This window comes from Lissotriton vulgaris, chromosome 7 (assembly GCF_964263255.1).
Source record: "Lissotriton vulgaris chromosome 7, aLisVul1.2, whole genome shotgun sequence".
Taxonomy (NCBI): domain Eukaryota; kingdom Metazoa; phylum Chordata; class Amphibia; order Caudata; family Salamandridae; genus Lissotriton; species Lissotriton vulgaris.
Genome location: NC_141695.1, coordinates 148,243,449 through 148,531,806, shown reverse-complemented (window position 1 = coordinate 148,531,806; position 288,358 = coordinate 148,243,449). Strand labels below are relative to the sequence as shown.

The 288,358-nt window shown below is 44.8% G+C and overlaps 1 protein-coding gene and 1 long non-coding RNA gene across 2 annotated transcripts; one reads left to right on the top strand and one right to left on the bottom strand.

The window, feature by feature from the left end:
* Positions 1 to 50,930: 50,930 nt before the first annotated feature.
* Positions 50,931 to 258,682, bottom strand: LOC147701028 (phospholipase A2 inhibitor and Ly6/PLAUR domain-containing protein-like). Its single transcript, XM_086929840.1, has 5 exons — positions 258,616 to 258,682; positions 179,304 to 179,426; positions 177,787 to 177,939; positions 158,672 to 158,821; positions 50,931 to 53,155 (listed from the first exon to the last, which is right to left on the bottom strand). Exons 1-5 carry the CDS (start codon positions 258,665 to 258,667, stop codon positions 53,028 to 53,030), a joined length of 606 nt encoding a protein of 201 aa, XP_086785966.1. The 5' UTR covers positions 258,668 to 258,682; the 3' UTR covers positions 50,931 to 53,027.
* Positions 258,683 to 274,241: 15,559 nt separating this feature from the next.
* LOC147701027 (uncharacterized) lies at positions 274,242 to 276,169 on the top strand. The gene is made up of 6 exons (XR_015297426.1): positions 274,242 to 274,327; positions 274,423 to 274,535; positions 274,744 to 274,836; positions 274,995 to 275,076; positions 275,529 to 275,631; positions 276,022 to 276,169. It is a non-coding gene; the product is annotated as an uncharacterized LOC147701027 (long non-coding RNA).
* Positions 276,170 to 288,358: the final 12,189 nt, after the last annotated feature.

Below are 288,358 nucleotides of genomic sequence, written 5' to 3'. Positions count from 1 at the left end.
AATCCTACACCACAGCTGTCCCTACCCGCCTCCCCTAACCCCAACCAAATTCCCACGCTCAATGTAATGTAAAAAAAAAGTAAAAACCCAACACCCAATTCCCACCCACCAACAAAAGGATTGAAAAAGGGGCAAACAGGGTCCATCTCATAGCCGGCTGGCTTTTAAGTGTTGATCCACCAGGATCTTTACACGCTCCTCTATTTGTCTTTTAGTCTGACTACTTTGAGCCTCCAGCCTGGCTACCCGGAGGAGAATTTTTCGCTGGAACTGGCGGCACCTACATTGGCAGCCATGTTGTTGTGGGGGGGTGGACGATGCGGGGAAAATCTGGCGGCGGGCGGCTGCCTGACCACGCCGACGTACTCCTGCAGGCTTGGGGGCCGGGGCATTGGAAGAGGCAGCAGCTGCTGCCGCCGCCTCCTCCTCCTCCTCCTCGGCCTGAGCCACCAGCCGGCGGTAGGCCTCAACGATGGCCTGCAGTTTCCGCTGACGGGCCCGGACTGCCAGCTCCTTCCTCGTTGGTTTAGAAGGAGTAACTATAAAGAAAGAGACAGAATTGTTGTAATCAAAAATCCCAGCAAATCAAGAACACAAAATGGATCCAACACATAGTGGGCGGCACAGTACAGTAGCAATAGCAAGCAAGTTGAGTACCTAAAATGTTGTTTTATCTATCTTGAACATTCTACGCCTTATATACTTCATTTGTCTGCCTTTTTGGCACGGCATTATGCCTGCCCTAGTAACATAGCATGGGTGTACTTCAACGGTCACATACGAACACCTGTCTTTTTCATATCTCGTTTTTTTATATCATATACTCTGTGCTTCCGGGAAAAGTGACAGTCTCAAACTAACATTAATTAACAGTGGCCAGCTAGTACTAGTAAATGTCTACTCTAGAGACTATCATTCTTTATATCGCCAACAAACGTTAGGTGGTTTGTGTTTCGCCAGCAACGACCCGGAATGCATCCAGTCGTCCCCTCCTTCCCTTGCCTTTGGGTTTAACCAAAACACCGCTGCCAACACTAGTATCCACTATCCACTAACCACCGATATTGTATGTGTCTCCCACCCACGCAGGCAGCTGTGTTTTCCCCTTTCTATGCTTCCACAACAACCCACGCATCCAACTGCTCTCAAACACCTGCATTGCTGATTCCAAAGTATCCTTCTATATTATATGATTGGAGCTTTTTCCTTGCTCCTTTCATCATACTTAAAATCAATCTCATGTTAATCCATCGCGGTCATGCAATGTTGTGGATAAGACTTTTTTAGTCTGCCACCAACCTTTCACAGCTGAGTTGTAGTCACATAGAAGAGGCCTGTATAACTTATTTTATCAATTCTCGCCGGTGGTAATGCTTTTGCTAAGCTTGGTAATGACAACGGTGGCGTCATATATTGTCCAGTAGAACTTCAAGTTCATTATAAATATCAGAGTACAGTGAGGAAGTTTTCCCCACCCACCAAGTAATGCGGATCACTATTGAATGTAACTTACCATCGCCCACCGTTGTTGTCTCCTCCCCCGCTGCTGCCGGTGCTGCTGTAGGTGCCTCTGGTGGTCCTCCATTCCCCTCCGGGATCGCCTCTGCTGACGCCGTTGCAGCGCCGCTGCCCCCGTCGGCACTGGTGGATGGTACCGGTTCTGCAAAAATAAAAATAAGTAATTAAGTACACCTTTTTAGATGGATGCACAGCCCCCATTGTACTTGTTCACCAAGAACGGAGTTCTGCAAAACAGTTAAGTACAACGTAATCAGTAGTAGTCCACATTGCCTAGTACAGCAGAGTAAGTAACACACTACACATATTAGCATTTATTTGGTATGGTATGGTACCCAAGCTCATCTCATCTATACTGCTACTCTAGTCCTTGGAAAGTTAGACTGAACCATGTAACCTAACCAGTTTGTACATCAATGACATGTCTACAGTTTTGCGCATGCTACCTCACAGCTTGTTGCGCAGTACGAGAAGACGCCTTTGAGGCCACATGATAGTTCAAAGCATACACCTGAAGAGTTTGGAAAATAGCCCGTATTTACTTTTTGAATGTGGATTGTGGAATCGAGTTTCCTTACAGCCTCAGGTTACACCTTTTTTTTAGCATGACAGCTAAAAAGTTGAATAAATGTATGTAATGTTTTCATACTGTCTAACGTGCACCACTTTTATCATTATCTTTCGGCAGATGAGAAGATTTCCTTCTACGAAGCAAAGATTTCCAGAGCTTACCAAAAAGAGGCATATGCAACCAGTATACGTTCAATGGTGAGGGGTCTCCGACATTTCCCACATTTCCCTATCGTGCACTGGTAGCTGTACAAATGTAGATTACTTTTTATTCAGCCTTTTTTAACTCTGGATTTTTTCTGGTGGCCCTGCCCTTGACGTATTTCACAGAACAACTTAAAAACATTGATGTTACTTACTTAGTTACTTCTAACAAAATAAGGGTTTTGAAGTACCACATTGACTCGGAAGTATATTTTCAGTGTCTGTTGTCTTGTAGACTTACACGAGAGAGTGAGCAAAAGGGGGTTACTTAGGTTATGGATTGTGTAATAAAAGCATTTGGCATCTTCATATTGGGGTTCAGGAAAGGGGTAATTGAATAATTGACCAATGACTGAGCCCATATAGGTTGTCGTTCATTGAATTGTGGGTTCCTCTGAGTTCTGTGACTGAGGTGTAAGACTGTAAGTAAGTAAGGTCCAACCTACCTATCAACAACAACATCCAATTTTGGGGTGCATACATAGTTATGTATGTGACTGCATAGAAGAATACTCGCAAGAGTAGTAGTGGTATTCATTACTAACGCTTACAAAATAGTAGACCAACATCTGCATGCATACTTGGTTGGTGTCAATTGGCAAAGAAGAGACATTACAGAGGAAAAAGCATAAGACAGGAGTGGACCCTGTGCCTTCCGCTATTCGATCACAGATTTTTTGAAAAGATTGATACCTTAACTAAAGAGTGGGCAACAGGGCAAGCTTACCTACAGACAGTCTAGTAGTAGCACAGAGAGTCATAAGAGAGGCTCTTTCAAGGAACAGAAAGGCAGGGACAGATAGTAATACCCAAAATTTTGAAAACATAAAACAAAAACAAGCATTTGTCAAAATTTAGTTAGGTGAAATGTCATTAATCGGTTGGAAAAAAAGCTCCGTTAGAAAGTTAGGGAAATATCATTGTTCCAATAGAAAACACTGTTGGACTTACTAGGGACAGCAGCAGGATCCTCAGTAGAGGAGCTCTGTGCCTGTGGTTCTTCGCGTTCACCCGCCGACTCGGTCCCAGTCTTCTGCTTGCCCCTGGGTTCTGTGGTTCATGTAAGAAATAATAATAAAGAAAGAGGAAAACATTGAGTGCTGTGAAACATAGACAGCATTTCAAAAACCACTGCTACAACATTAAAAGAAACAAACATTGGTCTACCAAATGACTACTGCCTTGCATGATTCACTGACTAGTGTACTTGGAGAAAACAAATCAAATGTTCCATAAACATTCTGATTGCAGATTACTAAGTAACACAGAGGCAGTAAGACCTGAACAACACCACAGATTCAAGAATCGGGTAATCAATCAATTATCTGTAAGTAGCCATTTCTTTTTCATTTTTTGCCAGCAAAATGCATAGATCACAAGGAGGAGACATGCTTAACTTTGTGCATACTAACTAACACGAAATTGTACGTTCATGGCATCATATTTTGTTTTGCTACTGACTGAATGCTACTGCTGCCCTACCCACTCAATAAACAAACTACATCAGTTCTATGGAGGGCTGAGGCAGGGGCGGCTCTAGGCTCATGGTGGTCCTGGACTCCTGGCCAGGGAGCGTAGGTGGGGGGCCCGGAAGAGGAGGTCGGGGCGGAGCACGGAGGCCAGTGAAGAGGGGGGAGTCAGGGTGTTTGGAAGTGGAACAGAGCCGGAGGCACCAAATCCCTGTCAGGGGCCACCACGCAAATATGTATCCATCCTCTGAGGATTATTAAATTAAGGATATATATTGGTGGGGTGGCCCCTGGCGTTTGGTGGCCCTGTGCAGTTGCACAGCTTGAACATGCCTAAATCCGGCCCTGGCTGAGGTAAGAAGAACAAAGTAACTTTTGCATTCATTGCCAGAGGAGTATTCATGCAGAAGAGAAGGCCGTGAAAAAAAAATGATACAATATGCATTGCAAACACGTACAATTATCCATCAACGGCTATTTCACTGACGGACAAAGGAAGGACAAGACTCTATTAATAGCATTAACTAACTTCAGTTCTCTACAATAAAGAAAATCTCACACCAATAAACAGCAAAAGCTAGCGCCAAATTGAACACGCAAGAGTCAGTGAAGATGAAGAAGTGCAGCATAGACCAGTGTCATACAATTACAGTAGATATAATAACGGAATACATCGGAAATGTGACTAGGAGCACCAGTCATCGTGTTACTTATTCAGCCAAGATTTACAAAGATACAATAACAATACTTATACTACTATAGAGATATATTATACACACACTTTTTTGGGTAGCCACTCACCAAGACCCACGACCTCGACGCCAAGCAGGTCCAACAGGTCCTGCTCCCGGTCCAAAATGTCTGCCCAACGGTGGGTCAGCTGATGGTGGGTACGCCGGATACCGGAGCAGCGGAAGACTGCCCGGCGCACCTTCACCCACCGCCGGAGACGCTCCTCAATATGCTGGTAGCCGGAGCCGGGCCTGCCACCTGCTGCCAACATCAAGGGGAGGTAGCGCTGGATAAAAAACACCAGGGCAGCCACCTCCTCCTCCCCAAAAAGTTGGCGGGGCCTCACCCCTAGGGGGCGCATTCTGCCGCAAGGCAGCCTAGTTTTTTGGTGCACTGGCGCCTTGCCCTTTGAGCCGCCGCTGCTGCTGGCGCCCTTGACCATGGTTCTGGGTGGAGGGTAGAAGAAAACTAAAAGTTCAAGACAAAAAGGTAGGGGAAAGAAGAAGCAAGGTAAAAGAACAAGAAGGAAGTAAAAAGCAATAGAAAAGTTGTAAAAGTAGAAATAAAATGAAAAATATAAACCTAGGCACAGAGAGAAATAGGTAATAACTAAAGAAAGTTAGAAAAAGTGGGTAAAAAGACATGGATTAAAGAGATTTTAACAGGATGCAAAAGTAGGCCCAAAACCATAGCCAGAGTGTGTGATCCAAGATGGCTGCGCCCATCGCGACCGCATGGGTAGGTTCGCGCGATATTTAGCGCGATCACGCACTTTTGTAGTGCGAACGAGAAGATGAGTTCCCGAACATGTCTTGCACAACGCGACCACGTTAATTGTGACCCGGAACAGGAAATAAGGGAACGCAAGCAGGCGGGACAAACCTCTGGGGTAATTTAGCGCGCTAGCCATCCCGAGCATGCAGGCAACGCCCCGAACACGCGCACCGCGCTCCCGAAGACGAAAAACGGCGCGCGAACGGGCCCAGCAAGCAACTCTGCATGCTTGCGGAGCTACGCGTAGTTCGCGGAGTGCAACTACGTCTTTGCGTAGCTCCGCGGAGTCCGACTCCGCAAACTACGCCCAGGGTTAGTTTTCACTGTTACAGAGTCAGACACATGGACTCACTCTTTTGTATTGAGTGAATGGAATAGTCCACCCAATCATCATGTGAAAGGCCAGTTTAACAGCTGACCAGAGATAACATACCTGTAATTGGCCCATGGATGCATTTGATCACACTGAGCAGCACAGCTGGTACCTAACATTGGCACAGTGACCAAGCAAAACTCGCCATGGCCTCAACATTGATGTCACCTGCTGATGGGATGTATAAAATGGGCTTTTTATACTTGAGTACTCCAATAACAACATACTTCACAGATTTGTTAAAACCACACTGAGAACAGGTCCTCCATTAGTCAATGTGCTGACACATGCCGAGCAATTGCATTACTCCAGAAGGTTATCTCCATGCATATGTTGTTATAATTTGTGCTGATCGAATGAGCAAGGCACTACTGTCACTACCCTTAACATAACTTCCTCACATGTCCCTGTTGAAAGGAGCATAACCGGGCATCTAATAATCCTGTGCGTATGCATCTTTTATGACTGAACAGTGGGTTTGGCTGACTTCCATCCTGTAAAAGGGGCAGAGGGCTAAGATACTACAACATGCATGTTTAACGAAATTGTGCGACAAGTATGTGTGGCTTTCAGCTACCTATCCAGGTCTGGGAAGAGCACTGCTTGGATGCCAAGCATGTGGGGGGTCAGGGTTTGGTGCTTGCACCTCTTGCTTGGAAGTGATAGGTCCAGCTGGGCTTCCACAATCTTTTTCATCCTCCACAGCTTGGCCATCCACTGGGATTAGGCCTGTAAGGATGACAAAGTGGCAGACCCTTAGTTCCCATGCAACATGTTTCTGAGTCAGACACTTATAGATCATGGTACGATTGGCAACAATTTCTAAGGGGTAGGCATATGGCATTATGTGGAGTTTTCCTGTGTTCAAAGATGACTCCATCCTATGTCCATGAGGAGAGTGATTATATGTTTACCCCGGGAAACACACTTCTACAGCAGTATACCTGCTCAGAATAGTTATCTACACACTTTTAAACTTTTAAAAACAGTATACATGCTTGCCTATGAGACTCCTAATGACAGTAGTGCATGGTAATTGCATATGTCCAGTGAAAATGTAGTGTGATTATCACTCACCTGCTCCTCTGGTTTGCCATACAGCTAGCTGTACAGTGGTAGGAGTCAGTCAGTCAGTTCAACTTTATTTCGGCTAATATAGCCATAAAAGCAGGAAGTACAAAAGAAAACATTTACAGACAAATATATACAGTGCCCTATACCAACAAATAATCACATGAGCAAATTTACAGATAATAGAAAGGGGCAAATAGGCGATTGACCCATAACAATAATTTTACAATACTGCGTTAAAATCTAGATCTCACTTTGAACTTTAAATAAGTTAAAAAATTATTTTCCATAGTTTAAAAGCCAGATTAAAAACCAAAGTTTAAAACCTTTAAAAACCACATTTAAAGTGAACTCAGTGCAATTGATACTAACTTATACTGTGTGGAGAAGATTACGGACTCCAGTATTACATTACAGCTTGTGGCCAAGCCGTTTCCTAATAAGGTAAACATTAAATAAAAACCTACTTGTGCAAAACACTACCAGTTGTGAGGTATTAGACTTAATAATACGCTCTGGCTCTTTGTATGACCTAACACCCATGTTTTTGCAGAGGGGTCTAATCCAACGATTCCTAGGTGACTTATAGACCGAGCAAAAAAACAATAAATGGACATTGTCTTCCTTTGTCTTTAACGAGCAGAGGGTACAAAGACCATTATCATTTTCACCCCCATCTGCATGTATTAGCATTCGTCTGGAGCACCCCATATCTAAATTGCAGGTATAACGTTTTTGCTAATGGTGGTCCTATCTCATCTATGAATGGTTCAAATACAGCATTATCCTTTATAATCAAAAATTTCTGAGTCAATGTGCCAATGGATGAACTATGAAGTAGCTCACCATTGACATAAGACCAATAAATGGACTTTAGGAGCTTTTTACATAAGGGTGTCATATTCTGGGGTTCATCCCAAAAATGGGACAACCCTAACCTGGTGCACCAAAGAGAAATATGTTTTAACCAACCGATTTTCTTATATTCATCAATCTGGATGATTTCTGTCAATCCACTTTTATAGTTACACAACTCCGGGGTTGTCCATAGCCTTACCCAATACAACAATGGCCTTAGGATTGCTTGGTAATCAGTCCGTTTACGATCCAAATCCAAAAACACTGGGGCTAGGGGAGTTCTAGTTAGTATTTTAAGCAACCTACATATAAAATGATTTTACTCCCGTTCAAAGTTGCTTTTACAACAATGCCCTCAAACCTCAGCACCATAGAGTGCCGCTGATTGGGCCTTTGCCTTAAATACTTCAAGTGCCGGCATAATCGCTTTAGAATGACTAGCTCCATGCACTTTTAGGATGGGCATCGAATTTTGTTTGTAAGACAATCTACTTTTTTCCAGATGCCCCTTCCATGAAAGGCTACTGTCCAACATAATGCCTAGATAGTTGAAACTCCCCACATATTCCAGTTTTTGGTTATTTAAGGCCAGATTCTTCCTAAAGGACTTTTGCGGGTTTATGGACATATATTTTGTTTTAGATTAATTTATTTCCAACCCCTTCTTTACACAGTAACCATAAAATTAATTCACCAGGTTTTGGAGACCCTTCGGACTCTGTGAGATGAGAATTGTATCATCGGCAAAAAGCAGTGCCGTAATTGCCTCATCTCCTAGCTTTGGGGAGTCATGGTCACAGTCCCTTAAGTATGTAGGTATATCATTAACATATAATGAGAAGAGCGTAGGCGCCAGTACACAGCCTTGGCACACGCCTCGACTAACAGGTATGGGCTTGGAAACTTCACCTCCCTTCCCCCATTTGACTTTAGCATAATTTCCTGTGTGTAGTCTGATAAGTTCTTTAAGTATCTCACCGGGGACCCCCATATTTCTTAATGTGATCCACAGAAGATTCCATGGAACGAGGTCGAAGGCGGCCCTCAAGTATATAAACGCCATGTACAAACTGCCCTTTCTTAAATTTAGGTACTTCCAGCAGATGCACGTGAACCTAAACACTTGATCCACCGTACTGATTTTTTATCTAAACCCTGCTTGGTATTTAGTCAATATGTGATTCACTTCTATCCATTCTATAAGTCTATTTAAAATATGTCAGGCAAAAGCCTTCTGTAAAAGATCAATTAAATGAATTGGGCGATAATTGCCCGGATCATAACGATCCCCTTTTTTAAAAATTGTTACAATTTCTGCCCCTTTCCAGCTATCGGGAATTGGTGTTCCAGCCACTATAGAGTTACATAAACAATTAATATAGGGCCCCCATACTTCCACATCATGCTTTAATAGATCTCCAAGGATCTTATCGGGTCCTGGGGATTTACCTGCTTTGATGGCCTGTAGTGCCTGCATGGTCTCCTCTATACTGAATCGTAAAGGCTCAGTACTCAATTCTAAATTACTCTCTTTGTTTTGTGTGGGCAACCCCTCTTCATCGTGCGAGTAAAGTTTAGTGAAATGATCTCACCATGTTTTTTCATCTAGGTAAATGTCCTTAGATGATTTACCCTTATTCCCCTTGGAAATTAAACTCCAAAAGGTACCCTGATCTCTCAATTTGGCTGCTGTTAGTAAATCATCCCATAATGCATCATCCCATGTTTTTTTCGCCTGGGTCAAGATTTTATTATATGCATGCCTGCTATCTTTTTTTGACCGTGGGTTTTTGGTTTTAACAGCCTCAATCAAGTGGGAATTAGGTAGACGACATTCTTTATTGTACCAAGGGTTAGCTAGCGCTAAGTGACTTTCATTTGAGTTCTTATCCCTTTTGCAAATTTTACTCACAAAAGGAGTTAGCGCATCTATCAATTGATAGTGTAGATCTAGAACACCCTGGCTACCCAGTAGTAGGGGCTCCTGGCAAGATTCAATGGTATTAGAAAAAGTATTATAAATAATTTGCATCGTCACATCTTTAGCAAGGATGTAGGGCCATCTCAGAGCACGCCTATTATTGGATATCTGAGGTTCCCCGAGGGGACTGTTTAGTGCAACCTCTTCAACTGGTTTAGATAAAAAAGGTTGGGGGTTTAACCATAGTTGGAGTAGAAAATGGTCGCTCTCTGTCCTAATATCTATTTTGAAATCAATGAGTAAATACCACAGACTCAAAGAGACCAATATAAAGTCTATGTGGGACTTACAGTTGCCTTTACAAAAAGTTGGGAATGCTGGTCTATCAGACTGTAAGCGGCCGTTACATGCCCTTAAGTCAGGCCCAACGGTCAGCCGTAGAATTTGGGTTGCTGCTACAGTACATTTAACTGACCTAGTAGAATCCAAATTTGGGATGTTGTTTGCCATGTCCTGTTCTTCAAGTAAATTATCAAGGCCCAACACTGGTTCATATTTACACTTGAAGTCCCCTCCTACTACCACTTGGTCCTAGTGTATCTAAAAAGGAGTCCAGTAGCTTACTACCTTAGATTCCTTGTTTGATGGGTGTGGTCTATTATATATGTTTATTAAATATACAAATGATTCTTCTTCCCTTGTCACCATCTTTAATCCTAATAAATCAGGGGAAGGAATTGACAGTAGAGTGGCTTCTATTTCTAAATTGACTCTAACCCAGATCACCAGACCCCCTGACGCTTTTCCTCTTACTGGGGGAATTGCGTCACAACAAAAAGTTTTATACCCGAGCCTATGCGGAGTTTCTAAGGCCCAGGTCTCCTGGAGGAGGATGATATCATGATCCTCAATGTAAGTACACCAAACTAGGTCCCGAAGATTCCTAGCCAAGCCTGCTATGTTCCATGATATTAATCTTACAGGTAATTTTTCCTTGAAACTGGGTAAGGGTGCATCCAACACTATGTCTTGTATAGGTTTGCCATCTAGAGGGATAGTTTTAATACTTGTTTCTTCCATTGGAGTATTTCCAGTAGTGTTTCCCTCGGGCACGGTACTATCGATACAGCTTAAGCTGACCTCTCCTAGACTACTAATGATATCCCCAGCACAATTAGTAATCTGATCACTCCACACTGCTATTAAATCAGAACCTGGTATAGGGCTATCATCATAATTCAATGTGGGCACCCCTATCTGTAATTGCCCTAACTCTAGATTATTTATATTTATATTTATATCCCTGCCTGGATGTTTGAGGTTAACCCGACCCCATGGCTACCAACCGACAAGAGTCAATCATTCTGATCCAACGTACTTAGTGCCTGATATCTATTATGCGTTGGAATCTTGAATACTGGGGATCTGTTAGAGTTAGGAGGCCTGGTTGTGGTGTTATACTGGTGAACCTTGGCTAAATGGCTATAGAAATATCCCAAGGGATGCACACCCACACTATTCTCACCCAATTTCAGGGATGCTGCTCTAAGTAGCACAGTCGCAACATGTTGAGGGTGCCTAAAATTAATAATAATACATTCACCCCTAATGGGAGTAGTGCATGGTAATTGCACATGTCCAGTGATAATGCAGTGTGATTATCACTCACCTGCTCCTCTGGTTTGCCATACAACTGGCTGTACAGTGGCAGGAGGGTGTCCAGCAGGGCCTTGGTATCCTGCTTGGTGACAGCTGAGGCCCAGGCTACTGTACGTGCTATAGTATCTCCCAGAGGATGTAGACAAAGCAGCAAAGAGATGGGGAGGTGCAGGAATGATGCCTGTAATACAAGCAAGTGAAGTCTCAAGGGAACAGAAAGACGTATATCTAAACAGCCGAGGTGGTCTGAAATCCATGCGGTCAAAGTGATTGGTCTGTGTCGGTCACATTTTCCTTATCGGTCCAATGCATAACATTGCCTGCAGATGACACGACTACTGCGGTGTTTAAAAACTCATCACCGGACCGCTATTGACTTTGATACATTGGTGATGTGAGGTTACCAAGTCGGTTTCCATGTGAAGAGGACATGAATCGAAATGCTCGTCTGTGACCATAACAACTTGCAGCCAATGGCTGTGTCCAAATCGGTCAGGATGCGGCTACCGTGTCCTTTGAGTACTCAGTTGCATCTGTCACCATAACAACTTGCAGCTAATGGCTCTGTCTGAATCAGTTAGGATGTGGTTACCACGTCCTTTCATTCATTCATTCATAATCTTTATTTCGATTCAACTGTATCATAAAAGATACATTAAAAAAGTAGTGCAAGTTCATACAAAAGAGGAATCACAATAGTACAACTACCAGGATTGAATACAATTCAATAATGAGTAAATATGATGAATGGGTGTCAGTCATTATATTAAGAACCTTATATAAATAATTTTAAAAAGCATGTAAGAAAAAAAGATAAAAACATTATCTAAGAAGCTAAGGTGCAAATAATTTAAAGGCACACATATGAGTAGAATATTAAGCATTCAAATATGTATCCTTTAGTGTTTCAATTTGTTATATTGATTCCCAGACAACTCATGTGTCTCAAAAACAGTTCTCTAAAATTTCAAAAAATTACTCGCCAGCTTTTGTTCTAACAAAGTTTACAGCCAGCAAAAACCTGCTAATACCAAAGACAGTGACCTGGCGAGTATCAGTTTTTAAAATCGTTTTTGCTTCTCTATACGATCTCACACCTATATTAATACAAAGTGGTTTAATCCATCTTTTTCTAGGGACCGTATAGGCCAGACAAAAAAACAGAACATGTGGAATATCTTCCTTAACTTTTCCTGAGCACAACATGCATATTTCATTACTATCATTTGTCCACCTTGCTACGCTTGATTTGATCATTAATACACCACATCTATATTTCAAGCATAGTGTTTTAGCAAGTGGTGGATTTACTTCATCTAAAAATGGTTCAAAACAAGAGCTATCTTTAAACATAAGAAACTTACTAGTCAAAGATCCATTCACTCTATCACTTGATCTATTATGATCCATGAAGGCTCAAAAAGATGCTTTTTGAGGTTAGTATAGATGGATTAATCAGAAAATGTGCTAAGCCAATCTTCTTTAACCAGGTACTGACATGTTTGAACCATATAATGCATTATTAGTATCCAGATCCTTTATTTCTGTTAGAGCCACCTTATAATCCAGCAGCTCAGGTGTTGTCCAGAGTCTGACCCAAAACATCAAGGGTCTCATTATTACATGGTTATCAGTGCTTTTCATATTGTGGTCGAACATAGCTGGTATTAGCGGGGTACGCACTGGTAATTTTAGCAATGCTCTATAAAATGTATTCTAGTTAACCTCAAAAGCCTTTTTACACGAGGGCCCCCATAATTCAGTGCCATATAGTTCTGCTGATTGGGCTTTGAATCGAAGTACCTCAAGTGCTGGCGATACCGCTTTATTGAGGCTGTTTCAATGCCTTTTTAAAATCCGTAGCGTGTTTTGCGTTAACAACAGCTTGCTCTTTTCTATTTGGGTTTTCCATGATAATTTTGAATCCAGGGAAACACCCAAATAACTAAAGTTTTGAACATATTCCAATTTTTGTCCATTTAAAAACACATTTTCTCTAAAAGACTTATGAGTATTTATTGCCATGTACTTTGTCTAATTGGTGTTAATCTCAAGACAGTTTTTACTGCAGTAGGTTTGGAAAGTACTAAGTAAACATTGTAGGCACTTTGGTGTTTGTGATATAAGAATAGTATCATCAGCAAATAATAGGGCAGGTATTGTCTCACCCCCCAATTTCGGTGCATTATTATTGCAACCTTTTAGGAAACATGGAATATCATTAACAAATAAAGAAAGCAAAGTCGGTGCCAGGACACATCCTTGGCGAACCCCCCTTTTCATAGGGATTGGGCTAGTTAGTACGCCTCATGGGCCCCACCTCACCTTTGCATAGTTGTTTTTGTGCAATCTAATGATCTGCTCCAGGAGGTTAGCTGGTAATCCCTGGCTGTTAAGTGTTTTCCATAACAGATGTCTTGGGATAAAATCAAACGCGGCCCTTAAATCAACAAACGCCACGTATAAAGGGCCCTTCCTTATGTTTACGCACTTCTAGCACATACAACAGAACCTAAATACCTGATCTATGGTGCTTGTTTTAGCTCTAAATCCTGCCTGGAACTTTGAGAGAACTGCCTTTTCCTCAATCCAAAAATGAATACGATTTAAAATATGCCTTGCGTAAATCTTCTGTAAAACGTTGATTAAATTAATTGGGCAATAGTTTGCAGGATCGCTCCTATCGTCCTTTTTAAAAATACAAATGATTTCGACCCCCCTCCATGTCTCTGGTAAGTCAGCTCCTGCAGCTACAGAATTACACAAATAGTTAATACTAGCAGCCCACCCCAGCGTTGCCTGGGGCAGAAGGGGGCTGGGGGCTGCATTTTTAGCCCGGGGCCAAAAGGTGGTTGGGGCAGCATGTTGTCGAGTGGTGCACCCGCCGACTCCCTCCTGCCCCCCCCACCTCCAGCCTCCCGCCCCCCGCCTCCAGCCTCCCACCCCCCCACCTCCAGCCTCCCGCCCCCAGCCTCCAGCCTCCCGAGTACCGCCCGACTCCCTCCCGCCCCCGACTATTTAACTTTCTTACCTGACCCGCCGCTCCTCCTCTTCATGTCGCCACCACTGCACCGCCGCCTCTTCATGTCGTCGCCACCGCTACTCACTGCACCACTGCACCACCGCTCTTCCATGATGCCGCCGCTTCTCCAGAAGCCGCTGCTCCTCCTTCGTCATGACGCACGTCACGTCCCGGCCAGCGCTAGGTCCCGGCCGGCGCTACATTCAGGGGACTACTTTTTTTTTGTAAATTAATTTTTTTATTTTGCTTTTTTTTAAATTTATATAGCCTATGTCCATCTACACACCCTGACATTTTCAAAGATGTATCGGGTGTGTAGATTGGCGCTGTGGTTCCCGAGATTACCTTGCCAAAAGGTGCAAGTTCTCTCTTTATAATAGTAGTATAGATAGGGGCCCCAGACAAAGGTGTCATGTTTGTATAAATCTCCTGGAATCTTATCTAATCCTGGGGCTTTACTATTTTTAACTGAATTGATAGCCAAGATCGTTTCTTGTAAAGTCTAGAATTCCTTCACTCGTGCTTAACAATAGCTCGTCGTTAAAGGGACCTCCAGTCTCAGGGGCTGAGTACAACTTTGTAAAATAATCTATCTAAGTAGTCTCATCAAGATAAACTTCTCTAGAGCCCTTTTCGTTTTTATTTCCTTTGGCAACGAGTTTCCAAAATGCCATTTGGTCCCTGTTTTTTGCTGCTATCAACAATTCGAGCAGAATTTCGTCGTCCCAAAGTGCTTTAGCATTCTCTAATACTCTCTTATATTTTAATCTAGTTTCCTTCACTATCAAGCTACTATTGCTTTTAATAGCTGCAAAATTGCCCAGGTAACAATGTTGGAGAAGGAAATGGAATAATTACAGAAGGGGCTAACTTAATAGCCGACTTAAAGATGCTCCTAAGGGACAACAAGAAATCCTGTGATGTAGACAGAACTTTGAAAACTCTGAACCAACCAAGCGCAGAAATTTTAAGTAGAGCTCAGATAGGGAATGGTGCAGAGGTTATAGGGGTACATGGGCCAAAGAAGAAGACTCCTGCCCATCCCGATAACACCTTAACTAACCCGGAGTGTGCTAGTCGTAGGGCAATAGTGCATACCCCAATTCTTACTTATTGCGCTTTTGGAACGGAGCGCATAAAGAGTGAATGCGCGCTAAACATGAAAAAAGGATTATAAATTAGAACTTTGGCAAATTAAGGTGTGCTTCAGATTTTTTCAGACAAACCATATTCAGCCATGTCCTTCGGGATGTGTTAGATGCATTGCTCCGTTACCTGGACCAGTACATGAAGTTCGTACACCGGGAGAGTTGTCAGACATCAAGGGGGAATTCTATTCCTTGGGACGGATACCTGATGCCATTGGCTCTATTGATGACACCCACATTGTTTTGATACCACCACAAGTGAATGAGAAGGTTTTATCAAAACCGAAAACATTACCACTCCATCAATGTCCAGGTGGTATGTTTGGCTGACATGTCGATCTCCCACATCTGCACACGAATCCCTGGATCGGCACATAATGCATATATCCTGAGGAAAAGCGTCATCCCCCATTTGATGTCTTGGCTGCAACGTGAGCGTGTCTGGCTTGTCGGTAGGTAATGTGGCATGTGTATGTTGAGTTGTGTGTTGAATGTATGTCAGATAGTGCTCTGTTATCAGACAACTGAATCTTTTTTCAGTGTTAAAAGTAGGAGATTCTGGATACTCCAACCAGCCTTGGTTAATGACACCACTCCGCAACCCTGGCACTCCTGCAGAAGTGTGGTTTAATGGTGCCCATGGTAGTACCCAGTGAGTCATGGAGCAGACTTTTGGCCTACTGAAGGCCAGATTCCGGTGTCTGGATTGCACAGGAGGAGCCACCCAATTAGCCCCACTGTAGGTGTGCAAGATCATAACAACCTGCTGCATGCTCCACAACCTGGCTAGACAGAAAGAAATACCTCTCATATAGGACGATGGAGACCAGCAGCCGCCAGTGAGGGAGGATCTAGGACTGGGACATGATGACAGAGGTGATGATGATATTGGCAGGGATTTGAGACAACAGCTTATCCACAACCTCTTCACATGAGTTTAAGTATGCAATAAGAGGAGGTGATTATCCCTAATTGATTGTTGTTGTATTGCTGACGGTCAACGTGTATGTATGATTCTAAGTGCCTGATATTTTTTGTAAAATGGGTGTGTAAAATGATCGGGTTAACATGTTCAGTGTTACCTTGAAGCCTAGCTAGTGTAAACACAGATATTCTTGTGCTTCATATGACATAGTTTGCAAACTTGAAGTATCTTATTCCTGGGTTCCTGACTCTGTTCTATGTTTCACCTTACCATGGTACTTTGTCATGTCAACTGAAGAGTTGTGACATTACCAGACCGATGATGCTGTGACATACTCCAACATTGAACTGTTGTGGAAATCCCTGGCACACACTTCCTTCCAAACTGGTGGTTATTTATTTTTACTTTTGAGCATTTTGTTACATTGTGATGTAATCTGACTTTGATTTGAGGTGCCAATTTGTATCAGTAGAATAAACCTGTGCTCCACATTGAGGTGTTCCTTGTCTGTTTTCACACATCCCAAGATCATTTTAAAACTAAACATGTACCATGATGATCTGGTTTGCTGAAGATGATTGTTGATTGTGCTTGCAAATGGTGATAGTTTCGTCCACAGTACACTTTAATTAAATGAGTATCATGTCATATGGGTTGTGTGATCACCTGGTTGTGTCTATTTATCGTGCTGTGACAAGAAACAGTTATTCACAAGCTATTACTTGACAATTTGGCAGTGATTTCTTAACAATGTTGTTGACACTTTCTTCTTTGTGATGTGTGCATCATTTCAACATGTACATTTGGGAATCAAAATCCTGACTTGAGCAAGTATTTAGTGAAAAGTGATTTATTTTAGTGCATGAAGATGGTAGATCATTTCACACAATGGCTGAGTGCTCAACAAGAAAAACAAAGTGCAGATAAGAGTTGGTAGTGTTTGTAGAAGAAGTCTTCAAAAGCAAGTCCACAGTTAATTGAGTTCAAAGTCCAACTTAGACCTTCCATCCAATGTGGGATAGTTCAATGTCAGTCAACAAAGTGAATGCTTGGCACACAATGGAGGATATCAGAGGCAGATTGTCACTTCCTGGGGGTGAGGCATTTTAATCTCTTTCTCAAGTATTCTTCCTCTGACAACTCTTTCCACAATTTTTGGGGGTACCCTCCAGGTGCAGGTAGCAGCGGTGCTGGGGACTCTCCACCAGAGTCTACATCCCTCCCTGTGTCTTGTGCTGATGTTGATGCACCGGATGTTGTGGGCACACAGGGAGGTTTGGACATGTTGTTGGCAATATGGCGGAGTCAGGTGACAATGTATCTGTGCACCGCAGTCTGACCATTCATTTTAGTTAAGAAACTGTCAATTTTTTTAATATTGGCTGCCTACGGTTTCCAATGCTCCTGAGGATACAAACGACCTGGCTAAATTCTCCCTAACAACTCAAGTAGGTGTTCAGGATATGGGAGAGGTTTGAGTGATCCTCATTAGCAGCAATAGCTAAATGACGGACCAGGCCCGCGGCCCCTCCCACCACTCCTACCCACATGAACCAGCACTGTTGGTAGTGGTACCGTCAACACTGAGCCCCCCTCCTCGTTGACAAGGGTGTTGTTGTCTGCCAACTGCCCTGTGTTCCTGTGCTGTCAAGTTCTGGCTCCGCCAGCTGTGTCCATCAGGGAGAAGGTCTGCTGGATGTTGTCTGCTGATGCGTAAGTGGGCACAGAGAATCCTGCTGTAGCGGCTGCTGGTGCCGTGGGCAAACCCAAACCTGATGGGCCAGGTCTTTCCTCTTCGTCAAAGGATTGTTGAGAAACATCTATGCCAGAGAGGTCTTGATCGACCAGAATCTGGGACTGCTGTCCTGGTTGGATTCCAGGGGGTTTTCTAGCTTCCCCCCCTCAACCCCCCTAAGCGCCTTGAGACCCTTACGGGTGAGTAGCGCGCTTTACAAATTTTGCAGATTGATTGATTGATAGCTTGACCTGCGGGTACATAAAAGACACAATAATTGTTGTGAAATTCTGCAGCCCCTCAAATCATTCCTGTTACATAGACTACTGAACCTAATGATGAGTTAGAAATACATAGATTGTCCTGCTTGCTTAGGCTTTATTTGTGAAACTTACTCTCCTCCTCCCATCCAGCACAACCAGGCCACCAAAAAGAGTCCAGACAATGCCTGGAAGTGTACTTGCAAGATGGTTGTCACTCAGAGCTGGTGTTTGTATTACCAAGGCAAATTTGGTAGTTGTTATAAGTTCAGACAGCAGTCCCCAGTATCAGCCATCTTTGTAGTACAGGTCAACTCACTGTCAAGCAGACATAGGCCTGATGAAGTGGTTATGATGTCTGTATGGAAAGTTGTTTGCTGTTAATTCAGCTCCAATCAGGCCCGGTCCTACATATACCTTCCCACCCAGCCCAACCAGCCAACCTAGAAATATGCTTTACTAATCGTGATGGATTAAACCCAGATCTTTTGACTGGGTGTGAGTGTTTGATTGATTCAGATGCTCCGTCCATCACCACCCCCTTTTGTACCGTTACTAATAGAGAATGGCAATCTACTTGCAAGTTGTCTGACACTGGGGACAGGTGCCTACCTTGAGGCCACCTCCCATCGGGGCCTTGGCTCCTCACACCACTCTCCAAGGCCATCTATCTTGCCAGTACATTTATACTCACTCTCAGGAAAGTGGAGTCCCAGGTTGGCTGTTTGTGATGGGTGGAAAATTGTGTATTTGCCCAGGGATGGTGATAGTTTTATTGACAACAAATACTGTTCCTCCCACACAGCACCGCTAACTCCTCTGTGCCTATGCATACCTCACAGTGAGGGGGAGTGGACTAGCAAGTTAGCTGACACTGTTGCATGGTTTTGAAGTTCTCCCTAAGCATGTTTACAGATGTGCCTGTTGAGCTGTTTGGAATGAGTAATGTTTGGACTGACTCCATACCCCATCAGACCTTGTCCTCCACGCACCTTCCCAGCCAGCCCAGCAGACCACCTGGAACTATGCTTACCTCACAGTGAGTGGCAATGTACTATCACAATGTCTGACACTGGTGCCTGTTGTCAGAGTTGACCACAAATCCCATCATGGCCATATGCTCCAAATACCAGTGTCCGGTGTCAGACATTATGTCAGTACATTTCCACTCACTGTCAGGTAAGCAGAGTTCCAGTTGGACGTGTTGTGCTTGGTGGGAAGAGTGTGTGTAGAACAGGGCTGGCTTGGAGATGTAGTCAGGGATGACACTTCTCCTTTCACACAGCCTAAACAGCCCACAAGGAACCATACTTACCTAAAGGTGAGTGGAAATGAACTGACAATATTTCTGACTCTGGTGCCTATCGTTTAACTGACTGCAATACACATCAGGGCCTTCTCCTCCGGACACCAGTCCCCAGTATCAGCCATCTTGGCAGTACATTGCCACCCAATGTCAGGAAAGCAGAGTCCCAGATAAGCTATTTAGGATGAGTAGGAAGGTGTGTGTGTGTCTGACAGAGCTTGATTGGAGTTGTAGTGATAGCAAACACTCCTCCTCCCAACCAGCACAAACACCTAATCTGGGCCAATGGCTACTTGACAGTGAATGGAAGTGTACTAACAAGATAGCTGACACAGTTGCATGGTGTTTGGTGCATAGGAACTTGATGGGAGTTGGCTTCAAGATCAACAACATGCCCCAGTCTCAGCTACCTTGCCAGTACACTCCCCCCCACTGTGGCATAAGCTTAGGCACATAGGAGTTAGCAGGGCTGGGTGGGATAATGCGTATTTGCAATGGCTACAACTCCCATCACACCAGGTCCCAAACACACTTTCCCACCCAGCACTGAAATCCTACCTGTGACTCAGCTTCCCCAACAGTGAGCCGGAATGTAGTTGCAAGATGTCTGAGACTGATGACTAGTGCCTATTTGTGCATAGCTCCCAGCGGGGTGTAATTGTCAAGACACCAGTCCACAGTGTCAGCCATTTTGTCAGTACATTTACACTCACTATTAGGTAAGCATGGTTCCTGGTGGTCTGTTTATGCTGGGTGGGAGGAGGAGTGTTTGCACTGACTTCCACTCCCAACATGCCCTGCCCTCCACTCCTCTTCCCAGCCTGACACTGGGGCCTGGTGTTCAACCATCTTGCAAGTACACTTCCACACACTGTCAGGTAGCCATAGGCCCAGATGAGCTATTTTGGATGGGTGTGAGGAGGAGTGTTTGCAGTCACTATAACTCCCATCAGGCATGGGCCCACACACATACCTTCCCACACTGCTCAAACAGCACACCAGAAAGAGTGATGTCCTGAGAATGAGGGTTATTGTACACTCAATATGTCTGACACTGGTGCCCCATGTAGGGGGGTACCATAGGTGCAACCCAATGCCCACATCAGAGGGCTAGGGGGTCAGGGGGCCCGTAGGCCCCCTTATTTCCTTTCCCCAAGCCTTTTCATGGCAGGTTAACCGCCATAAAAAGGCTGGCGGAAAGGGACATTGTTATCCCTACTGCAGTGCTGGGCTGGCTCTGCCAACATGGTAGGGACTATATATCCCTCCACCACACCGGCAGGCTCAAGGAGCCCGTCAGATGTATGGCGGTCGGTCTTTCCGACAGTCACCCCTCTGCTCGCCCTCCTAATGTACAATAGTACAGTTAACATAATTAAATATCAAATAAATAAATATATTTGAATAAAAACTAATACTTTTATATTATAACTACATTACTTCCCACCCTATTCACTATAAACCCACTAAAAATGTCCAAATATATAAAAAATAAACAATATTTATATACAAAATGGACATCATATACATTTAAAATATATACTAAAATATACAACAATAATAGAAAAACAGTAATTTGATCAACTTTATTTTTTCAAACTATATTAAAGATATCGAAATATTAAAATCAATATTCTCGACAACAATTTTCTTGCAGACGATATTTCCATATCACAATATTTTGGATACAATAGTTTGAAATGATGATATTTTTTTTCAATATTTGTTGTGAATACCCAATTTACTGTTTTACTCCTGTCGATCCCGGCACATGTAACACAATATTTGACTATGCCTTTCAACTGCTCATCTATTCCTGGCCACAAGTCTAACTCTTTCACTCTAGCTTTGGTTAGGTTGCTTCCCAAATGGCCCACATGTGCCTTCATGTGCCAAATGCACAATTGTTTCTCTCATGACTGTGGGTAGACTTAACCGAACAGTTCTGAACAACTCACTCTCATTCCATCTCAATTTATCCCTACTTTTTCAAAACCCCTTAATCCACTCAGAAAGCATTTTGTGTTCAGGCCAACCCCTACCTATATACTCCTTCATTTATTTTGTTTCTTAATCCTAATTTCTTGCCAACTGCCACTCATCATTTTGCAATGCACAGACACAGACACAGCTTACCTGATCGGAATTCACCAACACCACATCTCTGTCAATTGGCAGACAAGACAAACAGTCCGACATCATATTTCTAGAACTGTTAATGTACCCCAGCTAGAAGTTAAAGTCATTCAATACTTCCATCCACCTTTTAATCCTTGGTGTAAATTCATCATCTTTTCTGGTGGAAAATGATCTATGATCAGACCTAACCACAAACAGCATCCGTCACAAGTTAAAAGTACAATTTTGAATTGCCCACATGCATGCCAAAGCCTCTTTCTCAATGACAAAACACCTTTCTTCAGCATCCTTGAGTGATCGAGATGCAAATGTCCCCTAAACCTAAACCCTTTAGACTGGCATCAGTGTTCAAAATGGTTTTCTTAGTAGTATCAAGTGTCCAAGGGTATCCATTTCACCAATGCAACATTTAACCCTTCGATGCTGATGACGAGCTCAGCTCGTCATCAGCCACGGGTGACGTGTGCGGATGACGAGCTGAGCTCGTCATGTAAAGCGGTTATTCGAAAACAGCCGCACAGCGCAAAAATAACCGCAGCAGCGATGCGGTTAAAAGCCTCAAATGCTTTACTACATTCAAACAGACCACTCAAACCTCACACATTTTGTTAGAAAAGCTCTGATGGGTTGAGTTAACGCAGACAAATTGGGTTTGAATTTGACCTACAATTCCGCCAACCCCAGGAAAGACCTCAATTGATCATGGCACATGGTGCTGTTGCTTTACTAATCAACTCTGCCAACTCCAATTTTGGCTTGAGTCCTTCAGCAGAGATATTGTGCTCCAACATGAGACTTACACTTCTTTTTTGTTGGACTTGGCCCTTTTTCTCCTGACTTTTTTTGCTTTTCTGGGAATCAGCATGTCATGTGGATGTATTTCAAATGCAAATGTTAAATGCTGTGCAAGGGTGTACACACCTATATCTCCCCCATGGTAGAGGAATGTATAGGCCATGTGTGGTGTGAGATGCAGTGGTACATGCTGCGCAATGGTGGGCCCAGAGTCATTTTCATCGTTGTAGAAATGCACCTATGTAAAATGTCACTTTTAAAATGGACCCCATAACTGTCTGCTTGTGCCGCCTGCCTGAGGTGGGTTGGCGGTCTAGTGTTTGCAGTGACAAGGTGCTCTACACTTCCTCCAGTGACAGTGAGGCTGAAATTGCCAGGGACCTTCTAGAAGCATCCAGCTCTTTCTGGTAGGTGGAAGGAGGGGTGTGTATGTAGCACAGTAGATATGCCATGTGCTCAGACTGAGGGTGGACTGGAATGAGAGGGGACACTCTGCCAAGAGGTACCACCACATGGGCCTGTGTCCTGGCCCCTAAGCCCATGTGTACCCCTCTGCTGTCCATAGGGCCAGTGAGAGCCTTTGCTGGAGTGAAGACTCCTATGTCAGGGAGAGTGCCACTTTATGGGAGATGACTGCTTTTACGAGCTGCTCTCCTGTATTGATGAGTGCCCACTGTCTGCTGATCTTGCCCAGCCTTGGCTGCCTGCACTGCTGACCTAGCGCCTTGTGAGCGCTATACTACAAGGAGGTGAGGAGCGTGGGCGCTACTCCCACGGGTGGGACCCTGGTAACTGTAAGGCACCTAGCGCCTGGTGAGCGTCATATTTGAAGTGACTGTGCTGCTCTGCCTGCACTCTTTTCCTGATTACCAGAAGAGGTACACTATATTCTGTCCCTGAAGCTTCTAGTGGGACTTAGTGCCTCACAAGCGCTATAATCAAGGTGCCAGGGGAAGAGGAGCTGACGCCTGCAGCGCTGTGCTGTCAAAGCACTATATTTCAATTCCCTGCGTGTGTGCTGCATTGGGGTGCTGCCAGAGTGCCATATGTGCATTGACTGTGCTGTGCTTGGTGCTAAGGTGCTACAACGGTGCCCAGGAGAAGAGGAGAGGACGCCTGCAGCGCTGGGATTTAAGCGCTACGAGGGGATCCCGGCATGTGGGATTCCCCCCTGACTGCTTGGTGGACAGTGGCAGCAGCCACGTGTAGAGGCATTCACGAACCTAGAAACCCTTTGAGGACGGCGCAGTGGCGCCAGAGGATACTCTGCAAGTTTGGGCCAAATATTTCCGGTGCGACCCTGGGTGCACCACTGGTTATGTTTCATGCCGTCATGCCCCCATGGTTATGCATTGATACTAATGTGCCTGATGTTTTTTTCTAAGGTTGATGCCCCTGTGCTACCTTGATTTTGCCCAATGCAGGGTCGGACTTATGTTAGGATTCTAATGATGCCTGCCAAATGTAATGCGCTTACACTAATGGGTTTTTGCGCAGAATATGCTTTTGCGCCCCGGGTTCATGCCTAACGCCTATGTTCCTGCCTGTATTCGGTTTGTTTCTATGCCTCATGCAGTTCTACTTAAAGTTATGCCTCATGCTGCTAATGGGGGTTTATGCTGAGTGTCACGCATGAGGTGTTGCTAGGCCTGCTCTGATGCCACATGTTAATGTATTTACAGGCCTGACCCGAAGGTGAATGTAATATCTTCTATCTTCTATTTGTATTTGCTTATGCTTAATTATTCCTTACTTGTAGTTGTTCTGTTTTAGAACCAAATACTTGTGTGTTTTGAAATATGAGGTAATACCTTCAGAATGTTAAAGATGACAGTTACTGATATGATGCTGTGTGACAGTTACTGATATGATACTGATATGATGCTGTGTACTCTACTTTACTTAAAAATAAATAAATTACTTCCTTCAATCAACATCTGATGTCCCCTGCTTTATTACACTGGCAAAGCTCTGGCTTGAACCCTGCCATCATTTCTTCATTATTTTCAAGATTTGGTCTATATGGGACCAAAGAACGTCCTAACACAACCTTTGCGGTAAAGTATTGATTTTCACCAACAAAAGGTACTGGGGCAGATTTACAAGGCCCTTGCTCCACTTTTGCGTCACTTTTCCCATGTTAAAAGTGACGCAAAACTGGCGCAAGGGTCTTGTAAATCTGCCCCACTGTTCTTTCATTTACTTTATACGCGCTGGATTTCTTTACCTTGCTGTCATTTTGAAGACTTATTGCGGGACGCTCCGCTTCAGCGCACCTCGTTTACTTTTAAATTGCCTGGGCTAAAGCTTCGGAAAGAGCTACTCACGCTCCCTGTTGCCGGATCGGTAAAAAAGTAAATATGGAGCCTTTGTTTCCTGTAACACACAAGCATCGGATTTTACTTCATGCGTGTTAAATTTAGAGAAAACATGCCTTTTTAAGGATTTTAATGTTACTGCCTGCGCGTGGAGTTTAGCGCGAGGAAAGCATCTTGGAACATTCCTCTTAACCTTCAAGGCTCACTGGGCCTTATTTATGAAGGCCTTGCGCCGCCGGTGCGTCACTTTTTCCAATTTTAAAAGTGACGCACAGGTGGCGCAAGGCCTTCATAAATAAGGCCCACTGTGCGCACGTGTGGTGAAGGGCGAGCCGCCTACTATCCTGCACGAGCCCTCGATGTTCTGCCCACATGAACTGAAACGCGAGCTCTTCAATGGAGGCTATGGGGTAGATTTATGTTAACTGGCGCATCCCGAGGGATGTGCCAGTTAACATGCGCCACAGCTACGGCACCCAAGGTGCGCCGCATTTATGATGCGGCGCACCATGGGGCAAAAACGGCACAGATGCGTGACGCATCTGTGCCGGAAATGTGGCGCATTGCTGGAGTTACGTCGCAAGAGCGACGCAGCTCCAGCAATGCTCTGGGGGGGCCTATTCTTTCAATGCTGCCTCAAGCCTTACGCCTGCTTCAAGCAGGCGCAGGGTTTTGACGCAGCATTGCCCTGAAAGTGACTGAGTGAAATCTCATAGATTTCACTCAGCCACTTTCAGGAGGCGTTCCTGCGCAGGAACGCCCCCCCTGCCCAGGAACGCCTCCTCATGGCGCAGTGCTGTACAACGTGACGCATCTCCTAGATGCGTCACGTTGTAAATAGGGCGCAGGGATGCGCCACGTTTCCGTGCCGTTGCGTCACGCAACGGCGGCGTAAACGTGGCGCAAGCCCTTCATAAATCTGCCCCGAAGTATTTATAAATATTTGGGCAGTGAAATTACATTAGCGTAAGAATCTTCTTAACCAAAGAAGCAAGAAAGTGAACTTACTCACGTTTTAAAGCTTCTCTTGAGACACACGCATGCACACACCCCGAGGGCGGGCTCTCCCGAGGGTATAAATAAATGGGCGCGAGACCACTCGTGGTCTTCGAGCCAGATGAGCAGTTAGCCTCCGTGTGCCATCATTACAGTTTATCTAGGCCCCACTTTGCGGCATAGGTTTTCCCTGCCCCTTAGCGTGACCCAGGTCACCACAATTAGCATAGAGTTTCCATATATCAGAGTGCATAGTGCTTATTCTCTTAGTCAACACTGCCACCCTGTGGATTTTTGTGTTATAACAACTGCAGTTAAAACATTTCTTTATGTGATTTGATCACAACTTTTATTCTACGTGCTAATTATTGTTTATTGTTTTTTTTTCCTTTACGACGGTGATAAACACAACTTTATTCTGTGTTTATTATTTCATTAACAATAGTTTTTTTATACCTACAATAACAATTGTTCATTTTTAGTGTTTAGTTCTTCATAAACTTCCAACATGCAAAACGCTTCTTGTCTGACCCTGGAGAACCTTCAATTCGATGGTCAAAGTGGAAGAAGGTTTTCCTAAATTATGCAAGAGTTTCCGAAGTCTCATTGAGTGTGGAAAGGAAATCTGCCCTCTTCTTGCACTGCTTGGGTTTAGAGGGACAAGACGTGTTCGAACACTTACCTGAACTCAATGATGAGTATTCTAATGGCTTAAATGGAAGCTTTGGAAATAACCGGTTAAGACTTGAGGAATCACAGCCGGCTCCCCCAGAGGGGACGCCTAATAGGGACATGTATGTGAAGTTTGGTCTTTCCCCTATAATGTACAGCACATTGTGGAGGAAATACACGAAAAAGGATCCTGAGTGACGTTGGCCTTTGTATGGATCGTTTGATTTGCGTAAAATTGAGTATGTGGAACAGTGTATGTGTAAGCGACGAGCGAGGCAAGATATGTTTGAATGTGTGTGTATGTGGGTGAAAGAAGTGCGTGAGCGCGAGAAACGTGAGAAAGCGCTGATTGAGAAGGAACAATGAAAGAGCGAGCGAGAGAAAGCGCAAGAGTCGAAAAAGCATGAAGCAAAGGAATTGGAAGAAAAACAGGAAAAGGAACGCAGATTGCAGATATCTGGCCAGTATGCTGTTCTCCAGCCTCTTTATCCTGTCCTTAATAAAACTGATGATGATTTTTTGTTATTAGATAGCTCTCTGCCTCCGTACGCTGGTCCGTCCGCTCCAAAAGGGGGAGGTGAGGATTCTGGATCACCCCCGGAGAAGGTAGACACACGGTCTATGTTATCGAACGATCGTATGGCTGACTTTTGAAAGATCGCTCATCGAGTACTCAAGGCTACTGTTTCTCTTCCCAAGTTAATTCAGTCTCTTGAAGGATGCAGGATAGGGAGAAATTATATTTTACTGAATCTCTTTCTGATGAAGTGATTACATCTTTTCGGAAATATTCCGATGTTCTTGAACCTGATGATGTGGTATCAGACTCTAAAGAATTGCGTAAAGGTCTTTTTCTTCCTTCCCAGGTGCCCAACGCGGTTCAACGACTGTTTGCGTTGCGGGACGAGATGTTTCAGCTGTGAGACAAAGCGCGCCAAAAGAAAGCGGAGGAGGAGCAAATGAATCCGAGCGGCGGAGGGAAGCAGTCACCTATCTTTCATTCAGATAAGATAGAGCTAGTGCATGTTAATCCTATGCGAGAGGCAGCGCATTTGTATGTTCCTCCTAAAGGAGCGGGTACTAGTTCGGATACATCTTCCCCTGATGCAAGAGGGTATTTAATTTATAATTGGGTTTACACTCCCTGGAATAGAACAGATGATATGGCATTAAAAGCTGCACTACCCTGCCGCCTTTTATGAGGAAGTTGAGGGGGATCTAAATTCTTGTACTATGACATTAGCTGATATTGATTTATTTTTTGGGCTTATATTACCCCCCGATATGTGGAGATCTGTGCGGAAAGTAGATGATCTTGTAACCTTTAAAGCAAAATGGGCGGATCTCGAGGATGAGGATAGAGAAAGGAAACCTACGCAGAAGCCTCCCCAGTTGATTTTAGAACTTCCTGCTGCCATTTTGACTAAACTAAAAACGATTATCCCCCCTAAAAAGATTGATTAGACTAAGTTAGCGTTGTGTAAGCAAAAGGTAGATGAATCAGTTTCAGATTTCTTTACGCGGTTTGAGAAAACTTTCCATGATTTTAGCGGTCAGCCGCTTACGGACGACACGAGCCGACATCTTTTTGTTGATAAGAATGTTTCAAATGTATTACCTTGAGTGGCAGCTCGGTTAAAAGCGAGTGAAAGCTCTCGGACGACTTTGTCTCCGGCATCCCTCCTGACGATGGCTCAGTATTATGAGGGTCAGGAATTAGAAGCGAAGGGTAATGAAGAGAAGAAGTCTAAAGATTTGAAAACGAAGGTTATGTTAGCACAAGTGTACGGACCGCCCCATAGGGGTACCGATAGGGGTGGTCGAGGATCTTATGGTTCTTGCTTTGTTCGTCCGTATTTGGCTAGGGATAAATGTGCATATTGTAAGCAGATGGGCCATTGGGCTAAGGAGTGTCCATTGTTGCGTTCACAGCGGCAAGGACGTGGTCAAGGACCGATGAGAAATAGCGAAGGCTTTTCAAGCCCCAGGGGAAACACGAATGATCGTGCTAGGTTTGATTCTAATATGCGACCGCAAGATGGATCTAATGTTTTTGATCGACGAAATCAGTGCCAAATATCTGATTACGAACGCCCTGAATATCATGATTCACAGTATGCATAGGATTGCGTAGGATGGGGTAAGGAATCAGTTGAAGTGCCAGTAGATCAGAGGGGTCCTTATGTTACAGCACACGTTTTGGGTTATACCGATCGGTTTTTGGTTAATACAGGAGCTACTCGTAGCACTTTGTCTAAACAATTGGTTTTGAGGGCTCCCCTGTCTGGCTTAACGATTACATCAATAGGGTTTGATGGAACACCTTCCCTTAGCCCATTGTCACAACCTCTTGCATTTCATGTAGATAAGTTTGCTGCACCATGTCCATTTTTGCTCTCCCCAAACACGCCTGATAACATTGTGGGTTTGTAGATCGAGTAGCAATTGAAACTGCGATGCAGCCGGATTCCACTTCAATGTACGTTGTGAAGTCACAAGCTGAGCGATGGCACGATGCTAGGAAGGAGGTACTAGAGATACAGAGGACCGCTTCTGATAAAGAGCAGGAGCAATGGTCCAAGGAATATTATTATTATTATTATTATTAGGTTTTTGTAAAGTGCGTAGTAACCCGTAAGTATCCTAGCGCTGAGATCAGGACAGACCAGAGGGTAACATAAGGGGGAGAGGGGAAAAGGAGATCAGGGAAACAGGTGAGTTTTCAGCAGTTTTCTGAATCGGAGGTAATCTGATTCCATCCTTAGATTACGGGGGAGGGAATTCCACAGGCGGGCTGCGTTGACAGAGAAACGCCGTCCGTCAGTACGCGCCCTCTTCACTCTGGGAATAGTGATGGGATGTTCATGGTCAGATCGAAGGGATCTTGAGGCTTTGTAGGGCCTGATGAATTTTTTTAGGATAGGGGCGCCTTTATCCTGTAGGAGTTTGTGTGACAAACAGAGGGCTTTAAACTTGACTCGCTTTCTCACTGGAAGCCAGTGGAGCTGCTTCAAGGCTGGTTTGGCCAAGGATCTGGCCGGGGTATTGGTGATAATCCGGGCAGCGGCGTTCTGGATCCTTTGCAGTTTGATAAGGGTTGCTTCTGGGCGCCCAGATAGATGGTATTGCTGTAATCCAGCCTTGACAATATGAGGCCTTGGATGAGCAATTTCTGGGAGACAGGAGGGAGTAGGGGCAGAATCTTCCTGATAGATTTAAGGAGCCTGAAGCAGGTCTTTTTCCAGCCAAATTCCCGGGCTCTTGATCTCGGACTTGGGGACTGGAGGTTCACCCAAGCAGGGGGGCCAGATGTTCGGGGGGAGGGAAAGCCCCTTCTGGCCGAGGAGGAGAATGCCTGTCTTTGAACCGTTAAGTTTCAGCGATGAACTATTCATCCATCCTTGAATTTCTACAAGACAGCCGTAGAGGTCAGATGGTTCTTGGTTGGGGTGAGATAGAGACACCACTAATTGAGTGTCATCAGCGTAGCTGATGATTTTCACTCCGAACGGGATGACTACCTCCTCCAATGGGAACATGTAGACATTGAATAATGTCGTGCTTAAAGATGAGCCCTGGGGCACACCACATTGGAGGGGGGTTACGGGAGAGCGGGTGTCATTCTCCCAGACCTGAAAGGAGCGGTGGCCTAGGAATGATTTGAACCAGGTCAGAGCAGTGCCCTCAACACCGATGTTTTTGAGTCGCTGGATTAAGACCCGATGGTTGACGGTGTCGAAGGCCGCACTGAGGTCCAGGAGGATCACTGCCACTGATCCTCCTGTGTCCAAAAGGGCTCTGGCCTCCTCCACTGCTGCAAGCAGGGCGATGTCAGTGCCCTGCCCTGGGCGGAATCCTGTTTGCGAGCTTCTGAGCAAGTTGTTAGTCTCTAGAAACTGCGAAAGCTTTTTGTTAACAGGCTTTTCAGCGATTTTACTGATTCCGGGGAGGAGGGAGATTGGCCTGTAATTGGCCATATCCAAGGGGTCCAGAGAAGGTTTTTTAAGGAGCGCTTTGACGACGGCCGCTTTCCAGCTGGGGGGAACTTTTCCCTGGAGCAGTGAAGCGTTGATGAGGTCAGTAAGAGGAGGGGCGATCGTGGGGGCCACTTTTTTAAGGATACGTAGGGGGACCGGGTCCCTGGGAGATCCGCTTTTGATAGTCTCTAGCGTGGTTGAGACCTCTTCAATGGTTACTGGTCCGAGAGAGTTTAGGTGGGGAGTGGATGGGTTTGAATTAGTGCAGTCTTCCTCAATGAGACTGAAGTTGACATGAGGTAGAGAGGCGATAATTTTCTGAATCTTCTCGTCGAAGAATTTGAGGCATTTCTCTTCAGATGTCTTGGAGTCTGATAGTTTCTTTGGTCCCGGATCTGGGACATTAAGTAATTCTTTTAAAATGATGAAGGTTTCCTTGGCGGAGCAGGAGGAGTTTTTTATCCTTTCCTGAAAGTATGTGCTTCTGGTGTTGCGTAAAGCGATCTTGTAGGTTTTTAAGGAGGTGCGGAAGGCGTCTTTTTTGACTATCGACTAATCCTTCCTCCAAGAGCACTCCATTCTTTTGCACTCCTTACGTAGGAGGTTAAGATCAGGGGTGTACCAGGGAGCAGGGCTCACTCTTTTGATTCGCCTAAGGGTGGTAGTTTTGGGGAGGAGCTTGTCCAGTGAGTTGGTGAGCCAGGAGTTGAACTGGTTGTCCGCAATGGCTGGGTCAGAGACCGGGGGGGGGGGGGGGGAGAGGCCCTAACAATGGAAGCCCATTCTTCTGGGGAGAGTTTGTGCCAGCGTCGATCAGTGACCCGGGTTTTGGCCGGTAGGGTGGGTGGGACGAAGAGATGCCAATGCCAAAAATGGTCTGTCCAGGGTAGGGGAAAAAGGGTGCGGGTTGTGAGGTCCGAAATGTTGGTGAAAACGGGGTCCAGGAGGTGTCCTTTGTCATGGGTGGGCTCTGAATTAACTAATCGGATGCCAAAAGACGTAAGGTCAAGGAGAAGTTCGGACGCAGTTATGTCCTTGGAGTCTAATAGATGGAGGTTGAGGTCTCCCAAGATAAGAACGTTGGGAGTAGTAGTCGCCATCTGGGTGACAGTGTCCACAAGAGCGCTTGAAAATTTCGCTGGGGTTCCCGGCGGGTGGTATATCAGCAGCCCAGAGAGGGAGTTTGCAGGGGATATTTGTAAAGCAAAGTGACAACTTTCACAGTTGTCGATATTAGCATCGCTAGATCTACATGAGAATTGCTCTCTGTAGATTATCGCAAGACCACCTCCTCTGCCGAGGGGTCTGTTCTGGGATTGGATTTGATAGCCAGGGGGTAAAGCATTGATGATGTCAGAATCCGACCAGGAGGTAAGCCAAGTTTCCGTGAGGAACAGGACGTCGAAGTCGTGATCCAGTACCAGGAGGTTGATTTCGTGGGAGTGTTTAGGGAGGGACCGACAGTTAAGGAGGCCCAGCTGTAGGCCGTGATTTTCTGTGGTGGTAGTGGCCGGGTTACGTAGGACACAGTTGGTGAAGGGTTTTTCTCCCAGATAGGTGTAGTTGCACTTGGGGGTTTTCGAGGGATTGAGTGCATAGAGACTGTCTCTGGTGTAGGCTAGTCGGCCAGCGGGAGAAACGGGTAGAATGACTGGGCCTGGGTCCGGCTGGGCCCGGACGGGCTCAGACGGGCTTGCCTTATGCGCGCCCGCTGTGCCCGTCCGCTGCGCGTACGTGGAGGACACATGATTTTATGGAGATGTTAGGGGCGTTGCCTCGTGCAGGTGGGCGTGGCCTACGGTGAGGTTGGCTGATGGCGGCGAGTGGGGAGAGCCTGTCCCGCGGCAGCGTTTACCTCGGCTGCGCAGGTGTCAGGGAAGCAGTATTAAAGTCCCAGAGCAAGGTAGGAGTGGGCACAATTAAAATACAACACGTTATCACAGTTTTAAAAAAGATCGATTTTAGCGCGATATCAGCTATGCTCCCGGCTGTGCCTCAGGAGTGTCAAGATCAGAGGGCGAGCTCGTAGTCAGCTCGTTGAGTAGGAAGGCGGGCGTGGCCTCGTGCAGGTGGGCGTGGCCTGCGGTGAGGTTGGCTGATGGCGGTGAGTGGGGAGAGTCTGTCCCGCAGCAGCGTTTACCTCGGCTGCGCGGGTGTCAGGGAAGCAGTACTAAAGTCCCAGAGCAAGGTAGGAGTGGGCACAATTAAAATACGACACGTTATCACAGTTTTAAAAAAGATCTATTTTAGAGCGATATCAGCTATGCTCCCGGCTGTGCCTCAGGAGTGTCAAGATCAGAGGGAGAGCTCGTAGTCAGCTCGTTAAGTAGGAAGGTGGGCGTGGCCTCGTGCAGGTGGGCGTGGCCTGCGGTGAGGTTGGCTGACGGCGGCGAGTGGGGAGAGCCTGTCCCGCGGCAGCGTTTACCTCGGCTGCGCGGGTGTCAGGGAAGCAGTATTAAAGTCCCAGAGCAAGGTAGGAGTGGGTACAATTAAAATACAACACGTTATCACAGTTTTAAAAAAGATCTCGATTTTAGCACGATACCAGCTATGCTCCCGGCTGTGCCTCAGGAGTGTCAAGATCAGAGGGCAAGCTTGGAGTCAGCTCGTTAAGAAGGAAGGTGGGCGTGGCCTCGTGCAGATGGGCATGGCCTGCGGTGAGGTTGGCTGATGGCGGCGAGTAGGGAGAGCCTGTCCCGCGGCAGCATTTACCTCGGCTGCGCGGGTGTCAGGGAAGCAGTATTAAAGTCCCAGAGCAAGGTAGGAGTGGGCACAATTAAAATACATGTTTTTGTTATCTGCGCACTCCCTAATGTAATACTAATACACTGTTCATATAATATTTGTACACTGTTTGTGTGCTGCTTGGTTATAAGGCAGCCAGCCCAAAGTAACAATCAACCTCTGGTGGAAAATTCCACTAGTTTACCAAGCGCACTCCTATATGTTTAAAGTATAACCAATGTGAACAATTGATAACCTATAATATTTCAATGTTATCACTCGAAGAGAGAATTCAAAGAAAGAAATTCTTTTTCAAAACGTAGCTTTATATAATCTTTTGCTTGTAAATCTTGTTCATTTCAACATATTCATTTTGAAATCAATACACAATCTGAAAATTAACAAGTTAATGTCATCACATTGTAAATTTGTTGTAATAACTCTGATGTTGAAAAACTTTTTGATGAAGATGAAGACATAGTTGAGAAATAGGCCCAATGCATTTCGGGGGGTTCCCTTCTTCAGGGGCACTGTAAGAACGAGACAACGTATCAATAATCCGTGTTAACATTTCATTTGACTTCAACTAACATCTCATTAAATAATTTGCGAAGGCAGTTCATGAAAAACACTGAAGCTAGATATATGTGTTCTAGCATCTAATTTGAACAGTTGATTACATGAATGATATAAACGTCGGACAATTGATCCAGGTCAAAAAATAGAAAGAGAAAAGAGGTAAAATCTAAACTGGAGAAAACTTCTCTACCGCTATCAATGTATCTTGCGTTACAGTGTTAATATACAAAATTCAGGGCGCAACAAGGGATAAACTCAATGTTAATGGTAAGTGTGCCACCATACTACGTGTATTGTGGGGGCTAAAATAGTAACAACGGTACTCACATCTCAACTCCTCAATGTTATTTATCAGAATTCAAGTGCTCCAACATGTAAAGTTGATAAATCTCAATCTCTCAGCTGAGAACGAAAACGACAAGATATATATGTATCACAACCTAGACATCAATTTGTTCAGAAGCCTAATGGGGAATCTATCCCTCTAAATGTTCACTTACTTGATACTAAGTAGCTGTGACTGAAAGAAATAAGTCTAAGTGGAAAGACAATAATCACTCGTGCGTGAGCACCGCAGCCATCTGTGCTCGAGCACGTACCGGCACCTGCGGGGAATGCTTCTTGATATTTCACTATCTAAGATGCAAAAAAGCAAGGGTATATTAGAAAATTCCTGTCTCGCCAGCAAAATTGATATTCTCAATAGATTCATGACTCAATAAAAGACTGGAAAATTACTACACCACACGTATCAACAACATCGTTCTTAAATACTGTTTGAACTGAGCCAATACAATAACACATCTTAGTTGCATGCATTAACACTAGCCACTGCCCAAAATAAACTGAGCCACCTTCTTATGCTACTAAGAAAATCTGATCTCCCCTTATCACGGTGACCAATGGGACTGCTCTTCCCTCTTTGCACAATAAATCTGTCAAACTTAAACACTGGCACTGTATTGAGTGCTGTAACCCCCTTTATGTGTATAAGCTCACGAAAGTTGCGTTATCCTCTCCATAAAGAATCTGGGCTTCTTAGTTACTATCTGCAAAGAAAGCAAGTCTACTAGTAAAATTCTAAGATTACACGCGCTCTACGCCGATACTAGCTCAACCAGACATAGACTCACCTCTAAGTGTTCAAAATGACGCGGTTGTGCTTCCAAACTCTACCACGAACTAAACTTCAGACAGCATGTTGCGGTGTTATATACCCACATCTGTTTGGTCGACAGTGAAACAGGACTGCTAGAGTTGTATACTCGGGACCTCCCACCTTGGAACTATGGACAGAGTGATAGGACTAGAAAACATCATCCATCCCACCTAAGAGCCATGGACAGAGTAATAGGACTGGAAAACATCATCCATCTTGGAATGGTAAAACGTCGGCTAACTTGTGCCCATAGTGGTTAAATATACATTGCAACTAAACTATGTGCTATAATACGTTGGTTCGCGGAGACAGTATGAGGAACAGAAATTTCTCATATCAAAGTGGTGAGCGTGTAATGTTCATTACGTTAACACTAAACTGCAGCTCAGATCGTTTTAGGATAGCTCCATAAGCTGAGAAGCAAGATCCGACAAGAATTAATTTCTCCCGATTAAATTATGGTGAGAAATGAACATAGAAAGAGAAAATAAGAAAAAATTGAAAGAGAAAATAAGAAAAAATTAAGAAAAAATTCGCTAATTACAAGAATTATAACTGCAAAGAAAGGCTTGGTAACTATTGTTTGACCTGTGTAAGAGTCCGTTACAAAAAACTAAGTAAACAACATGCTAGGTAATGTACACACAGAACGAATGGCATTGCAAATATCATGTAAGTCATTGGCATAATTCACGTATATTGCAGTTATAAAAAACACTGTAGTTCAATCCTGTCATTAAGACCACTCGGCACCATGGTCTGTAAGTGTTTTGTCCACCAAGCTTCCCTTTGAGCTAGTTGTATTGGGTGGTTTTTGTCTAGTTTCACTGTGACTATTTCTAAGATTGTAAACCTGAGCTGTGCATTGGTGTGTTGGTGTTCTAACCAATGTGTGGCAAAGAAAGATTTTGTAGATTTCGTTCTGAATGTGCTTTTGTGCTCAGAAATGCGTACCTTAATTTTTCTTGAAGTTTTGCCTACATAGAGAAGACCACATGGGCATCTGATAGTATAAATGACGTTCATAATGTTACAGTCTCCATTATATCTTAATGAAATGCTTTTCCCAGATTGTGGGTGGTGAATGACATTCCCTGTTATGACATTGTTACAATGAACACAGTTGTAACACTATCGCATTCCGTTAAATAATGGTTGATCTGCAGAAACTGTGGTAGTCAAAATTTCTTTTAGATTCTTGCTCCTTGTGTACGCAAATAAGGGCTCTTCATCATACAACCCCTTGAAATCCGGCTCTTGTTTCAGCAATTCCCATCTTGATTTAATGATATGTTGAATTGCTTGAGATTTGGATGAATATTTAGACACGAACACATGTCTATTACTTTTCTGTTTCAACTTAGTGGTGAGCAACTCCTCACGATGTTTAGCTTCAGTCTTGTTCAAAGCAGTCTTCAAAACTTCCACAGGGTAGCCTCTTTGTTTGAATTTCTCTGTTTGTAGTTCTAGAGCTTCTTGTAGATCTGCAAGATTAGACATGATTCGCTTCACTCTAAGTAGTTGTGAGTACGGAAGGTTGTTTTTCAATGACGGTGGGTGGAAACTTGAGTATAACAATAAATTGTTTCTGTCAGTGGGTTTTGTATACACTGATGTTTCTAATTTGTTGGCTCTGTGAGTTATCAAAACATCCAAGTAGTGAATCTGTTGTTGACTGATCTCATAGGTAAATTTGATTCTTTCATGCTTGTGGTTAAGTTCATTAATCAGCTCTCCTAATGAGTCTTGGGAACTTTTCCATACGAGAAATATATCATCTATGAATCTGATATAAAAAGCCAGATTCTTAGCCCAGACCTCCTGCTTGAAGATATGTGTATCCTCGAACTGCGCCATAAAGGTATTGGCGTAATCCGGTGCGCCAGAAAAACCCATTGAGGTTCCACTCACTTGGAGGAAGAATTTGTCTTGAGTTATTACAACAAATTTACAATGTGATGACATTTACTTGTTAATTTTCAGATTGTGTATTGATTTCAAAATGAATATGTTGAAATGAACAAGATTTACAAGCAAAAGATTATATAAAGCTACGTTTTGAAAAATAATTTCTTTCTTTGAATTCTCTCTTCGAGTGATAACATTGAAATATTATAGGTTATCAATTGTTCACATTGGTTATACTTTAAACATATAGGAGTGCGCTTGGTAAACTAGTGGAATTTTCCACCAGAGGTTGATTGTCACAATTAAAATACAACACGTTATCACAGTTTTAAAAAAGATCGATTTTAGCGCGATATCAGCTATGCTCCCGGCAGTGCCTCAGGAGTGTCAAGATCAGAGGGCGAGCTCGTAGTCAGCTCGTTCAGTAGGAAGGTGGGCGTGGCCTCATGCAGGTGGGCGTGGCCTGCGGTGAGGTTGGCTGATGGCGGCGAGTGGGGAAAGCCTGTCCCGCGGCAGCGTTTACCTCGGCTGCGCGGGTGTCAGGGAAGCAGTATTAAAGTCCCAGAGCAAGGTAGGAGTGGGCACAATTAAAATACAACACGTTATCACAGTTTTAAAAAAAATCGATTTTAGCGCAATATCAGCTGTGCCTCAGGAGTGTCAAGATCAGAGGGCGAGCTCGTAGTCAGCTCGTTAAGTAGGAAGGTGGGCATGGCCTCGTGCAGGTGGGCGTGGCCTGCGGTGCGGTTGGCTGATGGCGGCGAGTGGGGAGAGCCTGTCCCGCGGCAGCGTTTACCTCGGCTGCGCGGGTGTCAGGGAAGCAGTATTAATGTCCCAGAGCAAGGTAGGAGTGGGCACAATTAAAATACAACACGTTATCACAGTTTTAAAAAAGATCGATTTTAGCGCGATATCAGCTATGCTCCCGGCTGTGCCTCAGGAGTGTCAAGATCAGAGGGCGAGCTTGTAGTCAGCTCGTTCAGTAGGAAGGTGGGCGTGGCCTCGTGCAGGTGGGCGTGGCCTGTGGTGAGGTTGGCTGATGGCGGCGAGTGGGGAGAGCCTGTCCCGCGGCAGCGTTTACCTCGGCTGCGCGGGTGTCAGGGAAGCAGTATTAAAGTCCCAGAGCAAGGTAGGAGTGGGCACAATTAAAATACAACACGTTATCACAGTTTTAAAAAAGATCGATTTTAGCGCGATATCAGCTATGCTCCCGGCTGTGCCTCAGGAGTGTCAAGATCGAGATGGATGGAGAAGGTTGTTGGAGAAATAAGCAGATGGATAAGTGGAAGTTACCCATAGCTTTTGTACAACCTATGGTTCAGATGGCACATGGGCTAGCACATGTTGGAGCTTCGGCAATTGTGAAATTGCTTACGCAAGTTTGGGAGCATCCAGAGATTGCTAGCACAGCTAAGAGAGTAGAACAGACCTGCATGATTTGTCTTAAGTACAATCCAGGAAAAGGGACACGAACTCCAGCAGGAGGATTTGCCACACCTACTGCACCTTTTGAAGTTTAGCAAATGGATTATATTCAGCTTGAACGCTGCAATAATCTGAAATATGTCTTAGTTGTGGTGTGTGCATTCAGCAAATGGATTGAAGCATACCCTACAATAGACAATACTGCAATTACTACGGCAAAGGTGATATTGAAGGAATTTTTTTCCTCGATATGGTGTTTTTAGATTGTTGTGGAGTGACAACGGGCCTCATTTTATAGCGGACGTTGTCAAGTATGTCCTGAAAGGATTGGGAATAAAACAGAAATTCCATGCAGTGTTCCACCCACAGTCAGCAGGCTTGGTGGAAAAGTGCAATGGTACTTTAAAGCTTAAAATAGCAAAGATACAAGCTTCTACTTCTCTGACTCGGCCAGATGCTCTGCCTTTGGCATTATTGTCTATCAGCTCGGTACCACACTCTCGAACAGGTTTTACCCCCTATTAGATCGTATTTGGGCGTCCAATGAATATATGGGAAGGTCCCAAGCCAAGCTCAGTGTATGATGTACCTTGTGTTTTAATGAATGACTTTTTGGCACAATTAACTGATAGTCTGGTTTCTATTCATCAACAGGTTTGAGAAGCACTCCCTGACCGGTCCACAGATGAAGGCCATAATCTCCGACCCAGAGATTTCGCCCTTATAAAATCTTTCGAGAGGTCGAGCAGTCTAGAGCCATGGTGGTGTGGTCCCGAGCAGGTTCTCCTCACGTCGAGAACAGCCGTCCGAGTCACCAACCGGAAGAATTGGATCCATTCTGTACATTGTCAGAAGTTGCAACCCAAACTGGTGGAGCCTGCTGTTTTGACTGACCATCGAGAAATCCTGACTGCGGAGAGAGGCCGTGCTGTGGTACCTGACGAATCTGAGGAGTTCTTCCCGGACCTGACAGTTCCTGGAGCGAGGAGATATAATCTACGACCGAGGAAAGAACCTGCAATTGTGTGATAAGTTGTCAGAACAGCCCCATGGTCAGTGAAACGGAGAGCCGATGAGGCAAGGGAGGGATCAGCCCTGCATTAGTGTAGTGACACCCGTCTTGGCCCGCTGGTGAAGAAAACAACGGCTGCCTAGGGGGAAGAGTTCTGACAACCCTTTTAGTTTCAGGAAGATATTGCTTGTACATTTGTTCGAATGGAAAAGAAGAAGGTTTTCTGTGCTGTAGGGTTCATTGCTGCTGTAGCAGTTGTTGCTACAATTACGTGGTTTGTCGAGGATGCAACTCCTGCCAGTGAGTTGTATGTTGTTTTCACTCCAGTGCCAGATGAGCATTTCTTTAATACGCTTCCATATCAAGAGTTGAAGCATCGACAGTCATATTTGAATAACACTTTTATCCAGATGTTGCACCATACCCATGTTGCTACTAATGCTATAAACTGGTGGATATGTGGTATGATGCCAGCACACCAGAAGAAGGGGGGAACACCGTTCATACCTCTCCCTTTCTTTCATAATGGCTCTTGTCGAGCATGGTACACTTTGCTTTTTGCCACGAGGAAGCCTACAGTGGGCAGAATACTTTTCAGACTGAATAAAGAATGCCATCAGGACAAAGAAGGCTATCCATAAGCCAACGGAACTATATGGGAGTGGTAAGAGTATCGACCGGACAATGATTCAACGCCCTATATTTTTACGAACACTAGAGACATTGTTGGAAATTAGAAATTTGTGATATCAGTGGCTCAAGCACAAGCAGATTTATGTGTTCAGAGTGTAGGTTATATCCCAGTAGGTGTTAGAGATTGTATTATTGTGCTGAATATTGATGGTCTGAATAACAGCTCATTTCTAGCTTCTCATAACACCTATTTTGTATGCGCTAATAGAGGTTATTACCGATTACCAGCCGGATGGTCTGGGGTGTGTTATGTAGCATTTTTACTGCCGACTGTATTCCTAGCACCTGCATCATATCATAAAGACTTGAGAATATTGAATAATGTAACTGTGAATAGATACACGCAAACGTTGTCTATTGATGATGTAGACCAAACCGACACTAGTTTGCAACAATATATAGATTTTAATTTAGGGTTATTTTTCTTTGTTGGAGCTGCTCTGAATAGTAGAAAGATACGGCGATTTACTAGAGTTGTAGAAGCCGTAACGAATCAAACTGCTGCAGCCCTTGGAAATCTTTCTGAAGAGCTGCAAATTACTAGGATTGTTGCTTTGCAAAACCGAATGGTTTTGGATGTTATGTTAGCAGATAGAGGTGGTGCTTGTAGAGTTATTGGGAATAGCTGCTGTGTATTTATTCCTGACCACACTCCTTCTGTATACAAAGCAATCAATAAATTACATAAGATGGCAGCTGATATACAAGTCGAAAATGGAACCTGGACATTTTCAAGTTGGTTCTCCACATGGGGCTGGAAAGTTCTTACTGGCCTTTGTATAATTGTTGCAATTATTTTTACATGTTGTGTATGTATCCAATGTAGTCCAATGATATGTTCCCTATGTGTTTCATTTTGTGTACCTAATAAAAGAGCTGTTGCTGAGGCTGTCCACCAGAAAAGCATAACTAGAGAGATAGCTGAAATGATGAGCAAAGATATTAACGATGAGTATTTAGATTATCCTAGGAAACCGAATGTCTTCAGCTAATGCTGAAAGGATGGTCTGTTGTAAATAAAACAGCGATAATGTTAAGCATTAGATAAATACATGATATCATAATTCTCATGTTGCGTTTTCCCGCTCATACCCCGTAATGTTCGGACTCCATCTTGTTTCTATGTCCTCCATTTTGTATGCTACATATTGCCATGTGCCCGCCATGTGACGAGTCCTACCTCTTCATTAGTCGCCTTTAGGATCTGCCCAGCAACAGTCTATAATTAGCCCTTTGTGCGTTGAGCGCATGCTCAGTAAGAGTCACATCTGTCTTTAATCAGCATAGATAGGAATGTGCTTTTCGCGGGTCTCAAGAACCGTTAACTCCACCCATGTATTGATCATGTTCAGAAATGTCCATATATGGTCGTAAATCATGCTCTGAGTTGTATCCGCCTATTTATGAACCCCTTCTTTGTGTATAAAAGTGGGCTATGTGCCTGAGTTCTTTGTGCTACCCTGTGCAATGCTGTAGAGTGTTGTGTAGGCTGTAGGACCACCTTTAAAGGTTTATTAAACAATGTTTTTGCATTTTCAGTTTCCATGCCAATTTCTTTCGATAGTCTAAGGACTTCGTGCACAGAAGGGCGAACCCTTTCCACTAACGGGCCTTGCTGAGGCTTGTACTTATCAAAAGAGTGGAAAGACTCTCTCAATGAAAATACGGTTCTTATGAAAGTATCATAACTGGTGACTGAAGTGTGGTAGAGCATGAAAGGTCTTGATGAAAATGTTTGCAAGTACTGGAATGTGCGTGATGAACTATTTATCAAGTATTTGTCTGCCTAAAGGTGCCTAATGTGATGTTCACATGATTTACGCTTGTTTTTATGTCTCCTGCTTACGCTTTTATGCCTAAGGGGGCACTTGCTAATGTGCTGAGCTGAGTTCAGTTCGTTGCCAGTAGTTGTTGGCTGTGATACATTTAATGGCGGACTTTCCTTTACCCTGTGTACAGTCACAATGGTTCTGGCAGCAGCCCGATTGGCCTGCCTAATGTGCTGAGCTGAGTTCAGTTTGTTGCCAGTAGTTGTTGGCTGTGATACATTTAATGGCGGACTTTCCTTTACCCTGTGTCCTGTTACAATTGGTTCTGGCAGCAGTCCGATTGGCCCTTCCTTGTAAATAGTCCCATGTGAATCCTTACCTCGTGCCAGCTGGCACAGTTTATATGCAACTGTCGGTCCATTTTAATGTGTTGATTCTATAATACACATGCTGTTTTTCACCTAAAGTGGTGTGGTCTCTTTTTGTAGTATGCCTTGTGTGTCGCCTGTGTGTGCTGCGGGGATGCTTTACACATTTCCTCTGGAGATTGGCCCACCCGCTCTGCACCACGCTACCCATTTCTAACATTGGTGTTCAGCGGCGGGATAGGCCTTGTGTTTGCGCAGTACCACAGCGACAAAGGGTCGCACCGCAAACTGAGCAGTTAAAGTAATCACAGGTTTTTCTGGGGATTATTGTTTTCTACTGATTATACTTTCACCCTAAAAGTGTTTTTTGAATTGTGTTCCCCTGTTTCACTGTGGGTGGTGTGTTCTGAGTGTACCTCGCCAGGATGGGGTTAACCTACAGTGATGATTACCTTATGGAGTACACGGAGCAGGAAGTGATGGATTTCTGCAGAGAGAGAGGGATACCCCCAGTAGACAACATTCGCAGGAAGTTGTTTCTCTATGAGGCGCTCAGGAGAGGGGAACCCTTAGAGCCCTGTGGGGACCTTTCCGATTACCCCTCCGCATTTTTAAAGGGTGGATTTGGTGGAGACCCGGGTGAGGACCTCAAGTGTGAGTAGGACTCTGAGAGTGAGGGTTCCCAGTCCATAACCCGAGAGGGGGGTGATACTGATGAGGAGGAAGAAGTTGATAGGGCGGAGACGCCACTAGCGAATGAGGACACCATAGTCAGGGAGTCCCATGCTGGGTCCAGTCCCGGGGGAACTGCCCCACCCCTTTCTCTGTCCCCAGAAGAGTGGGTAGATAGGAGGGAAGAAAGGGAGCACCAGCTGTCTTTGGAGAGGCTCAGGTTAGAGCATGCCAAGGAGATACCGCAGCTAAGGGTGGAGGAGAAGAGGCTAGAGACTAAGAAGGTCCTAGCGCAGGAAAGGATGGCGGAGGCCGAGAGGTCCTTCGCTAGGGAGAGACTAACTCAGGAGGGTAGGTTGCCCCTGAGAGTGGTTTCTGTGGTCTGGATCCACCAGTGAGGGTGGGATCCAGTGGTGGCAGCGAGAGTGAATCCAGTGCATGAAGTCCCACTCCCAGAGCCCAGGAGATGGTGCCTGAATCCCAGGAAGAGGGGGACAGGTTAGAATATAGGGGCAGGGGAAAACTGTCTCACCAGTCCTGGGGGGAGTTTGTGGATGTGTGGTGGACTGCATTGGAGGATTGGGTGGTGGGTAGGGCAGTGAATGATTGGAAAGAGCTGTACCATGTGGTTATCAAGGAGCCCATGCTAATGAATTGTTTCCCAAGGTTGCGTCACCACCTGTTGCAGTGTGGGTTCTCTGGCCCTAGGGAGCTTGTACGAGAGGCAGACCTTTGGGTGAGTGCCAGAGAGTCTGAGAGGGTATTGGGGAGTGATACTGAAGGGAGTGGTGCAGGGATCTTCCGACCCAGCGAGGCAGGAGACGTGCAGAATAGCCCTGCTAGGTCCCGGGTTAGTGCGAGGGTTGTAGGGCCTCATGTCTTATCTACAGGAAGGAGTGAGACGGGGAGGTGTCCCAAGGTGCCCCAACCGCAGTCTCAGGGCCTGAAGATTTCCATAAGGGGACCCCAGGTGTGGAGCCTAGGCTGTCCTGATAGGCCAGCCATTGAAGGGGAGCCCCTAGTGTCAGGAGAACACGGGGCATTGGTAATCCGAGCTCCAGAGGTTCGGGGGTCTGCTCAGTTGCAGGGTTTAGATCCTGGGCTGGGATGCCAGGTTCAGGGGTTGCCTGACCTAAAGGGAGGGGCACCTGTAATCAAGGTCCCTACCGGTTTCACTTCCAGGGGTTCTTCTCCAGGTGGGAGGGTGTGGAATTCTGGAAGGGGGTGCAGAGGGAGGAAAGGCTCGCCTCTGGCACCGGCTCAGCCACAGGGTTTAGATCCTGGGTTGGTAGGCCAGGGACAGGTACTGCCTGACCTGGCGGGTGGGACATCTGTAAGCAGTGTCCCCCCAGAATTGTCTTCCAGGGGTACTACTCCAGTTGGGAGGGTGTGGAACTCTGGAAGGGGGTACAGAGGGAAGAAGGTCTCACCTCTGGCAACGGCTCAGCCACAGGGCTTATATCCTGGGTTGGGAGGCCATGGACCGGTACTGCCTGACCTGGCGAATGGGATGTCTGTAAGCAGTGTCCCCCCAGAATTGTCTTCCAGAGGTACTACTCCAGTTAGGAGGGTGCAGAACTCTGGGAGCGGGTGCGGGGGGAGGGAGAACTCGCCCCTGGTACCGGTGCAGCTTAAGGGTTTAGACCCTGGGCTGGTGAAGCAGCTGGAGGGCCACAGCCCTGGTCGAGTGAGAGAGTGGTGGTTTGAGGGTTCCCCGCATAGGAGGAGATGGCGGGACCCCAGAAGGAGAGGTAGGGGAGAAAAGCCTCACCCCGGACGGCTGGTCAGCCTGAGGGTGTAGACCCCAGGTGGGAGGACCGGTGGCAGTTTGGAACTGCGTGGAGGAGGAGGAGAGTGGTCAACGGGTACTACGTCCTGGGGCTAAAGCCCCCCACTCTGTGAGAGAGCAAGGGCCAGAGAAATATGGATGGCCTAGGGGCCGGTCATGGCCACAACTAGCTAGAGAGCACCAGTGGGGTGGTTTAGTTGGTCAAGGGAGGTTTGAGAAAGAGAGCCATTGGATTCCAGGATGGCAAAGAACCTGCAGGTGCCCCTGCAGTTGCAGGCCTGCATCTAAGTTTTCTCGCCCTAAGCAGGGAAGCCCATCAAGGCATTGATCGGACTACCCTGGCTTTTGGCTGGGGGGGATTTGTGCTGGACTTGGCCCTTTTTCTCCGGAATTTTTTCGTTTTTGTGGGAATCAATATGTCATGTGGATACATTTTGAAAATGGTAAATGCTGTGCAATGGTGTACGCATCTACATCTCCCCCACGGCAGAGGAATGTATAGGCCATGTGTGGTGTGTGATGCAGTGATACATGCTGTGCAACGGCGTGCTCAGAGTCATTTTACTGTTGTAGAAATGCACCTTTGTAAAATGTCACTTTTAAAATGGACCCCATTTCTGTCTGCATGTGCCGCCTGCCTGAGGTGGGTTGGCCGTCTAGTGTTTGAAGTGACAAGGTGCGCTACACTTCTCCCAGTGACAGTGAGGCTGGAACTGCCAGGGACCTTCTAGAAGCTTCCAGCTCTTTCTGGTAGGTGGGAGGAGGGGTGTACATGTAGAGCAGTAGAGATGCCATGTGCTCAGACTGAGGGTGGACTGTAATGAGAGGGGACACTCTGCCGCTGCATGGGTCTGTGTGCTGGCCCCTGAGCCCATCTGTACCCCTCTGCTGTCCACAGGGCCAGTGAGAGCCTTTGCTGGAGTGAAGACTGTTGTGTCAGGGAGAGTGCCACTTTATTGGAGATGACTGCTTCTACGAGCTGCTGTCCTGTACTGAGGAGTGCCCACTGTCGGCTGATCTTGCCCAGCCTTGCCTGCCTGCCTGCTCTGCTGCCCTAGCGCCTCGTGAGCGCTATACTTTTACTGCCTGCACTCCAAGGAGGTGAGGAGCATGGGTGCTACTCCCACGGGTGGGACCCCTGTAACTGTAGGTCACCTAGCACCTGGTGAGCGCCATATTTGAAGTGACTGTGCTGCTCTGCCTGCACTCTAGCGCCTGGTGGGCACTGTTTTCCTGATTACCAGAAGAGCTATCTTCTGTCCCTGAAGCTTCTAGTGGGACCTAGTGCCTCGCAAACGCTATATTCAAGTTGCTAGGCGAAGAGGAGCCGACGCCTGCAGCGCTGTGCTGTCAAAGCGCTATATTTCAATTCCCCTGGGGAAACATCCTTTACGTCGCAACTTTTACCATGCAGTACCTTTACAACGCAGGTTTTTCAACGCAAGTCATTACAAAGACTTGCACTGGGGGCGCTCTAGGATAGGTAATAGTTTAATTTACTATCCAACAACTTCCCTACTAGCCACGGGAACTGGAGTTGGAATAGTAAATTAAACTATTCACTATCCAGCACCCCCCACCGCAAGTCGTTGTAACGACTTGCGTTGAAAAACCTGCGTTGTAAAGGCATGCATGTTAAAAGCATGCGTTGTAACAGCATGTGTGCTGCATAGGGGTGTTGCCAGAGTGCCATATTTGCATTGACTGTGCTCTGCTTGCTACCAAGGTGCTATAACTGTGCCCAGGAGAAGAAGAGCGGACGCCTGCAGCACTGGGATTTTAAAGCGCTACGAGGGGATCCCGCCGTGTGGGATTCCCCCCTGCCTGTTTGGTGAACAGTGGGCAGCAGCCACGTGTAGGGGCATTCATGAACCTAGAGACCCTTTGAGGATGGCTCAGTGGCGCCAGAGGCTACTCTGCAAGTTTGGGGCAAATATTTCCGGTGGGACCCTCGGTGCACTACTGGTTATGTTTCATGCCGTCATGCCCCCATGGTTATGCATTGATACTAATGTGCCTAATGTTTTTTTCTAAGGTTGATGCCCCTGTGCTCCCTTGATTTTGCCCAATGCAGGGTGGGACTTATGTTAGGATTCAGTCCCATCCTCATGATTTGATGCCTGCCAAATGTAATGCCCTTACACTAATGGTTTTTTGTGCAGGATATGCTTTTGCAACCAGGATTCATGCCTAACGCCTATGTTCCTGCCTGCATACGGTTTATTTCTATGCCTTATGCAGGTCTACCTACAGTTATGCCTCATGCTGCTAATGGGGGTTTAGTCTGATTGTCGCGCATGAGGTGTTGCTAGGCCTGCTCTGATGCCACATGTTAATGTATTTTCAGGCCTGACCTGAAGGTGATGATGCTGTGTTTGTCTGCCTAAAGGTGCCTAATGTGATGTTCACAAGATTTACGCTTATGCTTATGCCTCCTGCTGACGCTTATGCCTAAGGGGGTTCTTGCTAATGTGCAGAGCCGAGTTCAGTTTGTTGCCAGTAGTTGTTGGCTGTGATACATTTAATGGCGGACTTTCCTTTACCCTGTGTCCTGTTACAATGGTTCTGGCAGCGGCCCGATTGGCCCTGCCTTGTAAATAGTCCCATGTGAATCCTTACCTAGTGCCGGCTGGCACAGTTTATATGCAACTGTGAGTCCATTTTGATGTGTTGATTCTATAATACACATGCTGTTTTTTACCCAAACTGGTGTGATCCCTTTTTGTAGTGTGCCTTGTGTGTCGCCTGTGTGTTCTGCGTGGATGCTTTACACATTTCCTCCGGAGTTTGGCCTGCCCACTCTGCACCATGCTAACCGTTTCTAACAAAGGGGCATATTACCAAGCATGAGTGAAAAATATCGCTCAGCTTGGTTAGCGGCCGAAATTATATCGCCGAGCATCGCCGATTTTTATCACTTAGGAGCCTTGATATTATCAATGTTTATCTCCTAAGCGATAAAAATTGGCCGAAATGCATGAATATCGCTGTAAAGTCAGCGATATTCATGCATTATCGAGTAAATACTCTTAGCCATGTTATCCACCTACCATTGGATAACATGGCTAAGAACTGCTCAGGGGCAGGTGTTAGCTTTTGGAGATATTCGCGCTCAGCGCGAATATCTCCAAAAGTTGGTATTAGGAGATACCGATGTTAGCAACTGTTTCCAGTCGCTAACATCTTGGCACGCCCACTTTGCATGTCATTAGTGATAAATATCACTGACATGCAAAGCGGGGCCCAAGATGGTCGCATTCTCCTTCTAGCTGTCGCTAACTGGTGTTAGCGACAGCTAGGTAATAGGGAGATAAAATGATCTCCGCTTTCTTGGCTTTTATAGCCAAAAAAGCAGAGATAAACCCTCTTGACAATATGCCCCACAGTTTTTTAAGGTTAAATCTGCTCCTGCCAATCTCTTGAAAACTACCCGTGTACTGACATGATCCTCACAATCTTTCCCATAATACAGGATTTCATTCTGAAAGAATAATATGCCAGTTACACTTTTTTCATGATCTTCTGCAAACATGCAGTTTAGGATACCAATCCGAATGGCAACCTAACAAAGTGGTTTGCATTGAAAGGTGTAACAAATGATGTCTGGTTTCTTTTTCCGTCATGTAATTTGGCGTGATAGTACACAGACGAGAGGTCCAGAAACATCTGTCCTTTTGCACCCCAAACATAGTTCAGGGCTCAGAGATATTATTGAGGGGCTAGCGATCCACACAAATGATCTTATTCAAATCTCTAACATAAAAATACATCATGATTTGCTTCTCCCCATTTTTTTGCTGCCAGTACATTAGGGGCAAGCCATTCTTGGGATTTTTTTTTCCTCTTTCACACCATTCTCATCTAATGTGTTGATTACTTCTTTTCCTTTATAAAGACAGTGAACAGTATTCTTCATAAAGATAATTGACATTTTCATGGTAAGCATTTACTGCCTAACTACAATGTCAACACCTTTGCGGTCAGCAACTGACCGACCATAGATCGGCTATTCCGACCACCGGATTTTGATGACCAAAATACGGGCAGCTGGAAACCTCCATTTCTGAACGGCAGATACTGCTGCAGATGGAAAAAGCTGAGTAACACCAGCTGCTATTTTGAAATTGATGTTTTCAAACATCCCTGCACCTTGTGACAGGCACCATGTGGTGCCTGTCACACGTTGCAGGGATGTGGTGCTCCTCAGACACCATAGTGGAGGGCAGGGGATGGGGCCCTGCTAGCTGCTCCTAAAGGCACTTTTTGACAGCTTTTCCATGTTGGAAAGGCCAACATGAAAAGGCTGTCAGAAAGTGCCATCATAATCCCGACAGCAGAGCCGAGCTTAGCTCCACCATCGTTAGGGGATTATGATGGAATCCGATGCTCCGGAAGTGCATCAGAATCCCCCTGCAGGTTTCACTCTGACCACTGTAATCCTAATGCGGTAGGTGGACTGAAACCTACAATGTCAGATGGAAAGCCTCTGACAGCTAGTCGCCGGCTTTCCGGCCAACATGGTAATTGGGCCCTAACAGCCTGATTCATGTAGCTAAATTGCACTCGCAAAGGGCCAGATTCTCAGAATCTGGCCCTTTGCGAGCGCAATTTTTGCATTTGGTATTCATGATACCAAATGCAAAAATCGCTATTTAAGAATTCGCATATTTGCGTGGAATGGCATTTAAGGAATCTCTAATAGAGATTCCTTAAATGCTATTCATGACACACAACAAAATAGCGATTTGGGACTTTTGGGGCCGCTATTTACCGACAGGTCAGACCTGTCGGTAAATAGCAAAAACTCAGAAAAATGCTTTTAAAAGCATTTTTCAAAGTTGCATGTAGCACACACACATGTCCTTTGGACATGTGTGTGCGCAACACCTGTCCATAAGTGCATTTTAGGGGTGCTACAGGGCGTCCTTTGGACACCCCTGTCACCCTTAAAATCGCTATCTCAGTTGCGAGTAGCAAATTGCTACTCGCAAATCCCCATTCATTCCAATGGGCCTCTTGGCCCATAGGAATGAATGGGGAGTATTTGCGAGTAGCAAATTGCTACTCGCAAATAAAGAACATGTAGGAATCACTATTTAAGTTGCAATTCCTACATGAATGCCGTTTTGCGTGTCCTCAATAGCGAATCGCTATGATTCGCTATTAGGGACACGCAAAACGGCCCGTACATGAATCAGGCTGTTAATGTTTATTTGTTTAAAATGTCTTTTGTGCAGTATTTAGGGTCCTGGATTTTTCATGGTGTGAAGAGTTCACATCTCACTCAGGCCATTGGTACTTGTTCTCATTGTAGTGCCAATAGGGAGCCAAGAGTGACATTAGCATTTGCTTTCCATCCCCATTATCCCATATAAGAAACACAGACTCAGATCATTCATTTACAGTGAGCTTTATTAATCTACACTGCTCCAGCACAGGCAATGCAATCAGGCTTTCACTGTCCTGCCTAGCAAAGCTCTCAAGCATGATATATAGGGTTTGGGGCACCTGCATGCCTAAATAATTCAACATGAAACCATGAGCATGAGCATCAAAGAATGGGTCATGGATTGCACATGGCAGAGTGAGTTCTGGATGATGTGGAAGAAGAAAACAGAACATCTAAGTCAGTCACAAACTAGTTCTATGGTATTCCTTCACAGAAACATCTGAGTAGTTGGCATTACCTCTAGAAGGCAATCAATATTTGCTCATTGTGAATTTGGTGACTGTTTACAATTTTATGTCCAAGCTTGTGTGACATGACACTAACTGTGCCCCCGCACTGACAGATATTTAGAGGAACTAAAATGTAATACATCCCTTTGGATGTATGACAGTACAATGGATCATTTTGATCGCGGTACTTTACATAGCATTTTTTACAACGCAAGTCGTTTCAATGACTTGTGTTGGAGGGCGCTGGATTGAGGATTAATATGATTTTCTATTCCAACTCCAGCCCACGTAACAGCAGGGAAGGTGTTGGAATAGAAAATCACAATATTCCTTAACCAAGAGAGCCATCCAGCGCAAGTCGTAGTAATGACTTGCGTTGTAATGGTAGCGTGGTAAAGGTCGTGTGGTGTAAACACCGCGTTGTAAACAATGTTTCCCCATCCCTTAAGCCCATCAGTTGCAGACACCCACAGGGTGGTTAAATAGGAGGCAATAAGTCTGTGGAGGGATGAGAAGGTACAATTTGTACACACTCACTTGACTCTGCTCTCATCAAGAATGTGTGCCGAAGGATGCAGACACACATTAGAACAAGAGCTTTCTGTCTCAAACATAAATATCTCTCCCTACCTATCACCACCCATTCCTGACTCAACAGAATCCTTTTTGCAAGACCATAATGTAGGACTATGTGTCAACAGCAAGATCGTCTTTCAGTTACTGTATCAAATCAGCTTTTATTTGTGACTAAAAGACTCCACCGATGTAAGCATTTTTTTAACAGTTAGGTATATGAGTCAAATTACAATAGTGAGCAATAGTGAGCAAAACCTTCATTCTTCCATACGTTGATATATCCAGTGGTTGACAGCAGTTGAACACCATGAATAGCCATAGGTTCCACAAAAGATGTCATAAGTCCGCCATGAATTATTAAAGGGACTTCTGCAGAGGGCCCACACAAAATGTCAGATGGCATGATGGTGATGTCAAAGGTTGCTGTAGTGAAGTCCTTTGGCCCATTGAAATGCTGTTTGGCATATTGATATTGTTTGTCGTCTCACTGGAAATTCAAAATAGACTTTAAAGGATATCTGATGGCCTTAAGGAGATGTACCAACACTTCCTAAGATTGCATATGTCATACCCAATACATTTTTAAGAACCATTGTTTTTTACTCTATCCTACGGGAGGTGTCAGATGGCATACTAGAAAAATCAGGTGGTTATCTGGAGACATTAGACGAGATGTGTTGCTGGAGATGCCCATATAGCAAGTTGGGTATATCAGCTGCTGCTTGAATAACTGACATGAGATGAGATGAGATGAGATAACCAGACCTACCGAAGATATCAGATGGCCTACTGGAGATGATTAATGGCCCATTGAACATGTGTGATGGTCTACTGGTCATTCTAGATCCTGTCATGTTCTCATAAGTGCAAACTGAGATGTCAGATGGCCTGCGATGAAGTCGTGCCACCTGGAATTTCAGTGGCTCTAGTGTTCTAGCTGGTGGCATAAAGAGATGCTCCACCCTTCCATAAAAAAAGGGAGAGTGTGAAATGCTGACAGAGTAATAGCTGCTCACAATGTATTGTTTGGTTTGTGAGATAAGAAAGATACAATTCCTTAAAGACTGTATGCCCTGTGTACCTGGGAGAAGAGTGCACAATAGATTTTTCTTAATTTGCCGATGCGGGACCCACTTACTACCTGGCTGCCATGTTATGCTGATCACTCATGTTTTTGAGTCATCCTTCCCTGGAGTACCCTGCTCAAAAGAAGTTGTGTGTATTAGAAGGGCAGAGGCCTTGCTGCTGAGGGATGTGATAGGCCTCCTCAGATATTTTCTAGCCTGTTTGGTACAGTATACGATGAAACTGGGTGAATGAGCCATGACGATGCAGAGGATGTAAAGCTGCAATAATATGCCCACTCTTGGTGAGTCATATAGGCAGTGTGTACTCTGAACATCTTTCAGGTACTATCTCCAGGGTGGATTACTGAAGCCTATGGGCAGCAAGAGATTTATTGAGGTCTCACTTTTTGCGTGATTGTGCAAGCTACTTGGCAGCTGATTACGAGTCGGGTGGGCATATATGAGAAAAGACATAAGGTAGCAGGAATTTCAGTTTCCGTATGCAATATCAGCATTCACCTATTTAGAATGAATCCCCACAGAACAGGGAATAATGGTGCAAATACAGATTTACCAAGGGGAATTCTGCAAAATCTTTTGAGATTTTGTCCTGTTCTGAGCAGGTACTAATTGTGTGTGAGGGGACCAGGTCAGAAGGTGTCAAAGGAGAAAGTTGCATGCGGGAAAACATTATACGTTTGTTTTCTGAAATAGTAGAAAGGGTTTGGGGCCAAGGACCCATGCCTGGCTGCACAGCAACCCTCTCTCAAAGTGATTTTACTGCTGTATGACTGGTGAAATCCGTTGCCATGGTCCTGCAGCAGGAAAACCCAGGTGAGGAAAAGTCTGTGCACCCATGATGAACAAACCAAATTTCGACCCAACTCATAATTGAGGCTTTAAGGCATAAATCAGGACTGTGTCTGCCACTTTGTGGATGGGCCTGCCACGTGTTTTAGATAAAGACATAACAGCGCTGTGCTAGCGCTGTAACTTGCTGAGCAGGATGAAGCAGATTGGAGGCTCTGCAGACCTCCCAAGTAAGAGATGCAGGTTCAACTTGCTTGTTTCAGGTTCAACTTGCTTGTTTCCTATTAGCTAAAGCACTCATGCAGGTGGCTGGATAATCATCTTCTCATCATTGGGGTGGGTGGGCACATAGCTCTTAAGAGGCTGGTGTACACTCAGACGTTGATGAAGCCAGGTCTACATGTGTTCCAGGAAGGAGATGTATAACAGAACAAATATTAGGTGTGGCACATCCGTGCATGTAATATGACGTCATATCAGATCCTGCAAAAAAGAGAAACAACTTTACTCACACCCGAGTGTAACTCAACGTACACTGTTGTCACTTATTTTACTGTGTAACCTCCAAACAGTTCCTGCAATCTAACTCTGGAATGGCTCATTGCGTTAGAACTGCAGCATCAACATAGGGGTTAATACTGGTAGCATTAAACAATGGAGATTAGAAATGGAAAAGGTAAAGGTAGATCTGTACAACTGGCACTGAAACGAGGAAATATTCAGATTACATAATATGGGCATGATTTAGAGATTGACTAGAACAAATACTGACTCCAGTGGCATCAAACTGCATACACACGCCATGCTGGTTAACGATTATTTACTACATATCCAGTTCCAATGCCTGCCAGTGCCAGAATGGCTGATGGGAAAGTTAGTGGTTGAACGCATAGGAAAGGACAACAAGCACACATTAGCAATTTTTTTTCATCAACTCAGGGAGCAAATGTAGACAAAGGCTACCCGAATCAGGAATGCCATCAATCTTGTGTTTACCAGGAGTGCCTTAACTCTTCCGCAGTTTAAAGCTAAAGACCAACCTCTTTAAAAAAAAAACACTTCGCAAACACAGTAGTGAGTCAGTCAGTCAAGAAATTACGATTTTTGGGGCTGTGGACAGTCAAAATATTGCAAAACATAATAGAACCATTATAAAATGTCATTTCATAACATATACCATCAAGTTCTACAAGACCTAATCAATCAATCAATCAATCAATCAATTTGTAAAGCACACTACTTACCCGTGAGGGTCTCAGGTGCTGGGGGGGGGGGGGGGGGGGGTGCTGCTACTGCTCGAAGAGCCAGGTCTTGAGGAGCCTTCTGAAGGTGAGCAGGTCTTGGGATGGGTGGGGAGGGTGTTCCAGGTCTTGGTGGCGAGGAAGGAGAAGGATCTGCCGCCGGAGGTTGTACTTTGGATGCGCGGGGCGGCGGCAAGGGCGAGGCTGACGGAGCGAAGTTGTAGAAGTTGAGTCTATTGTTCAGGTAGGCTGGTCTGGTGTTGTGGAGTGCTTTTTGTTCGTGGGTGAAGAGCTTGAAGGTGATCCTCTTGTTGACGGGGAGCCAGTGCAGGTCTCTCAGGTGGGAGGTGATGTGGCTGTGGTGGGGGACGTTGAGGATCAGTCGGGCAGAGGCGTTTTGAATGCGTTGTAGTCGTTGCAGGTGTTTGGCCGGGATTCCTGCATAGAGTGCGTTGCCGTAGTCCAGCCTGCTGCTGACAAGGGTTTGGGACACCGTTCATCTGGTTTCGGGCGGGATCCACTTGTAGATCCTGAGAAGCATGCGGAGGGTGTTGTAGCAGGAGGAGGAGATGGCGTTGACCTGCATTGACATGGAGAGGGAGGACTCAAGAATGAATCCTAGGTTGCGTGCATGGTCTGTGGGTGTTGGAGGTGCTCCCAGTGTGATCGGCCACCAGGAGTCGTCCCACGCTCAGGGGGTGGGGCCGAGGATGAGGACTTCCATCTTGTCCGAGTTCAGCTCCAGGCAGCTGTTCCCCATCCACTCGGCGACGGCCTTCATTCCCTCGTGGAGGTTTGTTTTGGCGGTGTGATCGTCCTTGGTGAGGGAGAGGATGAGCTGGGTGACATTGGCGTAGGAGATGATGTTCAGGTTGTGCTGGCGGGCCACTTGTGCAAGGGGGGGCCATGTAGACATTGAACAGGGTCAGGCTGAGGGATGAGCCCTGGGGTACGCTGCAGATGATGTTGGTGGCTTCGGGTCGGAAGGGTGGGAGTCGGACTCGTTGGGTTCTGCCGGAGAGGAAGGATGTGGTCCAGTCTAGGGCCTTCTTCTGGCTGGGTGTGAGTGTTTGATTGATTCAGATGCTCCGTCCATCACCACCCCCTTTTGTACCGCTTTTGGCCGCCATAGGTGTGGCAGGGTATGCTCAGACATGAGTCCCTTGCTCACTTTGCCACTGGATTCAAGCAAGCCGGGCTGAAGACGGCTGGAATGCCAGAAACCGGTCCTCGGAAGCTTGTTTCCGGTCCAGGAAAGACATGGGTTGGCAGTTCGGGCTGGACTGTTCCCATGAGGCACAGGGTCAGACTGATTTGCATGTAGCCATGTCTGAACTGGGGTGGCAGAGTGGGCTAAAGAACGGTGATGGATTAAACCCAGATCTTTTGCCTGGGTGTGAGTGTTTGATTGATTCAGATGCTCCGTCCATCACCACCCCCTTCTGTACCGCTTCTGGATTCCGGCTTCTTGGAGGAGTGTTCTTAGTGTGCGTTGGCAGACTATGTCGAAGGCGGCTGATAGGTACAGGAGGATGAGGGCTGAAGTTTTGCCGTTGTCTAGTTATTGCAATTAAAATACATTAAAAAGCTCATATAATATTCCATCTAATAACAACTGCAATACTAGATCTGCTAAATCCTTATGAAACATTTCAGATTCATATTTACAAAAGATTAAGCCTCCATAGATATTCATACAAATATGTATATATCTACCAATATGGGATCTCTCAATGTTTTTGTTTCCCTCCTTCACTCCTTATTACCCAATTCCTCTGATCATCACCCTCTTTTTCTCTTCTCCTAATTTTTCTCTCTTATTTTCTGCTGTTACTTCGTAGCCCGTTCCTTTGATTTCATTTATTCTTAAGACGATCCATTTTGCGTCCATGAATAAACATATTACATCTACTAATTGTGTTACAATTTATTCTAGGATAAAAATAACTATTGCTAATATATTAATAGTTTAGAATGATACTTACACCCTATTTTCTTTGACATCATATTTTTATTGCGTGTATGATAACATAAGCATTGTTTTATATAATGTATTATATTTCTTTAAAAACAAATTAAATATTCTGAAATCAAAACATAAATTTGTCTCACTGACAACTGTTAGAAGAAGATCACTGAGATAAAGGTTGTTCTCCACAAGTTAAATTGCTGGGCTCATACACCAGGGTCCAAATGCACTGTTATATGGATTTAGAGCAATATTTTCATGAAAGATATCACTAATTATCCATTCAATCTCAGGTCAAACGTTTCTAAAAATGGTGCAATAGAGTAGAATATGTTTCAGATTTGCATATTTTTCTAGGCAACTCGGGGGAGTCAATAAAACCCTGTTTGTGAAGTCTCATATAGCGTGCCTTGAGTGATGACCCCATGATTGTGTGCGGTGTGGTTTTGTGGTTCTTGATGCAAGACTGGAAGAGTGAAACTGTTGACATAGAACATTCCTAGGATAAACAACTGTAAAATACGTCACAGGATGCTTTCAGTCTTTAAAGGAAAGAATGTCAGTATTGTGTTACTTCAAGATACCCACTTGGAGACAGCATAGCTTTTTAAACTGTCTAGGAAATGGAAAAAAGTGCTTTACCAATCCTCATGTTCTACTTTTTCTAAGGGGTGGTAATATGTATTATTATAGGGGTCCCAAATACAATTTCAATAGCCCCAAACAACCTGGAGAGAAAAAGTTGGCATTGCTTGGGATTCTGGATGTAGGACCTCTGTCTGCTCAAAGTGAATGTACCATAGGTGGTAGATGCATCTTTCTTCCCAAAGCTGCTTGATATGATGGAAAACTGGTTGATACTTCTGCAATATGGCCCAGTAACTTTAATTGGGGTGTCTGGGGTCTGGGATATGTTTTGTCTTAGCTGGGACAGGAGGATAGTTTCATAATGCCGATCACCCACATAGAGCCTGATTCACAAAGATAAACTTACGTTGTTGAGTAGGTTTTCTTGGTTTTCACAACTATGGTTTAATAGTGTCATCACCACTGCAGAGGCTCCGCAGTCGGAGCGGACAACTCCATACATAACAAGCATTTGCAATGCAATAGGTCTCGCATTAATAAAGTTTGAGCTATTGGCATTGCTAAATATTGCAATACCAATTGCAACAAAGGTCTATAAATTGTTGGCCAAAAAAATGTGTATTTATTTTTGTAGCAATGGTGGCGGAATGCAAAAAGGGAAGACTTTTGTTTCGGTCAAAACACGAATGCTCTGCGTATGTCTTCCATGAGCCAGCCATGAAATAAACAAAGCTCCTGATATTCAGAAAAGCCTTTGATAAGTTTGTTATTGTTCACGGGGTGTCTGCGCCCGACCTGAGTGGCAGCTGAGCAGCAGCCAGCAAGGGCTGGATTACAAACGTTTAGTGACTGACTATGTGATAATATTTGCATCTGGGGCAGGATTCCTTTGATTTCAGTCAGGCAATGTTAGACTCCAGGTTGCATAGGTTCAAATGTGCACTGACGTTTGCACCACGTGTTATGGTCAAAACCGGCGTATGCACTGAGTGACCGGTACAATTATATCTTTATTTGCACCAGTCTTTCAGTCCGAATGTCTGGGCAAGAATGCAGTGCAATGTGTAATAAACGGGACATGAAAATGCCAGTGCGAAATTGCACCGCTGCAAACCACGTAATTCCGCTCGACGTATGCTGCGCGCTTTGCAAATGTTATCACTCAGGCAGTCACTGGCTACCGGGGGGCACTGAGTGAGTGATGTCCCGCGCACTGCTTCCTGTGCAGTCGTGGACCGTTCGCTTGATTAATCCTGAGCTGCCAGTCGCTGGAGCAGGACCTCACTGTCCACATGAAAAGCGAAGAGCTTGATGCACCTTTCCCGCCTTTAGGAGCTATCGGATTGCGGGACACCAGGTAGTGCCGCGGCCTGCCTTTGAAATATAAAACACTAGCAGCCTGAGTCATGAAAGACCCGTTTTGCGAGTCTCTAATAGCGATTCATAAGGAATCGCTATTACAGGCTCGCAAAACGGGATTCATGTAGGAATCGCAAAAAAAATGCGATTCCTACATATTCCTTATTTGCGATTAGCAAATTGCTAATCGCAAATAAGGAATAACTCCCCATTCATTCCTATGGGCCAAAAGGCCCATAGGAATGAATGAGGAGTATTCCTTATTTGCGATTAGCAATTAGCTAATCGCAAATAAGATAGCGATTTAAAGGTCCGAAGGACACCCTGTAGCACCCCTTAAATGCAAATGTAAACAGGTGTTACGCACACACATGTCCAAAGGACATGTGGGTGCAACATGCAACTTAGAAAAATGCTTTTAAAAGCATTTTTCTAATTTTTCGCTATTTACCACGAGGTTTGACCTCGCGGTAAATAGCGGGCCGAAATTGCGAATTTGCAATTTAAAAATGGATGATGAATTGCATTTAAGGAATCTCAAATAGAGATTCCTTAAATATAATTCCTCGCAAAATAGCGAAATCGCTAATACCGATTTTTGCATTTGGGATGATGAATCCCAAATGCAAAAATCGCACTCGCAAAGGGCCAGATTCTCAGAATCTGGCCCTTTGCGAGCGCAATTCAGCTTGATGAATCAGGCTGCAGGTGCTCTAACTCTCAGGATGAGACAAATCTGGTAGGACAGCTCTCTGGCATCAGCAGGGGCGTGAAATATGAAATGCTTGCAGCACCACTCATTGAGGGCTACCAGAGTGAGTGGCGCCGAGTACCACAGAGGCCTAATACCAGCCGGCACTTAAAATATGAAGCGTCCTGTAGTCAGGGTTTGCCAGAATGCGCAGCAAAGCGCTGCAGCGTCGGCCTGTCACCGGATGGGAATTGAAATATATAGCGCTTGGTTCAGCTTCGTTAATTCAGGAGCTATCAGAGTGAGCGCCAATGCGTGTCAATGCTGACTGACTCGAGCTGGGGCGTGGATGGGTCTTTGGGGCTGCTGCCACCCATGGAGATCTTAGCTCATAGACGCACTTGGAGTCCTTACAGAGCACTGAAGTGCTTTACAGAGAAGTGATAGGGGCAAAGAGTGGATCCTCCATGCCCCTACGTTGCAAGGGCCTCTGTGCAAAGATCAACTGCCAGGCCAAGGCCATTTTTTGATCTCTGAGGTGGCCGGCACAAACTAAAATGCCAGGTACCTCTCAAAGAATGTTGCGATGCGAGAGGTGATTTAATGATGGGGGTGATAGAAGGGGAAGAACCAGGAATGAAGAGTGGGTAGGTAAAGGCAGTAAAGAAGAGGTTGGGGAGAGAGAGGAGGAAGAGAGAACAGGTGGACTGGAAGAGAAGAACAGAAAGATATGGATAGAGAGGCAAGAAATACAGGCAGGAAAGAGGGGGTGGTTGGGGGGAATGGACGACAGATCGTGACTGTAGGGCCACACACATACCAGGGGCCTACTGACCACAGCCTGGAGCCTTCTACCAACTGATAAACTCGAGCTCTGTTCACACCCTAGATATAGTAGGCACTGCCTTTAAACACTGCCCATACTAATAGCCAACTGCTCTTCTATAAACCTTCTGACAACGCGAGTGATGCGCGGAGCGCTATAATGACTTTACTGATTCAACGTGCCAATCAGCAAAACCTTCTTAAGCTGGTATCCTTGTTGCTGTTGCTTTCATAGCAAGAGTTTGCCTATCCACACGTATATCCTTTGTGCAAGACCTGGCTGCTTAAAATTACATTAACTAAACCTAACATTATAAGGCTCGGAGGCAGGCGCGTAGGAGACACTCAATTTCTGGGGGGGACAAGGACAACCTTTTGGAGTTTCCAGTGACCCAATACAAATCAACCATTGTCTGAGAACCGTACACTACGTTAAACAAATACAATCACATAGGGGCATATTAGCAAGGAACCTCGTTAAAATTATCGCAGTTTTAGCTACAGGAAACTGCTACTAAAACGGCGATAATGGGCTTACTAATATGCGTTATAGACCAAATGTGAAAAAACGTGTTTTTGAAACGTACATCTACATGCACCAAGCAAACAAAGGTGGGAAGAAAAAGGAAGAATAAACTGAATTCTCTTTGCAACATTCCTAAACCTCAAAATGCAAGTGGAGTAATATTGGGGTGTATCGGAGACAGGCTAAAAGCACACGGAGCTGTAAGAGCAGAGAAATGTCCACTTTGTAAAAGTGGCATATGTCAAATAGTAATATGAAATCCAATCTTACCGGTAAAGAGGATTTATCATTGCCATTCCAAAGATGCAAAACATGACACAGCTTCTCTTTTCTAAATAGGAATTACAGCTCAAAAGAGTATACAGAGGAATTCCCAATGTTCATCTATGAGAGGAGGAGGCTTCACAGAAGTGAAAAACAAATGTAGGTGTTTTTCACTACAAGGACATGCAAAACTTAAATGTACATGCCCTACCTTTTAGTGACATAGCACCCTGGTCTGTGGGCTACCTAGGGCCTACCTTAAGGGTGACTTATGTGTAATAAAAGAGACGTTTAAGGCTTGGCAAGGGGGTTTGAATACCAAGTCGGCATGGCAGTAAAATTGCACACACAGGCTGCTCTGCATTGGCAGGCAAGAGACATGGTTAAAGGGCTACCTGTGTGGGTGGCACAGTCAGTGCTGCAGACCCACATGTAGCATTTAATTTACAGGCCCTGGGTATATGGTATACCACTGTAATAAGATACTTGTAAGTAAATTAAATATGCTAGTTGTGTATACACCAATGTTACCATCTTTGGGGGAGAAGCACTTGCATTTTAGCAATGGTCAGCTGCTGTAAAGTGCTAAGAGTCCTAAGGCCAACGAAAAGAATCAGTAAAAAGAGGAGGTAAGCAGGCAAAATGTTTTGGGGAAGACCGCACAAGGCTGGCAGGTTTAAAAGCATGGTATAGGATTCTGTGTGTCTGAGTACTGAAGTCAATTGGATCCCTTTTGGAAACCCCTTGTTTAGCAGTGCACAAATGAGTAGTGCATGGAATGCACGAAGGTACAAAAACTTTGTTATATGATAGGCTCACAAAAACTATAAAATGCTTAAAACAAGCAAATATGCCTTGTGCTAGGATTATTCGAGCTAAAATATTGAGCATTTAATTGAAAGCGTGGAGACCTTGGTCAAGACTATGATGTTTATTTACAAGTGACATTTGGAGAGTTGCATATTAACAGTGAAGTAATCTTTGGAGAATAGTTATTGCTACAAAGAAAAAAGGTCAGATGGGCAGGATAACTTGGATATGGGTGGTGATGCTTCAGGAGATGAGCCAGGGTGTCCAACACCAATGATTCTGCTTCTGAGCATGTCCAAGAGGAGTCTGAAGACCCCTTACTGGAGAACTCTAGTCCCCAGGGAATATCTCTAGTGACACAGAGGGATGCCCTTGAGGTAGGACCCCCTTTGTTCCTCCTGAGTGGTACAAAGTGCTCAGGGGAGGTCCCTCCTCTGCCACTGCAATAGAGACCTCCATCTCTAGCATGAGAGATTATTCTTTAGAAATTGAATACCACCTGTTCAACTATGAGAGAGCAAAGCTCAGAATCAAGAAAGAACACTTGGCCCTAAATAAGGAAACCCTAGAAGTCCAGAGGGCGTAGAAGAATTTGGTATTAGAATCATCCCATGGTGGCAGCACTAGTGAACCTAGAGTTAGGGAACACTCCTTTGACACTAGGAACTTGAGCAGGATAGTCCCTCCTTACCAGCAGGTGATGACATTCATAAGTGGATTTCTGCTTTAGAGAGGGCCTGTGTAGTTCAGAAAGTTCCTCAGGGCCAGTGGGCAGCTATTCTGTGGCTCTCCTTTGCTAACAAAGATAGAGATAAACTCTTAAGTGTGAAGGAAGAAGATGCAGACAATAACAAAGTCTTGAAGAGTGCCATCATAAGTGGGTTTGGGTTAACCACTGAGCAATAAAGGGTTAAGTTTAGGGACACACAAAAGGCAAACACTTAAGACTGGGTATATTTTGTATATAGTGCTATTAAGGCTCTGGAAGGCTGGCTTCTTAGAAGCAATGTGCATGATTGTGAGGGACTGTACAATTTACTTGTGAACAAGCACATCCTTAATAACTGTCAAAAATCAGCAACTGCGCCAGTACTGGTGGACTCAGATCAGACCTCTCCCCAAGATTTGGAAAGAAGGCAAATGAGTGGGTCCGCACCAGAGTGAAACAAAAGTCTCATGGTAGTAGTGACCAGAAGAACCAAGATTCTTCTAAGGTCCAAGAATAAAGTGGGAAGAAATCTAAAGGAAATAAAGTCTTCTGAAGGTCCTCAAAAAATCTTCCTCTGGGAGTGGGTCCAATTCATCTTCCTCCTCTAACAAGAAACCTTGGTGCTATTTGTGTAAGGAAGAAGGCCACACCAATACTGCTACTATTAATCCTAAACCTCCTAGTGCCCCTAGCAATAGCACTGGTGGTAGTAGTGCCCCCACCCCCAAAAGAATGCCTAAGAAAGTTCAGTGGACACTTAGCTGTCAGAAGGCCTTTGATAACCTGAAGCAAGCCATGTGCCCTGCTCCAATTATGCAAAGTCCTGACTACTTCAAACAATGCATTGTCCATACAGATGCTTATGAGATAGGGATACGTGCAGTATTGTCACAGCTTCATACAGAAGGTCAGGATCAACCAGTAGCTTTTATAAGCAGAAAGTTGACCCCCAGGGAGAAGCATTGGTCAGATAAGAGGGAGGCCTTTCCTGTGGCCTGGACCTTGAAGAAGTTGAGGCCATTCCTGTTTGGCACTCACTTCATTGTTCAGATAGACCATAAGCCCCTCTTATGGCTTAAACAGATGAAGGGTGAAAACCTCAAACTTTTGAGGTGGTCCATTTCTCTACAGGGGATGGACTTTTCAGTAGAACGTAGGCCTAGGAGTAACCATGCCAACAAAGATGGACTTTCCAGATATTTCCACAAAGAAAATGAAGACTAAAATGGGCAAGGTTAGCCTCATGTCCTTACGTTTGGGGGGTGTAGGAAAGCAGAATCTGCTTTCATGGTTACCCCCACTTTGTATCTGGTGTCAGTGTGTTTTGTCTGTAGACTGCTGGGATCCTAATAGTCTTGACCCCAGCAACTGTTCTATCTCCCGTAAATTGGCTCTGGTAAGTACTTTGGTACATCCACAATTGGCTACTGGTGTACCCTTATAAGTCGCAAGTATATGGTACTAAGGTACTCAGGGCATAGGTACACCAGAGGCTCCCATGGGCTGCAGCATGTATTTTGCCAACCGTGGAAGTCTACTTAAACTTGAGTACAGACCTGCCATTGCAGCCTGTGTGAGATGCTGCTTGCACCTCTCATAACAGATATGTTTCCTTATGTCTGAGGTCACTGCACTCAAAATCTATAAGTCACCCCTATGATAAGAAGGGTGCTTGGTTACAAATGTGAGGGTGCCCCTGCATGAGCTGGACCCCCTACAAACCCCTGATTTGATTATTCAGCCTTTGTAAGAGCGGTCAGCCATTTTAAGGTATATAGTGGGCATCAGTTAATACGTGATGTCTAACTATATAATGGCTGCACTGGACCTGGTCATGTTTTGTAGCAAACATGTTGGAATCATACCTCAACACCAATTCTAGCACTACAAGGATGATCCCAAGTACTGGGGGCTCCTTAGGGGAACCCCTGTACTCCAAGTAACAACCTTTCAGGGTCTGCCAGCAACCTAGTGCTGCTGTCAACCACAGGCCCGATTCTGCCCTACTGCTACTAAGCTCGAAAATGAGAAGGTAGAAAAATAGGTTTCCTGTCACAGGGAGGTGTGGCTTGCCGGTTGCTTCAGACTGCTTTGAAGGGCACATTTGCCAGTTCAGGAACCCCTGGCTTCTTCTTTGGCGCGAAAATGGACAAAGACCAGGGGAGTATCCTTCCCTTGGTCCAACCCCTCCTCTGGGAGGGACCCCTGAGTCGTTCCAACCCTTTCCTTAGGGTACTTAAGGGTTCTCCTGTGGGTGGGTCCTCAGATTCTTCGTGGAACAAGACTCTCAACCTCTGAAACCAAGACACTTTTTGACCATTTTGACACTTGGACTTCGGCGGACTTCGACTGGACCCAAGACTGCATCTGCTCCTGGTCTCACTGCTCTTCAAGTCTTCTGCGTCATCTTTGTCTGTGCATCATCCAGGTTCTCCAGAAGGCCTGTGGGGATCAGGACATCCAAAGTATACTCCCTTGGCGTGAAGGAGTCAACATGCGACTCCTACACGTTGTAACCCTCACTATCTTATGTAACACATCCTGTAAATTGATTTACGTACATATAATTTATTGTCTTTGTATAATGTGGATGTGTGATTTGAAGAACTCCAACACCCTGGACTGGATAGTGCTATAAAATTTGAAATAAGACAAAATAGTGGTATTTAAATTGTTATTTATGTAAATATTCGAACAGACCACCACATCTGACACAATATAATGCAAGATGTGTGCTTAGACTATGTCTGGTGCTAATTGTTCTCATGTTCCAGGGCGAGGTTAAACTGCTCAAACATTTAAACAAAACATTAGGCTTTTGAGTGGCTGAATGGTGCAGTGTGAAACAGTCAAATAAAGTTGGGTCGCAGCTGAGGAGGGGCAGGATGCAGTCAGCATAGCTGCCAAGGTTTCAGAATGCATTGTTGGACATTTTCATAATATCAGTACAGTTATGAGTGACATATCAATGATTATGAGTGACACTTTCTCGTGAGCAATGAAGACTAGGGAAACGTTTAGATATCAGAAATTACACCCATATGAGCAATTGCTGCAAAGCACCAGAAATGGAAGGGCGTAAACAGGAGACTCCTCCTTGCAGTCCAGCTGCACAGACTATTAACACCAACTCAATTGACTAATCTGAAAGCAATTTAAGCTTTATGGGCAAAACAATATTTTATAACGTAAACAGCTTCAGTTATGGTCCACTGCAAAACTCATTACAAGAACATTATTAACGTTTCTTCCACACTCATATGTTGTTAATACTCCACAGTCTTGCAGCGGACCAATTCAAAGGGGCTGGGGGTCACACAGACTCTGGGAATGCACCTCAATACTAAATATATTTGTAGCTAAAGTGAACGTTTAAAGGTTCAGGAGTCCCACCGTTAAAAATAGATTTGCATGCAAAATACTAAAATGCGCTACTAACTGGGAGAAAATATTACAGGCCCAAACTAATCTTGATACCATGTGGAAGAAAATTGTGTTTTTCAGTGCAGACAATATGTGGGCATATTAAAAGGAACTACACATAGTTTGCATAACTGGTACATTTGGCTTGAAAAACAATTTAGAGAGACTCCACAATCTATGTTATTCAGGGAGAAGCGTTGTTTAAGTTTTTAGAAATAAACTGAAACAAACATGTTAGAGCTTCCCACATACAGTACTGCTTGCAGATACACTTCAGCAGATTGATTCGCACAAAAATTAACTTGTACGCGAGCTCCTTTTATAAGCACATGAATCTTTCATTTTTCTAATAGCAATAAACTTTTTTAACATTTTGCTGCGCACACAACCACGAACATGCTCGCACCAGACTCCACCTCGGGTAATATGAGCAGAAATGTACTCACCACAGCACGTGAAAGCTTGGATCAGGGATAGGAGGGCCTTGTTATAACACACACAGCATGAATCTTTTGGTGACCTGGTGACCAGTACGTGGTAGGAGAAGGGTGGGTAAGCACTAGCTCCAAACAGGGACAGGCGCACTGCCTGCTGCCCAGCGCCGCAGTGCTGGATCACGCCAGTGGGCTGTGGCTGTCAGTAATGAGCAATTTACAAACGTAACTACCTCTCTTGATTCGTCCTGTAAATTCAGACAGCAATCAGCTGTGGGGGCGAATGATGAGGTGTGAAAACCTTCTGGGAGTTTTTGATGCAAAACAAAAGGGAAGGGCACAGGTCAAGTGCAGGGCCATTAGCACGTCAAAGCACTCGCACTTTGACATACCAATGGCCCTGCTACAGACAGAAGGAGGGAGGAGAAATTCTTTCATCCCCTCGTCCCCCCACCCTCGTCCCCCGCGTCCCCCCCACTACAAAATCTGGGGGGGGGATATGTCCCCCGTGCCCCCCACACTTCCTACGCCCATGCTCGGAGGTAGGAATCTCTCTAGAACTATGCCCAAGACACATAGCTATATACTGACGTCACATACTGGGCTAAGTCCCACCAAAGCCGCGCTCACCTTCTACTGATTTAACTTGCTTAATGTTCTAAACCTAGTAGAACTCAAATAAAACTACGTAATTGCTACTCAATCTTATTACTCAACTGCTACTAAATAATATTACTAAAATGTCAAGAAAGGCCAAGAAAGAGTGGGACGAAAGGGTTTGGTCCGATTTACTGGATGCATGCAAGTGCAAAGATCAGACCACTTTTTGGAGCCTAATTGCTAGAGGCACCAGGGGAGTGACAGAATGTAAAGATAAATTTCTAGAGGAAAAGATATGGGTCGAGCATTTCACTATGTTATACTCTTGCACAAGCTCAGGTGAAAGTGGAGGTTGGGATAGTTTGCAGGCCCCCTTGGTAGCATATGATGCACCCCTTGTATTTTCTTTAACAGAAACTATCTCTGCAATTAAGGCAGTTAAGTCAGGGAAAGCACCAGGCCCTGACAGAATACCAGGTGATCTTTGGAAACACGAAAATTACATCTGGGCTCCTTATATCAATTTATTATCCAACGAAATTGCTCAAGGAGCTGCTATTCCGGAAACCTGGAAGGGGGCAGAGATTGTGGCTCTGTTCAAGAAGGGTGATAGGTCAAATCCCTCGCATTACCGACCTATCAGCCTTATTGACGTGTTACAAAAAATCTTTGCACGACAGGTTCTTGGTCGGCTTACCTACTGGATTGAAGAGCACTCTATTTTTACAAAATATCAGGCAGGTTTTAGATGTAAGATAAGTACTGTTGACCAGGTTTTTAGATTTTTATGTTTAGTCTGGAAATATACCATTATAAGGAGTTCCCATATATATGTGGCTTTTGTTGATTTGAAGGCAGCTTTTGACATGGTTCCTAGGGCAGCCCTATGGAAGACATTAAACAAAATGGGTGTCCCTGGAAATATCCTTCAAATTTTAATTAGACTCCATGAGAACAATTATGCACGTGTAAGATGGGGACCGAATGGAGAAGTCACTGAGAAAATAAAAATAGCAAAAGGGGTAAGGCAAGGGTGCGTAATGGCACCTACCCTATTTTCTCTATATGTCAATGACATCCCTGATACTCTTTTGGGCTGCGAGCATGACTCTCCCAAATTGAGTGGGCAAGCCGTTCCGGCACTATTATTCGCAGACGACACAATTTTAATCTCTCAGACACCTAGGGGGCTCCAAAACCTTTTAAACACATTCAGTTTGTATTGTCATGATAAGGAATTAGAAATTAACTCCTCAAAAACAAAAATCATGACAATCAACCCCCATAAAGGCTTTAATAAGGTTTTTAAAATAAACAACGAACCTATTGAAGAAGTCCCTAATTTTAAATACCTGGGCATTATTTTAGACAGTGATGTTACATGGAAAACGCAATTGGAGAATTCAAAATTAAGGTTAACCCAAAATCAGGTACCAATCCTAAGGAAACACAAGAATAGCCATTACAAAGCGGTCTCACCAGCTATTGAATTATTCAAATATAAAGTGCAATCTTCTTCACTTTATGGTGCGGACCTTTGGGCTTATGCTTTAAAGGATACCTTCCGAGTGAGGGAAAATTCCTTCATTTTTTTTTAACATCATTTTTATTGCAACACCAATATAACTGTACAGACAAGATAAGCAGCAATAATATTTCACTGTGTACAAGAGCAGCATCAATCAGTCTTTCAGTTATCCGGGAGGTCCATCCTTTCCTCCGGTGTGGTTGACCTCATCCACGGGCAGTTCCTGTATCACCTTACATTGTCTGTCTGTGGCAATAGGCAAGCATTTCAGGGTTGCTTTTGCAATTTTCACCCCTCCCCCACCCCCGATTTCGGTACCTCAACAACCCGCCAATTCCAGCTTCCTTCCCACCCTCCCCCGTGGTCGCTCTGTGCTGCATTAACAGTATGTAAGTGCCTGGTGTGTTGTAGGAGGAACAGACATTCGCTAAGGTGTGCTCTCCTGTACAGTGACAGGGCTTGTTCCATCTAGCTCACCCTCGCCCTCCGACTCCTCCTCATCCATGTCGCGGAGCGCCTGCACCATCATTTCCCATGCAGTTGCCCTCTCCAGAGCCTTCTCGTAATTCATCCTCCATGCCACCTGGTATCTCAAGGTACTTTCACATGCGGCCCACCTCAGACATTCCCCATACCACCTTCTATATGTGGGCCCCACTCTCGACTTCCAGTTCCTCGTAATCTCCCGCTTGGCCAGGATAAGTCCCAAGTCTATAAATTTGCTAGTTGTCTTGTTTCTAGGCGTGTGCGGGAACCAATGGAGGATGCCAACCGCTTTAGTGTACTGGATATCTCTGTCCGTCGCGCTGTTGAGGGCCCGCCCAACTTCCTGCCAGTAGTCTCCCAGAGAGGGGCAATCCCATAGCATGTGACCCAGGTCCGCCCCGACTGTATGACATCTGGGGCAAGCAGCATTATCCACCCCGAAATACTGTTGTATTTTCCCCGGTGTGAGGTATGCCCTGTGAATGACATAGAAGTGGATTAATTGAAACCTGGCGTTTCTCGAGCTCTTTCGTGCTCGCCTAAGTAACTGGCCCCAGGTCGTATCAGGTATCTCCACTTGCAGGTCCAGCTCCCACTTGGCCTTCAGGGCCGTCAATGGTTGCAAGGCCTCCCGCTGCATCCTAGAGTACAAGCAAGTGACAGCCTTAAAGGTCCCCGCTGCCATCATTGTGTATTGACAGGCCATAGAAATGCTCGGCTCCTGCAACCCTTCCCCCCAGTGGGCTTGCATAGCGCCTGTTACCGCTGCATGCAACAAGTAGTCGCCCCTTGGCAGGTCAAAACGCTCCTGCAGGTCCTGAAACTGTAGCAACACCCCATCTTCATATAAGTCACCCAGCATTTGTATCCCCGCCTCCTCCCAACCTAATAAGCGCGACCAGTCCCCTCCATGCGGGAGGGCCGTGACCATTCCCAGCGGAATTTCAGGGGCATACATAAGGCGGACTCCCGCCCGCTTACGGGCCCGGTCCCAGCAGAGTCGGAACGTCTGTTCCTCGACCGTCAAATCCCCCACTCGGAGCTTCTGGTGCAACGTGACGTACGCCAGAACATGCCGCGGGGTACCATCTGCTCTCGCATCTTCAGGGCCTCTATACACTCTCGCAACCTCCTGAGTAAAAATCTGTAGTTGCGCTGCCAAGTAATACCCCTCGAAATCCGGCACCGCCATCCCTCCTTCATCCTTGGGGCGCATCAGAGTGTCGAGCGCTATGCGCCTCCTTCCCGTGCCCCACAGGAACGCTATGACTAGAGATCTTAGGCGTTTAAAGATAGAACTAGGGATCCACACCGGAAGCGTCCTAAAATAATACAAAAGCCTGGGCAGGGCTACCATTTTGAGCAAGGAGATCCTACCAGCCAGGGATAATGGCAGGGTCGACCAGAAGTCCATGGACCCCCGTAGGGCATTAACACAGCGGGTGATGTTGCCTTCCAGTAAATCAGCCGGGGCATGATAAACATAGACCCCCAAGTAATGCAGGCAGCGCGGCTCCCATCTAAGTTCTTGCACAGTGAGTGGGCATGATTCTCCTGATCTCAGAGGGAACAGGCAGGATTTAGGCCAGTTGACCTTCAGGCCCGACAACCGGCCGAACCGCCCTAGTAGTCGCCGTGCCCCCTCGAGCTCGGGGCCCGCATCGGCCAGAAACATCAACAGGTCATCCGCGTACAAGGAATTGAAGTGCCGCTTGCCCCTAAACGATAAACCCGCATAGTGGCGGCCTAGCCTGGCCTCCACAGCAAAGGGTTCCATCGCCAATGCGAACAGGAGCGGAGATAGGGAACACCCTTGTCTAGTGCCACGCCTGACTGGGTATTGCCTCGAGATCAGAGTGCCCACTCGAACTCTCGCTACCGCATCAGTGTACAGGACCTTAGTCCAGTTTATATATCCGTCCCCCAGTCCGAAGCGTCGCATCACCTCATACAGGTAACCCCACTCAAGGCTGTCAAAGGCCTTCTCTATGTCAATGGAAAGGACAAATGGGGAAACGGCACTCGGCCAGTCCGCACCCATCAGCCTCGTAAGCCTACGAATATTGTGGGTAGTGTTGCGTGTCGGAATAAAACCGCACTGGTCTCTATGAACAAGGCCCGTCATGTGCACCAGCAGTCTGTTGGCAAGAATTTTACTCAGGATCTTGTAGTCCATCGTCAACATGGACAGCGGACGGTACGAGGACAAAGCCGCACCCTCCCTGCCCGGTTTTAAGAGCAGGATCATGAGGGCCTCACTCATGGAGGTCGGGAGCCTACCCTTCGTTTGAGCTTCATTGTATACCTCGCGCAGCCGCGGAGCCAGGTACTCCAGATATTTACTGTAGAATTCGATTGGGAGCCCGTCAAGTCCCGGGGTTTTGTTCCTAGCCATTTGCTTTACTGCACACCCTATTTCTCCAAGAGTGATGGGCCGACCCAGCTCTTCCGCCTCCGAGTCCTCTACCCTAGGTAGTTGTAGGCCGTCCAAGAACTCCCCCAGCTCATCCTCCCCTCCTGTCTCACCACTCTCATAGAGCCCCTCGTAATAAGTTCGAAACTTATTCAGGATCCCGGGCTGAGTGTGGCAGGGCTCCTCCCCCACCTCCTGGATCATCATGATCGGCATGCCCCTCCCGACTGGGTTAGCGAGCCATGCCAGCATAGACCCCGCCTTATCACCCTCCGCATGTGCCCTCGTCATGTACGCCTTGTGGTCAAAGCTGCGCAGCCGCTCCAGTTCTACAGCCAGCCCCTCCCGCGCCCCACTAAGCCCCTCCTGCAACTCAGGGTGGTTCGGGCGACCCTTCTCGAGTTCCCTCAGCCGCGTTTCCGCCTTATCCAAATCGTCCATCAAAGTCTTGCGGGCCCCAGCCGTGTGCCCAATACAGTGTCCCCGCACCACCACCTTAAACGCATCCCACTCTATCGCCCTCGTGGAGGCCGAACCACTATTTTCCACAAAGTAGCTTTCAATACGGTCTCCCAAAGCCTCCCTGAACAGCAGATCATCCAGGGTGTCGGGTTGCAGGCGCCATGTTGGCACGCAGTTAACGGCCACCATCCAATTCAGAGATATCAACAATGGGTTGTGGTCCGATAGCGTCCTGGCCAAGTATTCCGCCCCACCCACTGCAGGGAGCACGCATGGCGAACAAAGAAACGCATCTAGCCTTACGTGCAAATCATGCAGGTGCGAGTGAAAAGAGTAGTCCCTAGTGGTGGGGTGCAGCGCCCTCCATGCATCCCTGAGGGCCCAACTTTCCTGCCATTCCTTCCTGCGCCTGGCGACTCTATGTACTGGGGACGCGCGTAGTGGGGGATGGGACCTATCCAATAACACATCCTCAACAGAGTTGAAATCCCCCCCCAAGAGGACCGGCCCTGCCAGATAGCCCGCCAGTTTACCCGAGATAGTGGACAGAAATGCGGGCAGATCCACATTAGGGGCGTACACATTGCAGAGAGATATCACCCTGCCTCTTAGCCTCCCCTCCACCGCCACATACCTGCCCTCCGGGTCCACCAATGTTTTTGTCACCTGGAAGGGGACCCCCGCCCTTATCCAAATCAGTGTCCCCCTTGCAAAAGCTGAAAACGTCGTGTAAAACAACTGCCCCCTCCAGCGTCTCTGCAGAGCAGCCCCCTCTTGCTTATTAAGATGCGTTTCTTGCAGGAACGCTATATGAACCCCTCTATGCTTGAGGTATGCCTGAACTTTATGCCTGCGTGTCATAGATTGCATACCCCGCACATTCCAGGACACACATTTCAATACCCCGGTACTAGCCATCTCTCCCAACACAACTGGACCAGACAACAAAGAACAATGTCCTCACATGTCCCGCGACCACGGTCCACCCCACCCTCCCGCTCCAAACAGGAAGCCAAACCCCCCCAACAACAACTACCCCCTGAGCAACCCCAACTGCTCGCAACGCCCACCCCCCCAGGACAGGCCCCCCCGCAACTGGAAGTACCCCCATCCAAACCAACACTCCCAACCACCCCTCGAAGAAAGGCAGTAATGGCCGCAGTCTCCACTGCGGTGACCTTAGGGGCCAGTAAGGCGTGGCTCGACGCGCTAGATCCTCAAAGCAAATCAACCCCGCGCACTCCACCCCACAATCCCCACATTACAGCGCCCCAAGACCTCAAGTATCAGCGGTCCACTGCCACGGGCCCAATGCCCCGGTGTCCAACCAGCGAGTCCGCTCCATTAGTTCAGTTCAACACGCCTCAAGTATCTCCTCCGAAGTCTGCGGCGTCACAATAGGGCCTCGGGCTCCACCAAATTCCGATTGTCCCGTCTCCGAGCCCGTGCCGGGGTCCTCCGAGCCCGTACCCTTCCCGGACTGGCTTCTGGTTCTGGATAAGTCCACTACCGCCTGTAAGGCTGCCTGCCTCTCCGCCTCAGTCTGCGACACCGAAGGCTTGCCGGTCCTCCTGCGGTTCCTCCTGATCCGTTGGGATTGCCTGACCGGTCGCGCCACCTTAGCCTCCTCTTCTCTGGCCTTAGCACCGTCCGTTCCCGCTTTATAAGTGTCCCACCAGGCCCAAGCATCCGCAGAGGATGTAAAGAAGAGAGATTGTTCATCCACTACCACTCTCAGCTTGGCTGGGAACAGCAGGGAGTACTTGATGCCTTCATCACGGAGCTCCCGCTTGAGGGACAGAAAGTTCGCCCTTAGCCGCTGTGTCTCAAATGTATAATCCGGGAACATAGTGACCCTGCTGTTGTCCACTTGAAAGGGCCCTGCCTCCCTCGCCCTCTGTAAAAGCCAGTCCCTGTCCCGGTAGTGGAGCAATTTGAACACCACAGGGCGAGGTGGGAGGCCCGAGGCCGGCGGGCGCGCTGGGACCCTATGCGCCCGTTCCAGGGAGAAGAAGGGGGACAGTCCCTCCGGCGCGACCTCCGTCCGCAACCAGTGATCAAGGTAGCCCACCATGTCGTCGCCTTCAATTTTTTCTGGCAGGCCCACGAGGCGTACGTTGTTGCGCCTATTCCGGTTTTCCGCATCTTCGGCCCTCCGTTCCAGCACCTTCAAGCGGTCCATCACCTCCGCCATCTGCGCCGTCACCGCTGCATGGCCCGGGGCCAATTCCTTAACCGTGACCTCCACGGACTTCACTCTGTCCTTAAGTTTATCATGGTCGGCCTTCAGGAGGCCCAATCCCGTCGCCACCTGAGCTATATCTTGCTGCAAAGCGTCCCTTGTGGTGGCGATGGCCTCCAGGATACGGTCCTGCATCCGCTGCAACGCCGATTGATCTCGATCCGCTCCTTCCGCAGCCTCTGTGTCGGTCGCCCCATCTCCCTTCTTATTTGGCTTCCCCATCTGGGCCGGCTCAAGTGATGGCCTCCGACACCGTCCCCGTTCGCTCTCCGCACGTCGCCGGGCTCTGCCCTCAAGAAGGGTCCCTGCAACCGCAGAGGAAAGGAGCCCGTCCTGTTCGTGCCCGGGGCGCTGCTCAGGTCTCCGGATCCAAGGCTGTGACCAGGGATCAAGGTTTCCGGTCTACCGCTAGCCCGGATGGCGCCAGTCGCCCTCAGTAGGGTGACAGTTGCGCATTACAAATAATAAATACAATACAATACAATACAGAGGCCCGGGGCCACCGTCCCTGGGCTATAGCCACACTGTTGCCTCCGCTACCAAGGGGCGGATCCCAATCGCCCGTGGTGTGCCCAGGGTCCACTCCGACACCCAGGGAGGGGTGCGACGCAGCCTCTAGCACCTCCGACCCGAAGGGGTAACAGTTCTCAGGGGGGCTCTGGTTCGGGGACTCCGTCGTCTCCGTATCTCATGCCACCGCCGCCATTTTAGGTCGAGGACTTCGCGCCTGAGTCCAGTTTTCTGAGTCGGATAACTGGCTTGGAATGGCCTGGTGTCGTTCTCCGTGGGTACCGGACCCTCCGTGGTACCTTCCAGTGTCGAATGATATCAATTACGCCGGGGTCCGATCAGATTTTCAGGATATTTTCCGGGATCGGGCGCGGAGCTCCGAGCTCACGCTGCCTACCTCCTCGGCATCCAAGCCACGCCCCGAGGGAAAATTCCTTCATTAGGCAACTCTTAGGGATACCCGGGTCAACTCCAATGACACCCATATTATGGGACCTTAATTTTAGGCGTACTGATGATTATGCTTCTCTTCGCCCGCTACTCTATTGGGTCCGTCTATGGTCCACTGAGGAGCTGGCTGTTTATAGAGAAGCATTGCAAGAGATATTGGCAATAAAGAATATCACGCCCTTGCCATGGCTAGAGTACGTCAAAAAATGGTTCGAAAAATTAGGGTTAAGCGATTTCTGGCTTGACCCCGATTCCCTTACAAGTAGTTCAAAACACATCTTGAAGCAAAGGTACTGGGACTATAATAGAGACGTAGTGCTTGCAAATCCCAGAACAGGGACTCTAACTTCAAAATTTTTTGAAATTAAAATGAACATGCAACTAGAGCCCTTCATGGATGAAATCCACCCTCCATTGGCTAAAAGCCTATATCTAAAGTTCCGCTATGGCATTTTGCTATTAAAAGATAGAACAACTAGCTGGAACTGCAATAAGGGGTTGACTGGGGTTGCTGGCTCTAACATATGTGAGTTATGTGAAATGGGGGTGAAAGAAGATGAGTCTCATGTTTTATTTATATGCCCAGCATACCTTAAAGCAAGGAAAAAATGGCTCAAGCTTATTTGTAATAGGCTAGGCCTTAGACAAACCAAGGTTGGCCTAAGAATATTTAAAGGCGATACTGCACAACCGATTGTGTTTAGCCTAAGTCGTTTTTTCCTATGTGTTGCCTTGATTAGGAGAAAGAAAAATCAGAGAACTTAAATATAATGGGCTATTTTACCATGTTATTGACTGTCTGTTAGTATAATGCTGCCTGTCTTATTGTTATGGTGTATATCACTTTTTAAACACAACAGATATTTAATTTATTATTTTACCTTTGTGTATATTTAGTTAGTGTTCTTTATAGAAAGGGGACCGACCAGGAACTAGTCAATCCCGGTGTAGATGACTTTTGCGTACTTTGCACAAATAAGATGTGATGATAAATTTTTACCCACTGCTGCTATTTACTATGTATTATAATGATGTGTCATGATTTTAATGTATTGTATCTTACAAGGTTTTTTAAACCGAATAAAGATTGAAATGAATGAAAACCTTCTTGGAGTTTTTGATGCAAAACAAAAGGGAAGGGCACAGGTCAAGTGCAGGGCCATTAGCACGTCAAAGCACTCGCACTTTGACATACCAATGGCCCTGCTACAGACAGAAGGAGGGAGGAGAAATTCTTTCATCCCCTCGTCCCCCCACCCTCGTCCCCCGCGTCCCCCCCACTACAAAATCTGGGGGGGGATATGTCCCCCGTGCCCCCCACACTTCCTACGCCCATGCTCGGAGGTAGGAATCTCTCTAGAACTATGCCCAAGACACATAGCTATATACTGACGTCACATACTGGGCTAAGTCCCACCAAAGCCGCGCTCACCTTCTACTGATATAACTTGCTTAATGTTCTAAACCTAGTAGAACTAAAATAAAACTACGTAATTGCTACTCAATCTTATTACTCAACTGCTACTAAATAATATTACTAAAATGTTTGTTGATTTGTTTGTTAAAATGTTTCGAACATACTTTCAAAAGGTCATTCGGACCCGAGACTAGCTTGCGATAAGGGTTTCAACCTTGCCCACTATGTTCTAACAGAATTTCCGTCCCGCTCTAAGGAGGAACTCTAATCTATATCGACTCAAGTTAGTACCTCGGTAAGAAAGCATTTGTTATGGAGAGCACTGCCATCCGGGTCTGTCAAACAGGCCATTGTTGAGATCTCAATAGAAAACAACAGGCGTTTGACAAGATGCTAGTTTATTGCTCTACGAAGTAGCTATGTGGGCAACTTAAGTAGTAACCAAAACCGTGCCGGAAAAGTAGCAGGCGACCTGCGTGAGAGTATTTAAGGACTTCAACACCCGCCATGTTGGCTGCTATCTTAAGAGCATTAGCAGTGAAGCATGCTCCAACACGCTTTGAACAAGGTGCGCCTCCATTTCATGATCTTACTTTGGTCACTAGTTGCAGATATGTCTGCCGGGCTCTCAATACACAACACCCGACCTTTATGGTGCGTACACGTCGCAAAGATATTTGCTAGATCATCCTCTATGCTTCCACATCTAGGGCAGTCAATTCCCGAAGTCCCTCCCCATTGTGCGATTCTCGCAGGGGTATAGTATAAGTGATAAACAGTTTTATAATGTTGTGCCTGAAGAGATGCACAACACAAGATACTCTGCCCCAGATCTAATGATAGGAGGAAGCACTCTTCTCCTATTTCTAACTTGGTCGCCCATTTGTCCGCCATCCCATACATATCATCTTGTTTCGCTTTTATCAACTCAGAATAAAATCTCCTAATTGCACAGTGCAAACCTAATTGTATAATATCCATAATTGGAATTTTATCAAACCCTGCCGGTCCCCTCCTCTTTGTGTCGATATAGCTTCTCACTTGTAGAAATTTAAAAAAAATTGCCTTGACTCTAAACCATACTTTGTCTGTAACTCCGAGAATTGAAGCATTCCTTGTGTATCCCTAACATCACTAATCATCCTTATCCCCTTCCTCCCCGATTCTCCAAAGACCGGTCCCGAAAAAATATCTGCAGGGAAAGTAGGGTTAGCACTCATCCTAGTGTAAGCATTATATTTCCAAAGTCCAAAACTTTTTGCAAACACTTTCCAGATACAATGCGCTGCCGAAATCGTCTTGAACCGTGTCCTTTTTAAAATAACTAGAGGCAGTATGCTTCAAAAACAGATTCTCCGCTTCTGCCCTATAACTAAACCATATATTGCTAATGTACCAAACTGCCCCTCTGCCTCTGCTCCCCCTAAAAGTCCTACCATATACTGTAATGCTGCTGCCGAGTAAAAGAGCTTTAAATCTGGTAACGACCAGCCACCCCTACTCCGAGGCAATGCCATATATCTAAGAGCTCTCCTTGTCTTTCCCTTGGCCCAGATAAATCTATTGATCATGTGCACGCATCCCTTAAACCATTTATATTCAAACAGCAGTGGGATTGCTCTAAAGATATATAAGAACTTGGGTAAAATCATCATCTTTACAATGTTGGTGCGTCCCACAATTGAGAGATGCAGGTTCTCTAGCCTATCTACGTCCTTCCTCACTTTAGCCATTATTGGTGTTATATTTTTCTCTACTAAGGTACCTAAGTCAGAGGTGATAGTTACCCCAAGTATACTCCAGCCTGCACCACTCTATGATCAGAGCAGACCGCATGTTGATTTTTTATTATCTGCGTCTTAGTGGTATTCAATGCATATCCTGAAACCTGGCCGAATCTCAGGGCCTCAATCTCCACCTACACTACGGCCTCTGTGGGGTTGGGTGTTATCACTGCCACGTCATCGGCGTATGCAAGCACCTTGCATTGCCCCATAGGTGTATGCAGCGGGGGTATTCTCTCACACATCTCTATTCTTCGGATCAGCGGGTCCATATGCATCACAAATAAAAGCGGGGAACATGGGCAGCCCTGTCTGGTACCTCTCCTTATTTGAAGTGGGCGGGTTGATCCTGCATTGATTTCTAATTGCAGTCCTCGGGTCCATATATAGTGCTTGGACTGCTTTAATATATCCTTCTCTAAAGCCTGATATTTTTAAAATATGTCACAGATAATCCCAAGAGACCCGATCAAAGGCTTTTTCTGCATCTAATAGCATTACTGCCATCGGGTCTCCTGCGACCTCTGCGGCATCGAATAACGTGATAACCTGGCGTGTATGGTGAGTCGTGGCCCTACCTGGAATAAAACCGTGTTGGTTACTGCTCACCAAATTACCAATTATTTGAGCAAATATTGTTGCTAATGTATTAGAAAATATTTTTGTGTCGGAGTTCATGAGTGTAATTGGCCTGTATGATCCAGGTTCAATGGCTGATTTCCCTTTCTTTAAAATTATAACAATATCGGCGCCTCCCCATGACCCTGGTATAGAGTCCCCTGCCTGTGCCTTCTGCATCGTTATGACCATGTCCTCGCAGAGTACATCCCAGAATACCTTATAAAATTCCATTGGGATTTGGTCTGGGCCTGACACTTTTCCAGAAGGGAGATTTAATATAGCAGCTTTAATCTCTTCTAGATCTAAGGGCTCTTCCAATCCTTCAGATTCTGTCTCCATCAGCCGTACCACCGGGATGTCCTCCAGGTATGCCCCAAATTCCTCAGGGTCTCTGCCTTGCTGATCGTAATACAGTGCAGCATAAAACCTCCTGAACACCTCCCGTATTTCGTCCGCATCTGTGTGTAGTCTCCCTGCTGAATCCCTGATTTCCCTTACCTTCCCTGAAGCAGCCTTTTGCCTTGTGCGTATGGCCAGAGTACGCCCAACCGTCTCACTAAAATCGTGGAATCTCTCCCTTAAGGGTCATGAAGATCTTAGCTGCCTTATTTGCAATATCCTCTTCCGCCTCCATTTTTGCCTTTGCTATCTTTATGAGAACATGATCTAACAGACCCCCTGTTAACACGCAATGATAAAGCTCCTCCTCCACGTCCAATACTGCCCTAGCTAGTTCCCTATTCCTGATCTGCTCCTGCTTCCGTTTAAAAGAATTGAAGCTTAGGGCCTCCCCATGCACTCCCGCCTTAAAAGCATCCCAGACTATTCCTGCTGCCGCACTACCCCTATTGATATCGAAATAATCTTTAATCCATTGTGACATGTGCTGTATATATATATATGATCCTGCAGGAGCCCTCTTTCAAATGTCTGGACCCTCTCCTTCCTACTCCTTGTTGATGTATCTAGACTTAAAATCAGAGGATTGTGATCACTGAATATCCCGGGGAGTCTCTCCATCTTAGCACCAGAAATCAATGAATTGGAGGTAAGGGAGTAGTCCAGTCTTACACATATCTGATGGGGGGCAGAATAGTACGTAAATCCTTTATCCCCAGGTCTTGTTTTTCCCCACACATCCGAAAGCATGTTATATCTTACCATATCCACTAATGCTCGATGTACTCTTTGTTTTCCTTCCCTGATACCTCCCAAATGATCCTACCCCTAACCCATCCGGTCCATTGATGTTAAAGTCCCCCCCCAAAAATGACACGAGGAGCCCAGGCAGCTAGCTCCATGTCCAAAAACTCGAAAACCTCTGGGTCGTCCTCTGTTGATCCATAAATTACCCCTAGGGTAGTCCACTCCGCCTCCAAAAAACACTCGACTAGCGTCCACCTACCCCATTGATCTTCAAGTTTCCTTCTAGTTATCACATTCCTGCTCTTAGCTAATATAGCAACGCTTCTATTCTTTGAGCCTTGTTTGGAATACGCTAAGACCTGGAAACCTAGTTGATCCAGAGAACACCCCTGAGAAACCATATAATGAGTTTCTTGTAACAATATAAAGTCTGCATACATCTGCTTTAATGATATTGAAATCCTTTGCCTTTTCTGACGATCATTTAGACCGCTGACATTCCAAGTTACCAGTCTAATAGCCATTAAATGCTTCTGACTGAGTTACCGCCCATAAAGCCATGAAACCATAGAGAGTTCTTTTCCCCATCAATACTTACATCGGATTTCTCTTTAATTACTGTTTTCATAGTCACCTTAGTGCAAAATGTGCCCAACCCTTCCCGCACCCGTCCTGTTCCACCCGTACATTTTTTTAATCTGTCATGCCCTGTACCCCTTCTTCCACCCTCCCCCACCCCAGACACCCCACCATTACGAGCCCCCCCCCTTACTGGCAAATAGGTCAATCCTGACCTATGTTGACAGCCTAGGCCCCAGGATGTCCCCCCCTCTCCCTTTCTTCGCCGTACATGCTACCTATTTTTGTGTGCTGACCCTATTTTTACGTCATTTCATCACCTTATATCACCAATTTGTGCTAGCGTTTACCTACTGAATACATACACACTATTGCTGTGCCTTTTGGTTGACTTGTTTTAGAGCCACCATCTGGCTATTCTGCCCCCTACTCCTCTTTAAGGAAGCAAGATACTCCTGTGCCAGTACTTCAGAGTAAAAGACCCTGAACTGCCCGTTGACTCCTACTTTGAGGCGGGATGGGAACATCAGATAGGCTTCACACCCAACATTTTGGAATGGGGTTATTAATTGTCTCATCCGCCACCTTCTTTCAATGGTGGCTTGACAAAAGTCCGGCCGGGCAAAAAAAGTTGCCTGTTCGTACACACGTTTAGCCTCTGGCTTTGCCTTGCTCATTATTTCTTCCCTTAAGCCATGTGGACACGAAGAGGTCAAGGACGTCCAGGCGTCAATCACGAGCTGTCCCACAAAATCTCTAGCTGATGGCAGTGTCGGTTTCCTGATTGGAGCAAACAGGCCTTGGCTAAAGCAAGCCATGCAGGAAATGATGCAAGCTTCTCACTCGGACCAGCAAGGTCAGAGGGGCTGCTCCTTTTTACAGGAGCGAGGGCCAGTCTGGAGCAACCAGACCTGTGGTGTTGGTTTCGGATTTTGTCGCCAAGATGGCCACTAGCCAACGGGCCAGTAACCGGGATGACGCGTCGAGTGGCAAAATGCAAAAGGGCCCCACGCAGATCGTGGAGAAGATGGGGGCTGATCTTCGGTGCAGATGCTGCTCGGGGGTGGGGCTTTTCAAACCTCAAAGCACAGCAGAGAGGGTGCCTCGGGTGCTGCATAGTCAGCTTCTTGTGAATCTTCCAAGATGGCCGTTCCCATGTCTCTCGGTGCCTCCACGGGTCTCTTCTTTTCAGGGACTTTGGATCGGGCTCTGAGATGTCTGGGAATCTGGGTATTGTCAGGCTCTGGGCTCGGGCTCCGGCGGGAGGCGGCAGCAAAGCAGACATCGAGTTGCTGGATGATGCCTGCATTTAGAGGGTGGTCACTCCTTGGCCACAAAGGAGATGCTCTTCAGTCTTCTGTGCAGAAGAATGTCGAAGTCCAGTTTTCTTCTTTGTTTCAAGTCGAGTTCAGGATGATCTGAAGTCTTGGGACACAGCTCCTACTCTTATTCCAAATCTAGGGGCCGGATCCTAGGTCCCTCCTCTGGGTGGGACCAGGAAGGGGGGTGGTTACACCCCCTTTCCTTTGTCCAGCTCTGAGCCAGGACTGGGGCTGGAAAGCCCCAGCACTGGTTTGGACTGGCTTGATTAACAGGGACACCTTGTGTGCCCGAGGCATGTCTCATTCTATTCAGCCCTGTCCTACCTAATACACAAAATCCTATCTGGGGTGGTGCTCGCACCTCCCAAGGCAGGAAACCCTTTGTCCTAGCCTCCCTTGCTGGAAGGACTCCCAGCAGCAGGAGGTCAGACTTGTGTCTGTGGTGGCAGCATCCATTTTGTGATGCTGAGGCTCGAGTTAGCTTTAACCGGGATTCAGGTTATGTACATGTCGTGTCCCTCTAGAAGGGTGGAATGCTACCCCCGTCGCCAGAATTGGAGAGAGGGTAGAATTCCAATTCGTATGACACATTACTCTACATGTTTTGATAAAGCCAAACTAAAGTTAGCAAGTAACCACGGGGATTATAATGCACTTAAAAGTATATGGTATGGCAATATCCCGGAACAGATAAGGGAGTTGTTCCCGACAGCAGCAGACAGGCTCAGCTCGTGCCAGAGCACCATCTCACATGAAACCAAGCACGCTGCCTCCAGGATTGTGGAGGCCTTCCATAGGAGTGGCTCATAGGTTAACATGTGTCCACATATGTTAGATATAGGTATACTATATCTAAGTAAGAGGTGATTACACCAACTTACCCCAGCTGATTGATCAGCCAGTTGTGTCAAATATGGAGGCCAGGCCAGGGTTGGCATATTACATGCTGCAGCCCTGGTAGGCCTTGGATACACCTATGCCATGGGTACCTGGGGTACACTGTTACAGGAGCCTATAAGGTGTACCAGATCCAATTCGTAATGCACCTAGAGTGCATTGGCATTAATTTAGAGAGAGAACAGAAGGCTGTGGGTCTGATTAGCAGGTCCACTGCCACATTAAGTCATAAACCAGTGAAGCAAAAAGCAAAAATTTGGGGTGACCATAGGATAGCAGACCCTACTCTCCTATACTGTCTATCCTCCTGGATCTTCGCAACTACATCTACCAACTTCCCAGCCCTCCCTCGACCTCCGTAACTTTCCAAGCCATATCTGCGTACAACTTGTTTACTTTTCGCAGAGACCCTTGTATTTTTTTGTTAGCATGTCTAGCTCTTCACCCTTCAGCTCTCGCTTCGCTCTGCATCTGTTTTAGAGTCGTGAATAACAGATCAGAGTTGGAGTTTTGACTCTGCACCTGATTGGGTTGATGAGAGCTGGCGCCTACCCCTTCCCGATAGATCTGCGATGTAGCAGAGTAGTCCCAGTCTAGCTTCTTTGCCACTTCCAACTGTGCCGGGTATAGCGAGTTTGGTGCTCTCATATGTGACCTCCTTTTGGCACTATTTGACTTCCGACGTACAAGAGCTCTGTGCACTGTTACCCGTTCTATTTCTGATGTTTTTAGCTCAGAGTACTCTGTTGTTCCGGTGATAGCGAGGCCAAATCTGAGTCTGAATCTATACTTTCACTTAATCCTGAACCTGTACCAGTGCCAGAGCCCTCTTAGTCATCCTCATCATCGTCATTAACAGAAAAAAAACACTCATCACAGGGCGAACTCGGCACGATTAATCCTTGTGCAGTAAGTTGATCACAAAGATGCTCCCCTCCATTGTTTACCCCATCTTCCTTTAAGTCTGTATCCAGCACATATATAGCTCTTGTACTGGGTCCACTTGAGGTACTCTCCCCGGGGGGTACAGGTTCAATAAATAGTAAGTCCCACTCCCCAGACTCTCCCTTTTTTGCAAAATCACTGCTCATTGCCTATGTCATTGCTTCCTCACTGTCCCCCGTGTCTGTACCTGTGCCTCAGTAGGAGTCCGCTCTGCTCGAAGACCTCGACATTCAGCCTGCTGTGTTTGCTGTATCGGTTGCAGTTGCAGAGGAGCGGGCATTGCTAGGCTCTCGTCGCGTGTATCCGTGCAGCTCTCACTCCTCACTACGCTGCTCGCGTTCTGCACTTCTGAGACCGAACCCGTGACCTGAGCCTCCGTCGCCGCCGACTGCTCGTTGCTCGCCTTGCATGTCTCACCCTGGATGCGTGAGCTGCTGCCTGCTTCTGTTTCTATGTCGCGAGCGAGGAGAGGCGGCAGGAGAGATGGTTGATTCTGTGCTGCCCTCGGAGGTGTTGCCGGCCCAGCCAAAAAAGATTCAAACAAAGTAGGTTGACGGAAGACCAGCTCTCTTCCCCCTTCTGCTGCTGTTCCTGGCTCCGCATCGGCCGATCGATCCTTGATGCTTTTCTTGCTCAAAAGCCCCTTTACTTTCTTATCTTTCTCTTTTTTAAGTGCGCTCTCAGTCATTTTTTCTCCTTTCTCCCAGGCAGCTGCTCTCCCAGCATCCTTCCGAGCCTGAGCCTGAGTTTTTACCCTGGCCTTCACTCTCAGTTTGTCCGCTGGGGCACCGGGGTCACTCAGAGCTGCATTCTCACACTCATTCTCCTTCTCCAAAAAGTCTCTCTGCTCCTTCACCACCCACTGGTTTTTCGGGGCCATGTCTCGAGTCGAATCACACCAGCAACAAATGCAACAAACGATGATCACTTTAATTGCAATGCTAGCGCTCCGGGTGATGATTCTAGGCACCTTCAGTCTTAAATTATTAAGCTGAGGCCGTCGCATCTCCGTCAATTGTCAGTTTGTTCCAATGAGTCAGTATTACCATTTCGTTTTAGCTGTTTTTTACTCATAGCACATAGGTCGGTATACGCCAGCAAAGAGGGTCAGCAAACATGAATCCCCAGGAGAGGAGGGAGAGTGCGACCATCCCTTACGGCCTGCCAGGCGACCATCTTGCCCCCATAAGAATCATATCCATATTAAGTCATAGCTAATGCAGTCTAAATACGGCAAGGCTACTTCCATAGACTCCTAGAAAGTATAACGCATTCTTAAACAAACCAAGCCTCCAGCAGCCCGGGAATTGCCCCTGCTTCTGTTTTGATTTGTCCTAGAACTCCTGAGAGTCCTGAAAGAACTGACGTCTTATGTCCAACCTTACGTCCAACTCGGCACCTTCCAGGTATAAATATACCAACGACTGCCTTAAGCAACACACAGTGGTTTGGAGCAGATCGGCTATCTACTTGCCCGACGCCCTGGTGATGCAAGTGCCGAAGGAAGCCGCCCCTCACCTGCTGACGCACTGAGAGAGACGCTGTCTTTTCTCCTGCTGAGAAATTCAGCTCCAGTGTTTCCTGATACCCTCGCGGGTTACTGGGAGATCGAGTCCTGAGAGAGAGATACAAGACCTCCTTCATTCTATACCCAAGGTACGGAGCGGATTAGACCCATAGAGAAGTCTTGATTCAGATTCTTGGCAAAAACTGTAACTCATCTACTCCTTCCCTGTACTACGCTTAGGTTAGGTACACTGGGGTAGGCGTATCTTAGAAACACCAGTTGAGTACGTTTAGTCATTATTTTATCATTGTATGTATTTTATCCATTTTAAGTATTTTATGGCTTAGAAACCATATAAATGCTTTTACAGTATTATTTCATAATACTCCTTTTACTGTACGCACTTTACTTTATGACAAGTATTGCAATTGTGGCAATTCATTTCTCTTGCATGAGAAAGAAGGCTACAAAATAAATAACCCTTTTATTGAAAACGCCTGTCTCACTATTTCTCTGCATCTCTGGTGAAATGAAGCATGCACGATTGACTGAGCAAAATAACTATCTATTGTTTCGGCGACTCTGGAGATATATTCCTTATTGCAGGGGGAACAAAGTTGTCATGTGATATGGTTGTCAGAAGCTAATCCCTTCTTGTCTATTCAGGAAGGCTAAACACCTTCTTGTTTACTTAAGAAAGTTTCTAGTGACCTCTGAGCTCGCTGGCACACACAATTAAGTCTAACATATTCAATAGAGACCTAGTCGAACTCAGTCCTACGTCTAATCGCAGAGCCTATTGGGGATATAGGAACTACACTACATGGCGCCTAACGTTTCGTAAGGCGATAATTTAACACTAGATACTAGAGTAACTCAGTCGTGCTTTTCACACAGACCCCTTTTCCCGTAAAAACTCCAATAGACGTCTGGAGTGGGTAAAAGGTTAATATCCGCCAAAACTTAGTAGGAAGAGATTCCTATGTATTAGTTTTTGGTTTAGTCAACGTTGAAGGATACAGTGTTCCAAAATATTGTGCACCTAATATTTCTTTCCTTGAAACTTGATCTGCAAACTTTCTGTCAGCAAAATGACAGAGTGACGAAGAAAGGGAGAGAGCTAGACTAGCAGCTCAACTTTTGACGGAAGACACAAGTCTCCAACAAGATCAACCGGATGCAATACACATCCTGGTAAATGTAAGGAAAACTTTAACTATAAAACTTATAGAAAATAGAGTATCATCAAGAGGTGGTACAGTCATATTTGTTGTCGAGGCACATGAATATCGGCATACAGAGGTATTCTATTCATGTATAATTTTTCCAGCAGCAAATGCTGTAACACACTAGTTCCACTACTACAAAGCAGGGGAACCTCCAGAGGAATACACCTCTTTCGAGGAAGTGTAAATTCCACTAACTTACCAAAAGCATGAGCTCTGGTTTAATGACGCCCTGAAACATCAAAATCACATTACCAGGCTCGGTCCACTAGGTAGACCAGGAGCCACTTGCCGGTTCTACCCAGCTATACACCACATCCTGACATTTTTGTTCAAATAAAAGAATTAACAAAAGCATATAGACAGTTAGTTCAATTGACAATTGATGGTACAGGAATCCCCCAAAACTAAAAGAAACAGATATAGCAGACCAACCTTTTGAACTTGCCAGAATAATTGAAAAATCCTATGAAGAATTAGGTAGAGACAGTTTAGGTGGTAAACCACAACTAACTGAAAATCCTGAAAAAAACTTTCATTAAAAATAATCTCAATTCTCAAAAGAAGAAGTGGGAGGGTAATAAGCAAATCTCTACCAGAGAAAAACATTTTCAGACCAGAGGAAGGTCTACCCAATGAAGAGATAGATCTCCAGAAAGGGGGGTTGGGGGAGGCAAGTCTCCACAACGGGAGCCCTCTGAAAAAAGATATAACCTTAGAAATAGGGAAAATTTGAGAAAACCTGACAGATATCACAATATTGATACATGGGCCTCTCGATCTTTTCAGACTTCGTCACAGAAATTGGAAAGAAGAGGACGGTCAGAACATAAAGAAGAGCGCGTCAAGTCCAAAGACAAAGAACCTGCTCATCAAAGTAAAAAATTACAATTTCTCAAAAAGAAGGTAGCCAGTAATAAAATAAAACATGCCGAGGATCCTGAGGACACAACTCAAGAACGGAGAGTGGGCCCAAACAATTCTAGACAGCGCAGCAGAAGTGACCATAGCTCGCAAGATCCTGATGAATCTTCTGGAGACAGTGGACACGAATGAATACATTCAGGTGGAAACTGCAGACACCAGAGTTAGCGTGCCCCATAAACTATATGAAATAACATTACGTATAGAGGGAGATAAAACTAGAAAAATAAAGGTCTCTCCTGGGAGAATCTATCTAACGGTTATGATATCCTTCAAGCAGAAAAGGACTGGCCACCAGAGTTTGTTAGGGAGTGCCCACATGGTGAAGAAATGATTATGCCAGCCTTCTCAAATTGTTCTGACTGTGTTTTTGGCTCTATTTCTGAGTGATGGTGACTTTAAGCTTGCTACCATCCTGGATCCCTATTCTTAGCTTGTTTTGGTCCTTTTAGGCCTCTTTTCAGACCTAGAAGCATACACTAGAGGATAGCTGCTTTATATGATGATAGATCCCTTATTCTTGACTCTAATCCATCTATTGCCTATTGGCTTTGACATAATTATGTGTCCTTTCATCATCCTACCTATAGTAGAGGGTGAATCCTGTAGTCCTGACTTTATATTACATATTGGTATGGTTTGTGTAAGTATTCTGATAGAGTTAAGTCCTTTTCGGGCCTACAAGGCCCAGAACTAGAGAGACTCCATTTTGCTTTCTGCCTTTGCAGACTGGGATGCTTGCAGGGTAAAGGTGATGTTTATAGTTAATCCTGTTATGTGCTAGGGGAAAACCAGCAGAGACTGGATCTTATCGAAAAGAATGTGTTTGTCTCTTGGGCCTAGACGTAACATGCAGATGGTCACTGCAGGCTGCGCAGGGAGCCTCGGAGCTGGCACAGGAATTCGGTGGGAGGAAGTTCTCTGTTGGAACTTTCCATGAGGAGAGAACATTCCATATTAGCGAAGTGCAGAAGAGGCGGAGGAGTCAGATGGTTTTTGGAGCTGAAGAGAACAGTCAGTCAGTTGGTTTTTGGAACAGAGAGAGGTCAGTCGTTTCTTGGAGGGAGAGAAGTCAGTCAGTGAGTTGGAACCAGAGAGAGAGCAGTCAGTTAGTTGCTGGAGTTGTCAGAAGCAGTTGTGATCAGATGATGTTTGGAGCTGAAGAAAGCAGTCAGAAGCAGTTACTTATCAGAAGGAGTTGTGATCAGCTTGAGCAGGCAGTTAACAGCTGGAGTCTGGAGTGATGCCTTTTGGAAGAGACTGAAGTTATATCGTGGATTAGTCTGTGGGAGCAGCTGGAGTGAGTTGGACATTGGAGCTGGGATAATAAGACAAAGTGAAGAAGCTAGTGAAGCAGACGGTTATCAGAGTGGCAGAAACTATATCATTAGACTGAAGTTTGAAGGGGAAGACAGTTCGTGGGGGAGAGGAATCCAGTGCATAGTGATCAGCGCAGATGTGTGTCCAAGAGTGCAGGGGAGAATCTGAGATGAGCCAAGGCACAGATGAGAGAGGAACCTGGATGACAGCTAGAACAAGACTTCATACTAATCTGGTGATATCTGTCCTGTTATATTAGTGCCCATATACATTAACCTTGTCCTTTATTTCCTAGGCTAGATTCCCTACTGTATGGCTAATCCTTTTTCTTTCAGCGGTGTGCAGTATAATCAATTCCCTTTTTAGCTATCTACAGTCCCTGTCAGTTACATGTGGATGTGTTATAGTAATAAAGCTTTCCATTATAATAAAGAGACCCCGCAGATCTGTGTATGTGTCTATTCCCCTTCTACTTTTCAGGCTAAGTGTTATATTGTTGATGTTATTAGTGAATAAAGGAACCCCAGTTCTTAGTGAACCATTGTGAAGGCAATATTATTTATAATAAGGTTAACCTTTCTTCTAACCAGTTGCTGTTATGTGAACGGATGCGACTCCCGTCCAGGTAAATGGTAACTGAGTAAGGGAGTGAAGGAGAACTTGTATTTGATAATAACCTTTGCATATTGTGATTTGGCCATTCTTGTGTACCACATAAAATATAACAATTACATCCCCAGTAGATATTAGATGTATGAGAGAAACTTCCCAACAGAGAGAGAGAGAGCTGAAAGTATTCATAGGAAAGTGATCGTCGTTGTGTAGTGGCGTTAATGAGAGCATTGACTGTAGTCGATGTGTATACCCACAAGATTGTGGCTTGAGAGAGCACCGGGGGGATACGGTGTGTAGTGAGATCGCCTCTAGGGAAAGCGGCGTTAATGAGAGCATTGATTGTAGTCAATGTGTATACCCACAGGATTGTGGCTTGTGTTTGTATGAAATAGTGAGAGCACTGGGAGGATACAGTGCATATACCCACAAGATTGTGGCTTGAGCGAGCACTGGGTGTAGTCAGTGTGTAATGGTAAGTAATCAGAACTGCCTCAGGGTAGATTAGTCTGGGCCCATGTGGCCGCAAGACTATATTGTATGAGTGTGGTGTTTTAGAAGATCTAAGCTTATATATTGCTAATTCCCCATCCTTAGGTAGGAACACAGATACCTGTTGTAAATAGGTCCTAAGGAGGGAGGTAGTTAAGTTTCGGCTGGGTTAGTGGTGTCTTGGTGAGCTGATTCTATCTGGTCCCAAAATCCGGTCATTACACAAATCACATTCCAATTCATAATAAATACAAATATGCAAGAAAATGGGCAGTGGCCTAAGCTCCTGCATTATATAAAAATCATGTAGGATGGGATGAGGATTCTCCTCACCATAAAATCCAGTTAAAAAAATCAACCAAATGCACAAAGGCAGTATCCTGTTAAGCAAGAAGCTAAAAAACAAGTCAGAGAGATCTTAGATCAACTAGAATATCAGGGGGTGATTGAAACATGCACCTCACAAATGAACAATCCTTTGTTTCCTGTCTCCAAGCCAGACGATTCATATCATCTAGTTTGGGACTACAGACACCTAAACTCTTGTTGTAAAACATTTGCAGTACAAAACTCACACAGTGCAGCACTAATGAATAATATCGTGCGCAAAAAATATAAAACAACATTAGATATTTCAAATGTTTTTTTCTGTCAAAACATTGCACCAGAAAGCTTGTATTTGACCGCTTTCCCCAGCATGGGGGCCCAAAAGGAATTTTGTTGTCTCCCACAGGGATTCAAGAATAGCCCAGGATTATTTTCAGCCAGGGTAACAGAGTTACTCCAAATGTATGATGATGAGGCATTATCCTATTTCGATGACATCTATCTTACAGACAATGACCTGGAGACACACTTGAAAAGAGTGAACACCATCATACTTTGGTTCGCATCTGAAGGGTACAAATTTAACTTAAAAGTCATGAATTTCCCACCAGACAGTCCTATTTTTAGGATATGAATTATCAAGTGAAGGCAAAAGCCTAGCAGACAACTTCTTAGAGAAGTGTGCAATACCCCAAGCTCCAAAAACGCTGAAAAACTTACAATCAATTCTAGGTTTCCTGAAATTCAGAAGAACTTACATTCTAAATAATGCAGAGAGGGTTACACCACTCCATGAATTAATAAAACCAGATTTCAAACCAATTAATTGGACTCAAAAACACACAGAAATTTTATGATCATTACAAACAGACATGTTAACTAAAACAAAACTGCAAACACGCTCAAACGAACGCAAACATATAATCCGAGTCATCCCAGGAAGATGCGGATTTACATACCTGACCTCTAATGAGGGAGAAACAGTACCAATAGCGTATAAATCACATTTGTACAAACTGCTGTAGCAAAAAAAGAGCCCTCGCACAAGGTAAACACATAATAATCGTAACACCAGTACCTGCTTTAGAAGCAGTAACAAGAGCAAGCATTCCAAAATCTAAAGCGTTACATCCGAGATGGATACAATGGGTAAATTCTCTCGCTGCACCAGACGTAGTATACGAATTTGATCCTAACTTAAAAGCGCAAGAATTTATCCAATACAAATACGAATGTCCTCTGCTGACTGAGATTCTGCCTCTGGAACATTACGGCTGTATAATATATACAGACGGTTCAGCACAGCCCGCAGTTGGGGGTAAACAAGCATATAGTGCTGCGTGCGCGATTGTTAAAGGTCGATGGCACGAAGGAAAATTAAGACCATTGGTCACTAAAACTCAATCACTAGGAGATTGTACAGCTCAGCGAGCTGAACTACAGGCTTTCAAAATGGCGCTGGAAAATACTGGTCGCGAATTCCCCACACTAATAGTGTGCGATTCATATTACTGCGTCCAGTCCTACAATGAATACTTGTAGAACTGGGTTCAAAATGGTTTCAAAGATGAAAAAGGTGGCACAATCAAGCATAAAACACTTTGGGAACAAGTAGTTCTTTTACAGAAAGAACTACAAAAGACTCCCGTGATACATACGCAGAGTCTTCAACGTGATGGCGCTCACGTTGCAGGGAATTCATTGGCTAACAGAGCCACGGCGGCAGCTGGTCAACCGGCTTCTGTAGCTACAAAAAAGTGTTCTAAAAACAAATAGATGGAGAAACGCTACTAGCAGTAAGAGCCTCAATGAAGGCAATTATGCAGCTTTACCTCTATACTATCCACTCGGAAATACATACATAATTGATGCGAACTCCGTTCCGTTTGCTCAAATACCTAGAGTGGGGGATAGACTAATTCCAAACACGAACCGGAGAGTCTTCTTGATTCAAGAATCACACATGGGATTGGGTCTGAGGCACCAAGAGATCCTGAAATCTCTAATAGAATTGCAATCAAAATACTGATGGCCGGGAATGTGAGTGCAAGTTTATAACTTTGCAATGGATTGTCAAGACTGCAATAGAAATCGCAGTTATGAACCGGACCAGATATCTGACTCTAGCACAGTAATACCAGCCCAGACACCTCTATTAGACAGCATTAGACTATCTACACGCAGGCTACAACCATAGCAGGAAATGAGCAGAGGCAGGAATCTCGCCAGTCTGGTACTAAACTGTCCCAGGTGATGCAAACCAGAACCAACTTATCCCCCCCCCGCTCACCTCCTATTCTATCGAAACCACAATGTTGCCTCTGCCCTTCATTTGCTACTAGCCACCCTACAGTAATAGCACAACCTCTGAGTTACAGCTCCAGATCCCCAAAAGTAAATGAGACTCATCCACTCGAGAATGCGGTGCCCCTGCTGGGAAAATAGGGGCACTATCCTGTGACACTAACTCTTAGGAGGGCCCCCTGCGTGGGCCTGGGGCAGCACTGCAAAGGTCGACTAGTTACATTTTTGTCACATTTTTGTACATTTTCTCTGCCTGCTGCTGAAAAATGGAAAGAGGCTGGAGAGCGCAGCGATGGTAGGGAAATTTAATGTGTAGAGGTTTTTTCGGATCACCACAGTAGTGTGGGGCTCTGGAATGTGTGTGTTATGGCTTGATAACAGTTTTTCAGGCTGTGATGACACATGACAGCGATGGGGGCAGGTGGGGCAGCATGATAACATTGGGCTCATGAAGAAAATAAGAAAAGCACATAGACGCCCCCAGGCCCTGAAGCCCCAATATGCTCCTAAAGGGAAGGTGGAAGAACTACCATGTCTCATGCCTCCCTGGAAACGAAATTTTAAAGTACAGGGGCAGCATAACTCAGGGGAAGGGCGGGGGACAGAAAGCATGGCTGCAGACATGCAGATTTGAGTCCCTGCGAGGTCTTAACATCCCGTGAATCTGAGCAAACTCACAGCAGTCTAATACCTCTGACAGCATGCTGGCATTATGGAAGGCCGCTACGACCTTCAGCATACGCAGCCAATCGTAGAAAAAGCAAAGGAAAAGCGGGATGCCAAATTTTAAAAAATGCATCAAAAGCAAATGAAACTAGGGGCAGCCAATGCCGAAGTTCCATGTTTTTTGGTCCTTGCCTGTTTAGCAGGCAATGGTGGTCGCCTGTTTGAATTTGCAGCATACCATGCACAATTTAATTTGTAATGCGAGTGCTGTGTGGGAGGGCAGCTGTTCTTAAAGTGAAAGTGCGTATGGCGCACTGCAAATACAAACATGCATCCAGCATTGCCAAAGCCAGTGTTCAGTTGTTTTGTGCTCCTGTTTTGGCGACTGCTTGTTTGTATTTGCAGGCGTCATGCCCGCTTTCACATTAAGAACAGCTGCTGCCCCACACAGCACTCCCAGAACGGGACATGAGCGCTGTATGGCGCGCCAGCTGTTGTGAAAGTGAAAGTCTGCATGGTTCAATGTAAAGGCACACACCAGTGGCCGCAATAGTTGAAACCTGCATCTTAGGAGTGCTTTGGGCTGCAATTTAAACAAGTGGTAACCATTAATAAAGTGGAAGCACGAGGGCGTCATTGCTGTGCGCTAGGACATGCTAGTTTCAGCAAGTCGTGAAATACATAGTGCATCCACAGAGGGCCTGGGGGTTGCATCTCGGATGTGGTGGGGGCTGCAGGTGCTCAACGCACTCGGGGCAGCAGATGTCTACGCGGCTCTCGGTGATCCCTATGCCTACAAAACAACAAAGAAGTCCTTACATCAAAAGATATCGCCCTGCAGTGTATGTCTACTGTAGTTGGTGGATGCTGTTTCCTGCAGAAACAAAAGAAAACGGAAGTGACGGATGGGAACACTAGCCAACAATGAGCGAGGTAAGAAAAGAAATGCCAGGTTGGATCAATGGCAAGCTAAAAAAAAATTAAAAATGCAATGGATGTAGTTTCACTGGTATTACTAATTACTTAATGCCTCGAAGAGGCAGTGCATGCACTGCCTGTGCGAGACCTAAAAATGTAGCACAGTTATAGTAGCAACTATACTAGTAACTAGAAGTCACGCCCTGATGACATGATCTATACCATCTTTCGTAACATCACTGATGACATCTGAAATGATATAATTGATAAGATTGATGCATGGCAGGGCCATGAGTTATACTTACTTCAGTTAACTATAACTGGTGAACTTTTCTCATGACCTTTTTCTGACTGATCTATCGGATACTAATCTACACAGGAAGAGTTTGAAGAAGATCACCTTTAGTTTCTCTTTGTCAAAATCAACACTATATACGATGTGCCGGTAGTTTGGAGAATTGCAGTCAAACGAATTTGCTATATTGTATTTGTTTCTCCTTTCTTGCTTTCAGAACATTTTAGTTTGATAGCAGCCATTTGTCTTAGACTTGTAAGAACCTATTTTATTTGTTATTTATTTTAAATAATCCTTTTGTACTAAACTAACTTTCTTTATGGATGAATTTTGGGTATCTGGTCAGATACGAGTGCTACATGTTAGGTGTAGGTGTACATTTTCACAGTGTCATTTCCAAGGTATAGGCCAGCAGTCCCCATGCAGAATATAACCTCTCCACAATTCTTCTTGCCTCTTTCTGGTGAACCTGCCCTTAAATGGCATAAATGGAAGAAAGTATTTTTCAAACATGTGTGTGTTTGTGGTTCCTATTTAACTGCAGGAACAAAGTTAATGCTAATAGATTGCTTAGGATCAGAAGGAGAAGTGGTTTTTGATAATCTCTTGAACCTCAAAGATGAGGAGGATGAAGGTGTGTCTAAGAACTTAAATTAATTTGAAAGGTGTACAAAGAAACTGGACAAGCATAACGTTCCTAAATCTTTCCACTGATTTGGAAAGGCACCTCTGTGGCTGACGTGTGTAAGAGGAAAAAGACTCAGTAGAAAATTACTTCCCTTCGCAAATTGGCTGCCCCTTGTAATTTTGATGATATCCCTAATGAAAGGATACAACACTAATTCATTTTATGATGCAGTAACAACAGAGTTAGAGAAGAGCTTTCAATCAAAGATAACCCCCCCTCTCTCTCTGAAGTACTTTGGTAGCATTGTGCTAAGTACTTCCGCAGCATACAAACAGTAACAAAGTAAAAATACAACAAAAGCAAAATGTAGAACAATTGGATACTTTTTAATAAAGAGAACGAAAGAACAAAAATTCAATAACTAGAACTGGAGATACTGAAGTTCAGCATTTTAGTATAGTCCCCAAAAGATGACAGAGCAATACGCGATCACAAGGTCATACTAGACCAGGGGAAAGTCACAAGTTAAGGCCAAGTACTTGGTCCAGGTCAGTTCAGCTAAAAAAGTTAATATTTTACAGCATGAAGAGTACAATTTTTTGGTGGAGTAGGCCGCAAGGAGCAGGGAGAGAGTCACGGATGGTTGTCGCGGCAGTGTGAAGAGCAGGCGGTTGTTGCAGTAGCGCAAAGATCAGGTCAGGGCAGGCAACAATTGTTGATGGAGTTTGGGATTTGCGACCACCACTAGCTGTTGTTGCTGTTGCATTAAGTTCATATCTTGCATTCTCTGTCCATGCTGTGTCATTTTTTCATTTGTGACAACATTTCAAGTATGCTCCTAGGCTACTTGTGTGTTGCCTCCTAAGTCCAAATTCTAACCGAATTCGAGCCTGGTGAGGCCAGCTGAGGTAGGTTAAAAAGACGTTGATATGTTCCTACCATGAGGCTATCTATAGTTTTCTCAGCTTTCTATCTTAATATCTCCACACCATAAGTCAGAGAAGGGGAGTGTTTAGCTGCCATAACTTGAAAAAACTGTTTCAAAGACAAACATTTTCAGATGTTCTGTAGTGAAGCAAACACAACCACTAGTGCATTATTCCTTCTTGACACACTGATCCTTTAATGGACCTTACGAATCAAGTATTACCCCAGATATCTATACACTGTCATAGATTCCAACACTGACCCTTCTATTTGAAATGTCAGATGGGAACCTATTCCACGTGACACTAACATGGTTTTCATTTTGCTTAAATGAACCTTCAGCTCATGATGAGCAGCATACTGTGCATTTGTGAAATTAACTAATGTAACCCCACTTTTTACAACTAGTCAAAACAATATCATCAGCATATAATAGATGGAAACATTAAAACCAGCCACAGTCAGGAAATGCAAATTAGTTCTGTTGAAAACAGGAGTAATGTCAGCAAGATCAAATAAAAAAAATGGGAAGCTAGGACACATCCATGTTTTAAACCATTCATTGTAAAAAACAAATTGAGACTGTTAACCCACAACCAATTCTGACTTTTGTCCAAGTATTGGTATACAAAAGTGAATTGCCCTGAGAAGAGATGAAGAAATTCCCCAGTTCACCAATGTTTTCCAAACGATATTTCTCAAATGCTGAATGCTGAAGTCAATTTAACATAGGTAAAGTTTAAATGAGTGCTGCATAGCTTTTTCTACTGATAGGGCCAATAACTGAATGGTAGTGGATGGGCCAATTCCCTTTAAAGAAACTGTTTGGTTTTTCGGTAGCAAAACATTTAGTTTGACCCAGGCCGTAAGATGAATTGGGAGACTTTTTGGCAAAAAAGTTGCCTCAACGTCTATTAGGGTTATCAATCTGTAGTTGGAGGGGGAGGAGGTCTTCCCGGCTCTATATATATATATATATATATAAGGGGCAATATTGATCCCCTACAGAAGTGATAAAGTGTACATAGTCTTAACACCTTAGCTGCTTTGGAACGTCCAGCTCAAGTGCTGAACGTTCCATTGCGCAGGTGCAGCTGGAACGTCCAACGGCCGACGGCAGCACTCCCGAGGTAGTGGTGCCGTCGGCCGTTGGTATAGGCGCAGCACTTAAGAGGTTAAAACCCAACAAAAACGGGTTCAGCAGAGAGGAGGGGGGGAGGCAAAATGTTTGGGGGGGACCCTGCAGAGAGGGCCTAGTCCAATAGTAGTCTATCCTCTACGCTTTCCTCTACAGAGTCTATTACACAATGTATATGCTGAACCAATCCCAATTCAAGCTCAAAAGCTTTATGATATAGCACTGGCATTCCTGCCATACCATGGCACATGGTGCAAACAACCGCTATTATTTTGCTGCTTTTTAACTACAGTTTGCAGTAAGACCTCCAAGGTGTGCTACAAAAGAGGGTGGATTTGCCTTTAAAAAATGTGTGTCCTTTAGCTAGGAAATGTACAGGAGTCAAGCAACCCACTGGCTGGTAAATATTACAAAAGTAGTACCTTACCCTCAGCTAATCAGAATGCTTTATTGACCTATGAAGGGACAGAGGAGGATTTGGCATATGGACTGTAATCTGTGTGGACACCTAAGCAAATTAACTGGGTTCCCTTATGGCCCGGACTGAGAAACCAACTCCAAGGGCCTTTTGGCTGACCTCTTCTGTAGCTACAGGAACCCAACCAGCTTTAAGAGAACTTTTAGTGACCAACAGACCATGACCACTGAAAAAACAAAGGTTACAAGGACGTAGTTAGGCTCATAAATCACTTGTACCATCCCAGTGTGATTCCGCAGTTATGGTTATCTGAGCTAACTATAACTCACGACCCCACAATGCACTGCTTATGACCTCACATAATACATAGATAATGAAATGGTCAGTGACATCACTGATGATATCCCACACAACATCATTGATACACCCCCTCATATACCCACTCACACAGCCACTCACATACCCATTCACAGACCCATACAAGTACTCACACAACCACTCACTCATCCAAAGAACCACTTACACACTTACTCACTCACTCTTACAGCCACTGACACAACCACTCACTCACCCATACAGCTACACATACAACCAGTCACTATCCCATACAGCTACAAACACCCCTATGTATTCACTCATATAGCCACTCACACACACACACTCACTCATACATACATCCTCTCAACACAGCCACTCATGTACCTATATACACACTCACTCACACAAGCACTCAACCACTTTTTTAACATGCAGACATTTTCATTATCACAGTGTCAGGATATAGATGTATATTCCCAGGTTATATTTCTGTCCTCTCTTTTCTGCTGTAACAAGAAATCAACTCCCTTTTCCCCCTTCCCCTGACAAGTCACTTATTTGCAGCTTAGTGTCTCTAGCAGTGTATGTTTGTGCCTTTTGTTTTGTTCCTTGCTCTCATTTGGGGTCTGTTTTGGGCAGGGAAGTTTGCGTGCTATTCTCCCTATTTTAATCTCTTGGGGCCATAATTCTCGTTGTCCCTGTTTGTTGGTGGTAGGTTCGATTGGACATCTGCTGCATCATCGAGGTCGGGTGCCCGCATATCGTCTAGCAGTCTCCCCTAAGCTCTCACAGTTTCCAGGTTCCCCAATCCTTGCCCTACATCCCTTAGTAGGATTCTACTTTATGTGCCCGCCCACTTATCTAATTCTCTTTTCCAGGTCACTATTCTCAGCCCCCCTGTCAACTTCCAGTTCTTGGCGATTTCCCGCATGGCTAATACATATGCCAGGTCTTGAAACCTCCCAATAACTTTCGTCTTGGCCATATGCGGGAACCAGCTCAGTATGCCGTGACCCGTTGTATGCAGTACCTTTTTATCTATTACCATTTCCACTACGTTTTTCACCTCCTCCCAAAAGCCCCTCAGGCCCTGACAGTCTCAGAACATATGCAGTACATACGCCTCACTTTCCCTGCATGCGGGCAAGCCGCCTCCTCCGCCTGGAAGTATCACCTGATTTGTGCGGGTGTATTATACACTCTATGCAGAACGTAACGCCCTTAACCAGTTATCTACTGGCCGCCAACCACCTCATGAGCCATTAAGCTGTGCTATGAGGTAATATGCCTCAAAGTCAGGGACCGCCAATCCTCCCTTCGCTGTGGAGCGCTGCAGGGGCGACTTGTCTACGACTTACCCCCCAAATAAACATTATTAATTGTGAGTTATGTTCTCGGACTGTTGAGCTTGGGACAGCGGCAGGGAGCCTATAAACTCCATAGAGGAGCAGATAGATCTTATTCCTCTGCCTACATTGCCCTCTACTAAGCCTGTAGTTCAGTGGTATATTTTCACCCCAGGTACTCTAGGCATGTGGAGGACAAGGATGGTGCACCAAAGATAAAAGTCCAGAGCTTTTCAATTTTGTGAAAAATAAGTCCTTTATTTTTTCAATCTTTAAAAGGCCGCAGCCATCGCGTTTCGTTCCTTTCAGAACTTCATCAGGGCTGAAAGAGTACGAATAAAACACCACTAAGTACACAAACATGCAACACATATACATATTCACTACAAACAAAGTTAACAGAGTACATCATTGGACAACATATTAGATTTTCAAGAGATTACTAAAGTGAGACTCAAGATTGGTACTATTGTCAATAGTCCCCCCCCCCTTGGCAGACTGCTGGAATCCAATGTTTCTGCCATATAAACTCTTTCGGTTTGTTTTATTGGTACCTTGCCCTCTTTTAAGTCATGTATTGGTACCACGTGTTCCACTGATATTCTAATAAATCTCTCTATAGCTGCTCAGTAGTTCCCTGGACCTATTTGGATCACATACGAGAGAGAGTCCTTTCTCTCTCTCTTTTTATATGTATTCCTACTTATATTTTTACTTTTATCTCTTGCTTTCTTCCCCCCCCTTTTTCATTCACTATTCATCTTTCACTACCCGTTTCTCTCAGTGCATCTCAGTTTATTTTTACATTCCTTTCCCCAGGGATATACATGTAAACAACTGGCTGTAATGTTAACTTGTATATATTAGAATGTATCTGCTGTTTTGTAAATTGATAGAATTTGGTTAAAAAAAAAGAAAAAATTAAAAAATTCTCCTAAATAATGGTTATGTACTCTTATGAGACGTCATTGTGTCTTTGTATTTCTTATATTCTGTCTTCTTTATCTTTGTCTATTTATTATTATTTAAATTATTATTGTTTAAAATTTTATATAGCGCGCAGTTACCCTTGGGCATCCCAGCGCTTTTCCAAACAACATCAGATGGTACCGAGGGACAAAGTAACGCACTCAAGCGGGAAACAAAAAGGTTTTAAGACCTTTGCGAAACCTCAGTGTGCAGGACTCGGCGCGTAATTTTAAAGGAAGCGAGTTCCAAAGCTTTGCCGTGTTAAATGAGAATCTTCTCCCGCCCGTACGGGCCTTTTTGACTCTGGGGACTAGCAAGAGATGTTTCAGATCCGATCGCAGCATTCTGCTTGCTTTGTATGGGGTAACTAAGCTCTTTAAGATGCGGGGGCCATTCCCTAAAAGGATTTTATGGGCTATGCAAAGTGCCTTAAAAGCCACTCTCTCCCGCACTGGGAGCCAGTGCAGCGCCTTCAGTGCTGGTTTCGCTGATTGCGTCCTCGGAACATCCATAGGCAGCCTTGCCGCTGCATTTTGGACCTGCTGAAGGGTCTTGAAGGTGGATTCAGGGGCGCCCAAAAAAATGGCGTTGCTATAGTCCAGTCTAGATGTTATAAGACCCTGAATCAACAACTTCCTCGATGCTGCCGGTAAGAGAGGGAAGATTTTTCGAACCGACCGTAGCAGGGCGTAACACACTCCTGCGGTTTTCTTGGCTTGGGTGCGAAATGACAAGTCAGGTTCAAGCCAGATTCCAAGGCTCTTAATCACCTCTTTGGGGGCCGGGAGGTCGCCCATGCAGCTCGGCCAGCTGATCGAGGGGAGTAGAGGCGTTTTACTCCCGAGCAGCATTATTTCCGTCTTTGAACCGTTCAGCTTGAGGGAAGATTCTTCCATCCAAGTATGAACGTCCGACAGACAGGAATGCAGGGTGTCCGGATTGCCAACCAGTTGAGATAACGAAACAACCAGCTGCGTATCGTCAGCATAGCTGACGATTTTGATGTCATAAGGGGACACTATGTCCTCCAGGGGGGCCATGTAAACATTAAATAATGTAGGGCTCAGGGAGGAGCCCTGTGGCACTCCACACTGGAGGGGGATTGAGTTGGAACTCTCACCGCCATCCCAAACCTGATAAGTCCGTCCGGAAAGAAAAGATCTCAGCCACTGCAGGGCCATCCCGGACACCCCTACCTCAGCCAGCCGCCGCATCAACACCTGATGATTCACGGTATCGAACGCCGCACTGAGGTCCAGGAGGATCACTGCCACTGACCCTCCTGAATCAAGAATACGTCTAGCTTCATCTACGACCGCCAAGAGGGCCGTGTCGGTGCCCTGACCTGGGCGAAAGCCGGTCTGCGAGACCCGGAGGAGTCCATTCGACTCCAGGAAGGCTGATAATTGCTTGTTGACCAGCCATTCAAGCAATTTTACCGAGGCCCGGCAGCAGCGAGATGGGCCTAAAGTTCGACAGGTCCGAGGGATCTAAATTGGGCTTTTTTAAAAGAGCCTTAACCACAGCGTTTTTCCACGTAGGTGGCACCACACCCTGGTCAAAAGACGCATTCATTAGGTCCGTCACAGGAGCCACAATAGAGGCTGATACCTGCTTAAGAAACCTCATGGGGACAGGGTCTCTGGGGGAACCGCTTTTGATGGATGCTAAGGTTTTGGCTACCTCGCTCACTGATACTGGGCCAAAGGAGTCAAGATGGAAAGCTGTCTCTCTGCCCAGAATTCCCAAAATCTGTTTCCCATTATCCTGAGAAAGCATGGGCTGGGGCAGGGTGTTTAAGATTTTCTCAATTTTTGTGTGGAAGAACTCAGCAAGCTCCGTGCATTTCTGTTTATCATAGGTAACAGCCGGCTCAGGAACTTTGAGCAGTTCTTTAACCACTTTGAAGCTCTCCCTCGAGGAACTGGAGGCAGATTTAATACGGTCTTCAAAGAATAAGGCTTTCGCCTGTCGAAGAGCGGACTTATATTTCTAGTATATATTTAATCCGTTTTATAAATAAATTCTCTTTGCTTCTCTTGTGTTTCTTCTTCTTCCCACTCTTCCGCTTTCTTTAATAAAATGTCCCTAAGTGTTATATATTTGTTGGTTTTCTGGTCCTCATAGACCTTATGACTGATGGGTTATATATGGCACTGTTTTTAATTCTAAGATGTTGTCCAATGATGTACTCTGTAAACTTTGTTTGTAGTCATTATGTATATGTGTTGCATGTTTGTGTACTTAGTGGTGTTTTATTTGTACTCTTTTAGACCTGATGAAGTTCCGAAAGGAACGAAACGCGTTGGCTGAGGCCTTTTAAAGATTGAAAAAATAAAGAACTACAGTGGGGACAGAGGGTATCCTTGCCTTGTACCCCTTTCTACCCTCTGACTCTGGGATATAACGTTTACTGTACGCACTCTGGCGCTGGGAGGCCTCGGCTCCGATCGGGTACCCAGGCAGGCATGCCCCTTTCGTGACCCGGCGGCCGGGGTCGCATGTCTCTTTGTGGCTCTTCCACTACATAGATCAAGAAGGGGAGGAGGGCCTGAGCTGTCCCCAGTCCTGCCTATGCTTAAAGCGGTCGGGCACCCAGGCTACTTTCTCTTCCCCGGTTGATCCTCCTCCTGATCCCCTGCTCGGCAGCTGAACGATCGGGCTGCAGATCTTAACTCTGCTGTCAAGTCGGGTCCGGGATGTCTTCTGGGGCCTCACCGGGTTCAAGGTACTGGGGGTTCGGCTGCCACATTGCTGCGATCCCCACCTCCAAGGCACACTGCCATCTTGTTCTGGCCGCCTGAACTTCTCCTTCAAGCCCTTCACCTGGAGGCTCCTTTAAAGTGATTCCCCCTGGTCCCCTCCCACCACAGGGTTGTAGGGCTAAGTTCTGGGCCCTAAATATGCAGCATGAGGGATCAGGATGGTGCCAAGCAGTGGCCAGCATAATGGAGCTCATAAGGTCTGCTCCATCAGCGTCCAGCTACACCACCCACCCACACAACCACTTACAAACCTATTAACACATCCATACAAGCACTCACACATCCACTCACTCATACAGCCATTCACACAGACACCTACCCACCCATACAGCCACTCACACACCCTTTCACTCACTCACCCATACAGCCTCTCAACAGAACCACTCACTCAACTATACCACTACTCACACTCTCACTCAACCGCTTACATATACATCCATACAAGCACTCACACGCCCACTCTCTCCAATACAGCAACTCACTCTCTAATACAGCCACTCACACACCCAGTCACTCACCCATTCAGCCACTTAGACACCCATACAGCCACTCACACAGCCACTCACCCAGCCACACAGCCACTCGCACACCCACTCACTCATCTATTCAGCCACTCACACATCCACTCACTCACCAATACAGCTACTCACACACCCACTTATTCACCCAAAGATCTACTCACACCCACTTATGTACCCATAGAGCTACTCAGATACTGACCAACACAACCATACATGTATTCACACACCCACTCACATACAGATATGCAAGGTCACAAGCCACTCACATAATATATGTTAGAAATAGTATCGCTCATTAGTAGTATACAAAGTATACTAATTTAACTTTTGATGCACCTTAGTATGTGTGTTTAACACTCAAACTATTAGAATATGCTCACAATCACTGGATGAGGTCATCAGTGATGCCATCAATGATGTCACTGGCCATGTCATCAATAATGTACTATGTTAGGTCTTAGCAGTGCATTGCAGGGTGTGAAATATAGTTAGCTCAGGTAACCATAACCACTGAATTTCAGTAGTTTGTACAAGTGGAATCTTAGCCTAACTATAAAGACCATGTAACTTTTGTTTATTTAGTGAAATAGATAGATAGATAGATAGATAGATAGATAGATAGATAGATAGATAGATAGATAGATAGATAGATAGATAGATAGATAGATAGATAGATAGATAGATAGATAGATAGATAGATAGATAGATAGATAGATAATATATCGGTATAATCACTAAAAAAACTAACTCTGGGCGTAATTTGCATAGTAGAGCTACGCTTAGCTACGCGAAGTGCACTTCGCACTACACGAACTGCGTAATGCACTGTGCAAAATGCTGTTCTCACTGATAGCACAGTGCTGTATGCTTGTCCACACTGCAATCAGTGCAAACCGCATCTTGCACAGTGCAAGCAGTTGTTTTCTGCTGCTTGAGTAGATTTCTACTTGAGCAGCAGCTTTTTCAACGTGGACTGGTAGTTTCTCATTGGGAGCAGCCGCGAGCATACGCTACTACTCGCAGTCAGAAACCTGACCTTCCCGCATTGAGAATCTCGCCGGGAGGTTTATTTTCCACGCTCTCAATCGGCAACTTGATTTTGCTGATCATGAATGAGTAAAAAGTCTTGCCGAGATGTCATTTTGCGCGCTCGCAGTCGCCAACTTAACGTTGAGGGCCACGAGCAAGCAAAAAATTACCGCTACGCTACGCGTGTTTGCACTGTGCTACGTGCAATTCGCGTAGTGTGAAGTAGCACAAACTTCGCAAACTATGTGAGCGTAGCGAAGTACTTTGCCCATGCTTAAAAAAAAAACATCGGTTTCAGGGACGTTGTAGTTATTTGAACATTTGACTCATAAAACCAGAGAAATTCGCCTGTTATAGTTAGTTGAGCTAACTGTAACTCCCGCGTCCGCAATGCACTGCTGATGATGATGATGTCACATATTACATCACTCATGACATGGTCAGGGACATCACTCATGACATGACTGTAGACATCTCAAATGACATCACTTAGTCCATCCAGTGAATGTGTGCTACTGTAAGGGTTAAATATGTTTTATATATATATATATATATATATATATATATATATATATATATATATATTCGCCAAGGTGTATTGCAGAATGAATACGTTTACAAGTGCCTAAAAGAATTATTTTGTATGTGCTTGACTGACTGTATAAGTGAGTGATTGAACATGTCTTACTGAATTCATGGGTTAGTGACTAAACTGTGTAACAGTCTGTATTAGTCTCTCTGTTGGTGTGTAAGCAACTGCATGAGTTGCTGAATAGCTACATGAGTGTCTATATAGGTTATTGATTTGTTGGCTGCATATCTGTATGGATCCCTGAGTATCTGTGTGGGTGGGTAAGTGCGGAAGTTTAGGAGTCTGTGCATAGATTGATTAGTGGGTGATTCAGTGGTTGTATGGATTAAAAAGTGCATCTGAGAAGGACTGTATGGGTGAGTTAGTGTGTGTATGGGTGTGTTGGTGAGTGAATGAGTGTCTCATGGGTATATCTATGGGTAACTACATATGTTTTAAGGCACTATATGTGAGTGTTGGAGTATATAAATGAGTATACGTGAGATTAAGTTATTTGAAGAGTGTAAATAAGGTTCTGCTTCTATCAGTGATTGTTTAAGACAATAAATATGTGTTAGTATCTATATAAATAAGTGATGTGATATGTCTAAAAACAACAAAGTTGGTGTGTATCACTGTATACGTGAGTAAATGGGTATATGATTGATTTCTTGCTTTACTGACTAGGTGTGTGAGTAACTCTATGGATGAGTGGCAGAGTGTGACTGCATGTATAGATGTATGAGTGCATATTATAGTCCTGTATTGCAGAGTAATTAGTAGGGGTGGGCTGCAAATTCTGTTCCGTTTGCGGAACGTGCACAATTTCGGCATTTTCTCGTTCCGCCCGGAACGCAAAAATGTCAAAACGTCCGCGATCTGTGGCGTAACGGAAGCAAATTCATTGATAATATGCAGGGCAGGATTCTTTCTGGTGCAGTGCTCCTGTCACAAAAATTAAAGCTCTAGAGGAAGAACTTACAGATATAAACAAAGCAGGTGCCCGAGGTTGGGATCAAATTCAGTAACTCAATAATAAGCCCAAATGAAATGGTGAACTTTGTCAAGGCTGGGCAGGTGTACTTTCTCTCCATATCTACCCTCGAAAGCTAGCTATGATGCTTGATGGAGGCCTGGGAATCCTTGACTTTCACAAGAGCAATCTCTGTGCAGTTCCTGTGACCAGGAGCTTCTTTCTCCTCATCTGCTGCTCTGATCAGTCTCTGACCTTTTATAAACATGAGAGGCATGTGAACTCTCATAGAAGCCCACCCGTTTGGCCCCACCACACACACTAGCACCGTCTTCCCACCCTTTACCCACTATGATGGACAGCTCACTCAAAGGACCCTGGCTCCCTTCAGCATGATGGCAAAGTTACACACACATGGTCACTGGAGACTACTCTTCTGGCCCTTTACGCAGCTGTAGTGTGTGTAAAGCAGTAAAGCACTATACATTTACCCAACGAGGTAGCACTTACTGATTAGCCAGTAGAAAGCACTCCAGTTGAGTAGAGGTATCGCACAGAACGGTGGCGTCTTCTTGGATAAATATGCAGGGCTGGATTCATTCTGGCACGATGCTCCTGTCACACACATTAAAGCTCAACAGGAAGCACTTACAGTCCAGATATAAATAAGCAGGTCCCTGAGTTTAAGCTCAAATCCAGTAACTCATTAATCAGCCCAAAGCTTTGTCGAGACTGGGCAGGTGTGCTTTCTCCCCATATCTACCCTCGAAAATTAGCTGTGAATCTTGATCGAGGCCTTTGCATCCTTGAATTTCACGAGCGCAATCCCCGTGCAGTTCGTGTGACCAGGAGCTTCTTTCTCCTCATATGCTGTTCTGATTGGTCTCTGACCCTCTATAAACATAAGAGAGGCATGTGAACTGGCAAAAAAGGCCTGCATCCTAAATCTCCGCGAGCAGGCAAAATTCCCTGTGTTCGCGGAGATTTTTTGCAATTTCGTGAAATTTTGCGAAAGGCAATTTCGTAAATTCTGCCCACTCCTAGTAATTACAAGTATAAGTGACTGGATGTGTGTGTAGACCTGGGAAATAGTGAGTGGTATTTAGTATATGGCATTCTTGTGTGTACGGTTTCAAAAATAGTGGTCTGCATTTAAGAATGGGTGTATCAATGTTTATATTAGAGCATCAATATGGATGATGTCATGAGTGATGTCATTTGAGATGTCATCAGTGGTGTCAAATGTGATGTTACTGACCATGTCCTGAGTGCTGTAATATGTGACATCATCAGCAGTGCATTGCGCGCACGCGTTATAGTTAGCTCAACTAACTATAACAGGCGAATTTCCCTGGTTTTATGTAAATCAAATGTTCAACTAACTATAACGTCCCTAAAACCTATGTTTTTTTTGTGAATTTGTAAGGTTTTTTTAAATGCTAATTCCTAACTGTAACGTCTGTAAAACATATGGTTTTTTCAGTGACTTTCAAAGGTTTTTTAAATATTAATTTCATGTTTTATTGTTTATAAAACCTATATGTTTTCTATTATTTATTTATTTTTTAAACTTTATTATACTTCTGTTTTTACCTTTAAAAATTATGTAATATTTTATATCTTCCCCCAAAAATATGTATATATATATAATTTTTTGTTGTTGAGAAAACCGCACTCCCATACCGGTAGAGTACCAAGCTCCATTACCACACAAATCCGATCCACCATATTGCTAAACTCATAAATGATGTGTGTTTCGTATCCAACGAGTTTGTGACACCGTGTCCTGTGTAATATCATATACACATGAAGTCGCCCCAGCTGCTACTTTGGTATCCGACTGGTACGAAGTACAAAGCCACGCGTTACATCATGTATGTATGGGGCCGCAGGTGTTGCATATGTGACGAGTACACGCTGCCAGGCCCTGTGTTACATCACACACTTATAGTGTTGCGCCGGGTAAGCCATTCGCTCATTTTTTTTGTCTCAAAAGTATATCTAAATAACTTTAAACAGTATATAGGAGCAAGCGATAATCTAAAATATTTTAAACATTTATATGTTTCTAACTGTAATAAACTTATATTATGATAAATATACTTTGTCAAAATCGTGTCGGTGCGGGCTCCTTGCGCGCTTGGTTCGCGATTGCCATGTGACCTTAAATTTTTTTGTTTATGCTTTATAACATTTCCAATTGTAACATTTGGAGGACCGCACCCATTTTAGTCATTCTCTCTACAGTGTTTGATGCGAGACACCTCTTCTGTTTAGAGAGATTTTTTTTAAAGTTTTTTCTGCATACAAATATCTTATACTACACACAACATGCAACAATCATCTTGATCAATATTCATGGTCTGTACATTAGCCATCCATGTGTGATGGCCATGCATCTGAAACGTTACATCAAAAAACAAATGTGTGTTACACGATGCCTCTGGTGTATGTGTGTGTGCGCATTACTGTGCTGCCTTTCGGCCTGGGTATTGGTGGCTCGAAGGGGTATCATCAGCCAAGGGCAGAGTGTACATCCTAGATCACATGTGACAAACAGTAAATAGTAATGTGTAGATTTGTGTTGCAGTATGCTCGGTTTTCAGGCTTTACCAGTATAGTAGTGTGTCATATGTGAGACTTTCAGATTCACGTTTGACATGCATTGCTTGACTGTAAAGAGCGTTATCACTGTGTATGACTTAGCATCCCTGCTTATCCTCCCTTTATCCGAGCACATTCACTTGTGTGCGCGTTCGCGATAGAAACACTTTCAATAATACCGCACACCATTGACATGCATGTCCGCGCATATCCACAAGCTTGACAACGACATGTGATGTTGGCCATTCATTGTTTTCGGACAGCACCCTCCTGGTACATGCTAGATCAATGTAAATTGCGGATTGTGCCATGTCAAAACTGTAACATGTACACACACATAAGTACACTTCCTGGCCAGCAGGAACCGAACAACGCCCAGGTCCACGGAATAATTATTCACACCCCTACACTGGCCTGGCGTACGCAAGCCCAGCCCACTTTGAGTACGTATAAATAGGATAACGACAACGACACATGTCCCAGTTCTTCCACACTGCCTCAGGTGATATGGCCGCATCCACCTTGCATATCACAATCCGCAATAAAAAAAAGAGATGCATGAGGTGTACACTATCCTCACAATCAAAATTCAATTTGAATTGTGAACCCTGCTGGCCGTCGTGTTTTGACACACAACAATGACAGCAGGTGAGCAGTGGGGCCTGGCTGCATAGGGCCTGCAATTAAGCTCTCCGCTGTGGGAGGGGTGGGGTACATCAGCCTGGGTGCGCAGGTGCGAACAAGCGATGTAGCCTTGCATAATGATGTGATCTCTGACCTCATTCAGTCACATCTCTGTCTCATTTTAAGGTCCTGCTGGACCGTACTGTAGGCCTGAGCCAGTGGCAGCTCTGCCCTACAGACACGTGGCGTTGGCTTTTAGGGCACTGTAGTGAGCTGATTTCTAAGTGTACATGCACACAGGCTTGCACCACTGTATTACAGGTGCACATTATGCTTCTAGCATGAGCTCTGTTCCTTTGTATGTGAACGTTGGCATAACATATTATTATTTCCCTTGTGTATTCTCGTACACTCCAACTCCTCTTTGAACCATGATTACCACTAACAGTTGGTAGATCGTACTTCAAAAAGGAAGGATTCACTCAACAGGTGTTCTCTATTAAGCCTGAAATAAACCTTTGTTTACCCCCAAGATGTTTCCCGCATTATAATATTTCTCTCTTTTCAGACACTGAGTTAGTTGCACCAGAATGAACTGCACGGGTGCTCAGCCGGTGATGATGCCCTCGGCATTATGACGCTTTCCATTGTTGTATCAGGACACCGTCCCTGACCAGAGACTTGCTGTGCCACCCTGAGAGAGACACCCCAGAGTCGGAGCTCGCACCAGCATGTCGTTGGTGCGCAGGAGCTGCAATTGAGCACAGTGCGGGGGAAGGGGATGGGGTGCAGCAGCCTTGGTGCACAGGTGCAGGCAAGCGATTTTGCTGAAGATAATAATGTAATCTCTGGCCTCGAACATATCTCTGTTTGATTTTAAGGACTTGCTGGACCGCACTCTCTCGTGGACCCCAGAGTCCCAGACACACGGGTGACGGGAGGTGAACAGTGGGGCCTGGGTGCAGTAGGCCAACGCTCTGCCTCCTCCTCCCTCTGTCCTTTTGATTCTCCCTCCCCTTCTCCCTTCTCCCTTGCACCCACTCACTCTCTGTCCCATTTTCCCTTTCTTCCTTTCATTCTGACTACCTTTCTTTTTCTCTTGGACATGGCACACATACTTTTGTTTCTTTTTTGTCTTGCAGGTTTTGTACGCTGCTTCCGGAGGAGTTCCACCCACTTATTTCATGTTATACTGTTGTTTCTTTGAATAAAGTTGTGTTTCCATTTATTTGTGTTGTTTTTATAAAGGTTATTTTTTTCCCAATAAATAAGTGAGTGTATGGTCTTCTTTTTCTGACAGCACTTGTCTGTAGTTTATTGGGAAAGTCAGCGGTTGATAGGAGGTTATGAGGGAAAACATTTGTAATTTTGTGGTGCACCTAACAAAAATAAACCAACAGACTATTACATAAATGAAGCCTGGGTAATTCTACAACTGCAAGGGTTCTATGAGTATCACTTTATAACACCATGAGTACTGCCTGTGTGAGGACAAAACCAATAAGACACTGCCTAGGGCCACCGAGGCTTCAGGGACTGGCGAGGCCCATCCTGCATATTTAAGTAAAGCCCCGGTTGTTGGCGATCCCTGTACTTGAGTTGGCCTTGAAGCCCCCTGAACAATTAGTAAACAATACCCGGGGAGGTAACGATCCCCTAGGCTGCGAAACGTCTCTGTGCCTTCCCACACTTAATTTACATGTGATATTAAGGTCCCCAGTGCTGAAGAGACTCCGCAATATAATATGAAGATTGGCCCCGGAACATTACCCACCAGGAGGCTCATTTAAATGAAAGGGTGAGACCAGCTTCATTTTTTTTCTCCATTTATACCATCCAGATCCGCTTTATTGAGGCGATACTAGGTTTTCCTCCTCTCGCTTCAACGAGGAAAAAAAGGATTTGCTATCACAGGGTGAAAGCCATGCACCCGCCCTGTAATAGCAAATGTAAAAGTCTTGCGGATGCACACCCCAGGACATTGTATGAGCTGTGCCTGGGAGTTGGCCCTCCATAGGGCCATGATGCATTGGTCACTGCATAACTACAGAATTTGAAAACACGCATACTAACACTACTTGCACACGTGTAGAACAGCATATAAAATATAAATCCTACCAGAGGTCAGATGACAGTTTGATGAGCCAATGACCCTGGGATGAGTAGAATCAGCTACACAGAGAAAACAGGTCTTCAGCAGAACGCAAGGAAGCTCGAAATATTGGGGAGTGATGCCTTCTTTTTATCTTCTGCCGCTCGTCGCCAAATGTATGTAGTGAAGTGGCAGACATGCATTGGATCCGATAAGTACATTTATTGCAGGGAAAGAAGACAGTTTAAACAGCCACCAACAGGAGCAGACAGCACGGCAACCGTCTTCTCCAGCACCATGTACAAACTCCCCAAGATTACCCTCATGACAGTCCTAGATTTTAACATTACATACTTACATTCTAGTAGCATTACATAATAACATTCTACTTTGACTTGCATTAGAATACTACACAGAGCATATGACTTTACAGCCATGAGCTCATAGTTTCATCCAAGCGTCTAGAGACCGGTATGGGTGAGTAGTTCGTTTCCCACTCCCTGTATTGTATAAAAGCAAACCAACACTAATTCCACAGGTATGCTACAGAGCCCAGAGCACATCACTTTACAGCAATGAGCTCATGGCATAGGCTCACGGTTTAATCCCCGAGTCTTCAGACCAGTAGGGGTGAGAAGTTAGCTTCCCACTCCCTGGATAGTATAAACGCATACTAACACTACTTACACAGTTATACTACAGCGGCCAGTATGCTGTAGCACCCAGAGCCCATCACTTTACAGCAATCAGCTCGGTTTGATCCCCGAGTCTTCACACCGGTACTTTGCTTCTCACTCCCTGTATGGTATAAACGCCTACTAACACTACTTGCACAGGTGTGCTACAAAGACCTAAGCACATCACTTTACAGCAATGAGCTCAGAGTTTAGGATCTTGGTTTCATACCCAAGTGTAGCAGCGTCTCATCTCAGCACCATGTCACTCTGAGCAACACCGCACTTTCAGACCGGTAGGAGTGAGTACTTTGCTTTGCACTCCCCCACAGAGGTTACAGTGCTCCTACCCTCCCGTTTCCTACGCTTTTCACCCTTTTTTCCCCTTACTCGTTTCAATGGAATCACAAAATGGCTGCCAACACTTCCTAGTTGCAACAGCTTGCAGCCAATAAGCAGCAAGCTTGTGCTCGTAAGGCCTCAACCAAACAGATGGCAGTATTCCCAAATATCGATATCTGTAAATTTCAATATTTTTCCAAAACTACTAAACGGATTTACACCAAATGAACAAAAGCGTGATTTCTAGACCAAGACCCTTCTCCCTGCAAAATTTGGGGTAATTCTGTTCGACCTGTAGCCTTGTCTGAAGTTTCCTATGGAAATTGCATGGAGAAAACACGTCTTGGGACCGCCCTTTTTTCTTGGCCCCCCCCTTGACGAATTACCAAAGCTCTGAAGGGTTGTAGAGACAGCGGAACACATGTCAGAAGTTGCTTTTATTCATTTCAGGTTGGCTTGGATGGTATTTTACCAATCCAAAGCTGTAATACTGTGCCTGGAGTGGTAAATGGCATTTGTCATTTTACTGCTCAGCGTGGATAGCACTGTGCTAATCCTATGCTTAAAAAGTTTGATAGAAAAGCAGAAATTTGAGGTGAGCAAATTTAGTGTCGCTGGTGTTGAGGGTAATCTATACAGGAGCTGCCTTCCACCTAAACTTGGGAACTACCCAGAGTTCTCTCCTTTTTTGCATAATTTATGCGTCACTATGCCTGCAAAGGTATTGTTTTGACTTATACTGGGTGCTCCCTTGTGTCTGGACAAAGCTAAACCTCTCTGAAGAGCTGTATTGACAGCGAAACACGTGTCAGGGGTTGCTTTTATTCATTTCAGGTTGGCTTGGATTGTATTTTACCAATCCAAAGCGGTAATACTGTGCCTGGAGTGGTAAATGGCTTTTGTCATTTTACAGCTCGGCGTGGGCAGCAATGTGCTAATCCTATGCTTAAAGACTTTGCTGTAAAAATGGCAAAAGACTTTGTCCATTTCTATCTCGCCGTGGATAGCAATGTGCTAATCTTATGCTTAAAAACTTTGATAGAAAAGCAGACATTTGAGTTAAACAAATTTAGAGTGTCGCTAGTGTTGAGGGTGCTCTATACAGGAGCTGCCTTCCACAAACTTGGGCACTACCCAGAGTTCTCCACTTTTTTGCATGATTTATGCGTCACTCTATGCCTGCAAGGGTATTGTTTTGACTTATACTGGGTGCTCCATTGGTCTGGACAAAGCTAAACCTCCCTGAAGAGCTGTAATGACAGCAACACACGTCAGGGGTTGCTTTTATTCATTTCAGGTTGGCTTGGATGGTATTTTACCAATCCAAAGCTGTAATACTGTGCCTGGAGTGGTAAATGGCTTATGTCATTTTACAGCTTGGCGTGGATAGCACTGTGTTAATCCTATACTTAAAGACTTTGCTGTACAAACGGCAAAAGACTTTGTCTATTGCTATCTCTGCGTAGTGTGATAAATAAATTTACCGTAGCATTTTTCCATATAATTATCAATACAAGACAGCTCATTCAAACGAGAGGCAGAGTCCGTGGTATCTGAGTCATACGGGCTTTAATGGACAATGATCCTCGAGGATGGGATATCATGTTCCATCACCTCTAAGGTTCAGGAAGGGACATTCAACGTTTTATTAGCATTACACATTATATATAGTAAAACGTTACAATAGAATCCAATACAGTAGGCGTAACAGGTGAAAAGAGAGAGATAAGAACACATGTGCGTAACAGGAGGCGTGTAAAAGGGCGTACACATGGGCGTGCACTGTACATGTCAGAGAAACGTCATAAGAAACGTCACATGTGGGTGGATGCATAGAGAAAGTTGCAGGATCAGCAGAAACCCTTGACCTGTATGCGCGCGCAACTAGCATGACGTGTAACTGGGGGCTTTGACTTTAGCACTAGTGGAGGAGACTGGTGTCTGGAGTGTCAGGGCAACCTGTACCTATAGCATATCTGGTATCTCATGTTTGGAGGATGTAGTGTCTGAAGTAAAAGGTCTCTCGGGCAGAGGCCGTTCAATACTGAATGCTAGTGCGTGCATACGTGTCTTGGTGCAACGTGCGGAGCCATGGACCTACCATGGTAACGGATTCAGTAAGTCACTTGCAAGGAGGACAGGAAGGCCGGGCCCTTTGCTCTGCAGCCGGGAATATGTTTACCTATTTCACTACACTGGAATGTGTTTTCGAGGAGGCTGAGCAGATAGCTGTAGGCAAAACATGAATTTGGCAGGCAGTCCAGACCGAGCCGGGCACGGCTTCGCTTGCAGGAAGTAAGGCAGGCGTCAGGGATGCGTACAGCTTTCGGAGACAGGAGAGATGAGGCAGAGAGGCCTCGTTTAAGGGCCTAGCTCGACTGGGCCAGGAAACATGGAGAAAATGTGTGCGAAATTCAGAAGTGCACCATGTAAAGACGTTGGCACCGTATGCCTAGAAGCCTAATTAACGGGATTTCTTGGCATGACTGGATAGCTAACATGTTAAGGATGGACGCAAATGTGTTTGCGTCTTTCTAGCATGTACAGAACAGAAGTTACACGACATACAAGGAACATGGGTGCATGGATAGGGTGCGAGTGGGGGACACATTAGCTACCTGAAAATTTCTATTACCTCAGTAGATAGCACTGTGCTAATCCTATGCTTAACACCTTGGGTGCTAAGCTGATCCCCCTCCTGTGCTGACATTAATTGAATCCCCTTGTTCATGACGAGCTCAGCTCGTCATGAGCACACGAGAGGTGTACCTCATGACGAGCTGAGCTCATCATGAGCATCGAAGGGGTTAAAAACATTGATAGAAAAGCATACATTTGAGGTAAGCAAATTTAGAGTGTTGCTGGTGTTGATAGTGCTCTATACAGGAGCTGCCTTCCACCTAAACTTGGGCACCCAGAGTTCTCTCCTTTTTTGTATATATATATATATATATATTACCTACTGGAGGTAGCCAGTAGGTAGGTATAGTTAGGACCTAGTTTCCATAGGAAATCTGCAACATTTTATTTGGAATAACTTTGGCGCCGGTTGACTAATCTTCGCGTTTCGGGGTGATTCATCAAGCGGGGGGGGGCAAGAAAAAGGGGGGGTCCCAAATGTGTTTTCCCATGCAATATTCCAAAGGGGCTTTTAGACACGGCTACAGCCCAAACTGCTGAACGGAATTACACCAAATTTGGCAAAACAGTAGTTTGATTCGCATATTACGCTTTTTGTTAAATGGTGTAAATCCGTTCAGTAGTTCCTGAGAAAATCAAAAGTAAAATCATAGATATATCCATAGACAAAGTACGGTACGCGTACAGTACGTGTACCTTCCAGAGCACAAGCTTTATGCTAATTGGCTGTCAATACTCCAAACCAGCAATGTGTTGGCAGCAAAAGGGGTTGTGGAGATTAAGCAAGCTATTACCCAGAGTTGCAGAGTGGGGCCCATGATTAGAATAGGCACTGAGGCGAGAATGACCATGTCTGAGGAAATTGATCCCAAGACCCGCCGAGACGGGAATTGAACCCTGGTCCCGGGCCAGAACTCTGCATCAGGGTCTGCCACTCTAACCATTGAGCCACACTTCGCTATGGGCGCTTTTGCACAGTGGTGAAGGTAGGGGGCGGGGCTTGAGGTGATATGTGTGCAAACATGCCCATGTGGCGATTTTAAGTTGGGGTACTAATTCCTCTTCAATCCAGAGGTCCCATAGGGGCCAACTAGCCCAACAGGTACCTCCAGTAAGCGGAGCTGCGTTGCAGAGTGTTGTAAAAAGGGGGCGTGGCCTCTGAACACATCTCTGCAACGCAGCTCCCTGGCTCATACTGGAGGTACCTGGTGGTACCTGGTGGGCTAGTTGGTACCCTGAGGTACCCTGTGGGCTAGTTGGCCCACAGGGTACCTCAGGATTGAAGAGGGATTAATTCCTCAACCTAAAACGCGCCAAAGGGCGTGTTTGCACACATGTCACCTCAGGCCCTGCCCCCTTCCTTCACTATTGAGCAAAATATTCCTCTAAAATCGGTCGAACTACGAATTCCGAGTTACTCACATGTTATCACGAGAGGCGTCAATGCTGCATCTTTGAGCCCAGTACGGGCCCTGAAAAGTAAATCTAAGCGTACTTACTAGTAACTTGTATTTCCTTCCTTAGGAATCTATTGTGTGGTTTTCATCAGAAAAGTTTCTGTCTATTTTTGAAACATACAAATATTCCTCTAAAATCAGCCGAACTACGAATTCCGATTTACTCACCTGTTATCAGGAGAGACCTCAGTGCTGCATCTTTCAGCCCACTACTGATCCTGAAAAGTAATTCTAACCATACTTACAGTAACTTGAATTTCCTTCCTTAGGCTAACATTAACTGGTTTCACTTGGAAATTCTTCTAAGTGTGGAGTTTTGGAACTTTAAAAAATTCCTCTAAAATCAGCCGAACTACGAATTCCTATTTACTCAACTGTTCTCAGGGGAGACGTCAGTGCTGCATCTTTCAGCCCAGTACTGATCCATAAAAGTTATTTTAACCAGTAACTTGAATTTCCTTCCATCGGATATCATTGCCTGCTATATAAAAAATACATAAATAAAAAAATATATAACATTTCCAAAAACAAATATTACAATTTCAATATTAAAAAAAAAATCAATTTATATCAAAAATGTGTAATGTAATTTAAAAAATAAAATATCTAAAATAAATACTTTAAAACAATGTAGTAAATCAGTATAAAAAAATATAACAATTAATACATTTAAAAATTATCATTTACAAAACCTTTGAAATTCACCGAAAAACCATAGGTTTCAGCCATGTTATAGATAGGAAACAAAGAAAAATGTTCCACAGCGGATCAAGCAACCAGCACCTCTGTATTCCAACGTCACTCAAAATGTTCAGTTTTTGTTGTGCTGACAACCTCCAGGACCTGCTGCGGTTTGGTCCCACTGGAAATCCAGATGAAGACTTTAGAGAAAGAATGGAGGCAGCACCAAGCGTGAAGTAAAACAGGACCACGTTGTATCAAAAAATATATTTTCTTTTATTTTTTCATTTTTAGGAAAGCCAACGCGTTTCGCTCCCCAACCATGGGAGCTTCGCCAGGGCAAAGATGTTGGTAGATCTTGAAGCGACGAAATGACGTAGATGAAAAAGCTGACCAATAAAGTAGTAAAGATGCCGATATCAAGATTCCGATATCAGGATAAAGTTGTAGACACACGTCACGGGCCTTTGGGTGGATAACGCCACTAACCAAGGAGGTAATATTTCAATTGTATAAGAATATTGTGGACTTTACGTAGAACGAAGGGCGCGTGTGCAGGCCTTAGTAAGCTGCTACCACAAATGCTCCATGCTTCCTTATTCAGCAGTGGCCCATGACGGATTCGACCGAATCCGTCATGGGCCACTGCTGAATAAGGAAGCATGGAGCATTTGTGGTAGCAGCTTACTAAGGCCTGCTGTCCTAAAAATGAAAAAATAAAAGAAAATATATTTTTTGATACAACGTGGTCCTGTTTTACTTCACGCTTGGTGCTGCCTCCATTCTTTCTCCAATGTTATAGATAGGAATTAGCATTTAAAAAATCTTAGAAATTCACTGAAAAAAACAGGTTTCAGCCACGTTATAGATAGGATTTAGCATTTAAAAAACCTTAGAAATTCACTGTAAAAAAACATATATTTCACACATGTTATAGTTATAGGTTTGGTGGGGGGTATTACTTAGCGCATAGATGCATGAATGACTGACTCACTCTTTTTGTGTGTTTTGAAGACAGCATGTGTGCAGGACTGTATGGGTGGACGAGTGTGTGTATAGGTGTGTTAGTGAGTGAATGTCTCACTAGTATCTTTATGAGTAACTATATATATATGAGTATTGATGTATATAAGTGAGTATATGTGAGAGTGAGAGATTGGAAGAGTTCCTGTATAAATAAGTATGTGTTTCTATAAGTGAATGTTTAAGAGGGTAAGTGTGTGTACAATGCTGTAGAAGTAATTGTGTTGCTGTGTGTATTGCTGTATATGTAAGTAAATGGATGTTTGATAGTTTATTTGCATGTGTGAGTATGTGTGTGAGTAACTCTATGGATGTATGTGTAACAGGATGTATAGGTGTATGAATACATATGATGAGTGAGTACATGTATGAGTGACTATATAGAACTGTTGGTGAATGAGAGGATGTGTATGTAGATGTTGTAATTACTGAATAGGTTGTTGTAACTGGTATCGATATCTCCATTTTTTTAATTTTAGTTTCTATTTCCGAATGTGTGTATCAAAGGTTATATTACGGTGAGTGGAGGTCTGCCATTCTTTCACAAGGATGATGTCATCAGTGATGTCATGAGTGATGTCACTGACCATGTCATGAGTGATGTAATATGATATATATATATATATATATATATATTTAAATATATCATATTACATCACTCATATATATATATATTCACTGAAAAAACCATGGGTTATAGACCATATATAGTTAGGAATTAGCATTTACAAAACCTTATTTTACTCACACAAAACCATTGAAATTTCATATATAGTTAGTTGCACTAACTATATATCGCGCACCCGCAAATCACTGCTGATCATGTCACATATTACATCATTCATGACATGATCAGTGACATCACCGATGACATCACTGATGACATCTCTGATGACATCTCTGATGACATCACTGATGACAACATCCAGTGACTGTATGTTTCTGAAAAGTCAAAATATGTCTTACATATTGAAGAATGAGTGGATGTATAAGTGTCTGGATGAAGGATTTAGTAGGTGCATGACTGACTGTATGAGTGAATGATTAAATGAGTCTCACTGAGTGCATGAGTTAGTGACTAAACTGTCTTAATTTGTGCATCATTATATCTGTTGTTCTGTAAACTGCTGCATGTGGTGATCAGTAGCTTTATGATTAAGTATATGGGTTATTGATTGGTTGCCCAAGAACCATCCTGTGTCCTACACTGGTGATCTGGACAATGACCTTGAAACCTTGCAGACCTGGCTTTTAGCTAGATTGAATGAGCTTGCCCCTCCACAGCCCCCGCGATCCGGCATCAAACGGGTCTTGGCCCCTTGGTTTACGGTGAAGTTGGCCCACTCTCGAAGACAATGTAAAGTCGCCGAACGGACATGGAGAGCCCAATATGATGCCGAGGCAAAACTGACTTATAAATCTATGATTAAATCCTACCATAGACTAGTCCTACAGGGAAAGAAATGCTACTTCGTAAAAGAATTGAGGAAGCAGCTAATTCCTGTAAGGAGATTTTTTCGATCGTAAGGGAATTCACTACCCTACGATCGAACTCAGCACAGGAAGTACCGGCTGAGACCTGGGCTGATACCATTGCTAACTTTTTTACCACTAAAATTAGGCAGATACAGGATTCTTTCCCCCCGAGACCGACAGTCGATCTCTCGACTTTACCGGAAGAGCTAGCCCATCTGCCCACCTCTGGCCCTGTCCTGATGAACTTCCCGCCTCTCACGGTATCCTCATCCCTAGCACTTATGAGGAATCTTAAATCTGGTTCACCACGTGACCCCTGCCTGGTGAAATTTTTAGCTAAGATGGCAGACGTTGTCAACCACTTAGCCAACCCTATTCTGAATCTCTCTTTGAGTCAGGGAGCCATACCACATTCCTGGAAACAGGCCATGGTTATTCCTCTCCTTAAAAAGCCTAGCCTTGCCCCTGAAGTCCCGGCCAATTATAGACCTATCTCGCTCCTTCCAGCACTCACCAAAATCTTGGAGAAACATGTTCATAGCGTGCTCTCCAACTTCCTGGAGTCGAATGAGCTTCTTCACGCGTCTCAATCGGGTTTTCGACCCAACCTAAGTACTGAGACAGCGCTCTTGGAGGTTTCAGAGATTGTTAAGGAGTCTCTGGACGCTGGAGGCAGGGTGATGTTAGTTATGTTAGACCTGTCGGCGGCTTTTGACACCGTCCCCCATGAGGATCTCCTCACAAGACTACATGACATCGGTCTAAGGGGGACGGTGCTCAATTGGTTCCGTTCCTTTCTAGCCAACCGTCGACAAACGGTCTGGGCCTCCCCTGGATCTGCCCAAATGTCGCCAAATGTCGCCTTTGGGAGTCGGAGTTCCTCAGGGCTCAGTACTGAGCCCTACTCTATTTAACATCTTTATGACCCCTCTGGCGGCATTCGTGGAGTCCTACGGGGCCCAGATCGTCTCATATGCTGACGACACCCAGCTTCTTTTCACCTGCCGTAAGAGCAAAGAATTCGATGGGGAAAGTATCCGTGAGTGCCTTGGGGCTGTTTTTAACTGATTCCAACTGAACAGCCTCAAGTGTAACTCGGATAAATCCGAGATACTTTTCTTTGGATGCCCATCGGAACCGGACTGGCATGGTTGGTGGCCTGCCGACATGTTCCCTCCAGCTCATTCTTCTGAGTCAGCTAAGAACTTGGGAATTAAAATTGACAACGGGCTTACACTCAAATCCCAGGTGCTGACCCTCACAGGAACATGCTTCGGTATCCTCAGGATGCTCCGAAAGTTCTTTCCGCTGCTTTCTGAGTAACATCGGAGAATAACTGTTCAGGCCCTTATTGGATCCAGACTGGATTATGCGAATATCCTGTATCTGGGTCTTCCGGAATACCTCCTACTGACCCAGAATGCAGCTGCACGAGCCATTTTTGGCCTGCATCGTCGAGCCAGTGCCTCGAACTTGCTGCAAACCTTACACTGGCTCCCCATACGGAAGAGGATAATATTCAAAGCCTTGACACTAGCTCACAAAGCCTTACACGCCACGGGTGCCAAATACCTACAAAAGAGGCTGGCTTTCTACCTGCCGACACGATCTTTAAGATCGGAGTCCCTGGCACTCGCAGTAGTCCCCCGTATAAAGAAAGCCCGTATTGGAGGACGGTCTTTCAGGATGCTGGCCCCTCAGTTGTGGAATTCTCTACCGCTGTCTTTGCGATCCACATCTAACTTGCTCGCTTTTAGGAAGGGTTTAAAGACCTGGCTTTTCACTGGCTAGTGCTTTTTAGTCTTATCCTCTGGTTCTGTCTTTCTTTATATCTTTGTTATGTTTTACCAGTTTCCTTTCTGGATCTGGAGCACAAAGCGCCGGGACACTTCTTTGGAGTAGCCGCGCACTATAGAAGACCCATAATAACATAACATAACATTGTATGGGAGAGTGAGTGTGTGTGTGGGTGGCTGTGAGGTGTGTGACTATGTGCATAGATGTGTGAGCAGTTGATTCACTAGATGTATGGGTTCAAAAGTGCATGTGGAAACAGCTGTATGGGCGGTTGACTGTGTGCATTAGTGCATTAGTGAGTGAATGGATATCTCAGTGCTACATGTCAAAGTAAGTACATATGTAAAACACAGTACATGTGAGAGTTGACATATATAAATAACTGTGCATAAGAGCCAGTGAATGTGTGAGTGGCTGTATGGATCATTGTGAACTTGTATCAGGGATTGTATAACAGAGTAAATATGTGTTAGTATATGTTTGAATAAGTAAGGTGTGTATAACTGTATAGTTGAGGAAATGGAAGTGTGATTGATTCTTTGCATGACTGACTAGGTGTGTGAGTAACTCCATGGATGAGTGACAGTCTGTGAGTGTCTATTTACTCTGAGTGTATCTAAGATTATATTAGAGTCTGAAGAGGTTCACCGTATTATCACATGAATGATATCATCAGTGATGTGATCAGTAATGTCAAATGAGATGTCATCAGTGATGTCATCAGTGATGTCATTTGAGATGCCATCAGTGATGTCATCAGTGATGTCATCAGTGATGTCACTGATCATGTCATGAATGATGTAATATGTGACATGATCAGCAGTGGATTGCGGGTGCGCGATATATAGTTAGTGCAACTAACTATATATGAAATTTCAATGGTTTTGTGTGAGTAAAATAAGGTTTTGTAAATGCTAATTCCTAACTGTATATGGTCTATAACCCATGTTTTTTTCAGTGAATTTTCAAGGTTTTGTAAATGCTAATTCCTAACTATATATGGTCTATAACCTATGTTTTTTTCAGTGAATTTCAATGGTTTTTTAATAGCAAATATCAAAAGCTTTAAAATGTCAAGTACGTGGTAGGTAAAAACATTTTTGTGTTTTAAAGATGGCTCTGGGCAATCTTGGAACTCGGACGCTTGACTGCTAGGGCATGGGCCCCATTCCCAAAAGAGTCCCCTCAGCCTTGAAGATTCTACAACAGTCACCGGGACCCCCCGACTCCCGTAGACTTCCGGTGGGGAGCGACTGCCATGATTGCTCGCGGAATGGCCACGACGTAGCCACGAGATGGCGGTGCTCTCATGCTGACGCCAGCTTCAGTCTGAAACATCCAGAAACACTGTAGACTACCAATTTGATCAGTTCCGGTGGAGCCCCAACGTGACCCGGTAGAGAAGAACTTGCCCTCCCCTCTTTGACTGATGGTTCTTGTTGCCTGTCCCTTCTGTTGTCATTTAACAGAACTTTTTGGACTGCTGAAAGGGGTTGTGTTCCGACCGCTGGTTGGTGGAGACATTTTGACTATATTCTGGACCTGCGTTGTCGCGTAATGCGTCATATGACGCGCCGCGTTAGCGCACCCGGAAGTGCTCCGGTGCGCGAGGCGCAGCTACCCGGAAGCGATCCAGGGCGCGGCGCAGCGCGTAACGTAAGCATAACAGGTCATGTGACTTGTTAATAAAACTTTTCATTGGTTAATTTTACTTTTGTTTTTCTAATGATGGAAGGCTTGGTCATATGACCTAAAAATAACACTTTTCATTGCTTTCGAACATTTTTTTTTCCCAAATGATGAAAGCCCCACCTTTTTTTTTCTCACTCTGACTTGTAAAGCAAAGGACCCAGATGCATTTACAGTTGATCACTAACAATGTTCCAGGCTAATTTATTTTCCTGGGAAATTTACAACTGTCCTGCAAATAAAATATTCCTATTTCGAGAAAAAGGACGTTTCTTCGTCCCATGAGGGAGCCGTTGAACAAAAGAGGCTCGGCCTGCTGTCTTAGTCGCTGATAGGCATGAATATTGGATTCTTATCGATCACTTTATGTTGCAGGAGTGGAAAACACAACAGCCCTTGACCATTTATCTTTACTGCGTTCCTGCGTATTATACCTTTTAACCGTCATGTAATCGGGCTACTTTATTTCACTTGCCTTTTACTGATTCGAAAACAGTGGCTATTATTCAAAACTTTACCAATCTAGGTACTACTACCATGTTTTGTTTTAAAAACCTTTGTTGTGAAAATGTCAGTATACAAATACGGGCCTATAACCACGTGGGCCGGCCCTGGAGCAAACTGGAATCGTATATGATGAGGGGACATTTACACTGTAGAAGAACGTAACGGGCGGGCCATTAGGTTGCAAGAACCAAGGTGTCTAACAGTTGCGGAATCGGTGGACGTACATTTTATAATTAAAGTACGACAGGGACAGTTACAATAAAATTATCTAGATATATATTTGCGGGCAAGTACCATGAGTGACGTTAATTCGAACTTTCAATAGTACAGTAATCAATAACACATCAGAACTTAATATCAATAGGGATGTCCAAATGTTCAATCAGTACTCGTCCCCGCCCGCCATGTGCTTCAAAACTGCATACATATCTCGTGATATCAAGGTTGGGCAACCAGTACACAACAAGGAGTAACGAGTCCCATTTATACCGGCGCCATTTTGGGCGAGGCCGGGCAGGTCCAGGATATAGTCAAAATGTCTCCACCAACCAGCGGTCGGACCAGAACCCCTTTCGGCAGTCCAAAAAGGTTCCGTTAAATGACAACAGAAGAGATAGGCAACAAGAACAATCAGTCAAAAGAGGGGACGCTTTCGGGAATGGGGCCCATGCCCTAGCAGGCAAGCGTCCAAGTTCCAAGGTGTCCCAGGGCCATTTTAGTGGACCAGGCCCAAATCCAAAGAGCCGGCCTCCATTTTGAGAGTCCTGTTGCAGCCGCCTATCGCTGCACCGCAAGAGTGGGCGCAATTCAGCTGGATGGTGGGCGAGACGCTGTAGCCGCAAGAGCGGGCGCAACTCAGCTGGATGGAGGGTGAGGCACTGTGCCGCAAGAGCGGGCGGAACTCAGCTGGATGGCGGGTGAGGCACTGTGCCGCAAGAGCGGGCGGAACTCAACTGGACGGCGAGTGAAACGCTAAGAGACGCCCCACTGCAGATGAGGTGCCTCCACCTGGGGAGGCGGGAGAGGCCCGTTTGCGCCGCCTCCCCTCCCCCCCCCGGGCACCCCACGCCGTCTTTCGGCGCAGCAATGTAGGATGGCCACACCAGTAAGGCAACTTGCTGGACACCACCTCGGTGCCATTCGGATCTCGGCGCGTTGTGCTGCCTTCGGCCTACTGTAGCAGCAAGTGTGGGCGCAACTCAACTGGACGGCGAGTGAAACGGTAAAGGGTGCCGCACTGCAGATGAGGTGCCTCCACCTGGGGAGGTGGGAGAGGCAGTTCGCGCCGCCTCCCCCCCCCCAGGCACCCACCGCCGTCTTTCGGCGCAGCATTGTAGGATGGCCACACCAGTGCAACTTGCTGGACACCACCTCGTGCCATCCGGATCTCGGCGCGTTGTGCTGCCTTCGGCCTATTCGCACATCGGTCCGCTACTGACGCCGCCTCACAGGCCAACGGATTTTGTAGGCTTTTTATAGCCCAAAGCCGCATAACAGGTCATGTGACTTGTTTATAAAACTTTTCATTGGTTCATTTTACTTTTGGTTTCCTAATGATGGAAGGCTTGATCATATGACCTAAAAATAACACTTTTCATTGGATTGCAACATTTTTTTATCCCAAATGATGAAAGCCCCACATTTTTTTTTCTCACTCTGCAATCCAAAAAGGTTCCGTTAGATGACAACAGAGGGGACAGGCAACAAGAACCATCAGTCAAAAGAGGGGAGGGCAAGTTCTTCCCTACCGGGTCACGTTGGGGCTCCACCGGAAGTCATCGAATTGGTAGTCTACAGTGTTTCTGGATGTTTCAGACTGAAGCTGGCGTCAGCATGAGAGCACCACCATCTCGTAGCTCCGTCGTGGCCATTCCGCAAGCAATCATGGCAGCCGCTCCCCACCAGAAGCCTGCGGAGTCGGGGGCCCGATGACTTTTGTAGAATCTTCAAGGCTGAGGGGACACTTTCGAGAATGGGGCACAAGCCCTAGCAGGCAAATGTCCGAGTTCACATGTGTCCCTGGGCCATTTTAGTGGACCAGGCCCAAATCCGAAGAGCCGGCCGCCATTTTAAGAGTCCTGTGGCAGCCGCCTATCGCTGCACCGCAAGAGTGGGCGCAACTCAGCTGAATGGCGGATGAGGCACAGTGCCGCAAAAGCGGGCGCTAAACAGCTGAATGGCGACTGAAACGCTAAAGGGTGCCCCACTGCAGCAGAGGAGCCTCCACCTGGGTGCCGTCCGGATCTCGGCGCGTTGTGCTGCCTTTGGCCTATTCGCACAACGGACCGCTACTGACGCCACCTCACAGGCCGACGGATTTTGCCGACTAAAAGACAAACCAAAGCAGCCCATTGTTGCTTTGAGATGGATGTTGCAGCAGGCTGGCATGTAAATAGTTGTTTAAAATTTTTTTTTTTAACGTGTTTACTTTGTTGGAGCGTTGTATATATTTATAAGTTATTAAAGTGTTATAATCCTACTACTTTGTTGGAGTGCTATATATTTTTAATGTGACACATAATTGTGAAGACTTTGATGTACAAAAAGGCATCCCTGAAATCTTCGGCTTCAGGCTCGGTCCCACACACCCTTACAGTGAGAATCCCCTCCCCAATCACAATACAGGATCGTTATCAGATAGTAGGAACGCGTGTGGTGTGACGGATCTCATGGGGTGGGGGCCTTGATCTACTGTAACTCCTTTGAAGAGGGGTGATTCTTTACAGTTGGGGCCATAAACTAAATTCGCAGGGCTAGGTGATACCCTGGGACCGGCCTGGACAATCAGACACAGAGGAAGAGGAGTGTCAGAGGGTGCGGTAGTGAATAGGGTGAAAGGGAGGTGTCGGGCGGGCACAGGGTGTGATTCTCAGGGAAGAGCAGCGCAGATGGGGGGAGGTTTATGGCCCATGCATGAGAGAGAGAGCGGGGTGAACAGTGCGTGGGGGAGATGCTTGCGAGGGTGGGGAGCCATGCTGAGGATCGGCGGCGTGCAGAGAGTGGGTCTGGTCAAGGCATCTAAAATGGCTGCCGTGCACGACAAAAGTGTGGCATTGGAAAAAAGGCAAGATGGCGCAGACAATGTTTATCAATACGGATTAATTTATAACAATTATTTTTAACAATATATTTACTCGCAGTGACAAAAAGGCGGTCAGCACTTCCTGATTTCCTTCGAATCGAACGTTAACAGACGTCACGCAGCAAAAAAAAAAAAAAACGCTCACGCGCAGCCGCTGGAAGACATGTATCAACATATATGAGCATCCTCAGCCACCCTCAGAAAACATAGGGGGTCAGGATACGTCTCCCGTACCGCCTTATACCCATTTCTCACATTGTTTTTCCTCCATCTTGTAACTTAATTAAAATGAAACACAAAATGGCGAATTCCCATTTCACGACCCGGTTCACGAACCGGGAAGTGCTTCTACCACGAAAAATCAAATTTTTTTTATTTGCCCCAAGGGACCCTTTAATAACCCCAACATCATTCCTAGGGGGTCAAGAGGGGTCTACCTTGCCCCCTTTCATTAAATTCCCCCTTCGTTTTTCTCCTCCTCTTGTCTCTCGATCCTGCCGAGAGACAAGATGGCGGCCGTTCCGGACTGTTTAGAATGTTGACAGACACCGGAGAGCCAATCAGCTTCGCAAAGTTCCGTAACGCGAACCGGAGCGCTACCCGGGACGCTGTCACAGATATATCTGTTTTTTAAAACGTTAATTTCTCAAAATCCACTGGAGCACATATATTGAGACCCAGCAAAGGCACATCGGGCTAACATTCCCTACAATTTTGCCAAGTTTCGTGCAAATCCATTCAGCCGTTAGAGCTAAAAGTGAGGCCAAACGCCCTATGGAAAAATGAATGGGAAAAACGCGTTTTGGGACCCCTCTTTTTTCTCGGCCCCCCCTTGACGAAACCCCCCCAAGTTTTAAGGGGCTGCTCAGAAACAAAATGTGCCATTTTCCTGAAAATTTCAGCCGATTCCGTCCACAAACGCCAAAGTTATTAGACATAAAATTTTCAAAAGTCCCATAGAGAAAAAATCCTAACTATATATACCTACTGGCGAACGCAAGTAGGTAATATATATATATATATCTATATATATATATATATATAGATATATATATATATATATATCGCATTTGGTTAAGCCAAGCCTGGATCCTTTGATGGCGGCCAATGCCCAATGCCGGAGGGGGTCCGTATTTACCGGGAGGAGTCCACGCTGGTTATATCTATGTAGCTAACTCCTTCTTGCAGCCGCTTTCTTGTGCTCACAAATGGAGTACCGACCACAATCCCGTGCAGCTCAGACTTTATTCAGCTCGCATGTAACAAAACTCCATCAGCATGATTTGTTTCGATCCCCAAAGGGATCTTGTTCATTTGACCCGCTTCACAGTGGGTGGTTCATTTTAAATAAAGATTTTTTGGGCTTTTCGTAAAGTGATATGTGCACCAAATTTCATTTATTAACCATATAGGCATAGAAAAAATGATTTTTACTCAACTGCAATGTAAATTTATGGCTGTATACACCGTTTGGTTAAATACACATTTGATACCATAAAAACATCTCTTTTGCATATCTAGAAAGCATTTAAATCAGACTGTAATACGTTAAAAAGCAGTTGGAAAATCTCATAATGTTGTATAGGATAAATTTACATTCCAGTTGAGTAAAAAGTATTTTTTTATGTCTATACGGTTGAGTACTCCGGTGGCTACAGTAAGGGTGAATGGGCACACATCTAATGCCTTCCTGATTTTTAGAGGTAAGTGGCATAGAAAATCTTTATTTGGATAGAAGGCAAATATCCTTAAAAGCATTTCACACTAAATCCTCAAGTCGGTACATTATATTTGAAGAATTTCGAAACATATTTTACCACAGTTGATAAGTAAAATTGTCTGACACCTGTTACTCAATTTATGTTGCACCTTAAAAATTAAAACAATTATGTATTAGACAACAGTAACACTTAATAAAGAAGCAGGAGGATTTTATATACTGACATTTGCCGGCTAAAACTCATGAAACCCAACAATTTTAAGAAATTGGCCACTGATGCCAAAGCGCAATCCATGAAGATAGGTCGCTAATCGGTGAAACTGATATAATAAAATGCGACTAGTTATAAACCTATTTTTATTTTTCCGCCTTCCCCTGTTCCGATCCGCGGCCACTGAAGTCATCTGCGGTGTCCCGCAAGGATCCTCGCTCAGCCCCACCCTCTTCAACGTCTACATGAGCCCGTTCGCAGCCATCGAACGCTAACACAACCTTAACATTATCTCCTACGCCGACGACACCCAGCTGATCCTCACCCTCACCAACGACCCCGCCACCGTCAGAGCCAGCCTCCAGGAAGGAATGAAGCACGTTGGAGTAGATGAAGCTCAGCCGTCTGAAACTGAACTCAGACAAGATGGAAGTCCTCATCCTGGGACCATCTCGCCTCGGCCTGGGATGACTCCTGGTGGCCCCCTGCCCTGGTCACCACCCCCAAGCCGACGGACCATGCTCGCAACCTGGGCTTCATCCTGGACTCCTCCCTCACGATGTCCAAGCAAGTCAATGCCGTCTCATCATCCTGCTTTAACACCCTGTGCATGCTCCGAAAGATCTTCCGGTGGATCCCCACCGAAACCAGGAAGACTGTCACCCAGGCCCTCGTCACCAGCAGACTGAACTACGGGAACGCCCTCTATGCTGGAACCACAGCCAAACTCCAGAAACGACTCCAGCGTATACAGAACGCTTCGGCAAGACTCATCCTGGACATCTCTCGTCACAGCCACATCTCTGCCCATCTGAAGGACCTGCACTGGATCCCCGTCAACAAGAGGATCACGTTCAGACTCCTCACCCACGCACACAAGGCTCTCCACGACATGGGCCCCAAATACAGCAACAGCCGCCTCGCATTCTACACACCCTCTCTCCAGCTCCGATCCGCCAGCCTCACCCTCGCTACCATCCCACGAATTCGCAGATCCACCGCCGGAGGAAGATCCTTCTCCTACCTGGCGGGCAAGACATCGAACTACCACCCCACCCACCTACGCCTGACCCAGGATCATCTCTCCTTCAGGAAACAACTCAAGACCTGGCTGTTCGAGCAGTAGCGATTTCCCCCCCCCCCCCCCCCCCAGCACCTTGAGACCCTTGCGGGTGAGTAGCACGCTCTACAAATTTGCTGATTGATTGATTGATTGATTGAATCACCCCTTGGTATTTAGTTGATCTAATATCTCCCTGACCTGATTTTTAGCTTCTTGCTTAACTGGAAAGAAATGAAATGAAATGAAATGAAATTGGGTTTATAAAGCGCATGGCTGCCCTGAAGCGTCCCAGCGCTAGTAAACTGATAACAAAGAACTCAGGAAAGGGAAGGTCTTAAGGAGTGATGGGGAAGAGAAAGGTTTTAAATGCTTTTCTAAATTTGAGGTAGGCGGGTTCCATCCGGAGATCCCTGGGGAGTGCGTTCCACTTATTTGCCGCATTCAGCGAGAACCGGCGGCCTCCGGTACGAGCTTTCCTTACTCTTGGAGTGAAGGCCAGGTTTTCTGTGTCGGACCGAAGAGCCCGGGCCGATTTGTAGGGGCGAATCAGACCTCTCAAGGCCGGAGGGCCTTTACCATGCAGTGTTTTATGAGCGATACAGAGTGACTTAAAAGCAATTCGCTCCTGGATTGGGAGCCAGTGAAGGGCTTTTAACAAAGGTTAGGCTGACGTTCGTCTAGGCGCCCCCATGAGCAGCCTGGCTGCAGCATTCTGTACACGCTGGAGGATATTAATAGTGGCCAGAGGCGCGGCCAGGAGGAGAGCGTTGCCATAATCCAGTCTGGACAGAATTAGGCCCTGGATTAGTAACTTTCTCGATTGAAAAGGCAGGAGGGGGAGGACCTTCCGAGCTGCCTGTAATAAGCCGAAACAGCCTCCTGCGACTTTCTGCGCATGGGTCTTGAATGTTAATTGGGGTTCAAACCAAACCCCCAGGCTTTTAATTTTCTCCTTAGGAGGGGGTAAATCCCCCATACAGGGGGGCCACAGCTCAGAAGGCAGGGATGTAAATTGGTGGCCCAGCATCATGATCTCAGTCTTAGCTCCATTCAGTTTGAGCTTTGAGTCCGACATCCAGGAGGAAATTGCAGTTAGGCACTTCGGGAGGTCATCTGGGCATCCCCCTTGTTGCGACAGCGAGACGACTAGTTGGGTGTCGCCTGCGTAGCTGATGGATTTGATCCCAAAAGGGGCTACTACCTCCTCTAACGGGGCCATGTAAACATTAAATAGTGTGGGGCTCAGGGAGGAGCCCTGAGGAACCCCACACTGCAGGGGAGTGGATTTAGACATAGATCCATTTTCCCATATCCTAAAGGAACGTTTGTCCAGGAAAGATTGCAGCCATCTGAGGGCTGACCCTGTGACGCCTAGCTTGGCAAGACGTTGAACCAAAGTTGCATGGTCAACGGTATCGAATGCAGCGCTTAGATCCAGGAGGATCAGGGCCGCTGAACCCCCTGAATCTAAGATGCATCTTGCCTCTTCCGCCACTGCTATGAGGGCGGTGTCCGTGCCCTGACCTGGGCGAAAGCCCGTTTGGGAGTCGCTCAAAAGGCCATTGGTCTCCAGGAACTCTGAGAGCTGCCAATTCACTACCTTTTAGGCCACTTTGCCCAGTCCAGGTAGAAGGGAGATAGGGCGGAAATTGGGCAAATTGGATGTGTCTAGCCCCGGTTTCTTTAGAAGCGTTTTGATTTTGGCCTGTTACCAGCTCGGGGGCACTGTACCTGTGGTGAATGACGTGTTTAGCAACTCTGTGGCTAAAGGGGCGATGGTGCTCATGATTTGTTTAAGAATATGCATCGGGACTGGGTCTGAAGGAGAACCACTTTTCATATTAGATAGAGTGTTGCAGAAGTCGTCCATGGTAATACAGCTGAACGCCTCAAGTTGGGGGCTGGTAGCGGCAGGGAAAGGGGCTTCGGTGGGATGTGTGACAGGTGATTGAGGGAGGCTGTCAAGGATTTTCTGTATTTTTCCGTCAAAGAACTCTGCTAACTGGTCGCATTTTAGTTCAGGGTCATTATGTGCGATTGTTGAGGCTGGAATTTTAAGAAGCTGGTTAACAATTTTGAACGTTTCCCTGGAAGAGTTGGCGGCCTGTAAAATTTTCTCCTCGAAAAAGTCAGCCTTGGATTTCAGCCGTGCGGCTTTATAGCGTCTCAGAGCAGCTTGGTAGGAGGATTTACTGTTGTGTGCCCAGTCTTTCCGCCACATACGCTCAGCTCTTTTACAGGCTTTTTGGAGCTCTCTTAGTTCGGGCGTGAACCAAGGGGATTTGAAGGTACTGCCCTTTTTTGTGGTCGATTTAAGGGGCAGGACCGTGTCCAGGGAATTAGTAAGCCAGTCGTGGAAGTTTATATCTGCTTGCAGGACATCGGATTCTGCAGGGGGTACCGATTGCTCGAGGGCACTTTTCAGATTTTCTACCGATAGCCTCGGCCAGGGTCTTTGAAGTATACGGGAACAGGAGGTCCTGGTCTTTTCAGAATGGATTTCCCAGGAGAAGGGCACTACAAAGTGGTCCGACAATGGAAGGGGCAGAGGGGATTTGACTGTGAGCTGGGGGATGTTCGAAAAGATAGGGTCCAACAAGTGGCCTTTATTATGGGTAGCTTCCTTGCTTGCCAGATCAAGGTCATAGGTTTTAAAGTTTGAGATTAGATGGGCAGCTAATTTATCATTGAGATCGTCGAGATGCAGGTTCAGGTCTCCCAGAACCAGAAAGTTGGAGGCCTGGCTGCTGCTGCTGCTAAGGTAGCTTCTAGTAGGGAGTCTGAGAATTGTTTTAGACTTCCCGGCGGGCGATAGATAAGGAAGCCTGAGAGGGAAAAAGTGGGTGTAAGCTGGATGCTAAAGCATGCGCTTTCTGAGTCTAAAATTCCGCCCTCCTCAAGTCTACAGGTCAGGGACTCCTTATGAATTATAGCAAGACCCCCGCCCTTCCCTTTGTCCCTATTCTGACACTGGATATTAAAGCCGCTTGGAAGTGCAGAGATAATGTCGAAATCAGTGTTAGAAGATAGCCATGTCTCCGTAAGGAAGAGCAGGTCAAGATTACCTTCTTTAATCAGCAGGTTGATCTCTACCGCATGTTTTGGCAGAGATCTGCAGTTTAGTAACGCCATCTTCAATACTCGATCAGCCTTCTTGCCGTTTGTCTCCCCGGGGATGGGGTCAGGACAGGCTTGGCAGCGGCAGAATGGGGGGTTAGTCCCGTCCCGCTGATGACATCCCAGGTCCCCAAGATGCCGTAACGCCAGGAGTTCCTCCCTCGAGAGTCTCGTGGGTCCAGGAGGAGCCACGGGCATAGTGGCTGGCCCTAGGCCCGGTCTGGCCCGGACGGGCCCAGACGGGCTTGCCTCTGGCGCGCCTCCGGCGCGCCATCGGCGCGCCCACTGCGCGAACGGAACACAGACTCCATTTTGTAGCGCCCGGGCCGTAATTCGCCCAACCGCTAGAGCGCTAACCGTGCTTTTCCCAGAAATGGTGGCCAAAATCGTCGCCCTCCGGAAAGCCTCTCAGAGTCCGAGTGTGGCCCTAAGTCGGCCCTCGGTGTGCCTGACGCGGGTACAATTGAGCCCCCGCCTGACCCAGGTAAAGTAAGTGCAACAATGTAATTAGACACGACGATAACAATTTTTTAAAATCCGGTGAATGTGCAAGAATAGGCGATTAAAATGAGGTGGGTTTGCCTAACTCCCGGCTTTCCGCCTCAGGAGTGCTCGGTTATGTCTAAATAAGATATAGACTGGGTAATGCCATTGTGCAGTTGGTTGATTTTTTAGTTGGATTTTATGGTGAGGAGAATTCTCATCCCATCCTACATGATTTTTGTATAATGCAGGATCCTGGGAAACTGACGGTGATGGATTAAACCCAGATCTTTTGACTGGGTGTGAGTGTTTGATTGATTCAGATGCTCCGTCCATCACCACCCCCTTTTGTACGTCTACGCCATGTGGGCACTTCCTGACAAATTCAGGTTGCCCGTCTGGTTCAGCTAGAAGAATGTCATAACCCTGAGAGAGCCGCTCCCAAAATAGTGCTTTTATTTTTCTAGTTATGTCCCCCTGCATGCGGAGTGTTACTTCATATAAATGATGGGGGACGCTAAACCTGGTATCTGCAGTTTCAACTTGGATGTACTCATTCAAGTCCACTGTCTCCAGATGATCCTTCAAGTTCTTGCGAGCTATGGTGACTTCTGCTGCACTGTTCAACATTGTTTGAGCCCATTCCCCGTTCTTGAGTTATGTCCTTAAGATCCTCTGCATGTCTGATTTTTAGACCTGCTACCTTTTTTTTGGTGAATTGAGTTTTCTTATTTTTCAGAACGTGTTGATCGTCTTTGGACTTCACACGTTCTTCCTTGTGTTCTGACCGTCCTCTTCTTTTGGATTTCTGTGATGAAGTGTGAGAGGTACGAGAGGGACGTGTAACAATATCTTGATATCTATTAGGTTTTCTCAAATTAGCCCTATTCCTGAGGTTATACTTCCTTTCAAAGGGCTCCTTTTGAGGAAACCTACCTCTGGATTGAGAACGCTTCTCTTTAGAAGTTTGTTTAGTATTTTCCCACTTCTTTTTAGGAGGAGTAGGAGTGTTTTTAGTAAGGACCTTTCCAGGACTTTCAGGCAGTTGGGGTTTCACTGTTTTCCCTCCCAGACTGTCCCTGCCTAATTCTTCATAGGATTTTTCAATAATTCTGGCTAGTTCTTGTTGTTGCTCAGTTACATCAAATTCCCCTAATTTCTGGTGTATCGCCATGGATGCTGATTTACCTTTAATATCAGCTAATATTATTGTTGAGACCTGTTTGAAATCATTCAGTAATTTCATACCTAGATTCAAAGCAGGCTCTGCCCCATATTAATTTTGAATCTGTTTCAGGACGTCTGGTATTACCGCCATAGATGGAGCACCATGTGTTTTAGTGTATTGCAGCAAATACTGTACCCCAAGTATCGCAGTCCTCCAGATGTGGTGCGATCCCCATTGGTAAACAGATTGTTAAAATTCTGTGTTTCTCATGGGGGGTAGTATCAGGAAATACTGCTTCCATCTGAGTAATTTTTTGAGCTATCCAGAAAGGAATTTGTTTCCGTTCTGCGGGTAATTTACCAACGACTGAATGCAGAGTCTGTGGTGTAATTTTATTTGTGTTTCCCTGATAAGGGGCATTTTGTGGAATCCTTATGGGAGGTTGGACTGTTAAAGTCCACATGACATATTGAACCAACTGTCTATAGATTTTGATCAGCTCTTTGAGTTGAGCTTGTAGTTTCACATCTGTCATTTCATTAATTTCAGGATGTGGAGTATAGCTGGCCAAAACCGACCATGTTGCTCTTGGTCTACCTAGTGGACCGAGCCTGGTAATGTGATTTATATGTTTTAGGGCACCATTAAACCAGAGCACATGCTCCTGGTTAGTTAGTGGAATTTCTATATCCTCAAAAGGAATGTATTCCATTGGTGGTTCATCTTCTTTGTAGAAGTGCAACATTTTAGTTGCTGGATTTGCTACAGGGAAGACTATGAATGAATAGAATACCTCTGTCTGGTGATATTCATGTGCCTCCATCACAAAAACTACCCTACCAACTCTCGGTGTTAGGCCATTTCTTATCAGTTTTATAGTTATGATTTTCCTTAAATTTTCTGGAATGCCTATAGCATCCTCGTTGTTCTCTATCGAATATACTAAACATAATTGTGTGTGTACCAGCTAACTCAGAGGTCACTAGAAACTTTCTTGAATACACAAGAAGGGATTCGTTTCTGACAACCGCATAAACATGACAACTTTGTTTCCCAAGAATAAGAATATATAGCTCTCAGAGTCGCGGAAACAATAGCTAAGTATTTCACTCAGTCAATCATGCATGCTTTGTTTCTACAGAGATTGCAGAAAAATAGAGAGACAGGCATTTTCAATCAAAAGGTTTATTGAACAGTCTTCTTTCTCATGCAAGAGAAGTGAACTTCTACAATCGTTAGGCAAACTGTTAGGTATAATGCGTACAGCGAGAATAGTATTATAAAATACTGTAGGAGCATTGTATGGTTTCTAAGCCATATACAAAAGACATACATAAATACACAGACTAAAATACTCAACTGGTGCTTCTAAAATACGCCTACCCCAATGTACCTAACCTAAGTCTAGTACACGGGAAGTAGTAAGTATTGTGTAGCATTTGTTTTAATTTTTGCCAAGAATCTACCAAAGGTTTCTCTAGTTTCTAATCAGCTCCATACCTTGGTTAGAATGAGGGAAGTCTGGTATCTCAGTCTCGGGACTCGATTTCCCAACACCCCACAAGGGGAGCCAGAAACACTGGTCGGGCATATGAACATGATAATGAACCCCTGGAGAATAGTTGTTAATCATAAAGTAACTGAGATCTTGGAAAAATCAATATTCAAGCAAGGGTAAGTTCCCTAACTGTGTAAGCCGATTTTCCAAGAAATCGTTGTGACGTTTGGTACGGGTGGAAGTCGCAATGCCTGGTTTTGGGTAGCACGGGTTATGCCTAAATAAGGGCTTGATGTCAATACAAGGGCAATGTGAATGTTACCTATATATAATGGCATGAATCAGGAAAACTCACTCGGAGCCTAAAATGCCACACTACAGGGTGCCCACTGTTGCCTCTCTTATTTGCAATTGCACTGGAACCAGTGGCGTTTATATTGTGGCAATGACACGTAAACACAGCACTACAGTTTTGCAATGTCCGTTGGCAATATCGATGTACGCAGACAACATGGTGCTTACGTGAGAGACCCTGGTTCCAACTTAGAGCCCCTTATAAAAGAATATCTCAGATATGTATGGCACTCAGGACAGGGTATCAATTGGGTAAGGTCATTGATATTTACCTTAACATAAGCCACGGTGCCACATGAGATGGAATAGCCCCACAAATGGTGGGATGACCCTGTAAAGTATTTAGAGACCCACACTTGATCGTGAGCTATAATTATGGAAAGGCTGTCTCATGACTCGAGGATCAGGTAACACGGTGGTCAAGACTACTTTTATCTCTGACAGACAGGATAGCACTTATGAAAATGATAGTGCTATCAACGTTTATGTACTGGTTTATAAACATCCCTATATACCTGATGCAGAAATTCGTCCAAACGTTATGTTCACTGTTAATTAAACTGGCAGGGCAGATAAGCAACCAAGGATTGGCTGGGATATACTGACAGGACCATATTGTCAAGGGGGCTTTGAGCTCCAGACCGGCATTTATATTAACCATGTGCACAGGCGCACTTTGCTCACTACTTGATCGGTCCTCAAAATACACCCCCCTAGTGGAGTAGAAAGCAACAATGCCTATCCCATTCCACTCAAAGCTATGATACCACATATACGCACTGGTGCCACACACAATGAAATTAATACTATACATTGGACTACATATGCATGGAGGACACTGGGACGGAGAACGTGTGGCGAAGTATCCTTATACACCAGAGCATCACCCATCGATCTTGGTGATGAGAGAACCTGGATCCTTAACTGTTCTTGGGGGTGCAGGATTTAGAACACTGGGTGATGCATACCCCAGAGGAACCTTTGTCACACTGGTGGACTTACAGGATGGTGGTGAGGTGGTCCCAATGCTAATATTTGCCTACATTTGGCTTCGAGCAGCTCTAAAAATTATATATCCACACTTTCCCACAGAGCCACAAGCTTTAGGGGCACTCCAGATATTGCTCAAGGGCGGCACACGTAGGTTCTTAATTACACAATTGTATAATGCACCCCGAGTGGATAGTGGGCCAATGCTAACAGGAACGCTTGACGGGTGGAGCACCACAATTGCTGCTATGCTTATTACACAGGACTTGAATGAATGGATTTGTATTGATATAGCGCCTTGTACCCTGAGGCCTTCCAGTACTGTGGACCAACAGATGAATACCTGGCAGAGAGTTTAAAGAGAGTCTTTGAAGAGGCAGGTTTTGGGGAGTTTTCGGAACACTAACATGTTAGGCTCCTTCCGGAGACTTAGCGGAAGAGTGTTCCACAGATTAGAAGCATTAAAAGAAAAAGAGCCACCGCCCCATCTTGATCTTCGTATTTTGGCTGAGATGACAAGAAAGGAGGAGTTAGAGCTGAGTTTCCTCGGCGGATGGTAAGGGATTATGAAGGAATGGGCAATGATCGGACCCTTCCTCCAAAAGGCCTTATGAGCCAAGCACATGGCCTTGAATTGTATTCTTGCCTTGGACTTCTGTTGTACACTAACAGACAAACTAACATCAAACTGCAACCTCAGAATCATCAATTTTAAATATCTACACCAATTATACAATACCCCGGTTCAGTTATGCAATTTTGGTCTCGGAGAGGAGGTGAACTGTGTTCGATGTGGAACACAGTCAGCTGATCACTTGCATTTAGCATCGTACTGCCCCCTAGTCAATCAATACTGGGAAAAAGTAAAACATACACTAGCAGCAATAGTGATGGAGAAAGGAGAATGTGCTCCTCATATATGTTCATTAGGTCTTGGTAAAGATCTGCAGCCTACTAATCGTAAATTGACGACCATAGTGCTACTGCTCACAAAACGGAGGGTCTCACTACACTGGGGGGAAAAAAAATTCTTTGAGGCACCAACACTGGTTAAAAGACATGGCACATTGTTATGATCAAGTTGTACTGGTGTTGCTAAATTAAAAGTGCTGAAATGTCGATATAGATGTCAATTGCGTGGTAATAATAAACCAATAATGTCAACAAGCAGCCCTTTTAAACACTATTAAGTACAAAACACCTATGGGAGAGACACAGAAAGTACTGATGATCGAAGTGGTATGAGTACATTAAATTCTGTTGAATTGAGGATGTGACACATGCCATTAGTAAAGCACAATGTACACACCCGATGCTTCATTTTCAAGCTATCTAGTGGCCTAGAGGATAGATCAACATTAAGCCAATGTTAAAAACAGAAACAACAGATAGACAATGGGAGATGTACCTAAAGTTGCTAAGGAGTGGTCTACATAAGAGGGGCACAACATGGGGTAGTTGCTAACTTACTCACCTCTGAATTGTAAAACCAGTGTTCTAAGTAAGGCTTCACCAAATCAAAAATATTGTGTATTCTAATTATGTGTAAAGAGTCTGCGTAAAGAGTAAATCTGTAAAGTAACGCAAACATGTTGCAATCAGAGGGAGAGAGCCACAGAGGAGCCATGGGCGGAGGTCGCAGCTGTCAGTTTTCTGCTTGGTGATCTGACGAAGCTCCACTGTTGCCCATCCCAGTAAATGCTACCCATGTGCTTATATTCCCTCTATGTTACCTCTTTACGGCCCCCATTCTTGTCTTGGCATTAAGCCTCATTGCACCCATGAACCATAGGAGCTACTGGCACTGTCGCTGCTACTGATCCCGACTGCTGCCACAGTAGCTGGCCCACTGGTGGAGACGGGCAGGTGCAGGTGTACAGAAGGGCAGCTAGGGCAGTGAGCGGCAGCTGCAGGTGTTGTGCTCTATGTTGTTTGCAGTATTGTACCCTTGGGTCTGTGGGGAGGAGGTCGCAGCCCTTGAGGGGTTTTGGCTGCTGAGAGCTTCAGCTCGCAACTCAAGGGCCTAACCAAGAAAGTTGCCAACCAGCGAGCAGCAGGCTAACAGTGGACTATCTGCGCTGAGGTCAGAGGCCCCTAAAGCTCCTATAGCCTCAGCCACCTTCTGTCATTTCTACCACCTTGGCTTTGTGTGGGTGGAGGATGCAGCATCAGCCAGATCAGGGGAAAGTGGTAAGTGGATGGTGGACAACAAGTATTGCTGTTGCTGTGCCGCTGGTTGGTACTGCTGCATTCGTACATCACCTACGTGTGGGCTGGACTTGTCATTACTGCTTATGACTGTCACTCCTGCCTTTTCTTGCCTATACCTTGTTCTTAGACGACACTACTCTCCCCTCCCCCACTCAGGACACACACCTACATAGTAGAAGGGGGCTATAAGTGACTCTGGGTCCTGGAGGTAGCCCTCTGATCTTCCTATTCAGTTTGGCCTCTCTGACTAGGGTTTATTACATGGCACCATAAGGTACTTATCATATGTGCACTGGTACGAGAAGAGTAGGTCCCAAACTGTATAAGCTGGTGTTATTATTGTGCTGCTATGGTGGAACCCCTTATACATTTTCTGTGATTTTAGAATGGGTAAAATAGAGATTGGAGAAGGCGGCCGCTGTCCTCGAAATCTAAAAAGAAGTCCTCATTGGCCACTGCTGGGAGCTGTGCATTGGACCGAATTGATAATCTTTTCTCTGAGAGTGTGGGCATTGCAAATCCAACATCTCTCACATAGTGGAAATGATACCGAGCCCTCCCAAGCTACAGCAACAAGGGGTATACCTCAGATGTTTCCATAAATTCCAGAAGGGCATGCCTGGAGGAAGCCGTTCTGAGACCCCTGGCGTTGTGTGAGCCCAAAAAACCATCTGCAGTATGTAATGAAGTTTTACTGAAGTGCCAAAATCTGTTTCGATTCTCTGCCGGATGTTGATGTAAATGAAGGATCTCATACTCCACTCAATATTATCTAATGCTCCAATGTTTGAAGGGAGTAATAGGGGAAATGAGGGACCAAATTATGACCTGGATGAGGGTCGTTGACAGTTTTGAGGAAAAGGGAAAAAAGAAGCAATGTCCCCTTAGTACTGTAGATATGGGTCACGAAGGCCAGACAAAAATGTGACCGCCAGCCATAGAGATCCTCAGTCCATGTTGCACGCTGAGCAGGTGCTGGGGGAATTATCCCCCAATTTCCCACATGGTCCTGTCCCCTCTTACCCCCTAGTCCCAGCAATCGCTGTGTCGGTTTCCTGGTACGTAGTACAGTGTCAGAAATCTGAGTAATGGAGCTCAGAGCTGGCCACGTTTGAGGACGGAGGGTCCAGAGGCTGTGTGGTCCTTCACCAGAGAGCCGCCATATGCCTTGTTCCAGAGAGTTGGTGAGAAATGGGAGTCATATACCCAGACAGCTATGGAACCAGCAGGCCAAAATCTATTTGACACAAATCTCGAGGTTGCTAGGGGGTGATAGTGAAAATCGGGAATCAATTATTAACAAGGTTACGCAATGATTTTGGAATGTCTGCCATTGTCATTCTATTTTAAGGAGTGACATAGTGGCTGCTGAAAGGCTTTTTAATTTTCCTATAGGTACATACTCAATGGTTTTATGGCTGTGGATGCAAGAACTATCCCAAAAGCCAGCACCAGCATAGTGCTAAAGTATTGGGTCCCTGGAACGAATGTCCATAGTGCTCTAGTCGACACAGCCCAGGCTGTGAGCGGCACCAGCCATGGGTCAAAGGGACCCCACCTTTGACTATTAATGGCTGCTCAGGAAATCAGTTCAGATCTAGTAAGTTCCATCACCAAATAGCTTCAACCCCAATTTTCCGACTCCCACTTGTTAACTTGAAATCTCATAACCCTATTGCATTTGGTCTTGGGCCTGATGGGCATTCCCCTGTCTTCGGGATCAGGTCGTACTCACACACCTGGTCCTTGATGACCATGCACCTCAAATACAGTATGCCATTCCTGCAGTAAAAATTCTGTCATTGAACATAGGAGGGATCACAATTCTGCACTCTGAGGTGGATTGGTTAATTTTATAGACTCATGATGTCTAACTTTTTTAGGAGACCTGGGGGGATATGTACAAGCCCCTATCGCCACCACATCATCATTTTTCTTGACGCTTTGGTGGCAATAGGGGCTGCTCCTTATTTACAAGGCAGCGTTAAGCCACATGGCTTAACGCTGCCTTGTAAATAAGCCCCCATTTCACACTATGGTTAGCCTGAAACAGTGGGCAGTGGGTGTTGGGGTGGGTGTTCCACTGCAACACCCATTGATTTTGATGCTGCCCCCTATGTCCAAGGGTGGCATACATAGGAGGCATTGCTAAAATGGAGACCTGGAAAATCTGGCAGAAAGGGTGCCTGAATTGGGGCTAAGTTGCAAAACTTATCGCCATTGCAGGGGGAAACGCAAGGCTGCCCCACATTCTTGTAAATATGGTGCAGCCTTGTGTTTCAGAAGTGGCGGAGAGAAGCTTTAAGCCAGGAAGGCTAATGCCTCTCTCCACCACTTCCTTGAACATATCCACTTTGGTCTTTGTCTCCACCCCACAGACGGGGTTTATTTCCTGCAGCGTGAATGCAACCCAGAGTGGAAGGTGTAAACCCTCAGGAGGTATAGGGATTTGGGTTAAAACATCCTTAAATGCAAAATTAGGAAAAGCTATATTCATTCGCTTGATGTAATGACAGTTTCATGTTTACAATAAAGTTGGAAGCGGATTTGCAGAGTCAGAGTCAATCGTTTTAAGCACTCTTGAGGTGATGCTTCCAGAACAAATGGGGAAGGGTTACCTTTTGGTGGCATGTGATATCAATACTACATTTGAACCCTTAATTGACAATCCTTCTGAAATGACAGCAGCCTTTGGATAATCAAGGGGGTATCCCCCAGACTGATTTGCCATGTGTGAGATGGTCCCCAAATCAGGACAGGTATTGGCGCAAACCCTCAATTTTGACCTATGAGCTGCAAATGGGAGGATGGGATCCGATCGCCAGGGAAGAATGAAATACAACAAACCTGGGTACCAGACTAAGATTGGCAAATTGTAGATAGATGTAAAATTAAGAAAGGCTGTGCTAGATATGGAAGTGGTGGATCCTCTAAATCTAAACGTAAAAGTATCTGATAATTGCAGTTTAAAACCCATTTTGCAGGGGCCTATTGATCTGTTTGGCCTTTCCTCAACCAATAATAAGAAGACTATTGCATTGAAATGGGTGGGAAAAAAACCCTAGCCCTTGAGGCAGTTATAGCTAGAGCGGAAAAAGAAGTAGACCATTTATCATCCCTTCCAGCGCACCTTAGGAGAGAGGTGCTGTGCATGAGCCATGCACAACTTTTTGCAGAGGATAGGGATTATAATTACTACTCCGATTTTCTGGAGGCCCTTAAAACATCTTAAATGCTCAATTGTACTAGAGCTCTTTCTATCACGGTCTTCCTTACAGAGACCTGGCTCCATGAGAGCTCAGGCCCAGATATTGTAGTAGCTTTACCCACCAATTATGCCATAGTAAGAATGGAACGAGCTGGAAAAATGGGAGGTGGGATTGCAGTCATTTTTAAAAAGACCTTTAGCTGTAATCTGGAACACCTGCCCATTCCCCCATGTGAAGCGGCACTATTCAAGCTCACTCTTTCCCCTAAATTTACATGCACAGGAGTTCTTGTATATCGGCCTCCTGAATACCTTGCCAACTGGATTCCAACTAATGTGGAATCTATTGCTCCTTATGTTACAAACACAGCTAATTTCACTGTACTAGGAGACATGAATTTACATCGGGAAGATTCCACTTGTAAAAGCAGTGCTAGATTCATTTCTGATATGTTATCCCTTAATCTCGAACTACTCAATTGTGGCCCGACACATACAGCTGGACAATTTCTATACCCCATATTCTACAAACTCAACACTATCTCCTGTACCCCAGCTCTTCCAACCAGCTGGTCTGACCATTATCAGATACATTTCTCACTGACCTTACCACCAGACAAGAGTGCCTTAAGTAGCTCTAAAGGGACAGGGGTAGCAAAGGAAAATTGGAAAAAGTTAGATATTAACAAATTAAATGAATGCCTGGATGCCCAAAAACTATCTTTAGAGCAAAATGTTGGTCCCCTCGCTGTTAAAGTGCAAAGATTGCTTTTAGAAGCTATCGATAAGTGTCTCCCTACTACTAAGCAAAATAGCAACATCCATCGTCCACCAGCGCTATGGTATGACGAGTCATTAAAAACAATAAAAACAAACTGCAAGATCATTGAAAGAAAATGGAGGAGGGAATATGCCCAATCCTCCAAACAGGCCTATAAAATGGCATTGAATAAATATCACAAACAATGTAAACAAGCTTGCGCCAATTTTGTGAATACAACCATTTCAAAGGCATCAAACTGTGCCAAAACTTTGTTTAATACAGTAAAAGAACTTGCAGGCTCAGAAACATCAGCAAAATGCCCGGCACTGACTCAAACCTAATGTGAGGAATTAGCTGCTTTCTTCATTAATAAAGTTGATGGAATATACCAAGAGATAGTCTCACAAGAAAAAGTACAGGATACCTCAACTTGCTCTACAACACTTATGTCAGAGATGCCACACCTCCCCGCTAAGCAAGCAGTCAATCATAATGTTTCAGATTGCATTTTTACTAACTGGCCCCGTCTCACAACGGATAATGGGGTTTCACTATTAATTTCATTAAGTCAGGATCGCCGAAGGATCCTCTACAAGCCACTATTTTTAAACAACTCTGTGCTATCAGTGATAACGCATCTCCTAAATGCATCGGTTGAAGAGGCAGTGATCCCCCCCTCATGGAAACATGCCATGATTCATCCATTACTGAAAAAGCTCAATGCGGAACCTGCAGCATCAAAATCTACCGTCCCATATCATTGCTTTCTATTCCGTCAAAAATTTTAGAAAAACAAATTCATACAAATTTTATGCAGTATGCTACAATCCACCACTTGCTCCACTCCTCACAGTCAGGCTTTAGAGCTGGTTTCTCTACTGAAACCACTCTTCTAGGAGTCATGGAAGGCATCCGCCACCATCTAGATGGAGGAGAAACAGTGGCGCTCATTCTGTTAGATTGGAGAGACGCGTTCGATACTATATCACACACTGTGCTCATAAACACACTGAGTGAAGTGGAAATAGGTGGAGTAGCCCTAAATTGGATCAGAGCTTTCCTTTCAGACAGAACCTTTCAAGTTTTCTCTCAGAATGCTTGCTTAAAAACACTCCTTTGCACATGGTGTGCCACAGGGATCCATTCTAAGCCCGCTACTGTTTAATCTCTATGTAAGACCTCTAGCTGAACTGGCTGAGAAATCCAGATTGTTGGTCTATTCTTACGCAGACGACTCACAAATCATATTTTCACTGTCTGCGCACAACCCCAGCACCACCTAAAAACTTAAGACAGGACTAACCATTATAGCAGCCTGGATGCAATCAAATTTTCTGAAATTGAACGGAGAGAAAACAGAGATACTGATATTTGGAAAGCAGAAAGATCTCTGGAGCCAACAACATTGGCCGTACAAAAAGGGTGTCCTTCCTACTCCCTCATTGCAAGTACGAAATCTAGGCGTACTCCTTGATGAGACCTTGAGTATGCACTCCCAGTCAGTAAAAGCCGCAGCCACATCTTTTACTATCATTAAATGGCTGTGAAAAATCTGCTGGATGCTACCAGAAACAACAAGAAAAACCGTAGTCAATGCCTTAATTACATCACAGCTTGACTATGGAAATGTTCTGTACGTGGGTTCAAACAAACATGTACTCCACAGATTACAGATGGCTCAAAACGCTGCAGTTAGACTTCTATGCAGAGTCCCCAAAACTGCATTGATTCCATTACATCGCCATAAACTACATTGGCTGAATATTGAAAATAGTGTGAAGTTTAAAACACTTACCTACATGCACAAAATAAATCTGGAATGGCCCCGAACTACCTTTGTACATTGGACAGACCTTACATCCCATCCAGAATTTTAAGATCGGCTTCTCAAGGAAGATTAGCCGTCCCGAAATACAAACTGGCCCGGATGGGGGGAAAATCTTTCACATATTTAGGGTCGTCTTTTTGGAATTCACTCCCAGTCACGCTCCTAAATGAAACCAACTACACCACTTTCCGCAAGTCGCTTAAAACCTGGCTGTTCGATAAATAGGATGCCTGGGTGTTCTTTGTATTGGCTTTCTGCCGGGAAACCCTTTTTGGGTAGCTGTTGCGCAATATAAATGTAAAAACTAACTTTAAAAACGAACTATTGGTTAGGTTAAGCTTCTCAAGGGGGGGTTGAGGAGGCCCAGACCAATCTTTGTTTTAAAAGTAATTGCAGGCTAGCAAAGGCGAAGCTTCTACTGTAAGTTAAATCCAACTCAAGCCCTGATATATTCAATTGTAGGGCCTGGCATAGGCATATTTTGTTTAGGGCCAAAATGGAGCAGGAAAATTCCTTATTGTCCCAATTCAATGAGGCCCTGATCTCTAAAGATAGCCCGATGCATCTGTGCCCCCGCCAACATTTTTAAAACAACGAAGCACAGGCTTTCACACTTCTTTAGTAATCGGCCCCCGGGTAGGCCAGGTCCCAGGGGCATTTAGAAAATCAAGGAGGGGACGCATGGGCCTCCCCTCTGAGGGTTTATTAATGGCTCAAGGCTTATCACCTCTCTGGGGTTAAGCATTGTTATGGGGGCCCTTTTAGACAACCCTGTGCCCCTGGGACTACCACCTCTGCAGGGCATTATCAATGTGTAATGGGGCTACCTTGTAGTGTAGTTCCTATTTTCCCTATAGGCCCTGCGCATTGGAATAACATAAACAGTAGTATAGATGTAGAAGTGCGGTCTTCCAGGTCTCTACTGACTATGCTAAACTTAATTGGGTTTGTTACCAACTAGCTCAGAGGTCACTGGAAACTTTCTTGACTGAATAGGAAGTGATCAGCTTTCCTGGTACAGACAAGAAGGGATTCAGTTTTCCAACAACCGCATAAACATGACAACTTTGCTCCTTAGAATAAGAATCAATCTCTAGAGTTGTGTGAAACAATAGACAGTATTTTACTCAATCAGTTGTGCAGATTACTTTCACCAAGATGCAGAGAAATAGAGAGACGGGCGTTTTCAATAAAAAGGTATTATTTGTTGAACAGTCTTTCTTCTCATGCAAGAGAAATGAATTGCCACAATTGCAAGACTAGTTATTATAAAAAGTGAGTACAGTAAAATGAGGATTGCGAAATAATACTGTAAAAGCATTGATATGGTTTCTTGGCCATACAATGGTTAAAATGAATAAAATATATACATTCATATATACATTTGACTAACGTACTCAACTGGTGCTTCTAACTATGCCTCCCCCAGTGTACCTGACCTAAGCCTAATACTTGGGAGGGAGTAAGTAAGTAGCAGTTTTAGTTAAGTTGGTTTTGCCAAGGTTTGCTTCAAGAATTCTCTCTAAGGGTTTAGTCAACACCATACCTCTGAAATAGAATGTTGGAGGTCTTGTATCTCCTTCCAGGACTCGATATCCCAGTCACTTGCAAGAGTAGGCTGGAAACGCCAGAGCTGGATTTTCTCGGCAAGAGAAAAGACAGTCAATCAATCAATCAAAGACATTTATAGAGCGCACTACTTACCCGGAGGCACTCAAGGCGCTTGGGGTGAGGGGATGCTGCTACTGCTTGAACAGCCAGGTCTTGAGCTTCTTCCTGAAGAAGAGGTGGTCTTGGGTCAGGCGCAGGTCGGGAGGGAGGGAGTTCCAGGTCTTGGCGGCCAGGTAGGAGAAGGACCTTCCTCCTGTTGTCGTTCTTCGGATGCGGGGGACGGCGGCGAGGGCGTGACTGGCTGATCGGAGATGGCGTTTGGGAGCGTAGAAGTTGATGCGGTTGTTGAGGTAGCTTGGGCCTTGATCATGTAGGGCTTTGTGTGCGTGGGTGAGGAGACGGAAGGTGATTCTTTTGTTGACGGGGAGCCAGTGCAGGTCTTTCAGATGTCCGGAGATGTGGCTGTGTTGTGGGATGTCGAGGATGAGTCTGGCTGAGGCGTTCTGGATCCGCTGGAGTCTCTTCTGGAGCTTGGCGGTGGTTCCGGCGTAGAGGGCGTTGCCGTAGGCCAGTCGGCTGGTGACGAGGGCCTGGGTGACCGTCTTCCTGGTCTCGGTGGGGATCCACCGGAAGATCTTCCGTAGCATGCGCAGGATGTTGAAGCATGACGAGGAGACGGCGTTGACTTGTCTGGTCATGGTGAGGGAGGAGTCCAGGATGAAGCCCAGGTTGCGTGCGTGGTCTGTCGGTTTGGGTGTGGTGCCCAGGGCGGGGGGCCACCAGGAGTCGTCCCAGGTGGAGGGCGAGGAGCCCAGGATGAGGACTTCCGTCTTGTCTGAGTTCAGTTTCAGGCGGCTGGTCGTCATCCACTCGGCTACGTCTTTCATCCCTTCGTGAAGGTTGGCTCTGGCCGCGGCGGGGTCGTTGGTCAGAGAGAGGATCAGCTGGGTGTCATCAGCGTAGGAGATGATGTTGAGGTTGTGTTGGCGTGCGATGGCCGCGAGGGGTCTCATGTAGACGTTGAAGAGGGTGGGACTCAGCGAGGATCCTTGAGGGACGCCGCAGATGACTTCGGTATTTACAACAAGGGGTGGTGAGGGACAGAGTCTCTGAATTAAGCAGAAAGCTCTCACCCGGTCAAGAGATCAGGGCTAGATCCAACACCGTTTTTTAGCTCACTGCACCATCCCAGTTTCAGAACCTGGCTGTATGCAAATTAGTCTGTTCCTGTCCCAGTGCATGATGGGAACAGGGCAAACCAAACTACAAAAGCCAATTCTTACACTGGGAAGGAAACAAGCTCCCGGGGACCGGTTTCTGGCATTACAGCCGTCTTCGGCCCGGTTTGCTTGAATCCTGATGGTGCAATGAGCAAGGGTCTCACATCTGAGAATACCCTTCCACGCTTAGGGTGGACAAAAATATTTACAACAAGGGGTGGTGAGGGACAGAGTCTCTGAATTAAGCAGAAAGCTCTCACCCGGTCAAGAGATCAGGGCTAGATCCAACACCGTTTTTTAGCTCACTGCACCATCCCAGTTTCAGAACCTGGCTGTATGCAAATTAGTCTGTTCCTGTCCCAGTGCATGATGGGAACAGGGCAAACCAAACTACAAAAGCCAATTCTTACACTGGGAAGGAAACAAGCTCCCGGGGACCGGTTTCTGGCATTACAGCCGTCTTCGGCCCGGTTTGCTTGAATCCTGATGGTGCAATGAGCAAGGGTCTCACATCTGAGAATACCCTTCCACGCTTAGGGTGGACAAAAATATTTACAACAAGGGGTGGTGAGGGACAGAGTCTCTGAATTAAGCAGAAAGCTCTCACCCGGTCAAGAGATCAGGGCTAGATCCAACACCGTTTTTTAGCTCACTGCACCATCCCAGTTTCAGAACCTGGCTGTATGCAAATTAGTCTGTTCCTGTCCCAGTGCATGATGGGAACAGGGCAAACCAAACTACAAAAGCCAATTCTTACACTGGGAAGGAAACAAGCTCCCGGGGACCGGTTTCTGGCATTACAGCCGTCTTCGGCCCGGTTTGCTTGAATCCTGATGGTGCAATGAGCAAGGGTCTCACATCTGAGAATACCCTTCCACGCTTAGGGTGGACAAAAATATTTACAACAAGGGGTGGTGAGGGACAGAGTCTCTGAATTAAGCAGAAAGCTCTCACCCGGTCAAGAGATCAGGGCTAGATCCAACACCGTTTTTTAGCTCACTGCACCATCCCAGTTTCAGAACCTGGCTGTATGCAAATTAGTCTGTTCCTGTCCCAGTGCATGATGGGAACAGGGCAAACCAAACTACAAAAGCCAATTCTTACACTGGGAAGGAAACAAGCTCTCCTTTCTGGTAAAGAATTGGCTTGGTAGTTTAGTCTGCCCTGTTCCCATGATGCACTGGGCCAGGGACAGACTGATTTGCATATAGCCAGGTTCTGAGCTGGGATGGGGCAGTGAGATAAATAACGGTGATGGATCAAGCCCTGATCTTTGGACTGGGTAAGAGTGGTCTGCTCAATTCAGACACTCTGTTCATCACCACCCCCTTTTGTAAATCGATTTTGGCCACTATAGGTGTGGCAGGGTATACTCAGACATGAGTCCCTTTCTCACTGCTCCATCAGGATTCAAGCAAGCCGGGCCGAAGAGGCTGAAATGCCAGAAACCGGTCCCCGGTAGCTTGTCTCCTTTCTGGTAAAGAATTGGCTTGGTAGTTTAGTCTGCCCTGTTCCCATGATGCACTGGGCCAGGGACAGACTGATTTGCATATAGCCAGGTTCTGAGCTGGGATGGGGCAGTGAGATAAATAACGGTGATGGATCAAGCCCTGATCTTTGGACTGGGTAAGAGTGGTCTGCTCAATTCAGACACTCTGTTCATCACCACCCCCTTTTGTAAATCGATGACTTCGGTGGCCTCTGACTTGAACGGTGGTAGACGGACTCTCTGTGTTCTTCCGTCGAGGAAGGAGATGATCCATTCCAGTGCCTTCTCCTGGATTCCGACATTGCTGAGGCGCTGCACTAGGGTGCGGTGGCAGACAGTGTCGAATGCCGCGGAGAGGTCTAGGAGGATGAGGGCCGCTGTTTCTCCGTTGTCCATCAGGGCTCGGATGTCATCGGTGGCAGCGATGAGGGCGGTCTCGGTGCTGTGGTTGGCTCGGAAGCCAGACTGTGAGGGGTCGAGGGATCCATTCATCTCGAGGAAGGCGGCCAGCTGTTTGTTGACGGTCTTCTCGATGACTTTGGCTGGAAACTGGAGGAGCGAGATGGGGCGGTAATTCTTGAGTTCGGTGGGGTCCGCTGTAGGTTTCTTTAGTAGGACGCTGAGTTCGGCGTGCTTCCAACTCTCCGGGAAGGTGGCGGTGTCGAAGGAGGTGTTGATGATGTCCCGCAGGTGGGGTGCGATGACAGCGTCGGCCTTGTTGAAGACGTGGTGAGGGCAGGGGTCGGTCGGAGATCCGGAGTGGATGGAGTTCATCATGCGGACGGTGTCTTCGGTGCTGATCAGAGTCCAGGCGCGGAGGGTGGTGGTGGGGGGCGGTGGTTCGGTCGTGGCGTGCGTCGGTTGAGTGCTGAAGCTGTTGTGTATGTCCGCGATCTTGTTGTGGAAGTAGGAGGCGAGGGAATTGCAGAGGTCTTGCGATGGGGTGATGTCGTTGTTTCTGGCGTTGGGGTTGGAGAGCTCTTTCACGATGTTGAGGAGTTCCTTGCAGTTGTGTGCGTTGTTGTCCAGCCGGTCCTTGAATGCAGTTTTCTTGGTGGCGCAGATCAGTTGTTGGTGCTTCCGGGTGGCAAGCTTGAGGGTGGTCATGTTGTCCGGTGTTGGTTCCCTTCTCCAGGCTTTCTCGAGGGCTTGGCAGTTCTTCTTGGAGCTCTTGAGTTCGTCGGTGAACCATGGGGCCTTCTTGCTGCTGGGTCTGCTGGGCGGGGTCCTCAGTGGGGCGAGTTCGTCCGCGCAGTTCCTGGGGTTCGCTGAGCTGGCGGGAGGGTGCTGGCTCCAGGAAGCGGCGAGCTGGTCGGCTGTGATCTTGTTCCAGCTTCTTCGAGCAACCTGTTGCTGGTGGTGGTGGATCGTCGTTTTTCTGAAGGTGAAGTGGACGCAGCTGTGGTCCGTCCAGTGGAGTCCAGTGGCGTGGCTGAAGGCGATGTCTTTGCTGGATGAGAAGACGGCATCGAGTGTGTGTCCGGCGAGGTGGGTGGGGGTGGACACCAGCTGCTTGAGTCCGAGGTTGGCGAGGTTGTCGAGCAGGGTGATGGTGTTGCGGTCGTTGTTGTTCTCCAGGTGGAAGTTGAGGTCCCCCAGGAGGATGTAGTCAGCGGAGGGGAGGGAATGCGGGCTGATGAAGTCGGCGACAGCATCTCTCTCAGCGCGTCGAGGAGGAGGAGGGGCAGCGTCCGTGGGCAGCTTGCATCTGCTGGGCTCTGCAAGGGACAGCTATTCTGCTCCTGTATTTACCACACCATCGCTATCATCGATGTCGTTGAGGCAGCGTTTGCTTAAGGCAATGTTGGTAATATTTATACCTTAAAGGTGCCTTGTTTGACGTAAGTTTTTGGACATAAGACGTCAATAAAGATGTCACTAGGAAGTGATCGTCTCTCAGTGCTCATTAGAGTTCTATTACTAATGAAAACATAGCAAACGGGGCTTTCCCAGGTTGCTGAGTTTTATCTTGTTGAAGAACTCGGAGTGTAATCTAGGAATCTTAGATAGTGGCTTCTGCTGTGTCATTTGCTCTAATGAGCTGCAGAGGAAGAGATTCTGAAATGTGGCTCTGATCGTGTTAGGCCAGAGACGAGTTTCTGAAATATCGCTCTTGATCGTTTATGCCATTATAGGGGTACAAATATGGATTATAGCCGTATAGGGGCATAAGGTCACAGTATTGATCTTGTCCTAGATTAGAACCCGACAACCTCAGGAACCCCACTGGGCCCTGGGGACCACCACGTCCCTGGGTCCAACTTGGTTTTCAGCCTCCGGGTCCGTCACCTCCCTGGGGCAGCCCATACAAACATCATAGGAGGGGGCCATGCAGCCCCTCTCCAGGAACCATAGATGGCCCTGGGGACTGCCACCCTCCCAGGGCCAGCACCTGCTATATCCTGGGGTCCTCAGACCCTGGACATAGCTGTTTTCTGTGGTATGGCAGGAGCCACCAAGCCTCAGCAAAAGCTCCGCTTCCAAAATGAAAAAGTTCAGAAATACTCTTGCTTGCTGGAAGCTGAGTTGGCTTGCTTTTAGACACAGGGAGCTGCATGTTTAGCAGGGGGATGGGGCCCATGGGGCCAAATCTATCCAGACAAGGGGGGCCATGCAGCCCTCATCACCCATTACAAAATAAAAAATAACAAAAATTGCAGCGGATTTGCGGATCCTCCATAAATTTGCGGCAAGGTTTAAAAAAACATTTTTGGCCTAATTTGGGGTCCCTCTGGCCTAGGCATCAGGGTTGAAACATATGCACAAACTACTCAAAAAGTAGCACTTTTTCGGAATCTTTCATGGAGATTCATCATACGGCGCCAAAGTAATTAGCAAGAGAAAAATGCATTTCCTAAAGAAATGTAATTATGAATATATTCACTGAAAAAAAACAGGCTTCAGGGACGTTATAGTTAGGCTGACATTTCACACATACAAAATCAGAAAAATTCAGCCATTATAGTTAGCTGAGCTAACTGTAACTCGCACCCCTCAATGCACCGCTGATGAAGTCACATGCGAGTGTTTTTAAAAAGTTTAAGAATGTAATATGCATATATGCCAAAGTGTATTCACAGAATGAGTGGGTGTATGTGTCTGTATGGATGATTTTTTGGGTCCGTGACTGATTGTATGAGTGAGTGATTAAATGTCTTAGTAAATGTATGGGTGAGTAAATAATCTGTGTCAATGTGTATATCAGTCAATCAGATGGTGTGTAAGTGGTTGCATGGGTTGGCGAGTAGGTACATGAGTGTCTTTATGGTTTATTGATTAGTTGTCTGAGTACTTGTATGGGTACCTGATTGTCTGTGTGGGTGGGTGAGGGGCTGAGTAACTCCCTGTATGGATGTTTGAGTGAGTGAATCCCTGGGTGTATGGGTTTGTAAGTGTATCTGTGAGGGATGGAATGGTTGAGTGAGTATGCGTTGGGCTGTGTCAGTGAGTGTATGGATGTCTCAGTGGTATATGGGTGAGTAACTGCATATGCGAAAGGCAGTATATGTGAGTGTTGGAGTATATAACTGACTGTATGTGTGAGTGACAGAGTGTGAGACCACTCTGCAAACGCACCTCCTGGTGCACTACTGGTTGAGGGATGAAGCCCCTTTGGATGCAGAGTGTCCTTGGAGGCCAAGAACCCCTGCTGTTACCTTCAGTAAGTCCTACACGGCAGGATTTTTAAGAGCTGGTCAGAGACCCGCCCCCTTTCTACACCACTCTGCAAATGAACCTTCTGGTGCACTTCTGGTTGGGAGATGAAGTAACTTCATATGTCAAAGGCAGTATATGTGAGTGTTGGAGTATATACGTGACTGCATGTGTGAGTGACAGAGTGTGAGAGTACCTTTATGGGTGAGTGTGTGCTTGTGGCAGTGATTGTAGAAGAGAGTAAATATGTGTTACTATCTGTATGAATAAGTGAGGTGGTGTGTGAATAACCATATAGGTGAGTAAATGGCAATGTGATAGATTCTTTGGGTTACTGACTAGGTGTGTGAGTAACTGTGGATGAGTGGCAGTGAGTGCATCTATCAGGGGCTCTATTTTTGAGTGACTGCGTGTATGAGTAACTGAGTTAGTGAGTAGATGTGTGTGTAGACCTATAAATCAGTGAGTGGGTATGTACTAACTAGTATTAGTGTCTATGGTTTCAAAAATGGTGTGTGTATTGTAGAGTGGTTGTATGAAAGGTTATATTATTGTGTGAGGAGGTGCATCAGATATTAAGTTGATGTCATCAGTGATGTCATCAATGATTGCATCAGTGATGTAATTTTGAGATGTCATCAGTGACGTCACTGACCATGTCATGAGTGATATATTATGTGACGTAATCAGCAGTATATTTCGGGTCATGAGTTATAGTTAGCTCTGCTAACTATAACTGCTGAATTTATCTGGTTTGGTAGGAGTGAAATATCAGCCTAACTATAACGTCCATGAAATCTGTGCTTTTTTCATTAAATATCGAAGGTTTTTTAAAAGCTAATTTTTAACTATAATGTCCCTGAAACCTGTGTTGTTTTCAGTGAATTTCTAAGGTTTTTTTAATTGCCTATTTTTACCTATGCCTACATAGTTAGAACTTGTTCAGACAGAGGAAGAAAGGCACAGAAAGAATCAAGAGAAGTGCAGAAAGATGGAAGAGAGATGCAGAAAGAGGCCTACTTTTGACTGTACATTTCCACAGACTCATACAAAGTAGCTTGATCACTAATCCCTCTCTCAAGATGTCTTAAAACTCACTTTTCTCTTGAAGGTTCACTATTCATCGACTGCTCAGAATGTTAGGCCTACCAAATGTTAAACAGCAATTCTAACTATATCACTGCTGTAAGTCTGACCAAGTTTAAGGTATGCATGCATGTGTTTGTGCTTTTACCTAGTGACATGTTACATAAAAATAAGCATAAAAATACCTGAATACAAGTGTTTCAAACATCATACTCTGTAAATTTGTGCACAAGAATGTGTATGTATTTATTTCTGCTCATAATACAGGGCACTTGAGTATTCAATAGAATATTTGAGGGGCTCTATAACACCCTATATACATAAGACATGTCTGTATTTGGAACCGAATGCAGTCATGAGAGCATGCAGACCTTTAAACGTGACAGCTTCCACTTCCCATTTGGATATAGAAACAGGCAATAGAAGTAAAGAAAGGAACAAGAAAAAAGCAGCAAAAAAAAGTGGTGCAGAAAGAGTAAGAAATGTGCAGAAAGAAGCAAGATAAGTGTAGAAGGAGGCAGGAGGGGACCAGAAAAAGGCAAGGGGGTGCAGAAAGAAGCAAGAGAGGTACAGAAAGAAGTGAGAGCTGCAGAAAGAGAGAAGAGGGTGCAGTAAGAAGCAACAGAGACACAGAAAGTAGCAAGAGTGGTTTCACACCGTTAGTACCAATTAAACACCCACATTTAGCAACAGGTTTCAGGGTTGCAAAACGCATTCCTCCACACTGTAACACTTGTTGCTGTATTTATGGTAACATTTGAGCCATTTGAGGTAGAAACAATGTTTTTTTTGTTCAAATCTGCAGATTATGCAGGAGATGATGGATTATTTGGCAAATGTTGAAAATGTATAATAATGAGAAAATCAGTGCAGCTGAACAGTTGCATAATTACAGTGGTCCTGCTCATACCTCTGACTAGATCCAGAAGTGCTCCTCAGTTGTGCCTTTTATTTTGTGTCTCATTGAGTTTGTCGTTTAGCTTCCATGGAGACGAGTTAGACTAAACCCGAGGTCACCAGTCCACAACACAGACTACCATACCACATCATTACTCTCCATAACACATTTTCCCACTCTACATAATTCCTATGTACTAAATGCCACCTACTTCCTATCCACATAATTTATCTGCACAACATACCACATAATTCCACTACACACAATGTACATCCACTCCATAAAACATAGCCAATAGCTCTAACTCTCGCAAAGGCAAGCCCTTTTACATTGCAAATGGTTCTTTAACTAATAGTTGCATTTGCAGAGTGGTGGAGAAAAGGGGCTGGGCCTCCGATCAGCACTCAGGAATTCCGCTGCATAGGACTTACACGAGGTACCAGGAGGACTTCATGGCCCCTAAAGTCCCTCAGGAATAAAGAGGACTTTATCCCCCAATCAGTAGTGTGCCAGAAGGCCCGTTTTCAGAGTAGTGGAGAAAGCTGGCATGGCCACCAAAGACCTGTTGGCAATTCTACTATGCAGGACTTACTAGGGTAACAGGAGGGGTAGTTAGCCCACAAGGGCATCCAGTTGGGGCATCTACCTCTCCTATTACCTCCAGTAAGTCCCACATAGCGGGATTCATTCAAGTTCTCATAGCAGGCCATGCCCCCTTTGCCCACCACTCTGCAAACCCACTCTCTGGAGTGCTCTAGAATAGGGATTGAAGTACCTTTCACTGCTCGGGATCCTTAGGGGCCAACTATTGTACCTGTTACCTTCAATAAGCCCCACACAGTGGGAGTTGTGAGAGATGGTTACAGGCCATGCTCCCTCTCTCCACCACTTTGCAAACACACCTCCTAGCTTGCTCTTGATTGGGGGTTAAGTCCCCTTGCCTCCTGACGGTCCCTGGAGGCCAACTAGCCCTCCTGTTACCTCTAGTAAGCCCCACACAAGTGGATTGCTGCCCCCTCCCAGGCCATTTTTGACCCTGGTTTCCCCATCCCCTGGGGAATGGCCATTTTTGAAAAAAAAGAAATGATCATTTTCAGGGAAGGGGCCCCCCCCTCCAGGCTGCTTTCGGTCCTGGAAACCCCCTCCTCCGGGGCTTAGCCTTTTTCAAAAAATTTATATTATTTTTAGGGAGTGTGGGCTGTGTGGCCCCTCTCTTGGGTAATTGTTAGTCCTGGGAACCCCATCTCCTGGGGCATGGCCATGTTTAAATGGATGGCGGGGAATCCTGAAGGCCGCCACGATCCCAGCTGGCTGCTGCCCCCGGTGGGGGCCACCATAGCTTTTTACCCCCAGGGAGCTGCTACCATGCAGACCCTGGGGGTAGAAAGCAAAGTGTACTCACTTTGAACAAGCAAGAGCAAAGTGTACTCTCTTGTTCAAAGCTAGTACACTGTTTGCTATGGCATGGCAGGAGCAGTGCTCTCGCTCTGCCATAGCAAACTGCAATGTTCCAGGGGTGGGCAACCAGGGACATTGCTGGAGCTGGCCATGGGGTTAGTGGTCCGCACGGCCATGAAGGGCTCCTGTACGGAGCAGCATGGTCCCCCTCCATCTTGTTTAAAGCTCCGGGAGGTGGTGGTCTCTGGGACCATGTGGGGTGTCATGAGCCCCCCATAAAAAAAATCATTTGAGAGCCCTGGGGAGATGATAGCCCCCAGGTCTGCAGGGTGCACATGTAATCAGTATGGCCCTAGGGAGGTGGTGGTCTCCATCCCCATATTTTGTCATTGCCCCCAGGAATTGGCCCACCCAGCGGCCTGATTAAATGTATCACAGGAGACCGCGCTTTGATTTTGTTTTGGGGGGCGGAATTCACGCACCCTACTAGAATCTGCCTTATTTTTTTCATTTAAAATGCTTTTCTGGGCTCTGGTGGTCCATGTGGGACCCCCTGATCAGGCCTAGGGGTTCAGGGTGTTTCTGTGCAGATCCCTTTTCTTTTTTTTACCTTTTTACTTGGTTCAGCCGAGTCACAAAATAGCAGCCAACTGGTTTGAAGTGTTGGCAGCCAATCAGAAGTCAGGTCATGGTCAGGAGGGTTCGCGGATCCACCGTGTTCACCAGATACTATTTTTTTTTAATGTCTGAATTTCTCAGGCACTACCAAGCAGATTTACACCATTTAAAGCAAAGAGTGCACTCTGGACCCGGACCAAGAGCACCTTTCTGCCAAATGTGTTGTAATTCCGTTCAGGAGTTCGGGCTGTAGCTGCGACAAAAGTTTCCTATGTTAAATTAACATGGAGAAAACGTGTTTTGGGACCCCCTTTTATCTTGACACCCACTCGGCAAATCACCCTGAAACTTTCAAGACAGGAACTGACCGGAGCACCCCATTAGTTTTAAAAATGTCATGAAGATTTGTTAAACCATTGTCCAAACTACAACTACCTACTGGCAACCGCCAGTAGGTAATATATATATATTAAGCACTTAGCCTGGGTCTGTGTCTGCTTGCTGTTTTGAGGATAGAAGTGACGGTGGAAAGCAGCTTTTCTGATATATACATATACATACACATATATATATATCATCCAACAAGAAGGGTCCTACCGGGGTTTGCTCCCTCGTCAGTTGGCGCGTTTGCCGACGAACCCAAAGGCCGGTTCAATTCAATTCCAAAATTCACAAGTTGATTGATAAGCACAATGCACACTCAGGGGTTATTCTATGCCATGAAGTTCTTTATTCCAAGATAAATCTACGCGTTTCGCCAAAAAGTTGGCTTGATCACACGATGATCGTGTGATCAAGCCAACTTTTTGCCGTGCGCGTTGTGCTTAACAAGCAACTTGTGAATTTTGATGCATATATATATATATATATATATATAAGACCGCCAGAGGACCTGGATCTACGTTGGGAGGAGCGAGGTATTCAACTTCGGTGGGGCGTCCAGTCCGCATTGACTGCCCTGGCCCAGCAGCTTGCCTTGGTACACTGGCTGCAGCGGCTATAAGGGGACTCAGGACAGCGGCCGTTGACTTTCTTTCTTCCCGAGGCATTGAACCTTTCATCACCTACCTGTTAACCAGCGGGACCCACAGTCTACCTCATTCCCCCACGCCATCGACCCAGCTGTGCCGGTACAGTGCCCTCTGGGAGTTGAAGTCCAGCATGGTAACGGACTCAAACAGGATGTGTCGACCACATTAGGGGGAGGAGCGTCAGGTGCTGGAATAATGTATTAAGCAGGAAGGAACATTTGTGAATAGGACATGCTGCAGTGCTGGGCGCTGAAGAAGGCTACAGATGCCGAAATGCATTCGCCGCCATTGCTGAATTGAGGAATAAACGAGCTGTCTGACCTGCAATCCCCTTGGCCTCCGCGTTCTTCTTTGAGGGATGTTTGTGCTATATATATATATATATATATATATATATATATATATATATATATACACACACACACAGATACACACCCATACACATATGTTACCTAAGCTTACCATGCGTGGTAGAGGCATATGCGTGATAAGGATGTTTTCCCTCAGGGTCAGCACTTCAACTACAAAGCATATTCCGTAACCACAAAACTCTAACTCAAGCCAATTTCTTTAATGTGTCAGAGATTCTGCAGTCTACCAGGGGCTGGTACTCCCCTAAGGCAGGGGAGCATCGCCCCACTGCTCCGAGAGCAGTGGAAAAAGGCAAAATAAAATGATAATAACAATGTTATTATCATTTTTTTGTAGCTACGGGGCTGAGTAAGTTCAGGGCAGGGCTGGTGGCACAGGGAGGAGGAGTGGTTTGCGCACTTAAGTGAGCATGATGGTTTGGCCAGATGTCTTGAGTCTACCAAACAGACATGCACACTTTGAATGTTCTCCACCAATCTGTAGTACACAGCCTGGGTGGAGAACATGAACAGGCTCCCAGACCACATCTTGGCTTTGCGGCATTGTGATTGGCTTAGGGTAGCCTCTGTGCTTCCTGCTTCTTCTGGAGTGAGGAAGAGAAGTGGATAGATGACAAGGAGATATGGTGGAAGAGGTAAGGTTTTTTTCAAACTCGGCCATATCAACCCTTGTTCCTTACCAGCTGCCACTGCAGTCTACAGTGTCAAAAAAACTAAATTATTCAATTATCAACAAAGCAGAACATTTGTCACCACACCAGACATAAAATGGACACTACTAACACATATTTCAGAATATTTGAATGGACCTTCCAATAGCTAGGATCCAAACCTCCTGCTGCCGAGCAGCTGCTAGGTGACAGCCAAACAAGAGGGATGCACGTACCTGGTCTCTGGGCTTTCCCACGAAATTTGAAGCACTCTGTCTGCCGTCCCACACATTTGATAAATTTATCAGTTTTACATTCCTCAATGGTGTCTTTTTTGAAGCAATCCGGGCACTTCTTTCCATTGGAGGTCAAGTTCATAGGAGGAGCTAAAAAACCGGCAGAATAAAAGAATTAGCCGTCTACCCTTTCAAAGTAAGTAACAAAAATCACTGAAGGCACCCACATCGTAAAACATAAATTACAGAAGGGAAACGTCACTCTGTATTTATATTAACATTTTTTTTTTATTTCAAAAGATTTTATTAGAATGGTTTTACATATACAGTACAGAGACAGAATGTGTGGGCAGCCTAAGGTGGTTTGAGAGAGCCCAGGTAGGTGTCTAAGGAATACAACATCTCGCCCTTTGAGCACACGTTGGGTGAGTGTTTTAGTGTTATGTTGTCTGCCCCTCTTAGGAAAGTAATCCAGTTGAACCATCTTTTGAAGGTTGCTTTCTCTGTGTCTTTCCAATTAGATAGGATAGTTTTCACAGCAGCTGTAAGCAGGAGGTCAATCAGTTGGCTATCACTTTTTGACTGGATTTCTGGAGCCATGAAAGTGGTGACTACACCAAGGAAGTCTGGTTGAAGTGAGTACCCTATTATTTTATTCTGAATTCCTTTATTCCTTTCCCAGAATATCCTGACTTTGGAGCAGTAGAAGATAAGGTGCGCTAAGTCTTATTTTTGTTAATGGCAATTCCAACACAGGCCGCTATTACGGAGCCCGGCAGCCACAAGGAGAGCTGGGGCCCAGTAGGATTTATGAAGAAGCCAGTATTTAGTTTGTGCTAGGATTGGGGTGACTATTCTTTGCTGCTGATGTCCAGAGGTGTAACTTTTCCGTCTCACTAAAGTGTCTACTGTGTTGGGCTTCCCAATAAGCTATTGTTTTGGGGTTTAACCTTGAAGTTTTCGGGCTCAGAAGTTTATATAAGTGCAACGTTTGGTGGCCAATTTTGTTTAAGTTAGCCATGTATTGGAGAATTGATGGGACTTCTTTGTTTAGGTCTGCTCTTGTGAGGGCCGCCCTAATTCTTAGAAAACTGTAGAGTTCTATATCCGGTAGATTATGCTTTTGTTTTAGGTAGGCAAATGTGAGCCGGGTATTTTTCCTCTCTAGTTGGTTGGCAGGTTTAATTTGTCTAGGAGGCTAGCTCCCCCATCGGTTTTAAGGCCCTTGTCTTTACTATAAAGGCCCTCATAGAAGTGTTTAAAGACCCAGAGGATTTCTTTGTTTGATGTTTGAGATGTTATATTAGTGTCTGTTATTGCCGCAATGGTATGTTGCCATTGTTTGCTCTTAAGGTATGAGGCTAGTGCTTTCTGTGCTCTGTTTACTGTACATAGGTCTATTGCTTTGGACTTGTTATTCCACATACCCGCCATTTTTCTTAGTATCTTGTTGAGTTCGTATTTCTTCCTGTGAAAGTGTTTTTGTCTTGTTAGGTCGGAGCTATGGAGCAGTTCTAGGTTCTTAATCTGTCCTTAGAGTTCTAGAACTTTTTTATTTCTGTCTTTATTCATTCTGGATTTAATGCCTAGTATTGTAGTCCCTGATTGTGGCCTTGATGGCGTTCCAGAGTGTGCCTTTATCTATGCCAGGTTTATCGTTGTACTCTAAGTACTCTTTTATGGCCTCCTCTATCTCAGCTACATTAGCTGCTTTTTTAAGGATGTCGCTGTTGAATCTCCACCTGCAGCTTGTGCATTTGTTATGTCGTCCATTGAGCGTTAGACTGATATGGAAATGATCTGATATTGTTCTCGGTCCAATTTCTGTATGTTCTATAAGGTTTGTGTGTGTGGATGAAATAAGGATGTAGTCGATCCTGCTGTATGAGCTGTGTGGGTGAGAATAGAAGGTGTAGTCCGTAGTGTCTGGGTGTTGAAGTCTCCAAGGGTCATTAAGTTGGAGCTTGGAGCACAGATTCTTAAGGGTATTCTGCACATGAGAGCGGGGGTTGTCTCTTGGCGGGTGTCTGTCTATGACGTGGTCTAGGACCTGATTGAGATCCCCTGCTACAATCAGTAGGTCATCTTGGGGGAGCATGTTTAGCCTGTTCTCAGCATTTTCCCAAAAGGCATTGTCATCCATGTTGGGGCCGTAAATATTGGCAATGTGGATCGTTTCCTCTCCACGCTTGAAGCTAGCTATTAGCATTCTCCCTTCCTCGTCAGCGTGGCACTCATGCAATGTTAGTCTCGCTTTCTGGTTTATTAGTGTTATTACTCCTCTCTTTTTGCGTAATACTGGCGAGCAGAAGGTTTGCCCTATCCAGTTCGCCTTCAGTCGTTGTGCGTCCTCTGCTGATAGTTTAGTTTCTTGGAGCACGCACACATCGCTCTTTAGCTTTGTCAGGTACTTAATAGTTTTCCTTCTCTTGACAGGGTGGTTGAGCCCTTTAACAGTAAGCAAGACTACTTTTGGATTTGAAAGTAGTTGTGTTTAAAAGTTCTGTGGCCAAGAAGCACCGCAGCCTAGTGATAAGGCTCACATCTCGGGCAAATCTGTGGATTCCATCAACTCAAGTAGAAAGATAAAGTAGGCCTGGCTCTGAAAGTCCTAGTTACACTGACATTTTCACGGATTGCCCTTTTCCTAATCACCTACCCACAGTAAGTAGAAACCGGTTGAGTGTTTTGGATGGGAGGCAAGGTGTTACCTTGTGGCGTTAGCAGGAAGTGAATCAGTGCATGATGTCACTTCCTATAGTGCCCATGCCTTCATGCTGTGTTAACGTGTTTGCCCTATTAAAACAGTATTCAAAAAACAAACTTTACAATATTACCCAAGTTGCAAAACCCTTTTGTAAAAATTTAACTTCTCACCATTAGATTCATACCCTTGTCCAATTCATGAAACCAGCGTAACAAATCTGACCTCTGCTCCAATTATTTCCTTGTACATTTAAAGTATATTTCTGCCTTTTGGAGACCAGGGACCTAAGCACAGAGGATAGAATTTAATCTGTGAGGGCAAGGGAGCAAAACACTCCATCACTCTGATGGAGCATCATCCTCCAAACCTAGGGGTAGATTTCCAAACATTTTGCACTGGGTTAGCGTCACACAAATCCACAAGTCTGTGGGTGTTTTAAGATCATTCCATTGCCATCTCCATGACACACCCACTTGGTTATGTTGTTGTTAAATGTGCCATAACATCATATTTTCCAGAGTTGCATGTGCCTTGAACATTGCTAGAATTCCACTGATTATGTGAAAGGAGGCAGAATATAGAATCATAATTGATTTTATATTCACCCAAATTGACTTTAGATGTCCAAACCTTTCGAAACAGTGTCCAGTCCTTTCCCTTTTGTCTGTACAAAACCATGTTCTTATTACTGTAACATTGATTATAAATTTAATTTTTACATTGTTTTGGGAGCTGAAAGAGTAATATTATACTGTGAAGCTGTATAGTGACACAAACGTGCACTTCTCAATGATTACTTCATTTTGGATTAATTTATTTTAAGTCTGGCTTAGAGACAACTTCAGTTGCCCTACCAGCCTCACAGTTTCTCAAAATAATACAATTGATATGCAGTTTAACCACCGGAAAATTAGTTTTTTGATCAACCTGCTTCAGTCATTGGTCGGCAGTGTGCCAGTATATGTTGGTTCAGTCCACAGATCAGCACACATACAGCAGTGCAATGGTTTTACCCATAGACTTTGTAAAGGCAATCTCTAACTTCACATTCAAAGGAATTCAGACCCTAATTAATGCATGCCCAGCAAATCCTGCATCTGTAGAGAAACTGAGTATAGACAGCAGTGACTGGTCTGCTGTGTCAATACTAACAGAGGGCACTCAATTATCTTCAAACAGACAGAGTACAAGCTATTCACTGCCAAGTATTGTTTTGTTTTATTGCCAGCATATTTGCACGTCATCTTTTTTTAAAATTTCTTGTTAAAATTCCAAACACATACTTGCAAATCAAAATAGAACCACTTCTGCATGTCGGATTGGACTGTGTTTTTGTAGGCGAGTGGGCCTTGTTTTTTTAGATTCTGGGCAGTACATCACTTTGGAGGTAGAGAGGATCTTCGGGCTGTAGTGTAGTCTTAATTATCTGCTATTGTGGTTCTGAAAATTATGGACCCTGCTATAATGTGGTACCGAAGCCCAACACTCGTGTCAGAAAATATCATCATACCATGACGAATTTGGTATTGGCAGACCGGTAATGATTAGGACATTATAACTGTGCATTTGCGTCATGATTGAGTGACGAGAACACCCCTAAATCATACTTCCTGTCTTGAACCCTCGGTTCCATTTTGTGAGCGGCATCCATCTTGTGGTTGCCCTTACATAGTCAATTGACCAAGGCCGAATTCGAGCTGAAAGGACACGTCCACCTTTCCTGGCTCCTCTGTGACCTGGGCGAGCTGCCTTCACTGCCTCCAGCCAAACTTGTTCGGCCAGTCCCCAACCCAGTGGCCGAGCAAGATTAGCATCAAGGCACAACATGTCATAAACCGTTTTTCCCATACAAACCACGTTTTATCATACACACACCTGTCCCCGTTTCTTCTTTATGGCTAGTTTTACAAGGAGCAGGTGCCCGATTTTATTGGGGTTTCATCGATATCTGATGGAAGTTCTGGGCCTGGCCGGGTAATCTATCACGAACTGGACAAACGAAAATATGGGCTTGCGATCATGACTTTGCTTTTTCTTTATTGTGAAAATATGTTTATGGTCGAATTGTAAAACCAAGAATTTTTGCCTGAAGTGTAATATCGTGTATAAAAAGAGAAGGCCGGCTCTGTAAAAACGAGCAGTCTCCTGAGAATATACACACTGTGTTGTTGTACTTCTAGGACGCTTGTTACTTGGTTGCAGCCAATAAATTCGATCTTTGACTTCACCTAGAAGACTCGTGTTTCTGTGGTCTGAATCAGGAAAGTACTCGAGGTCTTTGGGTGTTGCCCCTGACACCGCTGGGTTACCGGATCAGTACCGGTTCTGAAAAACCCAGTGCCTCACTATGGGCAGTCCTAGTGGATCTTTGCACCAGTGCCCATTTTCAGCGATGCCTCATCTGAAACAACTCTGCTTCTTTTAAGTTTGCTAGTGGTTGTTCTGACATTCCTCTCTGCACCGTGAGAACATGCAGATTTGTCACACAGGAATGTCGGTATCACTTTAGCAACAATCTCAGTAATGGACTCTGTAGTATTCTGTCCACGCGCGCCTCTGGCCATTCTATCAGTATCTGCCTTGCGCTGCCTGTTGGCGCACGAGCCAAGCTCATGTTGACAGGGTACACAGTCAAAATATCGAATCTTTAATTTCGACTTACACTTGTATCGAGTTGCTAATATCGAAGGGACAGAATATCGATGTCCAGAATATCGATGGCCAGAATATCGACCCTAAGGTAAGTAATATCGAAATTACTTATATCGATAGCATATATATCGATGTAAGTAATTTCGATTTACTAATATGTGTTAGAAATGTTAGTTAAGTATTTAAATTAATTATTATAATATGTGTTTAATATGTTTTTATAAATAAAAAAAATATAAAGTAAATTATATGTTTTACTACCAGAGCGGGTTGTGGGTTTATAGGGGAATAGGGTGGGAAGTAATTTATTTGTAATTAAATAATTATTTTTTAATGATTAATTTATTTTGCAATTAAATATTAATTGGCAATGAATTATTTTAATTGATTAATTGATTAATTAATTGATAATTTATGTATATTTTTAAGTAAATTATATGTTTTACTACCAGAGCGGGTTGTGGGTTTATAGGGGAATAGGGTGGGAAGTAATTTATTTGTAATTAAATAATTCTTTTTTAATGATTAATTTATTTTGCAATTAAATATTAATTGGCAATGAATTATTTTAATTGATTAATTGATTAATTAATTGATAATTTATGTATATTTTTAAGTAAATTATATGTTTTACTACTGGAGCGGGTTGTGGGTTTATAGGGGAATAGGGTGGGAAGTAATTTAATTGTAATATTAATTAATTTTGGGTAAAGGAGTATTTTTAGGGTTCAGGGTCAGTTTTCAGTTCTTGGGTAAAGGGGTATTTTTTGGGTTCAGGGTCAGTTTTCAGTTTTTGGTAAAGGGGTATTTTTAGGGTTCAGGGTCAGTTTTGGGTTTTTGGGTAAAGGGGTATTTTTAGGGTTCAGGGTCAGTTTTCAGTTCTTGGGTAAAGGGATATTTTTTGGGTTCAGGGTCAGTTTTCCCTACTGTTGCACCCACTGGAGTGGGAATAGTAATTTTAACCCCTACGCTATCCAACACTTTCCCTACTGTTGCACCCTCTGGAGTGGGAATAGTAATTTTTACCCCTACGCTATCCAACACTTTCCCTAATGTTGCACCCTCTGGAGTGGGAATAGTAATTTTTACCCCTACGCTATCCAACACTTTCTCTACTGTTGCACCCTCTGGAGTGGGAATAGTAATTATTGTTAAGTAAGTATATATTATATATGATTTGTTAATATTTTTTTTTTATTAAATATGTATTATTATTTTTTTTACCATTATTAAATATATTTAAATATGTTTAAGTAATTTATAAGTATTATTTACAGTATTTTTCATGTTATTTTAAACCAAAAAAAAAATCGATATATTTGACAACGATATTTTTAACATCGATATTATTTTTTCGATATTTTGGTACTTACCATGTTGTACATAGGGCATCGATATTCTTGCAATCGATATAATTACGCCGATATTTGTGTAGGTCGAAATTCTGTCTGTCGAAATTCTGTCATAGATCCGTTGACAGTTGGTCTCTAGACTGGTGACAGTTGTAATGTACAGTTGGAACTAAGCCAGCGATGTGCTTGCATGTGCAAGAGGCGTTATCTGTGGGATCTTCTCACCGGAACTTAATAAATCTACTCACCATCTTTTATGTCTCCTGTCATTACAACATTCATCTTGACGACGAGCAAGAAGAACAAAGGTCTCAGACAGAACCCACGTCATTGTGGAGGAGTCTGCATTTTCACACAAACTTCGCGAATTACGGTATCCACTTAAAATAACTGCTGGAGTGTCACAGAAGTGTCCACAGTCGACTACTAAACTCTTGCCATCTACGCGCATACCCGCTCTGCTGTCTGGCGGTTCCTCAGCATGGAGCATCTAAGAAGCCCTCAGCATATGCCCCGCCTGCCCGATGAAGAAATCTATGCTCGTAGGACGGCTGTGCTACACGTGATTGAGCTCAGCATACTCCCACCAGCCTTCAACGCATTCACTTCCTGACATTGTGAGGCAATGTCATTCGGAAAATCCTTGGCCGGTTGGCAGTTAACCCCTTCTAGACCGGAGATTCCTCATCAACAGTGTGCGGCTAGAGTTGAGCAGTTTCTTCACTTCTTATTAACCTGAGGTTCCGCTTCCACTTGCCACTCTGTTTTGTTTTCATGTTTGCTGCTATCAGCTCATTTCCAGGTCACCTTACCTTCAGGTACAGTTCATGATGTTACATTACAGCTCAAGTTCTACAGCGTGCACATCTACTTATGGTGACTTGCACACCTTACCACTTTGAAAAATATTTGGCTCTTTTGGTGTGAGCACGGCTAGGCAGTGACTCGCACACCTTTTACTACTGTTTCATAAATATTTATGTGTATCTTCTTCATGGTGACACGCACACCATTGATCCATAACCCAATGACATTGAGCGTGCACTTGTGTACAGTGACACTCAGTTCTGTTCCTAACTGTGATACGCACGTTGTTTTTTTATAATTCAATATAAGCACATATAGTAATGTTATGATACCTTCGCAACAGGTTCCCACATAAAAAAGGTACAAGAGTTAACGTTTCACAAGTTTGTGTCATTTTTAGTGGTATTCAACTTTCCTTCCTAAATTCAAGTTGTGGTCTACCAACCCCTCCTCACCATGCAAGCAGGTCACCCACCGCCAGCGTTTTTAGACTCACCTGGTGAACCGCCAATTAAATGACAACATTGGCTTGATGCTTTTGAGACCTATTTGGGCACTATAGGAGCACACAGATTTAGACCTGAAATGAAAAAGTTCCTACTATTACACTCACTAGGATTTGAAGGCAGGGCTACTATCAAGCATTCACCGGATGTTGTGGGTAAGGAAAATGAAGAAATTGATGAATATCAGAGTACCATTAGAAAATTAGCCTCCAGATATGATGTACAGCAAAGTGTTGTTCTTCAGACGTGTGCCGAAGAATGAGGAAGATGTAGACCCATACATCACTGCCCTTCAAAAAATAATTGCAGATTGTGAGTTTGAAACCTTTAGTGAGCAGTTGGTACGCGATCAGTTCATAAGCTAATGTTCTAATAGAACAATTAGACAAAAGCTCCTCTCCCTTGGGAACCCCTCTCTCAAAGAGTCCATCCGCATTGCCAAAAGCATAGAAACTTCACAGGTTTTAGTAAAGGAACTTGAAAACAAGTCAGCTGAGGTTGTTGCCCGTGTACGCATTACTATTTTTTTTTTAAAAGGAAACTTCTCCGAACATTTTTTGCAGATGGACAGCCATATGCTTTAGGTGCGGTAACTCAAATGTCCCAGGAACGGCAAACCCAGTCCAGCTAAAAATGTAGTTTGCAGGTTGTGACAGGGCAGCGGAAGCAGGGACAGTACCTGCAGGCCCCGGGGTCACCGCCAAAGGCACATTCCTGCTGGCCAGAAGGGAACGCTGCAAGTAGGAATTCGAAAGCCCAAATAGGGAGGCGGAGCCGGAGACGGGGATGTGCAGTGAGGACGGGAGAACTGCAGACAAGAACAGGACAGTTACCGTCAGTCAGCAGAGGACGGCAGCAGGCCTGACAGAGGTGAGAGAGACTGCACCCAATGCGCACCAGAGGAGAAGAGAACGGCAAGAGCACCAGAGGAGGAGTGGACACAATCGACCGGTAAGAGCCAGCAGTAGCAGACGGAGGTCGGAGGCTCAGCGTGAGGAGAAGGAGGGCACCCTTCAGGAAGGTGCTCTGTACGAGACAGCCATGACCCCGTTGCCTGTTCACGTTATCAGGCAAGTGACAGGAGGGGTCAGGGGAGTGCTGCGCAGCTGGGTGTTTTGTCGGGCGGTGTTCTTGCGTTATTGAGGGCCGGAAGCAAAGGAGGGGGCACAATTAAGACATGGTCTTGGGGGGACAATAAGCAGATGAGGGGTTCAGCTGAATAGATAGAAAAGGACAATAGGATTGTGTGGGCACTTAGGCATCAAGAGTAAGGCTTTACTCGTGGTACAGTTCCTCTCTCTCACGGGTGGGCTTCCCGCACAGTCCCCCCTCCACAGTCTAGCGTTGTGTAAAGGAAAATGACAAGCTACTTGTAAAACTCTGTGCACAAAAATGACGGTAGGAACAAGCCTTACAATCAAAGTTGGCCATTTTGATACAGTGTGTTAGGTTCACAAAAGAGAGCATGTCAAAATAGGATGTGCCAAAGACACTAGTGACGGTGATAATGAGGAGCTCTTGTCAGATATGAAAGATATGGTTCTTTTTGTCGCTGACGGTGAAATAAGGACAGGGGATCCCACAGAATGTATTGACCCCTATGCTAACATACTAGTAGGTGACAAGAAGATTCGCCTCCTCGTGGATTCAGGTGCACGCATCACCATGATTTCGGAGTCACTTTCTACAGCCAATTGGTGTGAGAGACAGTTATTTCCGGTTGATCGTGCTCCCTTGTCTTACGAATGACAAAAAAATCAACCTCCTAGGGTACTTTGAAGACATCACAGAATTTAAGGGTAGGCGCATTGAAGGAAAAGTCTGCGTAGCCGTACAAGGTTTGAACATTCTAGGGTGGTTCCATCAAGGGTTGTTTGATATGATGTCGTGTCCCGGTGCCAAAGAACAGGTGTTAGCCATCTGTGATTCCCCCCAAGTTGAAGATCTTTTGAACAAGTTCCCGAAAGTCTTTTCAGGCGAGCTGGGTAGAATAAAAGGGTTAAAGCACAGAATAAAAGTAAGAGATGGTGCCATACCCACAAAACACAAACTCAGAAGTGTACAGTTTACCATCAGAGAATATCTTGAGAGAGAACAGCCGAAACCTCTGATTGGTCATCTCCCTTAGTCATAGCACGCAAAAAGAACAATGAACTCAGAAACTGTATTGACTTGCGCAGTCTAAATAAAGAAATTTGGATTGACTCTCACCCCTTTCTTAACATCTCAGAAATGTTGACCATGGTAACTGGTGCTAAGATCTATAAAAAACTCGACCTTGCCTCCACTTACCACCAGGTTGTACTCGACAAAGAATCACACCACCTCACTGCATACAACTCACCCTTACCCTTAGGCATGTACCAATTCTGTTGTATTCCCCTTGATCCAGGCTTTGGCAGCTTCAGTCTTTCAGCGACTCATGACCAATCTTCTTAAAGGACTTAAGAACGTCACCATATTTCAAGATGATGTCCTTATTCACAGCATTGACCAGGCAACACATGGCGAAACATTGAGTCAAGTGCTTTCTAGATTCCAAGAATAGATTCTGTTGAATACCTTAGTCACACCATCACAAGTGCAGGGCTAACACCCAAACCCAGTCTGGTTCAAGCTATATTGGATGCTTCTCCTCCCAAAGACAAAACAGGAGTGAAATCACTACTTGTATTCACTGAGTTCTATTCTCGTTTCATTACTGATTACGCAACTAAGGTACGCCTCATTTGAAACCTGTTTAAAAACCAAACTGTTTTTGTGTGGGATGAGGAGTGCAGACATGCTTTTGAGTGGCTAAAAACCCAACTCACCACTGTCAAAGCGCTAAAGCTTTTTGATCACTCATTACACTGCACCCTAACTGTCCACGCCAGCTGTTACAGTGTTAGTGCTGTCCTGGCCCAGCACGTAGGAACACAAGAACACACAATTGGGTTTCCATCAAGGGTACTGAGAAGCACTAAGTCTCACTATTCAGTCATTGAAAAAGAACTACTTGCATGTTGGTGGGAAAGAAACTTCTCTCTACAAACCGACCACAAACCCTTAGCGGCCATCTTAGGCAACACCAGCCTTCGTAACGTGACACCACGATTAGCTCGTCTTGTATCTAAACTTCTCCAATTCAATTTTGAAATTGTACACATCCCTGGTGGAAAGACGGTACATGCAGACACCCTTTCCTGGTTGCCACCCATGCCAGACAGGTCAGAAGATAGAGATAAACCCAATAGCGAAGAAAGACTTGAAGACTGTATAGTCACAAGTGTTAAACTGCAACATGTTAGTTCCGTCAATGAAAGTGATTGGTATAATGCTATGGAGTGTGATGAAGTACTTGTGTTAGGTAATACATTACTGAAAGTTGGCCCAAAAAAAAAAAGGGTTTAAATGTTGATATGCAACCATATGTAAAAATCTGTGAAGAATTATCTGTTGAAGATGGTCTCATCTTCAGGTTAGATAAGATTGCCCCCCCTTTCAACCTCAGGAAAACTCTACTCACTAAAGCTCATGAGGGTCACCTGGGTGCTAAGCTCACCAAACGTAGAGTACGTGATTACTTCTGGTGGCATCAGATGGACAGAGACATTGTTGCACTAGTCCAAGAATGCACCATTTGTGCTGGCAGTGACAAGACACTATTCACATCCAACCCACCATTCACCCCCATTTCCCTGCAACACAAGCCCTGGGAGAACTAGGTATCCACATGTTGGCTCCCTTCCACACCCTACCTTATCTGACTTAGTCACCACAGTTTTAGTGGACTATTACTCTAAATGGCCAGGAGTCATATTTGTTGCCATGGTTGACTCTAAAGAGATTCTCGACTTTATGAAAGAGGTTTTCATGCGGGAGGCATTTCCTACGACTGTTATCTCTGACAATGGGGTACAGTTTATCTCTGGTGAAGCTGAAGAATTCTTTAAAGAATCTTTCATCATCCACGTCAAAAACTCTCTCTATCATCCCCAAACTAACGGGCTGGTGAAGAGACTTAACAGAGTCATTGGGGACTGTAAACGGTGAGTAAATAGTCAAAACATCGAGTTTTCAAATTTGGACTAGACATAATAGAGTACAAAATATAGAACAAACCTAATATCGACTAGACATAATATAGACTACAAAAATATCGACTAGAAAAATGTAATATCGAATAGAATAGCAATAATATTGAATCAAAAATATAGAATGGACATGATATCGACTAGACAGAATATAGACAACAAAAATATCGAATTTAAGGTAAGTTATTATTAATGTTTAATTTTTGTGTAATATAATTCTGTAGCGGGTTGTAGGTTTATAGGGGAATAGGGTGGGAAGTAATTTAATTATAATTAATTAAATATGTTATTTTATTTATTTAGAATTAATTGTTAATTATTAAGTGGTAATTAATTAAAATATAATTGGCAATTATTTTTAATTTAATAATTGATAAATATTTTATTTTAGTAATTTATTTTCTGTAGCGGGTTGTGGGTTTATAGGGGAATAGGGTGGGAAGTAATTTAATTATAATTAAATAAGTTATTTTATTTATTGTTATTTATTTATAATTATTTGTTAATTAATTATAAATTGGTATTTAATTAAAATATAATTGGTAATTCATTTTAATGGAATAATTGATAAATATGTTAATTTTATTAATTTATTTTCTGCAGCGGATCGTGGGTTTATAGGGAAATATGGTGGGAAGTAATTTTTTATAATTAAATAAATATGTTATTTAATTTATTGGTATTTATTTAGAATTAATTGTTAATTAAATATGAATTGGTAATTAATTAAAATATAATTGGTAATTAAATTTAATTGGTTGATTGATAAATATGTTAATTTTATTAATTTATTTTCTGCAGCGGGTTGTGTTTATGGGGGAATAGCTTGGGAAGTAATTTAATTGTAAGTAATTAAATTTTTTTTTAAAATGTATTGATTTTATTTTTTTAAATATTTTTAAATTGTAAATTAATGTATTGTTAATAGGTAAATAATTAGTATTAGTAGGTAATTTGTATTATTAAATAATTTTTATTTGTATTTTTAATTGATTTAATATATTTTATACAATTGTAAAATATTTTAATTAATTTGTAATTGGTATTACTATTTATGTTATTCATATTTATATATGAAGTATTTACTTTCCCTACTATTGCACTCACTGGAGTTGGAATAGTAATTTTTACCCCTACGCTATCCAACATTTTCCCTACTGTTGCTCTCACTGGAGTGGGAATAGTAATTTTTACCCCTACACCATCCAACGCTTTTCCTACTGTTGCACTCTCTGGAGTGGGAATAGTAATTTTTACCCATACGCTATCCAACGCTTTCCCTACTGTTGCACTCTCTGGAGTGGGAATAGTAGTTTTTACCCCTACGCTATCCAACGCTTTCCCTACTGTTGCACTCGCTGGAGTGGGAATAGTAATTTTTACCCCTACGCTATCCAACACTTTCCCTACTGTTGCACTCTCTGGAGTGGGAATAGTAATTTTTACCTCTACGCTATCCAACGCTTTCCCTACCATTGCTCTCTCTGGAGTGGTAATAGTAATTTTTACCCTCCCACTATCCAATGCTTGCTCTACTGTTGCACTCTCTGGAGTTGGAATAGTAATGTTTACCCCTACGCTATCCAATGTTATCCCTACTGTTCCACTCCCCGGAGTTGGAATAGTAATTTTTACCCCTACGCTATCCAAAGGTTTCTCTACTGTTGCACTCTCTGGAGTTGGAACATTAATTTTAACCCCTACGCTATCCAACGCTTTCCCTACTGTTGCACTCTCTGGAGTAGGAATAGTCATTTTTACCCCTACGCTATCCAACGCATTCCCTACTGTTGCACTCTCTGGAGTGGGAATAGTAATTTTTACCACTATGCTATCCAATGTTTTCCCTACTGTTGCACTCACTGGAGTCTTTATAGTTAATTTAAACCTATTGCTATCCTACGGTAAAAATATTGTATATGTTTTGTTAATAATATGTATATATATATCTATATATGTATTAAAAATATATATTTTAAGTTACATTAATTATTTCTTAATTTTACATTTAAGTATTTTAAATACGTGAAAATTAATTTTATTTATGATTATATTACTTTTAAGACATTTAAAAATTCGATATTTTGACAGTCTATATTTTTTACACTCGATATTTTTGTACTTACCTGTTTGAAGATAGGAATTCGATATTCTTGCAGTCGATATTTTTACCTCAATATATTATCATCTTGCTATTTTGACTGTCGATATTCTGTCAGTGATCCAAACGGTGGGCCATTGATCACAATAAAAGCATACCCATGGCTGTCAGAACCTATCACGTCCCACTCATCCAAAGATGTGTCTCCCTTTGAACTACTTAAAGTCAGAAAGGCATGCTCTGAGTTTAGACCTACATGGATGTCAAAGTGGTTCAACCGTAGAATCCCTGCCCATGATCTTGACAACATGGTTATAAACAAAATCAGCGATGTACAAACCGAACAAAAAACATACTATGACTCCAGGAAACATTTCTCCAACCGGAAATTCGTGGTGGGTGACATGAGAATAAAGAAACAAAGTTTTGTCAGGAAACGTGACTCCAAGTTCAGCGAACCAGTCTGCATTGATAAAATCTGTGGCAGTGCTATTAGTGTCAATAAGTGTAATTGGTGGAACATGAACAAGATTGTAAAGGTCAATGACGTGTTTGGTAGGAGGCCTGTCCAAGGTTCTGACACACTCTCAATACATTTGTCTGTTCCTAATCACAGTTTCAGATGTTGTTAACAACCCTCTTGTCTCCCCCAGGAGGTGTTGCAGAGACATCATAGTGCCTTTAAGATTTAGTTAATTCTCTTCCCTCTCTCTCCTTTCCTCCCTCTTCCTTTCCTCTCTGCTCTGCTCTTGTGTTCTTCTTCATTTCTTCTAGGGAAAGAGATATATGTAGTGTTCGGTCCACGCGCGCCTCTGGCATGTGGACATTCTGTTAGTATCTGCCCGTTGGCGTGCGAGCCAAGCTCATGTGGACAGTTGGTCTTTAGACTGGTGACAGTTGTAATGTACAGTTGGAACAAAGCCAGCGCTGCCCTTCACGCACACCAGGCATTGTCTGTGGGATCTTCTCACCGGCACCTAAATAAATCTTCTCACCATCTTGGATGTCTCCTGTCATTCCCACAAACTCCAAAATGTAGTTCAAGTGGTTTCAGAGAAGGAGATAGACTTGAAAACCAACACATGTGGACTTTAACGCACACCTCGGTTAGGGATGACTAACATTCTTAATAATTTTAGAGTATGATGTTGGGTTTATTAAGCGATAAGAAAATCTTTGGATTTCATCAAGTATATGTTTGTTAACCAACCATGAGGCCTATTCACAAAGGCTTTTTACACTATTACCGTATGTTTACGGTCGAAGATATCACATTTATGCCTCCCAAGAACATGTCTTGACATTCCTGGCAGGAGGAAATATCTTTACTTCGGTGGATTTCTCCACTGTGAGTGCAAATAATTTTTAAACAATTAATGCCACTCAAGGAGTGGGCAGTGAGTGTGGAATGGCTTAAAAGTTTGAGAATGATTACAAATGTGGGTATTTCCGAACTTCAATCTGACCTCTTACACTCTGGATATGGTTGGAGATTTACTACTCTTTCCAGGATGGGAAGGGGAGCTGATAATCCATGGATCGTATTGATTTGCAGTAAAATATCTTTCTCCATTAGAACAAATGTATCCACTGGTGAGAAAATAGTGTGTTTGCAAAGGAAGCTCCTTTTCCCCTGTGTTGATCTCTATTGTATGTAGAACACTACATTGGGGATAACCGGAGCTTCTGGGACCTGTCACATGACATTCACAGTGCTACACCTTGGAACCTGCACCTATCGCATTTTTCAAGATGCACAACTGGAAATGTATGTGAATAGGAAAAATAGGTTTTGTAAATAGGGCACTATGTATAACCTGTATCTATACAAATATGTGTGTGTGTGTTTATTTATACAGCACAACCTAGCTAATGGCACCAAAGAGCAACACACAGACAAAGTTTAAGATTACAATGACTGAATATTATGAGCGTGAAAGAGAGGGTAACTATTGAGTCTATGTAATAAAACAATATAAGGTATGTTTGCGGAAGAACATCCCAATTAATTTGAACAACACTAATGGAGTCATTAAAATAGGCCTTTTAAATGAAATTGGGCACAGACTCAGCCCTCCATTGTGCTGCCAGCTCCCGCCGCTGCCTGGCTAATTTTTCGGTTCCACTCGTGGGCTCTTGTCTCACTACACTTTTCTCTTTCTCTATGCGTATTCCTTTCTCTATTTCTTGTGCTTTTATCTTTCTCTTTCATTAATTCCTTTGCCTATTTCTCATGCTCTTCTGCTGCTTAATTCTTGTGTTGTTGTCTGCTTTTCTCTTGCCTAATTCTTTTGCCTATTTCTTATGCCATCTCCACTAATTCATATTATACTTTTGCCACCCATTTTTCCCACCTCTTGATCTCTGTTCTTCCACCTCCTGCCTAGCCATGCCACCGCCTCACAGCACCCCTCCCTCCTCCCAGGATGTACTTCATGGAGCTCCCAGTGTGACCCCATTGAGAAGGTCCCAGACTCAGGTCTCCCCTGTGCTTGCAGCCCCCACCGCTGCCTTGCTAGTTCTGCTGATCATCTCTGGTGTTCTTATCTGACTGCACTTTTCTCTTTTTATTCTGCTTAAGAACTTTGCCTATTTCTTTTGCTTTTCTGTTTCTCTTTGTTTAATTCCTTTGCCTATCTATTGTGCCTTTTTTCTTTTTGCTAAATTCATTTGCCAATTTGTTGTGCCATTCTGTCTCTTAATTCTTGTGCTTTTGTCTGACTGTTTTTCTATTGCTTAATTTCTTTGCCTATTCCATGTGCCATCTCTGCAGCATAATCTAGTGCTTTGCTGCTTGTTTTTTTCCCTCCTCCCACCTCTTGATCACTGCCACCGTTCTCCAGCCTCCCCAATAGCCCCACCCACCACCTCCCAATGCCCCTCCCTCTTTCCAGGACCCACTTAATGGGGCCCACACATCTCTATGCCACTGGCGCTCCGAAGGTAAGCTCATCTGTGCCTGTCCATACCAGAACTAGACCCAGCACCAGGACCCCTGGTTCCCAGTCCACCATCTTTTAAGATGACTGCGCCATCTCTGTACTTAACACCAGACGACCCGGCAAACACTGCTGCATCGAACAATATGGTAGTACGATTATCCTGTGCCAGATGGACTTTCTCCTGCACCAGCAAAACTACTGTCACCCCACAAAGCATCATGCCACCCCCCAGCTGACAGTGGCTTCCTCACCAGGGCCTGGCTCAACCCTGAATCCACCCCAGACATTGGCCCAAGGATCTCAGATGGATATAAAATCACCCACCAGACCAGGAACACCTCAATTTTAATCTCCACACTGATGACAAGATGACCATCACAGGCACCCTTGAATGCTACCCTCCTCCCCCAAGTCGCACACCACTTCATTGCGCCCTTGGCCCTGGACTCCAAGGACTACATCTTCCCCAGTGACCTCAACTTGCACAATGATGACCCCAATGACAACAGCAGTGCACACCTCCTCAACAGTATGAACAGCCACAGACTGACCCAGACCATCGGTGACCCTATGCACTCTTCAGGACTCAGAACTCACATGGACCGAGCACTCCATTGTCCACTTCAGCATCTCCAGCCCCCACGTGATGGCCAGTGACCTCTCCCCAGCTGGAATAAAATTTCAGAGAGCAGTTGGACCGACGCCTTCAACACCTACAGCCCAGCTGCCACCAACCAGGAAAAGAGAACTAAGAACTTCAATGCCTTGATCACCTACTATGCAGGCCTCATAGCCCACCATCAAAAGCAACAATCGGAGAAGATCCTCAAGAATGGCCAGCTGGTCCACCAAAGACCTAATAATAGTGAAACATGACAGTAAACAGAAAGGAAATGACATGACAGTGAAGACACTTCCGGCAGGGCAGCCTCCAAAAGCTCCCTAAAAGCTTTACCACCACCTGCTAAGGGCAATAAAGAAGATAGCCCCACACACATCAACACCACCACCAAAAACAGCAAGGAACTTTTTTACATTGTTAAGCAATTCTCCAACCTGGCTGCCAGCAACATCACACCTTCCGAAGAGCTATGTGACAACCTGAAAAACTTCTTCCATGACAAGATTTCCACCATATACAGAAACTTCAAACCTAAACCTACATCTACTGAAAAGCCCGGCAGATCCGCCTCCATCTCAACTGACACGAGCCAGAGACTGACTAACTGGAAAAACCTTTCCACCCAGCACACCACCTCCATCATGAAATATAGCCATCGGGAGCTCCCACAGACCCATACCCATACCGCATCTTCAACCTCGGAGACCAAAGGATCAACTAGGAACTAACCACCCTGATCAACACCTCAATCATCACCGCAACATTTCCTACCACCTGGAAACATGCCGAAGTCAGACCAACCCTCTGCTGACCCCAGTGTGCTTCTCTCAAGTCCACTGACATGATTTCCACAGGAGAGTTTTGCAGAACAATTTTGTCTTTGCAAATCAGTTACCACCACAACTTCTGGGTCAATTACAGATGATTTTCCAATTCAAATATAAAAGGGAAATGCCCCGGTCATGCCTCCTCCTATTTACTGCCTTTTAGGACCTGCAAAGATTTTTTACATTGCAAAACCCAATGGTTCTGAGAACTGCAGAGTTTGTCGCCTTAAAAGGGCTTTTAACCTGGAGAGATGTGCAGTTCCATTGGCTGACACCAATTAATAGGCATCCACATGCCTTCCAGTGGTCTCTAGGGCTGCTCAGGACTCTAGACTTTAAACAGAACGCCAGCTTCCTGCAATACATCCTTCTGAAACAGTTTTTAGAAATCCCTCGAAAAACTAGTCATGAAAAAAAAATGTGTGCCCTGTCTCATTGTGAGTTACGGTTCCCAGGCTGGCATGCAACCTTAGCCCTTCACAAGTGTATCAAGAACTCCCCACTCACCTTGGAAAGGACCTACCTTTAAATTCTCCCATGTCTTGGCCGCACTCTGCCACAAAACGCAGGTTAAAGTTGGAACTCGTGTAGTAGTGGTCAGAAGCTTCACAGATCAATGGAGGCATTTCCTGGGGATTGTGACAGGCCTTCATAGCCGTTAGACGGATATCGGCATCTGTTGGGAAAGCGTTTGGTAAGAACACAACAGCGACTATGGATGTAGGATTTCACGATACCCACTAATGTGTATTAATTAAATGACATTGTGTTGTTACATAGCAAGTCTGCTGCTAATACGAGAAAATACAAATGCTACTTTTACCAAATTTAATGGTAATCAGTTTACCCTCTTTTCAAAGGGTGGCAGACTAAGACAGCCAGGAGAGGGGACTGGGGGATGTTTGAACCCCTGCCCTTCTAATTAGCACATGATTTTTTTCAAACCACAGCTAAGCTCTATCTAAGAGATTCTGAGTCAAATAACCACCGTGAAACTGTTTAGTTTCTCTGAGCACCCTCGAGTGGCCATGGAGGAACCCTTTGATTAGCACCAGTGGACTTAGGACCTGCAGTGGATTGAAAAAAAACATGTGTCCAGGAGCATGGAGCGCCTTGAGACCCTCACAGGTAAGTAATCACGCTTTATAAGATTCCTGATTGATTGACTAGACCATGTGAGAGATGGGAAACAGAAGTCATATGCCTTGGGTTGGATGTCATCTGTTGGGATCTGCGTCTGGACTCCGGCCCACAATTAACGTTACCGTAAGAGTGTTTCAGATTACAAGGAGGTAATGTGCCAGAAGTCACATAATTGAGTCAAGGGCAGCTGAGACAAGCAGGACATCATATGCACAATGGCAGAATCTGTGACAATGCAGTTTAACAACTCATCTTCGACAAATATCTTAGGAGCATATTAGCAAGAACCTCTTTAAAATTATCGCTGTTTTAGCGGTAGGAAACTGCTGCTAAAACGGCGATAATGGGCTTGCTAATATGTGTTATAGAATCCGATAGAAGTCCATGTTAGATGTCCTGCACAGCTAACCTGGGCTTCTATTGAAAAAACTATAACCCATATTAGCAAGCCCATTATCGCCATTTTAGCGGCAAAAAACTGGGATAATTTTAACAAGGTTCTTGCTTATATGCCCCTTTATCCCTTTGAGCTTCACTCTCCCAGATTCCTTTACATCGCAGCCAGGTCGGGCACTTAGTGTACTGATGCTTCCATTGTAAGGCCTGTGCATTACCTCATTGTCACAGGTAAAAAATTCTGGTGGGTCACTCAGCCTTTCATTCTTCCGAGGTCGATAAAATGAGTACCATTGAGTTGGGTGTAAATAAACACCTGTTTTCATCACCACAAGGCCTTTCTGGGTGAGCCTGCGCTTTACAAACACTTATGTTATGATGCTTTTGAGGCTGCTCCTAGACAGCAGGAGGCGAGGTGTCAATACGTTCACATATGAATGTGTTTACTTGTTGCATCCAATTAATTAATATTTGATTGAAACTATAAATCTGGACACTCACACATGGTGTTGTTCTCATATCCCTGGATGCACGTGTCATCAACCTTATCGCATGTTTCTAAGGAGCCTTGACAGCTGTCCGAACCGTTCCCTAGGCACTTCTTACAGCTCAACAAAGAGTGTCCTAGAAAGGAATGGGAGATGTCATTTGTTAAGTTCTAACACCAGACCTCTTCTTCAACTTTTCTGTCTGGCACATAACCCCAAAACAGTTTCTTTCACGGCAATTGGAAGTATGAGAAGCAAAGACAGTAAACACATCAAACCACATAATCAAACCATCTAGCAATGCAAAGCGCTGCCTACACAAATTTGAATGTGCACTGAGCATAGGAGGAGATCTTACCTGAAGGTCAGAGCTGCCAACTATGGAGCTGGGTAACCGGATTCGAGTCTCGGTAACGGTTCAGCTTCATGTAATTTCTGGGAAAATCCCAAAAGCCTGACCATTCTCATGCAACCTATTTCTCTTACAAAGATCTCTAAGGGCCTTGTACCAACTTTGAGCAATAAAAAAACGGAAGTGTTTATTTACAAGGCTGCTGGCCAAATAGTACATCATCTCTGCCTTTTAGGTGGCCAAAGGCTAAATAGTAGAGATCATGGACAACTTGACTGGCCCCGATAAATAGGTTGAATGGAGGTCTTTATTTAGACATGTAGAAAAAAAGGACTCCAGGCAGTGGTAGGGGGTGGCTATTTTTTAATGGCGATACTACATGAATGAATCATTTGAAGTAGGTGCAAATACAAGTGTTCAATCGTTTTTATAATGGTAAGTGTGAGGGTTAAGCTAGGCTGTTTGTAGATGAAAAAATACACGAAAATCAATTTTGAATTAACACTTTTATGTCATTTTAATATGTGGTAAATATTTTACCGTATACGAGTTTGCCATATAATTTTCAGACAGGTAAAAAGAAATAGCTCAATCAAATGAGAGGCAGAGTCCGTGGTGTCTGAGTCATAAGGGCTTTAATCATAAATGATGACTCGAGCCATGGAAATCTATTCCATCAATACAAGGGTTCGGGTATGCAATGATGGCAGGAGAGATGTCAACGATTTATTAACAGTACATGACATATATAGTAAAATGACACAGTAGCATTGAATACAGTAGGCGTGACAAGTGAAATGTATATGATAAGAACACATGTGCGTAGCAAAAAGGCGTGAACAAGGGTGTGCACATAGGCGTGTATAGAAACGTCACAAAAAAGTGTCACAAGTGGGTGGATGCTTAGAGAAAACTTGCAGAGTCAGCTGAAACCTGTGGCCTGAATGCGCGCGCAGCTAATATGACATGTGATTGACGTACATCTGGAGGAAGCTAAGGGTCAGACTTTTAGCACTAGTAGAGAAGATAGAAGTCTGGCATGTCAGATCGACCTGTTCCTATAACATATCTGATATCTGATATTTGGAGGATGTTTAATCTAGAGTAAAAGGTCTCTTGGGCAGAGGCTACTCTATACTGAATGTTAGTGCGTGCATAGGTGTCTGCGTGTCTACGTGCGGGGCCATGGGCCTACTCTGGCAACGGGAACTGTGAATTACTTGCATGTGAACGTGAACTTGGATGGGGAACACAAGCTGTGGCGCACAAGCCGCAAATCGCTGGCCCACATTGCAGACACAGACAACAACTGAATACTATGGCCAATATGATTCCTAGGAATGACAGTAGCTTCCATCCCCAGGCTGTGATTACACTCCAGAGCCAACCGGACCAAGTCCAGGAGCCTGAATTCTGGTCTATCAGATGGGCAATTTCGTGAAGTCTGGTGATGGCTTTATAGACTGATGGCGCGTTATTTGGAATAAACACGCAGCAACTGGATCCGATGACTCTACAAGCCCCGCCCCTATCGGCCAGGATGACGTCAAGGACAAGGCGGTTCTGAAGAACGACAAGTCTCATAGCAGACTGCTCCTCTGTTAAGTTGCCCAAAGCAGAAGTAGTCTCATTCACTACGGCTTCAAGTATTCTGGTTAATTTGTGTATCAGTTTACTATTGGAGACAGTGCCTAGATAGGGAAAGAATCCTTTATTGAAATCTGTATATTGTTCCCATGTAGTTTCAGTCTGATCAACTATTGGGAGGTCTCTCTTGTGTCTAACAATATTAGGGCGGGAATTCCTGTGATAGTCAGATGGGGCTAGGAATACTGGTGGCAATAGGAATGCAATGAAACAGGTACCATCCCAGTCTGGAGGTAAACGGACATAGGCTGTCTGACCACAAATGAAATAGGAATGTTGGGAAGCTTTGAATGTAGACTTGCCTTTATCACTGAATTCGACCACAGTAGTACAGTCACTGTGACCTAGATGTACTGAACCATTCTTTCTGACACACAATACACCTTTCGCTGGTAGAACTGATATGGATGGCAAGTCTGGACTGGTTTCTGACTGAACATATAGAATCATGAGGTTAAGTGTAAAATTGCCTAATCCATACACTTCATTTTCTAGATCTGTCCCTGTCATTTGTGGAAGACCCTCCTCGTTTGGGAAACATGCTTTGTTCATGACTGTGTTCAGATTTCCCCATATCCAATTGTCTTGGGAAACTCTAGATTCGGTGTCTATAGAGGATATTAAACTAAACCATGCACCACAGGAACCATTATGTGTAAACGGATAAGGAAAGAAGGGCAGAGCTCCCTTGTAGTTCTAATAAGGAGGGAGTCGGCCACATGTCCAACAATTAGTAGCATTGTTGATCTGGTGAGAATGGTGTAACATACGAATAAATGTATTGTTGCGCAGCGCAAGTCGATAAGACAATTCGTGTGGAGGAAGAGCACTAAACGTGTGCCCGACAGTGTCATTAGTAAAAGAATGTGCAAGAGGAAAATACATGTATAACATCCAACTCATAGCAATAATCGTAAGACTCAGAAAAAACATAATAAGTAGTGTGCAGACGCATCTGCTCCGGAGACTTTTACGATATTTTTGTTTCTTGGTCTCCGGTCTATCTCTCTCTCTATTTGGGTCTAACTTGTACATTGTCAGAAACGGCCTAACCGCTTCACCCAGGAGGGGACTTAAACAATTAAACTGTCTGACTTACTAGACCTCAATTTCTGTCGGTACTCCTCTTGGGGAGTTTTCTCTAGAAGGGGGAGTTTGGTATCAGTCACTGGTATGTGAGAGTTCTGGGAATCAGTTTTTGGCGGAAGTCCATGGAATCTTTTAACGTGACTGGAGTGCACCCAACCCTTCCGCCCCTCCAATTTTACAGCAGTCCTGGTTGTTAACAAAACAATCTTCGGCTCCTTCCAGCGGGGCTCCAAAGGGCTCGATCTGTCAAAATTCCGGACGACTACAACGTCCCCCGGGATCAGTTCATGTGGCTTCACCTCGGTGTTGTCTGGGAAGGCTGCCGCGACCTGTGAACGACATGATTGTAGTGCAGACATCAAGGAAGCAAGGTAATCTGTCAGCATAGTACTGTCAACATCTGTAATTTTTCGCGGCAGAGGCGTCCCCCACATATTAGGAGGCCTACCGAAGACCACCTCATACGGGGATAGCCCTGTCCTAGAATGGGCTGCCATTCTCATATAAAAACAGAGCAACTGGAAAGCTACTATCCAATCTACTCCCTTCTCTTTACACACTTTGGCAAGGCGAGTTTTCAGAGTCTGATTGTGCCGCTCCACGAGACCTGCTGCCTCAGGATGCCGGACACAGTGAAACTTCCACTGGTACCCCAATAGAAGCGAGACCTGCTTCATAAGTTCGGATGAGAATGGCTGACCGTTATCTGAATACACGACACGGGGCAAACCGTATCGAGGGAAAAACTCACGAACAAACTGCTTGGCAGTGGTCGGGGCAGTGTAATCTGGGACGGGATATGCTTCTGTCCATCGGGATAGGGCACATACAACTACGAGGACATACTTGAATCCTCGGCATCTTTCCATCTGGATATAATCCATCTGGAGGACTTCAAAAGGGTAGTCAGGAGGATGAAATCCACCTTGCTCTACAGGAACACCTTTTCCTGGATTTAACTGACAACAGATCATGCAGGTACGCACTTTCTGTTTTGCTGCTGCACGTAAATGCTTGTTGAACCAGAGGTTCTGTAAACTGTCTAACATGGCTTTTTCTCCTAAATGTGCTGGACTATGTGCTATATTGATGATAACCTGAACCATAGAGTCGGGAAGAAACCATGTGGTCTTTCCCTTCGTCATCCATCCTTGATCTGTCTGGACCCCTCCTTGTTCAGCCCATTTCTTTACTTCATCTGGAGTGGCATGTGTCTGTATGTCGATGACATCTTGTGTGGGATCCTTGACTGTCATGCAATGTGTCAGTGAGGTTACATCAGTCTTTGTCATGTCAGTCGTTTGAGTATGAGTCAGTGCTGTATGTTTCGCTATTCGATCTGCAAAGTCGTTGCCCTGGGAAATCTTGTCTGTGACTTTCGTATGTGCTTTGCACTTCATGATAGCTATAGCTGTAGGCAAATGCATGGCTTCTAACAGGGCTTGAATGAGGGGGCCATGCTGAATCTTGGCTCCGTGAGAGGTTAAGAAACCTCTCTCTTGCCAGAGGACACCGAAGTCATGTACGACCCCGAATGCATAACGGGAATCTGTGTATATGTTTACTTTCAAGTTCTTGGCTCGTATACAGGCTTGAGTCAGAGCAATGAGCTCTGCTGCTTGAGCAGACAGGGTGTCAATGCGATGTGTTTCTATGACTTCAGTTTCAGTGGTCACTGCATATGCGGCCACTAACTCTCCTGTACTTGTTCTTAAACATGAACCATCCACATAAAGTGTCAGGTCTGGATTGGGTAATGCAACATCTGTCAAGTCTTGTCTGGGTTTCGTAACTGTGTCAACGACATCCACGCAATCATGTGGAGTAGGGTCTGTTGTGTTCGATGGTAAAAGTGTAGCAGGATTCAGTGTATTACAACGTCTGATTTCTATGTGTGGTTGGAATAATGTCAATTCATAACCTGTCAGTCGTGCTATAGTCAAGTGTTGAGTCTGTGTTCTGTTTAGGAGAACCTCTACAGAATGTGGAACTTGTACTGTCAATTGATGTCCTAATACAATGGAGTCACTTTGTCTGATTGCTAGAGCTGTTGCTGCAACTGATTTTAAGCACGCAGGCAAGGCCTGGGCTACTGGATCCAATGTACTCGAAAAATAAGCACACGGTCTGTGTTTGTCTGCTTGTAGCTGAGTGAGAACCGACAACGCTGTGCCATTGCGCTCTGTGACAAAAAGTGTAAAAGGTTTGCTGTAACATGGTGTCGCTAAAACTGGAGCTTGACATAAGGCTTTCTTTAATTCGTCAAAAGCTTGTGTATGTTCCTGAGCCCAAGGGAGGACAGTCGAAGACGCTGCCCAAGGTACACCACTTGCTGGGCACAGAATTGTAGCTTCGAAGGAGACACCTTGTGTCCCTTGTCCGCCAAGAAATGGGTTGTGGCTGTGGTACCGCTACGGTCTGTTGTGGAACCTGCATAGGCTGAACATTCTGTGGAACGTGTTGTTGGACCTGGTCCTGTCTAGGAGGACGCGGCCTCTCTTTAGTTTTACCTGTGGCTATGTTGTGTTTCAAAACTGCACAATCGTTGACATAGTGGCCTGGCTGTTTACAATAGTTGCATATCCCTTTAACAGGAGCTGCTGAATTTGAATTATTGGATTGTGTCGTACCCCTTTTATGACCATCAGCTGGAACGGACTGAGCAACTAGTACTTTCATTTTCGTGTCTTTCATACGTCTCTGTTCATGATCATGTTCCTCCCTAATTCTGTTCTGGTGGTACTGTAACATTTGTAACATTTGGGAAGGCGTATTAGCTTGCCATGTGCTCTCGACTTTCAGTACACGGTTCTTAACCTGGGGCAGGGAATTCTCGACTAATTTTGACACAAAAAGGTGTGGGTATGACTCGCTACTTGTTTTCAGGCCCCTATTAATAATAAAACATTCCTCGAATCTGGAATAAAAATCACTAGTGTCTTCATCGTGTTTCTGTTTGCAGGCCGAGATTGCATCCCAATCCTCCTTTTTAGTTGCCAACAACCTTGGCAAAACCTGTACTAACAATCCTGGTAATGCTTTAGTTTTCTCCCCAAGACCTAAACCTGGGGTTCGACCAGTTTCTTCGGTTTCTAATTCAGCCCAATTAATCTTTTTATCTCCCACCTCCCATTCTTTTTCCTTGAGTTTCTCGTAAATACCGGCAGGCAATAACACTTTCAGTATTTTCATAATGTCGGGATAGGTGTAATCTCCCATAAGTAACATGTCTTTTATTTCACGGTGAAAACCTGCAGGGTCTTTATCATGACTGGGCACTATTTTCTTCATTTCTAATAATTCCATTTTAGTTATGGGCGTGTATACAAACACGCGTTCAAGGGTATCATCGGGTTTTCGGATTGGATGTACTTCTCGTAAAGGATTCTGTTTGTCTAGGTGATATGGTTGCCTGACTGGGGGTGGAACGGAAACAAGATGTGGAGTCAAGAAAGTTCTATACTTGTGACGTTGTTCTAAAATCATTTCAATTAAACCGGTACCTAGACCTCTCCATCTTCTCAGGAGTAAGTCTTGCAATAAATTATATAACGGACCTGGGTCAGATGCTTGATTTTCATACTGTATAATGAGGTGTTGGGTCATGTATATACCAGCTAGTCGCTGTTCTTCTGGAGTAAGACTTAAAAATGTTTGCACTACTGATTCGTCTTTATATATGCTGTCATCCCCGGCCCACTGTACTGCGGACCGGGCTAGTTCCTGATCACGTAAGGTATTGAGTTCGTGATAACCTACTCTTTCTTTCAGTACTTTATCAGTAATTTGGAATATATGCTCAAGGGAACATCGCTCTGGGATTGGACAAAGGTAACGTTTCTTGCTTTCTAAACGAATGGGTCTGTCGAAGGGCCTATCAAGAGGATATGGTCTAGGGAGTTTCTCTCTACCTACATACGCCACCATGTCTCCCCTCGCTATTTGCGAGGTTTCTGCTGGACTCTCTGGTTCTTCCTCATCTGAGGTTTCTTTATCTTTAGCCGTTGCGTCCCGGACCAATCTAGATACTATTAAAGCCGGCCTGATCAATGCTAGATCAATGGTCAGACACGCGGCTGATATCTTTGAGCTGCTTGATGAGAAGGAGCTTGATCTCCTCTTCGTCACTGAAACTTGGCTTTCTGAGTCCTGCATGCCGGTGGTTGAATTTGCTATACCACGCGGCTTTAGGATCACCAGGATGGATCGACCGTCGGGTAGGGGCGGCGGTTTGGCAGTAATTTACCGAGACCACTGGACAGTGGTGAGCGAACTGCCCGAACTACTTGGCGAGACCGAATTGCTACACTTCGTTGTGGTCCTCTCCCCTCATTTCACCCTGGGAGGTACTCTGCTTTACCGCCCCCCTAGCTATGCGGGTTGTTTTGCTGGTAATATTGAGGAGGTTATTGTTCCCCGCGCCCTTAAATTCTCCCGATATCTTCTTCTGGGGGATTTTAATATTCATATGGACGCGGTGGACTTACCGGAAACGATCGGCTTTGCAGAAGTCCTTTCGTTGGCGCATCTTACACAATGGGTGAACTTCCCCACCCATGCGGCTGGCCATCGGTTAGACCTGGTCTGTTCTAACTTTGAGATTACTATGTTACCCCCTAGGCGGGTAATCTGGTCGGACCATGCCTTAATTCTGTTCACCTGGCCCATAAATTCAAAAGGGCCGAAGGAATTTTCTGCCTCTCAAGTTCATGCCCAGCGAATAAATCTGTCTACCTTTTCGGACTCTCTTATGTCTAACCGGCCGACTCTGCCGCTAAATCTTGATTCTGCAGTGGAATCATTCAACGCCTGGGTTGAACAAAGCGCCGTTCTACACACCAATAAGAGTGGTAGCAGGCGGACGAGGTCGTCTCCCTCCAAACCCTGGTTCACCCATGCTCTTAGAGAACTCAAACTAGGATGCAAAAAGCTAGAACGAGCCTGGCGCCTAGAGTTCTGCCCTGAACTTAAGAGCAAGCTGCGGAGGGCGCAGAAGGTATATTATGCTGAAATCAAGGCTGCTAAAAGTAGCTACTTCTCTGGAACGATTGAGAAGGCAGACAACAATGGCAGAGAAGTCTTTGCCATTGTTCAGAGCTTCCTCTCTCCATGTGCTGCCTCCCCTGCTCTCCCGGCTTCTGATCTGTGGTGTGAGGAACTGTCATGTTTCTTTGATAATAAGATCAAAAAAATTCAGGAGGAGCTCTTAAACTCCGGTGCTCCCTTTCTGCTTTCACCACCTATCATTGATACGGATGCGAAGCAACATGGTAGCCAATTTTCCACCTTTGAGCCAGCTCAGCAAGCTGATGTGCTGGCCATTTTGGAGTCGCTAAAGTCTGGTTCACCCTCTGACCCGTGCCCTGCTAGGGTTTTGGGGGGAGTGGCTGGCCTGGTGTATCAGGAGGTCACCCAGGTTGTTAATATGTCTTTGGCTTCCGCCTCCGTTCCTCTCTGTTGGAAACAGGCGAAGCTTCTTCCGTTGCTGAAGAAGCCCAACCTGGACCCCCAGGCTACCTCCAGCTATCGTCCGATATCATTGCTCCCGGCACTAGCAAAAGTGACTGAAAAAGTCGTTTTTAGGCAACTGAATAGTTTCATTGAGTCTTCTCAGGCCCTGCACCCGGCTCAATCGGGGTTCAGGGCTGCGTTTAGCACTGAAACGGTTCTGGTGGAAGTTTCAGAGGCCATTAGGGAGTGTCTCGACGGAGGCGGCAGAGCGGCCCTGGTTTTGCTGGACTTATCTGCCGCCTTCGACACGGTACCCCATGCCCAGTTGTTGTCTAGGCTGGCAGAGGTGGGATTGTCGGGCGCGGTTCTGGCCTGGCTGTCTTCGTTTCTGTCCGAACGGACGCAGCAAGTTTGGCTACTCCCATTTGCCTCATCACCTAAGAAGCTCACTACCGGGGTACCACAGGGCTCAACGCTAAGCCCACTGCTGTTCAACGTTTATATGACCCCGCTGATCTATCTGGCTGAGCAGTGGGGAGCCAAAATAATGTCATACGCTGATGACACGCAGCTGTTGTTCACCTGGCCTAAGGACTGCTTAGACGCTCAGGCTGTCTGTTCCTGTTTGACCCATGTTTTCCGATGGCTTGTCTCAGCCCAGCTTAAATGCAATGAGGACAAGTCAGAGCTCCTATTTTATGGCAATTTTCCAGCCAATTTTAGAGAGCTTATTTGGCCGACCGATTCTGCATGTCCTAGCTATCACGGAGGCCCGGCCAAAAATTTGGGGGTCTGGTTTGGACAGGATCTTAAGTTTGAAGCTCATCTAAAAAAACTTACTGCGACCTGTTTCGCGACCCTCAAGTCACTCAAGAGATTCCTTCCCCTTCTCCACAGGGAGGCTAAGGAGACTGTTCTGCGTGCTTTGATCCTATCAAGGCTCGATTATGCCAATGCTCTCTACAGTGGTCTCCCTAAATACCTTATAAAGCGGCTGCAGATTATTCAGAACGCGGCAGTGCGACTTCTGTTCCATCTTCCACGAAGAACTAGTGCACGTGCCCATCTTCGAGAGCTCCACTGGCTCCCTGTGGCACATCGCATTATGTTCAAATCATTGGTTCTGGCCTTTCGGGCCGTGCATCAGCAAGGTCCACAATACTTGCACAAAAGGTTTTCCTTGTACACCCCTCTTCGTGCTCTTCGATCGGCCAATCTCCGTCTGATGTCTATGCCTAAAGTCAGATATGCGAGACTGGGTGGTCAGCCAATTTCTGTCCAAACAGCACGGGCCTGGAATGCCTTGCCGTTCTTTCTGAGATCTTCAACTACATTGGCAGGATTTAAGAAAGGCTTAAAAACCCATCTTTTTAATCTCAGTATTTAGTTCCCTGTTTCTTTCTGTTCTTGGACTGGGTTAGTTTAGTGCTCACATATCGCGCCAGGATACTTTGTAGTAGCAGAGCGCGCAATAAAATGCTTTATAACATAACATAACATAACATAACATAACATAACATCTTCTGACTCGGAATGCCTTTCAGAATCTCGTCGGGCATGTATTGCTACTATTTCTTTACGGATCTTTCTAATCATAGCATGTATACATTTCTCTCTATCATGTTTACAGTCTGCAATACTCTGACTTCATTTTGACAATCTCTCCATCTCTTCTTGCGGAAAGCTGGACTGGTCTTGTTCCCTTATCAAACAATTAATCAAGAATCGCAATATTAAAGTTTTTGTCTCTACTTTCTGATGTGCCATGGCTTCACTAATACACTCCGGTCTTTCTCCTGTTCTGATAAAATGATATATATTGTCTAGATGTTCTGGCATTTCTGTAAAAGATCAAATAACCTGTAACACGTCTTAAACGCAGGGAGGCTAACATCATGGGTCCTGTTTTTCCAGGCACTGTATCATATCTGCAATCTGTAAGCTGTTCTTTAAGCTTTTCGGCTGGGGCTGCTTTAGGTGTTCGCTGCATTGCTAATTCTCTCATTGTTATTCGTTGTAAATGTGGCGGGGTGCGATAACCTCCTGTAGCACCTCCTGAGGCGGAGGCTTGAGCATAACCTGACTGTAGGGTCGGTATCTGTAACGGGGTTGGACCCTGAACAGTGCCGGGCCAAAAGGGATTAAGCGGATGAATACCAGGGGGAACAGGAGGGGAAGTGACAACAGGTGCGGGAAGTGGGTGACATGGAGGGGTCCTGTTTAGATCAGCAGGGATCTGTTGTTGCGGACCTGGGGGCAGATTATCAGCAGGTGGTATGGGTACATTGGTATATGCGGGAGCTACGTCGTCTAAATAGGAAGAAAGGAAAATGTCTGCTGCGGTCTTATGACGTAATTTAGTCGGAACCAATGGAGGGGGCAGGTCTTTCGGAATTTCCGGGGTTGCCTTGGGCAGGCCCTCGGCCAGGACAGGATACAGTCCTGTCATGATGGCATTACTCTGTCTTTCGTGTTGTTCCATTCTGACTCGCTGTCCTTCTTCTAGCAGTTCTTTTTCTTTGGCTTTTTCGGAATCCTCCCTACTTTCCTCTGTTTTTCTGAGTGCTTTCTCTGTCCGTCTATGTGATTCTTTACGCCATAATTCAATGGCATCTTTCTGTGATTGTCTGGCTTTCTTTTTCCATAACGCTTCCTCTACTCTCATGATGCACTCGGCATCCCATGTCCCTGTAACGGGCCATCTCTGATTCTCTGCTAAGTCTTTTGTATAGTCCACCCACAAGTCTAGGTATAATATGGCATCTAAGCCGTGCTTGTGGTACATAAAATGTCCAGGAGTGTCCCTGGGTGGGATGGGAACTGCTTCTTCGAGTATCCCTTTCCTAGTTCCTATCTGTCGTAACTTCGAAAATAAAGGCATAGCTACCTCGATCTAGACACAATAAACACAGCAAGAAAATGCAAACAATCACTCATACCACGACATTAAAACACATTGAAACATTTCGAAACGAACAACAATAACTGGATAACTGAATACTAGATGCACTGCTAAACAGTACAGATACACTGCTAAAACAGTGCAGACCGGATCTGTGTACCCAAACCCGTCTTGACCGGACACAAATTAATGTACCCGTCTTGATGCGTCCCCAGCAATGGTACTCACCGGGAAGCACGGAACAGAAGGCCTCGGAAACTCGACTGGACTGGACCGCTACGACGTCACTGCTGCTGCTGCGCACTACGCATGCGCCTCGACGCTACAGGTGGGCCTCTCGATACCTCAGACACTGCTCTCTTGGCTGGGCTCTGGTCGGGATCCTCCGCACTCCTCACCGCCTCGTCTGGATGTCGACCGCAGTCTCCGTCACCTCCGTAGGCCTGAGGGAGATGCAGGAAAACCTGCAGATGCGCATGGGTCCGTCACAGCTGTAGTCGGGGGCAAAGCCTGCGACGCATCACCGGCGCGTGGGGTGGGGGAGGGGTTCCTATTCGGGCGCCAAATTATGTGGTAAATATTTTACCGTATACGAGTTTGCCATATAATTTTCAGACAGGTAAAAAGAAATAGCTCAATCAAATGAGAGGCAGAGTCCGTGGTGTCTGAGTCATAAGGGCTTTAATCATAAATGATGACTCGAGCCATGGAAATCTATTCCATCAATACAAGGGTTCGGGTATGCAATGATGGCAGGAGAGATGTCAACGATTTATTAACAGTACATGACATATATAGTAAAATGACACAGTAGCATTGAATACAGTAGGCGTGACAAGTGAAATGTATATGATAAGAACACATGTGCGTAGCAAAAAGGCGTGAACAAGGGTGTGCACATAGGCGTGTACTAGAAACGTCACAAAAAAGTGTCACAAGTGGGTGGATGCTTAGAGAAAACTTGCAGAGTCAGCTGAAACCTGTGGCCTGAATGCGCGCGCAGCTAATATGACGTGTGATTGACGTACATCTGGAGGAAGCTAAGGGTCAGACTTTTAGCACTAGTAGAGAAGATAGAAGTCTGGCATGTCAGATCGACCTGTTCCTATAACATATCTGATATCTGATATTTGGAGGATGTTTAATCTAGAGTAAAAGGTCTCTTGGGCAGAGGCTACTCTATACTGAATGTTAGTGCGTGCATAGGTGTCTGCGTGTCTACGTGCGGGGCCATGGGCCTACTCTGGCAACGGGAACTGTGAATTACTTGCAGGGAGACAGGGAGACTTGCTCTTTGCTCTGCAGCCGGGGATATGTTTACCTAAATCACTAGACAGGAATGTGTTTGAGGAGCTGAGCTGGCTACGCTGATAACTTGAAGGTAAAATACTGTTTTTGGCAAGCAGACCAGGCCGAGCCGGGCACCGCTCGCTTGGCAGGAAGTAAGGCAGAGGTCAGGGATGCATCTCCATGCTGCAGCTTTTAGAGGCAGAGAAAGACGTGGCTTGAAGACAGAAATCAGGGCCTAGCTCGGCAGAGCCAGGAAAAACGTGAAAGTGCACCATGTAAAGACGGTGGCACGGCATACTTAGGATCTGAATTATCAATCCATTCATGGTGGATCTGATAGAGGACATGTTAACGTTGGACGCAAATGTATTTGCGTCTTCAGATTCGGTCGTGGAGGGAAATTACATGTACTTGAAACTCGTACATGGAGCCGTTGGGGTACACTTTAGGGGACACAATTGACCATAAAAATTTCAATTACCTCAAATATTCACCTAGAAATTAAGGGCAACAACTAGGTATATAATTTAGATAATTTAGAACTGCAGTCTAAACTATTTGACTAGCCGGGAAGACGAACAGAAGCACGCAGGACGTCCGCGATCAAAGCGCCCAAGGGCTCACAGAGAGGATCTCCCTCGTACAGCGGGTATCTTTGGATTACAACCTTCCGAACCCATACTGTAACAAATCGTGTAAAAGTCTGATTAAAAGACCAAAGTTGGAATTGAATACATCACTACTGCGTGCTTACGTACTAGCTTTTTAACTATTTCTACCAGCCAGTTAGCTGGAGTTCTCCATGAGTCTGAAAGACGTATTTACGCCTCATACTACAAATTTTTGATTAGTGTCTATACATATAGAAAAAAGAATTCGCTGGACGAATATCTTGAGCTGACGATAAGGAGGCCGAATACCCCTTACAATATCTGTCAGACTTATCTTGTGTCTGAGAATTTATTTGGGAAACGTTATTATTGTCCTGATGAAGGCGGATTAAAATGAATACACCGCCGAAACGCGTCGACGCCTAAGGAGCGAATCTGGGAATACAAACTAAGGAGGAATTCAAAATCGTTGTCTTTTGATTGAGTTCTATCCTTTTTCCCTGTATACTCCTTTTTTACTTGAATGTGTTTTTTATTGATTATTGTACCGTCTTTTTGTGTTTCCCAATTTCTGTTTTTATTTAATGTAATGTATCCTTAATAAATTGTTTTTATAATTTAAAATACTTTTAGAGTGTTTTCACATATATTGTCAGTTTCATCTGTCTACATTGCTTCCGTGTGGTATGTGGGTGGCTTAAATGGTTGTTTGCTTGTAAGTATTTATGTACTATTGTCATTTTACCCAAAGGGAATTTCTTTCTGACTAACGTAAACTATTTGACTGTCTGCAAATAATAATTACTATGGTTTTAATCCATGTTACATAAATGTTTTGTTAATTCATGAGGATACATTGTATTTTTTAATGTTCATCATCGTCCTTTTGATGTATTTTGAGTGATGGGCAATTTTGGGGCTTTTTATAAAACCTTATGCTAGCTTTACCTTCTTTATAAGAGTGAGTGTGCTTGCTGAGTATTTCAAACCTGGCAACAGAGCAGCTGTTGACAAGCATTAGCTAACAGGGAAGAGACACGGGTTATATCTGGGCCCCTTGCGGGAAGGACAGGTACAGCAGACAATGGATGCTTAGGGTCTCGGTCCTTTTATGACACATGCAGGAGGTAAACTGAGTAAGACACAGGCTTTTGTGGAACGGGAAAGTGAAAGCAGGAGACAAGTAATACATCTAGGTAATACACAGGAAATGTTCACCCAGCTGGTTATAAATAAACACACCTTATCATACTGTTCATTCAGAGAGTGGCTTTCTGTTATATCCTGACTTCAATCTTATGCATGCCATGCCTGTAGAATCTTACAGTGATTTTATTTTTAGAGTAAAACAAAGGCCCTCTGAACTCTATTTGTTCGATTCCTAGGACAGGGATAAACATATGTGAAAAAAACTATTCCTAGGCAATCTTAGGTACATGCAAATATTAATATGCGGAGGGTATGACAAACACACTACAAATTAAAAATTAGGCTAAAATATAAGTTTTGTTTTTTATTCAATACACAAATACAAGGCTAATTAAAAACAAATACATGTGGTCATTGCATTTATCATTACACAACCGAAAAAGGGTTACATACATACAAATCTATTTTAATACACAATGAGAATTCATAAACTATTACAAAGGTTGTCAATCAAGTAGTAATTTAATCATTTATTCTTCGACCCGCATTTCGGCGTATCAACTGCCTTCTTCAGGAAATTCCCACCCTACCTACAAGAAAATTCATTTATATAATGTATTTATTTATTTATTTATAAAGTTTTATATAGTGTTAAAAACATTAACATTTGATTGTCTAGGTCTGTGAGAAGTAACTGTTTGACCTCATATATTTACAACATCAATCAGATTTACATGAACCATCATGTTTCTATGACGGTATATTTCAGCTTATATACAGAGACCTATTTCTATTGCCATACCACTCCTATCATCAGAAAATAACAGACAATGCTTGAATTGCTATTTCATGGCTTTATCACATTTTTAGCGCAGTCACTTATATGTTGACGTAGAAACAATGATAGAGCATAGAAAAAACCTTTAATTGCGGACATATGATATTCCTGCTGGTGGGTGTTTTATTACATTATATAAGTCCAGTAAGGGAGGTATGTCTACTTACTTTGAAACTCAGAGAGTATAAAACAGTTCTTGAATCCTATTTCAGAGTTTCTATATTCGATTAAAACAAATATTCCTGTAATGTAGAGACATCTAGGCATTGATATCAAGCCAATGTTTTAAGTTGTTGGTATACAGTATTGTTACTTATGCCCAGATGCATCAACCGTTTTAGGAAGTGCAAACGGTGCGATTCGCATAAATCGGCCTTTTGCACTTCCTAAATTGGTTACTGGGATGCATCAAGCATTTTTTGGAATTCGCTTTTTTTGCGAGTTCCAAAAAAATGCGATTGCTGTTAAGGAATCGCACATTTGCGATTCCTTAACAGCAATGCATCATCCCCAAAACATTTGCGATTTCCAAAATTGCAAATGCAAATTACCACGAAGTTGAACTTCGTGGTAATTTGGAAAAATGTTTAAAAACGCATGAAAATGCATTTTTTAAACGTGTACGTTACAGGCACACATGTCCTTAGGACATGTGTGTATGTAACTCACATGTAAAAGTGCATTTCATGAGTGCAGGGGGGGGTCCGTGGGACCCCCCTCTCCACCCTTGAAAGGCTTTGATGCATTCCAAATTTAAATTGCGAATTCGCAATTCCCATTCATTCCTATGGGCATTTCAGCCCATAGGAATGAATGGGAATATCGGATTCGCTTTTTGGAAATCGCAATTTTTTTGGAATTCGGTAAAAAATGCGATTTTTACCGAATCCCAAAAAAATTGCGAAATTAATGATGCATTGCCATTTGCGAATCCTTAATTGCGATTCCTTATTTTTCGCAATTAAGGAATCGCAAATGACAATGTTGATGCATCTAGGGGTTAATCTCTGAATTTACAAGGTCCATACTTACTAAAAATCCCTTTCTGATAGTATAGGGTTGTAGATCTAATCGATATATTTCATACTGGTTACGTTTTTCTCAAATGACTTCCTTATTATCTGTAGGCATAAAATGTGTTTAATAAACATGGGACTCTTTGCCCTACATAGTTAACTATATTACTATTTTATCGTGAAATGAAGGGTCTAATTACAGGAAGTAACAACGGAGCATAGTTATCTTTAATATATCACGATCCACTTAAACCAAGCACAGGGTGACTCTTTGTTACCAAACGTGTCAGTATTAGATAAGAGACTGTGCCATGATGCACAGAGTATCATGCTGCATAGGAATCTAAATCACTCATGGATAGCGGTGATTATTGTGACCCGCTGATATGGTGTCTTGTTACGGGTTGCGGTGTCAGTCAGAAATTGACTAAAGGAAAGGAAAAAAGGGGAAACTTGTCAATACCCCTTTGTGTCTCAATGGCTACGTGTTTGTACGTGACAAACACAATTGTGTCTAAAAATGGTGAGAGAGCGCAATTTGAATGCAAAGTATATCATAGCCATATCTAGACGTATATGTCATAAACGTAGGAATGAAACGCATATTGTAATGTTAAGTTGGCAATTATAGCATAAAAGCCAACGAATGTGATAACATGGTATAGGAAATGTAAATGTATTTACATGTTAAAATGCATTAGATTTAGAAGGCCCGTATACATGATGGGTAATGTAGAAATGCTTAGGAAATGTAGAACGTGCACAGTAGAATTCGTGTACGTGTGTAACTTTAAATGGAGAAACGTGGAGAAATAACGTGGATAAATGTATAGAGAACTTACATAACGATGTAACCAAGGAGAATGCATAAGTTATATTCTACGCAGTCGTATTCTATGTATTCTATATTCGATGTAAAATGTATTCAAGTATAACTAAGACTTTGCTAAAGTACAAGTATATAAATGTATGCCAAAGGTTGTACTGAGTAGAGGGTTTCTGTAGGAATGTTGGAAGAGTTTAGGTCATTTGTGTTTGTAACCTAACTGGTCAAGAGTTCGCAGGAGCATAGTCAAATGTATGTAATTTAGAGGACTTGTAAAAGTCGTAAATGGCTTGATGTGGACGTGAGAGCCGAGAAGTCTAGCACTTGTTAGATTTAAGGTGACAATGCCGGACGGAGCTTATTGCTCGAACGTGAGGAGAGACACTTTAGATGTGGACTATGTTTTGGCAAGACCATTCACAGGACCTAGCAGGGTCAAGTTAAGAGACATAGAGTTAAAGCCTTGTCTAAATTCGTATGATACTTGATCTGAAAGAATCAATAAAAGTCGACGATGAGATGATGAAGATGACATCTAAGAAAAAGGTCAACTTAACGAACGACGCAAAGAGTGGACCAATGGAAGAAGCAGGAAGTTGACATCATCGGGGAAGTCCGTGGTGGGCGTCAAGGGGCGTTCCACCCACACGGTGATTGTGTATTTTAGGGACAGCACCCCGGGGAGGAGGTAGCAATTGGGAGATTAGGAACAGCGAGACGAATTGCTCAGAGCAAGGGCGAAGGGTAGATGCCTTGAGCAGATGTGCTGAGACATCAGAGCACAAGGGAGCAGTAGGCCGAGGACCCTTAGAGAGCTGATGGGTAGGCAGATAGGGTACTGCTTCTGAACTTAAGATTTCCTTTAGAGGCAAAAGAGAGTTTGAACTTCTTTAGAAGTCAAACTGCTGACACCTTTTTAGGGAAGGAACTTGCGAAGTAGGATTGTCACATAGCATAGAGTAGGGACAGATTAACTTGATGCTTTTATCTTACTGCAGATGACGCAGAAGGAACCACTTCACATCGAAGCTTAAGCAGCTGATATTGTAACCGATTTTGTATTTTGTATTCTTTGAGATTTTATCCTGAGTGGATTGTAACGCATTCAAAATAACTTTATATAAAACTCTTAAAACTTTATCAGTTGTAAGTGGTTCTTCAGAGTGGCGTCAGTTAATGGGGTTTATCTAACCAATGCGGGGGTGGTTCTTTCCTCAATGACAGATAAGAGCGGTCCAAAACAGATGAATGGGATTCTTTATTAAATTTATCATAATCATAAATTGATAGCAAAATCTCATTCCCCGCAGTTGGTAGCAGAGTATGATGGTTATCTTCTTGAGGAAGACGACCTAGGCCAGGTTAGTTTACCCCAAGGTCCCTAGTCATCGTCGACCAGAAGAAGAATTGCAGCCGAAGACGGTGCTGATGGTGCGTCGAGAGAAAAGCAGCAGAGTCGGTCGAGAGTGAGTATAAGGGTCATGCGTTGTAAGATTGCGGTGTTTTATGTTGTTCCTGTGTTGTAATGTCAAGCGGAGCTGAATGCCTGTAGTGTGATTGAGGGAAAGTTGTGAGCACGCGCAACCGGATGAAATCTTATGTCCAGAGGACTTAAGTGGTTCAGGTGTATCGAACACCTAGAGTAATTTGTCTACCATTGAAAGGGGGTCATGAGGTACCATTGATTTCCCGACAGACCGATGATAGGGGGAGCGTATGTGTGAGTGAATGAGTAGCGGACGCTGGTCGTACGTTTACTGTGTGTAAGTAACCTATCAGTTGAGGCAAGTGTCCGACCGTAAGAGGAAAGACGCGGTGCCAGTTGAGGTAGAAATTACAGTTAGACTGTGGCCGTACAGTCAGAGAAAAGTGATCGCTTGGACGGAAGTAGTCATTTTTCAATGTACGAATGAAAACGCATGTGAAATCGTGAGACGAGTTGAGAAACGAGAGAAGCTGCTGAGGAAGAGACAAGTGACGTCAGCGTAGAGCCGCGCTGAGATTGGTCGGTTGGTGTAGAACCGTGCTGGGATAGGCTGATTAGCGAGAGTCGTACCGGGATTGGTGGTTGTTATCAAGACGTAAACAAGGAAAAGAATTAGCAAGGATCAAAATGAAGTGTTTCAAGGGTTTAGGAAAAATCTTTAAAAAGAAAAGGAGAAATTTATATGCCGGAGAAGAAGCTCCACCAGAAGGCACACCAGCATATCATATGGCAGTAAATGTAGGCTTACACTCGATACTATGGATTTCCGAGTGGCATAGGCTAACTGAAGGGCAAAAAGAACTAGCGTTTCCAAGATTCGGAACGTTTAAAATAGAAGTGTTGAACCAACTGAAGGCGACGATGCTTTCAATGAGACCTCTACCGAGGCCAACACAATTTGAAGCTCTTGGTGTGTGGTTTAGAACAGCACACGAAAGGGGCGTAAAGAGGCGCCAAGAAAGAGTGAGAAGATCGGTAAAGGCAGTGCAGGATGCTAAATGGGACGATGAAGCAAAGAAATGGAGGGTGCAGAAGATAGAAGCAGATAGACTGTACCCGATGTTGGAAGTTACGGGAGAAAGGAAACCTCTAGAACAAGAAGATGAGGAAAGCGAGTCGGAGGAGGATCTGATAGAGAGGCTATTGACAGACAGACCACCTCCATACAGCGGGGAACTTGCGAGTCCCATATTACCGCAAACGGACGGAGCTAGGTGGGGGGAGTATAAGTCGATCCCGGTAACAGAGTGGGACGCTAATAAGACTGAGGAAATACCCCAAACTAGTTCTGAACAGAGAGTAGTGGGAAGATTTGTGGTCCAGAAGGTGCCGGAGACGCAATGCGCTAGGTCATACCAAATGCCGGACGCTTTGCAGGTCCCGGTCACCATAGGCCCTATTGTGTCAATCTACAACCCGGAAGGGGTCCAGCAGGAGGAACAGGCACGATGGGACAATGAAAGAGCAGAGGTGGAGAATAGGAATGCCACAATGAATCCCCACAGGCAAATACGAGTACCAATAAGTCGGAGTACCCCATTAGATTCCGCAACGGGTCCCAGGGTAGAACAGGGAGGTCGAAGAGGACCAATGGATTTGAGGGGTCCTAAACCGAAAACCCATAAGGAATTAAGGGAATACCTGAGAGAATGGGACGCTGCCGAAGAGGCTCGGAATAAAAGTTTAGAAACGGGATCCGAGTGGAGAGAGCAGGATAACAGGATTCTCTCTCATTGTGGAGCTGGCGAAAGCAGCCCCGAGTGGGAGAGAGGAAGCCAAGAGAGCAGAAGAGATACATATCCCACTGATAACAGCAATAGGCTAATGTGCGAAGACAGAAGTGCAGGGTGTGGCGAAGTGCCTCGCGTCACCTTCAGTGAAGGGGAACGTAGGACACAGGAGTACCAGAATACCTTTAGGTGCACACACCATGCCCCAGGTGAGAATGTGAGACATTGGAGTCACGGAAACATGGAGAGTCGCGAAGCGTCTCGACATGCATCCGGAGATAGTGGAAGGAGTCATGAGAATATAGGGAGTCGCGAAACGTCTCGCCATGCATCCGGTGATCACGAAAGAGATCACGGGAACACGGAAGACCGGCGAGGGCCTTTCATTTTATTAAGCGATACCAGACAACAAGCAAGTTATAATGGGTTAGAACCGAACGGTGGATCCTATCTCACATCTGGAGAAACCGAGCCGAAAAATCGGAACATAGGGTTGGGGGACGGAGCATTATTCCACCATACCCCACGTGGAGATGGAAAGGCTTGGGATCTAGAAGGGTGGGAACGAAGAGATGGAAGGAAGACTCCTCATAACTCACCTGTGCTCAGGCGTAGGGCGCATAGTGGAGGTGAGAGGGATATGAGAGAAGAACATAGAACCGAAATGCTGAAAGCTGAAATAAAAGCAAACCGGCTTGACGTGATGAGTTTGAAGGCGGATCTGGATGAATTGATTGATGGTACAGTGTCATTAGAGAGATTAGCCTCATATACACCAGATGAGATACTGTTCCTATCCAAAGATATTACTCGGAGGGCGAGGTCAGCTCATGAGAACTTATCTAATTTGGCAAACAGGTACATGGTAGACCTGTCGCGAACTAAGGCTTTACAGAGTAACCATAGGCTAACTTGCACGGATCAGGATTTGGATGATCGCAGAACAATCGCGCTGAAAGTACACATAAGGGAATTGATCGTAAGTATCAGAATATGGAGAGATCTAGATAGATGGGAGGAAAGATGGTCCAGAAAGGGCTCTGTCAGACGGAGTGTGCTTGAAAAGTCCCAGGACGCAGCCTTGATGCGAATGGAAGCTTTCCCGTTACGAGAAATCGCGAATGGAAGCTACGTTCATGTGCCCTGGAGTAGGGGGGATTTGGCGGCATTCACCAATTCCTTCCCAAAGCTTAGAGATAATCCCGTCGAGTGGTACAAACAGGTAGAAAGATTCGTGAAGATCTCGAAGGTACTGTGGATCGATTTGAACACACTGTTCGATATCGTAGTACCCGGAGACTTGTGGACGGCATGCAAGCTCAGTGTTGAGTGGCCTACTTGCGAGCCACCGAGAAATATTCGGACGAATGGTCCATCAGTTAGAGTCATGGAAAAGTACGAGAGGGTAATAACATGGCTAAAAGAGAAAGTGCCGGTGCAAGACATAGACTGGGTTAAGATAGATCGAACTACTCAGGAGCCGAAAGAGACAGTTCATGAGTTTTACGAGCGATTGCTGAAAGCATTCAAGCAGTACAGCGGGTTAGATGTGATGGATCCTAAGGACATTGGACAATTTGTTTCCAAGTTTGTCCTCGGATTAAGACCAGAAATATGCCTAATGATCCAGCAGCATCTGATCTGTTGGCAGAACAAGCCTTTAGATGAAATTCTGAGGTATGCAAGATACTGCAGTGACAAGATAGATTCTAAGGCAAAGAAGCTTAAAGAAAAGTTAATGCTAGTACAAATGCAAGCTGCTGGAAAGGATAAACCACGGCAGCAGGGAACAGGAACGCAGGCCAAAAAACAGAATAATCAGAGCAGAGACGAGGAAGAAAGACCGAGACCGAGAATGGATATCGCGACACTGAAAAAGACGACGAGATGCCATCAGTGTAATGAGGTGGGACACTGGCGACGCGAGTGTCCTTACAATGTTGAGTCCGGGGATCTTGAGCAGGAGGAGGAAGAGGTTCAGAACAACGTGGTTAAAGGAGCCACAGTCCCGAAGGGCAAGTTTGTCAAAGGGGGGACTCAGACTCCTCGAGCCCCGTTTCCTCAACCACCTCGCATCTCAAATGGAGGGAAAACCTACAGACAGATGCCATTGTTCGTAGGAGGAGAGGAATGCTACTACGTTGATCCTCTTACAGGGCAGCGGGCGAATAGGGAGGAAGATTGTACTCTAGGAGCCGCCTTGGAAGTAGATCAGAGAGGACCATACGTAGAGGCGGAAATAGCGGGATGCCCTACGACCTTTTTGGTGGATACAGGGGCCGATCCACGTTAAGATCTGTGGCAGTCCCGGGTCTGCCAATATCAGGAGAAACGGTTCAGGTGGTAGGAGTCGCGAACAAAAGGATGACAAATCCCTTGACCGAACCAGTGTCAGTAAGGATAGGGAATTACAGTGACGAACATCAGTTTGTGATCTGCGACTCTAGTCCTGTGTGCTTATTAGGGAGAGATTTGCTGTGCAAACTGAACTGCACGATACATTGCACACCTGAAGGAGTAGAAGTGCAGACCAATGATGAGGACGCTGATTTTAAAGTTGTAAACTCAAAGGAGTGTGTGGAACTTTATCCTACCTTAACAGTGTAGGAGCTTCCACAAGACTTGAGAGAGAAAGTCTCAGCTGAGGTATGGGATTTTACTGGGGAAGAAATAGGATTGATCAAAGGAGTAGAACCGGTAAAAATCTTGGTAAGACCCCATGCTGAGTATCCAAGAACACCACAGTATAAGCTAACGCCAGAGACGATTGCAGGGATCAAGCCTGTGATCGAATCCATGATTAAGCAGGGAATACTGAAGGAGATCGTGGGTAGTCCATGTAACTCCCCGATCATGGGTTTGCAGAAACCTAGTGGAAAATACAGAATAGTGCAGGATCTTCGAAAGATTAATAACATTGTTGTCTCATGTTGTCCAGTGGTACCGAATCCATCAGTGATATTATTTCAGATACCGTTCCAAGCTGAATGGTTTACTGTGATAGATTTGTGCCAGGCTTTCTTTTCGATACCGTTAGACGAAGAGAGCCAGTATCTTTTCGCTTTTAAGCTGGAAGATCACGTCTTAACATGGTGTCGTATCCCTCAGGGGTATACAGAGAGCCCATCGATCTTTAACCAGTTATTGAAACGAAATCTTGAGAGTCTAGTACTGACCAAGAATTCAGTTCTGGTCCAGTACATAGACGACCTCCTAGTTGCGTCAGAAACTGAGGAAGCTTGCAGAGAAGACACCATCACCTTGTTAAATCACTTGGCCGAGAACGGACACAAGGTGTCTCCAAGTAAATTGCAATATTGTAAGACTGAGGTGCAATACTTGGGCCACAGGATTGAAAAGGGAAAGCGGAAGGTGTCTCCAGACAGAATAGAGGCGATTATGAAAATGAACGCGCCTACGACACAAAGAGAAGTCAGGATGTTTCTAGGCATGGTCGGTTACTGTCGACAGTGGATAGCCAACTTCTCACTGAAGGCAAAACCGCTATTACAACTGACGCACAAGGGAGTAAATGATCCGGTACCATGGGACAAAGATTGTTTGATGGCGTTTTTGCAGCTGAGGGAGGACTTATGTCGTGCCCCGGCTTTAGGAATGCCAGATTACACTAAACCTTTTTTGCTTTACTGCTGCGAGAGAGAGGGATGCGCTTTAGCGGTTTTAGCTCAGATCCACGGAGATGCGCGTAGACCAGTAGCGTATTTTTCGGCTACATTAGATCCAGTGGCCGCAGCGTTGCCCGGATGTCTCAAATCCGTAGCTGCAACGGGTGTCAGCATTGAACGATCTGAAAGCGTAGTTATGGGTCATCAGTTAGAGGTGTATGTACCACATTCTGTAGAACTGTTAATGACCAGGACTAAGACTCAGCATCTAACGAATAGCAGGCTCACACGCTACGAGCAAGTCATACTGGCTGCCGAGAATGTGACCCTAAAAAGATGCTCTGTCTTGAATCCTGCAACCTTGATGCCACTTCCGAATGAAGTGGACGACGAAAATTGTACAGAGCATGACTGCCTCGATGTGACTGAACTATGTACCAAACCGAGACCTGATATCGTAGATGAGCCATTGACAGACCCAGACGAAATTTTCTTTGTTGATGGTTCATGCGTAAGAAACGATGTCGGTCAGCTGAGAGCAGCTTATGCAGTATGCACGATTACCAGAGTTATAGAAGCCGCTTGCCTGGAAGGAGTACACTCCGCACAGGTAGCTGAAATTGTGGCTTTGACTCGTGCTTGCTTAGCAGGCGATAGACTTCGAGTCACTATATACACCGATAGCCAGTATGGTTTCGGCGTAGTTCATGATTACGGGCAGTTATGGTCTCAAAGAGGTTACATGACCTCCTCGGGTTCTCCTATTAGGAATGGAGAATTCGTGAAACTACTGTTAGAGGCTTTGCAAAAACCTATGGCCATAGCTGTGGTCAAATGTGTAGCACATACAAAACATATGGACTTTGTATCACTAGGAAACAAATACGCAGATGAAGTAGCGCGTTACTGCGCAGAGCAGGGATATTCTCACACTGATGCCAAAGTGGGGGGAGTCCAGGAGAGAACTGAATTGACCATGTTGTTAGACACGGTGGATACGTGGGATGAATTGAGAGCTGTACAGGAAAATGCACCAAATGATGAGAAAAAGAGCTGGGAAACAGCAGGGTGTAAAAAAAGTGAGATGAATTTCTGGGTTTCTGCCGACGGGAGGGCAGTTTTACCAAATTAACTTGTTAGTCCAATGGCAAGGAAATTGCATGGATCAGCACACATAGGAAGAGATGCTATGGTGAGAGTATTCAGACAGACGTGGTTCAATCCTAAGTTTAGAGTAGCGGCAGAAGCAGTGTGTCAACGATGTGCGATCTGTCAACAACTAAATGTGGGAAAGAGAACACCAGTTACCTTGAGTCACATAGGAAGGTCTGGGGGGCCTTTCAATAGGATGCAGATTGACTTCATAGAAATGCCTCCATGCAACAGACTCAGATACGTGTTAGTGATTGTCTGCATATTTTCTAGATGGGTTGAGGCTTACCCTACACGTAGGTGCGATACACTTACAGTAGCAAAATTGTTACTTAGAGAGTTGATACCGAGATTTGGGGTGCCATCCTCTTTGGAATCGGACAGAGGAACTCATTTCAATAGCGAAGTGGTGAAGATGCTGTGTTCAGCTTTGAATATCGATCAGAAGTTACACTGCAGCTATCGACCAGAAGCCTCAGGGATCGTAGAGCAAATTAACAGTACTATCAAGTCCAGATTGGCTAAAGTTTGTTCATCGACATCCCTGAGTTGGCCAGACGCACTTCCAGTAGTTCTTATGAGCATACGTAGCACACCTGATAGAAGAACAGGCCTCTCTCCACATGAAGTGCTAATGGGGAGAGCTATGAGATTGCCATCGGTTCCGACTGCAGCGCTAGTGAACATCACAGACGATTTGATCTTGGACTACTGCAAGGGACTATCTGATGCCGTTAATTCTGTGTCCCTCCAGGTCCAGGCTGCAGAGGTTCCATCAGTACAAGACTTGTGCCATGACCTGAGTCCAGGAGACTGGGTCCTGGTGAAGAAGCATGTCAGGAAGAACTGCTTAGACGTGCGTTGGCGAGGACCGTTTCAAGTCATACTTGTAACGAATACCGCAGTAAAGTGTGGAGGTCTGCCAAACTGGATACATGCCTCACACACCCGAAGAGTGCCAACACCTCCAAAAGAAACAGCTCCTCTCTCGGATGAGAATCCGGCGGGAAGCGGAGAAGCCATAGAGGGGGAAAGCCAAGCTGTGGAGGTGATCGAAGAAACTGAAACTGTGTTGGAACAGGACGACGGAGGTCAGGACACTAGTGGGACCGAAGTCGCCTCAGGAGAAGAAAGTAATTGGGAGTCCGACACAGATATCGAGCAAACTGAGAGTGACCAAGAGACAGGTCCTAGAACAAGGAGCGGAAAGACAAAGAGTAACGAAGCCAGTTGGCCGGAGAGAAGGAAAAGGCCAAGTTCGGAAGGAAAGAAAGAAAGAACTCTTGTCCCGATCGCTGAAGAATCGGATCAGGAGGAAGAAACAACAGACTCAGGAACTGAGAGTCCACGAAGATCGAGAAGGGTACGTGTGCCCTGCAGAAGGTACGCCACCCCAGAGTGGACTTATCTAGCAGATGTATTGGGGACAGAAATCTGGGAGAGTGAAGAGCGTGAAAGTAATCGATCTCGATCCATTTGTGGCAGTGGAGATATGGATGTTGGCGCCTGGACTCGAGACTGAGGGGTTACTGACTTTCACACTTCCTATACCCCGACGTCTGAGTAAAATCCAAGATTTAGTGCTAAAAAGATTACAATTTCCAATAGTTGGTCAGCAAATGTCAGAGGAAGAAGAAAAAGTTATTCGCTTTGAACTGTTAATAATTGTTGTGAAAGCTGCAGGTCCGAAAATAATTGTTGATGCATAAAAGACTTTTGTACGTATGTTAAAAGGAAGAAGATAACCTAGCACCGAGTGGAAAGAAGAATAAAATTAGGGATTACACTTAGAGGACGGAGAAGGGCTAGGGTTGTCTGCTGCTAAGAAGAGAAATGACATTTTTGTGAAAAAGAGACTTTGTTGATAAAGAGCACTTTAAAAACTGAGAAAGCAAGACAAGCAACCAAAGACTGGAAAGAGAATTCTCGCTAGAGAACGAGGTACGCTGTTTGATGATATGGAGAACGGCAACCCAAACAGAAAAGCTAGATGTATAGTAGGTACACTTATAGCAATGGTGATATTCCTCATAATCATAGTAGTAACGATATCCTACATGACAGGACATGAGAACGATAAGGAAATAGCGAATGTAAAAACTGTAACGACTTTGAAACCTGCTCTTGTGGGAAAGAAGGAGGAGAGCAAGGTTATACGTGAAAAGGCTCTACTTACAGATGAAGCTCGTAGATTACATATAGACGAGTCACAGGGAAACTTTAGGTCAAATGCATATGCTAAATTATTGTACGAATATATCGATGCCATGGAGGCCAAAGATTGCTACGTTTGTATGCAATTGCCGGCTTCTGTAGACGAAGGCATTAGATATCATCATCTCCCATTAACTTATGGGATAACATGTAGTTTACTGCTTAGTATATTTTATGGTAGAGAAGGATTTGAGTACTACTTTTCAAATTATGATTCGGTACTGCCTGAAGTTCCGAATTATAAGCAGATGAATAAGTGGGACTATTACAAAAAGGAGGATAGACTAGCTAAATTCTTTCTTCCTTGGGACACACTAGATACATCATATGCACGTAGAAATAATCTGACTTGCAAAGTGTCAGAGGTAGAGAAGAGGTTTATAGCACAAGTAGATGACCGATGCAGACGGCAGAAGATTCTAAAAATGTCAGGACAATGGAAAACAGACTGGACAGAAGAAGAGAAGGCACATAAAAAGAAAGGTAGCAATGGTCCAATAGCATTGGATAGAACGCAGAAAGGAAAGTTATGTTTAGCTCGAAGCAAGACGTATTATGAGAGCGAATTTGTAGGTGAAGTTAGTTGTGAGCACTCTTTTAAACTAGAGTACTACACGAAAGATTTTATGAAAGGGATGCAAGCTATTCCGAATGTGTATTTTGTATGTGGGAGAAATGCCTATGTAAAACTACCTGACAATTGGTATGGTTCGTGTTACTTGGCAATTGTCTTCCCCAAAATATATCATGCAAAGGATTTAGCGATCATAGAAGGAAAGGCTTCGAAGAGAACGAAAAGGGAAGTAGGAGATGCGGAAGTAGTAGGAGATGTATTTGGAGCGATGTTTCCATTGTTAGGCCTGATTCTTAACGATGTTAAGATTAGAAGGTTAGCGACAGTCGTCGATAGATTGTCTGCTAGTACTGCAAGATCATTAATGTTAGTAGAAGGTGAGATGCAGTCGATTAGAGCTATGGTTTTACAGAACAGACTTGCTTTAGATGTGATACTAGCAAAAGAAGGCGGAGTTTGTAAAGCTTTGAAAGTTCAGGAATGTTGTACATATATTCCTGATAATTCAAAACCACTTGAGAAAGTCATACAGAACATTACACAGATTCATCAAGAAATTGAAGATTTATCAAAGGTAAATGTTTGGGAAAAAGTAGGAAATGGAGTGGGAAAGGTTGGAAGTTGGTTTGCTAATCTAGGCAAAGGTATAGTTTGGTATATTTTAAAGCCTGTATTAATAGTATTAATTTGTATAATTACATTATTGAGATTAGTAAAATTGTATAAATGGTATAGGTCGAACCAGTTACAAAGATCGATGAGAGACCAAGAAAGGAGACTAGCTGTTCTACAAGATCAACAGTATAAAAGTCTGAGAACACTTGAATCGATAAAAAGAGGAACTGATGTAACTAGTTCGGTATAAGAGATGTATTCAAATTGCTTTTAGTGATGACTCCTAAAAGTCATCAAAGGGGGGAACTGAGAGAGCGCAATTTGAATGCAAAGTATATCATAGCCATATCTAGACGTATATGTCATAAACGTAGGAATGAAACGCATATTGTAATGTTAAGTTGGCAATTATAGCATAAAAGCCAACGAATGTGATAACATGGTATAGGAAATGTAAATGTATTTACATGTTAAAATGCATTAGATTTAGAAGGCCCGTATACATGATGGGTAATGTAGAAATGCTTAGGAAATGTAGAACGTGCACAGTAGAATTCGTGTACGTGTGTAACTTTAAATGGAGAAACGTGGAGAAATAACGTGGATAAATGTATAGAGAACTTACATAACGATGTAACCAAGGAGAATGCATAAGTTATATTCTACGCAGTCGTATTCTATGTATTCTATATTCGATGTAAAATGTATTCAAGTATAACTAAGACTTTGCTAAAGTACAAGTATATAAATGTATGCCAAAGGTTGTACTGAGTAGAGGGTTTCTGTAGGAATGTTGGAAGAGTTTAGGTCATTTGTGTTTGTAACCTAACTGGTCAAGAGTTCGCAGGAGCATAGTCAAATGTATGTAATTTAGAGGACTTGTAAAAGTCGTAAATGGCTTGATGTGGACGTGAGAGCCGAGAAGTCTAGCACTTGTTAGATTTAAGGTGACAATGCCGGACGGAGCTTATTGCTCGAACGTGAGGAGAGACACTTTAGATGTGGACTATGTTTTGGCAAGACCATTCACAGGACCTAGCAGGGTCAAGTTAAGAGACATAGAGTTAAAGCCTTGTCTAAATTCGTATGATACTTGATCTGAAAGAATCAATAAAAGTCGACGATGAGATGATGAAGATGACATCTAAGAAAAAGGTCAACTTAACGAACGACGCAAAGAGTGGACCAATGGAAGAAGCAGGAAGTTGACATCATCGGGGAAGTCCGTGGTGGGCGTCAAGGGGCGTTCCACCCACACGGTGATTGTGTATTTTAGGGACAGCACCCCGGGGAGGAGGTAGCAATTGGGAGATTAGGAACAGCGAGACGAATTGCTCAGAGCAAGGGCGAAGGGTAGATGCCTTGAGCAGATGTGCTGAGACATCAGAGCACAAGGGAGCAGTAGGCCGAGGACCCTTAGAGAGCTGATGGGTAGGCAGATAGGGTACTGCTTCTGAACTTAAGATTTCCTTTAGAGGCAAAAGAGAGTTTGAACTTCTTTAGAAGTCAAACTGCTGACACCTTTTTAGGGAAGGAACTTGCGAAGTAGGATTGTCACATAGCATAGAGTAGGGACAGATTAACTTGATGCTTTTATCTTACTGCAGATGACGCAGAAGGAACCACTTCACATCGAAGCTTAAGCAGCTGATATTGTAACCGATTTTGTATTTTGTATTCTTTGAGATTTTATCCTGAGTGGATTGTAACGCATTCAAAATAACTTTATATAAAACTCTTAAAACTTTATCAGTTGTAAGTGGTTCTTCAGAGTGGCGTCAGTTAATGGGGTTTATCTAACCAATGCGGGGTGGTTCTTTCCTCAATGACAGATACGAGCGGTCCAAAACAGATGAATGGGATTCTTTATTAAATTTATCATAATCATAAATTGATAGCAAAATCTCATTCCCCGCAATGGCATAGTTACAATGATTATCACATACCTATTAGAACTGCGGGTGTCACAATTAGCGAGAATTTTGCGGAAACGTGCTGGATATAGCCGATGCCGTACTGTATGATGTCTTTGATACCAATCGCTGTAAATACAAGTATACAGTAGGGCAACGTAAATAACGTTTCTCATCCAGTTACTTATTTGCCGACAATCAATGTATCACTCAGTCTACTGCCCATAGTTCCCACTCCGTCTAATGGACACAATAGGTGGAGAGAAGATACCTCAGACCTCTATTTATTGCAACTGTAGGAGACTCGTAGTGTCTTGTCCCTGGGTTATAGCACTTAAGATATTTTACGGTGTCTCAGATACACGACACTGTAACAAAAGGCAGAACATCGTGATTAACAAAAATTGTTAATCAAAGGTTATCTGTACTAGCAAGAAAAAAATGTTTTCCCCCCTTCACGCTGCCTCAAATCCACATACCTGTGTACACTCGGATGGAAGTGTAAACACCCTGATACACACTGACGCTATCGGCGTCTGACGTCACCGAATTCAGAGATGAAAGGGCCACCCACAACGTGTGACTGGTATATATACTCAGTCTCGTTGTTGGCTCAAGACATATCACCTGACCTTGAGTCATGTGACCGCACACACTGATGCCGAACACACCACCTTCATTTCTGAATCGGTGCAAGTCCAAATAGCACACACCACATACAACAATTGTTAGAAGCGGAATATGTGTCATTATATTCAATGACTACAGCATACCAATTTGTGAGGTCGGTGACGCTGCCTATACGTGCAATTAAAACGCGGGGATGAAAGATGGAACAGGAAAGCGGTTAACACTTCAACTAGAATATACATGTTAGATTAATAGCTACTTTTACGAAAGGTGAAAAGATGACGCGATTGCGAGATAAGGGTAGATAATTGATGGTGTACATAATGCATACCCTGTGCATGCCTGCATGGTACATGTCGAGAGAGAGTCTCACACACTATCACAATCCTCTCATAATACTTTAAACCTGTAGGTAGACATGGACAAAAGGCTATATCTTCATGTACAGACACGACCACTGCACCATGACCACACCCAACACCCAGGGCCTAGCACGGATAGCCGCGGACATAAAGATCGTATCCCTGAAGCGACGCGGACATAAAGATCGTATCCCTGAAGCGACGGAAGACACTAGAATACCTAAATAAGTTAAAAGCAGACATATACACCCTCCAAGAGACCAGAGTCTCCATAGAGGACGCAGACAGGCTCAAGGCAAACTGGATAAGCGAGATAGTGTGCTCACCAGCAGTGAATAAGAAGGGGGGAGTGATCACTATCATTAGCAAGAAAGCTAAGTTCAGGGTCCACGTCCACCAAGCTGACACAAAAGGCAGAAGACTACTCACATGCTTCAAAAGGGGGGAGGAGACCATGCACATAGCAAACATATACGGGCCCAACGCTACAGACAAATATATTCCCGGGATTTGTTGTTTGTAAAGTTTGATATTTCGTTAGGTGACAGAAACACAAGGCAGATGGGGCACAGCAGCCTATGCGCGTTCTGCTATGTTTTGATGGTTCATCCTGATTGGACGGTGTTTTGCTTGTATTATGTAGGAATACACGCACTAATTGGTCCTTATAGTACGTACGTGCGTGCAGCTGAATGGGCTGCTAAACATAGCATAATTTAATGGAGACAGGCGGTCCATGCAGTGGTAGTGCTAATAAAGGAAGAATTTTGCGCTCCAGTCGGCGCAGGCAGAATGTTTTCAATGTTCAAATCTTACTGCAACCAGCCCGGCCACTAGGAATTGCTGCAACCTTACCAGATGTAAATTGAAGGACAAGGGAGTCCTCCTTCACACGTGCCCCCATCCTCTGCTGGAAGAGGGGAGCCGGGGAGGGAGTGTTCTCCAGGGGCCTGAATGCTCTGAAGACTGCGTGCCAGTCACACCTTCGTTCCCAGTGTGCAGAAAGGTGCTGGGATCAACGACTATATTTATAACAAAAGGAGATCGGGTTGACTGAGATTTGTTCCATTACGCAGATATAAAAAAATGTTGAACAGTAGAGGAGACACACACAGCTGACATAGGGCAAAATAAGCTTTGAGGCAGGGTACCATTCTCCCTAATTAATCCGTTCCATAGAGGCAGAGTAATGCTTAATGAATGAACTACCCATTGAAACAGATGTAAACAATGGAGACTCTTCTCTGAAAAAAAGCATGCTGTTCCTGCCTCAAAAAAACACAAACTACTGCTGCAGATTAGATGCAACGCAGTACTCAGGTCTGCAGAGAGGAGTGTCAGAGTCATCTCTGTCACTGTGCTGGCCTACTCTCTTCGCACTGGCACCTGTCTCCAGCACATCACAGCCCTGTCCACAGTCTAAGCAGCTGTCTGCAGTGAGAGTGACCCCCACAGGCTGCAGCTGCAGTGTACAGGCCGAGCAGCAGAAGTTGTTTTCCCAGCATTGACTCCACTTTTAAATCAAAGAGAATGTGGGGTTTAATGTTCCTCCTGGGAGAGATCAGAGATTTGCCCAGTACAAGTTGACTCACCAGTAGCGTAAAGGGTTAATGTGCCTGCTGCAAAGAACGTGCTTCATTCATATCACAGAGCCTAATGTTGCTAAAAGGGATTAATTTGGTTAGAAATATATTCTTATTAGCAAAGCAAACCCCAACTACTGTGGTACGTTTTCAATCCTGTTTGTGCCCCACAATCATTTTAATGTAAGGTCAGCTCACAAGGATAATAGATGAGTGCCCTTCTATATATGTTTACCTCATCTTCATTGCTTGATTTTGCTTGCGAGAATGCGTCAGTCATAGGCGTTGAATGTCACTCATAAGTACACTGACATTACGAAAATGGCAGCTATGCTTATTTATTCACCGAAGGCAACTGCACCTACTATCTTTTGGTCACAAAGTGTACATTGTCTGGTAGGTTTTCCTCAAGGATCTCTACTCTGATCTTCAGTTTAAAGTCTGCCTGCTTTTTTCATTATGAGGCGAAACTCACAAGGAAAATTCCAGTTTTCATTGTTTTCTTTTAAATTACTCAGTGTCAGGGGGTTGTCCATTGTTTACAGCATATTCTTGCACGTTTATATTCTAGGCACGTTTATATTATGTTCCTTTCCAGAAGGGATTTTCCAGGCAGTTGTTACTCGGGTGAGTATTCGCTCACCGGCGTGTGTCACAGTTCTATGTCATTACATTTCTGCTTCTGTTAATAATGTTTTACCATTTGTTTACTGTTCTTTTTGCATGCTTCTTGTTCCCCTAGACTGGGGCAGAATGGGTTTGTAGTGCCATTTGCCAGCAGTGGGTTTAAGTCCCATCTGCTCATTTTACAGCTGCCGTTCTACGTCTTAAGTTGTGTTCTACGCTCAAGGCAATCATGCATTAGGTTTTAGTCCTTTTGCATCTCTTTACACTCAGGGCAACTATGCAACGGTTTTAGTCCGTTTTGCATCTTTTGTACTTCTCTATCCATAGAGATTGGTCATGGGTTCCTACCCATTGGTTTGGGTTCTACCCACATTTAAGTAATGGGTTCCTACCCATGTGTTCGGGGGTCCTACCTGAAAAGCTAACTTTTACCTTGCTTCAGTGAACAGTGTGGAAGCTCCACACTAGTTATCCATACATGGACAGGTCTCATTTTATTTGTTTACCCAACATAAAGTGAGTATGGGGAGTACTGCACTTAGGGGATATAAACCACCCAGAGCTAGTGACACCTAACTAACAGTGCACAAGAAACACATTTCCCAAGAAATGACTTTTAGCATAAACGTAAAAACAATAATCCCCTAGGGTGTCAGTCCCTTTGCATTAAATATTTGGGTTCCTACCCATATCTGTTTGCTCACGTCACTCAACCCCTGTTCGTTTTCTATGTGTCATCACCACTAGGGGTATCAACGCTATGTTTGTTCTGATTTTATTTATTTGCTATTGTTCATATACACTGTTATCTTTATATTATGTGGTTTATTATGTATTGATAATGGTGTTTTGGTGAGGAGTTTCCTCTATCCTTCCTCATCTTTCTTGTTTCTCTGTTCATTTCTGTTATCCTTCTGAGGTTTTCTTCTCAGGTCTCTTGTGGATTTGCGGCTTTCCTCTGCTTTTCTGTCGTGGTTCCTTCCTCAGCGTTTGTTGCAGCCTGTAGCCCTGTGTTCTGTTTGTTTTCAATTTTCAGCATTCATTCATTCCTGTTCTGGCCAGTGGGTGTGCTTTGGGCCAATTGTTTGTGCTTCCTTTCCTTCTCTCTCTGACGTTGTTGTTTTTTCTTCTTTTCTGTTGTGTATAGAAGGGAGGATGGTTTCTATGTTTGTTTCCTTCTCTGTCTCTTGATTTCGCTCTTGTTGCTCTTCTTTCAATAGTTGTTCTCTCATTGTTGTGCTTTTGTTTATTTGGGAGAAAGGGGGATATGTTATATCCTGACTTCAATGTTATGCATGCCCTGCCTGTAGAGTCTTACAGTGATGACATGGTTTGGAATGTTGTGAGTCAAATGAGTTACAGTGTGAAATTAAACATATTAGAAACATGCGCTTACTCTTTTCTTTGTCTTCCATTTAACCAGACTGAGCCACAGCAACGCGTGGCCGGGTACAGATAGTCTTCAATAAAACCTCTTTGAATAACCTGAACCTGTTGATCACTACAGTTTCATGCATAGATGTTTAGTGGTCGCTTGTCATAGGTGACCCCTTCAGCTAGACTGACATTTTAGTCACCTACACAATGTACCTCGAGCATAGTAGTTCTGACTTGCAGCGCACTGTTTTAAGTAGGTAAGGCCCTGTCTCTACTGAGCCCTCTTTTCTGTCCTTGACAGTGCTGTCTCGGCAAAAGAAATTTGGAAGACAACAAATTAATAATATTAAGATCCGAGTGACAGGTTTAGAGGCTGTGCCTGACTAAAGTACTTGTGGAAGGAGAAGGAAGTAGTAGGACTAGAAGGAGGAGGATGATGACAAGTAGGGGAATAAGGGCTCAGGGGCCAAGAACTCTGCATAAATCTCAAGAATTACATACTCTGGGAAGAATGGCTGAAATTTCAAGCACGAACCATCCCTAGAGAAAGTTTGTCAGCACTGAAAATTAGTGTGGAAAGCACTGCACAAGCTAGGCTCAGGCAAGACTAATGGGCTAAAGGAGCTGCAGGCATGGAAGTTAGAGCTGATTCATTGTCGTTCTCTGCCTAAACACAAAACAGAAATCCACATACTGTTAGTGGAGAACAACTTAGATTCCCTGTTTATTACAGAAAGCTCGCTCAAAGATGGCTCCTCCCCTGAATAGTAATGGCCCTACCACCAGGCTATAAAATACTCAGATTGGATAGGATCAGACAAGCAAGGGGTGGACTGGCCATCCTAATAAAGAATGTGTACAAGTGTACCACAGAGGCTCTCTATATTAAAGGGTGTGAATGCATCCTCTTCTCAATCTAGTTAGCTCCCACAAACACCCTATCAGAGCTCCTAATCTATAGACCTCCAAGCCTCTATGGAGATGTTCTAGAAAACTTGCCCGAAGGTTTGGCCAGCATTCTATTAAAGACATCTAACATCACAATATTAGGAGACCTAAATCTCCATATGGAGGATCAGAACCTCCCCAGAGTCCAAAGACTGTTATTGGATCTAGAAAGTCTGCAACTTGCCCAGTTGGTAATGACGGCCACACACATTAAGGCCCCCCAATGGAATCTAGCCCAACTGGCTAGTCCCTGATCCACTGGTTCTTCCACTAGGGAACTCATCTCCCAATCACTCCTCACTTCGGACTCCTGTGCCCTCCCAACTGGAGTAGCACTGCCGGACACTAGAACCACTGGAGCTCTATTTATAGACGCTCCAGGTCCTCTACACACTAGGAGATCCTCTTCAAATGGACTAACAGGACAGTTCAGGTCCCCAACCTGGTGTTTCCTAAAGAAACCATCCAAGTTCTGTTCTGGGGGGTCTTCGCGCACTGTCAGATGAACAGGGGACGGGAGATCTGCGCCACTCAGACACTCACACAACACATGAGCCATGTGTTTATTTATTTATTTATTTATTTTGGAAGTTTTATATAGCGCGAACAAGATCTTTGCAGATAACAGAGCGCTTTACATAGGTATAAATGGGTGGAAGGGTGGGTAAACAAGGGAGCATCGCAGGAAGGTAAGGTAAGGTAAGGTAGGTCAATGCAGTAGTACAAATAAGAGGGAGCATGAACATTCGTTAGGACAATGATACAAGTAAAACACATGTGAGAAGGGATCCAGTTAAATAATATAACTCGACGGGGGTAAAGTAAGGTAGGTCATTGCAGTAGTACAAATAAGAGGGAGCATGAGAACTCGGTTAGGCCAGAAATACAAGTAAAATACATGTGCAAAGGGATCATGAGAACTCGGATAGGTCAGAAATACAAGTAAAATACATGTGCAAAGGGATCATGCAAATAATATAACTCCACGCAAAGTCTAAAAGATCAAGAGTAGTAGTTCAAGTGTATTTAGCCATGAGGATAGCTTTAACTTCTTTCTTGAAAAGAAGAGTGGATGAGATGAACCTCGTTTCAGGAGGAAGTGAGTTCCAAATCCTAGGCGCCATTCCTGAGAAGGAGCGTTTGTAAGTTTTTTCCTTCCGGAATCTTCAAAGCTTCAGCAGAAGATTGTTTGTACTTCCAGTGGTTCTGGACCCGCCGGAAATTGTCAACTTCTGAGTGAGGTAGCCGGGTAATTTCAAGTGTATAGCCTTGTGCGTCATGCAGGCAATTTTCAGATGTATTTTTGCTTCAAAAGGCAGCCAGTTCAAGGATTTAAAGTAAGGGGAGATATGTGAGTGCTTTTTAGATCCAGTGATGAGTCTCGCTGCCGCGTTTAGCGAGGCTCTTAGGGGTGCAGTTGTAGTTAGGGGGAGACCGCAGAGGGTGATGCTGCCGTAGTCTATGCGAGGGATGACTAGTGCTTGTACTGCAGTTTGGAAGTCCTTGGCTGGGAGGAAGGGTTTGAGTTTCCTCAAGGTATTTATTTGGAAGTTCGCTCCCTTAGTTGCCTTGCTGATATGCTGCTGCATGTTGAGATAGGCGTCAAGTGTTTTGCCTAAAGATTTTGCTGAATCCACGATGGTCGGTTGGACATTGAGTGCAGTTAGTTGTTTAAGCCATGTTTGAATGGTAGAGATTTTCGCGGGCGGTGAGATCAGAAGGAACTCAGTTTTCATAGCATTGAGTTTGAGGTGGTTATCGGCCAGCCAGGATTGGGTGTTTCTGATCGTTGAGTTCAGACGCATAATGTCTTTGGGGGATTGTAGTTTGAGATATAGCTGGGTGTCATCGGCGTACATGTGAAAATGTACATTGGATGCTTGTAGCAAGGAGGTGAGAGGTTCCATAACTAGGTTGAACAAGGTAGGGGATAGGCAGGATCCTTTGGGGACACCTCACGATACAGGTATTGGAGCGGACATCAAGTTGTTGCTCTTGAATTTTTGAGATCGGTTGTGTAGAAAGGAGGTGAACCACTGAAGAACAGTTACAGAGAGACCCATTCTTGTGTTTAGGAGTTCGAGTAGGTTCTCATGTTTCACAGTGTCGAATGCTGAAGAGAGATCAAGAAGGATGAGGAGGCAGGTATCATTTTGATCTAAAATTTGTAGGGCGTTGTCAATTATGTGAGTCATAGCTGTTTTGGTGCTATGCCCTGCTCGGAAGCCAGATTGATGAGGGTTGAGGAGATCAAACTGTTCTATGTGCTTTGTCAGTTGTAGTTGAACGCATTTTTCCAACAGTTTGGCGAGAGTGGGAATGTTGGTAATCGGGCGGTAGTTGTTTAGATCAGTGGGGTCGGCTGTTGGTTTCTTTAGTAGAGGTGTAACTTGTCCAACTTTGAGGGAGTCAGGGATGGTTCCTTGTTGAAGTGAACTATTGATAATTTTAGTCCAGAGTGGGAGGAGCAAAGGGGTGAAGTCTTTTACAGCGATAGCAGGAAGAGGGTCAGTGAGGTGATTGGATGGTTTCCGGGTGCTGATTAGTCTGTCAATTTCTTCTTCAGAGTAAGTGACAAAGGATGACCATGTCGCATTGTTTTTTGGTTCATTGGGTGTTATGCGGTGGGGTTTGGAGTAAAGGCTTGCGTCAATGAGGAGATCGCTCCTTATGTTGTCAGTTTTTTGGTTAAAGAAAGTAGCGAAGTCTTCACAGGAAGGTGTATTGCCCATAGTGTCGGCTGCTTGGGGTTGTTCTTTGGTTTGTGATCGGATTAGCTCGAACAGCTTTCTTGGACGGTTTTTTGCTTGGTCTAGCTGGAGTCTGAAGAACTCTGATTTTGAGCGTTTTATTTTCCTAAAGTATGCGTTTCTCTTTTTCCTCAGAATTTTTAGGTGTAGAGCCGAGGGAACAGATCTCCAGGTGCGCTCTGCCATTCGCATAGCCCGTCTGTCTTCATTCAGACTCCCGTCGTACCAAGGGTTGGATATCTTGATGGAGACTCTTTTTAGTTGCATTGGTGCAGCCTCATTGATTATTGAGGTCATAGTGTTGAGATAGTGGTCAGTTAAATACTGGACGTCGTTAACGTCGGTAGGGAGGAGTAGGAGATTGCAGCTGTTAGGGGGTAAGGAGTTTGGATTGAGTTTATTTAGGTCTCTTTTCCAGACTTTGGGCTTGGAGGATTGGACCGGGATACGTTTAACTTTTTCCTTGATGAAGAATGTGACAATGTGGTGGTCTGACCAGTCACAAGGTTGGATTGAATCAAGTTGAATATTGCCTTCTTTGGAGATGACAAGGTCGAGGATAGAGCCTTTGTCATGGGTCGGGCTGTTGCAAATTTGGGTGAGGTCAGAAGCGTTGAGGAAATTTTTGAGGCTATTAACCATTGCGTCACTGCAATCGTTCCAGTGAAGATTATAATCGCCAAGGTAAATTTGTGTTTTTTGCCGACCTGAGTTGATTGAGATTGTGTCCATGAGTTGTTGGGAGAAGGTGAGGTTGTCCCTAGGTGGGTGGTAGATGATGTGTAGTGAGCATACAGGTTTGTTTTAATTGATGACATCAAGGCAGAGGTATTCACAGGAGGTGGGAGCAGGGGTGATGACTTTATTAATTACGAGGTTGCTCTTGTAGATGCATGCGATTCCTCCACCTGTCTTGATGGGCCTGTCAAGTCTAGTGATGCAGTAGTTCGGGGGGACTAGGATATCCATGATAGGAGTAGAGGATTCAGTTAGCCATGTTTCAGTTAGGATGGCTAAGTCAAGGTTCGAAGAAATGATGAGATCAGCGACCTCCGAAGAGTGTCTTTGGGCCGATCTACAATTGAGAAGTGTGCATTTGAGTCTGGGGGTGCAAAGGGAGGAGGAGGGATCAAGAGTGCGAGGGACCTTTGTGAGGTTGTTGGGGACGGAGCCTCTGTTGTTATGCGTGAGGTGTCTGAAAGGGTTGGAGATAATCATAGGAATGGACAAGTGTGTGGTGGCTAAGAGCTTTTGGCTGGCCGGGACATATGTGCGGAGAAGGGTGTGTATGTCTTGGTCAGAGAGAGTCTTGTTAGTGGGTTGAGGGCGGTTGGAGGTATTGCGAGAGGGGATAGAGGTCCAATGTAGGGGGTGGGTAGGATGTGAGGGGGATGTGTTTTTAGTTTGAGAAGTGGTCGTGGGGGGGTGTCTGGGGTGTGTGAGGAGTGACTCTTTGAGGGTGTGGAGTTCTTCTCTCACTTGGAGGAGGGTGGTCATGATCGTGTCCAGCGTGGGGATGGGTGAGGAGTTGGGGGAGGGCACTGAAGGGGAGCAAGTGTCTAGGTTATTGGAGTAGGGGGGGAGAGGGGTGAGGGTGTTAGGGAAGTCATTGGAGTTGGGGGAGATAGCAAGTGTGTTTGTGTTCGGGTAGGTAGGGACGTTGGGGGGAGGGGGAGTGACAGTATTAGTGATGGTGTAGGTGTTAAGGGACACGGAATCAATGATAGGGGGGTGATGCAATTGCGGGATGTGTTGAGGCTGTGAGTTGAGGCGGTGATAATGTAGTGGAGGGGAGTGAGAGTGGGGGGGAGAGGTTGAGGGAGGAGTGAGGGCCAGGAGTGGCGGGAGTGCAAAGAGTGGGGGGGGGGGAGGTTGAGGGAGAAGTGAGGGCCAGGAGTGGCTGGAGTGCAAAGAGTGGGTGGGGAGATGGGTTGAGAGAGAGTCATGTTGTGTGGGATGCAGTCAGGTGAGGTGGGTTGTTCTGAGAGGCTAGTCTGAAGTGTGGTGTTCTCGTTCTGTGGGAGTGGGGTAGTGGGGGTGGGGGTGTTGGTGGCATAGGGGAGATCCGCGTCTGGGATTGGGGAGTGTGAAATGTATGTAGCCGGGGGGTGACAGTGTACAGTGCTCGGGGGAGGGAGGAGGTGCGTGTTAGTGGTAGGAGGTGCTGTAGGGTCAAGGATGTCGGTATTGGAGGTCGGATGGTGTGGCAGCTGCGCGTTGGAAATGTATTCTTTGAAAGTCGGGAACAGGTTGTCAAATAGGTCGAGGTTTCTGTCTGTGGATTGAATTAAGACGGTACCGTTATTGTAGATAGTGATGAATGCTCTAGCTGGGTAGAGTTTGGATGGTGTGGTGGAAAGTGTTTTGCCATGGGCAGTTTTCCTGGAGGTTGTGATGGTGAGTAGGGGGAGGAATGCTTTTCTCCATTGTGCTCTGCGTGTAGTGTAGAGGATGATTATATGTGCTCTTAGCTCCATTGGTGAGGGAGAAGTAGGTGTCTAAAAAGGGGGTTTCCAAGTGGGACTTTAAGAAGTTGTGTTTAAAACGTTTTGCGTTTTTTTTTTGGAGAGCTCAGGGGGGTAGTTGATTTTATATGTGTGCTTGCCCATGCGTTCCATGTTGGATGAAGAGGAAGAGGCAGTGAGGGTCGGTGTGGGAAAGGAGCTATGGTGAGCGCAAGGGATGAGTGGTAGAAGAAGAAAAGGAGTGTGTAAGGAGGGGTAGAGAATTTGACTAGCCTAAGATGGCCGCTTCGTTAGGTATGGTGGAGTGAAAGGATTGACTAGTCTAAGATGGCCACCAGGGTAGAGAGGCAGCCAAGGGTATGGTAGTCCTATGTTTGTTATTGTGACCTTAGCTCAGGGAGGAAGATGAGTTTCGAGGAAGTCCTGTTTCTATCTTACTGGGAGGGTAGAGGTGAGTCCTATGTCTATTTTGGAGGACCAAAGTAAAGGAAAGCTGTTTGATTAGCTTTGTGAGGGTCTGGCAATTTGTTGGTGCAAGTTTACGACCCCAGCCATTTTTAGTGAGAGATCTGTTTTCTGGTGAGGTCAGTGAAATGGAGTCGAGAAAATGCTACGATGTCATGATCCCAGCCATTTTGGGCAGAGGATCACCAAAATAAAGTTTCTGTAGATCAATTTAAAAAGCGGTGCAAAAAATGAAGATGAGAAACTAAGAAGGAAGCACGATACCTTGCATGTTCCTGGGGTCGTTTTCTGTCTGAGAAGCTTGATCTGCTGGCTTCAAAATGACCTTTTTCACGTTGCCGGTGTGTGTATTCCTCTCTTCCAGTTGAGGGTTAAGTAGAAATAGGTGCTCCATTAATGAATAATAGCCAATGTTAGTGCTATCAGCGTTCTTTTCATTTATTTAGAGCATTTCCTGGGCATTTCCTGGGGGGGGCGGGGCTATTAGGCGCTTTCTCTCCATGTGCAAGGCTTCGTGTGGTCCAGCCGACCCACCGCCCAACTCTCCCACCAGCACCGCAGCCCAACCGCCACTGAGCAGCCTCAGGGGGATGGTGTGTAAGTCCCCAGAAGTCCTGGAGTGCCAGGCAAGTATTCCACTAAAGGTTTTAGACCAGAGGTTGGGAGGCCAGGTTCAGGATCCGCCTGACCTGGAGGGAAGGACGTCTGTAACCAGTGTCCTGACCGGTTCATCTTCCAGGGGTACTGCTCCAGTTGGGAGGGTGCAGAAATCTGGAAGGGGGTGCAGAGGGTGGGAGAGCCTGCCTCTGAGCCCGGTGCAACCTGAGGGGCTAAACCCTAGGTTGGGATAGTGGTGTTCTAAGGGTACCCCTCGCAGGAGGAGGAGGAATCCTAGACGGAGAAGTAGGGGGAGGAGAGCTCCTGGTCAGCCTGAGGGTGTAGACCCTAGGCTGGAGAACCAGTGGCAGTCTAGTCCTGTCCTACAGACAGGAAGAGTGGGGAATGGCTACTATGTACGAGGGGTTACTACCGCCCACTCTGTGAATAGGTAAGGACCAGTGGTACCTGGGTGGCCTAGGGCCTGGTCCTGGCCTCAGACAGCTTGGAAGTACCAGTGGGGTAGCCCTGTTGTTCCAGACAGTGTTTTTAGAAGGAACCCCATGGGTTCACCGTGGCGTAGAACAGGAGGGTGTCCCTGTAGTTGCGGGCCCGCGTCCGTGTTCTATCGCCCCAAGCAGGGAAGCCCATCATGGTGGTGATTGGTCTCCCCAGCGTTTTGGCTGGAAGGGGGTTGTGTTGGACTTGGCCCTTATGGCACGTTTACCCCTAAACTTTTTGATTTTGATATATGACTTGGTGCTAGCTTTTCTTTGGCTTCTGCGAACTTTACCACTGTGTCCCAGGGTAAAGTGTTATGTTATGTTATGTTAATTTTGATTTATATAGCGCCAAATCACCCACAGGTCTCTTAGCGCTTGCTTTGGGAACCCGTCCTGGCTTTCCCTGCGAGATAACCCCTAATGGGCTTCACCAAGGTGAAGACCAGGCATCCCATCGCGGTAGGGCCATAGTGGAGATTAAGCAAGCTATTGCCCAGAGTTGCAGAGTGTGAACCCATGATTCGATTAGGCACCGAGGCGAGAATTATCAAGTCCGTGGACATTTTGAGCTGAAGACCCTGCCGCGTTGGGAATTGAACCCTGGTCCCAGGTCTGACCTCTGCATCAGGGTCTGCCTCCTCTAACCAGTGAGCCACACTTCTACTTGCGTGAGTGTAGTGAGGTTGGCCTGCCTTCTCATAGGAATACATGGGAAATGTATGTGTCCATGTTAGTTCCTGATGCGTGGGGAGTGCAAGCTTGAGTTTGGTATGTGCGGACTCGTGTGAATAAATGCTGAGCAGAATGTGAATGTGTGCGGCATAAATGTGTCTAGTGTGGAAGTGCCACTTCTAGAAATTGGCCTGTCTGAGTAAATTCCTATACTTCTGAATGTGTTTTTATGCTTAGGTGGTTGTTTTTCCTAGTATAGCTATACTAGTGAGTGCATGGTTCCCTGCGTGATATTTTCCTAAGGTGGTTAGGGTTGCGTAGGTGGTACTTACCTTTTACCAGTGATTACTAGTTGCGTGCTACATTTGTGTTTGGTGCTACAGGTTTTATATGTGCTATGTTCTAAGTGTTATTCCTACAAAGTGCTAATTCTACCAAGTGCTAGTTCTAAAAGTGCTCATTCCTGACAGTGGTCCATTTGGCCCTGTCCCCTGTACATAATCCCCTGTAAATTCCACCCGTGCCTGTTGGCACATTGTAAAGTGTGTGCTTATTATCTAATGTGTTTGGTTTAATACAAAGGCTATTTTTATATAAAACCTTGTGTGAAGTTTCCTTTGTGGTGGGCCTTGGGTGTTGTTGCTGGGTGCGTGCGCAAATACTTAACCTACATTGCCTCCGGGATAAGCCTTACTACTCGCGTCACGTTGCCTAGAGAGTGAGCAGGGGTTATCGTTGGCGTGTAACTCCCTTGCCCTGACTAGAGTGGTGGTTTCTGACTGGCTTTGGCACAAGCCTTAGCCAACCCATTTCTAACAGGAAAATATCACCCTCTTGAAAACTATGTCACTAAGGTATGGGGTACCACAAGGGTTTTATTAAGTCCCACATTATTTGTCGTATATATGGAACCACTCGCTAAGATTTCCAAGAGTTCAACATCTCCATGACGTCCTATATTCAGCTGGTGATCTCCTTGGACCCAAAAAACAGCTAGGACTTTGAGAGACTATCACCATGTATGGAAAGAATCAAGGAGTGGATGACAAAAAAGCTGCTTAAAATTAATTGGGTATAAAACAGAGTTAATAATCCTTGGGACCAAGATAATTCCGAGGCCCTCCATAAGCTGGCCTGAATGTTTTGGCAGCCCATCCTTACCTAAAGAAATAATTAAGAATCTGGGTTTTTGTCTATAAAAGGATCTTTCCATGGCAACACTGGCTAAGAAAGTTGCAGCCACCTGTTTTGGACTACTTAGAAGTCTCTTAAAATTCCTAGATAGGATCCCAACCCAGCTCTGGAAGACAGTAGTCCATCCATTCCCTGGTAAACTCGTGGCTGGGCTAAATATTTGACCCACAGACTGCAGGTTGTGCAGAATGCAACAACAAGGATGCTGTGCAATGTCCGGGCTCAGAAGTCAATAAAAAAAGCACATAAAGGGGCTACATTGGCTCCCAGTCATGATGCACAGAGCTCTACATAATAGGGCCCCAGGAAAATTAAGAGTCTGGTTATCCTCTTACATCCCAAATAGGTATTTGTGATCAGGCTCTGATGGACTTCGCAAACCAATTAATGCTGGAGGGAGAGGTGAGGAGAAAGATCTTTCTCCCTCCTGGCTCTGAAACTCTGGCACTCTCTTCCACGGGAATGTCGAACACTGGACAATGGATTGCAGTTCTGCAAAACAACTAAAACATGACTGTTTAAGCAATGCTTTTAATGTCTAGTCAACTAACTACGTGTCTTAGTGCTGGGAATCCCTACGGAAGCTATGCGCTCTATGAACCATAAATAATAATAGTAATAATACTGATAATAATAATAATAGTAATAATAAAGGGCCAGGACGTGGCCCAACTGGAGGGCTAGGACGACCAGAATCATAAGACCCAGGAAAAGAAGAGCCAGGCCAAGGTAGACCTAATCTACCAGCACCAGGGTTACCAATGCCATCAATCAATCAATTAGGGATTTGTATATCGCCATAGGGGATCGTCAACAAATAGATAATGAGAAACAGGAGAAGGAAAATTGGACTAGGGGTACTAAGACCAAGTTAAGAAGGAGCAGGAGGATGTGGAACAGGGTATTGTGTCCCACTTTACAAAGGTATGAAGTAACCTTAGGCTCTGAACCATTACAATGAGGAGAGCTCTGAGGGCATGAGTGCACCACTAGGACTTGAGGGATGAGGGCAACCAGGCCAGAGGTATTAGACACAGGTAGACATCCCAAAGAGGACTAGTACCAGAAGACCAATGGAAAGAAAGAGCAGAGCCAGGGGTCCCACAAAGATCGGATCAAGGATGGCTGAGTGGTCAGAAGTGACTGGACCAGGCCTGGGAAGTGCACAATCAGCAATGACCAGGGCTAGCAGGATCTGGAGACCCTAGGTTAAAATGACGAGCAGGATATAAAGGACAAAGAAGTCTAAGGGCATTATGACAGGAGAAAAGGGTCCATGAGTGTCAGACTGTGTGATCCTAAATCAGGGTGACAAAGACTACATGAACCAGGGTGACTCTCAACCTGGGAAGTAGGAGGATCAGTGCCAAAATGGGTGAGGAAAACCTTACAAAGGAGGACCATTACTAGTAGGAACATGATAGAGGGTATTAGAAAAAGATTCAACAGGCAAACCAGGAGACCAGGGGCACTATGGGACTAGGATGGGGCTGGTAGACCAGGGGAATCAAAGACCCAATACAGGAGGACCAGTATTACATAATCCGGAAGAACTAGGAGCAGAAGGATTAGAAACAGGCAAGTCAGGGAACTAGATAAGCTAGGAGAGCAGGACTAGGAGAAGCGATGGTTGAGAACGATGATTAAAGAGGTGAAAGGGTCCAGGACCTGGGGCCTGTGAAACAGGAGACCCAGATTAAAAGGGCTAGGTGCAGGAGTACATGGGAATGATGACCAAAAAAAACAGGAAGTACAGGGACATGAAGTTGTATGGCTAGCATTACCTAGAGTTTAAGGAATATCAGAAACAGGAAAGGATAAAATGATTTGTGGTGAACCAGAACAAGTTATTGCAGAACCATGAGGGTAAGAAGCAGAGGTTAAGAACCAGGAGGATCAGAACTATATTTTGAATATATGGACCAGGAAACCAAGATAAGCAGGACACGGACTAGGAAGATCAAGGAGACCAACACCAAAGTCAACCAGAAAACCAGTGCAGTGATTACAAGGTAAACTAAAAGGATCTTGAGCAGGAGGGCCAGAAACAGGACTAATTGGGTCATGAAAATCGGACCTTTGGAACTAGGGATCAGATTACCAAGTGGGCCAGAGCTATCATTACATGTAGCTGGACCAAAGTAAAGAGGATCAGATTTAAAAAGGCCAGTCAGAAACTAGAAGACTGGGGAGACTGGACAGTGATAGCCAGAAGGACTAGCACCAAAATGAGCAGTTTCAGGAGGACATTGAAGAAAGAGAACCTTGATCAAGAGGCCCAGGATCAACACTGCAGTGCCAGTAGGACTAAAAGAACAAGAAACAGATGCAGGAGGACCAGGGAAATGCAAACCAGAAGGACAAAGACTAAGAATACCAGGATGCAGGAGACCAGCTGGGCCAGGGCCTGCGGTATCAGAATTAGGAAGTTTAGGAAGAGAACCAGGGCAAAGTGACCAGGGCAAAGATGGCCAGAAAGGAACAGAGCCAGATAGACAAAGACTGGGGGACGCAAGAAGGGGTGCAATCATCAAAGTAATATGGTAATACAAGACCCGTGGCCAGAATACCAGGTGGAACACAAAGACAGGGACCAGGACAAACTAAATGACAATGTTCTAAACCAGGAAGACTAGACATGACAAATCCAGCGGAATCAAGATAACAGGTTGAGGTGGAGAGGGACCAGACTGGCAGGATCCTGGTGAGTAATAGTGGTACCACGATCAGGAGGCCCAGGAAGGGCTAATAGAAGGAAGGACCAGGAAGAGGAGGGTCAGGAAGGGCTAGAACACAGGAACACCAGATTCAGGAAACTACTACCAGGGTGAGCAAAAGCAGCTGAACCAGGGCCAAAATGAGGGTTAAGAGGACCAAACCAACCCAGAAAAGAAGGACTTGAATCAGGACCAGGAGGTGGACCAACACCAGATGGCATGGACAGAACTGGAGGAGAAGGGGGAAAATGGGAACAGGAGAACACCTGGTAGCTTGGCACAAAGAAGGAAGGCTTAACATTGAGGCAAAGTGTAAAGTAGTTATATAGCACACATCAGTAATAAAGTGAAAACACAACACAAGAAAAATACCAATCCAATTTTGAAAAATATAACACATTTTAATAAATAAATTATTACCAGAGTGACAGAAATCTAATTGGTAGAACTGGAGATATACAATACAAAAATATTACATAGATATTGCACCTATATGCACAAATCACCACTCCCAGTCATCTGGCCGTGCTAGACCAGGGGAAAGTCATAAGTTCAGGCGGACCATGATGACGTGCAGGTGGAATACAGGGAACAGGTGACTCTCACTGAAAAGTTACCTTCTGAAAGTCAGGTGCAACAAATTCCGTTCACGGTGGAAGAAGCTAAAAAAAACAGGAAAAGAATTGTGGATGGTTCGGCACAGACTGCTATTGCTATAGTATTACCCCCTTACATCCTGGTAAATGCAGTACACAGTTCAAACTTACTTCAAAATTAACTGGAGTTTTTCAGCAGAGTTATACTGCTGCTCTCTACTGGTTTTCATCACTATTTTGACTAAAGGTGATTTGAAAATCCATCCCAGGGTGACCGTGATGTAACACTCAATGATGGGGCCCCCTGCAGAATGAAAGGCAGGCCATCTGTCTCTCAAATATCATCGTTAATCTTGTCCTTAGCCAGAATGAGGGTCCCCTTAAGAGTTGATAGGGCCCCCAGCTGAGCTGGTTGTTGGACGTGTATAAAAAAAAAAACCTTTAGAGCGATGGTCAATCTACTGGATGTGTTCCACAAGTTTGCCCTCAATTTTAGTAGTTACTGAGATTATTAAGAAACTGGGAGAGTACCTCAACAACTCTTCCCATGGTAAACTCTATATACATCCACTTACGATTTAATACCATCAACACAGAGCTGTAGACGACAAATTACTCAATTCTAATTAATCTTCTGCAATGGACAGAAAAGCTATTATTCAGGGGACCTCACTTGTTAAGAATAATTTATTTGACCTGATCTGAACTTTCCCTGATAATATGCAATTGGAATATATTTCAAATAACGTTTTGTTTGTTTTACGATTATGAATGACTTATTTGGATGAAAGCCGTTTTTGCAACAGTAAGTGAACATTAAATACTGTAGGTGAAGACTATAAAAATACTAAATTGATAACAGCTGAACCCTGATGAAACAATACTGAACACACAGGACATTCTTCTGTTCCTTACGAAAAGCAACATACAAAGTAACCATAGTGCGGTTAAAAAGCAATTTATTACGGCAGGCAGGATAGATATTACAGTCGTACAGGGATAATAGGCAATAGAATACATCTGCAAAAGTTGTATGCACTTTCCTCAAGTGCTTAGATACAATTTTGGAATATATTGCATAAATACACATGTGCATATTGTCGTTCTAGAAGCGTCGACTGAGTGCACTGATGTGAATGATAACATGGATAGATTTACGACAAATATGTTAGTGAGTTTGAGGGCAGGTATCTTGGCTGTAGCTGGATGTGGCCGTGGCTGTGTTCCACCACCGGAGGAAGCGCAGATTCATAACACAGCCAGTCACAGTTCGTGACGTGGCAGCAGCGCCTTTAGAGAGCCTTACTCCTGCAATGGCGTGCCCACACCAAGCAGAAAGGGTGGCATTGGAATACCTATAGTGATGGGCAGATGGCCTATCCCCCGGGGAAGCCCTGTGAGGTCCTGCATTCTCCCTTGAAGAATGGCTTCAAGGCGCTGTGATCACTCAGAGTTCTCATCCTGTAAGTGAATGATGGCAGCACAGAGAGGTCTCGCAGGTTTTTATTTATTTTGATTTTTTATTTAATGCCATTTCATATATCATGAACATTACCTGAAGGTGTCAGAGCGCTTTACAAAAGAACCAGTTGCGTTATTTAAGGACTTTGGATTACATGAGTTACATAAGAGATACAAACAGAAAAAAGAAAAAAAAATCAAATATACAAGTGGAGTGAAAATAGGGAAAAATGCAAATGTACAAGCTGTAAGTCACTCAAGGAAGAGATACAAACAGATAAACTTTAAAATCACATAGAAACGGTAGTAAATACAAGGGTCTACTACATATACTATTGGTTAGAGTTATGTATATAGATATATATATATGCAAATAGCAAATTCACTCCGGATTACATTTTTACAGCGATTAGGCTTAAACAATTATATATTACATATTTACGGAGCAGGAAATTCTTGTCATCGTTCAGCCAGGTGTTCAGGTGGTGTTGCACTCAAAGGTGGTGGTCTTGGGGCTGTGGGGATCCCCGAGTTGGAGATGTCCATAGGGGTAGAAGGCCGGATGGTGGTGGAGGAAGCAGCATGCTGGATCACTGGATTGATCTTGAGGTCATGCTGGGCTCCAGCGTGTGGATAGAGGAGGGCACTCAAGGGCAGGCGGAACTGTGCCACAAAGTCATGGGTTCCCTCCTGGCTCAAGCAACCGCAGTGAGGCCCTGGCCATCTTACAAATCTCGGGCAAGAAGCTGGTTTTATTCCATGAAACCGGGCGGTTCCATGGTTCCCAAGCCAAGGGTTTCTGCAAGTGGAAATGGAAATGGCGGCTGTGAATGAATACAAGTGTGTATTCATTCACAGTGATGGGACCACCAACAAGCCTCTGCACTGTTTAGAATTAAACACGTATTTATGAAAGAGTTGGGGAGCTAGGTTAAACTCCAGCTCTCATTATCTATGCACTATGTGAACAGTGGGGACCCTGTACCTGAACAGTATTCCGGCCTTAGTATATAGCTGAAAGGAAGAGCTCGTCCTAGGGCATACGGTGCTTTTTGCAGTTTCATTTCCTATTTAGTATTTGGTTTTAATGGATTGAAATATTAGAGTGAAATTATAATAGCTTGTTTGGCAAGGTAGTTCACTCGACTATATTTTTAATTAAGAAATTGTGCACATACCAATTCAAAGAAGTCACAGAGGACCTCATTACGATGGCGGCCGGATGAGTGTCCGAACGCCATTGCAGCGGGATGGAGACCGGTCAAAAAATAGTTGGAGGTTCCACCTGCCATATTATGATGAGACCGCCAAGTAGGCAGTCGAAACCATGCCTTTTACTATTGCAGCTTGTTCTGCGGCCTTGTTAATATCCATGCATCATGTCTGCCTGGCACACAGTGCATGGATGTACGGGGGGTACCACATGTGCCACCCTGGCCACATGGCAGTGGCCCCCTAGGGAGAGGGGCCCTACTAGGGGTCCCCAAAGTTCCTTTCCGACAGCCCTTCCATGCCGGTGGGACTGCAATGAAAAGGATGTGGGAAATAGACATTGTAAACCCTATGGCAGTGGCTTTGCAGGCACCGCCTTCATTGTAGGGATTACTGTCTGACTATCGCCCTGAAGGGCTCCTTGAGACATTCGGAGGTGGTTGTCTTTTCCCTCACCCTTTGCGATCTGACCACCAGTATCGTAATCCGGTGGTTGAACCATTGCCCTAGATACCAGGTGGACTGCCACCGATGACCTGTTGGTGGCGGTCCACCCAACATCATAATGAGGGCCTAAGTATTATAAGTAACCTCGTAACAGTATAGATCCATTTTAATATTTGAGCATATCTTTTGTGATCTTACACATGCTCTTTGCATCACAATATCATCAACCTTCAGTTGAAACAGCATAGTGGCACACATCCATCCTTTTAATTTGAATATCGCTTAAGGGACCCTTCTTCTAAATGTCTAGTCAGCATTTCAAACTGTGCCCTCATTTAGAGCATATATAATATTCCTCTATACTGTAGCCATACATCAACATTGACTTTGGGTTATCTCTATTTTGTTCTTTATTTTATTCCTCAGAATGAGGGGCACTTCCATGATCCTGCTGCCTGCAGTGTTTCTATTCTCTGTAACCGCACCATCCATCAGAGCAGTGACATTTGAAAGATAGCTCCACCACCTGTCTATATGCCCTCTATGGCTGTTTTATCTGGAGTCCAGCCCTGTTGTCCTAAGATAAACCTTAATGATTCTGTGACCAGTGATGAAAGCTTTGCAAGCCCGAAAAGCAAGAGTGGTACCTGAAGGCATGGCTCTGCTGTAATGCATCTGAATTTAGCATCTTGGGATTGACCATGTGCATGCACGGATGTATGACGTTACAACGCGTTATTTTACAACGCAGACCGTTACATCGCAATTTTTACAACGCAGGATCCATTACAACGCATGTCATTACATAGCAGATACTATTACAACGCATGCCATTACAACGTAAGTATAGGTAAGTATATTTTTTAAAAAAAGTAAAATTAAGTTAATTTAATTAATTTAATTTAATTAATTTTAAAATAGTAATTAATTTAATAAAATAAATTTAATTCTATTAATTTAATTTAATTTTAAAATTGTAATTAATGTAATTTAATTAATTTAATTTAATTAATTTAATTTAATTAATTTTAAAATTGTAATAAAAATAAATTAATGTAATTAATTTAATTTAATTAAATTAAAAATGGAATTAATATAATTTAATTAATTTAATTTATTTTAATTAATTTAATTTAATTAATTTTAAAATTGTAATTAATATAATTTAAATAATTTGGTTTAATTAATGTAATTTAATTAATTTATAAATTGTAAATAATATAATTTAATTAATTTAATTTAATTTAATTAATTTAATTTATTTAATGTCGTTTTTTTCAAAATACCTGATCCCTAAAAATACCCCTGTACCCCAAAACCCAAACCCAGCCCTAAAACCTAAAAATACCCCTGTACCCCAAAACCCAAACCCAGCCATTGAAACCTAAAAATACCCCTGTACCCCAAAACCCAAACCCAGCCCTAAAACCTAAAAATACCCCTGTACCCCAAAACCCAAACCCAGCCCTGAAACCTAAAAATACCCCTGTACCCCAAAACACAAACCCAGCCCTAAAAACTAAAAATACCCCTGTACCCCAAAACCCAAACCCAGCCCTGAAACCTAAAAATACCCAAAAACCCAAAAACATATACCTCAGTACCCCACAACATATACTCCTATACTCATACTTACTTTTAAAATTACTTAAATTAATATATTTAATTTATAATATAAAAAAACATAAATAAATATATTTATTTATAATTAATAATAATTAAATTAATTAAATAATATTAAATAAAATAAAATAAAAATTATATACTTACCTATACTTACGTTGTACTGGCATGCGTTGTAATAGTATCTGCTATGTAATGACATGCGTTGTAAAGGCATGCGATGTAATGGATCCTGCGTTGTAAAAGTTGCGTTGTAATAGAAGTCCGTTGTAAAAGTTGCGATGTAACGGTGCAATACCGCATGCACTATTGTAAGCAGTACACTCGGCTGAAACAATTGACATATTACTCGAAGAAGGCACAGAGCTGCACATACTACACTTGTGTAAGATGCTACATTTATTTATTTATTTATTTTATAGCACTTATAGAGCGCACAGCTACCCACAAAGGGTTTCCCGGCGCCGGACTAGCAAAGCACAAGACACAACTAGAGAGAGAACAAACAAAAAGCAGTTATTTGTCGAATAACCAGGTTTTTAAGCTTTTCCTGAATCTCATATAATTTTCTTCCTTGCGTATATGAATGGGCAATGTGTTCCAGAGAGTTGGGTCCAGATATGAAAAGGATCTCCCGCCCATTCTTGCCCGTTTGTACCTTGGCACCGCGAAGTTCGCTGATGACATTGATATCTGAGTGAGCAAAACTAAATTTAAACTCTGAACTGCAGCAGGTCAAATCTTGTGCCGAATACGTTCTAAGTGCTAATTCTACTTCATGACCCAGCTTCTTTGTGCATCTGAAATCTAAGCCATCAAATCCATTGGGATTTGGACAAACCAATGCTGGTCCCTTCTCGTAGAGGGAGTGGGACCTGCCATATACTTTACATAGTGCACTCCCCAATCAGAGCTGAGTGAGGGGGATGCTAGTGAATCTTCCACAGCAACAGATGTCATGTGATGTAAGCATGTGAATGTTAAACAAAGAATCTTTAACTCTTTCCTGTACTGACACTGTGTGCAGACTGCACCTGTCGTAAGAGTTTTTAGCACAAACATTATGGCCCTGGAGTGATCTGCACCTATTGAAAACCCTTCAGCTGGGACGATAGTGTGTTTCCCTACCTCTGCATGAAAGTACGTTTGGGATGTGTACACATGAGAGAAGTGAGGGGTGCGACATTCAGAAAGGATGACCACGTATCACTCTGTGGATTGACAGAGCATCCTTGCATCCTTGCTATCTGCCCCAGAAGCTGCAGAGCTACAGTGAGCTCTATGTGCTTCAGAGGCCTTGTACGGAATGGGCAAAATAGTAACTGTTCAGGGCCTCTTCCTTCCAGGGGCCCCATGTTATGTGATCAAGGCAGTCCCTCAGTCAGAAGTTTTCTTTTTAATGGCTGTGTGATGTCTTTTTCAAACATTGCAGTTCAAATCAAAGCAATCAAAACAGCATACTGTCACTGAGGCTTGCTTTGTTGCAAGAGTGTTGCTGGAGTTAATAGGTTTCCATTGGGCTTGGCAAACCAAATCTGCTTCTGCATAGCTGCCAAGGTTCCAGATTGCCATGTGTGACATTTTCGTAATGTCAATGTAATTAGGAGTGACATTCAACGGCTATGAGTGACGCTTTCTCGCAAGCAAAATCAAGCAATGAAGATGAGATAAACATATATGGAAGGGCACTCATCTAGTATCCTTGTGAGCGTACATTAAAATGGTTGTTCAACTCTGCAGTATATTTTAAATGTTTGATCGGGAAAGGCACAAACTGAGGATTGGAAACGTACCACAGTAGTTGGGGTTGGGTTTGCTAATAAGAATACATTTCTAACCAAATTAATCCCTTTTAGCAACTTTAGGATCTGTGATATGAATGAAGCACGTTCTTTGCAGCAGGCACATTAACCCTTTACGCTACTGGTGAGTCAACTTGTACTGGGCAAATCTCTGATCTCTCCCAGGAGGAACATTAAACCCCAAGTTCTCTTTGATTTAACGGTGGAGTCAATGCTGCTCGGCCTGCACACTGCAGCTGCAGCCTGTGGGGGTCACTCTCACTGCAGACAGCTGCTTAGACTGTGGACAGGGCTGTGATGTGCTGGAGACAGGTGCCAGTGCGAAGAGAGTAGGCCAGCACAGTGACAGAGATGACTCTGACACTCCTCTCCGCATACCAGAGTACAGCGTTGCATCTAATCTGCAGCAGTAGTTTGTGTTTTTTTGAGGCAGGAACAGCATGCTTTTTTTCAGAGAAGAGTCTCCATTGTTTACATCTGTTTCAATGGGTAGTTCATTCATTAAGCATTACTCTGCCTCTTTGGAACGGATTAATTAGGGAGAATGGTACCCTGCCTCAAAGCTTATTTTGCCCCATGTCAGCTGTGTGTGTCTCCTCTACTGTTCAACATTTTTTTATGTCTGAGTAATGGAACAAATCTCAGTCAACCCGATCTCCTTTTGTTATAAACATAGTCGTTGATCCCAGCACCTTTCTGCACACTGGGAACGAAGGTGTGACTGGCACGCAGTCTTCAGAGCATTCAGGCCCCTGGAGAACACTCCCTTCCCCCTCCCCTCTTCCAGCAGAGGATGGGGGCACTTGTGAAGGAGGACTCCCTTGTCCTTCAATTTACATCTAGTAAGGTTGCAGCAATTCCTAGTGGCCTGGGCTGGTTGCAGTAAGATTTGAACATTGAAAACATTCTGCCTGTGCCAACTGGAGCATTTCAGTCCCTGACACAAGGAAGGCCGCTGCAAATTTCTTCCTTTATTAGCACTAACACTGCATGGACCGCCTGTCTCCAGTAAATTATGCTGTGTTCAGCAGCCCATACAGCTGCACGCACGTACGTACTATAAGGACCAATTAGTGCCGGGGTTGGCAGGTCAGCCTTCCTATGTAATACAAGCAAAACACCGTCCAATCAGGATGAACCATCCAAACATAGCAGAACGCGCATAGGCTGCAGTGGCCCGTCTGCTTTGTGTTTCTGTCACCTAAAAAAATATCAGACTTTACAAACCACAAATCCCGGGAATACACTCGGGGCCTTATTTATGAAGGCATTGCGTCAGTTTTGCCCCACCGGTGCGTCACTTTTTGTGACGCACCAGCAGTGTAAAAAATGCGCCTTGTTGCGCCATATTTAAAAAGTGACGCATCTAGGTAGATGCGTCACTTTTTAAACCCCTGCGCCACATTATACCTGCGTCAGGTATAATGTATGCAGAGGGGGCGTTCCCCCGCAAAAAGCCTCGTAATAGTGACGCAGTGAAATCTATGAGATTTCACTGCGTCACTTTTAGGACGCTGTTGCATCAAAATCTTGCGCCTGCCTCACAGCAGGCGTAAGACTGACGCAAGCCCTTTCACATGGGGCTTTCCCCATGTGAAAGGACGCATTGCTGGAGTTGCGTCACTTTTGTGACACACTCCAGCAATGCGTCACTTTTGCGCTTACAGATACGTCAGAAATACTGACGTATCTGTAACTCTTTGCGACATGATGCGTCATACATTAAATATGATGCTTCAGGAATGTCGCAAGGAGTGCGCAGTGAAAAGTGACGCATCGCTGTTTTCACGCAGCGATGCCTCACTTTTCATAAATGAGGCCCTCAGCTTTTAAGTACGCTGATTTGTGTGACAATCATTTCACATGCGGTAATGTAACTTAAAATGCGATGTGTGACACTTGGTAGGGCTGCTTCTGTTTAGCAGGAATTCAATACATATGCCCTGCATTTTAGTCTGGAACTACAGGACTGGTACAGAAGATCAGTGTGCATGTGTAGAGACTGAATACATCCTCACTCTCTCCTCTGTCCTCAGGTAAATCACACATATCTGATTATCTTACAAAAGCAGTGAGTAGGAAGAAGGGCCAGACTGGTAGGGTGGGGCTGCAGGTCTCAGCTCTACATGCTACGCCAGCTTGAGCGAGGGTCTGGCCCGACATCTCTTCATTCTTCCTCCCTCTCTTCCTTTAAACCTCCCAGAGACAGACTGCAGCATCCAAAGTGTCTCTGCACTCCCGAAACATTCTCGATATCTTTAAGGGGCAGATTTGTGAGACTGGGACCAAATCATTGTGATCGAAAGCAGTGCTTTAATGGAAATACAGAAGTGCTGGCAGTCTCACATCAAATGCTTACCAACAGTGCTGAAAGGGCAGGTAATCTCCTTTACAAATGGAAGAAGCTGAAGTGCTCAGTACCAGACAGCACCGGCCCATTTAAAGCACTGATCCAAAAATAGTGAACGTGTGCAGGGGAGGTGGCGCCTCTGAGAGCCTGCGAGCTGCTGCCTGTCTTTTGCTGATCATTCAAAGAATGATGTGGAGGATAATAAGAGAGGTCAGACTGACTTCTTTCTTAAGTCTGTACTGTTTAAATGTGTAGCAATTGTGCAATCCCCCAAGCTCCCACCATATCCTGAGTTTCATTCCTAGACTCTTTCCCCAAAGCTGTCTCCACAGCATTTTATTCCAGTTATCTGTCTCCTCCCAAAGGATTAAATCAGGCCTGGATAAAATCATGTGCTGCAATATATGATTAAAAGCTGCTTCTTATCAAAGAAGGTTAAAAAGTGGATGGGATGGGAACCAACATTGTGGCAATTGGCATTGTGAAGCGCCTCTACGCGGGCAGCAGGACATGAGCTGCGACCACAGGACAAACTGCACAATGCTGGACAGGTCACTCTAGAGAGAACACTGTCCACATGGAAGCCTGAATGAACCAAGAGCAAGATATAAATCACAGTAAAAGGAAAGCATTATACATTAAATACAACATGTCTAAAGCCCAATCAGAAGGGATGTATTTCACCCAAGGAGAGAAGGAACACCACAGGGTTCAGGATTTGTGCAGCGTATCATCCTTTTCATGGAGTACGACTTTATAAACTCAGAGTGAAGCCATACAGGCGCTATGGTATTGCGTATGTTTTGCCACTTTTGACTTTTTCCCTTATCCAAAGTTTGCCAGTCTCCCTGCCAAAAAGGGGCCTGGTGAAAACATCTCAAGTGTGTGGCAGTTGTGTATAACTGTGGTCCCATTTGAACGGAGCTCTCTTTGCAGCCCACCTTGGGGTTTTGGCAAACATGGCAGGAGGGTTTAACTGGGGAATTGTACCCAACTCCAATTGTCCTTCTCCTCCCAGGTGCATGCTGTTGAAGGTAGGCCCCCAAAGGGTGTTTGCCAGAGTGAGAGTTAACAAAGTTCGTACAAAATACGATTTCAATTATATTTATCTCATAGTCAATTGCACTCAGAGATGCTTTGAGGCATGGACAAAGTGGGCTCTGGCCCAGGGCCCCAGCCTTTCAGGGGCCCCCTGATAGAAAAATCTCTGTTCTGCAGAGTCTTATTCTGATGGCACTGAATGATTCGCACACAGATTGCTTTGAATACCAGTTTTTATCACTTTATTTTAATTAGGGGTGATATGTGTGTCTATTTTAATGTTATGTTTATGTTACATACAACACACAAAAAATGGTTTCTTTTTGATCAGATCAGGACCTCACATATGAGAAATGGGCGGGGGTCACCGATTGTTTTCAATAATATAGTGCGCAGCTGCTGTTACAACATTGAAAACATACATCACTGTCCCTGAATATTACATGGAAATGTTTAGAATTTGGACAAGTGTGTCTGTGCACTGTCAGTCACCCGGCTTCACAGGGCATGAAAGAGCTGAAAATAAGATCATAAATTCAAAACTGTTCCTTACAGGGGGCCCAAAATATGCTTTCCCAGGGCCCTCAAAATCCTGATTCTACTGGAGCCTTTACTTTCAGTCACCTATACTGGAGCTTTTAGTAAGGTGCATTTTATTTTTACTTGTTTCAGAAAATTCAAACTGAATTGTACAATTTACCAGAAGGCGTGATCACAATTAGGAGTGTGCAGGAGTATTTTTGAAATGTTGGCAAACTTTTATGAACAGCTCTGCAACTCACCAAATGTTGTGAAGGTTTCTACTTTGCTACAAAATGATTGATGTTAATTTCCTGGTCTCGCTCCCTGGCTTGTACTTGGATATGCAAATTTGTAATCAGTGCATGTTTATGTAGCGCTTTCCTTACCATTTACAAGGCCTAAAGTAGTTCGCGTTTTATCAAGTCTTCAGATGCCTCATTCTGAGTTTGCAGTAAATACAGTATGGGGACGTATTTTAAAAGTCCTGCTCAGTGGACGACCAGTTCATACTGAACGTCATGATTGAGGCCTTTTGCAAGGGCTCTGTGGATGTCTCATTCTGGGATTATACTAAACACAGCACTAAAGTACACCCCTGGATTGTGAACGCTCTAGGGAAGTCTCTTACTATTGATGGAGCAGATTCCATCTGGAGTCAGGCATTGTGTTATTTTTGTGCTTCAGACAGACTGCATTTAAATTGGCATGCACATTTTGGTGCAAGTGAAAACACATGGCACATAAGACATGAAATGAGGCCTAGTCAGTCTGAAATGCTTGTGCTGAATTAACATGTATTTTTGCAGTGTAGAGAAAAACATGTGCTTTAAGTGGCCTTTTTAGTTGTGAAGAATAACCATAGATTGTGTTCTCTCTTCCCAGCTCATGTTTCCTTATAATTTACACCCCTGTCCCTGTCTTAAGAGACTTTGGCTTGTTGCATATTTAGAAGAAAACATATATATTTCCATTTATAACACTTCTTTTATAATGTATGTGAATTAAAAATGCACCAAACACTGCACATGGGGCTAAATGCTTTTTTGCATGAAAAGCTATCTAAAACATTAACGCATGAGTATGTATTAACTGTGTGCACCTTTAAAATGTACACTAATGCATAATAATGCTATGTTGTACATTTGCACATTTTTGGGATGTTGTGCACAAATAATAGGAAAAGCTGCTTTAAACTAATAGCTTTGCTAGGAAATCTTTTATAAAGGATATTAGCATGGGGTTGGGAAAACATAATGAGCTGATATAAATAAAGTTAACCTCATAGATGCTATTAAACATCTCTCCCCAGTGCTGCGCTGTCCATTGGAACTAGTGCTGAATGGACGTCCAATGGTCGTGCGCAGCACTGGGGAGGTAGTGCTGCCGTCGGCCAATGCACCGAGGCAGCACTTAAGGGGTTAATACTCTTTTGTGTTTGTTTTGTTTTTGGGCCTAAGATAACATGGCTGCCTGTGAATCTAGCAAGGCTGTGACTTGCATTAAAAGAAGAGAGCGTGCGAAGATTACACCAGCTTGCCTCAAGACACGAAGAAGTCAAGGTCACTGTCAACTGTACATTCCTGTGATTGTGCCAATTTACCAGTGATAGTTAAAGTATCCTTGCTGCTGTGATGTAACAGGAAGGAGGAAATTAGAATGAAACCTTTTTCCTAGTAAATGTTGCTAAACATATAAATGTAATAATCATTTACACTTCTTTTGTTAAAACTGGTATGCTCTAGAATGAGCCAGGATAGTGAGAGATCATAACAACATTGGCTGACCAATCAGGTACAAGCTTTTCTGGAAATGCAACATTTTGTGTAGTCTGCCAAGAATTAGAGTATAAATAATGACCTCTTTGGAGGCGTGGTTGCCTTTTAGGCTCATTTAGTTTTGGCTTAGGCTCTTTAGGCTCTGCTTCATACATATGGGTTAGGTATGAGAAACGTTGCGGGAGATTACTGCAGCCTTGGGAGGAGATTGCTTCCGAGGAGAGGGGAGGTTTCGTGCTGATATTTTTTAGAGAAGTCCTTGCACATCATATTTTTGGCACAGCAGGCCACATTCCTTTGAGGATTGGTGAAGGAGGGTCTGTTTGCTCTTTAGACACAGACAGGCAGAAGGCAGATTTAGATGTTAAAATTCTAAGTTTATGCTTTGACTAATTAACTATGTCTTAAAACATGTATTTGTCTTATGCATTTATTTCTCTTTATGGGGGATTTTTGCAAACTATGGGCCCGATTAACAGAACTAACTTAAGACAAAATCCTAAACTTACTACTTTTGGTATTCACAGAAGTTAGGATTTTGAATTAAGACAAACCTAAGACAGACTTAAGTTAGGATTTTGTCTTAAGTTTGTCTTAAGTCTGTCTTAAGTCTGTCTTAAGTGTGTCTTAAGACAAAATCCTAACTTCTGTGAATACCAAAAGTAGTAAGTTTAGGATTTTGTCTTAAGTAAGTTCTGTGAATCAGGCCCTATTTAATTATTGATTAGCCTTGCAAAACTCTTTTTCCTTAGAAACTCTTTAAGAGTTTTGACTGACATTTACGCCACAATTTCCTTTCTACATGTGATGCTTATAGGCAGACAGTAATATGCTCTGTATTGATGCTATTTTCCCTGTTTTCCAAATTCTGTAACCTGATTGATATTACTAATGAATAAAGTGTTAGAGAAAATTACCTTTTGACTAGAAAATAAAACCCTTTAAAATACTCAACAACTATCGTCATTGGCTTAAATAATAATTGCATTTTTACTGTTCATGTTTCTTTAAAGTCTCCAGAAGGTAATACATTGTGTCAAGGGCCCAACACCCTTTCAGTGGTAAATAGAGGTAGCATGAGGTTTTGCATTGAGAAATGACCACTATAACACTATGAATCAATGGTGTATCAGAGGCACCAATGTATTTTATGCAATGAAAGACAGTGGGCCCCTCTTGCTTAGTGGTAAAAGTCAGCTATGATTGGGGTGGAACAGGAAACTCACAATGATAAGGCTGAGTGCCACTGCACCTGCTGCACTAATGATATCTGTGCCCATGCTGCCGTATTGGTTATTGCTGCAGGTCTGGATTGACCCCTATGATAGACCTCTGTTGTTGTCTCAGACGTAAGATAGCAGTGCATGGCACAGGCCTGAAAAGGAGCATAACAATTAGAGTTAAAACTGGAAGCTTTCAATGACATATTAAATCCTTCTTTGTAGTTTCCTATGACTTGTGTATTTTCTCTCTACTCTTCGCTACCACCTAGTTCCTTGACCTGCCTCAGGACATGGCAGATGATCCTAATCTGTGTGAAACGTACTGTGCATTTGCCTTTATTTATTTATAGTTGCCCAAAATTGTTATGCAGAAAAGTGCAATTTTCCCAAATGGTCATGGGTATTACATGTACGTGGGCACTACGTTTTAAATTATGGATTGTGAAAAGCATTTGTCTGCTAAATTAATTAATAAAAGAAATTAACATGGATGACACAAGTACATTTTACCCCCCTGGGCAGACTGCTTCAGGCTCAACAATTAGGGTTTGATTAACAGACTACCAGGAAGTTATTTCTGGCTGTATATAATGTCTGAACATCAGCAACAGAGCTGTTCCTCCACATCTAAATGAGGCAGAGGGCCAGAGAGATATACGGGCCAAGTCTCAACCAATTTTTAGCAGATGCCATGTTATGAGCAATCTTTAAACTGAACCCTAAACTGCCTGCGCTAATGATGGACTGGATTTGCGCTGAGCCTCAGGAGAACAGAGGCTGACTAAGAAAGATTAGAACATTTTTGCTGAAAAGTGGCCTTCCTGTAGTGTCACATGAAAATGTTAGCCTTTTTCTTGAACCCTAGAACTCTGTACACCTTATTGCTGTTAACCATGATACAGCATTCTAATATTGCTGCTTCCATCTTCAATAACCAATATGTATATTCAACCATGAACAGGTGGAGATGGATTTTATTAAGTTTAGTATAGATCTGTACAAAGCAGAAAAACAATAATAATTGTAATCGCAAATCCATTTTGTGTTATAGATGAGTCATTGCTATGCCCAAATGCTACCAATTTTGCTATTTATATATATTTAGTATGGACCACTAGGACAGCTAACTCCTAAACAGCCCTCTGCAGAATGTATCTAAGTCACAGCACTCATCACAAATATGCATAAGGTTAGTTTAGTCTATAATGCAATGAAAGCAGAGAGTATGTCCGACATCCTAACTGTTAAATATGGTTCTTTGGGGTAATATGAAGATCATGTAGGCCCTTTAAGCTTAGCTATGTTAACTAAATTATGAATTTATGTATTTATTTATATATATTGATTTATTTTTTTATAAAGTTTATATATCGTCAACAAGCTCCCGAAGAATATCAGAGCGCTTTACAATATGATGGGAGGAAGAACATAAACGCAAAATTAACATCTTGTAGAGAGAGAGAGAGAGAGAGAGAGAGCAAGAGAAATAAAACTAAAATGTAATACAATAAGCAGGTGTACACGGGCAACGAGGGGGGGTCACAGTGTACATTAAAGAAGAGCCATTACAAATGGAGGTACCATGTTAGTGGGCACAATGTCAACGAGCAAGTGAGCCTATCCCTCTTAGGGTAAGAATTTGTTAATTAGGAATCCTTTAGCTTCAAATTTGAAAGCCTTCATTGAAGAGATTCTGTATGCTTCTGGTGGAATAGGGTTCCACATCTTTGGAGCAGTGCAGGAGAAAGCTCAGTACCAAGTTTGTTTTTTGTTAAGGATGAGTGGTTTCAAGAGGAAGGTAGTGGCGCTTCTAGAGGCTCTTAAACCACAGGATAGTTCAAGTTTTTCCGCACGGTACCTGGGAGTATTGAAGTGAAGGGCTTTGTGTGCCAGAACGACAATCATTAACTGAATTCATGCTTCGTAGGACAGCCATTTGAGAGATTTTAAGGCTTGGGATATATGTTTGTATTGTTTGGTGCCAGTGACCAGTCTAGTCGCCGCATTTAGTGATGACTTTAGTGGAGACAGGGGGTAGCACTGCCATAGTCTAGCCTCAGCAAGAAAAGTGCTTGGACCACCTGCTTGAAATCATTTAGTGGAAGGAGAGGTTTGATATTTCTGAGTGACCTGAACAAGTGGTTTGCTCCCTTAAATACATTGCGGAGATGAATTTTCATATTCAGGTGCTTGTCCATGGTGAGATTTGGCTGCGTCTATGATGAGATGAGTGCAATTGAAAGCAGTGAGGTGACTCAGCCATAGGTCTAGCTTGGGGATGTGGTTCAGAGGGAAGATGAGGAGGAATTCCTTTTTGAAAGTGTTAAGCAGGAGATGGTTCTCCGTTAACCAATTTTGAGTAGATGTTAGGGTAGTGTTAGAGAGATAATGTTTTCCAGGGATGAGATTTTCAAATAGAGTTGCGTGTTGTCCGCATACATGTGGAAAAGAATGTTCATGGAGTTTATTGAGTTAGCAAGAGGTTCCAAGAAAAGGTTGAAGAGGATAGGAGATAGAGCGGACCCTTGGGGGACCCCATGAGTACAGGAGGGGACTGGGAGAGAGTGGTTTGCCTTGACTCTATGTGATCTGTGATGTAGGGAAGACGAGAACCATTGTAGCACCTGATGAGCAAAACCCATTCTGTTTTGCAGGATGGATACGTGATTGTCATGATTAACTGTGTCGAATGCAGAGGGAAGGTCAAGGAGAATCAGGAGGCAGGATTTGTTTTTGTCAAGCATTTTTAAAATGTCATCCATAATGTGAGTGTACCCCTTCCTAAAAACAGATCGACGCTGGTCTAGGAGTTGATCATTCTTTATGTGAGCACAAAGTTGAGATTGTAGACATTTTGTACACATTTTTCATGAAATTTTGCTAGGGTGGGGATGTTGGAAATGGGGCAGAAATTATTGAAATCAGATTTGTCAGCGTTGGTTTTTTTCTTAGAATAGGTGATACCTGAGCTGCTTTTAGGCAATTGGGGATTGTGCCTTGTAAAAGAGCAGTGTTTACAATCCTTGTCCAGGTGGGGATGAGTGGATTCTTGATTCACTGAAGTGGTTGGAAGGGTTGATATTCTGAAGAACCTTGTGGATGTCATTTTCACTAAATGGGTAAAGATGCCCCATGACACATTGTTCTTGGTATTCTCGGTGGTTGATTTGCCCTTTTCATAGGGGTCAAGGGAGTGGCAGCTCTTGAGGAAGGCAATAGAGCCTTCTTAGAGGCGAGGTCAGCAGAGATGAGTATCGATTTCTCAGAGAAGAAAGCTGCAAGTTCCTCGCAAGAGGGTGGGCTGCCACCAGGTTCAGAGTGGTTTGGACCAACGACTGATTGCTGTTTGACCAATTCGAACAGTTTCTTGGGGCGGTTTGCCGCTTGATCCAGTTTGTGTCTGAAGTAGTCAGCCTTGACACTCTTGATTTGTTTGTTGTAGAGGCTCTTGACATCTCTGAGGAGTTTTAGTTGATCCGAGGAGGGATTGGATCGCCAGGAATATTCAACTGCCCTAAACTTGAATTATTCCGTGTTTAAGTTGTCATTATACCATGGTTTGGAAATTTTTGTTGAGGCATTTTTATGTTGGAGTGGAGCAATGTTATCTATGATGTTGGTGATTGTCGAATTGTAGGTGTCGTGAGTGATTGCACCTCGACCAAGTCAGTTTGGGCGGAGAGGGCAGATTTACATTGGCCAGCTAGGACATAAGGGTTTATTTAGCAGAGGTTTCTTTTCCATATCTTTGATTTCAATGGTTGAGCCTTCCTCACCAAAACCTCCCTGTTAATGTAAAAGAAGATTCTATGGTGGTTGGACCAATCTCAAGGGGTAATTGAATCTAGGGTGATGGTCTACCCTTTAGAGATGATGAGGTCTAGAGTTTCTTTTTTAATATCCATCTGAATACCTGTCTGTATGTATGTGTACCTGTCACAAATAGTAAGTTGTTTTTCTATATTATTTTAGCGTGAACCTAGCCAAAAGAAGCAGTTGAGTACTGTATATGGTCAAGGAGAATCATAAGGCCAACAAGTGATAGGAGAGGTACGTTGTTTGTCATCTATTAATGTGTAGTGATGTATTGGACTTTTAAGAGGCAAGTCTTGATATTGTTTCTAAATTGGAGCAGAGTCGGAACAGTCCTGATGGATGGATGATCCAGATCCTGGGTCCACGACCAGAAACAGCCTGCTGTGTTTTTTTCTTTTTTCATACCGCATACTGAAGTCACTTTTTAGTCTGCAGTATTATGGTGTCCTGGCTACTGATGTGCCAAGAACCACCAGAATTGATGATCTTGTCTTCAAGGTAAGCAGTGATGCTGGCGGTGATGGCCTTGTAAATTATAGTGAATTCTGGCAGATGGATTCAATTGAGTTCCATCAGCATGAGAGTGAGGTGGTAATATTTCTTCATTTTTCATTTTCATTTTTCATTTCATTTCATTTCATTTCATTTCATTTCATTTCATTTCTTCAGGCCCTGGATAAAACGTGCTGTGGCTTGTAGGATGCCATTAAGGGGTGCCAGTGTGGCGTCTGGTAGGCCATAGAGTAGGGCCTCACCACTATCAATATGAAAGAGCGGAAGGGCTTGAACAGCAGTTCTGAAGTTCCTTTCTGGAAGCAATAGTTTCATTTTCCATAGAAGAGTTGGTACATTTATGTCCACTAAATCAGTTCCTTTGCCCGATGTCCTGAATTGTTTTTCTGTTAATGTGCAATGCCTTCCTGAACATAAACTCGACTTATGGTGATTTTATTACATCCTATAACCTGGATGTGCTTTTTCTCTGAAACCTGCCTTCACTCTTCTTCTGCTCCTTGTGTAGATGAAGCTATTTGAATGGTATTTAATAACTCATCTCAGGTGCCATGATTGGAGAGGTGTGGTGCAGCGGCCAGGGCAGCTTTCTTTGGAGCATAGGGTTCACAGTTCGATCCCTGGCTCCGGCGGCAGCTCAGCTCAGCACAATGTGACTCTGGGCAATAGCTCACTTAATTTCCACGACGGCCCCCAGCACCTTGAGTTGTTTGTGCTGTACAAATACGGATTTACATTGACAAGGTGGCAGCCTGCCATTTATTTATAGATCCACTTAAACTGTGTTACAAGCAGTAACTATTTTTTCCCAACCAAATAAGCAAAAGAGGGACCCTGAGAAAAACAATTCTAAGGGAACATCCAACCAGGGAAGATAAAAAACTAAAGAACATCACAAGATGTCCCTACCTTAATTAAACAGAGGGCAGTAGCTCAAAAGTTTTTGAAAGTTAACCCACACAACAGCTCAACTGATTTTTTATTATTTATCATAATTAAATATTTTATCCTATTATAAAAAGGGTCAGACAAAAACACATAAATATTCATTCATAGAGAAAATATATCCCATTGCGCTGTAATCATATCAACATTACACAAATATTCATAAAACACAGAAATCCAGCCCACAATTAACAATATTCAAAAATAGAAATACACACTATGGGGCCGATTAGGATGGAGGATTTTCCGCCTCCTCCGGGCCGGCGGAAGCCACCTCCGGCCCGGCGGAGGCGGAAAATCCTCTGCGGACTCACCAAAGACCCACCGCCGCATTACGATGGCTGGTGGGTCTTGGTTTCTGTCCGCTGCTTTTCCGCCGCGGTCGGATTACAACCGCGGCGGAAAAGCTCTCATTTGGCTGGCAGTGTCTATCAGACACCGCCGGCCAAATTAGGAAGCATTTGAAAACATGCTTTTCCGCGGCGGTTTTTCCGCCGTGGAAAAGCATGTGTACTTTTGATTTGGGGGGCCCGTTGCTGGCCCCCAGGGTGTTGGTGGGTGGGGGGTGCACATGGGGGGTACCTATGGTACCCCCCAGCATTTACATGCACAATGCGGCAGGCACCGCGCGGTGCCTGCCGCTTTGTGCATGTAAATGTTACACATGCACTTTTAACATTGCGGCGGGTGCTGCTTGAAGCAGCACCCGCCGCAATGTTAAATATCCAGGATGTGACCGCCAGGGTGGCGGTCACATCCTAATCGCACATGAGGGAACGCCGCAGCCCATGCGGACGTTCCCTCATACTCTGGGGTCGCGGACGGACTCAAGTCCGTCCGCGATCCTAATCGACCCCTATATATTCAGCAACCTAGAAACAAATACATCAAGCACATATAATGGATCCAAAATACATTCAATTACAAAGAGTGAAGGCCAGTAGTCATTACAGAAAACAAAAATATACAGTTCACAAAAATACAAAATACACACGGAAGAAAGTTCCAGAAGCATAATAGAAATTCCTTCATCAGGGCACACATTTCATGCTATGATCAATATTCATGTCCCAGGAGTGGTCATCCAAAAGATTTATTGGTACATAATACAGTGTGTACGGCAGGGCTGAAGAAACTGTCTTGAGAGGTAATGGCTACTTTCTTAACCTGGAGTCTGAGCCAGGCGGATTAGGTATCCTAAAATACTGAGGATCCTCGATATGAATCAGAAGATACATAGGTACACTCTAAACGCAGCTTCCACAAGCCAGTACAGGGAAGTCACAAAGGTAGGCATAAAAAGCCCCCCCGAAGGGTAAAGACAGGAATCGGTCTGCTTGTGGCCAAGGTATCACTTCATGTAGTCATGGGCCACCATAGAAGCGATACTTCTATTTGTAATTTTGCGTATCAGATAAGGACAAGCGTAGTCACAGGATATATGTTTCACAGGGACAGTTACACTCAGGACCTTGTGTGTTTGTTCCTTCCAGAAAACCGAAACCAAACGAGACTGCCGGCGGGGGTGTATATAGCTTTCTTTGGAGCATAGGGTTCACGGTTCGATCCCTGTCTCTGGCGGCAGCTCACCTCAGCACAATGTGACTCTGGGTAATAGCTCACTCAATTTTCACGACGGCCCCCAACGCCTTGAGTTGTTCGTGCTGTACAAATACGGATTTACATTGCAAGGTGGCAGCCTGCCATTTATTTATAGATCCACTTAAACTGTGTTACAAGCAGTAACTCATTTTCCAACAATACTAGATGATTTTTAGTTGAACCCACCATCACTTTCCTAGGTCCATTAATCTGTCATCCTTCAGGGAAAGGCTTTCAGTTCAGTAGAAATCTTGTAGATGTCACCGGTCCATGTATTAATAGAGCATCCTATTTTGCAGTAATAGGAGACCTACATTTTCACTTGGATGATTATGATTTAGATTCTGGCCTCACTAGGCATTTATCAGATTGGTTCTCTACCTATGCCCAAGGCTGTACATCTATTGGTCCTTATCTTCATTGACTCACATAAAGATTACTGATAACCTCCAATAAATCTTTTTTGTTGAAATCAATATGCCCAGTATTTTATTTATTAACATTTGTTTCTAAAGCAAATTTGTCTATAAAACAAGCTCCACATTTCATTTCAGGTCCAAAACCTCGCAAATTAAATTACTTGATGCTCTCATTAACATTAGTGATGACATATCTTTATTTAAGATCAACTTCATTAACAAGATCACATTACCTTGTGACACTATTATCTCTTTTCAATGCTTTCATTCCCATTGCAAATCCCACTCAGCTCCAAGGTATAATGATAAACTTTGCATTATGAAAGGGGAATGGAAAGCTCCTGAATGGAAGTGAAGAGTCTTCCATTCTCTGAAAGATAACATTACTTAAAGGTCCACCATTAGGAATTGCCATATCTGCAGTCCTTTTGCACGATGGCCTTACCTCATGAATAAAAGGGACAATGCAGGAAAACCTGCCTGTGAGAATTTCAAAAACATAAAAAGCTTTATGCATCCTATGGTCAGTACTATTTCTTCCACTTCCTTACAATAATTTTGTACTATTTTATCCACTTTCTGTATGGAAAGGATTTCTTATTCATATGAAGTTTGAAGCGCAACAGCCACTTACCTCTTTGAGTTACATAGATTATATCTTCTTTTCCTCCCTGGAAGCATTCAAATTACTCTCTAAGTCTGAAACCAATTCTAGTTTATCAAAGGTTAAATTAGGATTTCCCCTTGACCCATGTCTCTCCAGCTTCTTTCTATTAGCTGCACAAATTCTAGTTCTAAACTTGACTGCCCAATGTAATTCTTCTTTTTCTCCGGCCTCTGTTCCTGGCATCTGAAAACGTGCTTAGTACATCTACCATTGTCCTATTTCACTCTTAACCTTGGGCAAGATGTAAAAAGCTTTTTTAGGTAACAAATGGCTCGATTCACAGACCTGGGCTGTTTGCACCTGCAAAAAAGCATTTTGAAATGTACAAAACCCTATTTTGTGATTCCATAACCTATTACAGAATCGCAAAATGGGTTAGCGATTCAGTATAAGGAAGGGGCGTGTGAAAGAGGTCTCTTCCTATTAGAGACCTGCAGTGGAATGTGTGAATGTTTTGTGACTGAAATGCACTTGCAAAACATTTGCATTTTACTGCTAACTTCAAGTAGGTGGTAACCCAATCACAAAAATGTGAATGATTGAAAAAATGTTATTTAAAAGCAGGCCTGCTCTTAGGTAATGAAAATAAATCTTTTCAGTTTTTTTAGAAAAGTATCCCATTTTCCGTTAAGGTAAACGGGCTGCATTTAAAAAAAGAAAAACATTGCTTTATTTTAGAGCAATCATAGACATGGTGGTCTGTGACCCCAGCAGATCAGCATCCCTGTGAAATTAGTGATTCCCAATAGGTCACAAATTGTCCCTCTGGGCCGGTCACACCACCACGCACCGCGCACACTCCCCGTGGGTGTGCCCAGGCTGCCCCGCTCCCGCCGCTGCCTGCAGCTGTGCCCCTGACCACCAGGCGTGGTCTCAGCCTCTGTAGCGCAGCGCCGCCTCCTGCTGTCTGCTCGACTTTCTCCCCTGTTGCACGTTGTACCCTGCCTCTGTTATTTCGTTTTTGTTTCCTCTGTGTTGGTGCTGTTTCCCCTGCTGCCCTTCTGTGCCCAGCCTATTTCTCTCTATTTGTTTGTCCCTGTATTTAGTCCGCCGTTTTTCCCGCTGTGCCCCCGCAGCGTTTCCCGCCACCTCCCCGCTCCCCGCCGCTGATCCCCTGCGGCCCCGGCCCCTTCCACCTGGACCCTTCCCACTCGCCGCCCCGCCACCCAGCTGCCCCTCCCTCGCTCCACCCGCCCACTCTCCTCATATGGCAGAGTGGCAAACGCGCAGCGTTGACGCGCAGCGGGCGCGCCCTAGGCGCGCCGAAGGTGCGCCAAAGGTAAGCCCGTCTGCGCCCATCCGCGCCTGGACCATGCCCAGCGCCAGGACCCCTGGCCCCCGCAGACCCCAGCCCACCCGCCGGACGTACAACGCCGCCACCCTCAACGCACTCAACGCCGGCGGAATCCCAGGATGCTACCGAGCCACCCCGAGACGCACCCACGGACCCTTCTGCTGCTACTCCTGCAAGTTCACCTGCATCCGGACCTGCTCTACTCCTGCGCCACCCAAGACGAGCAACAGCAGCAGCCACCTGATATGCATCCTGCTCAACCCCCGCTCTGTCCACAGACACGCCGTCGAGCTCTGGAACCTGCTCGACACAACTTCACCAGACGCCGCCTTCCTCACGGAAACCTGGATGAACGCCTCTTCAGCGCCCGACATCGCCATCGCCATCCCAGACGGCTACAAGATCATCCGAAGGGACCGCATCAACAACACCGGAGGAGGCATTGCCATCATCCACAGGAACACCATCCGCATCACGACCAACACCGACGACACCCTCGCACCCGCCGAGCACCTGCACTTCCAGGTCCACATCAACCCCAAGACCACCCTCAGAGGCACCCTCATCTACAGACCCCCGGGACCACGCACACAATTCAGCGAAGACATCGCCGACTTCATCAGCCCGCACGCCCTCCCCTCAGCTGACTACATCCTCCTCGGAGACCTCAACTTCCACCCGGAGAACAACAACGACTGCAACACCACCACCCTGCTGGACAACATCGCCAACCTCGGACTCAAGCAGCTGGTCACCACCCCCACCCACTACGCCGGACACACACTCGACCCCGTCTTCTTATCCAGCAAGGACATCGCCTTCAGCCACACCACCGGACTCCACTGGACGGACCACAGCTGCGTCCACTTCAGCTTCAGAAGGACCACGATCCACCATCACCAGCAACAGGTTGCACGCAGAAGCTGGAACAAGATCAAAGCCGACAAGCTCGCGACCGCCCTGAGCAAGAACCCACCCACAAGCGCAACGAACCCCAGCCAAGCGACCACCAACCTCGCGAAGTGGATCAGCAACTGCGCAGACGACCTCGCCCCTCTGAAGACCCCGCCTAGCAAACTCGCCACCCGAAAACACCACCAACTCATCCACGCCACCAAGAAAACCGCATTCAAGGAACGACTGGACAACAACGCACACAACAGCAAGGAACTCTTCAACATCGTTAAAGAGCTCTCATACCCCAACGCCGGTAACAACGACATCACCCCTTCGCAAGACCTCTTCAACTCCCTCGCCTCCTACTTCCACAACAAGATCGCGGACATACACAACAGCTTCAGCACTCAACCGACGCACGCCACGACCGAACCACCGCCCCCCACCACCACCCTCCGCGCCTGGACCCCGATCAGCACCGAAGACACCGTCCGCACAATGAACTCCATCCACTTCGGATCTCCTACCGACCCCTGCCCTCACCACGTCTTCAACAAGGCCGATGCTGTCATCGCACCCCACCTGCGGGACATCATCAACACCTCTTTCGACACCGCTACCTTCCCGGAGAGCTGGAAGCACGCAGAACTCAGCGCTCTACTAAAGAAGCCATCAGCCGACCCCACCGACCTCAAGAACTACCGCCCCATCTCGCTGCTCCCGTTTCCTGCAAAAGTCATCGAGAAGACCGTCAACAAGCAGCTGGCCGCCTTCCTCGAGACGAACGGATCCCTCGACCTCTCGCAGTCTGGCTTCCGGGCCAACCACAGCACCGAGACCGCCCTGATCGCAGCCACCGATGACATCCGAGCTCTGCTTGACAACGGAGAAACAGCGGCCCTCATCCTCCTAGACCTCTCCGCGGCCTTCGACACTGTCTGCCACCATACACTAGTGCAGCGACTCAGCAACGTCGGAATCCAGGAGAAGGCACTGGAGTGGATCATCTCCTTCCTCGCTGGTAGGACACAGAGAGTCCGCCTCCCCCCGTTCAGATCTGAAGCCACCGAAGTCATCTGCGACGTTCCTCAAGGCTCCTCGCTCAGCCCAACCCTCTTCAACGTGTACATGAGCCCCCTCGCAGACATCGCACGCGAGCACAACCTCAACATCATCTCCTACGCCGACGACACCCAGCTGATTCTCTCCCTCACCAATGACCCCGCCACCGCCAGAGCCAACCTCCATGAAGGGATGAAAGAGGTAGCCGAATGGATGAAGAACAGCCGCCTGAAACTGAATTCGGACAAGACAGAAGTCCTCATCCTGGGATCCTCACCCTCCGCCTGGGACGACTCCTGGTGGCCCCCCGCCCTAGGCAGCGCACCCAAACCAACAGACCACGCACGCAACCTGGGCTTCATCCTGGAGAAGACCTGCACTGGCTCCCGGTCAACAAAAGAATCACCTTCCGACTCCTCACCCACGCACACAAAGCCCTACACAACCAAGGACCAGGATACCTCAACAGCCGCCTCAACCTCTATGCTCCCACACGCCAGCTTCGATCAACCGGCCACGCCCTCGCCACCGTCCCCCGCATCCGAAGAGCCACCACAGGGGGACGGTCCTTCTCCTACCTCGCCGCCAAGACATGGAACTCCCTCCCGACCCACCTCCGCCTGACCCAGGACCACCTCGCCTTCAGGAAGCAACTCAAGACCTGGCTGTTCGAGCAGTAGCGGACCCCCCTCCCCTAGCGCCTTGAGACCCTCTGGGTGAGTAGTGCACTATATAAATGCTTTGATTGATTGATTGATTGACCTACCTCATGACTATTAACCGCATCGCTGCGGCGGTTATTTTTCCCCTACGCAGCTTTTTTCTAAAAGCCGCGTAAGATGACGAGCTCAGCTCGTCATCCGCACACGCCCCCTGTGGCTGATGACGAGCTGAGCTCGTCATCAGCATCGAAGGGGTTAATGAGGTAGGTCTGTTTGTGACCCATTGGGATATGCAAACAGTGTAAAATGCACTGTAGTACATCGCCATTTGCAATTACCTTACATTGAATCACAAAACTTTGCTAATAGGTAATCACAAACACAAAGGTATGTACATCTGACCCCTTGGCTTCTAAACCTGTGGAGAAAAAAGTTAACGAACACATTTTGGAATATGTGGAAGCTAATGCCCTTCAGGATACAACAATACTCAGTGAAGACGTGAACATCCAGAAAGCCACACCCTATAACTATGGGGATTTGACCAACTCAGTAACCGCACATTATCTCTGTATGAAGTTGAACATCCCAGAAACCACACACTATCTCTGTGGGGAAATGAATATCACTATGATCACACACCACCTTTCTGGGGACTGGAACATCCCAGTAACCACATGCTATCTCAGTCCAGACTTGAACAGCACTATAATCACACACCATATTTGTGGGAACTTCAATAAGATTAATTTCACACACCCTTTCAGTGTGTAATTAAACATTCCTATAATTGTGCATAATCTCTGTGGGAACTTGAACATCCTTATCTTAAAACGCTACCTCTTGTAGGACTTTCATCATGGTTGGAGACAGTATCTTTGAAGAGACTTACAGCCAGATTCATGAAGGTGAATTGCGCTCGCAAAGGGCCAGATTCTCAAAATCTGGCCCTTTGCGAGCGCAATTTTTGAATTTGGGATTCATCATCCCAAATGCAAAACTCGATAATAGCGAATTCGCAAATTTGCGAGGAATTACATTTAAGGAATCTCTATTTGAGATTATTAGATGCAATTCATCATCCATTTTCAAATTGCGAAATCGCAAATTCGGGCCGCTATTTACCGCGAGGTCAAACCTCGTGGTAAATAGCGAAAACTCGGAAAAATGCTTTTAAAAGCATTTTTCTAAGTTGCATGTTGCACACACACACACAACACCTGTTTAAATTAGCATTTAAGGGGTGCTACAGGGTGTCCTCTGGACCCCCCTGGCACCCTTTAAATCGCTATCTTATTTGCGATTAGCTAATTGCTAATCGCAAATAAGGAATACTCCCGATTCATTCCTATGGGCCTTTTGGCCCATAGAAATGAATGGGGAGTTATTCCTTATTTGAGATTAGCAATTAGCTAATCGCAAATAAGGAATCTGTAGGAATCGCAAAAAATATTGCTATTCATACAAAACGTTGAGAGTCTGGAATAGCGATTCCTTATGAATCGCTATTTCAGACTCGCAAAACTTTCCAATGATGAATCAGGCTGTATGAGACTACTAGGATCACATTCCATCTTGATGGGATTAATTACAAACCCTCCCTAGGCAGATATTAACATAGCATGCCATTCTGAGGGAGATGTGGTCTAATAGCTGCTTTGAAATAAGTGAAAGTAACTATTCCACTTCATCACATTGTTTGATACCATCATTTAATTTCTCCATGTGTTCGGTCCTTATCTCCTAAGACTTTGAGGAATAAACAACACCTGTTTGAATTTGCATTTAAGGGGTGCTACAGGGTGTCCTTTGGACACCCCTGGCACCCTTTAAATCGCTATCTTATTTGCAACTAGCAAATTGCTAATCGCAAATAAGGAATACTCCCCATTCATTCCTATGGGCCTTTTGGCCCATAGGAATGAATGGGGAGTTATTCCTTATTTGCGATTAGCAATTTGCTAATCGCAAATAAGGAATGTGTAGGAGTCGCATTTAATTTTGCGATTCCTACATGAATCCTGTTTTGCGAGTCTGTAATAGCGATTCCTTATGAATCGCTATTACAGACTCGCAAAACGGGTCTTTGATGAATCTACCTGCAAATCACAATGCTTTAACCTTCAACAATCCAGGTTCCTTTTGCAATACTTGTCTTCTTTATGTGTGTCTTTGCCCATGTAGAGATCTCTGCTTCTGTTTGGTTAAGTTTGCTGTAAGAAATTCCATGTACTTACATGCATACATACATATACACATACCTTATGTTAATATTCCATGATAGAAATAAACCCAGATTAGCAGCTTATAATTCTAGTGTCCATATCGTATATGTTCTGTAAATGAGGGAAGTTCAAATCTTATGGGCCAGATGTACGACCAGTTTATTTTGAGCCTCGAAATTTGTGACAAATTGCGAGTAGCAAATTGCAAGGCGCAAAATAAAATGTAGAACAGTGTCTTTAACACTGTTTGCGATTCCCAATGGGGTTGCAAATTTAGAGGCTCATTAATATTAATGAGCCTCTCGCAATTTGCGAGCCCATTGGGAATGCCAGCCCTCCCAGGAATGGTGGCCTGCTGGGTTCAGCAGACCACCATGTCTGGGACTGCTTTGAAATAAAGCAGGTTTTTTTAAATGCTGCCGGGATGCATTTAAAAAAAAATGTTTTAGTTTCATAATTTAAGGGCAGGCGGAGGTCGCTGGGACAACTCCCTTCCCTTAAAAAATACTTTCACATGCATCTGCAAAAGGGAAGGGGTCCCCTGGGGACCTCTTGCCATTTGCCAATGCATTCCCATCTACTTGAAGTAGGTGGCAATTGCGACTGTTTTGCGACCGTATTTGAATGAATAGGCTTTGTACATAGCCAATGATGTTTTTGCATATGCAAATGGGTTCGCAAACCCATTTGCGCATGCAAAAATGGGTCGTACATCCGTCCCTAAGTTACTAAAGCTGTACCTGGTATGTGTAATGGAATACTACATTTCAGTCAATGTAATCTATGTTCTCTGTATGAAGTGTGCAGTAGGAGGCTTGCACTACACTGTAAATGCTTGTTCTGTACTTGCTCTGTGTATGAGGAATGCTCACATGTGTCCCAGATGCCACTTATGAAGTAAAGCTGCCTTGTGATTCCTTTTCTTTTTATGTGAGGGAAGTTTGAACTGTTGATGTTTTCCTAGAGACAATCTGGCATATACTACACCTGTTCCTTGATTTTGAAGCTTGCATTGTGATTGCGTGTGCCTTGCCTGTTGTGTGCAAGGAATTTTGGGGCAGATTTACCAGCCCCTTGCGTCATTTTTGGACTGCTGTTGTGTCACTTTTTGTGACACAGCGGCAGCGTAAAAATGCAGCCCATTTACAACGTGATGGTATGCAACCTTTACAACGCAACTTTTACCACGCAGTGCTGTTACAACGCATGTATTACAACGAAAACCATTACAACGCATTACACAGGGGGGCGCTCTAGAATAAGGAATAGTTTTAATTTACTATCCAACACCTTCCCTAGTGTCCACGGGGACTGGAGTTGGAATAGTAAATAAACCTATTCACTATCCAGCACCCCCAAGTGTAATGCGTTGTAAAGGTTTTCGTTGTAATACTTGCGTTGTAACAGCATGCGTGGTAAAAGTATGTGTTGTAACGTCATACATCCCAACGTGATGCATCTAGGGAGATGGGTCACATTGTACAGATCTGCCTAACATTATACCTGCATCAGGTGTAATGTATGCAGTGTGTATGTTCCCATTCAGGAAAGCCTCCAAAAAGTAACGCAGTGCAATCTACAAGATTTAACTGCACCAATTCTAGGATGCCACTATTCACATGAGGCACAGGGTCAAGGCTGATTTGCATATAGCTAGGTCTGAACTGAGGTGGTGCTACAGAAAAATGATGGATTCACATCAGATCTATGACGGGGGGTGAGTGTCTGAAAAGTTTGCGCACTCTGTCCATCATCTCCTTGTGCTTGCTTTGTTCGCGCTAAGTTGGCCGGGTATGCCAAGACGTGGGTCCCTTGCTCACTTTGCCACTGGATTCAAGCTAGCCTGGCTGATTAGGAGTGTTACCCCAAAACCTGTCTAGGATGCATTTTAATGGTTCATGGAAGCCCTGACTTGGTTGTTCGGGCTGGACTGTTCCAATGAGGCACATGGTAAAGACTGATTTGCATATAGATGGGTCTGAACTGAGGTGGGGAAGTGAGCTAAAGAACGATGATGGATTCATCTCAGATCTGTGACTGGGAGTGATTGTCTGAAAAGTTTCAGTGCTCCGGCCATCTTCTCCTTGTGTTTGCCCTAAATTGGCAGTGTATGCTCAGACGTGGGTCCCTTGCTCACTTTACCACTGGATCCAAGTAGCCTGGCTGATGGAGGTGCTATCCAAAAAAAGTCTCAGGATGTTTATTTACATTTCAGGAAAGCCCTGACTTGGCAGTTCGACTGGACTATTACCATGAGGGACAGGGTTGAGACTGAATTGGTTATAGCTGGGTCTGAACTGAGGTGGCGTAGTGAGCTAAAGAACGAGGATGGATTCAACCCAGATTTGTGACTGGGGGTGAAGTGTCTGAAAAGTTTCAGCGCTCTGTCTATCATCTCCTTGTGTTTGTTTTTTTCCCTCTTCTTTCTCAGTGCAATGAAATATTTTTGGTGTACACGCTCTATACAAATGCTGTGTAACATAACTTTGTAATTCATTTAGAAACGTATATGTGAAATAGATTTTAATTGATTGTCACCAAACAAAGCTAGAATAGGAGGTAGGTGAAAATAGAGTATCCAGAGACAGAATGTACAGGTGAAATTGTATGCAATTCAAAGAAATCCTGCAAACCGTGTTATTTTGGAGTCTACCTCAAAGATTTTGTACGGCTTCCTGGATAAAACCAATGCTTTGCAGAGGATCATCTGGCATTGTTAAAAAGGGGTTAAAACAATTGCAAGTGCATTGAACAATCATGTTTACACTTGTTGCAACCAGATGTTTCTGGCTGTACCCTATATGTATACAAGGTTAGATTTACTAACTTTCCATACAAAGCAGTGCAGCACCCAAAGTTTCTGAGATGTGTTGCATAAAAGGGGAAAAGCATAACAACAGCAGTTCTACTAAGATATAGTGATGTTTTACTCACTCCTTGCTTGGTGCCCTTTAAGCTGTCATGACTTAACACAAACATCCTTGAACCACAATGTGTGAGTGTCTATATGTGTGTGTGTGTGTGAGTGTGTGCAGAAACTATGCAATAGTCTCTTTTCCCCCTTTGCGTGCATGCTGTACAGTGCAATACACATGCAAAGCTGGAAAAATATGGAGACATTTTTCAAACGTGTTCCACTAGTACATCTGCCTCATATGTTTGTCTATAAATAAAGAGCTCGGGATTTCCTTCAAACCCCATGGGTAGATAAAAGAGAAGCAAAGGTAGCACAAAATTGCACAGGACACTACTTTGTCACATTGAAGGCAATTTTTCCAACGCAAATCCTGATTTGCTTTGGAAAGTAAAAACCACCACACTTCTTTGTGCTGGGTTTGCGTAACATTTATGATGCACAACCTGTGCAAGGTGTTAGTAACTCTAGGCTGCTCTTTCTCCGGCATTTTTCATTTTGGACACCTCTATCAGGAGTTTAAAACAAGAATAATGAATGAAGCATTGAAAATCCCCCTTTCTGCTCTAATTCGGAGCCCTCTTGGCTACTCCGGTCCTGTGTGAATCCAAAGAAAAGATCCCAAGTGGAATATTCGTTTGAACACAGAGCACATTTCCTAAATCAGCTAACCAACACAACATGTTATAATTTGTTCCATTGCGTTGTAAGTTACTTAGACTTCAGCACATTTGGAATTGACTTGTTTTATGTTACATGCTGCAATGTTTCCTCTAGTAATATAGTATGGAGAGTGGAATAAACATGCAATAAGCCACGGTTCTAAAGGGACAGTTGCAACAAATACAGAATTAATGGAGTTTAAAGTTTAGTGATCATAGCTCACCCTCATACAAGACCGCAGCAAGGAAACCGAAAAGTGTCAGAAGTGATGTCATGATGCTGTAGGAAGGTGCCTGGTGATGGAGAGGGTCTGCTTGAAGCCTGTCGCCTGCTTTTCTGTGAACTACACCTCTGGGGATGCTGCATTTATCTCCTGGAGAGAAGGAAACATTCTCCCTCCAATCCCTCACCCTCACCCCCCCCCCCCCCCCCCCCCCACCTGGCATTCAATCGAACGCAGCACCTGTTGCCAGAGCCAGCTCTTGCTTGGAGCGCGCCCTGGGAGAAAATACATTTGCTTCCCTCACTGCAGCTTGTGACTTGCCTGTGAACACAAACATCTTGCACCTCTCCCAGGTCACCTGAATCGCCTACGGTTTTTTTCGGTCAGGCTAGTTGATGTTACGTTGTTTGTTGTGGTGGGGGTATTGGTGTGTCAACGGCAGGGGGTGAAAGATGGCGGGACACGAGAAGGGGCTTACAGGGGGCCTCATTTATGAGGCCCTGAGTCACTTTTACGCGGCTAGTGCGTCACTTTTTGTGACACAACAGCAGAGTAAAAAATGTGCCTTGTTGCACCAAATAAACACCTGGGCTACATTATACCTACAGCAGGTATAATGTAAGCAGGGGGGGGGACGTTCTAACGCAAGAAAAGGTCATAGAAGTGACGCAGTGAAATCTACAGGATTTCACTGCGCAACTTCTAGGATACAAATGCGTCAAATTCTTACGCCTGCCTCACAGCAAGCGTAAGACTGACGCAGGCCCTTTCACATGGGGCTTGCCCCATGAGAAAGGACACATTGCTGGAGTTGCGTCACTTTTGTGACACACTCTAGCAATGCGTGCCTTTTGCGCCATACAGATACGTCAGAAATACTGACGTATCTGTAACTCCTTGCGCCATGATGCGGCGTACTGTAAGTATGATCCATCATTGGTGTCGCAAGGACGGCGCAATGAAAAGTGACGCATCGCTGTTTTGAGGCAGCAATGCGCCACTTTTCATAAATGAGGCCCAGGGTGTTTAATACAGCGTTTGCAACCTATTAGAACAACTTTAAACTAAATGACTGGAGCCAAGGTAGGGGGGCACTGCTATGGGCAAGTCCTTAATGCACAGGGCTCAATGAGCCCCACTGAAGATTAGTGACCTGGCCCGGGCCGGCCCGCTCATGCCCAAAGCCGACCATGCCTGCTTATGGTCTCGTGTACACACCACATTGATCTCATCAGCAGACCAACCAAACTAAGAACTTGCATAAATGAATCTCTGCGTGCCTCCAAACAGGACCCACTGCCCCCAGACAACAAAGGGGGTCCCTCCTCTCTATTCAGGCCCCTTCTGAGAAAGAAGCCAAGACACGCCGCTAGAGTCGAACAACTCAATTCATTGTCATTGGATAAAACTCATACCTCAGAACGTACTGACTCACTCACCATGATAATGCACTAGGCATCAAACTAATACATTGTTAACTTTACAGTTCTCCTGACATGATGAACAAATGTAACCGGCATCAAACTGGTATAAAAAATAGTCCGGGCACCAAAGAAAAAGAGGCCCCCATTCTCTATCAGATAGCTCGAAAAGTTACCTACATTGGCAAAACAAGCCCGTATTGGGGGTATTTTGCAAGGTAAGGGAAGCTGCATTCTTTTGTGTTTGCTGCAGACTATGTTAGTTTCAATGTCAGTGAAATCAACACAAAAAACCAGCCCACATGGACATAAAACAGGGCTACATATTGCTAAAAAAACTATAGGGCAGTAGGCCGCTGACACTTACTAGCTTGTTTGTATCTTAAGTTCATGCACAGACCCAAATGCCTCTGGGGCATATTATCAAGAAACAGCGTTAACAATATCGTCGCTTTAGCGGCAGAAAACTGCAGCTACAGCGGCGATAATGGGCTTGATAATACGCCCATATTCCCCATAGAAGCCCAAGTTCTGGTGCGAACATGGTCATTCTCTAAGGGGTATTATCAAGCCCAATATCGCCACTTTAGCGGCAGTTTTCTGCCGCTAAAGCGGCGATAATGTTAACGCCGTGCTTGATAATATGCCCCTCTATGCCCCTATCTGTTTCTGATTCTATGAATATTAGGTTTGCTGGCTAGTGTATCAGCCACTTGTCTTTCTACTGACCTGCTGGTATTGTCCTCTCCAGGACTTGCTGTACTTCTGGCAAATGTGCCTCCTCACATGATCAGGGTCCCTTCTTAAATCCTTTTTTACACACTTCTGTCTCTCAAGAAACTTAACACAATTGAAAACAAACTTGACACTTGTTTTCCTTCTCTTGTGCTTTCATATGACCTCATCATGAAATGATAAACAGACAATCCAAACTAGCCTGAATTCCGTCCCTTAGCAATTATATATATTTTAGTTTTTTCATACTGCTCAATTATTACCTCCTTTTTAAATCAGTTAAAATTATATAAACCCTGAACATATTATTAACCCTAATACTAATGCTAACCTATAATTAATATTTAACAATACTAAATAAAGGCTAAATATTATAATTATACTATATACATTTAAAAATAAGTAGACTCTCTTACTAGTAGAATATCATTTTGAATTTATTAATTAAATTCATTAAAATGTCTTGACATAATGTCTTAGATTTTTTTTTAACCACAAACATACTTAGCAAAGAGGATGTTGGTTGTATAATAGCACCACTAATATAGAACTGCAAAACTCAGTATTAATCCAAAAGATCTCTGAATATAAATCAGAAAAGATACTTAAAAGAAACATGAAAATAAAATATAAAAATATGTAGGAAAATGGGAAAAGCCTCAGCAGGGTATAACGGAGTTGTGACATTAATATGGGACTCGTAACATAATGCTAACTTTAACCGTAACCCTAAACAACAGTGAGGTGGTATCCAGAGATGGGCAAGTGCAGGACACCCAACAGAAATTGGTTAATGTTCCATTATTTTCGTTGAGTAGCGATGACGTCTGCCAAACTCTAAATAACCTGCTAAGACATGTGTTGTCTAACATATATAAAATAGTTTGAATGTATTGTAAACAATAAGATACCATTAGCCTAACCCTACATGTATTACATTTATTTAAAATGGGTTTCATTTGCTAATTTAATTTCCAAAACAAGGAATTCCTATACTAAACCTAATGGTACTCTTATTTCATACCCTAGACCTTAACCCACTGATATATTTTTAATGTAATTATTTATAATTAATTACATTTTTTCTCAAAATTGAAAGTTTATGCTAAAGTAATCCTGACCCTCAACTACAACGATAGTAAATATTTTATAATTGATATCTAATATCATAAGAGAGAATAGCGTTTCCAAGATAATGGTGTAGAGGAAATGTTCAGAATGGTAATGATATATGACTCTGGTGAAAATAAAAACTCTGTAGAACATTTAGAGTTCAGAAGAGGGATAGTGTCACTGTCAATCTACAGTGCAACTCTCCCCCATACAGAGCTGGTGAAGTGTGGGGTCCCCTAGCTCTACTGTCTCAGACCTCTTACTTGATGGCCTATCCGACACAGGCCTATCAGGTCACAGTGATGGTCGTCTTGTCCTCTTAAGGACAGGGCAGTCATCACTAGGGTTCTCTGCAGGGTATAGAGGTATGGATTGAATACTCTCATTAGCCCCATTGTACAGAAAGAAAACTGGCTGCGCAACAGGTTACTGACCTTTTTTTGTGTTCCAAGAATACATTTTTGGAGTTTATTCTTAAAAAAACAAAACCTGTGCTAAGCGAGTGCATCAAACATGGGGCCTGCTTATCAAAAATCCCAGTTTTCAATGGGGAGCTACCACAGTGGCCACTTTACAGCAGTAAAATATCTGCCTGCCTGGCAAGGAGTAGTAAATATGACAGGTGGTATTCCTGTAATCTGATAGACCAGCAATGAAACTCTAAAAAAAGGCTCTCTGTCTCTAATGAACAAAGCTGCACCTTATACAAATGGCAGTCTCCCTTTCTATGAAGTTTTTAGGTTTCTCTCTAACCTTTTCTTAAATAGACATGATCATATGTCATGGTATGTTATGTTATGTTACATACTCTTATAATGCGCAAAGATACTCCGAGGAGTGTCCCGGTGCGAGTCCTTGAGGAGTTACCTAACTGTCACTAGGGGAAGAGGTAGGTTTTCTAAAAGTTTCTAGAAGGCTAACAGGTCTTGGGTATTGCCCAAAAGAAATGGAAGAGCATTCCAAGCCTGGGCAGCCTTAACGGCCAGTATAGGAGAGAAATAATTACCTATCTCTAATAGCGTGGTTTTCATGTTACAGGAGTGTACCAGTGTCCTACCTTCATAAGAGATTACCAGGTCTCCCTACACTTCATGTTTTTGATTGAACATAAGGAACTCTTTACTATGGTCCCACCAGGTGAAAACATCCGTTTGTGTCTACCTAAGTTAAGCATATCTGGTACTAATTTGTATATCAAATGGATGGTGCACCAAAATAAGAAGTCCGCAGCAGGTATAGTAGTTTCAACAAGTTCCTTTATTATTGTAAATCTTTAAAAGGCCTCAGCCAACACGTTTCGTTCCCGTAGGAACTTCGTCAGGGCTATATTATTTTTTTACTGTCTCCCATGGAGTAACCAAGGAAATGCAGATCACAAAAAAACCATCCATGTTGTGGGCAAATACACCTCTAAATCTTCTAACTATTGAAAGAGACGTGGTCAGTCGGGTAGCAGAAAATCACAATTGCATCAAGTATGCATAAAAGTGGTAACAGTCCAAGTGAGCGAAGAGAAATAATATTCCAAAGCAGTTAGTCATAGGATCAAGACTGCAGGTAGGTTGATCATTGGGCCATATATTGGGGACACAACTGTATGGTAACGTGAATACTCAGCATGGACTGCGGCCTAATAGGACTTCCTAGTCCCAGCCCTACGAAACCGCTACTATTGGATCTTGGGTGTCACGCCTTAGATGACATTGCCCGTTTTAAACCATTAGCCCTATGGAGGAGGCTATGGTCCACCCCAGAACTGGCAATGTATGCTAAGGCAGTGTTGGATGTACGCTCTATTAAGGGTGCGGGAAATCTCCCCTGGTTTAGGCAGATCAGACTGCTCTTGGAGGCAATGGGACTAGGAAACCTGTGGTCTGACCCTGTCAACAGCCCTTTTCCACTAAAAAGCTATTACTGGACCATGATTAGCCAGAAACACTTCAGCCAGACCATGGCTTCAACCCTGTCTGGGAGGTTTCTGGAACTAAAAAATGATCCTCTATTAGAGGAATATTGGGATACCATCACCAGGTCCAGTGATAGGAAACTATACCATCAGCTTAGGGTTGGTTGTCTACCCATCTGTTTATTGTATTTATAATCATGTCTATCTTCGATTATTTTAAATATTACGTGTCTTTTTATACCCTCTGGAATGGTATATTTCTTGAATCTATATTTATTAACCCTGTTTGTTTTTCCGTGGCTGCATGCACATTAGAAACAGTCTTTTATGATGAATTGAATCGAAATAAAGACATTTGAATTGAATTGAATTGAATTGTTGAATGTTTTGACCGCATTCCAGTCGCAAACATTCATACATACTTCTGAGTCTCGTTATTAAGCTACCTCCTATTAGCGACTCGCAAATCCAATTTCCCATCTGGTAGTAGCTTACTCTATCGCATATAAAGCTTATTAAATTGAAAAATGCTTTTTTATTTAGGTCTCAAACCGCCCCATTCTGCAAATTGGGCCATTTGCTAATTGAAAAAACCTTCATACACCTGGCCCTTTATGACTATTTCACTCAACTTTTTAATTCCAATCTTCACCTTCATCAAGGTTACTTTCAGCCTCACTATTCCTAGTTATGACATGACACATTAACTATTAAATAGCTACTATGGTGGGTACTTATCCTACTGCTTTAGTTTCTTAATACTTTTTTCTCTTATATGGAGTCTATAACCTTTTTTAGGGACATATGATTTTCCCTGCTGTGGTATGACCTTGCTTCCACAGACTACATTCTAAAAACAGATCATCTTCACAACCAGTGCTCAAGCTCTTTTAATTGGATCTTTTGCTACATTTCTTCATCTTCTTATTCTTATGTTTATCAATAGGTGTATTTATGATATAGTTATGTTCACTTTTCACCTCCCTATGATCATGGGATAACTGTCACTCCTTTTCTACGCGGCATGTTTGGTCCAACATGGAAGCAGACTTTTATTTTGTTTATTCTTCTACATCCCACGTGGGTGTCCCCTCTTTTCTATGTACACTACTTTGGGAATGCTTGTGAGATACTTCATCTCTACTCATTAAAAGTAATACAAAATATATCTTGTTCCTGCCACATTTATATTTATGTTTAAATCATAAATCTGATGTTATGTTGTATACTTTACAGCCTTGAAGAAGTCACTCTTGTAAAGAAACATGTTTCAGCTGAGGCAGTGAATTATATTGATGTTTACTTTTTGTTGAAGACTTCATGTTCCAGGCAGGTCGCTCCCCATGCCGCAACAGCACCACTTGCTGTGTCCTTGCTCCAATTCGCTGATGCTGCCTCCGCCGCGAGTTTGAGGCACTCCTCCAACCACAGGCTACCACCTGCGCCTCATCCCTTTTGGCCAGTGGTAGGCTGTAGAGTTGTTTATTTTGTACCTGTATTGCCTGTGCTCATTTGTTTAACTGTTCGTTTTCATTCCTCATTTCCCCTTTGTTTTTCATGCCCTGTGCCCTTTTTGCTTTCTGTTCCTCGCCGTTCCTGCCCCCATTTTCCTGCCGCTGCGTCCCCTGTGGCCTACCCCGGCTCATCCATTCGTCCACTCTCTCCTCCCAGCTGCTCCTACCTTCCAACTCCCCTTCTTATGGTGGCTGCTGCTGGACGCGCGCAGTGGGCGCGCCTAAGGCAAGCCTGTCTTCACCCGTCCATGCCTGGACCACGCCCAGCGCCAGAACCCCTGGCCCCCGTGAACACCACAACACCCAACGCCGCTAAGATGCCAGCACCCTCCGCACACTCAACATCGGCCAATCACACACCTGCTTCCTGGCCACCCCGAAACGCACACAAGGACCCTTCTCCTGCCGGACCTTCAGCTTCACCAGTATCCGTTCCACAAATCCACCCACCCGGAAAGAACCCAACTACCTCAGAGGCATCCTTCTCAACAACCGCTCCGCCTGAAAACACGCAGTTGAACTCTGGGACCTACTCGACTTAACATCCCCAGACGTCACCTTCCTGACAGAGGCCTGTCTGAACTCCTCCTCGGCACCTGACATCGCCATAGTCATCCCGGATGGCTACAAGATCATCCACAGGGATTGCACCAACGGAGTAGGAGGAGGAATCACCATCGTCCACAGGAACACTCTCAGAGTCTCGACCAACACCCGCAGCACGGCCGAACACCTGCACTTCCAGATCCACACCGATCCCAACACCACCTTCAGAGAAACTCTTCTCTACAGACACCCCGGACCCCGACCACAGTTTAGCGACTCCATTGCCGACTTCGTCAGTACTCATGCCCTTGCCTTCACAGACTACATCCTTCTCGGGGACCTGAACTTCCACCTCGAGAACAACAATGACCGCAACTCCACTTGCTGATCAGTGTCAAAGTGCAAGTGCTCCCTAGGTAAATTGTTATTGTGATTGGTTATCCAAGATTGGCAAATTTGTTTTACCAGTAGGTCCCTAGTAAAGTGCACTGATTGTGCCAGGGCTGGTGATTCAAATGCTACTAGTGGGCCTGCAGCACTGATTGTGCCACCCACCTGAGTAGCCCTAAAATGGTGTCCCAGACGTGCCACTGCAGTGCCTGTGTGCAGTTGCCAACTGCCATGCTGACCTGAACAGTGTCGCAACTGTGGATTATTTTGATGCAAAACCTTGAACTCATTTTAAAGACTTATTCTTGAATTGCGTATGCTGTATTTTTATAATTTTGGTCTTGTGTAGTTTGGATAAAGATACTTTATTTTTCTAAAATGATGTGGAGTCCATTTGTGGTGTTTTCACTGTGTTACTGTGAGTATTGGTACAAATACTTTACACATTGCTTTTGAAAAGCCTGTCTGCTCGTATCAAGCTACTGAAGTGGTGAGCAGGGGTTATCTAAAGAGTGTATCCCCTTACTCTGACTAGAAGCAAGGGTCCCTATTTGGACATTGGTACCTACCTCTGCCAACTAGAGACCCCTAGATCTAACAACCGACCATCGCTGCATCCACTTCACCTTCTGGAAACCCACCACGCACCACCACACCCAACATATCCCCCACCACTGCTGGAGCAAAGTCACAGAAGACCAGCTAACCACATCCCTCGCCCGCAGCCAACCCACCGCCGCCCGCAACCTCAGACAATGGGTCAACCTTCATAAGAGATTACCAGGTCTCCCTACACTTCCTGTTTTTGATTGAAAGTAAGGCCTGCTTTACTATGGTCCCACCAGGTGAGAACCTCCATTTGTGGCTACATATGTTAAGCAAATCTAGTACTAATGATATGTACATACATCTTATATAGATCATTCTCTATAAATATGGGTTTATATGTTGTGTGCTATCTTGGTTAACCAACTACGCCTTTGTCTAATCTTTTATTCTTCTGCATTCATACTTAGAATATGTTTACTTGCTTTTTTTGATACATTCCAATTTGATGGTGAATACATTTCAAATACCTGGTGTGTCACTTGTTACCCATCATGGTCATTTTTTAGGTGGGTATTAGTTAGGAAAAATCAATACAAAAGTGGTCCAGCACACTTAAACATAGAATAACCACGTTTTTTTATATACACATATTAATCATTCAAAGGCAGAATCAGTGGTATTTGTGGAAGTTCATTCTTTATTAAATCTTCATTTAAAAGTCTGTAGCCATAGCCAACGCGTTTCGTCCTTCACAGACTTCTCCAGGGCTACAAATGACAAATATATACAAAATTATTCCCCAAAATAATGATACAATATTTACAATTAAAACAATTTGCAAATTTCATACATTTTTACAATCCTATTCTCAATATATACAATATATTTTACAGACCTATTCTCAATATTAGCAATAGTCATGTGATCTGAGACAAACAATTATATGAATTCCTTTGCAATTTACATAGTATTACCAATAATCATGTAATATAGGACATACGATTTTATGAATTCCTTCACAGATTCTGAAACATTTGCCTTCATACATTTGTAACTTTTTATAAGTAAAAAAGAGAGAGCTTCAATAATGCACTACGGCCTCTTTTATATTAAATAATTTCTTTCAATTCTTTCCTTTCAGTTAATTTCTCTTTTTTCTTCATTCCACATTCATTTAGGATCTTAATGGGTTACTCTTTTTTCTTCATTCCACATATATTTGAGATCTTAATGGGTTACTCTTTGAAGTTAAATTACCAAATAAACTCTGTATCATAGAGTGGTCGTTAGTCACTTTTCTTTGAGTGGTCGTTAGTCACTTTCAATATGTCCTCTATCAAAGACAATTGTACATCATAAATCTACAATGAAATAGGAAATATCACCCTTAATTTTATCCATATTATTTTCCGCAATATGCACAACAAGGCATGGGATCACATACAAGTGTCATAATTACATCCACATACTAGAATTATACCTCATAAAAGGTTTTAGATCCTTCTAGTGATAACACTTCCTCTAAGTCGGTGGTGTCTTGCTTTCAGGTTTGGCGAATAGCTTCAAAGTCAGTGGTTCCTTTAGTGGGTCACTATAAGAAGGAGGAGAAGGAATATTGGGATGGTTTCAAGTGTTTCCTATTTACTCAGGTAAATCTTTACTAAATGAATTATTTTCTTATATTTATTTTTATCATTACTGCCACATTTGTAGTGTTTATTCTAATTTAAAAATGTCCTTAAGAAGAGATTTTATTTGCAGGGCGACATCATATTGTGTATTTTACATATTTATGAGCCCAAACAGAGTACTACCGTTACTCTAATGACCTTAATAGCAAAGCGGTGTCACAACAATTGGCGCCATATTGGAGCGTATATTTTAGGTTTAAAGCATTTTATTAAGACAAAAACCTAGGGGGAGGGAACAGGAGGTTAGGGTTACATACATTCAAGTGAAAGAAGTTAAGCGTGATACTATGAGTGCGAAGGTGGACAAGGCTACTGTGGAAAAGGAAACAACGGCAAATGAGAAAGGCTGAGTATAATCAACACCATCAGTCTGAGCAGAAAAGGGAAAGCAATAATACAAAGAAAGCCAACCCACCATCCCCTAGAACTCCCCCCGAACACCCCAACTCACCCAAACCCCCCCCCCCATGAGCCCAGCCCTGTTACCCCCCTTGTCGGTTGAAATCACCGGTGGTGTCAATCTTAGAAGCCTGAGGAACCTCGGGCAGGTGAGTTCCCTAAATTCCGTAATTAAAAGCGCGTGAAAGGGTTGCCATAGCTCATCAAATTGGTCCACGTCCCCCGCTACCATGAGTGATAATTTCTCCATACCCTGCACATGCCAGAGCCTGTGCAACCAGCCTGTGATGGAGGGGACCGTGGTGGTACGCCAGTGGATCAGGATGTTCTGAATCGCTGAGCCCAGCGCTATCGCGATTTGCCTGCCCCTGCGGGACTTCAGCGGGTACATCAGACCATTAGGAAGGCCCAGCAATACATACGCCGGGAAGCGCGGTAATTCAATTTCAAAATGTACATCGATCTCATCAAGAACTTCCTTCCAATAAGCTGCCAACAAGGGACAATCGTAAAGTATATGTGAAAGGGTCCCCACCTGACCACAACCTCTCCAGCACTCCCTCCCGATATGCCTGTTCATCTCGTGCAGTTTCTCCGGGGTGTAGTACCAATATGTGGACACCTTGGTGAATGTTTCCGTGAGGCCAGTGTGATATGCCGAGTGTCTCACACGGTGTGCAATTTGGTCCCATTCCTTATGGCTAAGTGTCCTACCCAATTCCCTGTTCCATCGTTCCCTGCCTGGGTTATAGTAGTGAAACGGAGGGGGCTGCAAGAATTTATATAGATCGGTGATCAGTTTAGCATCGGAGGCGCGGGTCACCAACCACCGCTCATATGGTGTTATCTGACGATCAGCGGTGTCCCGCACCTGGGGTTGAAGCGCCCAGTGCCGGACCTGCATATATCGCAGTCTATCTGACTCCGGCAGTTGGAACTCCTGTTGTAGTTGCTGAAAGGGGACCACCCCCTCCGACCCATAAATCTGAAAGAGCGCTCGGCAGCCCGCCGCCCTCCAGTGGGAAAAAGCGCCTGGCTCCATCCCAGGGGAGAAATCAGGGTTATCCGCTATCGGCGTAAAAGGCGAAGCGAACGTGGTGAGTTCCCGAACCTCACTAACTGTATCCCACACCCTCAGGGGAACGCGCGTGACAAAGGAAGCATAGAGGTTGGGGGGGGTGAACCCGGTGCAAGAATGGAACCTCCTGAAGGGTACGCCCTGCCACCGCCTGGTCTTGAAAGAGCCAGTGCTTATCGGATTCCCACCTGCTCCACTCCACAAGGTAGCCCAACTGCGCGCCTGAAAATATTTCCGGAGGTCTGGGATACCGAGGCCCCCCGCCTCCGGGGCGAGCGTGGAGAGAACCCTCTTCATCCGCGGTTTGCGGCCTTGCCAGACGAAGCGTGCAATGTCAGCTTGCATCTGCCTGATCCAGCCCACTGGAGGCTGGAGCGGCAAGGCTCGGAAAAGGTATAGAATCTGGGGCAGAACCGTCATCTTGACCGCAGCAATCCTGCCGAGCCAGGACAACAGGCCTTTGCTCCAGCGGCCTAGCTCCTCCTTGATTTTCTTGCTAAGAGAGGCGTAATTGGCTGTTACCATCGCTGGCAACGTCGGCGCCAGTAGAATCCCCAGGTATGGCACCAGGGATGATGACCACTGCATGGGAAAGAGCCGCTGGAGGTCCCGTCTAGTATCCGCGGCCAGGGACACATCTAGAGCCACCAACTTGCCCATGTTCATTTTAAAACCGGCCACTCGTGAAAAAGCGTCCAGCTCATGAATACAGGCGGGAAGGGCCCTCCTGGGATCGTCCAGGGTCAGCAGGACATCATCCGCATAAAGCCCTGCCCGTGTGGACATACTGCCCCATCTTGATCCCGATCGCATCCGGGTTTTGGCGGATCCTCTGGGCAAACGGCTCCATGTAAAGAGCAAAGAGGAGTGGGGAAAGCAGGCACCCCTGCCTAGTGCCCTGTTCGATTGGAAAGCTACAGGAGCTGCACCTGTTGACTCTCACCGTCGCCGAAGGGTACTTGTAGCAATTGAAGACCATCGAGCAGAATTTGTCACAGATGCCCAGTTTCCTGAACACCTGCTCGAGATAAGGCCAGTGAACCCTGTCGAAAGCTTTCTCAGTATCCACCGCCAGCAGCATCCGCTCGCCCGGGATCCGCGAAGCCTTCTCCAAAATGTGCGCCACTCGTTTAGTATTGTCGACAGTTTGTCTACCAGGCAAAAAGCCAGCTTGGTCGGCCTCAACCAGACCCAGGAGGTGCAGGGCCAGCCTGGACGCCAGGATCCCCGTGTACAATTTGAGGTCGACATTCAGGAGAGAGATGGGCCTGTATGAGCCGCATAGGGCCCGGTCCTTCCCAGGTTTCGGGATCACTGAGACCATTGCTCTCAAGAGGTCTGGCGGGATGGCTCCCGATTCGGAAAAAGAGTTAAACAGCCGGGCGAGGATAGGGGCCACAACCGGGCAGAAGGTTTTATAAAACAGGGACGTGTAACCGTCCGGGCCCGGAGCTTTCCCGTGCTCGAGTCTGGCTATCACGGAGATCACCTCCTCCACGTGGATGTCACGCTCGAGGTATTCCGCCTGAGCGGGGTCCAGCGCCGGAAGGGTCACGGACTCCAGATATTCTGTGGCATCCCGCGCAAAGGGGGCTCTCCCGCGTATAGCGCTTCATAGAAACTACAAAAAGTTTCCGCAACCGCAGCATCACCAGAAACCGCCACCCCGTCAGCACCCAATAGTTCCTTCACTACATTACGCTGGTGTGCGATACGAAGCCTATTTGCCAAGAGTTTGCCACACCTATCCCCCCCTGTGTAGAATGCATGTTTCAGACGCAACGCTGCGTATTCCGCCCTGTCCATGTCCAGTGCCGACAGGAGCTTCCTGGCAGCCTTCAACTGCCTCCACACCCTCTGGGCTCCCGTATGGCGGTGGACCTGCTCCAGTTCCAGGACCTGGGAAGTCAGCTCCTCCCTCTTACGCTGCCGCTCTCTATTTTCTGCCGAGGAGATGGAGATGAACTCCCCCCTGAGAACCGCCTTCAGCGCCGCCCACTGTGTCGCCAGTGAAGTGTCCGAGTTATCGTTGTGTGCCTGGTATTCCCGGATCGCCTCCTCAATATGCTTCACAACCGTCTTTTTGTGCAGAAGGGTGTCCCTAAGGCGCCACACCCCCGAGAGGGGGAGGTTGTCGGCCACGCAAACGTGCCCACGACCGGCGCATGATCAGACAGTGATAGGACCCCAATGTCCACTGCCGTAGCAGCGGCACGCATCGGTCCACTAACCAAAAAGTAGTCCAACCATGCGTAGGTCCGGTGCCCATGCGAGTAACAGGAATAGTCCCTATTCGTAGGGTGGAGGGTGCGCCAAAGATCATGCAATTCCATGTCAGTGATTCGGGCCTTCCCAGCCTGGGAAAGTTCCCCAGTCTGCGGGAATCGCTGCGCTGATCTATCTAGTGCAGAATCAAAGACTATGTTTAAATAACCCCCTAGTATGACATGACGATCAGGGGAGGCAGTCACGTCCACCAACACCGAGCCTAGAAAGCGTTCCTGGTGGTCATTTGGGCTATATAAGGAGCCAATGGTGAACGACTTGTCCCCCAGGCGGAGGCGGTATGCCAAAAGCCTCCCCTTCTGTTCCGCAAATTTGTACAACACCTCCCCCCTGAAGGAGCTCGATAGCAGAATAGCCACCCCTGCGGTCTTGGACATAGCAGAGGAGAAAAACTGAGTTGGAAACTTGGCAGAGCGCATTCTGTGACAATCACGGTACAATAAATGGGTTTCCTGTAGGAGGCATATGTCAGCTTGTTTCCCCTCCAGCAGAGATAAAATCGCTCTGCGCTTCACAGGGTTATTCAGACACTTAACATTAAGGGTCACCACCTTCAGGGACGACATACCCCCCAGGGTCCGGAGACGCTATGCCGCGGGCAGGCAATAAGCGGGGGAGGGGCGCAGGGCAGCAGCGCAGGATAAGCAAAATAGGACAAAGCGTTAACATATGAAATACTGGACAGTTCCTTCCCAGCCCCTGAACAACTCCCAACCCCACCCCAAACTAACCAGTGGCAACTAGCCAAATTCCTACTCATACACAAACAACCCATTGTCCCAGTCAAGTCCCAAAACGGACAAGTCTGCAGAAAGTACCAAAAGTGGACGTCCGGCCACTCGTTCTCCCCGCCCTCCCCCGGCCCTCCCTCCGACCCCCAAACCTGGCACCGAAGAAGCTATGTCCATCTCCCCCCGGAGTGAGTCTACGCCGTCAAGGCCACGCTGTTCGTGGCGGCCGAGTCCCTGGCCGCTTCTCTCAAAGCGCTGGCCATGTCCGCTCTAATGGTGGGCGAGTCAGGTCGTAAGGGCGGCGAAAAAATCAGAAAGAAAAGAGAAGTGTTTTGGATTTTTTCGATGGGAACTTTCAAAAAAGGATTGAATGCTGAGATCCCATGGGAGAACGCCATTACTTAAGACTGTGACAAGTTATAGCATAAGACCTTCATTATGATTTCTGTGAAAACTGACTTCCTTGCCTGTTAGGACTATTATCCCCTACCTTGTATAGGTCACACTTAGTATTCAGATACCACCTTTTATACCAATACCAGGACTGCTTTATGAAATAATTCCCCAAAAATACCACACTTCTGTTTTTCATCCATAGATCTAAAATATATATACCAATATATAGGCAATAAATATTCTTGATATACGCTATCCAACTAATATGTATATCTACTTAACACCAAGGACCACTGGTATTTAATGTAACTGTAAATTGACATTTCCTACAATTAGAAATTGGATGTCTCAATTTACCCCCACTTTGTGCCACCTATCATCCACTTATCTACTTGGATGCCTTTATTTACCATCACACTATACCTCTTACTAAATATCAGTTTTAATGCGAATATATTCTTCAAATAAATATACGAAGGATCTAGTCACAAAGTAAAAACATCCTGAATATAGCGGGACCTCGTCCTAAATATCAGATTAAATGCGTTATTTTTCATTGGCTGCCATATGGTTGCCTTTCAGGGTATACCTTGGTACAGTATTTTAAAATATACTGCCTATGCGCATCTAACCTATTGCCTTGGTTAAAAGTCACCGTAACCGTTCCAGTCTTTTAACTTGGTTGCTACAACAATACTCAACCACCTTCAACTTTCAACGCCATGTTTGAAAGGTATTCATCTCCACAACATAGCGAATAAGTTGGGTCCGCCCTCTCTTTCCACTACACCTTTCTAGTGGTTAGCAGTTCGCGCCCTTTTTTGAACTACAAAAGAGCTGTCATTTTCAAGAGAGCCACTTTCTACCCCCGTTTTCGTTCACTGGCGAGGCTGTTCCCGCTATCCTGGGTTCGGAGCTGCACCATCCTGCAGTCCACGCATCCGGCTACACAGAAAGGTAAGAGTTAAACCCTCGGTAGTCGTTTAGATACTCTAAATACTACGTGAGGCGTTTTTCTACTAAAACCCTTCTCCTTTCGGTTGTTATTTTAGAGATCACCACGCATACGGAACCACGTTTTCTTCTGATCAGCCAATATAATCACCGGTTTTAAAACGGTAGAACAGCACTATCTTGCTGCTGGAATTTGGTCATTCATTTTAAGGTAATGACTCTGGCATATCGTTTACAAGTGGTAGAGTAACGTTGTGGAAATAAATACGCAGAATGTTTTTTCTGACACACGTTCACTGTGCCATATATTAAAATATAACCCCTGGGGCCATTTACGCTTGCCCATATACCACGCTACGCTATGAAATACATTAGCATGTCTGTCTAATCCCCGACCATTCTTTTTGTATGTATTTCAGCCTACTTACTGCTCGTGGCATTTTTAACCTGTCAATACATCTATAAATCAGTGTGAATTACAATCGGAATACCTGGGAATCGTATATATAAAGGTAATCCTCATACCTGTTACCATTTTATCTCCAAGAGCACATTTGTGACTGTTGGTAATAACCCGCCCATACAGGAATGTAATATAGGACCTTAAATAGTTATTAGATCCTAGTATTTACCCTAGATATGTTTTTTTCCCCTGTATATCCTTCTACAGTGATGGCCACTAGCTGGACGCTATCATGAAGCCTAATAGCTGGATACAATAACCTGCAGTATTTGAGCTGTCAGCGCAATAGGTAACATCCCTTCGTTTTCTTCTTTCCACCCCCCTTTTTACCTATCCACCTATTCAGATATCTTTCTAGGTAAAGAATGTCTATAACGTGCTAAGCCCTATTTTTAGATCTATCTACAGTATAAAACGATCTTTATCCCGTATAGACCATTGTTCTATGACTCGCCGCGATATATGATCTTTTTCAGTTTAGCATATAAACAAATCCTTCCCTTATGACATGAATTCACAGCAAGAGTATTTTTTTTAAGAATCATTAATACTGGCTCCTAAGGCAACAGAAATAACAAATATATTTCCTTGCCCATCATGTTTTCTCGAGTATCTTATCATTTTCCTCAGAAGACTCTTTTATGAACTGATCTTTTATTTTATTGTGTTCAAAAAATATACCCCCAACTTACAAACATTAGACTGATGTTATACAAAATATTGATTTTGTATTTAAAATAGGTGCTAGCCCCATCAAGTGGGTTTGAGTTCTTCTATCTTTTTATCAACTCTAAGGAAGTTATCATCGATTTACCTCCACCATATGATGCAATATATGCAGAATGTAAGTTGTCTTGATATCAATGTATTTTCAATGAAGACCATGACAATATCCCTCCGGATCATTTTAAGCACGTTAATCCGGGTTAAGAACCTATTTATAAATATGAGCGAAGACAAATATCTGTTTTTTGTATGAGTAAGGTAACCTACAATACTGATCAGTTTTTTTCTGTCTAGCTAAGTACTGCACTGACCTTATATATATCTGTCTATCATATGACCTTAAGTGACTAATGTTTTGTGTCTGGACCTGCTAGGTAGAGTTAGAGTTGTTAAGAATGACGTAATTTCCAACTGATAAATAAGTAAATAGATAGATATATATAAAGAATATGTTATGGAATAAATGTAATGTTGTTTATAATATGTTTTTTATAAATATTCTTTTCAGAGGTTCACCAACGACTCCTGAAGAAGGCAGTTCCCCTACTGCCGAAACGCGCGTCGAGTCCCTTTGTACTAAATTCCCATTATTTGCACTATTACTATGATATATTTGGTTTTTATTGAATATGTTTGATATATGTTGTCAAGAAGTGTTTATGTCACATTTTTATTGTATCATATAGTTTGACCTATGTGTTTGAGTCTCTATATGATTTTTATCTATTGCTAATTAAATATATTGTTTTTACGTATACATTTGTTTTTTGACAATTCTTTCTCTCCACTGGTCCTTGCCTTCATAGTCACTTATTTTATGGATGGCCTAGGATTTTTTACTTATGTTGGGCGAGTCAGGTCGTCCAGCGCTCGCCGCCGATCTCCTCCTCGCTGACCGCCGCCGTCCTCCTCTATCCGAACGCCTCCAGGTTGGTGTTGCTCCATCCTCTTCTGTGGCCGTGAGACCCAAGACACCGCAGACATCCTGCAAGGAACGTAGCTGGTGCAGTACCCCGTTCCAACGGAATATCAAACGAAAGGGATGCCCCCAGGAGTACGGTGTCTCGTGCTCTCGCAGGAAATCGGTTGCAATCTTGAAGGACCTACGCTTCTGTAGTGTGATAGTAGACAGGTCCTGATACAGAGCCACAGGTTGTTCTCGAAATGTCAATGGCTGTTTCCTGCGAGCCTCGGACATGATGCGCTTCTTCACCGGGAAGTCAGGGAGGGAGGCCAAGATGTCCGGCGGAGGTGCCGCCGACTGTCGCTGTCGGCCGACTCTGTGGGCCCTGTCGATGCGGATCGGGAAGTCCGCGGGCTCTCCCAGAATCTCCCAGAACAAGTCCTGCAGATAGCCCATCAGGTCTGTCCCCTCATCTGCGGACGGCACACCCCGTACTCGTATGTTATTCCTCCTCGACCTGTTCTCCAGGTCCTCGTTGTGGGCTTGGAGTTCAACATGTTGCTCCCAGAGACGGAGAACGTCCTGTTGCAAATGGACAATCTCGTCGTCCCGACGTTGGGCCGCCGCCTCCACCGTCTCCATCCGTTCGCCGAGGCCCTCCACCTCCCTGCGGACCTCGCGTACTTCACTGGCCACCTCCTGCTTCAGCGTCTGGAAGTCAGCCTTAAGCGAGCTGAACAGTTCCTCCATGAAGGAGCTCGTGACAGGGGGCTCACCCCCGGTTGGGTCCGCAGCAGCCCGGGAAGAGCTCGGAGACGGTTGCGCCCTGTCTCGCTGTTGCTGGGCTCTGCTAAGCATGTCCGGCAGGGTGCGGTCCCCTTTCCTCGATCCTCGGTTTACCGACATTCGTGCCCCGTGAGCTGCCGCACTCAACTGAGTCAGGAACATGGGCTCTGGCCACCAGCAGTAGGCCCCGGCCTCGATGAGTCTCTAGCGTTCGGCAGAGCGCCGCCAGGGGGAACACCCGCTGTAGTAGGGGCACCAGGGCCCTGCGCCACAGATGACAAAATGGCGGGCCAGTCCGGTCGCAGAGGGCCGCTCGTTGCCCAGCCAAAGTTTCAACGTAGGCCCCCGCAGGGGCAACCTGGGCTGCCGCGTCCCGCAGGAAAGAAGAGCTATGCAAGGGTAGAGGTGCAGGAGACGACCCCAGGCGACACTGGAGGAGGGCTGCGTCACCGTCGCCGTGAAGACAAGATGGCGGCCGGGCGGGGCCAGGAGGGGCCGGGCGGGGCCGGGCAGATCGTCCAGGCCCGGCGATGCCACCAAGGCCACGCTAAGAGTCAGGTACACAGAGGAAAGTTCTATCCAGGGCCGTCCAGCCAGAGAGGAGAAACAGTAGACCTGGCTCCTGGTCCTAAGCACTGTCGCCAACTGGCGACGGGCCGGGGCCCGCACAACGTGGGAGGCCACCACCGCAAGTCCAAGCACCATCACGATCACATAGCAGGGTCCACACTCAGCGATGTCTCGCGGCAGTTATCCCTCTGACGATCCCATTCGGGTACTGGGGCGAGCTCAACTCCAGATCACTAGACATCAGCACCAGGCCCCAGCCGAGGATCCTGGACAGCGCCCCGCTCCGCCTCCAAGGCGCACCACCGTCCGGCTATCGGTCTCCAAGCATGCTTCCGCCAGAGCGATCGGGGCCAAAGTAGCATCAATGTGTGCCCCAGGGTCTCCGCCGCCCGTCCCTCAGCCGCTGAGCTTCAGCGGGGGGAGAGAAGCTGAGGGAAAAGGGCTCGGGCCTAGTCGGGTCGGAGGAGCTGCGGGAAGAAGCGTCCGCTCACCCCGCCATCTTGGCCACGCCCCTGGAGCGTTTATTTTAACCTGCGCTAATTCCAGGCTCCTCACATCTTATCGACTATCGAGATTTTATTTACAGGGCAACATCATATTGTGTATTTTACTTATTGCTGAACCCAAACAGAGCATTTCTATTACTCTAAAGACCTAATTGCAAAGCGGTCTTACAAAAAATGGCTCCATGTTTTAACCTGTGTTACGTTTCAGGATCCTCATATTTTATCAACTAACGAATTATGAAGAGGGGCTAAATTCCTAGTGCCCTAAGCCAGAACGTATAACCACAAAGTGTGCAGACATTATTCTACACCATCCCGATTAACATGTCTCCAAAACCCTAGGATCGGTTTGGCATGCAGCCGGATAATACAGCGCCATCTTGGAACATCTAAGGTATAATCGGAAATGTTCCACACATTTTTACATTGTTCGTGGGCAAGTAATCTGAGATTTTTGGCATTCAAAAACAGAAAAAATTATTAGAAAAATAACTAAAGACGCACAATTCATGTCAGAGGCGTTGGTTACTCGAAGCGGCATAATCTCCCACATTAATTAGCCTGATCTCCCTATTACATAGCAATATTGTTAAGGCCCCGCGTAGAATGGTAACAGCACGAGTACCCCAGTCCAACTTACTAGTACTTTAGATATCAGCCGGCTCCATGGCGTGGCATCCTCCGTAATTGCATACAAACGTACGCTCTATAGATGCCATTTTATAGGACTTCAGTAAGTAGGTACTGCCATACACCTAGTTTTAGACCGTATCGGGGGCCGATTTATAAAGTAGTGGCGCCATGTTTAAATGGCTATGTTGTAATGGAATTGTATCTGCAAAATCACTATTTCAACTTATTTAACTGATAATTTACCGCAATTTTTATTTATTTAAATTTGTAATGAAAATAGCAGCATGTTTTTAGTTTTTGTTAACCAAATATTATATGTCGCAGATTTTTGCTATTTTAATTTTCTTCTTTTCTTACTTATTCTTTCAGACAGATAGTTAAATTTATAATGAACTTATATTTACCAATTCAGAAACTATGAAGTCCTACGTACTACTCCCTTCTTTTCCGAGATTAAGGTGGAACTCGAATCTCCATACCGTAACACAGATTATTCCATTTTATAATGTCCACTTTAACTCTAAACACACCCCACATTTACAGTTATCACATAGTTGTAATACATCTCAACACAAGAGACGAGGTAAGGTCGGAGGCCAATCTAATTTGACCAAGACTCCTCCTAATATACATATTGGTAGTCAATTTAGACAATTATTAATGCCTTATAATCTGGTTCGCCTAACATACTGAACTCAGATAATAACTTATGTATAACATCAAGAATACTCGTTTCTAGACTATATGCAGTAATTCAAATCCTTCCCAAGGATTAAAAAAGTCATTAATCAGATACAGCTTAGCACCATTGAGTACATGTCCATCATTACAGTGTGAATACAAGCTTGTCACAACACTCGCGTGTAACCTCAAGACTACTCCTTTCTAAACTGAATGCAGTAATTCAAATGCATCCCAAAAATTAAAAAGTCATTATTTAGATACAGCTGAGCATTACTGAATACAAGTCCATCATTGCAATATGAACACACGTTTGTCATAACACATTCTTTGGCTCTTTAGAATATTGACATCTACTATCTGTTTTTACAAGAAATAATGTAATTCATTACATGTGTTGAGCCCCAAGGATGTAGTTCTCAATCGACAGATCCATCCAGCCTCTGCCTTTCTTAGCGTTAGCTCACGATCCCCACCCCTGGGTGGCATTTCCATATGTTCGAATGCATGAAACCAGATATTTCTTTCCAAGGGATGACTTTTTTGTATATGAGATGCCACAGGGTATTTTTCATCATTATTTCTAATTGCCCTGATGTGTTCCTGCATTCTGATTTTCAAGCATCTAATGCTGCTTCCTATGTAGATCTTATTGCATGCACATCCCAATAAATAGACTGTATAGGTGGTGTTACAGTTAATAAAAGTCCTGATGAAATATTCTCTTTCAGTATTGTACTTGAATTTCGTTTTTTTTTGTTCACACCAACTTGGCATGTCACACATGAACCGCAAACATAAAAACCAGAAGTTTTTTTAGTTAACCATGAAATTCCACTTATCTCTTTTTTCTGTTCCCTGACATAGCTAGGACAAATAATTTTTTGGAGGTTTTCTCCCCTCCTATACACAACCCTAGGTTTCTCAGATACCGTACCTAATGGCATTTGGCCAGAGGCAATCAGATACCAATTTTTTCCTAGGATATTATATACATGGTTGCTATGTACATTATATTCTGTTATAAACAGAACCTCATCTTTCTTGTTGTTCATATTCCTGCTATGTTTGTCAGGGTGGGTCTGTAGTGTGGATTTAAGATCCACTTTCATTGCCCTCGATTCCGCTTTCTCTAAACACTCTTTGGTGTATCCTCTTTTTTTAAAATCATTTTTCATGGATTTGTTATGTTTTTTTAAATATGGCTCTTCTCTACAATTGCAAAGGGCCCTTATCATCTCCCCATATGGTATAGCACTTATTGTGCCCTTGGGATGTGCACTTTCAGCATGTGAGACACTGTAACATGCTGTTACTTTTTTGAAAATGTCACTGTGGATCTTATTATTCCTTACATATAATGTTAGATCCAAAAAGTCAATGGTTTCACCTGAGTAATTCATAGTCATCTTCACATTAAATCTATTTTGATTTAAGTACTCATGGTAGGAGAGTAGTTCAGTTACTCCTCCATTCCACATTATTAGCACATCATCTATGTATCTACCATAGAAAAAGATGTTATTAGTCCACTGTTGGGACCCATGCCCCCAGGCATGCTCTGTCTTGTACAAACCCATAAACAGGTTTGCATAAGACGGAACAAACCTGGATCCCATGGCTGTCCCTTGTCTTTGCAGAAACCAGTCTCCATTGTGCAGAAAAGCATTCATTTCAAGGATCATTCTTGTCATTTCTAACAGCATAAGCGTGTGTTCAAGATTGCTAGCATCACACTTTTATAACAAGTATTTTAATGCATCTAGCCCACAATCAGTTTTTCAGCTTCCGGAAACCCACCATGCACCACGCACCAAACAGATCCCCAACACTGCTGAAGCAAAGTCACCGAAGACCAGGTAACCATAACCCTCGCCCGCAGCCCACCCACCGACCCCACCGACGCCGACAACGACTCCCGCAACCTCAGACAATAGATCAATGACTGCGCTAACACCCTCGCCCCAATCAAGAAAACCTCCAACAGACACACCAGCAAGAAAGCCAGCTGGTACACTGAAGACATCCAGGCCTTCAAGCAAACCTGCCATAAGCTAGAGAAGAAATGGCACCGTGAACAGACACCGGACAGCTACGCAGCCCACAAGAACGCCACCCGCAGACACCATCACCTCATCAGATCTGCCAAAAGAGCCTCCTTCACAGACCGCCTAGACAACAACACACACAACAGCAAAGAGCTTTTCAACTTCGTCAAAGAAATCTCCAACCCCAGCTCCAACACCAACGACATCCCACCATTGCAAGATTTGTGCGACTCCCTTGCCACCTTCTTCCACCACAAGATCGCAGACATCCACGACAGCCTAAACGTCACAACCACCCCGATATCCACTGAGACGGCCACAATCCACACAGGCCCCCTGCTCTCCAGTTCATATGTTAGTAATTATCTAGCAGGCATGCGACTTTGATCCGTCTAAATTCTCAAAAATAGAATTTCGGAAGAACACCCAATATTATTTCTATGTTAAGGTGTTTGTTGTCTCTAATGCCTTACCGTCCTAGAACAGACACTCTAGTCTGTCATTATCACTAATTGTGGGGGGTTCATGAATTTTCAACTCGGCGCAACCAAAGAAATGTCAGCCCTGTTTAGGACCATACATAAACCCACAGATGTACCAAAAATAATAAGTGAAAAATCGTGTGGCGGAGAGGAAGGCACCTCACGGGCGAACACCCTCGGGGCAATCTGGTCAGATGTTTACCAGAATCTTGGCCCCTTTCTCATCATAGGCAGCCGTTCCTATTCCAGAATTTTGGTGAGTTAGTGAGAAAAAAGAAAAGAGAGAAGGTGCATACCAAGGAGATTTAGAGCGTGACTCCTCGGACAAACACAACAGAGTGAAGGATAAAATCAACACCCACACCACTCAAACTACTTTTATTCATGAATCGGGTGTGCGAAGTTGAAATAAAAAGGAGGGTAGCTTAAAGTTGCATACCACTACCTGTGACCAACATGTTTCACTGCCCAGAAACCTTTATGGCAGATTCATCAAGGTCAATACTCTGTTACTGCACCCACTTCCAACATCCTTTGAACGGGAAGCCTTATTCAGCTATGCTCCCTCGTACCAGCTGAACACTGGGTACTTCTCCAAACAGTCGGCATCCCAGGATATAACGCTGGATATAACGCCCCAGTTCCTCTTATGTACGGTTGATGTGACAACCGACTGTGTCACATCAACCGTACCATGAGGTGCCTTCCTCTCCGCCACACATTTTTTCACTTATTATTTTTGGTACATCTGTGGGTTTATGTATGGTCCTAAACAGGGCTGACATTTCTTTGGTTGCGCCGAGTTGAAAGTTCATGAACCCCCCACAATTAGTGATAATGACAGACTAGAGTGTCTGTTCTAGGACGGTAAGGCATTAGAGACAACAAACACCTTAACATAGAAATAATATTGGGTGTTCTTCCGAAATTCTATTTTTGAGAATTTAGACGGATCAAAGTCGCATGCCTGCTAGATAATTACTAACATATGTCCCGGGTTTTGGGAATTTTTCGATTGTATTTGATGAGTGGAGGGCCCTTCCCATTAATACCCGTAATATTCCCTCTAAGCTCCTCTTGTTATTGAACCCCTGCTCTCCAGGACAAACATAAACGAAGACGACACCATTAAAATCATGAACACAATCCACTCCGGATCTCCGTAAGGCCGATGCCCACACCGCATCTTCAACAAAGCCAGCACCACCATCGCACCCAATCTCATGAAAACCATTAACATCTCCTTCGAGACAGCAACCTTCCTGGAGAGCTGGAAGTACGCTGAGATCAACTCTGTACTAAAAAACCCAAGGCTGACCCCAAGGACCTCAAGAACTTCCAGCCCATCTCCCTACTCCCGTTCCCGGCAAAGCTCATCGAGAAGACCGTCAACAGGCAACTTGAGGAAAACAGCATCCTGGACCCATCCCAGTCTGGGTTCCGCAGCAACCACAGCACCGAAACTGCCCTCATCGCCACCACTGATGACATCAGGACCCTGCTGCACAACGGAGAAACCACAACCCTCATCCTCCTTGACCTGTCAGCCGCCTTCAACACCGTCTGCCACCGCACGCTACGCACACGCCTCCACAACGCTGGGATCCGAGACAAGGCTCTGGACTGGACCACCTCCTTCCTCTCCGGCAGAACCCAGAGGGTCCACCTCCCCCCTTGCAGCTCTAAAGCCACCAAGATCATCTGCAGCATACCCCAGGGCTCATCCCTCACCCCGACATTGTTCAACATCTACATGGCACCGCTCACCCACGTCGCCCGACTGCATGACCTCAACATCATCTCCTACACCGACAACACCCAGCTGATTCTCTCCCTCACCAAGGAACCCCTTACCGCCAAAACCAACCTCCACAAAGGAATAAAAGCCGTTGCTGAGTGGATGAAGAGCAGCCGAATGAAGCTAAACTTATACAAGACGGAAGTCCTCATCCTCAGCTCCACCCCCTCGGCCTGGGACAACTCTTGTTGGCCGACCGCATTGAGAACAGCTCCAGCGCCCACCGACCACAAACCTAGGGTTCATCCTCAACTGGACTCTCTCCATTAATATTATTATTATTATTATAGGTATTTGTTAAGCGCCCGGCTACCCCCAACGGGGGTGTCCCGGCGCTGCAGACAGCAGAAACTGTGAGCACCAGAAAACATACTAGAGGGTGGAAAGCAGCCAGATCTTTAAGCTGCACCTGAACAGGGGTTCTGAGTCAATAAGATGGAGACTAAGGGGCAGACCATTCCAAAGCTTAGCTGTGACCACCGTGAAAGCTCAGCCTCCTTTCCTGTGGTGCTGGAACCTGGGGGGGAGCATCAGGCGGAGGTGATTGGATCTGAGAGTGCGGGCTGAGTGCACCAACTTAAGCCTACACTGGAGATATCCAGGTCCCCTGCCGTTCAGTGCCCTGAAAGACCGGACCAGGGCCTTGAACTGAATGCAGGAGGAAACAGGGAGTCAGTGAAGTTTCTTCAAATGTGGGGTAATTGAATACCGGTACAGGATGTTGCAGATCAGTCTAGCGGCCGCATTCTATATCAACTGTAATCGATGGATGAGAAAGGCTGGAGCTCCCACATAGAGGCTGTTGGAATAATCCAGGTGGGAGGTAATGAGGGTGTGGATGACCATCCTGCGTGAGTCCAGAGGGAGCTACAGAAAGATTTTTTTAATCATGGGCAATTTGCCAAAGCAAGCAGAGGTGACTTTATTGATTTGGAACTTGCACGACAATTCATTGTCTACTATAAAGCCCAAGTTTGGAGCCAAGTCAAGTGGGAGTGGAGGAGGGTTGAGCTCGGCCGGCCACCACACAAATGGCAGCATTGGGGCCTTTTGATTAAAGAACAAAACTTTGGTTTTATCAGTGTTTAGCTTGAGGGTATTACCAGTCATCCATGATACAATCTTTGTGAGGCACTGTTTCAAGTTAGAAAGGCCTTTGTCAGAGTGATCACTAAAAGAGAAGATCAGCTAAGTATCGTCAGTGTAAGAGACCACTCTGACCCTGCAGTCTTCTTTGACCTTGGCTAGTGGTGCCAGGTAAACATTAAAAAAGAGGGGGCTGATAACTGATCCCTGGGGGACTCCACAGCTCAAGGTTTTTTTTTTGTCTTTGGCGATGAAAGGTCACACCAGACCTGCTGTGTTCTTCCCATTAAGAATGATCTTATCCAGGCCAGGGAAGTGCCTCTAATCCCTAGATTATGTAGTCTGTCAAGCAGGATGGTGTGTGAGACAGTATCGAACGTCGCGGACAGAATCTGTGTGCCCTAACGATTCTGTGGTAACCAATAGCAAGTGGAAATAAATACATTGGATTAGTCTCCATGACAAAGCAAGTCAACCCTGTCTCAACCTCCTGCTTCAACACCCTCTGCATGCTCCACAAGATCTACAGGTGGATCCCCACCCAAACAGGAATCAGGCTGGACTACGGAAACACTCTCTATGCAGGAGCCTCGGCCAAACTCCTGAAATGACTACTACGCATTCAAAACGCCTCTGCAAGCCTAATCCTCACTGCAGTCACATCACACCCCACCTCAGAGACCTGCACTGGCTCCCCGTCAACAAGAGGATTACCTTCAAGCTCCTCACCCACACACACAAGGCATTCCACACTGGACCAGCATACCTCAACAGACGACTCAGCTTCTACACCCGAAACCGCCAACTCCGCTCCACCACCCTCGCCACAGTCCCCCGCATCTGAAGAGCGACCTCCGGCGGCAGATCGTTTTCCCACCGCGCCGCCAAGACCTGGAACACCCTACCCATCCTCCTACGGCAGACCCAGGACCTGCTAACCTTCAGAAGACTCCTCAAGACCTGGCTATTTGAGCAGTAGCAGCACCCCCCGCGCCTTGAGACCCTCACGGGTAAGTAGTGCATTTTACAAATGTTCTGATTGATTGATTTATTAACACAATAAAGCAAATTGGACTCGGTCAACTGGCATCCTTATATTTATGTACTTGATATACGTCTCATTGGACTTCTCTTCGAGTGTTTTGGTATCTATTTGTATCTACTTTTGTGCAATGGATCATTGGATCCAGTGCCTCTGACTGCCTTGGTAGTATAGGACCTAGACACCTATTTTAGCACCAAACCTACAACTTATTTTCTATACTATAATTTCCCAAGAAATTGTATCTATTGGAAGGAGCAATTGTTAGGCAATTACTATCTCTCTATATAGTTAATTTGTTAAAAATGTATAACATACAAATATTTTATCAATATTTCATCACATTTCATGATCAACTTCACACACAAAAAGATGCTTCCTATTTTTGTCTCCAGTGAAACAATGTAAAATGTCCTAGGTTTTAACAGTTAGTGGGAAGGTCATTTGATACCTAAAGACAATATGCCACATTATTAAGTAGTCTGCCCATGAACATGGACCATCTACTCGGCTATGGGCAGGCTCATCTAAGTCCGGGCAGTAAACACCACTCTCAGTGTGGAATTCAGGCATTCTACCATCCTCGCAGGAGCATAGAGGTCCGGAATTTAGCCTTTCTAAGCACAAATCAGAGTTTTTTTATGCTTGCATGCTGGAGATTTGTTTTATCAAAATAATCTTGGGCTGCTAGCGAGCTCATTCAATACTTTACACTCGCTTGCACGCCTTCCAGCTGCGACGGCTCCAATGTAGTGCTGATCGCAAAAGCACCGCCCAAACAGCTTTTGTGCTCAAGAAGCAACTGAGAGACTTTTTGAGTGCATTTTCTTCTCCAACTGCAATTAAACAGGCACTCCTGGACTACAAAGTACCGATCAAGTGTGCCAAAGCCAAGTATCTCGAGGATATGAACAAATCACAGACCCTTTTTAAAATTGTCAATGACCTTTTCTATCCGGCCTGTGCCACTAATAACATCCCGGCTTCTCAGTCCATATATGACTCGTTGGCATCTGCCTTTGAAGATAAGATCGCTAACATTCTGAGGGGACTCTCTGATCCGAGCACTCCCTGTTTCCAGCCCTCGGATGATTTAGATACTTCACCAACTCTAGGGACTTTCAAGGAAGTTATAGAGTGCCCACGGCTGGACAGTTTAACTCTCCCTTCCTAGAAGGATTTTTGTCTTGTGGCCAACGGTGTGTCTTCAGGCTCCCCGCTGGACACGCTGCCTCATAAATTCTGGAAGCTGTTCCAGGAGGAACTTTTTCCCCCTCTCTACTCGATTTGCTGCCAGTCCTTTAGTACCGCCACGGTTCCTGAAGGTTGGAAACTAGCAGTGGTCTCTCCTCTTCTGGAGAAGGTCACGCTGGACCCCCCTTGTTCGGCGAACTATAGGCCTATTTCGCTGCTCCCTTACCTCGTCAAGATCTTGGAGAAGTTTGTCACCAAGTCTCTGTCCAGTTTTCTGGATACTAATGTCTGTTTGGACTTGGCTCATTTCGGCTTCCGGCCAGCTCATGGCACGGAGACCGCGCTGGTGGTGGCCCTGGATGATCTTCCTTCGCGGGTCGACAATGGTCGGGCAGCCTTTTTAGTGCTGCTTGACATGTCGGCCGCGTTGGACACGGTCAACCACGCCACTCTAATCAGCACACTGGAAGAGACTGGGGTAGCTGGCCTGCCCGAGATTGGTTAGTTTCCTACCTTCAGAACAGGCGCCAATCGGTGGCTTTGCCGCCTTTTAGATCTGGCATTAAGAAAGTGGGGCAAGGCGTGCCTCAAGGGTCGGAAATTAGTCTGATTTTATTTAACCTGGACCTCCGCCCTCTGATCAAGCTGATCAAATCTTTTGGTAGGTCGGTAATTAATTACGCCAACGATACGCAGCTCATATTCTTCTCCAGAGATGCCGTTTCTAAGGAGACTTTTCATCGTGGACTGGCTGAGACATAATTCCCTCCAGTTCAATGGTTCCAAAACCGAGGTACTGCACTGTTCAATGGACCGAACCCCTCGCCCCCTGCCGGCGGATTTTTGGCCAGTTTCCTCCTTGGGCACGGTCGCGGCGACGGATGCTGCCCGCAACTTGGGTGTTATGTTTGGCCCTAACATACAGCTGGAGGCCTTTGTGAATTAGACAATTGCCACATGTATGATGCTGCTCCGGACTCTGCGCAAGATCCTTCCCATGCTTCCGGCACCTACTAGACCAGAGGTAGTGCGTAGTATCATTCTTAGCAGGCTTGATTACTGCAACACACTGTTTCTGGGTGCCCCCAGCACTTTGATTGGTAAGCTGCACCGCA

Excerpts from the sequence above, each read along its gene's own strand:
- LOC147701028 (XM_086929840.1), bottom strand. The coding sequence starts at position 258,667 with ATGACATCACTTCTGACACTTTTCGGTTTCCTTGCTGCGGTCTTGTAT. Across the intron at positions 177,940-179,303 it reads ATATGAGAACAACACCATGT|ATGCCGATATCCGTCTAACG; the intron begins GTGAGTGTCCAG and ends CTTTCCCAACAG. Across the intron at positions 158,822-177,786 it reads AGACATGGGAGAATTTAAAG|CTCCTCCTATGAACTTGACC; the intron begins GTAGGTCCTTTC and ends CCGGTTTTTTAG.